This window comes from Lissotriton vulgaris, chromosome 5 (assembly GCF_964263255.1).
Source record: "Lissotriton vulgaris chromosome 5, aLisVul1.2, whole genome shotgun sequence".
Classification (NCBI taxonomy): domain Eukaryota; kingdom Metazoa; phylum Chordata; class Amphibia; order Caudata; family Salamandridae; genus Lissotriton; species Lissotriton vulgaris.
The window spans coordinates 544,637,884-544,926,241 of record NC_141693.1 but is presented as its reverse complement, the minus strand read 5'-3'; the positions used below and the strand labels follow the sequence as shown (position 1 = coordinate 544,926,241).

At 44.8% G+C, this 288,358-nt stretch overlaps 2 protein-coding genes across 2 annotated transcripts; one reads left to right on the top strand and one right to left on the bottom strand.

Moving 5' to 3' along the window:
* Positions 1 to 110,786: 110,786 nt before the first annotated feature.
* Positions 110,787 to 111,428, top strand: LOC147711209 (Golgi integral membrane protein 4-like). Its single transcript, XM_086919433.1, has one exon. The coding sequence runs from the start codon at positions 110,787 to 110,789 to the stop codon at positions 111,426 to 111,428; it is 642 nt and encodes a 213-aa protein (XP_086775559.1).
* A 17,426-nt stretch (positions 111,429 to 128,854) lies between these two features.
* SDHB (succinate dehydrogenase complex iron sulfur subunit B) lies at positions 128,855 to 255,673 on the bottom strand. The gene is made up of 8 exons (XM_086921990.1): positions 255,537 to 255,673; positions 209,754 to 209,899; positions 208,012 to 208,097; positions 207,270 to 207,406; positions 191,277 to 191,393; positions 139,376 to 139,477; positions 138,203 to 138,325; positions 128,855 to 129,113 (listed from the first exon to the last, which is right to left on the bottom strand). The coding sequence occupies exons 1-8, from the start codon at positions 255,603 to 255,605 to the stop codon at positions 129,033 to 129,035; spliced, it is 861 nt and encodes a 286-aa protein (XP_086778116.1). The 5' UTR covers positions 255,606 to 255,673; the 3' UTR covers positions 128,855 to 129,032.
* Positions 255,674 to 288,358: the final 32,685 nt, after the last annotated feature.

Here is a 288,358-nt window from a genome sequence, read left to right as displayed (position 1 = left end):
CACTCTGGGAATCACAGAAATTTAAATTAATGTGTTTAAGCTACGCCTTTAATTACATAAACCTCACCTCTTTTAGAGACCCACCCAATTTTTTTCAGGCCACTTAATGGCCTGGGCTCGTGGAAAGGGAAACAGGGGAAAAGGAGAGTTAGGTGTAATGTGCAGAATCAATGCAAACAAGGTGGTAGAGAGATGAGGTGAAGGGCATTGCATGTAAAAGACAACAATGTAACTGGAACAGAATCTACACAAAAAGGAAATAGGCAGGGGGACTGGTGAACTTTGGAATGCAGAGGTTCCTAATAAAACATAGAATAATGTTGTGGTGTTCCAGGCAAACTTTACCCTTCCCAGTGGTTTTGGGGAATTAACCGTCCCTAAGAATAATTTGAAAAGTGGCAGAAGATAGTATTTGTGGCTCAGATTCCATGAGTATGTGAAGCTACATGTGAGATCTATTCTAACCAGTCTGCACCGCTTTCCTGTGCCTCATTCCCATCTAAGAACTGCACTCCTGTCTTTTCCCTTCTTCCTTCCGTAATCCCCACTTTCCCATGTGCTCCATTTTATCCTTTCAATCAATACACTTTCCTGTCTGTAACATTCTCTGCCAGTAATCACCTCGCCTTATTTTGTGCTGTTCTCTACAGAGGAGGCTCCTCCACTAGGGCGAAGGAGCATCGCCCCACTGCTTTCTCGCAGTGCGAGAAGCAGTAACATAAAATGGTAAAACCTCCATTTTATGTTTTTGCTTCTCGCACTGTGAGAAATCAGAAGGGTTTGGTTGGGGGTGGGTGGGTGGGCAGGGCAGCTCTAGGGCAGGGGAGAAGTGGCTTGCCCAGTCCTGAGGGTACTGACTATTTTATCGTCCACCTGGGGCCACTTAAACCAGTCATGCGCACTCTGCAGTGCACCTTACATGGAATAATCCACTCACCACCTATTTCTGTTAGGTGCTAAACCTCTGGCTTGTGGATTTTATTGGATCTCTGCTTTTTAATCTTTATCATCCCCAGTTAGCCTTACTCATACAGTGCTTTGGTTTCTTGCTGATATCTTGTGCATATTGATACCCAAACATGATTTCCCTCAGTTGCAACCAGGTCTCTCATGAAGAATATGTTTGCCCGTGCATGCTAGCATTTGATTTCTGAATGAAGACATATTCATTAAGACCTCATAGTGACACCAAGTGTTCTAATTTTTAAAGGATCTCATACCATATGGTGTTCTCTTTGGTGGCTGGTGGAAGTAGGTCAATCGCCCACATTGGCAGAGTCAGCAAAAAAAGCTTGGATTCATTTAGAAGCATCCATGTTTCATCCACTTGCCTTTACTACATCCATAAGAACACATAAACCCTTCCTTTTCTGCCCTCTCACCAGGGTAAGGCTGTTGTACAGTCAATTATCTTCTCACAAGATTATGCAAATACCCTCTTTTTTGGGTTTCCTGCCTTTTTGCATTCATTACCATTCAGATCATTCAGAACCATGCTAGGCTTCTTATCTTTGATGGCTGCATGGTTATTCCATTTCTTTACGCCTTTCTGCTGTCTGCTGGGTTTGTGATCCAAAACCCCCTATCTGCAAGATGCTATTCATTTGTCATTGTGAACTGCATTAAAAAGGTTCTCTCTTTCTACTGCTCTACTTATGTTCAGTCCAGAACCCCATACTCTGTGCCATTCAAACTCCTATGGCATCCTAAAACTTAGATGGCCCTGATTGGAGGCAGAGCCTTCTCCTTTCCAGTTGTGCAGGAGTGGAACTATCCCATTCTTGAGCTATGGTGTAGCTCCATTCTTTTGGAAAAATTATTAAAACTGTCCTTTCTCCACAATAATAAAGTCTGCACCTCTCCTTTGGACATCTCACTCCATTCAATAGAACAATAACCAAGTTTAATTTATTTAAACTGCATTTAAACTTCATTCAATCTATTAAATAGAGATTTAATATCTATGTACATTTTATTACGATTATTAATGCTACTTTAACCATTTTACTGATATCCAAACTAGGTAAGCAGCTTCTTGCAAAGCGGCTTCATCAATGCATATAAATAAAGGCCAATTTATATTACCTTCTATGATGTCACTTCCTGTGAGGTTAAATCATATGCAAATTATAGGGGCCTCACATGTTCCTATTCTGTCCAGGGCCCCACATATCCTAGGACCGGCCTTGATCCTACAATCTACTTGCAAGTGAAACTAGGAAGTGCACACCCTTTGTCAATCCATGCCATGCTTTCATATACATAGATTTAATGTAAATTATGCAAATCTACATCCATTACTACAAAACAAGAAAAATATTAAAATGTCTACCCTGAATTAATCGATACAAAAGGGGATGATGGACAGAGCATTTGAGTCAATCAAACACTCACCCCCAGTCAACTGATCTGGGTTTAATCCATCACCGTTCTTCAGCTCACTCAGCCACCCCAGTTCAGACATGGCCATATGCAAATCAGTCTGACCCTGTGCCTCATGGGAACAGTCCAGCCAGAATTGCCAAGCCATGTCTTCCCTAGAACAGAAACAAGCATCCTGGGACCGGTTTCGGATTCATAATCCCATCAGCCAGGCTATCTTGAATCCAGTGGCCAAGTGAGCAAGGGACTCACGTCTGAGCATACCCTGCCAATTTAGGGTGAACAAAGCGATACAAAAGGGGATGATGGACGGAGCGTTTGAGCCAATCAAACACTCACTCCCAGGCAACTGATCTGGGTTTTATCCATCACCATTCTTTAGCTCACTCAGCCACCCCTGTTCAGACACGGCCATATGCAAATCAGTCTGACCCTGTGCCTCATGGGAACAGTCCAGCCCGAACTGCCAAGCCATGTCTTCCCTGAACCGGAAACAAGCTTCCGAGGACCGGTTTCTGGCATTTCGGCCGTCTTCAGCCCAGCTTGCTTGAATCCAGTGGCAAAGTGAGCAAGGGACTCACATCTGAGCATACCCTGCCAACTTATGGCGAACAAAGCAGTACAAAAGGGGGTGGTGATGGACGGAGCATCTGAATGAATCAAACAGTCACACCCAGTCAACAGATCTGGGTTTAATCCATCACCGTTCTTTAGCCCACTCTGCCACCCCAGTTCAGACATGGCCATAAGCAACTCAGTCTGACCCTGTGCCTCATGGGAACAGTCCAGCCCGAACTGCCAAGCCATGCCTTCCCTGGACCGGAAGCAAGCTTCCGAGGACCGGTTTCTGGCATTTCAGCCGTCTTCAGCCCAGCTTGCTTGAATCCAGTGGCAAAGTGAGTAAGGGGCTCACGTCTGAGCATACCCTGCCAACTTATGACAAACAAAGCGGTACAAAAGGAGGTGGTGATGGACGGAGCATCTGAACCAACAAACACTCACACCCAGTCAACAGATCAGGGTTTAATTCATCACTATTCTTCAGCCCACTCAGCCACCATAGTTCAGACATGGCGATATGCAAATCAGTCTGACCCTGTGCCTCATGGGAACAGTCCAGCCCGAACTGCCAGGCCATGTCTTCCCTGGACCGGAAACAAGCCTCCTGGAACTGTTTCGGATTCATAATCCTCATCAGCTAGGCTATCTTGAATCCAGTGGCAAAGTGAGCAAGGGACTCACTTCTGAGCATACCCTGCCAACTTAGGGCAAACAAAGCGATACAAAAGGGGATGATGGATGGAGCGTTTGAGCCAATCAAACACTCACCCCCAGTCAACTGACCTGGGTTTAATCCATCACCGTTCTTCAGCTCAGTCAGCCACCCCAGTTCAGACATGGCCATAAGCAACTCAGTCTGACCCTGTGCCTCATGGGAACAGTCCAGCCCGAACTGCCAAGCCATGCCTTCCCTGGACCGGAAACAAGCTTCCGAGGACCGGTTTCTGGCATTTCAGCCGTCTTCAGGCCGGCTTGCTTGAATCCAGTGGCAAAGTGAGTAAGGGGCTCACGTCTGAGCATACCCTGCCAACTGATGGCGAACAAAGCGGTACAAAAGGGGGTGGTGATGGACGGAGCATCTGAACCAATCAAACACTCACACCCAGTCAACAGTTCTGGGTTTAATCCATCACCGTTCTTTAGCCCTCTCTGCCACCCCAGTTCAGACATGGCCATATGCAAATCAGTCTGACCCTGTGCCTCATGGGAACAGTCCAGCCCGAACTGCCAAGTCATGTCTTCCCTGGACCGGAAACAAGCACCCTGGGACCGGTTTCGGATTCATAATCCTCATCAGCTAGGCTATCTAGAATCCAGTGGCCAAGTGAGCAAGGGACTCACGTCTGAGCATACCCTGCCAACTTAGGGCGAACAAAGCGATACAAAAGGGGATGATGGACGGAGCGTTTGAGCCAATCAAACACTCACCCCCAGTCAACTGATCTGGGTTTAATCCATCACCATTCTTTAGCTCACTCAGCCACCCCTGTTCAGACATGGCCATATGCAAATCAGTCTGACCCTGTGCCTCATGGGAACAGTCCAGCCCGAACTGCCAGGCCATGTCTTCCCTGGACCGGAAACAAGCCTCCTGGAACTGTTTCAGATTCATAATCCTCATCAGCTAGGCTATCTTGAATCCAGTGGCAAAGTGAGCAAGGGACTCACTTCTGAGCATACCCTGCCAACTTAGGGCAAACAAAGCGATACAAAAGGGGATGATGGACGGAGCGTTTGAGCCAATCAAACACTCACCCCCAGTCAACTGACCTGGGTTTAATCCATCACCGTTCTTCAGCTCACTCAGCCACCCCAGTTCAGACATGGCCATAAGCAACTCAGTCTGCCCTGTGCCTCATGGGAACAGTCCAGCCCGAACTGCCAATCCATGCCTTCCCTGGACCGGAAACAAGCTTCCGAGGACCGGTTTCTGGCATTTCAGCCGTCTTCAGGCCGGCTTGCTTGAATCCAGTGGCAAAGTGAGTAAGGGGCTCACGTCTGAGCATACCCTGCCAACTGATGGCGAACAAAGCGGTACAAAAGGGGGTGGTGATGGACGGAGCATCTGAACCAATCAAACACTCACACCCAGTCAACAGTTCTGGGTTTAATCCATCACCGTTCTTTAGCCCTCTCTGCCACCCCAGTTCAGACATGGCCATATGCAAATCAGTCTGACCCTGTGCCTCATGGGAACAGTCCAGCCCGAACTGCCAAGCCATGCCTTCCCTGGACCGGATTCAAGCTTCCTAGGACCGGTTTCTGGCATTACAGCCGTCTTCAGCCAGGCTTGCTTGAATCCAGTGGCAAAGTGAGCAAGGTACTCGCATCTGAGCATACCCTTACTACTTATGGAGAACAAAGTGGTACAAAAGGGGGTGGTGATGGACAGAGCATCTGAACCAATCAAACACTCACACCCAGTCAAAAGATCTGGGTTTAATCCATCACCGTTCTTTAGCCCACTCTGCCACCCAGTTCAGACATGGCTATATGCAATTCAGTCTGACCCTGTGCCTTATGAGAACAGTTCAGCCCAAACTGCCAAGCCATGTCTTCCCTGGACCGGAAACAAACTTCCGAGGACCGGTATCTGGCATTCCAGCCGTCTTCAGCCCGGCTTGCTTGAATCCAGTGGCAAAGTGAGCAAGGGACTCACGTCTGAGCATACCCTGCCACACTTATGGCGGCCAAAAGCGGTACAAAAAGGGGGTGGTGGTGGACGGAGCATCTGAATCAATCAAACACTCACACCTAGTCAAAAGATCTGGGTTTAATCCATCACCGTTCTTTAGCCCATGGGGCACAGGGTCAGACTGATTTGCAAATAGCCCAGTTCTTTTGACTGGGTGTGAGTGTTTGATTGATTCAGATGCTCCGTCCATCACCACCCCCTATTGTACCGCTTTTGGCCGCCATAAGAGAGGCAGGGTATGCTCAGACGTGAGTCCCTTGCTCACTTTGCCACTGGATTCAAGCAAGCCAGGCTGAAGACGGCTGGAATGCCAGAAACCGGTCCTCGGAAGCTTGTTTCCGGTCTAGGGAAGACATGGCTTGGCAGTTCGGGCTGAACTGTTCCCATGAGGCACAGTGTCAGACTGATTTGCATATAGCCATGTCTGAACTGGGTGGCAGAGTGGGCTAAAGAACGGTGAAGGATTAAACCCAGGTCTTTTGACTGGGTGTGAGTGTTTGATTCATTCAGATGCTCCGTCCATCACTACCCCCCTTTTGTACCGCTTTTGGCCGCCATAAGTGTGGCAGGGTATGCTCAGGCGTGAGTCCCTTGCTCACTTTTCCACTGGATTCAAGCAAGCTGGGCTGAAGACGGCTGGAATGCCAGAAACCGGTCCTCGGAAGCTTGTTTCCGGTCCAGGGAAGACATAGCTTGGCAGTTCGGGCTGGACTGTTCACATGCGGCACAGGGTCAGACTGATTTGCATATAGACATGTCTAAACTGGGGTGGCAGAGTGGGCTAAAGAACGGTGATGGATTAAACCCAGATCTTTTGACTGGGTGTGAGTGTTTGATTGATTCAGATGGTCCGTCCATCACCACCCCCTTTTTTTTGTACCGCTTTTGGCCGCCATAAGTGTGGTAGGGTATGCTCAGACGTGAGTCCCTTGCTCACTTTGCCACTGGGTTTAAGCAAGCCGGGATGAAGACGGCTGGAATGCCAGAAACCGGTCCTTGGAAGCTTGTTTTCGGTCCAGGGAAGACATGGCTTGGAAGTTCGGGCTGGACTGTTCCCATGAGGTACAGGGTCAGACTGATTTGCATATAGCCATATCTGAACTGGGGTGGCAGAGTGGGCTATAGAACGGTGATGGATTAAACCCAGATCTGTTTGACTGGGTGTGAGTGTTTGATTGATTCAGATGCTCCGTCCATCACCACCCCCTTTAGTACCATTAGATGAACAGTGTCCCCAAAGTTCGGCTCCATATATTGAAGCTCCCCTTGCTTGGGTCTTGTAAATATCAGCTGGAGGGCCCACCACCTTTTGGGTGCAATTTTTATGTACTTTTGAAATGCCTACTATAAACTTAGTTAATTTAAGGTTGGCTTTCTTTATTTGGGTCCCCCAATCCATCTTGTCATTCAATGTAAGGCCCAGATAATCAAATATGGAGACCCTTTCAAGAGGCCTACCTTCTATTTATGGGTAATGGTAGTTTCTTGTGTTGGCATGGAAGGCCATATATTTTGTTTTCTGGAGGTTTATCTCCAGATCCCTCTTCCAACAAAAGTGGGTAAACTCTTCTAATTCCATACCCATAGGTGATTTGGACAGGAGCAGCCTATCGTCCGCAAACATTAGAGCAGGAATTTTGCGGTTCGCTAACCTTGGTGAGTCTATGTCCTTCACTGCCAAGAGATTTTCAATTAGACCATTTAGAAAGAGGGAGAACAGAGTTGGCGCTAAAACGCATCCCTGTCTCACCCCTTTCTCTACACGGGAAGTGAGCTGTCAATGCGCCTTTCTTACCATGTCTTATCCTCGCATAAGTACCATTGTGTAAGCACTTCAGCTGTTGGTAAAGATATACAGGTACTCCCATATCAAGAAGTAAACCTCATAGCTGATCGTGATTCACCATATCAAATGCGGATTTGAGATCCCCGAAGGTTAGGTAAAGACTGCCACCCTCCAAGATTACAGATTTCCAGTGTATCAATTGCAATCTGAAAATCTGGTCAATGGTCGAAGTTTTTGACCTAAAGCCAGCTTGTAAAGGAGTTAGGATGTTCATCTCATCCATCCATGATTGCAATCGGCCTAGAAGAACCCGGGCAAATATCTTTTGAGTGACATCAATAAGGCTTATTGGCCGATAATTTTCTGGGTTGACCGGGGAACCTTTTTATAAATAGAAATGATTTCTGCGCCAGCGCAAGTTGGTTTGGGTGGCATGCCTTGAAGAATGGCAATAAATAAGATCTGTAGGTAGGGTGCCCATACTGTTTGTTCATTCCTAAAAAGATCGCCAGGGATTCTATCCAACCCAGTGCCAAAAAAAACTCTGACAATGTGCAGAGTGGTGGAGAAGTGTTTAGAGGGATTTGCTCAATAACAGATACCCCTGCAACTTTATCTCAATGGAAAGGCCATTTTAATATAAAAGTTTAAAATGGGATCTCCAAGCTTCTTCCCCCAAATTTGGTTCGATTGCTGAGCTGCCTTCGGATTTACCAGTTTTTACTAGATTCAAAAAGCCTCTCATACCTCTATCGTCTAAAGCTTTCTTAATAGTTTCCAATTTCTCAGTATCCCATTCTGCTTGAGCTTCAGCTAGGGTTTTTTTTATAGTGTACCCTAGTTTCTTTGATGCGCAGGTTGTCCTTATCCTTGATCCCTGATAACAAAGCACATTTTGCTTCCTTACATGCTTTGTTATACCACGGGTGTTTCAGTTTGGGGTCAGACTTATTATTTTTCCCATTGTAAAAGAACTCCACCAAATTTGAAACCAAATCCTGGTGATTCTTTCCTAACGCTAGTAGTAAATCATATCCTCGGCCACTTTCTGAGACATCAAATGCGTTTTCTAAAAACTGTATAATTTGTTGATAGAGGGAGGACATTTTATCTAGTAATTGGGAAATGTTCGCCATTGTACTCTCCTGCCTCCTTCAGTTGCAATCAAATTTGTGGTAGAATGTGAAACCATACCCTGGTCAAACTTGGGCTCGGAGCAAGCTATATTTAGGACCAATGGGTTGAGATCGCTCTCACAATGTGGCTGGACCGAGAAGTCCAAAATGTTATGCCATAACTCAACTTCTACCAGAATATAATCAGTTATGGATTCCTATCCCAGTTTATTAAAAGTAGGATTACCCAGACTGTCAGAAGGAAAATCGGCCATTACACGCTCTTAGCAGATGACTGAATGCAAAGGAATTAATTTTAAGAACAAGGGGGGGTCCACCCCCTTATTGGATAGGTATTTCATTCTTGTATTGCCCAGACCGAATCTTCCTCGTTAGTAATGATTGTAGTTATGCCGTTAAGGGGTTCGAAATGACAATTAAAATCCCCTCCAATAATTGCATATACAGACTGAGGTAAAGTGGGAAGGAAGGAGGCCAAGCAATCTAGGGTCTGCAAGGTTTGTCCCTGCCTTACTGGGCGAGAATAGATATTAATCATAGCCATCTTTAGAGAGTTATCAAAAGAAAGAAGAATACACAAGATATCCGGGGAGGAGGTGCCTACCATCTTGATTGTACAACCTAAGTGTATACCTGCCCAGATGCAAAGACCACCTGAGGGTCTCTCCATGGGCCCCTGAACAGCTGGGATCCAGTATGCAACGTATCCTACTCTATACAATGGTATCGTTGACCATGTTTCCTGGAACAAACATTACTCATGAGTATCTATATAGTCTGTGTGTACTACATACAAACCTAGGGGTCTAAAAAGAGGGTATCTAGAACCTCTGAAGAGTGAGTCTTAATGTTTTCATTAATACATCAAGACAGAGTCAAGACTTACTGCTAGTTTACAAGGGACAGGAAATGTCAAACAAAGGACCACCAGTGATTGCAGAGGAATATCATCTAGGATTCCCATCAAAAATTCTTGTGATGATCAATATTATCACTTGGTCATCCTTAAGGGTCTCGTGTCTCTAGATCATTGAGACCTCAATTGTACCCTTTTTTCCACCCGGGCTTCCAACTCGCAATCACTTTAGGACCAAGTGACTCTGATCTGATGGGATCAAGTGCAGTGCGACAAAAAAGAATGGTGTAGTGAAGTGTGTTAAAAAGGATAGAGAATCCTCAAAGAAACTTTATTAAGAAGGCCCTCCTCCTGTTAAAATCAAGAACAGTGCAATAATATATGTATCTGCGGTTCAACCAAATACCTGCATGGGGGCCAACATGTTTCAGCCTTAGTGAGAAAAGGGACCCTAGGATTTCCTAGGCTATATATCTACATAGTCTCCCCAATCCGGAAGTTCCATTATAGAGGAGAGACCTGCTATGTTCCAGGATAAAATCTTAGTATTTTGTGGTTCTTCCACTATCCTAGTCTTCATATGCGTAGGACTCCCTTCCTGTTGTAACACTTTGTGCAAGATCCCCGCCTGCCCCTGTGCGGTATGGTGGTAATCCCCTGATGTTTTAGCGGGAGTGCCATGGGTTCTAACTACAAATGTAGTCTCATCGTTATTCTTAAGAGGTTGTTCTGAGAGCACCAAGCTTTCACAATTTTGGGGCTTAACTAGCTTGTTATTCGTGCCTTCCTGGTGATTAGTATAAGGATTTTGTTAGAAATGGGGTTGCCAAATCTACAGGGGGTAGCATGAAGCAGAGCAGGCAGGACAAACTCCTGAGGACATGTGTGAAGCTTCCACGCAGTACCCACAGACGACCCACCAGGCACACTACAAAAGAGACACAACACTGCTTCTGGTAGGAAAAAGAATACGTTTTGTATTGTCTCCAACCTGCAAAGGTAAAACACAGTAAAGCCCAGTAATCTCAGGGCAATGGATGTCAGGGGGATTATTTACAAGGAAAATGGGGAAAAGAATGAAAGGTAAGTAAGTCCATTAGTGTCCAGCTGAAATAAAAAGAATGTTAGCAAATGCATAACACGTAGGGTCAATATTGCAGGGCAAACACAGGGATTAATCCTCGGCACCACCTTAGTAGTTGGCTTTTAGCATACAAGGAAACATAAGGTACAAACACCACCTGCAAAAGAAAAGGACATTAAGCGTCCCACGTTGACATCAGGCCTAGGCAGGCATAATCACATCCACCATGGAGGCATGAGTATTAGCATCACCATAGCAGAATCCCCTTAGCAAGGGGCATCAGACAGGAGCCTACAATCCCTCTGGTATAGGCTAACACAGAGGGGGACAGTGTCCTTATCGCTATAACTGGGGCCAATACATTAGCATAACTTGCCATGGGCATGGGGCACCACAGTGTTATTTGGTGCCAATGGGGCCAACTACTGTCTCCAGGGGGCAGGACGGCCTCCGTGGCAGCCAAACAATAGTCCCGAGGGCGGGCACGGACCCTGTGCCCCGACACACCCCCAACCCCCTCACATTTTACTTGAGCCCCCACTCACCAGGCTCCTTGTGGTGTCTCATGCACCTACTTCTGACGCTCTGGAGGAGCTGCTCCTTCTCGTGGGGGTGCAGCAGGCGATTTGAATTGTGAGGCTCTCGTGGGCAGGAAGGGCACCAACGCTGTGCCTCCGTAGTCCCTGCTCGCCTCTTTCCACACAAAGGGTTCTCCTCAGCGTCTGAGGGCCCTGCCCTCTGCAGCACTCGATCGGTCTTCCTCCTGGGCTCCAATGCGGTAGGGGGGTGGCAGGCACCGGCAATGTGCCTCGAGGCCCCCACTTCCATTTCCTCCTTACAGGCGCTGGTGCTGCGGGGCTCTCCCCTCCTCACGGGGGCCCCGCAGGTTCTCCCCAGCATCACCTCCCTGGCTCCACCCGGCAGTACTCTTCCCCCAGCCTCTCTCCAGTGGGCCCGGGACTTCGATCTGGAGGTGACGGGCTCTGGATTCGCCTTCTCAATGCCGCGTCAGCCTCCACCAATGGCTGCACGGTTAGACAGGGGGCGCGGCGTTAGCCGACAATCAGGGCACGTCCTCCAATGGGCCCAGTGGCGCCAACCAATCGGTGCGCGGCAGGCTGGGGAGCGTGACCGGTGACGTCACCGGCGCCCCAGCCCCGTGATGCTGCCCTCTCTGGCTTCCTAGGCCTCGGGCGGCCTACTCCAGATTCCGGCGGCCCTCTCCCCGCACTGGGGGCCGCCGCGACGATATCCACGGCACCGGGGGTCTCCCCAGGTAAACGCCGGGCTGCAGCGATGATAACGGCACTTGGGGAACAGCGCGGGGTAGGCTCCCGCCTTAAATTAAATCGGCACAGAGACGCCAAAATGCGGGATACGCACCCGCTGCAATTCCACTCAGCGAAAGGGCGCAAACATGTGGGGTAGGCACCCACAGCGCTATTCAGCTCCACGGTTCCTTCTTGGGCCACACAGCGCCTCTGCAGACACAGCGCTATGAAGGGGTCACCAGCGCTTTAAAGGGGCAACAGCACTTCAAGGCAGCCCAACGCTGCTTCACCGAGGCCAATCTCTGCAACAGGGCACTTAGCAGGTACAGCGCTCCAAGATCATAACGCTTAGCAGGCGGCACTCATCCTGGGCCAGGCAGCGCTTTGCAGGCACAATTCCTGATATAGCACAGTGCAGGGGGGCGGACAGTCTCAGCAGCAAGCCCCAGGGTAACACTCCTCACCTCCTGGGGGGCTGGTCCAAGGTGCGCCTTCCTTTCTGGGCGCTTCTTTGCACAGCACTTGCGTAGCGCAAAGTCCCGGCAGCTTCAGGGACCTAGGGGGGACCTCCTTTCTCAGGGGCCCGGGGGACAGAGCAGTAGGCACTACTGGGCCAGGTCAGCAGGTAGTGGGGGCATAATCAAAACAGGGGGGTAGACTTTCACCATCCCTACTACAGTGTGGCCCTCCTCCTACACAGCAGCCTGAACTCCTGAAGTCGGGCTTCCACTAGCCCAGGGGACAGTAGGGGGGTCCTAGATGGGTGCAGGGTCCAGCACACAGGCCCAAGTGGCGGTATCCCCTGGCAGCAGGTCCCCTCACGTTCCTGTCCCAGCTCTGTCTCTGCACATGGTGGCACATAACCCTTATTTATACCCTCCTCACCCTACCTCCCAGACAGTGCCAGCAGCATCTGCAAATTCTCTGGGGAACTGGTTTGAACTGGCTCAGGGGGAGGAGTAGAGCACCCTGGATGCCAGAGTTTCCCTCCAAATGCACGGGTGGCTGGGTACCTAACAACTAGACTGCTAACCTCCTGCAGTCAGGTGGCACAACGTACAGCCATGGCATCCATTTTAAAAATAGCAGTTTCCCAGGGTACATTTACACACTGGGGGGAATTGACAAGTGCTCACACCATTGCATGACATTACACATTAACATGGCGTCTCACACCACACATGGCCCATACAGCTTTACTACCATGGGGGAGACATCCTTAAATTGGGGGGCGAAAAGTGAAAAATGTTGGGGAAAATGGCCAAGTCCAACAGATTTAGTCAATCAACCAGGTCTAGGAGGCTAAAACTGTTACTGACAGGGATGTTGAATGGCAAGACAGTTTTAGGACCCCAAAATGGGGTGAGTAGATTCTTAGTCTGTGGTCTCAGTTCCCACTTTTTGTACACAATTTCCATTCTCTCTATCAAAGGGCTGGGAGGATTAAAAATAGCCTAAGTGAATTGTATGAATACTACTTGTCTCCCTGGGCGATCTCCATTTGAGAATATGTTGGACCACCCTACTGTCCCTAAAATTATTCAGAACACAGTCACCTGGGATTTCTTTCTGCCTCTGTCCCAACCAGCTAACCCTAGGTGCAAATAGAATTTTACTATAGATTCGGTGAGGGAGAGGTCTATAATTGTTTAACCAATAGATAATTTAGTTTTTTAAATCAGGGTAGATCTCCCCATGACCTATCTCCAGCTCTGGGACTCAAGCTAGTATAACCACATAGGGAGAAGAGGCTGGGGGCAAATCTATTCAAAAGAAAGTGGAATTTTTTCACCTTAGATTCGATTGGTGTCTAGTCCTATTATCTCCTTTGCGATTGCTAGATAACAGGTGTTAGACCTGGCATCTTTGGTGTGGTTTCCCCTGTCTTTTTGGCCTCTACCTCCTGTATTTTTGATGCTGTGCTGGATTTCATTTTTGCTGGTTTGGATGCTTTGGACACTCTGCCACTGCTGATCAGTGCCAGAGTGTAAGTGCTTCCTGTGTAAATTGTTATGATGATTGTATATACATGATTGGCATATTTGTATCACCAAGAAGTCCCTAGTAAAGTGCACTGAGTGTGCCAGGGCTGGTGATGACAAATGCTACTAGTGGGCCTGCAGCACTAATTGTGCCACCCACATGAGTAACCCCAAAATGGTGTCTCAGGCCAGCCACCGCAGTGCCTGTGTGCAGTCTGGGAACTGCTATGTCCTCCTGGTCAGTGTCCCCACTGACCGGGCCTAACCCTTCCCTTTTTGTGCACATTGGTCATCCCTATGGAAGGCCCAGGGTACCTCCTTGGGCAGGGTGCAGTGTATCTGAAAGGTAGAGCATGTACTTGTGCAGGTGACATGCTCTGGTAGTGAATTACAGCCATTTTTGTTTTTCACTGCTGCAAGGCTATCTTGCTTCATAAGCTATCATGGGGGATGCTGGCTATAGTGGCTACCAGCATATCTTCCCATAGGAACAAGATAGGACATAGGAGTCTAGTATCCCTGAACTCCGAATTTAATAACACATCTGTTAGGAAAGGCTGTTTTTGAATCCTGTGCTTGAGAACAGCACTTTTAGAAAGTTGCTGTTCTCTTGTCTGACCTTCATGTGTGTCTTGGCCTGTTTGTGTATTGACTGTCTGGTTTGAGAGTGACAGGGGCTGGGGATTCCCCAGGAGGCTGGCTGTGTCAGCCCTAGGCTGAATGACTGCATTTGCAACTTGAGTGGTGGGAGGAGATAGCACCTGGGCCTGAATAGGGCTGTGCCTGCCTTCCACAATGATGGCTCCACCTCCTGCCGGGCGGCTGACGACCCTGCCCCTCACTCTGAAAGGAAAGGAGAAGCCAGGAAAACAAAGTGCTCAAGGAACACCCAGAACTGGTTCAGACCGGGCTCAGGGCCCACTTGCACAAAGAGAACAAAGACTTTTAGGGCTATAAGTACAGGACCCCTGAAAACAGGAAATTAGATCATCCTGGAATCAAGAAGGAACCTCTGCCAAGGAGAAAGCTGAAACTAAAGAAGGACGATTGTCCAGCTGTTGCTCTGCTGGATAGCCCTGCTGTTACTTTGCTGCCGAGGAGAGGGGAAGGACTTTTCTTTGTGCTGTGTCCCCTTGCTTGAAGGAATCTCCAAGGGCCTGAGAAGAGCTGGCTCCCTGTTCTGTAGTCCCAGGAACAAAAGGACTTCACCCCCAGCTTCCCCTGAGCTCTACTGAGAGAGCTCTGTCCTTCCTGGAGTGCGTGGCCCATGTGTGGTGCATCTGGAAGTTGTACCTGTGCTGGGAAGCTGGAAACTAAGCTTTAAAGACTTTGCTACAGAAAAGTTATCGCATCGCTCGCTGCGGAGTGCATCCCGACAGTGCGAGGAAATCCCCACCGCTATGAAGGCCGAGATCACCGCAGCGCCTGTTGCCGCTGCCAGAGCCGTCGCTTCCTTTGGTTGCGGGACACACCAGACCGGTGTGGGAAGACTACCATTGCTGTGAGGGTCGTCGCAGAGCCTGTTGTCACTGGGTGAGATCACCACACCGCTTGCTGGCAGACCGCATCACGTCGCTGCGAGTGTCATCACCGAAGCCATCGCATCGAGGAGCTGCGAGAGAGAGATCACCGCTGGTCCTCGCATCGTCGCCCCGGAGATCGTCGCAACACCCAAGATCGTCGTATCGTGCCTTTGCAAGAACAAACTTCCTAAAGGAATCTACGCACCGGAATCCAAACAAGTGGCCTTCCTCCACATACAGATCGGATTTGTCGCAACACACCCGCTGCTGAAGCGGGGTTGTCGCATCGCCTCCCCAAGGTCTCAGGAGCAACGCATCGCTTGTTTTCCACCGCATCAGCTTCTGCTTTTTGAACTTTGTCGCACCTAAAGGTACTGTTGGCAAAACGTGACGCAACTGTGAACTTTTCACGCAACTGTGGATTATTTTTATCGCAACCTTAAGAACTCTTTCGCAACCATATTCTTGAACTGTGTATGTTGGATTTTTGTCGTTTTGGTCTTGTGTAGTTTAGATTAAATACCTTTATTTTTCTAACCTGTTGTGAAGTCAGGTTGTGGTGTTTTCACTGTGTTACTGTGAGTGTTGGTACAAATACTTTACACATTGCCTTCTGATTAGCCTTGACTGCTCGTGCCAAGCTACCTAGAGGGTGAGATGGGGTTATCTCAGAAAGTTTCCTCCTTACCCTGACTAGAAGCAAGGGTCCCTATTTGGACAGTGGTACCTACCTCTGCCAACTAGAGACCCCCAGTTCTTACAAGAGGCATTCCACTAATGGGCCAGGTGTTGTTGTCATGCCCCGAGAGCCGTGAGCATTGTCTACAACGTAGTACACCCTGTGTGAGGCTGTGGCAGGGCCTGAATTTGTTGGATTAGGGGGATAGTACTAATTAAGGCTTTAGTTGGTGCTTGTGGTTTTTGCCATTCAAGGACATGTAGCACAGTAGGGACAGGTGGAGTCACTTCATTTTGTTGGGGGACAGTGGTCTGGACCAAAGGATTAACGGACTCAGTAATTTGCAAAGTTGAATTAATTTTACTCCCCCAAGAATCTAATAGTGAACTCATCTTTTCAATCCGTCATATTGCAACTTCTAACTCAGATTTTATGAGGTGTTCAAAATAAGTTTAAAACTCTTTTACCATGTATGTTGCCCATATCGGTGGCTCCCTCTGTTCTGGGCTGCTTTCACCAGCTACATGTCCCAGTGATCATTAGTTTAACACCACCTCGGGGGTAGGATTCACATGTTTCCCTCCCTTATGATATTTTTGTTTCCGGGGTGCTCCTTTCCTTTTAGCCCTCCCCCCCCATCACAAATGTACTAGAGTTTTCGAGAACTACACTTTCTTGTCTAAGCAGTGAATCTGGAGTGGTCAGAAGATCCGGTGTTTGGGAAGATGGTCATGCTCCTGGCTCCAAAGTTTGTGAGGTTCTTAGGATTGTTGGTATTATAGAGAGGCGTCTCTCAGTACGTGCTATTTCACTGGAGACAGCTCCTATTGCCTGTTGTAGCATTTTATCGATGTCTGTGGGTTTGACAGTGGGGGTTTGCACAGGGGCTTTTTGCCTTGTAGTTGACCTTGTGGCGGGTGGAGTGCTCTTCCCCATACTTATTTAATAACTAGGCCACCCCAATCCTATGCACAATTATCTAGAGCTATTCTGTCAAATAGAGCAGATGTGCTCCCCACTAGACTTCGAGTGCCTCAGTCCTTAGACTTCAATATATAGGAATCACCCAGGTTAAACAGCGCACTGCATTAACTGATATACGAACTTTGGACAATGTCACACACGTATACCCAGATAATAGGGGGGTAGCCCAGCCTCGTTCATTCTCAGACGGGCTCAGACGGGCCCGCCCTTGGTCCGGGCTTTGTCTGAGCTACGTCCCGCACGTGTCCCGCACCGCAGGGGGAGAGGCTGTGCTATTAGCGCATTGGCTCCACCTCCCCCTCACTCACGGCAGCTGTGTCAGGAGCTGTGTCAGGAGAGATGCACTCTGGGGGTTGTGGTCCTCCCCAGAATGTTTCCGGAAAGATAGGCGGTGCTGGAATATCCGCTATGCACCTGGGACGCACATCCCACCCCGGGGTTCAGGCTGAAGAGATAGTGGCATTTACGGCAGCCAGGGAGCTGAAAGCAAGGCAGGTAGGCAGGTTGCAAAAAAATCCACGCCGCAGGGCGAGAGGCTGCGCTATTAGCGCATTGGCTCCCCCTCACTCTCGCCAACTGTGTCAGGAGCTGTGTCAGGAGAGATGCACTCTGGGGGTTGTGGTCCTCCACAGAGTGTTTCCGGCAAGATAGGCGGTACTGGAATGTCCGCTGTGTCCCTGGGACCCACGTCCCAACAGGGGTTCTGGCTAAAGAGATAGCGGCGTTTACGGCGTCCAGCGAGCTGAAACACGGCAGGTAGGCAGGTTGCAAAATACACCAATATGGGTATGTGTACATGATACATAGCTGCTTATTGCCGAGTGTGGTGGGAGAGTTGGGTTAGTTTTGTTAGGTTGTTGCACATGAAAGGGATATTGATAGATCTAATAGATCATGATATGTTATGCTGGACTCCTAGTGTAGACGAGAAGGCAGAGAATTATCCGTACTGGCTTGCTGGTAATAACTCATTTAACGGTTTTAGACTTCAATGCATTGTTCTAGCTGATGGTTGTGTAAAATCAATAAAAACAAATTTAAAAAAAAGGTGGCACCATAAGTGCTGCTGCCCATAGGAGTCTTCTCTGGTCACAATGCCCTGGGTACTTAGGGTACCAGTTACCATTTACCAGGGGCTGACATGTGGCCAGAGATGCCAATTGGGTTAAGGTTTTAACACAGTTGAAGGAACGCAGGCTCTGGGCACCTGATTGGCAGGAGCTCAGGGCACACTCAGTCAAAATACATTAGCAATTCAGAGAAAAGTTGGGGCATACCATGCAAGAAAGATGGCACTTTCTCACACACCCCCTTCCCCAAACGAAAGGTGATGAGACTAACCTTGCCCTAGGGAGTCTTCATTTTCTAAGTGGAAGAACCTTGAAAGTCCATCTGCATTAGCATGGGCAGTCCCAGGTCTGTGTACCACTTCAAAGTCCATTCCTTGTAGGGAGGTGGACCATCTTAGTAGTTTTGTATTTTCCCCTTTTATTTTCATTAGCCATCTGAGAGGTCTGTGGTCAGTTTGAACCAGGAAGTGAGTTCCAAACAAGTAGGGCCTCAACTTTTTCAGGGACAAAACCACAGCAAAGGCCTCCCTCTCGATGGCACTCTAACACTGCTCTCTGGGGAGAAGCCTTCTGCTTATAAAAGCAACAGGTTGGTGTTGGCCTTCATCAGTGGTCTGGGATAGGACCGCTCCTATCTCTAGCTCAGAGGCATCAGTCTGCACTATGAACTGCTTGGCATAATCTGATGCTTTTAGAATTGGTGCTGAGCAATTTGCTTCTTTTACGTGTCAAAAGCCTTTTGGCAACTAACAGTCCAGTTGATATTCTTGGGCATTTTCTTGGAGGTGAGTTCTGTGAGGGGAGTCACAATGGACCCATATCCCTTCACAAACCTTCTGTATCACCCAGGCAAGCCAAGGAATGTCCTTACTTGGGTGTGGGTTGTTGGAGCTGCCCTTGTCCAGGATGGCCTGGATCTTGGGTTGTAAGGGCTGTACCTGGCCTCCACCAACAAGGTGGCCTGATTACACCACAGTGCCCTGCCATATCTGGCATTTTGATGCCTTGATAGTTAGGCCTGCAGATTGCAGGACTTTTAAAATCTTCCCAAGGTGGATCAGGTGATCCTGTCAGGTGGAGCTAAAGACAGCAATATCATGAAGATAAGCTGCACTGAAGGATTTCAACCGAGTCAGGACTTGATTCACCAACCTCTGGAAGGTGGCAGGGGCATTCTTTAACCCAAAAGGCATTACAGTAAACTGATAGTGCCCATCAGGTGTGGAGAATGCTGTTTTCTCTTTTGCTCCTGGGGGCATGACAATTTGCCAGTACCCTGCAGTTAAGTCAAAGGTACTGAGAAATTTGGCTGCCCCCAATTTGTCTATCAATTCATCTTCATTTGCCCTTGGGATAGGGTGAACATCTGGCTTGGTGACAGAGTTGAGCCCTCTATAGTCCACACAAAACCTAATTTCTCTCTTTCCACCCTGTGGATGAGGCTTGGGGACCAGAGCCACTGGGCTAACCCAGGGGCTCTCGGGGGGTTCAATAGCCCCCAACTCCAACATCTTGCTGACTTCACCTTTGATGCTTTCCTTGACTTGGTTTGACTGTCGATAGATCTTGTTTTTGATAGGGTTACTGTCACCAGTGTCCACATCATGGGTACACCAGCTTGTCAGACCCAGGGTCAGGGGATAGAGACTAGCATACTGTTGCAAGACTTGTTTGCAGTCAGTCAGCTATTGGACAGAGAGGGTGTCTGAAAAGACAACTCCATCTACTGACCCATCTTTTGGGCTGTAAGAGAGGCGATCAGAGAGAGATTCACTCTCTGCTTCCAGTTCCTCATCAGTCACCATCAGCATGGTGATGTCAGCCCTGTCATTGTAGAGCTTAACCCCTTCGCTGCTCATGACGTGCTCAGCTCTTCATGAGGCACGGTTGAGCTGTGCTTATGACGAGCTGAGCTTGTCATGAACAATGGGGTTCACCAAAAGTCAGCACAGGAGGGAAAAACCACTAGCAGCCAAGGTGTTAAAGTGGTTCACATGGATAATCCCTTTGGGTGTCCTGCTTGTGCCCAGGTCAACTAAGTAAGTGACCTCACTCTTCTTTTCTAAGATCGGGTAAGGGCCGCTCCATGTATCTTGGTGCCACCGGCTCCAAAACCCACACCTGTTGCCCAGGTTGAAATTCAACCAGTGCAGTTTTTTAGTCATACCAGTGCTTCTAAAGCTCCTGGCTGGCCTCAAGATTCTTGGATGCCTTTTCCATGCTCTCAGCCATTCTGGTATTAGTATTGCTGCCACCATTGATGGGTGCTAAATTAATCTGTTTCCTTTCTTTTTCTAGAACCAGTAGTCTGGACTGTGGTCTAATCTTTTGGCTAGCTTGGCTAAGAAGCTGTCCTCTTCATTGGGTCTATTCACAATGTCTTCTCTGGGACCTGATCCACCTGTGTGGTCTCTAGGACCCCAGAGATTGATTCTTGGAGTTAAGGGTATGGGAGCCCTCTCTTCCCTAGAGATGGGAGGAGGGTCATTATCCCCTCTTCCTCCTCTCTCTCCCCCTCTGATTGTTCATCACCATATTCAGAGGGGTGGCCTTTAGCATACTCAGTCAGGAGCTCCTGGAGCCCTTGTTTGGTTGGAGGCTATCCCATTTGGATATCTTTAAGTTTGCATATGGACCTTAATTCCTTGAAAGACAAGTGTAAGTAAGGTGTGAGGTCAAGTACCCCCACCAGGTCCTGCATGTTGTTATCTTCACTAGTAGCTGGGTTCTTTTGTAAAATTCTAACCTGACAGTTCTAACCCTCAACCCTGACTACAGTGACTTTTATTTTTCTGAAGTTCTAATGGAACTTAAGCAAGGCCCTGACAAGACTTTTAGTATTTTGGAAAAAACTATTTCAGAATTCTAAAGAGAATTTATGAGTTCTGTTGTGTGATTAGATGGTAACCAAGTAGTCCAACAAATGCAAGTTTGTATCCCACCGTTAATCCACCAATGTAAGAAAGCAGCTCTGTATATACTGGACCAAAGTAAGGTACAGTGCACACAGAGTCCACAGTCCCCAGATGTATGGCAGAGGCTAAAGTTAGATATAACCTTACTCTCTACAGTGGTAGCTTGGTCGAGCAGTACAGCAGTATCAGAACACAATGTAAAGCATTTGTTGTACACACTCAGTGAGCAAATGGTCTCAGACACTCAAGAACTGAACTCTAGGCCAATTGTTTTGTATATAAAAATATATAGTTACTTTATTTTAGAACCACAGTAGGTATCATAAATTCTTCATCAGAATGAGATGTTGCAATTGAATACTTTCAAATAGCAGTTGACTTTTAAATGCAGTGGTTACAGTTGTTGCAATATGCAACACAAGTTTAAACACAATTTATCATTGAGCTCAATGGAAGTTTTTAAGTAAATGCTGAGGGATGAAATCGTTTCTCTGCATTTTTATGTTAGTATGATGTAACTATAAATATATATGTATCCGTATATCATAGTTTAGACTAATCAGTTACGGTAATACAGAAACTCCTTTTCTCTCTTACATTGTATTTCTTTATATGCAGACTGAGACCCAGACAGACGCCATTTTGTCGTGCATGTATTAGACTCGAACGGTGGTCACATGCTACCACCCAGCAGCCGAGTAAGCCCCTTTAGTTGAGTTACACAAGACAGCTGAATTCATACTATTCTTTCCTGTTCTGAGACCCAAGGTTGCATCTGGTTTCAGAGGTGATAAGCGCCTTCCAGGAGGCGCTGTACCTGTGCTCCCAGGCACCAAGATGAAAGGGAGTTACCCCTCCTGACCCTCCCCAATAATAGCAGAAGCAGACTTCTAAACGAGCTTTGTGTGCCATATATGGTCTTTCCTTTAAGCTACAGTGCCTAGCAGTATTTTTCCATGTACGGTGATCTCAAGTAACGCCATGAAAGTATATATGCGATGTATTGAGTGTGAATCGTCAGTCTTCTCCACGCACTGGCTGGGTGACGTTGGAGAGGCTCCTCTATAGAGTATTATTTGCTTAATAAACGATTGACTTTTCTTCACTGCCAACTAACTGATTATTTGGTAAGAAAGTGATAGGGGGCTATTGGTAGGTATAGCTCCATATATTATTTTTGTAATACGACAGTTGGCGACTCTGGCAGGACTCCACGTTTGCAGTCGTCCTCCCGTAGATGAGGTGAGAAAGGACAAAGAAAAGGGGAACTCTGGTTGAGGGGGTGGACCGACTAACGATTCTGGATGAACTCTGCTCTAGCGATCGGAGAGCCCCAGCTGCTAGTGACCCCTTCGCCGGAGTCCTACGGGCGTAACCCAGGAGCTGACCGTGTTGGTCTTCAGGAGTGGGCAGTGGAGAACACGCAATCATACCTGAGTGCAATAGGTGAGTGTATTGGTTTGATGTCTTTGGATAACGCTGTTGAGCGGCGTCTTGGAAACAGTTAACTGTATTTGGTTTTGGTGGTCGGTGTACCACGGAGAACTTTGGAGGTCTGATGGGGTGGCATTGAGGCTGCACGGGCAGATGCTCCACGGATTTGTTTGGTGAATAATAGAGGTTTTCGATCGGACACCTTGGTGACACACGTGTGGTGCTCACCCGGCCTGACTGTTCTCGGAAAGGCCCAAGGTTGCACCTGGGTAGCCTTTTGAACACACCTGAAGCGACGCTAAGGCAGCGGGCTCAGTCAGAATAGTCCTGAAGGTGAACCAGGAAGACTAAGGGATGGTCTGTAGGCCGGTCTGTGGTTAATTCCTGTCTGAGGGCCTCTTGGTAGTCTCCGGACTGCCTGCTTCTGGTATCTGTTGGTCTGGTGGTCGGAAATCTGCGAGTTCACCATGAACGGGAGTCGACGGGCTTCGTTATTTGGTTTTTAGGTTCTGGAAAAAAGACATGTCAATGTAAAATACTGTATGTTTTGTTCGTCTTTTTATACGTCAAACTCTGTTTGAGGAGAGATTGAGCATGAGTGAACATGGCCATGTTTGACAGCTTGTGAGCGGGTGTATTGTTGATAAACAAAATACTGTGTTTTAGTAAAATATGTTTTGGATGTTGTTGCCGCCGTAAGAACGGACGATCGGATGAAAGCCAGCCTGCTCCGCCAGAGGGCAGCCCAAATTTTGATATGCATGTAAAACATGGCCTTACGCCTTTTTTGTTTAAAACTTTATGGCACAAATATACAAAGGATAATGTGGAATTGCAATGGCCCTTAACTGGATCATTCGATGAGAAAAAGATACAGTATTTACAGGATCGATTGTTCGCCAAAAGAAGCCGGCAGGCAATGTTCGATTCTTTAAAGCTGTGTCAGAAAGAGCGAAACTCCGTCGCATAAGGGAAGAAAAGTTGCTCAAAGTGAAAAATGGTCAGACCATAACATACAGAAGGCTGTAGCATACGATAGGGAACAAACTGAGAAAAACGTTGAATGTATAGATAGACAGTTTAGGTTACAGGCGGATAAAACTTACACAGCTTGAACTGAGCTGGAAGATGAAATCGAGGACCTATTGGATGTGCGTCCTCCGCCTCTTTATGCCCGGCAACGAGTATACCCCGCGATACCATTTGTAATGACCCCCGCCTCGTCCGCCCCACAAGCTACGGCCTCTACCCCTACGGGGTCAAGTTTCACTCCCGTTTCCCCAGTACCAGCCACGGCGACATTATTGACTAGCGGCCTGTCACCTCCCACTATGTCCTCTGTAATATTAGCTTCACCGGCCTTGGATGGCCTTCTTTGTCGGCCACTTCGACGCCCGCTATGATTGATTCAGCCCACTCCTATGTCTCCAGGACTTTGGGCGCCCGACGGTTGTATACCAGCGCTACAGTGGGCTCCCCGGAGAAAGAGATGGTATACAGATCAAGCATCCCAATGAGTGCGAAATGCCATATATACAATCACAGATATATGGGGGACCATGAAGGATTACGAACCAGTTATGCAGCAATATGCTTTAGAAACCATGGCCAATCGTTTAATTTTCCTTTGGGAACAATGTTTCACAGATGGGGGAGCCCCACAGGTCCTATATGACATTGTGGACCGGGCACATAAATATGAATTAGGATTAGAAGATGTATATACGAATCTGGTGACTATAATGAAGTATCGGGAAAGGCTGTTCACTAAATGCCCGAATTGGGACTCTCAGCATCCCATGCGGGAAGTTCATCCCATTTACCATCGCGAAATCTCTGAGGTCAGGGACAATGGTAATCAAATCATTCGAGCTCGTGTTGAAGCCCGGTTCCAAGAGCAATGGGTTTATACATCTTGGAAAAGAAGAGAGGTTCTTTCCCTGAAGTCCCAGCTACCTGACCCTTGGAAAAATCCCTTTGCCTACTATAAAGAACTTACTGAGGTCGCTTCATCGGCTGTGATGACCTTAGCTGATAAAGAATTATTTTTTGGGTTACTGGTCCCTGTCGATGTATGGCGACAGATGCACGATCACCATCACGTTAATGAGTTAGGAGGAACTTGGGATCAAATTAAAGACTGGGACAAGGATCGGAAACCCAGAGATAAACCAAAACCAGAAATTTGAGCTTTGCCAGGTTGGATCATTACATATATGCATTCTATAATCCCACCCCGGAAGGTGGATTGGATAAATTAACCGCCTGTAAACAGAAGAAGGATGAGAGTGTGTCTGATTTCTTTACTCGATTTGAGGGGGTGTTCATTGATTTTAGTGGGCAAGATTTGTCAGTGGAAGGTGGGGTAAGATTATTTGTTAATCGATTTGTGACTAATCTGTTGCCCAAAATATCGACCCGGCTCCAGGCAGCAGAAAGTACTTGGACCACCTCTACTCCTTCAGTTATTTTGAGTATGGCCCAATATTATGAACAAAGGGAAACAAGAGCAAAAATGAGCCTGACAAGAAGATGAAGGATCTTAAAACTGGAGTGCTATTACAGCAAGTAGCCAGAGGATGGGGTAGAGATGGAGTGGGAAGAGAGTTTGTTCCGAGAGGGGCGGGAGCCGGACGGGGAGGAGGATCATCTGTTACTTTGGGAGCAAACCAATGTTCTTACTGTAAACAGGAAGGGCATTGGTGAGCTCAGTGTACTTTCCACTTAGCGCAAAATGGAGCTGTGAGAGACAGAGGAAGAGGACGAGGAGGAGTTGATCTGAGTGACATGAGAAGAGAAGAGGTGATACGAGGTGAGGCAGGGGAAAATTGTTTTTATAATTCGAAAGGGAGGCAGTACTATAATGAAGATTATGGAACTGACGGGCCAGATAGGTATTGCTATGCATAGGACAGCCACTGACAGAGTAGGGGCCAAGTGGCAGTACCCGTCGATCAGAGAGGGCCTTATGTTAAATGGCAATTGATGGGAACTGTTGAGGATTTTCTAGTAAGACACAGGTGCAATGAGTAGTTCGATTGCTCGTTCACTGGTCCCAGGGGCTGCTCTGTCCGTGCAGAATAATGTTTAAGTTGGGTTTTCTGGAATCCGGGTGGTGAGCCCCATTTCTAAACCTCTCCCGCTTACCATAGGTCCAGTTACTGTGAATTCCCCATTTCTGTTGACGTCACATTGTGGGGAAAATTTATTGGGATTGGGCTTGCTGAAGAAATTGCATGCAAAGATTTATTGTTCTCCTGATGTAGTGTATTTAACTATTCAATCGCCTGGTCAGCACACTCGACAGAGTTTTGCGAAGAATGAACACCTCCCTCCTGAGTTTGCTGTCATTCCATCTACATTGTGGGCGACTGGTGATACGGACGTGGGCCTTTTAAATATTCTGCCAGTCTCTATCACTTTAAAACCAAATGCTCGTCTGCCCCGTATTCTGCAGTATAAGATCTCACCGGCGGGTGAGAAGGCATTATTGACAATCATACAGGATTTAATCGACAAAGGCGTAGTAGAGGAAAAGGTTTCCAATACCTGTAATAGCCCTGTATTAACAATTTTTAAAAAAGCCCCTACAGGGAGTGGCCCTGATTATGCTGATACTTATCGTTTTGTAATTGACCTGCGCAAATTAATAAAGTGATGGTACCTCAATTTCCAGTTGCTACAGATATCACAACAATTCTTACTATGATTCCCCCAAAAGCTAAGTTTTTCTCCGTTATAGACCTGAAGAATGCTTTCCGATATACCCTGATAGCTGTCATGTTTTCGACTTCTCGTTATCTTGGTGCAGCTTTAGATTTTGTCACGCTCCTCAGGGCAAGGCGGAGAGTCCTAGTATTTATAGTTAAGCTTTGAAAGTATTTTTAGAAAAATTGACTTTGCCCCCAGGGAACATCCTCCTTCAATATGTGGACGATTTATTAGTGGCATCAGACACTGAGGAAGGTTGTAAGGAAGCTTTGGTCAAATTATTATTATTTTTTAATGTTTTTTGTCCTCATTTGCCTTGGCTCTCTTTGGGAAGCGCCAGCCTCCATGTGTATCTATTCCAAGCAATTTCTGGGGTTTTTATCTGGATGTTAAGACTGGACCAAGATATGATGGAATAAGCAGTGGAAGGAACATCCACAGAGGGAGGATTGAAGGTTTTACTCCATCAAGGTGTTTTATGACCTGCAGACCATACTGTTTAAGCGAGGAGACCTATGGAACTGGCCCATGGAGCTAAAGAAAGGCATAATCATAGGACCCGGGGAAAAAAAATAAAACCCTGAAATCCTACTGCCAATATATCAGGAGATCCCAGAAGGCACACTTCTTCCTACTACGAGATCTAGCTGAATCCAACCTAGACACTGCGTATAGTGATGTCAGCCAGCCTGAGTTAGATGAGGCAGCGTAGTCCACCCAGAATTTACATATTTCTCTTCTAGCCATAGGAATTGCATAAAAGAGGAGAGATCTAGCTTGGCCTGTGACATTGTCGTCAATACCGAAGATAATTAAAGGAAGATTGAAAGTCAGTGAAGTCTTCAAGATGGAGTCCAAAGTTTTCTTCACCTCAGCCCAATAAGAGCTGATTAGCGGACAATCCTTGAACATATGAGCATCCGATGCTTCGGGAAGGCCACATTTATTACAAACTTTCACAGAGAAAAATTTTGACAGTTTTAGAGGGGAAAAATATGCCATATGTGCAGTAAAATGATGATTACGTTTCAGCCAAGCAGGTTTTACTATTTTATGCAAGAAACTGAATGACTCCACCCAAGCATCCTTACACTGTAAGCTTATCTCATCTACCCATAATTTGTCGGCCAATTTAAAGTCACCATCTACCTCCTCCTCGATTGCCCAGTACCAAAGTGCAACCTCCTTCGTACCCTGGGGCCTGAACACTAGAAGTTCCTCAATGTTACTATCTTTACCCAGGAGATTATCCTTCCTAAGTTGTGCCTGTGCCCAGCTCTTCATCTGTATATATTTGAATCTGGAAAGACCTGGGCCCACTAATCCCCGTAGATCTTCCCAGGGCAGAGTAGATTGCCCGCACATCATATCACCCCAGATATAGATACTCGTGTCCCTCACCGGGACAATCAAGTTATCCCGGAAACAAAGGGGTGTAGCAGGAGAGTCCCATATTGTTGCAAAATTTGAGTAATAGCTGAGCCCCACCTTCTTTCTTATAGATGCCCAGCTTTTAGCTAATGAATAAAGAATTTATAACTTAATTTTTTTTAAATATTCATGATCTCCAAATTTAAACAAAAAACCTTCTTCCTGTAGACCTTCTCCTTTTAACATGGCCCGAAACAATTCACCGCCTGATGAGTTGGTAGGTACCTTTAGGAGCATTCGCGAATGCGAAAGCTGGAAGGCCCAGGCGTAATATTGTAGGTCCGGTAGAGCCAAGCCTCCTTTTTCCCTCCTCCGCCTAAGCTTCTTCCACGCAAGTCTTGTTGTTTTGTATTTCCAGATGAAGGAATTTAATTCCCTTTGACATTTCTCTATTTGCTTGGTGTCAAAAGCCAGAGGGATAGTATTAAAGAGAGATGTGAACTTAGGCATTATGGACATTTTTACTACATTAATCCTCCCCAGAATAGACAAAGGGCGGGGAGCCCAAGACTTCATCTGCTTTTGGCATTCCCTGAACACCCGATCTAAGTTCTGTTCAGGGATCTTGCCTACCTCTTGCGTGATTCTTATCCGCAAATATCTCAAAGAGGAACCTACATTAAGTTGTGTGCTAGGGATATTCCATGTCATAATTTCAGTCTTGTGGGGGTTTATTTCGTATCCTGAGAACTTGCCAAATTCAATCGTCCGATTAGTCACTGTTAGAAAGGCTAAGTCGGAGTCAGCTGTCATGATGAGGATATCATCAGCATATAATGCCACCCACCTTTCCATCCTCTAAATTTAAAGGGAAAGATGTTAAACTCTTCCCTAAGGACCTGAGCAAAAGACACCATTTAAAGGTTAAAAAGAAGAGGGGAAAGCGGGCAACCCTGCCTTGTACCTCTCGTGATGTTAAATATATCAGACAGAGAGCTGATCACCAATAATCTGGCAGTCGGGGCCTTATACAAGAGTTTGATGGCTCGACAGAATCTGTCTCCCAAATTAAATTTTGCCATGACCTCAGACAGATAAGCCCTAATAACCTTTTGTTGCATCGAGGGTAAACACAGCAAATGGGAGTGAGAAGGTGGATGCCATATCTATAGCTCCAACCTGATCGTACGTTAAATCCGATAATTGACGGCCCTTCATAAAGCCTTTTTGATCCGAGTGAATGATGTTACCTACAACACCCCCCAGCCTGTTTGACAAAATAGAAGCAAAGATCTTATAATCGCTATTGAGGAGGGAAATAGGACGATAGGATCCGCAGTCATTTGGATCTTTCTCAGGCTTAAGAATCAATACTACTGTGACCTCACTCCACGAGCTAGGGGGATCCTCTCCTTTGATAAGGATATCATTGAAGATTGTCACCAAAATAGGAACAATGTCTTCCTTAAGTACATGGTAGAGCTCACCTGGCAGCCCACCCGGACCTGCCGCCTTTCCTCGTTTAGACTGGGAGGTGGCTTTGCTTCCTTCTAACTCTGTGATCTCAAGCTCTAAACATAACATCTGGTCATTTGAAATTTTAGGAAGAGAGACCCCTTCTAACCAGACTTTCCTATTTGTGCTATCCTCAATAATATCTTCCTTATAAATTTTTTGAAAAAAATCCCGAAATGCTTCATCAATATTTACATTTGAGAGACAGGTTGGAGATCTCACCTTCTACCACGATTTTTTTAATATGATTTTGAATCTGGTCAGATTATATTTTCCAGGCAAGAAGTTTCCCAGCCGCCTCGCCATATTCAAAATGGGAGATTTTGCTCACTTCCCATCTGCGCGCAATTCTTTGTTGCAGTATAGTTTCAAGCTGGGTCTTAAGAGAATCTAATCTCATTCGATCATCTCTGATTTCTCTTCCCGTGCCTATTTTTTGCTCAATACTGCTCATCTCATCTTCTAGGCCCCTGATGGCATCTCTGTATTTCTTTTTTCTATTAGAGGCTCTGTTAGTGATAGAGCCACGCAAGAAAGATTTCAAAGAATCCCAAACTATAGATGTCTTAGTCGAATACAGATTTGTGCCAAAGTAAAACTTAGTTTCGGCCCAGAGGAAGCTAATTTCATCTTCATCTAGCAAAATAGTGCGATCAAAGGACCAGGAACTGTGAGGGCACTGCTATGTCAGAGTCAGGTTAAAAGAGATTGCAGAGTGGTGAGAGAAGTGAGATGGAAAATAGTAAATATTTTGGACTGAGTCTTTGATGTTATGACTGAACGGAGCATAATCTATTCTTGATTTGTGTTTGTATTTTAAGTTAATAAATGAGACCCCTAGTTGATCCCCCGCTCTATCTCTCCATATGTCAGCTAACCCAAGCTGCACCATCGATGTTAGGAGGAGTTGTCGTGACTTGGAGGGTACATTAGCTCTTGAATTAGGTAATTTATCCAAGAGGGGGTCTAACACAATGTTAAAGTCCCCTACCCAAATTACAGGGTCCAAAACACCTAAAAGGTGAGAACGAATAATTTCTATGCACGACCGATCGTCCTGATTCGGACCGTAGTACCCCACCAGGGAAATAATCGTCCCCCCTAGAGATACTTTCGAAATTTGCCATCTGCCACTACGATCTTCGTTGTACTGCAAGATTTGTGCATTAACTGTTTTAAAAAAAATTAACAATAGCCCCCTGATATTTGCAGATTGGTCTGTACAGATGAAATTATCAATCCACTTCAGATTTTTCAATATGGTGGTAGTCTACGATTTCAAAAGATGTGTCTCCTGAATTGCAATGATCTGGGCCGGGGAGTCTCCCAAATACTGAAGAATTCTGTCCCTTCTGCCCTTCATGCGCAGACCATTAACATTCCAGGATAAACACTGGAAAGAAGTCATGGAGTCACGGTTTCCTCAGCTATCTCTACATACCCCAACAAAAGAAAGCTCAAGAAAAAAACAACCTGAATGCGGCTCAAAAACGTCTGATATCTGATGAGTGCTGACAAATGAGGAATTTTTGCCCTTTTACCCACCTTGACCCACCCCCCTCCCTTGGGAAACCCACACCTACTTACTCTGGCTAGGTGATTGGCAGGAATTTTCGTCCTCCAGCTACCTCCCACTGCTCATCCTCTTCTCTACCCTAGGCCCCACAAATATTTATGAGTGCTAAGGGGAAAAAAACAGTACAAAATTACGATTGAAACACGGGCACAGATGCCTTCCCGTATTGATCAGTATGAAGGCATATTTCTGGGCCCCTTACATTTTTACTTCCTTAAAGTTATTAATGTTTTTATAGTATGTGTTTTTGGTTTCCCTTAATTTATTTTATATTTGTTTATTTATTCCTTTTTTATTATATATATATATATATATATATTACCTACTGGCGGTCGCCAGTAGGTAGTTATAGTTAGGATAATTTTCAATGTTAAATCTCAACATTCTATTTTGAATAACTTTGGCGCCGGTTGTCGAATCTGCCTGAAATTTTCAGGAAAATGGTCTCATGGCGGTCCGGTCCTTCCCTGAAAGTTTGGGGGGGATTCGTCAAGCGGGGGCCGAGATAAAAGGGGGGTCCCAAAACGCGTTTTCCCCATGTTAATTTCCATAGGGCGGTCGATTTCACTTTTAGCCCGAACGGCTGAATGGATTTCCACCAAACTTGGCAAAATTGTAGGGACTGGTAGCCCGATGTGCCTTTGCTATGTCTCAAGATATGTGCTTCAGTGGATTTTGAGAAATTAACGTTCAAAAAAATATATATATCTATAGGCGCTCACGGGTGCGCGCACCCGTGAGCGCTCCCGGCGCGACACGCGACTTGCGCGCAGAAAGCTGGTTGGCTCTCAGTTGTCTGTAAACATTCTAAACAGTCCGGAGCGGCCGCCATCTTGTCTATCGGTAAAATCTAGTCATAAGAGGTGGCAAAAACAAAGGGTGGAATTGACCATAAGGGGGCAGGGTAGACCCCCCCTGACCCCCTAGGTTTGATATGGGGGCCATTAAAGGGCCCCGCGGGGCCTCAAAAAAATTTTTTTTTTTTCGATTTTCGCGGGGGAAGCGCCTGGTGCGCGCACGGGGGAGCGTATCGGGGAGGGTACTATGGAAAAATAATCACTTCAAAAATTGTATGTTTATGAATTGTTTTTTTTTGTATTTGTTTATTTTATGTAAGTACCTACATGTAGGTACTAATGAAGAGACTTAAATTTAATGTTCACCATCTTCTTTGTAGACATCTTGCATGTTGTTATTGTATTTTTTGTGGTATAAGGAATTCATAATATAGTCTGTCTGGAAAGGAGAAACAGATCTTTTAAGCACTCCCTGAGAATTTCTAGGGGATCATGAGTAGTCTGTCCTGTTCACTTATGAAAATGAGGTGTAAAATATTCATATGAGATAATATAGTGGGAGAAAGGTAGTAACTATGAGTAAACTTACTATGTAACAGAAAAATAGTTGAACAGTATACTATAAGTCTCACTTTATATTTTAAACATTTTTGGTAATACTTCATGAATTACATATAAAAAAAAATATTGTCTGAAACAATTGAAATTATTAAAGATAAATTTATTCCTCTGATTCTTTTTCATAATTTAATAAAATTTCTAACATAATATTGTCCGGAATTTCCTCATAATTATATGTACATGATTCAATTTCTTCCAAACTTTCTATAAACTGTTCATCCAAAGAGTCATCCATGAAATCAACTTCTTTTTTTTCATCTTCTGGTTTTTCCACCTTTACTTTGATAGAAGTATCATTTGCCTTATTTTCTCCTTCCATTTTCTTTCTGTAAATTGCATATAAATTAACTATATTAGTAGAGCTAGTATACCAGAGAAGCCTAACTCAATCCATAACTATTACAGAGAAGTCTATGTCTATCTCTAACTATTAAAGAGGGATAGCATATCACTAACAGAATATTTTTTAAGAAATAAACTTAACGTGTACAATATACTTCCATAATTAGAAGTTACCTTAGAGAAATTAGTTGAAGTTGACAGTGAAATTTGTTTTCAAGTGTACTTCAGGAAGCAGTAGTCAAAATGGCTGTGTTTCCCTCTCTTCTTTTATATATATTGTTGTACTTAACCAATCAAACGACAGGAAAAAATTGTAGAAAATGAGAGATACTTTTTAATTGGTTGTAAATTCTAACATTACAAGTGTGTTTTTGTCATGTAATTTACCTCAGGATATTTAGACAGGCCTGTAGCCTAAATGTCTCAATGGAATTTCACCAAATTTGGGCAAATGGTAGGGACTGCTATGTAGTAGGGCGTATTCTATATTTGATGAAAGTGTCTCCATTGGGTTTTCCGTAAATTACTTTCCCACCTTTTTTTATTTTGCGCTTACTAGTGCGCGCTCAAGTACGCGCACGGGCAGCGTATCGGGAGTCATCCATTTTGTGTTTCGGAACAATCGAGACACAAGATGGAGGGTAAACAATGTTCGGAATGGATAGAAGGGGGAACTGTAGAGACTTCTTGACCCTCTAGGTTTTCTGAGGGGGGCTTAGGAGGCTCATAAACGTAAAAAAAAAAAAAAAATTCTTTAATTTTCCACGGGGGAAGCGCCTGGTGCGCGCACCTTTAAGCGTACTCGTACGCGTACTTTGGTGAAAAATAGTGAAAAAAGTTAGAAAAAAATAAACGCTTTGAATGATCAGAGTTAGGGTAGCTCTGAAAAGAGCTTTTGGGTTCTGTGGTTGATTTAGGTACCTACAAGTAGGTTCCAATACACATTCTTAAATTCAGGAGGAATATTCTATTCCCCTCATCTGAGAAGTGCACTCCATCTCCTCTGTAGATGTCTTGCATGTTGTAACGCAAGTTATTATTGTATAATGAACCCATTCCACAGTCTCTCATGTAAGCAGAAACAGATTTATTTACATGTTTCCGTGCTTTCTCAAATTGTGGACCAAATTGGTTGGACCAGTTCCATTTCTGTCTTTGGCATATATTGGAATATACCAAGGCAGTGTGGGGAAAAAGTATCATCAATTGATGAAAGGTGTCCTTTAATAGCATTTCCAGACCTACCCCAGTTAATGTGCCTAGATCGTTTCCACCACAGTGCACAATTATAAGGTCAGGTTCTGGCAGATGCAAAAAGGTTTTCACCAATGGTATCAATTGGTGACATTTTAATCCTCTGTGGCCAATCCACTTGATTTCCACATTTGATAAATCAAGGTTATGAAAATTTCTGCTAGCTGCATACCTTTGAGCCCAGTGGATGTAGCTATGTCCAATAACCCAAACAGAGTACATGATGTGAGAAGGTTCTGGTCCAGTCAGATGAAGTGTGGGAATGAAATGGCAGTTGGAACAGTAGGAGTTCACAAAAAAATAATTGTGGAGTTTCTGTGCTCTTGAATCACTAGCAATGATTGGTGGATTCAGATAGTTGAAAACTGAAAGTTAGGGTGTATGGTTATGTTGTGTGAAAGAAGCAATTTGAATGGTTTAAAAAAAGTCACCAAAAGCAAAAATACCCTGTATAGGCTGCTGTATTGACAGGTCAAACATCCTTGCTGAGTTAATTTGCAACATTGTAAGATAAACTTTTGAACCTTAGAGTTCAGTTAGGAGGGAGTTGCTATGGTAACAGATAGAAAGGTTTGAGAGGGGGATGGGTGTTGGTTTGAAAATAGTGAGGGAAGAGTTTTCATTGGTTGAATTAAGGCATATGTGTACAAAGATAGAGATTTTCTATGCCAGTCTTGGTTTCAGTGTATTGAGAGCACACCTTTTCCTCTGCTAAAGAAAAATTGGTGTGTGTGTCTGACACTGTTTTCAATCTCCAAAAGCATTTCTAAAGGTAAGTAATGATTCATTTAATTTAGATAGAGATTTATTTTCTCTATGGAGAATATTTGGAAGCAGATAGTTATGTTTTAGAAGTGAAATTGTATGTTAGTATATAAGTCCTGCGCAGTGTTTTTTACATGTTATTTAAAAATCGATTTTGGGTGCAAATGAATGGTATTTTTATTTGGCCTTTTTTATGATTGCCATGTGCAGTTGATGCATGACTTTAAACATGGGTAATAAGTGATGCACTGGTGGCGCCAGGCTTTTATAAATGTGACCCTGACTTTGTTGGATGATATTGAGTGGTTGTAGTTAGGTTCTGTGCAGTGTTTCTTACATGTTATTGAAAAATCGATTTTTGGGTGCAATTGATTGGTATATGTATTTGGCCCTTATTTATGAATGCCATGTGCAGCTGATGCATGACTTTAAACATGGGTAATAAGTGACGCACTGGTGGCGCAAGGCTTTCATAAATAAGGCCCTGACTTTGTTTGATGATATTGAGTGGTTGTACTTAGGTTCTGTGCAGTGTTCCTTACATGTTATTCAAAAATCGATTTTTGGGTGCAATTGATTGGTATATGTATTTGGCCCTTATTTATGAATGCCATGTGCAGCTGATGCATGACTTTAAACATGGGTAATAAGTGATGCACTGGTGGCGCAAGGCTTTCATAAATAAGGCCCTGACTTTGTTTGATGATATTGATTGGTTGTACTTAGGTTCTGCGCCGTGTTTCTTACATGTTATTGAAAAATCGATTTTTGGGTGCAATTGATTAGTATATGTATTTTGCCCTAATTTATGATTGCCATGTGCAACTGATGCATGACTTTAAACATGGGTAATAAGTGACGCACTGGTGGCGCAAGGCTTTCATAAATAAGGCCTGACTTTGTTTGATGATATTGAGTGGTTGTACTTAGGTTCTGTGCAGTGTTCCTTACATGTTATTCAAAAATCGATTTTTGGGTGCAATTGATTGGTATATGTATTTGGCCCTTATTTATGATTGCCATGTGCAGCTGATGCATGACTTTAAACATGGGTAATAAGTGACGCACTGGTGGTGCAAGGCTTTCATAAATAAGGCTCTGACTTTGTTTGATGATATTGATTGGTTGTACATAGGTTCTGCACAGTGCTTCTTACATGTTAAACAAAAATCGATTTTTGGGTGCAATTGATTGGTATATGTATTTGGCCCTTATTTATGAATGCCATGTGCAGCTGATGCATGACTTTAAACATGGGTAATAAGTGACGCACTGGTGGCGCAAGGCTTTCATAAATAAGGCCCTGACTTTGTTTGATGATATTGATTGGTTCTACTTAGGTTCTGCGCCGTGTTTCTTACATGTTATTGAAAAATCGATTTTTGGGTGCAATTGATTAGTATATGTATTTTGCCCTAATTTATGATTGCCATGTGCAACTGATGCATGACTTTAAACATGGGTAATAAGTGACGCACTGGTGGCGCAAGGCTTTTATAAATAAGGCCTGACTTTGTTTGATGATATTGAGTGGTTGTACTTAGGTTCTGTGCAGTGTTCCTTACATGTTATTCAAAAATCGATTTTTGGGTGCAATTGATTGGTATATGTATTTGGCCCTTATTTATGATTGCCATGTGCAGCTGATGCATGACTTTAAACATGGGTAATAAGTGACGCACTGGTGGCGCAAGGCTTTCATAAATAAGGCTCTGACTTTGTTTGATGATATTGATTGGTTGTACATAGGTTCTGCACAGTGCTTCTTACATGTTATTGAAAAATCGATTTTTGGGTGCAATTGATTGGTATATGTATTTGGCCCTTATTTATGAATGCCATGTGCAGCTGATGCATGACTTTAAACATGGGTAATAAGTGACGCACTGGTGGCGCAAAGCTTTCATAAATAAGGCCCTGACTTTGTTTGATGATATTGAGTGGTTGTACTTAGGTTCTGTGCAGTGTTCCTTACATGTTATTCAAAAATCGATTTTTGGGTGCAATTGATTGGTATATGTATTTGGCCCTTATTTATGATTGCCATGTGCAGCCGATGCATGACTTTCAACATGGGTAATACGTGACGCACTGGTGGCGCAAGGCTTTCATAAATAAGGCCCTGACTTTGTTTGATGATATTGATTGGTTGTACTTAGGTTCTGCGCCGTGTTTCTTACATGTTATTGTAAAATTGATTTTTGGGTGCAATTGATTAGTATATGTATTTTGCCCTAATTTATGATTGCCATGTGCAACTGATGCATGACTTTAAACATGGGTAATAAGTGACGCACTGGTGGCGCAAGGCTTTCATAAATAAGGCCTGACTTTGTTTGATGATATTGAGTGGTTGTACTTAGGTTCTGTGCAGTGTTCCTTACATGTTATTCAAAAATCGATTTTTGGGTGCAATTGATTGGTATATGTATTTGGCACTTATTTATGATTGCCATGTGCAGCTGATGCATGACTTTAAACATGGGTAATAAGTGACGCACTGGTGGCGCAAGGCTTTCATAAATAAGGCTCTGACTTTGTTTGATGATATTGATTGGTTGTACATAGGTTCTGCACAGTGTTTCTTACATGTTATTCAAAAATCGATTTTTGGGTGCAATTGATTGGTATATGTATTTGGCCCTTATTTATGATTGCCATGTGCAGCCGATGCATGACTTTCAACATGGGTAATACGTGACGCACTGGTGGCGCAAGGCTTTCATAAATAAGGCCCTGACTTTGTTTGATGATATTGAGTGGTTGTACTTAGGTTTTGCGCAGTGTTTCTTACATGCTATTCAAAAATCGATTTTTGGGTGCAATTGATTGGTATATGTATTTGGCCCTTATTTATGATTGCCATGTGCAGCCGATGCATGACTTTAAACATGGGTAATACGTGACGCACTGGTGGCGCAAGGCTTTCATAAATAAGGCCCTGACTTTGTTTGATGATATTGAGTGGTTGTACTTAGGTTCTGTGCAGTGTTCCTTACATGTTATTCAAAAATCGATTTTTGGGTGCAATTGATTGGTATATGTATTTGGCCCTTATTTATGATTGCCATGTGCTGCCGATGCATGACTTTCAATATGGGTAATACGTGACGCACTGGTGGCGCAAGGCTTTCATAAATAAGGCCCTGACTTTGTTTGATGATATTGATTGGTTGTACTTAGGTTCTGCGCCGTGTTTCTTACATGTTATTGTAAAATTGATTTTTGGGTGCAATTGATTAGTATATGTATTTGGCCCTAATTTATGATTGCCATGTGCAACTGATGCATGACTTTAAACATGGGTAATAAGTGACGCACTGGTGGCGCAAGGCTTTCATAAATAAGGCCTGACTTTGTTTGATGATATTGAGTGGTTGTACTTAGGTTCTGTGCAGTGTTCCTTACATGTTATTCAAAAATCGATTTTTGGGTGCAATTGATTGGTATATGTATTTGGCACTTATTTATGATTGCCATGTGCAGCTGATGCATGACTTTAAACATGGGTAATAAGTGACGCACTGGTGGCGCAAGGCTTTCATAAATAAGGCTCTGACTTTGTTTGATGATATTGATTGGTTGTACATAGGTTCTGCACAGTGTTTCTTACATGTTATTCAAAAATCGATTTTTGGGTGCAATTGATTGGTATATGTATTTGGCCCTTATTTATAATTGCCATGTGCAGCTGATGCATGACTTTAAACATGGGTAATAAGTGACGCACTGGTGGCGCAAGGCTTTCATAAATAAGGCCCTGACTTTGTTTGATGATATTGATTGGTTGTACATAGGTTCTGCGCAGTGTTTCTTACATGTTATTCAAAAATTGATTTTTGGGTGCAATTGATTGGTATATGTATTTGGCCCTTATTTATGATTGCCATGTGCAGCCGATGCATGACTTTCAACATGGGTAATATGTGACGCACTGGTGGCGCAAGGCTTTCATAAATAAGGCCCTGACTTTGTTTGATGATATTGAGTGGTTGTACTTAGGTTTTGCGCAGTGTTTCTTACATGCTATTCAAAAATCGATTTTTGGGTGCAATTGATTGGTATATGTATTTGGCCCTTATTTATGATTGCCATGTGCAGCCGATGCATGACTTTAAACATGGGTAATACGTGACGCACTGGTGGCGCAAGGCTTTCATAAATAAGGCCCTGACTTTGTTTGATGATATTGATTGGTTGTACATAGGTTCTGCGCAGTGTTTCTTACATGTTATTCAAAAATTGATTTTTGGGTGCAATTGATTGGTATATGTATTTGGCCCTTATTTATGATTGCCATGTGCAGCCGATGCATGACTTTCAACATGGGTAATAAGTGATGCACTGGTGGCGCAAGGCCTTTATAAATCAGACCCTGACTTTGTTTGATGATATTGAGTGGTTGTACTTAGGTTCTGCGCAGTGTTTCTTACATGTTATTCAAAAATCGATTTTTGGGTGCAATTGATTGGTATATGTATTTGGCCCTTATTTATGATTGCCATGTGCAGCCGATGCATGACTTTCAACATGGGTAATAAGTGACGCACTGGTGGCGCAAGGCTTTCATAAATAAGGCCCTGACTTTGTTTGATGATATTGAGTGGTTGTACTTAGGTTTTGCGCAGTGTTTCTTACATGCTATTCAAAAATCGATTTTTGGGTGCAATTGATTAGTATATGTATTTTGCCCTAATTTATGATTGCCATGTGCAGCTGATGCTTGACTTTAAACATGGGTAATAAGTGACGCACTGGTGGCGCAAGGCCTTTAAAAATAAAGCCATGAGTTGCTATTGTATAAACTTAAATATGTTGCAATTTATTGTTTATATTGTTTGCTTTTTAACATTACTTTGTTGTTTGCTAATAGTGGTCTTTCATGTGTTTTTTTAACAGAACAACAGATTCAAATCAACTTCTGAAAAGGAAGCAAAAATGCCTTCAAGGCAAAGAAATATCAAAAATACCATACGGAAAAGGAGAACATCAACAACAGAGTTTATGGAATCCTCTTCAACAACTACTTCAAAAAACACCAGAAAAGCTTCTGGTAAGCCAATTAAGTCTTTTCTTCGTAACATATGTCGTAGGAAAAAAAATGAAATTGTTAATGTGAATATACAGAAAAAGTCAACAAATCTAAAAAGGAAAGAGAAGCCCACAAAAAATGTTTCCATTGGACCAGGAGAGAAGAGAATGGTTAGCAATAGAAGGGTAAATGTTTTTAGGGACATTCGTAGGCGAATGTTTCGCAATAGGGTAGTTTTAAATTTGCTAAAAAATGAAAAGAAAAGTAAACTAAAAGCTGCTTTTTACAAGAAAAAGAAAAGTGTAGAAAAGATTGTTGATCAGGCTTTTGAAGTTAAGAAAAAATTATTTATTTTAATAATCAATAGAATTAGGATACTTAATAAGGCAATGGATGTTTTCAAATCGAACAGTAGATGGAAAAGAATTATTAATCGGAGTAATTTTTGTGAAGTATTTTCTGGTGAATGGATGCATAGTTCAAGTTCTGAGCCTTTTTTTAATGAGGAGAGTTACTTTCAGGAAAATGATTTGGTGCATGCGGTTGACACCAGTGGTCGTGCCTATGAGGTGAAAGATAGTTGTGTGATGGAAAAAGAGAAACTTGTACCTAGAGATGCAGAAGAGGTGTTAGCTGATGAAGTTTTAGGGAGACGTACTAAGGGTCCAGTGTACACATGGAAATGCAGTAGTATTTGTAGTGTGCGACAGGAATCAATTGATTTGCTTCGAAATTTCTTACGTACATATAGTAAAAAAAGTCTCAAACAAAAAATGAAGATCCTGCAAGAGTTAGATCCTTGCAGAGTGAGAGAAAGCACAGGTTTGCAAGGGCATTCACTAGCATGTCTTTCTAGAAAAGTTTGTCGGAGTGTTTTTCATCATTTTAGGATGTTAGCAGTGCATCATAATAACGTAAGGAAATTAGTGAGGAAGTTGTATTATGCAAAAAGTCCTGCACTTAAGCTTAAACAGTTAAATAGTGCTCTTTTGCATGGATCTGAAGTGGATGTGAAGACTATTTGTGAAGAAATTGAGTTTTGTTATTTTGGGAACAAAGAGGACAGTGTAGAAATAGATATAGTAATGGATGGCAATGCAGAAGATAATGGACAAATTTCAAGTATTGAAAAGTTTGATGAGGAAATTATCAAGTTTAAGGTGAAATCAAGTGAGAGGCCTAATGTAACTTGTGTGTGTTGTCGACGGACTCATTATAAAATTCAGACTAGGTTAGTTGATTTATATGCAAAAAGTGAATTGGAAAATAATAGTGAATGGGAGGATTTTGTAAGTTATTTGTTGGTGGAGAATTCTTTTGATTTGAGTTTGGATCAGCGTATTTGCACTTATTGTTTGAAAAAATTAAATGAAAATAGAATGCCTGCAAGAGCAGTTTATAATAATCTTCAGTTGATAGATATTCCTTCTGAATTGATGGATCTAAATACTTATGAATCTATTTTGATTCAATGTGTCCATCCTTTTCAGGCTATTGTACGCATGGAGCCTAAGACAGGGAAATTGCCTCCATCAGATTTACTGAGAGGATTAAAGGGAAGAGTTGTTTATTTGCCTCTAGATGTAAAGAAAAATATTAATACAATTGGTGTAGAAAGAGTAGAAGAAGATCCTTTAGTTATTCTAGTTAATGGGGTTCCAACAAAGAGTAAGAAAATTTGGCAAGATTTAGTGGATGTGAAAAAAGTCAAGAAGGCAACGTTGTATTTAGTTAAAAACAATGAGTACTACAAACATGTAAGTGTTGGAGTTGAGGAAACAGCTACAGAAGAAGATAGTGATTCTTCAGTTGGTCAAATTGAAAAAGTTGATGTGTCTAGAACTGAAGAAATATATGAACATTATACTGTTCATCCTTTGCATTCCAAAGAAGTAATGGGAAATGCAATTGACTTGTTTCAAATGAAGGCAGCAAAAGGAAGTCCCATTAGTGTATGGGAAGAAAGTTTGGAAGCTCGTTGTTTTCCACAATTATTTCCAACAGGTTGTGGTGGACGATATGATGATCGACCAGTTCAAATTCCTGCAGCTGAATACCGGACTCTAAGATTATATGCAGAAGATCCAAGGTTTCGTCAATGCATTCCATATTTATTTCATCTACTGTTTGAAAGTGATTTGTCTGGGCTTTCTTATGCAGTTAATCATATATTAAAAAGTGGACCTCATTTGCAAAATGTATGTGCAAGGGACTTTATGGAGAAAGTTAATCTGCAAGACAGTATTTTGGAATCTCAGCTAATCAATCTCATGGCATGTCAACGTGGAACCAATGAGTATTGGTTTCGTCGTCATGGAGAATTGAAATGTATGCTAAGAAACTTAGGAACTCCTACATGGTTCCTCACTCTTAGCTGTGCTGAGTATGCATGGGACGATTTACTTCAATTTCTACGAGAGGCAAATGAAAACATACCAAATATAGAATTGAAAACACCAGGAGAACTGTGTTCTTTAGATCCAGTGAATGTTTGCAGATATTTTAATCATAGATTTGAAGCTATGATGTCTTTTATTACCAACAAAAAAAATCCTCCCCTTGGAGAGGTTTTGGATTTCTTTTGGAGGAAGGAATATCAAGCGAGAGGTGCTCCTCATATACATATGTTGTTGTGGATTAAAGATGCACCCAAATTTGGAACAGATTCAGATGAAACAGTGATGAGTTTCATTGAAGAGTATTCAACATGTGCTGTTCCAAAATCTACTGAAGAAAACAATTTAAGGCAACAAGTTTTACGTTTTCAATCTCATCGTTGTGGAAAGTACTGTCGTCGAAAATTTAAAAACAAGGAAAAGTACTACACGAAATGTCGTTTTGCATTTCCTCGACCAGTGATTTCTAAGGGAAGAGTAAATAATTTGATGTCATCTCTACGACATACTGTGACGAGAAAATCTCCCAAAAACACATATAATTTGAAAAGAAATGAAGAATCTAAGTACATCAACGATTACAACCCAGTGATTTTGTCCATGTGGAATGCTAACATGGATATTCAGTTCGTTGCTGACAACTCTATTGCTGTGGCTCGATATGTGACATCTTACATCACCAAAAAAGAAAAGACAGAACTGAAGGAAATGTGGGAGGACATTTCACATGAAAAGAGTCTAAGCAAGAAATTATACAGTTTCAGTCTGAAGATGTTGTCGCATCGAGAAATTGGAGCATATGAATGTTCTGATCGGTTATCATCAGCAAGTCTCTATGCCAAATCAAGAACAATCATTTGGGTGAGTCTTGGTCTTGCTGCCACACGAAACCGAGTTTTGAAATCTGTACAAGAAATTGAATATTTGGCGGAAAAAGAACCAAACAGTACAGATATTTTGAAGACAAATATGTTGGATACATACTATCCAAATAGAAGTACTCACCTTGAGAACACATGTTTGTATGAAGTTCTTCAAAACTACAGTTATAAGAGGAACATCACAGAAGATATCAATAATGGAAAATATGCACTCATTGGCTATGAAGGATGTCTAGTGAAGCAGAAAAAAGGCCATTTGATTAATCATCGAAAATTGAGTTGTGAAGTTCCAGACAAAAGAGAATTTTACTACTTAGCTCTTTTGCAACTCTTTAAGCCATGGCGTACAGAAGAGGAACTACTTGGAGATTTTCTCTGTTATGAAGACTCTTTTAATGCAACTAAGGATACCATAGAATGTCCTATTTTTCTAAATTATCTGCAAATGTTGAATGAAGAAATGGAGCAAGAAACCACAATTGCTGAAGAGATAGCTAGAAACAGTTCTCAAGATAGTCAGAGTTCTACTTCATTGAGCCAGGATCCACTAGGAGGACCAATTATCCAAAATGAAGCTGCCACTGCCATGGATGAGGTGGAAAGAGCTATGGAACAAGCTCAAGAGGATGGAGTTAACTTAGAAGATTTGGTAACGCAACTAAACATTGAGCAGAAAAAGATATATGATGAAGTCACAGAGCAGATTGAACATGGATTCAGACATGAGAAAAAAGAGTGCTCATGTATATTATTTGACCCTGTCCGACTGTATGTAAGTGGAGAAGCGGGGACAGGAAAAAGTTTTCTAATTAAAGCCGTTGCAAGTTATCTGCAGAAAAGGACTGATTCACCACTGTCTTGTGTTGTAACTGCTCCAACTGGTCTGGCAGCACATAACATTAAAGGGATTACTCTACATCGTTTATTGATGCTGCCAGTTGAACATGATAATAAATTGCATTACAACAAGCTATCTGGAGATGCGTGTTCTGAAGTTTCAAGAGTCTTGAAGAAAATGAAACTTCTTATCATAGATGAAGTAAGCATGGTCTCAAATCTAATGCTTGCTTTTGTGCATTTGAGAATGCAAGAAATTCTTAAAACAGACTATGATGTGTTATTTGGAGGAAAACACATTATTGTTTTTGGAGATCTATTGCAGTTGACTCCAGTAAAAGGACAACCAGTGTTTAAAATGCTCACGCATGAAGATACCAGGAAGTCCCTTGGAAGCATTGGAAATGTTAATATATGGCTAAATTTTAAATATGCTGAACTGCTTCAAAATATGCGACAGGCTAAGGATGAAGATTATAAAAATATTCTACAAGATGTAAGAATTGGCAAAATGACTGAGAAAGGGAAAAAAGCTTTGCATAGTCGATTAATTTCAAATTTGTATCCAAATGAAAACATTCTTCCAGAGAATATTTTTAAAAAAATGACTGAGAAGAAATCTGGGATATGTTTTATGCCAACTCTGCAAGAATGTTCCATCTTCAACCAAAAAATGTTAGACTTAGAAAATGAAGAGATTGTGAAACTAGAAGCAATAGATAAAATAGAGCATATGGGTGCAACAATTGTTTTGTCAGAAAATTTGAAAATTAAATTGCATTCATTGGAGAAAAGTATTTCAAAAACAGCTGGTTTTGAAAAGACTCTGAATGTGTGTTTAAATTGTCGTATCATTTTGAGAAGGAATTTAAATGTTGAAAGCGGTCTGGTAAATGGAGCAATGGGTTATGTTGTTGATTTTGTGAATTACAGAAATAGAGATGGAATTGAATTTTTAAAAATAAAATTTGATGGCATTGAACAAGTACAACAAATAAGTCGTTGTTCTGCTAGATTTTTACTTGTAAAAGACTTATATGTTCGCCGAAAACAGTTTCCTGTTTGTTTGGCGTATGCAGTGACAATTCATAAATCTCAAGGTTTAAGTGTAGATAGTGCATTGGTGAACATTGGAAGATCTGTGTTTAAAGAGGGTATGGCATATGTGGCATTATCTCGAGTCAGAACTTTATCAGGATTGTATTTGATTGCATGTGATGAGACAAATATTTCTGCCGATCTAGATTGTGTTAAAGAATACAATAGGTTAAGAAGAGAGTATGCTCCACATTTGCCTCAATATCCTCTGTTTGAAAAACGTGTGGTAGGCCGAAAAAGAAGAAATGAGGATAATTGTAGTGAGGTAGTTGCAAAAAGACAAAAAGTAGAGAAAACTGTAATTGAAAACAGGAAGAAAAAGAATTGTGGAGAAAATGTTGTTGGATTTCAGTTTGAAAACAGTTCTGGTGTCAACTGCTATGCTAATGTAGTGGTTAATGTTATTTTTTTTCTTAAAAGTTTACAAGAACAGATTGTTGAAAATCGGGATCAAAGATTGTGTGGTTTATTGAATTCTGTGTTTCAGAAATGTAGCAGTGTTACAGCACAAATAGAAAGTGTAACAGAAATTCGAAATATTTTAGATTTGTGTTCTGGTCAAGATAAATTTTCACAGAACATTCAGCAGGATTGTCAGGAATTTTTAATGTATATGTTTGGTGTTTTGGAAGATGAAGGTGTAGATGTAGATAATCTTTTCAGTCTTTCTTATCAATGGCAGCATGACTGCCACAATTGTAGTTTATCAAGTACTACTACAATAGACACTGAAAGATTTATATATTTGACTTTACCAGACTGTAAATCAGTGTCTTTTAAAAATCTAGTTAAAGCAGCAGATCATAATATGGTGTGTACCCAATGTAACTGTACAATGCTGTCCACATTATTTATACAAAGGTATGGGCAGTATATCATTTTAGTTTTCCAACGATGTAGACCTGATGGAACTAAATTGACAACTTCTATCAAAAATTTTGTGGCTTCTCAGTTATCAATTTCTGGAAGGACCTTTACAACTGAAGCTATTATTTATCATGATGGACCTTCGACCACCTCAGGACATTATACATGCTACTTAAAATCTGAAAATGGATGGAGTTACTGCAATGATTCTCATTTAACTTATAAACAACGTTTGCCTTATGACTCTACAAATTCTTATCTAGTGTTTTTAAAACCAAAGTTTTAGTAAAGGGAATTGGCCTTTGAAGACGGGAATAGTTAATAAAAGTTAGTTAGTTAGTTAGTTAATCTAATATTTGAAATTATTTATCTCATGTAGATACTTTAAGTGGATCTCAAAGTAAAAAATACCGATATATCAGACACAAATTGGCCGTGAGGATTGTGTATGGTATGATGTTTTTAGATCTTTTTTCATAGGAAGTCGATGAAATGGAACTCATAAGGAACAGCAGACTTTTTTTCTACCAAAAGGACCTTCACTATCTTCTACTTGGCCTCATGGAAAAGTAAGTGAATCAAAGATTAGTGTACATATATGAGATGTATGTTTGAATGGGTTTTTTTAAACACAATCTTTTAGATTGTGTTTTTTTTTTCCCGCTGTTATATGATGAAGACTTTGAACTCACTAATTTAAGTGGAATTCAATATATTCTGAGAACAGCAAAAATAAATAATGTAACATATTGTAGAAGTTATTGTGTAGTTTGCATTATGTAATTTATATTGTGTTCACATTGTTATGCACTCATTTTCTTTTTCACCCTTATTTACCTCTCTTTACTAATTTACACTCTTTTTTCATTGCTGTTTCTTTACTGTACTTCATTCACAACTTCTTAATCTAATAGGAACTATCTGCATTTCCTCAGTTCCTTCCACCACTTTTTATCTTTTTTATATTCTCTTAGTACCACTGCTTTAGTTTCCTAACCCTCTTTCTCTTTCTCCATTTTTTTTTCTTTCACACTCATTGTACTGTAGTTCAGTTAGTTCTTCCTTTTGTCTTTCTTTTACTCTCTCTCTTCTTTCTCTCTATTACTCCCCATGTGTTGCCCTTATTCACTTATATGTACCCTCTTTCACCCCTCTTTACTTATATTCACTGATATTTACTTTCCCTCAATCGCTGCTATTCTTTTCCTCTGATTCCGTCACTACCTGTCATTCTCATACTTAACTGTCCTTCTTTTTACTTTCAATATCCATTTATATTCTCCCTTAACCTCTACTTTAGTGTTCTTCCTATTTCTTCTTTCTTTTGCTCCCTTATTCATTTTTCTTTTCTCAGTTACTTCCTTTTACACTTTTTATCTGTCTTACTATCTATTACACAGTCCCTCCTTCATTTTTTTTTTCTTTTTTTTTGTTAGTGCGCTGACGGTACGCGCACCGGTGCGCGCACCGAAAGCGCACCAAAGTGAAATATAAAAAAAAAATATTTTAAATTAAAAATATTATCTCAATATACATTATAGTGTTCATTTTTACAAAAACATACTTTAGCAATTCACTAAAAAACACATAGGTATGAGTCTGTATAAAAAGTTAGGAATTAGCATTAAAAAAACCTATGAAATTCACTGAAAAAACCATAGGTTACACACCAGTTATAGTTAGGAATTAGCATTAAAAAAACCTATGAAATTCACTGAAAAAACCATAGGTTTCACACCAGTTATAGTTAGGAATTAGCATTTAAAAAACCTTACAAATTCACTGAAAAAACCATAGGTTTCACACCAGTTATAGTTAGCTGGAAATTTTACTGATATAAAACCATTGAAATTCCCACGTTATAGTTAGTCGGACTCACTATAACTTGCGCGTACAATGCACTGCTGATGACGTCACATATTACATCACTCATGACATGGTCAGTGACATCACTCATGACATCACTGATGACACCATCCTTGTGACAGAGTGACAGACCTAATTTCAGTGTAATGTAACGCTTGAAACACATATTCAAAAATAGAAACAAACATTTTCAAAAAAATGGAGATACCCAAACCAGTAACAACAACCAATTCAGTAATTCCACCATCTATATACACATCCACTCATTCATCAACAGTTCTATATAGTCACTCATATATACTCACTCATCATATGTAGTGATACACCTATACATCCTGTTACACATCAGCAGTCATCCAAAAGTTACTCACACACATACTCACACATGCAAATAAACTATTGAATATCCATTTATTTGCATATACATTTATACACACACTACCACCTTACTTCTAAGGAAACTTACCCATACTTACTCTCCTAAACAATCACTTATAGAAACACATACTTATTTAAACAGGAACTTCTACAATCTCTCACTATATATACTATACTCACTTATATACATCAATACTCACATATACTAGATTAAAACATATGTCGTTACTAATGAAGACACTAGTGAGACAGTCATTCACTCACTAACACACACATATACACACTCATCCACCCATACAGTCCTGCACATATGCTGTCTTCAAAACACATACAAACAAAGAGTCAGTCACTCATGCATCTATGTGCTAAGTAATACCCCCACCAAACCATATAGACACTCATACTGATACTAATAAAAATATCTAATAACCCATATACATACGCATGTAGCTACTTACCAACACATGTAGCCACTTATACACAAAGTGAAACACTAATATATATATTTAAATATTTAAACATAACTCACTAATATTTATTTTTCAGAAAGACACATATTCACTGGATGGTGTCATCAGTGATGTCATGAGTGATGTCACTGACCATGTCATGAGTGATGTAATATGTGACGTCATCAGCAGTGCATTGTACGCGCAAGTTATAGTGAGTCCGACTAACTATAACGTGGGAATTTCAATGGTTTTATATCAGTAAAATTTCCAGCTAACTATAACTGGTGTGAAACCTATGGTTTTTTCAGTGAATATATATATATATATATATATATATATATATATATATATATATATATATTACCTACTGGCGGTCGCCAGTAGGTAGTTATAGTTAGGATTTTTTTCAATGTTAAATCTCAAAATTCTATTTGGAATAACTTTTGCGCCGGTTGACGAATCTGCCTGAAAATTTCCTGAAAATGGCCTCGCGGCGTTCCGGTCCTTCCCTGAAAGTTTGGGGGGGATTTGTCAAGCGGGGGCCGAGATAAAAGGGGGGTCCCAAAACGCGTTTTCCCCATGTTAATTTCCATAGGGCGGTCGATTTCACTTTTAGCCCGAACGGCTGAATGGATTTCCACCAAACTTGGCAAAATTGTAGGGACTGGTAGCCCGATGTGCCTTTGCTATGTCTCAAGATATGTGCTCCAGTGGATTTTGAGTAATTTAGGTTCAAAAAAATATATATATCTATAGCAGCGCACCGGTGCGCGCACCGGGGAGCGCTCCAGGCGCGCCACGCGAGGTGCGCATGGAAAGCTGATTGGCTCTCGGGTGTCTGTAAACATTCGAAACAGTCCAGAGCGGTCGCCATCTTGTGTCTCGGTAAAATCGAGACATAAGAGGTGGCTAAAACAAAGTGGGAACTGACCATAAGGCGTCAGGGATAGACCCCTTTGACCCCCTAGGTTTGATGTGGGGGCTATAAAAGGGCCCCGCGGGGCATTTAAAATATTTTTTTTTTTTCGTTTTGCGCGGGGGAAGCGCACGGTGCGCGCACCGGGGAGCGGCCCTGGGAGCGCACTATGATGAAAAAAGGTGACAGAGTGTTTAAAAAATGAAGTTTTGATTTAGAAATTGGAGGTAGTTCTAAAAAGAACTTTTTTTTTTCTTCTTTTTGTTGTTTTATATTTTTTTTGTGTTTTTTGAACTTTTTGTACTTTTTTTGGCTTTTCAAAACAGTTTTATATATTTTTTTGTATTTTTTTGGGGGAGAAACAAAAAAAGGGAATTGAAACTGGCTCAACTGGAGCAAAAAAACAAAAAACCCAAAAAATTACTTCTTTTTGGGGCACTTGTGATTATCACCTGCAAGGACGATGAGTTTCACACTTTGTTCCCCATAGGAGATAAGTTTGCCACAAGCTTTGCAAGTAATTTTAAAATCAGCAAACCTCGGCTGAATGCAAGGCATCACCTCAGATGTTTCTGGTTGCGAGGAAGTGGGTTGGTTTCTTTGGGAGGGGGTCCTTGATGAATGGGGGAGGTTACTGGCCAGTTCCCGGAACTCTGCACGAGAGTAGTTGTTTGGATGCTTTCTTGTCATGTGCCGAATCATGGTATAGTTACCAAAAGAATATTTCTTATTTGGGTTGCCCCGTGAAAGTTCATCATTGCAGATGAGGCAAGTGACTTTTGGCGCATTCACCTTTTTTTTCCCCTCTGGAATTGAAAAAAACTCCCAAATGAAGTGTGGTTTGGGTTTATAAGGTGTGTTTTCTTCAGGCAGCCATCTTCTTCTCCCCTCCTCCTCTTCCTCTTCCTCTTCCTCCTCCTGTTCTTGACCACCAACATAATTTGGAGCTGGTCCTCTTGGTGGTTGTGGTGGTGGTGGTGGGGCAGATGCACCAGCTGATGCTACTAATGAAGCCATTTTATAGTACAAAATATTACTCAAAGAGCAAAAAAGTAGACAGAGCAACAAACAGGTCTTCCTCAGTCAAAGGACAAAGTCAGAATAAGGAAAAAAGGTGGGGTCTTTCATCATTTAGAAAAAAAAACTGTCCTGAACCAATGAGAAGTGTTATTTTCAGGTCACAAGACCAGGGGCTTCATCATTATGAAACCAAAACTGTTATGAACCAATGAAAAGTGTTATTTTCTGCTCACATGACCCGACGCGCTTACGCTACGCGCCCGGGGCGCGCCAGGGGGCGCGCCCCGGGTCGCGCAGCGTAAGCGCGTCGGAAGTTTACGTTGTGCGATCGTATTCGCTCGAGTACTTCCGGGTGCGCTTACGCCGTGCGTATCACGCGGTCGCGGCTACGCGATATGTCCCGATTATGTTTTCGTTTGCGATATTGGCGCTTACGGGACGCTCCCCGGAGCGCGCCCCGGGGCGCTTTGTAAAAATACGCTTTTCGGGGCGCTCCCCGGGGCGCGCTCCGGGAGCGCTCCCCAAAATAATTTTTTAAAAAAAAATTGGGAAAATTGTAGGGACAGGTAGCTCTATTCTGAAGTGGTTTGTAAAAAACATTAACTTTAGAAAAATATGTATTGTGCTACATTGGGCTTAATATATGTTAGAGCCAAAATGTAGCCCAAATGTAGCCCAAAGTAGCCCAATGTAGCCCAAAGATGGCCACCAGAGATCAAAAATTGAAAATGTAGCCCAAAATTCAACTAGATGTAGCCCAACTGTAGCCCAATGAGAAAATGTACCAGAGTGTTAAAAAGAACAACTAGAGTGCTAACAGTCTTATTTATAAAGTGAAACTTATAGTTAGGAATTAGCATTAAAAAAACCTTTGAAATTCACTGAAAAAACCATAGGTTTCACACCAGTTATAGTTAGGAATTAGCATTTAAAAAACCTATTAAATTCACTGAAAAAACCATAGGTTTCACACCAGTTATAGTTAGCTGGAAATTTTACTGATATAAAACCATTGAAATTCCCACGTTATAGTTAGTCGGACTCACTATAACTTGCGCGTGCAATGCACTGCTGATGACATCACATATTACATCACTCATGACATGGTCAGTGACATCACTCATGACATCACTGATGACACCATCCTTGTGACACATATTTACAACACGGGGTGGTGAGGGACAGAGTCTCTGAATTAAACAGAAAGCTCTCACCCAGTCAAGAGATCAGGGCTAGATCCAACACCGTTTTTTAGCTCACTGCACCATCCCAGTTTCAGAACCTGGCTGTATGCAAATTAGTCTGTTCCTGTCCCAGTGCATGATGGGAACAGGGCAAACCAAACTACAAAAGCCAATTCTTACATTGGGAAGGAAACAAGCTCCCGGGGACCGGTTTCTGGCATTACAGCCGTCTTCGGCCCGGTTTGCTTGAATCCTGATGGTGCAATGAGCAAGGGTCTCACATCTGAGAATACCCTTCCACGCTTAGGGTGGACAAAAATATTTACAACACGGGGTGGTGAGGGACAGAGTCTCTGAATTAAACAGAAAGCTCTCACCCAGTCAAGAGATCAGGGCTAGATCCAACACCGTTTTTTAGCTCACTGCACCATCCCAGTTTCAGAACCTGGCTGTATGCAAATTAGTCTGTTCCTGTCCCAGTGCATGATGGGAACAGGGCAAACCAAACTACAAAAGCCAATTCTTACATTGGGAAGGAAACAAGCTCCCGGGGACCGGTTTCTGGCATTACAGCCGTCTTCGGCCCGGTTTGCTTGAATCCTGATGGTGCAATGAGCAAGGGTCTCACATCTGAGAATACCCTTCCACGCTTAGGGTGGACAAAAATATTTACAACACGGGGTGGTGAGGGACAGAGTCTCTGAATTAAACAGAAAGCTCTCACCCAGTCAAGAGATCAGGGCTAGATCCAACACCGTTTTTTAGCTCACTGCACCATCCCAGTTTCAGAACCTGGCTGTATGCAAATTAGTCTGTTCCTGTCCCAGTGCATGATGGGAACAGGGCAAACCAAACTACAAAAGCCAATTCTTACATTGGGAAGGAAACAAGCTCCCGGGGACCGGTTTCTGGCATTACAGCCGTCTTCGGCCCGGTTTGCTTGAATCCTGATGGTGCAATGAGCAAGGGTCTCACATCTGAGAATACCCTTCCACGCTTAGGGTGGACAAAAATATTTACAACACGGGGTGGTGAGGGACAGAGTCTCTGAATTAAACAAAAAACTCTCACCCAGTCAAGAGATCAGGGCTAGATCCAACACCGTTTTTTAGCTCACTGCACCATCCCAGTTTCAGAACCTGGCTGTATGCAAATTAGTCTGTTCCTGTCCCAGTGCATGATGGGAACAGGGCAAACCAAACTACAAAAGCCAATTCTTACATTGGGAAGGAAACAAGCTCCCGGGGACCGGTTTCTGGCATTACAGCTGTCTTCGGCCCGGTTTGCTTGAATCCTGATGGTGCAATGAGCAAGGGTCTCACATCTGAGAATACCCTTCCACGCTTAGGGTGGACAAAAATATTTACAACACGGGGTGGTGAGGGACAGAGTCTCTGAATTAAACAGAAAGCTCTCACCCAGTCAAGAGATCAGGGCTAGATCCAACACCGTTTTTTAGCTCACTGCACCATCCCAGTTTCAGAACCTGGCTGTATGCAAATTAGTCTGTTCCTGTCCCAGTGCATGATGGGAACAGGGCAAACCAAACTACAAAAGCCAATTCTTACATTGGGAAGGAAACAAGCTCCCGGGGACCGGTTTCTGGCATTACAGCCGTCTTCGGCCCGGTTTGCTTGAATCCTGATGGTGCAATGAGCAAGGGTCTCACATCTGAGAATACCCTTCCACGCTTAGGGTGGACAAAAATATTTACAACACGGGGTGGTGAGGGACAGAGTCTCTGAATTAAACAGAAAGCTCTCACCCAGTCAAGAGATCAGGGCTAGATCCAACACCGTTTTTTAGCTCACTGCACCATCCCAGTTTCAGAACCTGGCTGTATGCAAATTAGTCTGTTCCTGTCCCAGTGCATGATGGGAACAGGGCAAACCAAACTACAAAAGCCAATTCTTACATTGGGAAGGAAACAAGCTCCCGGGGACCGGTTTCTGGCATTACAGCCGTCTTCGGCCCGGTTTGCTTGAATCCTGATGGTGCAATGAGCAAGGGTCTCACATCTGAGAATACCCTTCCACGCTTAGGGTGGACAAAAATATTTACAACACGGGGTGGTGAGGGACAGAGTCTCTGAATTAAACAGAAAGCTCTCACCCAGTCAAGAGATCAGGGCTAGATCCAACACCGTTTTTTAGCTCACTGCACCATCCCAGTTTCAGAACCTGGCTGTATGCAAATTAGTCTGTTCCTGTCCCAGTGCATGATGGGAACAGGGCAAACCAAACTACAAAAGCCAATTCTTACATTGGGAAGGAAACAAGCTCCCGGGGACCGGTTTCTGGCATTACAGCCGTCTTCGGCCCGGTTTGCTTGAATCCTGATGGTGCAATGAGCAAGGGTCTCACATCTGAGAATACCCTTCCACGCTTAGGGTGGACAAAAATATTTACAACACGGGGTGGTGAGGGACAGAGTCTCTGAATTAAACAGAAAGCTCTCACCCAGTCAAGAGATCAGGGCTAGATCCAACACCGTTTTTTAGCTCACTGCACCATCCCAGTTTCAGAACCTGGCTGTATGCAAATTAGTCTGTTCCTGTCCCAGTGCATGATGGGAACAGGGCAAACCAAACTACAAAAGCCAATTCTTACATTGGGAAGGAAACAAGCTCCCGGGGACCGGTTTCTGGCATTACAGCCGTCTTCGGCCCGGTTTGCTTGAATCCTGATGGTGCAATGAGCAAGGGTCTCACATCTGAGAATACCCTTCCACGCTTAGGGTGGACAAAAATATTTACAACACGGGGTGGTGAGGGACAGAGTCTCTGAATTGAACAGAAAGCTCTCACCCAGTCAAGAGATCAGGGCTAGATCCAACACCGTTTTATAGCTCACTGCACCATCCCAGTTTCAGAACCTGGCTGTATGCAAATTAGTCTGTTCCTGTCCCAGTGCATGATGGGAACAGGGCAAACCAAACTACAAAAGCCAATTCTTACATTGGGAAGGAAACAAGCTCCCGGGGACCGGTTTCTGGCATTACAGCCGTCTTCGGCCCGGTTTGTGATGTCATCCGTGATGTCACTGACCATGTCATGAATGATGTAATATGTGACATCATCAGCAGTGGATTGCGGGTGCGCGATATATAGTTAGTGCAACTAACTATATATGGAATTTCAATGGTTTTGTGTGAGTAAAATAAGGTTTTGTAAATGCGAATTCCTAACTATATATGGTCTATAACCTATGGTTTTTTCAGTGAATTTTCAAGGTTTTGTAAATGCTAATTCCTAACTATATATGGTCTATAACCTATGGTTTTTTCAGTGAATTTTCAAGGTTTTGTAAATGCTAATTCCTAACTATATATGGTCTATAGCCTATGGTTTTTTCAGTGAATATATATATATACATACATATATAAACATATATCATCTGTATATCTATATAAATACAAACATAAATGCATGCATACATATACTTATATGCATACAGATGCATGTTATTTACATGAAAGTTGAAAAAACACTAATAAAAGCAAAGCTAAAAAGCCACCTCATTACAAACAGAATGGCTTTAACTTAAACGAGGGCGAGATCTATTGCATTTTCAATGCTTGTTTACTTTGGTTCCATCAAGAAGGCATTCAGATGTGTCACACATTTGCCATGAATTCTGAATGTTAGCACTCTAGTTGCACATTAGATCACTGTAGTAAAGCTACTGCTCACCAGGGACGTCTGCTGCTGGTATTCAAAGTGCATGTTTCAGTCTGCATGTCAGAATTTTTTTAATGAAATAGAAGAGGATTTGAGAAGTCACTCAAAATGATCCCTAATTTTTCTTTCTGAAGCACTAATCATACTTTCTATGGCAAAATTAACCCCCTCATGTCGTTCCTTTTTAAATTGAGTGTTTTCAGACTTACCACTTCATTCCAATCAAGATGGCTTCAGGTGTGCCATACCTTTGTAATAAGTAGGACTGTTAGCGCTCTAGTTGTTCTTTAGAACACTCTGGGACATTCTGTCATTGGGCTATACTTGGGCTACATCTGGGTGATATTTGGGCTACATTTGGGCTCTTTTGTCTCTGGTGGCCATTTTGGGAGACTGCATGTCAGAATTTTTTAATGAAATAGAAGAGGATTTGAAAAGTCACTCAAAATGTGCCCTAATTTTTCTTTCTGCAGCACTAATAATACCTTCTATTGCATAATATACCCCCTCATTTTGTTCCTTTTTAAATTAAATGTTTTAAGAGTTACCACTTTATTCCCATCACGATGGCTCCAGGTGTGCTATACCTTTGTAATAAGTAGGACTGTTAGCACTCTAGTTGTTCTTTAGAACACTCTGGGACATTCTGTCATTGGGCTATACTTGGGCTACATCTGGGTGATATTTGGGCTACATTTGGGCTCTTTTGTCTCTGGTGGCCATTTTGGGAGAATGCATGTCAGAATGTTTTAATGAAATAGAAATGGATTTGAGAAGTCACTCAAAATGTGCCCTAATTTTTCATTCTGCAGCACTAATCATATTTTCTATGGCAAAATATACCCCCTCATGTTGTTTCTTTTTAAATTAAATGTTTTAAGAGTTACCACTTTATTCCAATCAAGATGGCTTCAGGTGTGCCATACCTTTGTAATAAGTAGGACTGTTAGCGCTCTAGTTGTTCTTTAGAACACTCTGGGACATTCTGTCATTGGGCTATACTTGGGCTACATCTGGGTGATATTTGGGCTACATTTGGGCTCTTTTGTCTCTGGTGGCCATTTTGGGAGACTGCATGTCAGAATGTTTTAATGAAATAGAAAAGGATTTGAGAAGTCACTCAAAATGTGCCCTAATTTTTCATTCTGCAGCACTAATCATACTTTCTATGGCAAAATATACCCCCTCATGTTGTTTCTTTTTAAATTAAATGTTTTAAGAGTTACCACTTTATTCCAATCAAGATGGCTTCAGGTGTGCCATACCTTTGTAATTAGTAGGACTGTTAGCGCTCTAGTTGTTCTTTAGAACACTCTAGGAGGCTGCAGTAGAACACAAAGGAATCAACTGACAGTCTCTGTCCTTGTTGGATGTACATGTTTTACTGAGAATGTCAGACTTCATTTTCACATGACTGAGAAAGATAATGTGAATTTACAGAAAATATGCTTTCAGTTTAGCTTATAGATCCCCTTCCAAACCACTGTGGGAAAATCATGAGATATTAGTTTTCTTTCAAAGAATATTCATGATATCACAGCAGAAAGTTTTTTCACATGGTAAAATCACCTTAGAACCCACCACAATTCCTAAAACGAGTATGGTACCATCAACAAATGATTTATAATGTAACTAAAGTCCTAAAACCCTCTATTAACTACAATGCTTTTTAATGAGGTGCTATCATGTATATTGGTCCCAAGATGGCTGCCAACACTTCTTGGATGAAGTGCTGACAGCCAATCAGATCAGATGTGTGGTTAGGCTCCGCCCAGATATATATCTTTTTTTGAACCTAAATTACTCAAAATCCACTGGAGCACATATATTGAGACCTAGCAAAGGCACATCAGGCCAACAGTCCCTACAATTTTGCCAAGTTTCGTGCAAATCCATTCAGCCGTTCGAGCTAAAAGTGAGGCCAACCGCCCTATGGAAATTAACATGGGAAAAACGTGTTTTGGGACCCCCCTTTTTTCTCGGCCCCCCCTTGATGAAACCCCCCCAAATTGTCAGGTGCTGCTCAGAAACAAAATGTTCCATTTTCCTGAAAATTTCAGCCAATTCCGTCCACAAACGCCAAAGTTATTAGACATAGAATTTTCAAAAATCCCATAGAGAAAAAATCCTAACTATATATACCTACTGGCGACCGCCAGTAGGTAATATATATATATATATATATATATATATATATATATATATATATATATATATATATATATATATATATATATATATATGTATGTACGCTCCAAGGTTTGCCCAACCAGTTAAGCAGCACCCCAACAGCAACGTGCTTTCAAGCCTTTTATTAGGTATGGATGGTATGCCGATTTTCCAATTCCTTTAACAGCTTTCCGTCATTTGGCCTGACGCCATTCGAAGTCTTTACTTCTTCCTCAGAGGCTGACGGGTAAGTAAGTGTAGGCCGGTCACATGTCCCCTCATTTAAATAACCCAATTGTCACGCCCCTAGATGGGCTGCTCATTTGAGACAGTGCAAGGTATTGTGGGAACTGTAGTACCGGCTTTCTTTCTTCCTGAAGGGATGTACGAATGTCACTGCGGAAATTTTAAAAGCCACACATTGGACTCAGTTGTCGGGATCCATCCTAAATCATTGTTGCTGTTTCCACATTAGTGCTCGGGAGATAACGAGCCCCATGGCCCTCATAGTTCTCAGGGTGGTGCACGCTTGGCGGCAGGACAGCCGCCTGTAAATGTACGCTCCAAGGTTTGCCCAACCAGTTAAGCAGCACCCCATCAGCAACGTGCTTTCAAGCCTTTTATTAGGTATGGATGGCATGCCGATTTTCCGATTCCTTTAACAGCTTTCCGTAATTTGGCCTGAAGCGTTTCGAAGTCTTTACTTCTTCCTCAGAGGCTGACGGGTAAGTAAGTGCAGGCAGGTCACATGTCCCCTCATTTAAATAACCAAATTGTCACGCCCCCAGATGGGCTGCTCATTTGAGACAGTGCAAGGTATTGTGGGAACTGTAGTACCGGCCTTCTTTCTTCCTGAATGGATGCACAAATGTCACTGCCAGATATTTTAAAAGCCACACATTGGCCTCAGTTATCGGCATCCATCCTAAATCCTTGTTGCTGTTTCCACATAAGTGCTCCGTAGATAACGAGCCCCATGGCCCCATAGTTCTCAGGGTGGTGCACACTTGGCAGCAGGACATCCGCCTGTAAATGTACGCTCCAAGGTTTGGACGCGAGCTATCATATAAATTTTGGGCGGGGTCAGGATGCATCGATTTCACCGTCAAACGCCTCAGATGAAGGAGATTCCGAAACGTGTCAGGCGATGTGTGAGCTGTTATGATTTTCGATGTGCTGAAGCTGCTTTTACCAATAAATACCTACCTTGGATTCCTGGCTACGGAGTGCTTCTTCACCCTTTGGGCACCTTGGAGCAGTATATGTTGGCGGCTGCCCTGCCGCCGAAGGAGCACCACCTCACGGAGAAGAAGGGGGCCACAGTGTTTGAGGATCTCCTGCAAGCACACATTGCGGAACGGCTGGACTGGATTCAGAGCAGTGACGGCACGTTGATGCCCATCAGAGGGCTTGCATTGTTTTAAACAGTAACATTTGCATACGACCACAAGTCCCAGAATGCTCAGTGCCATTAGGACAGCCCACCAGACGCGAGCTATCATATAAATTTTGGGCGGGGTCAGGACGCATCGATTTCACAGTCAAATGCCTCAGATGAAGGAGATTCTGAAACGCGTCAGACGACGTGTGAGCTGTCATGATTATCGATGTGCTGAAGCTGCTTTTACCAATAAATACCTACCTTGGATTCCTGGCTACAGAGTGCTTCTTCACCCTTTGGGCACCTTGGAGCAGTATATGTTGGCGGCTGCCCTGCCGCCGAAGGAGTACCACCTCACGGAGAAGAAGGGGGCTGCAGTGTTTGAGGATCTCCTGCAAGCACACATTGCTGAACGGCTGGACTGGATTCAGAGCAGTGACGGCACGTTGAGGCCAATCAGAGGGCTTGCATTGTTTTAAACAGTAACATTTGCATCCGACCACAAGTACCAGAATGCTCAGTGCCATTAGGACAGCCCATCCAGTTGCGAGCTATCATATAAATTTTGGGCGGAGTCAGGACGCATCGAGTTCACCGTCAAACGCCTCAGATGAAGGAAATTCCGAAACGCGTCAGGGGACGTGTGAGCTGTCATGATTATCGATGTGCTGAAGCTGCTTTTACCAATAAATACCTACCTTGGATTCCTGGCTATGGAGTGCTTCTTCACCCTTTGGGCACCTTGGAGCAGTATATGTTGGCGGCTGCCCTGCCGCCGAAGGAGCACCACCTCACGGAGAAGAAGGGGGCCGCAGTGTTTGAGGATCTCCTGCAAGCACACATTGCGCAACGGCTGGACTGGATTCAGAGCAGTGACGGCACGTTGAGGCCCATCAGAGGGCTTGCATTGTTTTAAACAGTAACATTTGCATACGACCACAAGTCCCAGAATGCTCAGTGCCATTAGGACAGCCCATCCAGACGCGAGCTATCATATACATTTTGGGCGGGGTCAGGACGCATCGATTTCACCGTCAAACGCCTCAGATGAAGGAGATTCAGAAACGCGTCAGGCGACGTGTGAGCTGTCATGATTATCGATGTGCTGAAGCTGCTTTTACCAATAAATACCTACCTCGGATTCCTGGCTACGTAGTGCTTCTTCACCCTTTGGACACCTTGGAGCAGTATATATATACATACACATATATATATTTTCTTTTTTTCCCTTTTACCCATTCTTCCCCCCTTTATCGTCCTGCCCAATCTGTTTTCTTTTTTTATTTATTTTTATTTATAAGGTTCCCCTTAAAGTAAATAAAGTAGGCGATCACCGCTCACTGAACTCAACGCGAAAGATCATTATTTCATTACATCATTGCTATTCACGTGAGATATCCCCTAAAGATGTCAACAGATCATCTGCCTCGCTTGGACATTTAATATTGTACATCTTATTATTGTACATCATTTTCAAAAAAGCTGGAAATCTCATCTGGACCGTAGCACCCAAAGACCTGAATTTCTCCATTCTTTGACCTAGCTCCCATTGGCGATCCAGAGTAACCTTGGATAAGTCAGATCGCACCTCAAATTGGAAATCCGGGCCCCTTACAGATTTTATTTTCAGGGCTAGGTTTAATATCTTTTCTTTTAGGGAGTAGGTAAGAACATTAATCTGAATTTTTCTGGGTTTAGTCCTGGCTGCATTCAATCTAAAAGGATCTCAATGCACCCTCTGAATATCCTGTTCCAGGAGATCAACAGGTTCCTCCAAATTCAAAGAGTCCTTCAATAACACTGCAATGAAGGCTTTGATATTGCTCCCTTCTTTGCCCTCCGGAACCTTCAGTAACCTTAGGTTATTCCTTCGTGTATTATTCTCAAGATATTCCTTTCTCTCTTTTATCGCATCTCCCTCCCTTTGAAGAACTTGAATTTTCGTTTCAGCCGTCCCTAAGTTGGCCTTAAGCTTATCTACTGAGCTCTCAAGAGATTCAGTTCTTTGATTGAGCAAGTCCACTTTCTTTTCAAGGACATCACATGCTGCTCTGATTTCTGTTTGATTATCTGCCGAGACCTTGAAGCCCTGTTTTATATCCATTTTCAGGGATGCGTGAAGTGCCCCAATTGAAGATTCAGCTGATGACTCAGCTAACTCTCTTTCCCCTGTCTCAGAGAGAACAGCGGACTGAGAAGACCCAGGTGTAGCAACAGAAATGTGTTAGGAGCTCTTGCTTGATTTAGCCTCGTCAGGATTAGGGATAGTGGGAGTATTACTGTTTAACCCAAGTGATAGGTTTACAGTAGGTAGTTGTTCAGTCAGGGTAGAGTGGCCAGTACTAGGTTCTACAGGAGGAAAGTCATACATGATGGATAGAAACTCAGGAGGGGGGTTGTATATCTCACTTGAAGCCTCATGATGGATATTCAAAACCTGGGGCTGGACCCTAAAAAACGATCGCAGGGACAGAGTAATCCGAACAGAATTACTCTTAAGTGCTACTTCCTTCCCAGCCCCTCTCTCTGCCCTCTTCTTTCCAGGGTTCCCCCTTGGAGTAGTGCCTTGTGCCAAATCAGAGTCCTGATCCGATTCTGACTGAAGGATCCCCCTGCGCCAGGTGTTACAGCTTAAATCAAAAGTGTCTGTGTCTTCAGTGCCATCACTGAGAGAAAGAGGGCGTGTATTGCTTTGATATAAAAGGGAGTTTTTAGTAAACTTAGAGCGCTTCCCCTTCTTCCTTGCCCCTTTCCTGCTTTTATTCAATAACTCTGTGGTTTTTGGGGCATGTGATCCAGCTGCCTCCCTGGAGACAACAGAGTGAGGGTCCCCCTGTTTTAATAAAGAGACGCTCTTACCTCTGACTGATTCAGGCACCCCTATACCACCTTCTGTAGAAGCTGCCGCTGTTGCCTCAGTGGTATCTTCCCCCAAAGCATGTAGCTCTGAAATTGCAGTGCCTGCTGATTTGAAAAAAGTGGCAATTCCAAGTGTACTGGTGCTGACACCGGTAGAGCTCCCCCGAGAAAGACCACGCAGAAGGCTGCGAGCTGCCGCACTTCTGCCGCGTCTGAGCTCCAGGGCGGCACCAACCCAGCGCGGCAAGAGTGGGAGCCGCCGATGCTACTGTCCATGCCTCCGGTGCACATTAAAAGCCGCTGACTCAGCCGAGCAAAGGCAGGGAAGAAAAACTAAAAAACAGCGCCTCAGACAGCCACCAGGGGTCGTCACAGCAAAGCAGCAAAGCAGGAGGCAGCCACCCAGCAAAACCCGCGTCCGAGGGCGGCAGGCAAGACAAGAGCGGGCGCCAAAAGTCTCCACAATTGGTGGTTCCAGCACCAGCGCCCCAGCATCCCGGTCCCAGCAGCAGGTAGGAGGGTTAGAAGTGGGAAAAAAGCAAAGCGATTAGCGCTCACGGACATGTAGTTGCTCGGAGCATGCTGCCTCGGGGAGGAGAGAGATGCAGAGGAGCAGCGGGAGAGGACGAGCGCCTCCGCTTAGCTAGCAGGCGCCATGTTTCCCCGCAGTCCAAGGCATTCGGTTAAATTATTGTCGCATTTAGCAACCAACGGTAACAAAGCTTCTCTTTCTAATTTTCAATATTGTCAACAGGAGGTGACCTCTCTCGGTCATCTACTGTCGAAAGAGGGGAGGAAACTAACTCCTGAATGCATGTCTGCTATTTTTAACATGCCTGTTCCTCGTACTCAACGTGATGTTCGTGCATTTCTTGGCATAACCTCTTACTGTCGCCAGTGGATTCCTATTTTTTCTCTTCTTACAAAACCTCTTTTGTACCTAACCACTAAGGATGTGCATGAACCTCTACCTTGGACTCATGAATGTCAGAAGGCTTTTGATTCTTTGAAAACTGCTCTTTGTTCTGCACCTGTCCTACGAACTCCTGACTACCGAAAGCCTTTTGTGCTTTATGTACACGAGGTGGACGGTTGTCCGCTTTTAGTGTTAACACAAGGATTTGGTGGTAAGCAAAGACCTTGTGCTTATTTTTCGTAAGTTTTGGATTATGTCGCCAGAGCACTTCCCAGCTGTTTGAGGGCTACCGCTGCGGTGCCGGTGGCTATCCGACAGTCGGAAGGACTCGTTTTTAATTCCGACCTCACAGTGATGGTACCGCACGCTGTGGATACACTCTTGAATAAAACCAAGACACAGCACCTTACGAGTGCACTTCTTACTGGATATGAATTGACTTTATTCGCTCCCCATATCACTATTAAAAGGTGTGTCACTCTGAATCCAGCCATGTGACTACCCCTACCTTCAGATGAGCCAAACAATGACATACATGATTGTATATTTCGGACTGAGGAAGAAATGAAGGGACGTATGGATCTCACAGACACGCCCCTATCTGACCCCCAAGAGGAGTTGTAAATGGATGCCTCCTGTTTCAAGCTACTAGATGGAACAACGACAGCTGCTTATGCAATCACCACCCTTCGCACCGTAGTTGAGGCTTCTCGAGTTCCCTATCATTCCGCGCAAGCAGCTGAGTTAATAGCATTGTTGCGAGCCTGTGAGTTAAGTGAGGGATTGAGGGTAAACATTTACACTGATAGCCAGTACGCCTTTGGCGTGGCTTATAGTTTTGGAAAATTGTGGGCAGAAATGGGGTTCCTCACCTCACATGGCCAACGAATACAACATGGCCCTTTGATCTTAAGGTTGTTAAGTGCTTTGACTCTGCCCCAAAAGGTAGCAATTATGAAATGTAGGGCAAACAAGGCAATTGTGGAAACTGTGGGAGAAGGGTATGCTTTTGCTGATCAAATAGCGAAGGAAACTGCCAGATCTAAAGTGTCTCCCATGTATGTAAGTTCGGCCAGATGGGTTGAGGAGTCTGATATGTTTGATAACACCATGGAAAGGGTCCGGGAAGAGAAATACAGAAAGAAGATACCCCTGCTGAACTGTCCCGTTGGGAAAATGAGGTGGGGAGGTTGGATGATAATGTCTGTTGGATGCTTCCCAATGCATTTGTTAATGCTGTAGTAACTATGGCTCATGGAACAGCGCATGTTGGAGCAAAAGGCATTTGTGCTTTGTTAGATCCAGTTTCGAATAATCCTTATATTGCCAAAACTGCAACTCATTTAGTTCAACATTGCATGGTTTGCTTACAACATAATAGAGGAGGGTGGGAATCTGTTCTCAGTGGAAATTTTGCACCCCCGTCCTTACCTTTTGAAGTACTTCAGATGGATTATATTCAGTTCGAAAGAATGAATAATTTGAAATACGTTCTGGTGCTTGTTTGCGTTTTCAGTAAATGGGTAGAAGCCTACCCCACCAAGGAAAACACTGCTCTAGCGACAGCCAAAGCCTTGACTAAGGAGCTTTTCCCTAGATACGGATTACCTAGAGTGATCTGGTCAGATAACGGGGGGCACTTTAATGCAGATCTTATCAAGCATATCTGTAATGGATTACACATAAAATAGAAATGTCATGCTGCTCGGCATCCCCAGTCTGCAGGGTTGGTTGAAAAATATAATGGAAGTTTGAAATTGAAAATGGCCAAAATTCAGGAAAGCATTGGGTTAAAGTGGCTTGATGCTTTGCCCTTAGCTCTAATGTCCTTACGTATCACCCCCCATTCCCGATCAGGACTGTCAGCCTATAAGGTTATTTTTGGACGCCCAGCTAATGTTTGGAGTTTTCCATGACCAAGAAACTTTCGAGAGATTGATTACCCAATGATGACAGATTACTTGTATACTTTGACTAAAGACCTTCGTTCTATCCATCAACAGGTGTCAGACACGCTGCAGCCCCTGACGGAGGGTCCCGGACATCGTTTGTAACCCGGCCAGTGGGTGTTGGTGAGGAATTATCAACAGAAATCTAGCCTGGCGCCTAGGTGGACCAAACCAGTCCAAATCCAACTGGCTACTCGGACACCGGTGAACATGAATGGTTGGAAACATTGGATCCACGTTTGTCATCTGAAGAAGATACCTTTCCCGCTTCCTTTTGATCAACAGAATCCAGAAGGAGTTTTGACCCAGGAGAGTGAGAGAGCTCCTTGTGTTGTTCCTTTTACTGACGCCCAGGGAATCAAAAGGCAAGAGGAAGGAGCATCAGGCATGAATGGGGTCTCATCATCAACAGTAGGATTGGCTCCGGAATCTGCTGCCCCTGTTGTTGCACAAGGAGTTCATGACAAATCAGGCATCACGAATGCCACTTCATCTGTTTTGTTCGCTGACCAGGAATCACCTGGTCATGTTTGCTACAACCTGCAGCCCAGAAAACAACACGTACCCCCGACGAACACGGCAGGAGATAGGGAGAGACTTGAGTACTAGGGCATTGCTAGATTAGTTCGGGGGTGCTGAGCAAGACACTGGACTGAACATGTTGAGAGCTGGAATATCGTGTTGCTCTGTTCGGAAAGAAAGACTAAGAAGCTGAAAAAGGGCCCAGGTTACAACTGTATATAAAATCACTGCAAGGGTCTGTCTTCTTTTGATGAACGATAGGAGCCTGCCTGTGAGACTCCAGACGGACACAGGAAAGAAGTACCCTCTGGCAGGTTGGACTGCGTCCCTTAGTGTAGTTTGGACGTTTAGTTAGAATCTATTCCTTTGGTCGTTTTATTCCTGAAGAGGAACGCCCCCTCGCTCCTCGATATGCCTACTTATGTACCCATGTTTTCTTCTTGGGCAACACGTGTGAACGTTGCTTTCATGATCACTTTTGCAGCACTTTTTATCATAAGAATGAGTGTATTTTTATATTTAGAATTTCATCATCCTATGCATACTGTATTAGGAGCTTCCACTCCACTGACTGAACATTACTTTCTTACTTTGGCTCCTCATAAAGAAAGGCATCGCCAGACTTATGTTAAAAATGTATTTGTAGAAATGTTGCATCAAACGCATAGTGCTACCAATACGACCAATTGTTGGGTTTGTGGACTGCTACTGCCAGTAATGCTTAGACATGATCTCTTTATTTCGTTGCCTTTATATTATTTGGGAAGTTGTGAGGCCTGGTTTAAATTGTTGTCTATGATGTACCTGCGTTACACGGTAGATTCATCTTGATACTCTGAACGTGATTATGAAATGATCCTGGCCTATATAGAGGTGCACCAGGGTTTTGACCCACAGGGAAATAATGGGGAAGGATCACTTGACCCAAATGCCTGCATGAATTTATATACAGACTATGAAAATGCTACATGGTTGAAAAGCAAAATTCTTGATTTTGCAGAATTTCATTTTACTCAGTACTTTCAGCAATATCAGGATAGAAATGTTACTGATGACAAAGCTATCCAGGTGTCTATATTAAATAGTACCTCTGTATCTGTGTACAGGGAACTGGGCAGATTTCAGTGGGAGACAGTCATTGTAATTATACTTTTCGACTACGTACCTTTAGTAGTCCACCGTTGTTAACCCCTCCGAATGTTTATTTCGTGTGTGGCGAGAATGCCTACACATGGCTTCCCCGGGGATGGACAGGTCGTTTCTCCTTGGCACATTTGCCCTTTCTGTATCCACCTGTTTATATAGCACCCTCCAATTATCATAAAGATCATCGGCTAGATGGACAAAGTGTGCCTGTAATACGAGATAAACGAGAATTGGATACATCTGATATAGATCAGACTGATACTCCTGAACAGCACTTTATCGACATTGTCAAGGGAGTATTTCCTATTTGGGGGCCCATCATCACTAGTAAAGAAGTACGGCACCTATCTAGGGTAGTTGAGAGAGTTATAAATACCACAGCTGGTATATAAACTAATCTGACTGTAGAGCCTCAGGCTACGAGACTCGTTTCTCTTCGAAATCCTATGGTGCTAGACATTATCTTAGCAGAACGAGGAGGAGCTGCTGCGTGATTGGCAGCTTCAGTTGCGTGTATATCCCTGACTCCGCCCCCTCTGGCTATTTAAAAGTTGCACCATTTAGCTTCTGAAATACATGCAGACACTGGTACCTGGTCCTTTTCTGGATGGTTTTGGGGTTTGTTGTCTACCTGGGCTTGGAAGATTCTGATGATATTAGCTGGCATAGCAGGTGTCATCTTTGCCTGTTGTCTCTGCATACACTCTGGACCTGCTTGTTGTTCTTATTGTGCATCAAAAATAACTTCCTCTTTGAAAGAGCCCTCCCAACTAAAGTCAAAGCCCAAATGGTCCAACAAGAAATACGAGAGATGATGCAGATTGACTAGGGTATTTTTGAGGACTAATTATCTTGATTAGCTACATCATGCTAAAAGGGTGGTTTTGAGGGATGAAATTGATTCTCTACATTTATCGTGGTCTTTTATGTTAGCATGATGTAACTATAAATATATATGTATACGTATATCATGGTTTAGACTAATCCGTTACGGTAATACAGGAACTCCTTTTCTCTCTTACATTGTATTTCTTTATATGCAGACTAAGAACCAGACAGACGCCATTTTGTCGTACATGTATTAGACTCGGATGGTGGTCACGTGCTACCCTCCAGCAGCCGAGTAAGCCCCGTTAGTTGAGTTACACAAGACAGCTGAATTCATACTATTCTTTCCTGTTCTGAGACCCAAGGTCGCATCTGGTTTCAGAGGTGATGAGCGCATTCCAGGAGGCGCCGTACCCGTGCTCCCAGGCACCAAGATGAAAGGGAGTCACCTCTCCTGACCCTCCCAAATAATAGCAGAAGCAGACTTCTAAACTAGCTTTGTGTGCCATATATGGTCTTTCCTTTAAGCTACTGTGCCTACCAGTATTTTTCCATGTACGGTGATCTCATGTAACGCCATGAAAGTATATATGCCATGTATTGAGTGTGAATCGTCAGTCTTCTCCACGCACTGGCTGGGTGACGTTGGAGAGGCTCCGCTATAGAGAATCATTTGTTTAATAAACGATTGACTTTTCTTCACTGCCAAATGACTGATTATTTGGTAAGAAGGTAATTGGGGGCTATTGGTAGGTATAGCTTCAAAGATTATTTTTGTAACAAGACAATGCAATAAAATCGCTTTACGTGCGTTTTTCTAACTCAGGGCTGGATTCTGGATTCAGCCCTGGTGCATTTCCTGTAAACAGTTGAAAGAAATCATTTTTGTTATACAGGCGATTTTTTATGAATATTTGTAAGTTTGAAAAATGGACACGCAGAAGGTTTTCTGGTAAAAACCAGACAATGGATTCCTATGGTGGAAAATTGAGTTAACAGTAAATCACGGTTTATAATTACTTTTCAGTTCAGTGCTGTGCTGAAAGATACAGTACTGGGGTCTCTCCTGATAACAGATGAGTAATTCGCAATTTGTTGATCGGCTGATTTTTTGTGAATATTTTAAAGTTGCAAAACTCCACAATTAGAAAAAATTCTGAGTGAAACCCAGCCAATGTTACCCTATGGAGAAAATGAAGCTATCAGTCTTTTGCTAAGTACTCAGCTGGCAGAGTTAAGGTTCTGGGGTTAGACTCAGGGGTCTCCCAGGGTCAGGTATGTACAGTTGTTAAGCCCTCAGCGGCACAGTGGCAGCCGGGTGCAGAGTGAGTAGGCCCAATGTTATCCTATGGAAGATGTGGGCCTTCGGTTGGGGGATGCTAGCAGTCAGACCACGCGGCTGTGGGTGCTGAGCTCCTGGTCACTTTAACAGGGCAAGTGGGAAAGTAGAGTAGGGTAGTCACTGCACTCTCATCGGCACTCAGGGGCTGGGTGCAGGGTGCTTTTAGGGCCTTCGGGCACCTAATGTTATTGAATGGGAGACTTGGAAGTTAAACAAAGGCTGCAGGCTCGGGGACGGAGAGTCTTCAGGTGCGACCACCACTTCGAGAGGAATGTTGGGATCTTGGAGGACAGGTAGACACCGAGGAGTTGAGCACAGGGGGCCATTGGGCGCCGGGTGCAGGGATGTCTTTGGACGTTGGGAAATCTTACCCTCAGCTGGTCGAGGTTGGAGGAGTCCCTTGTTGTGAGGCTGCAGGCGTCGTCAGGATCATTGAGGATGGTCTTCGGGCATTGGATTCTGGGTCACAGTCACTGCGGGGATGTCCTTGTGGTCAATGTCCACTCAAGCACGGGCTGGGCTCGGTGAGTTCAGAGTGTGCTAGATTCCCAGTTCCTGGCTGGCACCTGCGGTTGTTGTTGTTTGAGCAGAACCACTGCTCATGGTAGCCCCACTCTTTTAGATGAGAAAGGCATGCAGGTCCTCTGGGGTTTTTGAGTTTGCTGTCCACAGGAAATGCGGGGTTCTAGCAGGTTCAAGGCTCAACAGGCCGGTATGGCAGGGGCCAAGTCAGTTGGTGTTGTCCTCTTGTTAGCAGCTGTACGGCACGTCTTCTTTCTTCTTTTTCTTCTTTCTTGTTTTCAAATCGGGATCTGAGGAAAGAAGGATCAGGGTTTCCCTAAATACTAAATTTAGGGGCGTTACAGGTAGGATCAGGGCAGGGACCAATAGGTCCCTGTCCTGGGGTGAGTACACCCACTATCCTGCCACTCTCCTGTGGGAGGGGGGCAGGAGCCTAGCTCTGATTGGGTAGGGCTCCCTATCCTCAAAATTAGGGTAGCCCGGAGTTGTGCTTCACCTCGTCTCTCCCAGCAGAGGGGTAGAGTTGGCAGAGGCTGGTACACCCCCTTTGCTTCCTTTGTTTTTCACGCCTGTCTTCCTGCCAGAGTGGGGGTCAGAACCGGTTGGGGCCAGTTGCTGAGTATAGCAAGTGGCCTGGAGAAGCTCACAAAGGGGGTATACCTTTGAAGCTACCCCTGCCCATGCTGGGGGAGGAGGCTTGGCACCTCGTCCCAGGATGTGCATTGTTTCAGGCCCCCGAGAGCGGAAGGCTCTCGACCCAGGTGTCCAGAAACATGTTTGGTGGTGCCAGCCTCGGTAGCCACGCAGTCAGGACACTGGAAGTTGGTTAGGTTTCAGGGGCATCTCTAAGATGCCCTCTGTTGTGCATTTGGCATTAAATCCCTCGCTGGCATCAGTGCGGGTTTAATGTGCTGAGTAGTTTGGTACCAAACTTCTCAGTCTTCCGTGTAGCCATCATGGTGCTGTTTAGTTCATAATGGCAACCTCCCAGCACCATATACTCTTATTGGCATCACTGTACTTACAGTGCCCAGGTATGGCCCTAGGGTACTGTTGGGGCACAGGGCTCATGCACCTGTGCCCACACCACTGGCATAGTGCACCCAGGAAGAGGGGTGACTGATGTTTGCCAAGGATGTGTGTTTTGTGGGCATGGCACACAGGGATGTGTGCCATGTCGACTATTTGTTTATTGTTGCACCAAAACGCTCTGACTGCAAAGGCAATGTGTTTGTGTGTCAGGGTACAGGGCCCCTAAGGGTGGAACAATAAGTCCTGCAGCCCTTAGGGGTCTTCTCTAGTCACAATGCCCTGGGTACCCAGGGTACCATTTACCAGGGGCTGACATGTGGCCAGAGATTCCAATTGGGTTTAGGTTTCAACACAGTTTTAGGGAAGGGACACAGGTTCTGGGTACCTGATTGGCAGGAGCCCAGTGCACACTCAGTCAAAGTATATCAGCAATTCAGCAAAAAGTGGGGGATATCATGCAAGAAAGGTGGCACTTTCTCACACCCTCCCCTCCCCAAGAGAAAGATAGTAATCAAGCAAAAGATAAAAACAAAAAGTAATCTAAAGCCCTCCAAAAACCTGTTCAGGAGGGTGAGCCAAGAAAATCTACACAGTCTAAGGGTGTGTACCAGGGTAAAAACAGCGATGCCAAGAAGGCTTGGTGTCAATAGGATTGTAAGGCTCTTGATCACCGAACTGGAGACCTCAGCTCTCCCAACGGAAATAATCCCTCTAGTGCACCTGCAGTAAATTTAGTAGTTAGTCTCCATATGGGATCACAGGTGAGCCCTGACCATGTCAGAGAGCAACTTTAGTCTCAGAGGGTCAGGAGGATGTAGCTGCCCTGGCCGTCTGGCCCAGTAGCCTGTAGGGATACAGACAACAACCATATATCAATGTGTTCAGAGTTGAAGCATGGAGAGACACTGGTGCTAGTGTCATAATGGTGGCTGAGCTGCTGGTGTCCTGAGACCAGAGAATAATACCTGACTGGTGAGACCTATACAGTCCTCAGTGTTGATAATCAGACTAAAGTGCATCCCATGGTGATGGTATCCTTAGAATGGGGAGGGGTTACAGGCCACAAGTGAGTGGTGGATGTGAGAAGTTACCCTTGCATATGCTGTCCACTAGTTATAGTGGGCACCTTGCACCAGTCCAAACAACCCCCTATTGATGATAGGTTAACCCCTTCGATGCTCATGACGAGCTCAGCTCGTCATGAGGCACGGTTGAGCTGTGCTGATGACGAGCTGAGCTCGTCATGTATAATGGGAAAGCTCACAAATAAGCACAGGAGGGGGAAACCCATAGCAGCCAAGGTGTTAAAGACAACCTTTATTGAAATCTATCCTAGTGGTAGCTATGGAGAGCAGCCTTCAAGCTAAGTATTGAAGGAATGTAAAACGGTTTGTTTTACCAGTCTATAATCTCTAGAATGACCAAATGAAAGGAGAACTGCACCAGGTACATTTGTAAAATATATGTATTTATTCTAAACACACCCTGCTAGTCTCTTTATGAGGCTAGAGGTCAAAACCAATAAGTTACCCTTAATAACAAACAGTAAATCAGCACAATATACCTTGAGCCCTAGAGGCGTACCAAACCATATATTAAGAAGTGGTATAAGAACCATGACTTGACTAGACACACAAGGCCTAGAGCCTGTAGAATCGCTTTGCCCTCAAGGAACCACACAAAGTAGTGACACAGGGGACCCACGGAGGACGCTTGCAGTGTGAGAACAAATTTAAAGATTTGAACACTTAGGAGAGGACTTTGAGCAAACCCCTCTAGACTTAAGGGGCTCTAAGGCCAACACCCACAGGAGTACCGGAGTACTCGAGTTACCTCACCCAGGGAAGCCGGGTGCTTAGGTGTCTTTTGGTGTCAGGAATAGTCGTCGTTTTTCAATGGCGATCTGCTTCAAAGTGCTGCTGCGGTTGAAGTGGAAAGTGTCCGGTGTGAACAAGCCTGGATCAAAGATGAGAAGAACCTGAAAGCATAGGGGACAGAGAATGGGTCACTTGCCTGTGAACAGGGGCACGAAAGTCTAATGCCCACAGATGTTGGGTGATTTCAGGTGAAAGAGCTGAAGCTTGACTCTTCAGCCACGAGGACCAGAAGGTGTTGATGACAACCAGGATCTGGAATCGAGCTGCTCCTCAAAGGATGTCGAGTGCAGCGGTGTCGTTGACCAGATTGTACCCAACAAGCCTTGGCAACAGCAACCCACACAGAAAGTAAAGAAATAATTTGGTGTGGACCAGCAAAGTCCGAGGGACTCTCCACGCGGTGGGGAGTCATTGCACCAGGGAAGCCAAATAAAATCAGAGTTGCCTTCACAGGGACCCACCAGTTGACAGACCAGGCATCACAAAGGAGCCTCAAGTGGAAATGCAAGAAGCGGACTCATGGAACTGAGTGATGGCCCACAATCTTCAGTTCAAAGGGTCCTCGGAGCTTGGGCTACAAATAACCAAAGCACAGCTACAAGAGACGTTGAGAATTGAATTCACTTGCAAATGTGCACGGTGTCCAGGGGTTCCCATTCCACGTCACTCACGAAGGCGGCTGGTCTCAGCTTTGCTGGGGACTTGGTAGGCCTCTGAGAAATCTAGAAATCCACCTCTGGTGTTGCAAAGTTGTCGACGTCCAGCGGGAGCTTCGGAGATACAGACCGGCAAGATGCGTCTTTGGGGCCTGCCAAGCAGGGGAGTCACTCCTTGACCCAAAGGGAGATTTTTCCATCTTCTAGTCTTGAGTAGAGCGTTGAAGTTTCAGAGTTTCGTCCAGGTGTAATCTAAAATCCTGTTGCCAGAGGTTCCTTTCTTATACCTAAGAAATGGGTTGGACTAAGTCTGTGGACCTACCTATGGTAGGGTTTGGAAGGAGGGGTGGCTACACCCATTTCCTTTGTCCAGTTTCTTGCCAGAGCAGGGGCTGGTAGCCCCTGCAACCGTTTGAACTGGGCTATGCACAGGCACACCAGAAGTGCCCCAGTGCAGACTTCAAAGCACTCTTAGAGTGTATCCACCCAGCCCCAATCCACTAATGCCTGTCTGGGAGGTGGTTACACCTCCCTGTGACAGGAAACCTATTGTCCAGGCCTCCCCTACCAGAGTTTGGGTCAGCAGCAAGAGGCCAGACTCGTGTCTGTGGCTGCAGCATCCCTTTTGTGAAACTGGTACCAGGTATACCGGTGTGTATATGTCTCTCCCTTTAGAAGGGTGGGATTCTTCCCTGACCGCCAGGACTGGCGGGGGGTTGGATTCCAAAGTGTTTAACGCCAAATACAACATGTTTCCATGCAGCCATTCCAAAGTTATCATTTACCGCAAGGTTATAATGCACTTAAGAGTGCGTGGTCTGGCTGCATCACAGAACAGCCTCAGAGAATAGGCTCTGAACGCTGCAGAAGGGCCCTGCTCATGCATGGACACCCTCTCACACAAAACCAAGCACCCTGCCTTCAGGATTGATAAGGTCTGCCATAGGTGTGACTGATAGGTTTCTATGTACAGTGATTAAAGGTAGATATAGGTGCATGCACCACCTTACCCAGGCTGCAGTAGCAGCCCTTTGGTGTCATGTTTGGAAGGCTTCCCAGGGGTGGCATAATACATGCTGCAGCCCCTGGTAGGCCTCTGGGGTACCTATGCCCTTAGTACCTAGTGTACCATATACTAGGGTCTCACAAGGGTACCCCAGTAACCACACTAGAGTGTACCTATAGTACATGGAATCAATTTAGAGAGGAAGCAGCTAGGCTGGGGTCCTGGATAGCAGAGCCACAGACAGACTAAAGTAGAGAAAACTGTGAAACATTAGCAAAAATTGGGGGTGACCATAGTAAGCAGATCCTACTCTCCTTCAAAGCCCCTCAACGCAGTTACATAAAACTAACCGTGACCAGTTAAGACTTCATGCTCTAAGTGGAAATATCTGGAGAGTCCATCTGCATTGGCAAGGTCTACGTCATTGGATAGTCCATTCCCTCTAGGGAAATGGACCACCTCAAAAGTTTGGGGGTTTCACCCTTCATCTGTTTTAGCCACAAGAGGGGCTTATGGTCAGTCTGAACAGTGAAGTGAGGGCCAAACAAGTATGGCCTCAGCTTCTTCAGAGCCCAAACCACAGCAAAGGCCTTCTTCTCTCAATAGCTGACCAACATTTGTCTCTAGGGGTCAGCCTTCTGCTAATGAAAGCTACTGGCTGGTCCTGATCTTCATCATTCAATTGTGATAACACAGACCCTACCCCCAAATCAGATGCATCTGGTTGGACAATGAATTTTTTGGAGTAGTTAGGACTCAGCATAATGGGAGCAGTGCACATGGCCTGCTTCAGGTCATCAAATGCCTTTTGACAGCTAACTGTCCACTAATCTTTCCTGGGGCATTCTTTTGGAGGTTACGTCATTCAGGAGTGTCACAATGGATCCATATCCCTTGACAAATCTTCGTAGTGCCCAGTCATGCCCAAGGAACTCTGACCTGAGTCTGGGTAGTTGGAGCAACCTAGTCCATAATGGTCTGGATTTTGTTCTGTAATGGTTGAAACTGGCCATTACCCACAAGGTGGCCCATGTACACAACCTGACTCTGCCATATCTGGCACTTAGTAGCCTTGATAGTTAGGCCTGCTTTCTGCAGGGCCTCCAAAACATTTCTCACGTGGACCAGGTGATCCTCCCAGGTGGGGCTAAAGACAGCAATATCACCTAGATATGATGCACTATAGTCTTCCAGGCCTGCTAGGACTTTGTTCACCAACCTTTGAAAAGTGTCAGGTTCGTTCTTTGAACCAAAGCGCATCACCACAAATTGATAGTGCCCACTAGGGGTAGAAAATGGTGTCTTAGGAGTTGCTTCATCAGCTAGTCTGATCTGCCAGTAGCCAGCTGTTTGAGCAAATGTGCTCAGAAACTTGGCTGAGGCCAAAGTATCTATGAGCTCATCTGCTCTGGGTATTGGATGAGCATCAGTCCTAGTGACTGCATTGAGACCCCTGTCATGTACACAAAACCTCATTTCTCTCTTACCACCTGGGGTGTGAGGTTTATGTACCAAGACCACTGGACTAGCCCAAGGGTTATCGGAGGGTTCAATAACTCCCAATTCCAACATTTTCTGGACTTCAGTCCTAATACAGTCCCTGATATGGTCAGGTTGCCTGCAAATCTAATGTTTAACAGGCAGACTGTCCACAGTGTGAGAAGTTGGCCTGCAATATGATGTCCACTATTCTAGTGGGTACCTTGCACCAGTCCAACCAACCCTTATTGACGGTAGGTTTAAAGTCAACCTTTATAGAAAATTATCCTAGTGGTAGGTGTGGAGAGCAGCCTTCAGGCGAGTTAAGCAAGTTGTTTTACCAGTCTATAATCTCTTGAATGATCAAATGAAAGCACATCACACCATGTATATATCAAATATATATGTATTAAATCTAAACACACCCCGTCGGGTCTCTTTATGAGGTCAGAGGTAAAAGTACAATACAAGGAAATTATTTAGCATACATTATGCCCTAGGGGCCTCATAAACTAAAATAGTGGTATAATAATCACGGGAGAGATAGAAAGCAGGCCTTGGACCTGTAGAACCGCTGGGGCAACCAGGAATCACCCAAGGTTAGGATGCAGGAAGCCCACGGGGGGCGAGTGCAGTGTCTAAACACAGCCGCAGATCACCATTGACTTTCTATGGAGAACGAACAAGTTACAATTTTAAAGATTAAGGACACTTAGAGGTGAACTACGATAGAACTCTTTTACACTTAGACACTTCGAGAGTCAAGACCCACGGGATCACCTGAGTGATCGAGTTACCTCACCCACGGAAGCCGGGTGCATTGGTGTCTTTTGGTGTCGGGTTTTGTCATCGATTCCAATGGAGAGCTGCGAAGAAAGGCTACAGCGACCAGAGGAAAAGTGTCCGGGTGGATCCAAGGGTGGATTTGAGATCTGAAGAACCTGAAAGCAGAGGGGACAGAGTCTGGGTCACTAGCCAGTGACCAGGATGGCGATAGGAAGATGCCAACCGATGTAAGGTGCTTTCAGGTGAAAAGAGGTGAAGCTTGACTCTTCAGCCACGAGGTCCAGAAGGCATCAACGATGACCAGGAGCTGGATTTGAGTTGTTCCACAAAGGATCTCGAGTGACACAGTGTCAGAATCCGGATTGGACCCAACAAGCCTTGGCAACAGCAATCCACACAAGATGACAAGATTGGCTTCGGTTCAGACCAGCAAGGTCTGGAGGACTCCTCCTTTGGAGAGGTGTGAGAACACATCAGGAGCTCACTAGGCAATGGACTAGGAACCCCGAAGGCGCCTCGAGCTAAAAATGCACAAAGCGGGCCCACGGAACACTCGTGGAGTGTAGACCTCTGAGCTTCGATGCAAAAGGTGCAAAAGGTGCTCGGGCATGGGCTTCAAATACCCCAATGCACAACTTCGGGATACCTCGGGAAGTAGGTGCAGTTGCAAAAATGCAGGATGTCCAGGAGTTCCAGTCCCACGTCTCTTGTGTCAGCTAAGGGTCTCAGCTTTGCTGGTATCTGGGGGCAGCTTCAGAGATATCTTGAAATCCATGTCCTATGTCTCAGATTCTTCGGGATCCAGCGTGAGCCTCAAAAATGCAGACTAGCAAAGATGCTGTTGGTGCCTGTTTGGACAGGGTGGTCACTCCTCGACCACAAGGGAGATTTCTTCCGTCTTCCAGTCGATATGGAATGTCGAAGGTCCAGGATGTATGAATCAGAGATTCATCCAGAATATTCTAAGGTCCTAGGAACTGGGATCCTATTCTTATTACAAATTTAGGGGTTGGACTAACTCTAGGGTCCCACCTATGGGAGGACCTAGGGTGGGTGTGGTTACACCCCTTCCCCTTTGTCCATTTTTGCGCCAGGGCTGGGGCTGAGTGCGACAGGGCTGGGGCTGAGTGCCCCAGCAACTGATTTGAACTGGGAAATGAATGGACCACCTTGTGTGCCCCATGCAGTATCTGAAAAGCATTCACTGGATGCAACCCAACCTGCCCCAATACACTAAAGCCTTTCTGGGGAGGTGCTGGCACCTACCTGGACAGGAAACCTATTGTCTAGGCCTCCACTGCTGGAGTTTTGTCCAGCAGCAGGAGGGCAGACTCGTGTCTGTGGTAGCAGTATCCTTTTTGTGATGCTGGGGTTCTGTTTAACTTTAACCGTGTATACCAGTGTGGACATGTCTTCTCCCTCTAGAAGGGTGGAATGCTAACCTTGCCACCAGAACTGGCAGGGGGTAGTGTTCCAAAGTGTTTGACACCTTACACAACATGTTTTGATAAAGCCAAACCAAAGTTAGCATTAACCGCGAGGATTATAATGCACCTAAGAGTATACGGTATGGCTACATCATAGGACAGCTATAAGGAGATGGTTCCGAAAGCTGCAGAGGGGCTCAGCTCATGCTAGGGAACCCTCTCACACAAAACCAAGCACTCTGCCTTCGGGATTATCAAGGCCTGCCATAGGAGTGACTTATAGTTTAATATGTGTCTATATATATATAGATACAGGTATACTATATCTAAGTAAGGGGTGATTACACCACCTTACCCAGGTTGCAGGTAAGACCTGTGGTGTCAGTTTGGAAGGCTAACCAGGGGTGGCATAATACATGCGTCAGATCCGGGTAGGCCTCTGGGGTACCTATGCCATGAGTACCTAAGGTACCATATACAGGGACTAACAAAAGTGACCCAGCAGCCAATCTGGTATGTACCTAAAGTACATGGAATACATTTTACTGAGAAAGCAGATATACTGGGGCCCTGAATAGCAGGATCCCAGTCCAACTAAGTCGAAAACCAGCAAAACACCAGGCAAAAAGTGGGGGTAACCATGAAGTAAGATTCCACCTTCCTACACAACCCCCCTTCCCCCAAACAAAAGGAGATAAGGCTAACCTTGTCCAGTTGAGCCTATGTTGACTAAGTGGTGATATAAGGAAGTACCTGCACTAGTATGGTTACCCCCTGTCTTATGGTCCACTAAGCAATCCATCACCCTAAGGGTATCAGAGGATCTCCACCATAGGGAATTACTACCTGTGGGGTGTTTTGGTAAAGTTAAAGGCTGGTGTTGGGATTTAATATTGAAGAGGGACCCTACTAAGGGTGGGCTCAGCTTCCTCAAATCACTGTCCACCATAAAGGCCTTTCTTTCCATGTCTTAGTTGCACTGTGCTCTCAGGGTCAACCTTTGGCTGCCTACAGCTGGAGGTTGGATCCCTTTGGGTGGGACACTGGAGGGACAGGACAGGTTTGGAACCACTGGGTCCCAGGGTTGCCTTTGCCTAACAGAGTCCATCTGGGGGAGGTCCCTACACAAGGGTAAGGGGGATCCCTCAGAGGGTTGAGGAATTTTTACCTGACAAGGGCTAATAGAATGGGTGCCCCTAATCTGCTGATGGGGGGGGTTCTCGGGACAGGGGCCCCTTTGGGGTCCACTGACCTCTCTGACCTCTGCAGCCCTGAGCTGACTAAGGTAGGGTAGAGAGGGGCTGGTTACCTGTTCCAGACTGGGTACCACCTTGGAAGGGTCCACTGACGTCAGGGGCTCTGCTAGGCCTGGCCTGACTACCCCTGAGGCAGTTCCTTCAGAAGGGGTAGAGTAAGTTCCCTGAGGAGGCTGACCCTCACCTAAAGTCTGGTGGGAGCGAGACTTTTCTTCCTCCCCAATGCTTTCTGTCTGAGTGGAGTGATCGATAGTTTCAGGCTTCACAACAATAACATCTGCCTGGGTTTGGGCTGTGACCCTCACAGCCCCACTAACCTTTTCAGGAAGTCCTATCATCTTGGAATGGGCCTCTTTTTCTACCTCAGCCCAGGCTAAGAGTTCTAGATCATTGCCTAGTAAACAATCTGCAGGCAAGTTTGATGACACTGCCATTCTCTTTGAGCCATTGGCTCCTCCCCAGCTGAGATTTATTACAGCTATGGCATGATCCGACTTCACTCCATCAATACCTGGTATGTAAACCCAGGTAAAAGCTGTTCTGGGGACACCATTCTCTTGTGACTTAGTAGAATCTTTCTTCTGGTCACCACCCTGATTTTTAGGCCTAACCCTGGTTCTGACCCATTTGTCTGCCTTCTTTCCCAATCCTGTAGGAGAGGTCAGATCAGTGTCCACGGTGTGCTGGTGTAAACGCTGGTTCTGACAATTAGTAAGGATCTGCTCCCTCATAATCAAATTATACAATCCTGTAAAGTCTTGCACTTTGCTGCCCAGTAACCATCCTTCCAGAGCCCTAGTAGCACAATCAACAAAGTCTACCCAGTCATAATTCTGAGCCTTTAAGGTATCTCTGACCGTTATCCTGTATTGTTCAGTGGTTAGGCCAACCCCCTCAATCAGAGCACTCTTCAGGACTGTATAATCATCAGCATCCTCTTCTCTAACAGTGAGGAGCTTGTCTCTACCTTTGCAAAGGAGGGCCACATGATAGCTGCCAACTGCTCATGGGGGATCTTCTGAACTTTGCAGGCCCTTTCCAGTGCAGTTATCCATTTGTGGCTGTCATCCCCACTCTGGTAGGGAGGGACAATCTGGTTTAAATTCCTATGGTGATGAGATCTCTCTCTACCACTAGGGAAGATGCTGCCACCATGGGAATCTAGTCCCATCTTCTGTCTAATTCTTTGGAGTTCTAGGGATTCCCTATCTAAGGCTACTTGCTGTCTTCTGATTCTAACCTAAGCTTCCTCATACTTCAGCTGCCTTTCTCTCTTCTCCTTAGAGATGTCCCTCCTGTGAGAAGAGACAGAGGTCCCTATAGATACACCAGAATGTTCAGGCTCTAAAGAGGGAGATCTGGGCCTTGTAGGCATACCTCTAACTCTTGCTGGTGGAACAAAGAGAGGGCCCTCATGGCCTTCATACTCATTGCCAAGAGGAGCTGCATTATCCAGGTCAAGATCACTGTCACCTTCCTGGTCAGCATCATAAGTCTGGTCCTGGTCATCCTCACCAGTGGGCCTTTCCTCATCTGCTGCCCCACCCACTCTGTCTACCCTTTCAGGCACTGTGGTACCTCCTTGAGGCGTTGGGTGTTGGCAATTTTGCCTGTCTTCTTTCTCCTAGTAGTACACAATGCTCGCATTTCTAACAATGGGAATGTTTCATACTTGGATGCCAGTACAGTACTGATATCTGGCAGGGACCCACTGGTTCCTGGCCTTGAAGACATCAGTATTGAGGGGTGGTGTGTGCACCTACCTACTCTAGCGTGACCTACTAAACTCTCTTGAGTTGTAGAAAGGGTGTGCTAAACCCTTGACACACAACTCTGAGTTCAGTAGAACTTACTGTATTTTAAACTTGTATTATATGTACCTCAGGTACCTTTTGTGGTTTTCAGTTAGTCAATTCACTCAAAATTATCTGGTAAAACAAAGGCAAGCTTTAATCCCAACCGCTGCTCACCAATGTGAGAAGTTGGCCTGGCATATCCTGTCCACTAGTTATAGTGGGCACCTTGCACCAATCCAAACAACCACTTATTGATGATAGGTTAAAGACAACCTTAATTTAAAGCTATCCTACTGGTAGCTATGTAGAGCAGCCTTCAGGCTAAGTATTGAAGGAATGTAAAGCAGTTTGTTTTACCAGTCTATAATCTCTAGAATGACCAAATCAAAGGAGAACCACACCAGGTGTATATATATAAAATATATGTATTTATTCTAAACACACCTTGCTAGTCTCTTTATGAGGCTAGAGGTCAAAACACATAAGTTACACTTATTAACACAAAGTAAATCAGCACAATATACGTTGAGCCCTAGGGGTGTACCAAACTATATATTAAGAAAGTGGTATAAGAACCACAACTTGAATAGACACAGGGCCTAGAGCCAAAGTAGTGACCCACGGGGAACGCGTGCAGTGTGAGAACACAGCCGCAAATCACCGTTAGCTTCTATGGAGAAAGTCGCCGTTGGAAATTTCAAGATTAGGGACACTTAGGAGAGGACTTTGAGCAAATCCATTCAGACTTAAGGGGTTCTAAAGCCAACACCCACAGGAAAACCGGAGTACTTGAGTTACCTCACCCAGGGAAGCAGGGTGCATAGGTGTCTTTTGGTATCGGGAATAGTCGACGTTTTCAATGGCGATCTGCATCAAAGTGCTGCTGCCGTCGAAGTGGAAAGTGTCCGGTGTGATACAAGCTGGAATCAAAGATTAGAAGAACCTCAAAGCATAGGGGACAGAGAATGGGTCACTTGCCAGTGAACAGGGGCACGATAGTCAAATGCCCACCAATGTTGCGTGATTTGAGGTGAAAGAGCTGAAGCTTGACTCTTTAGCCACGGGGACCAGAAAGTGTCGATGACAACCAGGATCTGGAATCGAGCTGCGCCTTAAAGGATGTCAAGTGCTGCTGTGTCTTTGACAAGATTGGAACGAACAAGCCTTGGCAACAGCAACCCACACAGAAAGTAAAGAAATGCTTTGTTGTGGACCAGCAAAGTCTGAGGGACTCACCACACGGTGGGGAGTCAGTGCACATCTGAAGCAACCAGGGAAGCCCAAGTAAAATCAGAGTTGCCTTCACAGGGACCCACCAGTTGATGGACGGATGGATGCAAAGGAGCCTCAAGCGGAAATGCAAGATGCGGGCTCATGGAACACTCGTAGAGTGTAGGCCCACAATCTTCAATGCAAAAGGGCCTCTAAGTAACCACAAGCACAGCTTCAAGAGATGACGAGAAGTTAATGCACTTGCAAATGTGCACCGTGTCCAATGGTTCCAGTTCCACCTCACTCAAGAGGGCTGCTGGTCTCAGCTATGCTGGGGACTTGGGTAGGTCTCTGAGAGGTCTAGAAATCCACCTCTGGTGTTGCAAAGTTGTCGGCGTCCAATGGGAGCTTCGGAGATGCAGACCGGCAAGATGCATCTTTGGTGCCTGCCAAGCAAGGGAGTCACTCCTTGACCCCAAGAGAGATTCTTCCGTCCTCTAGTCTTGAGTCGAGCGTCGAAGTTCCAGGATTCAGTTTCAGAGTTTCATCCAGGTGTAATCTAAAATCCTGTTGCCAGGGGTTCTTTACTTGTACCTAAGAAAGGGGTTAAACTAACTCTGTGGACCCACCTATGTTAGGGTTTGGAAAGAGGGGTGGCTACACCCATTTCCTTTGTCCAGTTTCTTGCCAGAGCAGGGGCTGGTAGCCTCTGCAAACAGTTTACAGTGGGCTATGCACAGGGACACCAAATGTGCCATCAATGCAGATTTCAAAGCACTGTTAGAGTGCACCCACCCAGCCCCAATCCACTAAGGCCTGTCTGGGAGGTGGTTACACTTCCCTGTGTTGTAAATTGACAGCAATGGGTTAGCATTAGCAGAAGCCATCCTGTATTTAGTAGTTATCTTATCCGATTTGTGAAAGCCATTTTGTATTTCTGGCAGCCATTTTGTTTGCCATGTGCTTGCCAAGGGCTCTGTCCTACCTTTTTGTTAACATCTCTTGAAATCTGCCTAGAGACAAACCATATTCAGCATCTTCCACCTTCGCACGCGCCCAGAAGAGCCTAGCTAGTAAAATGCACCTGCTTCTCTAGTATAACTGTCAGGCTATTTTTGCTGCTGTATGGAGAAGTAACTCTCCTCCCACTTTGTTGAACAAGCAGATCTTGTATGCCCATCTTAGTCATTTTGCATGCTTACATGAGCCAGGACTGCCCCTTGGTGTAATGCTTAGTATGTTACCCTAAGCATATATAAGGCCTCTGTTTTCTGTACTCCTCAGACTGCCTCATTCAGTTGCTAAGGCTTCTGTGTGACATAGTCTCACTCATTTGAGCTTAATAAAGATGTACTTTTATATTTCAGCTTCTGTGCCAATTTCTTCTTTGTTGGTTTAAAAGGACTAAGTATCAGTGAGACCCCTGAGAAGGTATTTTGATTTCATGACCGGTGACAGGAAACCTATTGTCCAGACCTCCCCTGCTGGAGTTTCGATCAGCAGCAGGAGGCCAGACTTGTGTCTTTGGCTGCAGCATCTATTTTGTGCTGCCAGGGCTCTTTTAAACTGGTACGGGGTATACCGGTGTGTACATGTCTCTCCCTCTAGAAGGGTGAAATTCTACCCTCGCCGCCAGGACTGGCAGGGGGGGGGGGGTAGGATTCCAAAGTGTTTGACAACAAACACGACATGTTTCCCTGCAGCCATTCCAAAGTTAGCATTTACCGCAAGGTCATAATGCACTTAAGAGTATATGGTCTGACTGCATCACAGAACAGCCTCAGCGAATAGGCTCTGAATGCTGCAGAGGGGCCCTGCTCATGCAGGGACTCCAACTGAGTAGATGAAGGTTTATTTGTTAAATGGGTCGACGGCATATAATGCTGTAAATCTTTCTGGACTTTTTGTAGTAACCCGGTATAATTTTACGATATTATGTTTCCAGGTTTAAGCTTAGATTTAAGGATTGGACTGGAAGGTATCTCATCTTTCAAAATAGATGTATTACATACATATGTGCCATGGGATAAGCTATTATCAATTTCAAAGTGTATAATTCTTTTTTTCTCTACTTGATGGTTTGCTGAGGTGTAAATATACGACCCTGGTCTCTACTAATGTCCTACAACCGCAGTACATGTCACTGTTTGTATATATGCTTGGTTCGCAGTCCTCAAACGATATTTACTACCCGGGAATCTCAGAATTGAAAAGGGCGGAGACCGGTGGCGTCTTTAGATATATTCATTTGTCCGTAAGCCCTGCTACAAAAAGTCCAGAAAGATTTACAGCATTACATGCAGTCGGCCCATTTAACAAATTAACAAATAAACCTTCATCTAGTCAGTTGGAACATTTTCCAACCATCCTACATGTCAGTAAAGCCCCATATATTTGGTTCTGCAAATAGACGGTTTCCTGATGAAGGCAGCAGTGCCGAAACGCGCGTAGTTCCTATTCTGCCGCTTGCTGTCATCAAATTATTCGTTGACTTTCATAAAATTTCTGTTTATTGATCAATATTTTTCTGATTTGAGTTGAATATACATGTATATAATTGGAGAGTATAAAATATGGATATACATGCACAATTTTATATATGTGTTGAATTTACACAGTTGAAGATGAAAAGAATGAGTCATATCATGAATTAATATAAAAAAGAAATGAAAATAAAATAAATATATATTTTTCTATATCATGCTGTAGATTATTTGTATTTGCACCTAGAATATATATGTACTCCTAACTGAAAATATATGTTTGCTATTGCTGTTTTACCTAATGAGTATTACCAATTCCTGCCATAAGTCTAACTTCAGGCTTCTATGGGAGCCCATTATTATTTATTATGTATATTTATTATTATGTATTTTGCTTTCTGAGGGGAACTTCCCGGGCTTGGTCCCTGAATATGAGGCACTAGCACAATCTTCCCCCTGGGTGTCACCTTGGCTACATGTAAAGTGTTATTACTACAGGGTTGTTTACTACATTTTGCATTTCCACCATTCTCCCTGGTGGTAGTATTAAGGCATGCCGCACCATCCCATTTTCTTTCTAAGCATGACAGTTTCTTCATATTGCCCTCTACCCCAAATTTCAGGCAGTTAAATAACTCTGCTCTTAATGTATCAAAAAGGGTAGCAATATGAGTTAAAATTAATCCTTGGCCATTGAGTTGTTTTCAGTCTGAAGAGGCAGCCGCTCCTCCATAATTGGATGACTTCTAGCCCCCTCTTGTGTAACCAAATCCTTATTATTCAGTCCCGGGTTGGCACCCTTATTCCTGTTTTTCTTTACTCGTGCAATAACGGACTCCTTAGGTGAAGTTGTGTCCGGGCTACCGTTGAGTCAAGTTAGTGGTTCCTGACATGTGTTCAGCAGAATGTTCCTGTCACAAATAGAGCCACTGGCCCCCATTGCAGATTCAACAACTACTTCAGGTCCTACAGTTGCGTTGGACGGAGTTGCACGTGGAAGGGTGTTACTAACTACAGTCTCCCCTCCCATACTCAATTGAGCTTCCACATTATGGATTTCAGTTGTTATGGCACCCACAGCAGTAGTTAAATAGGACATAATGGAGGGGCAGCTTCGAGGAACGTTTGCTTTCATTTTCAACAAGTCATTTGAAAAAGGTAGTTGCGCTTATCTATGCTGGCTTCAACACGAAAGAGGGGTAAGAGTGGTCTGCTTAATTCAGACACTCTGTTCATCACCACCCCCTTTTCTGAATCGTTTTTGGCCACTATAGGTGTGGCAGGGTATACTCAGACATGAGTCCCTTTCTCACTGCACCATCAGGATTCAAGCAAGCCGGGCCGAAGACGGCTGAAATGCCAGAAACCGGTCCCTTGTCTCCTTTCTGGTTAAGAATTGGCTTGGTAGTTTAGTCTGCCCTGTTCCCATGATGCACTGGGCCAGGGACAGACTGATTTGCATATAGCCAGGTTCTGAGCTGGGATGGTGCAGTGAGATAAATAACGGTGATGGATCAAGCCCTGATCTTTGGACTGGGTAAGAGTGGTCTGCTTAATTCAGACACTCTTTTCATCACCACCCCCTTTTCTGAATAGTTTTTGGCCACTATAGGTGTGGCAGGGTATACTCAGACATGAGTCCCTTTCTCACTGCACCATCAGGATTCAAGCAAGCCGGGCCGAAGACGGCTGAAATATTAAACCGGTCCCTTGTCTCCTTTCTGGTTAAGAATTGGCTTGGTAGTTTAGTCTGCCCTGTTCCCATGATGCACTGGGCCAGGGACAGACTGATTTGCATATAGCCAGGTTCTGAGCTGGGATGGTGCAGTGAGATAAATAACGGTGATGGATCAAGCCCTGATCTTTGGACTGGGTAAGAGTGGTCTGCTTAATTCAGACACTCTGTTCATCACCACCCCCTTTTCTGAATCGTTTTTGGCCACTATAGGTGTGGCAGGGTATACTCAGACATGAGTCCCTTTCTCACTGCACCATCAGGATTCAAGCAAGCCGGGCCGAAGACGGCTGAAATGCCAGAAACCGGTCCCCGGTAGCTTGTCTCCTTTCTGGTTAAGAATTGGCTTGGTAGTTTAGTCTGCCCTGTTCCCATGATGCACTGGGCCAGGGACAGACTGATTTGCATATACCCAGGTTCTGAGCTGGGATGGTGCAGTGAGATAAATAACGGTGATGGATCAAGCCCTGATCTTTGGACTGGGTAAGAGTGGTCTGCTTAATTCAGACACTCTGTTCATCACCACCCCCTTTTCTGAATCGTTTTTGGCAACTATAGGTGTGGCAGGGTGTACTCAGACATGAGTCCCTTTCTCACTGCACCATCAGGATTCAAGCAAGCCGGTCCGAAGACGGCTGAAATGCCAGAAACCGGTCCCCGGTAGCTTGTCTCCTTTCTGGTTAAGAATTGGCTTGGTAGTTTAGTCTGCCCTGTTCCCATGATGCACTGGGCCAGGGACAGACTGATTTGCATATAGCCAGGTTCTGAGCTGGGATGGTGCAGTGAGATAAATAACGGTGATGGATCAAGCCCTGATCTTTGGACTGGGTAAGAGTGGTCTGCTTAATTCAGACACTCTGTTCATCACCACCCCCTTTTCTGAATCGTTTTTGGCCACTTTAGGTGTGGCAGGGTATACTCAGACATGAGTCCCTTTCTCACTGCACCATCAGGATTCAAGCAAGCCGGGCCGAAGACGGCTGAAATGCCAGAAACCGGTCCCCGGTAGCTTGCCTCCTTTCTGGTTAAGAATTGGCTTGGTAGTTTAGTCTGCCCTGTTCCCATGATGCACTGGGCCAGGGACAGACTGATTTGCATATAGCCAGGTTCTGAGCTGGGATGGTGCAGTGAGATTAATAACGGTGATGGATCAAGCCCTGATCTTTGGACTGGGTAAGAGTGGTCTGCTTAATTCAGACACTCTGTTCATCACCCCCCCCCCTTTTCTGAATCGTTTTTGGCCACTAAAGGTGTGGCAGGGTATACTCAGACATGAGTCCCTTTCTCACTGCACCATCAGGATTCAAGCAAGCCGGGCCGAAGACGGCTGAAATGCCAGAAACCGGTCCCCGGTAGCTTGTCTCCTTTCTGGTTAAGAATTGGCTTGGTAGTTTAGTCTGCCCTGTTCCCATGATGCTCTGGGCCAGGGTCAGACTGATTTGCATATAGCCAGGTTCTGAGCTGGGATGGTGCAGGGAGATAAATAACGGTGCTTAATTCAGACACTCTGTTCATCACCACCCCCTTTTCTGAATCGGGTTTTCCAGCACGGCCTCTATCCGTTGCAGATGAGCGCAGCCCAGGCACGCCCGTGCACGTCCTGCGCTGCAGGAGCTTGAGGCTGGATTTAAGCCGCCTCCAGGCATTAAAATATGTAAACGTCTCCGGCTGCCTAATGTCCTGGGGCTTGTAGACCCCCCCCCCTCAAACACGGGCAGCAAGTCAGGGCTGAAAGCGGTTGTACAGACTCAATTTTAGGTCTGTAAACATATCTGAGTGGGACAGCAGTTATGGTCTCGTCCAGATAGTAGGGAGGCTCAACGTATTTATTTAAAAGTTCATCAATCAAGGTCCCCACCATCTCCCTACTTCGGAAATTCATGACCACACAATCTCCCTGCCATGATTTCCTAGTGCTACCCACCCAAATAACTCTTCTTAACATTACAATGAGGCCAAAATTAGTGTTTGAAGCAAACCAGTGGACAACCTGTTTTTTTAAAGTCCCCCAAGTCTCATTAAGCTTGCTATAGGATATGCAGGATAGAGAATGATGATAGCAGACAAGGTAGAAAGGCCAAGCAGTAATGTTGGCTGGTCTGACAGCGTCTATGGTGGGGCAAAGAAAGGAAGTTGAAAGGCACAGCAGAGCAATACAGAAATACAGGAATGCAGAGCAAAGGGGTAAACAATATTGTTTGTCTACATAGGTAGACAGCAATGTTCTCCGGTAGATACTGCAGCATTACTTCCCTTGTAGAGTAGTGCAAGCTTTGAAGCTCCTCTATCAACATATTAAGAAACCTGAATTGGAACTTGCCAGTACTACAGTGCCTGTTGATATGGCAAAGTCGTAAATTATAACATTTTTAGAACAGGGGCTTGCTCTAATACAGTGTACTGAATACAGTTGCAGGCGTTTTTTATTTTCACTTTGATTTATTTCAATGCCCTTTGTAGCTCTTTGATCTCAATGTCTAAACATACCATATTGTTTTAACATGTCACAGAGAAATAGACTGAGGATACTGCAAAGCTAGCAAATTATGGGAAAATGTCAGTGGCTTCCAGTTTCACCCAAAAGGGGAAATTTTGGTCTGGTGGGTCTTTATTGATTATAAACGGTTGAAACTGAAAACTGAGCAATACAAGCTACATAAGAAAGACATGCTTACTTGAAAGATGATGTTGATAAATAGGCTTTTTTAAATTGTGTGCATTATTTCTCAATACAGTTCACCTTTCTCATTTATCATTTACTGTTCTGCACACAAAAATATTTTACATTAAAAATTAACACATGACAAATCTTAGAGTGTGCTTGCTTGCCTATTGTGATCAGACTTCAAATAAGGATCTATTTATCATTTGAAATGTGCTTCTTGTAGTGGGGGGGGGGGGGGGGGGGATTTTTTCCATTATGGCACTCAATTCACAAAACAGCCCCTAGCAGCTACTGGAAGCAGTTCGCCTCAAGCATTTCAATGAAAGTACTCCCAAGAAGAGAGATTAATACTGTTATTAGTCAATTACATGACAGCCAGAGAGAATTACTCGTCTGGACTTATCCAAGATGTGAACTACAATGTCCTAAAGCAGTAGCTGATGGGGGCTGTACCAAACCAACCAATGACTGAAGGCTGTTCACCCAAAGCGACTCTATGTGTGTTTGTTCAAAATTAGCAGAGAAGTTCTTTTTTATGCAGGCATAATATCGTACATGTTCATTACTTAGTTTGTGAAAATATTGTAGGGCATATGTCCAACGAAGTGACAGAGTGCCGTGTTAGCTTTCCTGGCTTAACGCTGCACTCCGCCACCTCAAAAATGCAGGCCTGAACCATATTTACAACAATATGGTGCAGCCCTGCATTTCCCCCTGCACTGGTGCTAAACTTAGCAGCCTAACGCCAATGCAGGCACCCTGGCACCATAGTGCAAGTGTTTCTGGGTTGAGGGGAATATTGTTTATGTGCAGGAAAGTCTTCCTTCCTGCAAATAAACAATCTTTAAATGGCGTTTTATAACTATTATATATGTGCTGCTTAATGCAGCACTCATAGAAGTTGCAAAACGTAATTTTCTTTTGATTGTTTATGTGCAGGATGGGTCACCTTCCTGCACATAAACAATTAATCACAATTTGCTGTTTCAATGTGTGCTGCCCAATGCAGCACACATGGAAACAGCAGAAACAAGGAGAAATAAAGCATTTCTAATTTTTTCACCTGTTTAAGACCAGGATTTCCCTGGTCTTAATTTTGGCACTGCCTCCTATTTACACTGCCCTTGTAAATAGGGGGCAACGTCAAATCAATAGGTGTTGCGGTGGAATACTCATTGCAATACCCATTGCCTTCCACTTTCATGTTAAGGACAGTGTGAAAGGATGCCTTATTTACAAGGCAGCATTGTCTTGTAAAGGGAAACAACCTTTACAACGCAACTTTTACAACGCACTACTATTACAACAAAACTTTTACAACGCAACATCCATTACATCGCATGACATTACAACGCAACCATTACAATGCATGCCACTACAACGCATATCATTATTATGCATGTCATTACAACGCAGTCATTACAACGCATACCATTATAACACATACCATTACCATCCAACACTTACCCTACTGTTGCACCCCCTGGAGTTAGAATAGTAATTTTTACCCCTACACTATCCAACACTTACCCTACTGTTTCACCCCCTGGAGTTAGAATAGTAATTTTTCCCCTACACTATCCAATACTTACCTTACATGCAATGTAATGTTATGCGTTGTAATGGTATGTATTGTAAAAGTAGTATGCGTTGTAATGGACTGCGTTGTAAAGGTAGTTTTTAAAAACTTCGTTGTAATTGCATGCGTTGTAATGGAATGCGTTGTAATGGATGTTGTGTTGTAAAAAATGAGTTGTAAAGGTATGCATTGGAAAAGTATGCGTTGTAACGTCATACAACCCTTGTAAATAAGGCAAAGCCCCTATCGCCACCACTATGTCCCTTCCTGCACATAAGCAATTACACCCTAACAAAATGGCTCTAGGGTGCCTGCGCTGGCACTAGGCAGCTTTTTTAGTGTAGTGCCAGCACTACAGACAATGCAGGAGTGCACTGCATTCTTGTGAATACGGCGCATTCCTGCATTTTGAAAGAGTCGGAGTGCAGCGTTATCAATTTTGGCATAACACAGCGTTCCGCCAGTTTCTTGTAAATATCCCCGAGTGTGTGCTACCCAATCTGTGCTAGCAAGGTTTACCGTGTGTATGGAAAACATTTTGAGCAGGTATCTTGCATGTCTTCTGTACGGGACGTTATAAATCTTGTACAGTTTTCAAACAGATGATCACCGAAGTCTATGTTTGGTAAAATGGATAATTTACATGAAAATTATGTACATTGCATGTGGAGAAAAATGCACTCACCACACCAAAATTTGGTTATAGATAATAACAAAATGATTTTATTATTTGCTTTCCCACCTACACATAATTTGAAGGTCAGTTGCCATGGTGATCATAAAGCCCTCCCTGGAAAGAATCAAACTCACAAGTCAATTAGCACCAATAACAGCAGTTTTTAAAAAGTGACTTTTTATTCATAAGCAATGATTTATTTTAAGGCACATCGATAACAAAATAATTAAGATAATGAGTTGGTCGTTAATAGGCTGGTTGGACTACAGCAACGCATTCAATATAAAATCCCTATGAATTTACTGTTGAATAACCTGGGTATGTTCTTGGATTGCACTTATACAATTTGGTGTAAATTAAATTCAAAGGGGATATGTTGTCATCTTCCATTCCAGCTAAGTGTATTTTTTCTTAGTGATATGTACCTGGACTGTGTGAGAGCACCTGATTCCTTGGTAAGGAAGGCACGGAATGCATGTGCGGTGAGTATTATATCCCAGGGAGTGTGGCTGCAAAATACAGATTAGACCTCAATGGGCTCTCTGTCTGAGTTTCATAGAGCCTGCAGGAACAAGGCCTTTTAATTTAATGTAATTTAATTTAATTTAATAACGATTTCTAAAGCGCCTGGTGACCCAAGGGCATCCCCGCGCTATGTGATTTGTAATCCTGTTGAGAGGGGAGAGAGGGAGGGGAGAGCGACAGGGGGATTTTATTTAGGGAAAAGATGAGTCTTTAGTTTCTTGCAGAACACCAGATAGTTGGGTTCAAGTCTGAGGGAGCGGGGAAGTGCATTCCAGCCCTTCGCTGCTTGAACGGAAAATTGTCGTCCTCCTGTACGGGTTCTTTTGAATCTAGGGGTGCTAGCTAGGTTCTCATTCTGGGATCGTAGGGATCTGGTTGCTGTGTAGGGGGCGATCATTTTGCTGAGAATCGCCGGACCAGATCCGTTGAGCAGCTTGTGTGTTGTACACATTGCTTTGAATTGCACCCTTTGGCGCACAGGGAGCCAGTGCAGGGTTTTGAGGGCCGGCTTAGCGGACGTTCTGGAAGGGGTGTTAGTAAGCATGCGTGCCGCCGCATTCTGTGTCCGCTGGAGTTTCGTTAGGGTGGCCTCAGGGGCTCCCAGGTAAACCAGGTTGCTGTAGTCCAGGCGGGACAATACTAGTCCCTGGATAAGTAGCTTCCTGGAGGTAGGTGGCAGTAGGGGCAGGATTTTGCGGGTCGTGCGCATGACCCCGAAACAGGTGCCCGAGGTTTTGGTTGCTTGAGTTTTCATCGTGAGCTGTGGTTCGAGCCACACCCCGAGTGTCTTGATTTCACGTTTCGGGGGCGGAATTTCCCCGAACACAACGGGCCAGAGTGCAGGAGGGATGGTCGTCCATTGTTTTCCTAGTAGCATCACCTCCGTCTTTGTCCCGTTCAGTTTTAATGATGATTTATTCATCCTGTTATGAATTCCTGTGAGGCAGTTGGTCAGATTTTCAGGATGGTCGATCAACTGGGACAGGGAGACGACTAATTGAGTATCGTCAGCATAGCTCACCATTTTTATATTGAATGGTGTTACCACGTCCTCAAGAGGGGCCATATAGACATTAAAAAGCGTCGGACTCAGGGAGGAGCCCTGAGGGACGCCGCTCGTGAGTGGGAGGGTGGATGAGTGATGGTTATCGTCCCACACTTGGAAAGTGCGCCCTGTCAGGAAGGATTCAATCCATGTGATTGCTGTCCCGGTCAGTCCTGCATCCGCCAGTCTATGAAGAAGGACACAATGGTTAACTGTGTCGAAGGCTGCGCTTAGATCCAGGAGGATCACTGCCACTGATCCTCCTGAATCCAGTATGCCCCTTGCTTCCTCAATGACTGCGAGGAGTGCGGTGTCTGTTCCATGGCCCGGGCTAAATCCAGTTTGGGATTGTCGAAGCAAGTTGTTGGTTTCAAGGAATTGTGATAATTGGATGTTTACCAGTTTCTCAGTGACTTTGCTGATACCAGGGAGTAAAGATATCGGTCTGTAGTTTGACAGGTCTGTTGGGTCTAGCTGAGGTTTTTTTAAGAGTGCTTTTACCACGGCACTCTTCCAGCTGTCGGGGACAGTTCCGTGGGCGAACGAGCTGTTGATGAGATCCGTGACAGTGGGTACGATTACTGAAGCAACGGTCTTGAGGAACCTAATTGGTGCTGGGTCCAAGGGTGACCCACTTTTCATTTTCGTGAGGGTTCGTTCGACCTCTAGACAGGTTACTGGTCGGAATGTCGAAAGAGTGGGGCGTAAGTTACTTTCAGCCTGGTCAGGGAATGAGCGGCTTTCTGTGAGGCTGGGGAGACCGGGGGGTGGGAGGGAGACCAGGATGCGGGTGATTTTGTCGTTAAAAAAGTTCGCTAGCTCATTGCTTCTGTCAACTTTGGGGGTGTTGGAGGGGGGAGTGATGGGGACCTTGAGCAGCTCCTTTACAATTGAGAAAGATTCTCGGGCTGAGTTAGAAGCTTCTTGTATCCGCGTATCATAGTATGAGGCTTTGGCTTGTTTGATGGCCTCTTTATAGAGTTTGACCGTGGACTGGTAGGCTTCTTTGTTGGCATGTTGCCAGTTTTTTCTCCAGAGCCGTTCGGCTTTTTTGCAATTTTTGCGGTGTATTCGGAGGTCCGCGGTATACCATGGAGCTGAGCCAGGTTTACCGTTTTTGTCTTCCCTGGTTCTAAGGGGGAGTACTAAGTCTAGGGAGGAGGTGATCCAGTCCCTGAATCTTCTGTCTGCCGTAGCCGGGTCTTCTGCGTGTGCAGGGGTAGTTCTTTCAAGGATCTTAGCCCATTCTTCTGTGGGGAGTCTGGACCAGGTCCTGTCCTTACTGTAGGTGGGGGTTTTTCGGTGTTTCCTGAAAGATCCAGGTAATTGGAAGGGGACTAGGAAGTGGTCTGTCCAAGGAAGGGGAAGGGCCTCCTTCGCTTGCATCGAGGGGGAGCTAGTGAACACCGGGTCCAAAAGATGACCCTTGATGTGGGTGGCTCCGGAGTTTAGTAGGCGGATGTCAAGAGCTGCTAGGTCTTGGATCAGATCAACGGCTACCGAGTCTACCGGGTCTTCCAGATGGATGTTCAGGTCCCCGACTATCATAAAGTTTGATAGGGAATGGGCCTGGGTTGTGACTAAGTCTAAAAGAGAAGAGGCGAAGGGACCTGGGAGGCCAGGTGGGCGGTACACAAGTAGTCCTGTTAGTGAATTGGTTGGGTTTAGTTTTAAGGTGAAATGCAGACTTTCTGAGTCGGTGATTTGCGCATCGTAGGTTTTACAGTGGAGATGTTCTCGATGAATGATGGCGACACCACCGCCTCTGCCTATAGGGCGGGGTAGGGACTGAATACAGTAGCCTCGTGGTGTTGCTAATACCATGTCTGATTGAGAGTGTGGACCGAGCCACGTTTCCGTGAGGAAGAGTATATCTATCTCCAGATCTTCTAGGAGATGGGTAATCTGTGTCGCATGTTTCGGAAGTGAGCGACAGTTCAGTGAGGCAAGTTTGAGAGTGGCGGGTTTTATAGGTTTTGTATGGAGAGTGAGCTGGGCTGGCTTGCATAGAGTGCAGCGAGTGTAAGGTCCATTTAAGTCGTGGACGTAGTCACAGGAGGAGGGGGGTCTAAGGCTTAGTAGTTCTCTACGTGAGTAGCTTACCTTTGGGTAGGATGTTTCAGGCAGGGGTTCTGGCCCTGGGCCCGGCCGTGCGCGGACGGGCGCAGACGGGCTTGCCTTAGGCGCTCCCGCTGCGCTCGTCCGCTGCGCTGGTATGGTCGGCACATTTGAAGGGAGTATTGTGGGCGTGGCCTCGCAGGGGGCGTGGCTCGCCTTGTGACCGCGCTGGCGGTGTGGGCGTTTTCCCCTGTGTCAGCGGTGGTCTCGCTGTATCAGGGGGGTCTGGGAGGCTGCCTTAGCGCGTGAGAGGCTGGCGCTTCAGTGCAGGTGAGCTTCGTTTCTTTTTTTTAAAAGCAAAATAAGTGACAGTTTTAAAACAATTAGCAGTCCTCCGGCTTCCGCCTCAGAGGATACAATCAAGTGGAATCGTTGCGCTGCTATCAGCGTTTAAGTACTGGCCTGGGTGGGCGTGGCCTCGCAGGGGGCGTGGCTCGCCTTGTGACCGCGCTGGCGGTGTGGGCGTTTTCCCCTGTGTCAGCGGTGGTCTCGCTGTATCAGGGGGGTCTGGGAGGCTGCCTTAGCGCGTGAGAGGCTGGCGCTTCAGTGCAGGTGAGCTTCGTTTCTTTTTTTTAAAAGCAAAATAAGTGACAGTTTTAAAACAATTAGCAGTCCTCCGGCTTCCGCCTCAGAGGATACAATCAAGTGGAATCGTTGCGCTGCTATCAGCGTTTAAGTACTGGCCTGGGTGGGCGTGGCCTCGCAGGGGGCGTGGCTCGCCTTGTGACCACGCTGGCGGTGTGGGCGTTTTCTCCTGTGTCAGCGGTGGTCTCGCTGTATCAGGGGGGTCTGGGAGGCTGCCTTAGCGCGTGAGAGGCTGGCGCTTCAGTGCAGGTGAGCTTCGTTTCTTTTTATTAAAAGCAAAATAAGTGACAGTTTTAAAACAATTAGCAGTCCTCCGGCTTCCGCCTCAGAGGATACAATCAAGTGGAATCGTTGCGCTGCTATCAACGTTTAAGTACTGGCCTGGGTGGGCGTGGCCTCGCAGGGGGCGTGGCTCGCCTTGTGACCGCGCTGGCGGTGTGGGCGTTTTCCCCTGTGTCAGCGGTGGTCTCGCTGTATCAGGGGGGTCTGGGAGGCTGCCTTAGCGCGTGAGAGGCTGGCGCTTCAGTGCAGGTGAGCTTCGTTTCTTTTTTTTAAAAGCAAAATAAGTGACAGTTTTAAAACAATTAGCAGTCCTCCGGCTTCCGCCTCAGAGGATACAATCAAGTGGAATCGTTGCGCTGCTATCAGCGTTTAAGTACTGGCCTGGGTGGGCGTGGCCTCGCAGGGGGCGTGGCTCGCCTTGTGACCGCGCTGGCGGTGTGGGCGTTTTCCCCTGTGTCAGCGGTGGTCTCGCTGTATCAGGGGGGTCTGGGAGGCTGCCTTAGCGCGTGAGAGGCTGGCGCTTCAGTGCCGGTGAGCTTCGTTTCTTTTTTTTAAAAGCAAAATAAGTGACAGTTTTAAAACAATTAGCAGTCCTCCGGCTTCCGCCTCAGAGGATACAATCAAGTGGAATCGTTGCGCTGCTATCAGCGTTTAAGTACTGGCCTGGGTGGGCGTGGCATCGCAGGGGGCGTGGCTCGCCTTGTGACCGCGCTGGCGGTGTGGGCGTTTTCCCCTGTGTCAGCAGTGGTCTCGCTGTATCAGGGGGGTCTAGGAGGCTGCCTTAGCGCGTGAGAGGCTGGCGCTTCAGTGCAGGTGAGCTTCGTTTCTTTTTTTTTTAAAAGCAAAATAAGTGACAGTTTTAAAACAATTAGCAGTCCTCCGGCTTCCGCCTCAGAGGATACTTACAGTGCTTACACTTAAAGCGGTGCATCCCTTACTCCTTGGTAGTGATTTATTGAAGAATACAAGTTCTCAAATGGTTGTATTGCAAGGAGTGCCCTTGAATGACAAATATATGTCAATGTATGATCTCCATAGTAAGGTTGGTTTGGTTCCTACTGGGTTTAGAAGTTTTAGTTGAACTCGTAGATCATGGAAAGAGTTACAAATCTTGTGATTTTGTGCATATTCTGGGCAGCTAAGGTTCTTCATATGGTATTATAAGTTCTTAGGTCCCTATTTAGCGTATCGGCAGACATGTTACTCAAGAAAGTGGCAGATGTCTTATCGGCCGCCTTGCTAGTACATTATAGTTAATGACTTTCTAAGCCCAGCAGAATGGACATAACTGTGTTTTGATAGACTACCCTGTTCACCAAAATCTAAATATGGCCATTAGCTTGAACACATGTGCCAAACAAGCATTTGCAATGCAATAGGTCTCGCATTAGGAAAGTATGAGCTATTGGTCTTGTAAATGACAATTTTTTAATTATTGAAAATAACTAAATTAATAGCTTTGTCATTTACAATGCCAATAGTTATAACTTTCGGAAATGTGACACCTATAGCATTTGTAATGCAACATGTTTTGTATTTACATGACTTAGATGTTTTGATATTACAAATAACAATGTTTTTTTTAAATAATTAATACTTAAATAAAAGTGATTGTTATTTATAATGTCAATAGCTTAAACTTTTGTAAATAACTTTTTTGTGAAGAGTATGTTCAGTGTATTTTATTGTGACAAAAATCCAAGAACAGAAGTGAAATATTAACATCTTTTTGTGACATTTGGAATAAAGCTTGAAACATTGAGAGAACATATTTGAACCAGTGATACTGTGGTGGCGCTGAGTGGTGCTGTGGTTCTGCTGAGTGATGCGGTGATTGCGCTGAGTGATGCTGTGGTTGCGCTGAGTGGTGCTGTGGTTGCGCTGAGTGGTGCTGTGGTTGCGCTGAGTGGTGCTGTGGTTGCGCCGAGTGGTGCTGTGGTTGCGCCGAGTGGTGCTGTGGTTGCGCCGAGTGGTGCTGTGGTTGCGCCGAGTGGTGCTGTGGTTGCGCTGAGTGGTGCTGTGGTTGCGCTGAGTGGTGCTGTGGTTGCGCTGAGTGGTGCTGTGGTTGCGCTGAGTGGTGCTGTGGTTGCGCTGAGTGGTGCTGTGGTGGTGCTGAGTGATAATGTGGTGGTGCTGAGTGATAATGTGGTGGTGCTGAGTGATAATGTGGTGGTGCTGAGTGATAATGTGGTGGTGCTGAGTGGTGCTGTGGTGGTGCTGAGTGGTGCTGCTGAATGCTGTTGTGGTGCTGAGTTGTGCTGTGGTGGTGCTGGGTGGTGCTGGGTGGTGCTGTGGTGGTGCTGAGTGATAATGTGGTGGTGCTGAGTGATAATGTGGTGGTGCTGAGTGGTGCTGTGGTGGTGCTGAGTGATAATGTGGTGGTACTGAGTGATTCTGGGGTAGCGCTGAGTGATGGTGTGGTGATGCATAGGGCAGAAAGGCACAAAAAACGAGTCTAACTTTTTGGTTTATTTTTATGTAGTACAATTGCAATAGTGTGGTAGCGCTGGGAGTGAAAATGTCAATTCCAAATCTACGTTGAAAATAGACACCCATAAATAAGATTTGCTGCTGCAGAGAAATGAAGCTCCTTGGTGCTGTGCCAGACCCGGATATTTTGGAACATTTTGGAACTGCCTGAACATCCAATGGCTTTTGCCCACCATGTTGTACATGTGCGCTGTACAGCCGATCACTTGTCCCCAGTTTGACCTTCTTCTTGCCAGACCCTGCTGAAGTCACTCGAGCATGCGCAGACTGCTGTAGGCATCTCCAGGGTGCACCAGCGAAAGTGTTTGAGTGTTTATTGCTAAAGCACTCAGAAAAGCTGTGCTTCACCGGCAATATTAGGGAAGAAGGGCCAAATTAAGAATAAGTACAAACACTTCAATGGTTTTAAATTTGACATATCACTGTCGGACATTCCGATACGTGATTTAGGGTTTAAAGCCACAACAGAAACTCCAAAACATTACTTTAGCACATTGATTTAAAAACAAAAATAGAAAAGGACGATAATGCATGTAGAATTCATTGCCGGTCCCCCTGAGATGGAGGCTTCATGTTTTAAATCTCACTTTGATAACTGCAAACCTTAAGCTGAAGCTAATATAACTTTTAATTCACTAGCTAAGCTCTTTAAGATTCGGTTAAAACGTACATGTACATTGTCAGTGGAGTCAATACATTCCCCCAAGGTGCGGTACCCTGACATTCAGTTATGAGAGTATACATTTTCGTTACGTCAGAATTAGTAAGAGACCACTGGCTTTTTAGTAGTGTTCACGGCCTCCTTGTTATCATGCAGCAAGGCAACTGTGCTGCTAGAGTGCCGTGGTGTGTCATAGCAATCGCCTAAAACCAGGAAAGGTGAAGCAGCGATCAGGAAGTGGGGGGGTTAAGCTGCAAAGAGGGAGGGTGTTGGGAGACCGAGGACAGTACAGGCGCCTTCCGAAAATAACGTCATGTCAATAAAAATGCACAAAAAGACGAGTGAAATAGAAAAAGTGGAAGGAGAGTCAATAGAGCCTATCTGCAAAGCGGTAAAATGCATATAATCGAGCAAATCAAAAAACACACTAGTTAACACTGATGACAGCACGTGGCATGATTCATTTGAGATAAAATGTATATATAAACGATTTTGCAGAAGTTCCTCAGAAAAGGTTCAGCTCCATTTCAGAATATATCCAAGCTTTATTGGCTTTCAAAAATGTGGATAAAATACGCATTCAGATGATATAACACCAATAATTACAGACCGGTTTACAGAAGGGAACCTTCCAAAAAGATAAGGAAGAGTACACCCACTTCAAAGAGGTTTTTGTGTGTCCTTCGTATTCGTTCTAGCGCGAAAGCCTCCATTCTCCCGCTCACGAGAGTGAAGGAGGCAACAGCTGCATTTGTTTTACAATTAAAATAACAAAGAGGATCACACAGCCACCCGGTGGGTGAAGAAATGCTGTGCAGAAGTCATCAAGCCCGCTCCTGTATGCAAAGCAAAAAAAAAATACGCAGGAAGGAACAAGCTCCACACAATTGATAAGATGGCAATAATAAAGAACAAGTTCTATGAAGGACACAGACAAGGATTAGGCTTGTTTATAGCAGTAACCGCTTGGGGGCAGTGTTTCTTCACAAAAGTCCTCAATCAAGGAATGCATGTGCCACGAGTGCTGTGAGGGGGCTGGGCAAGCAGCAGATGGTCCTGTTTATGACTTGCGGAGGCGTGAAGTGGCTGGTGGCAAATGGACTCAAAGCGCTGGTCGCTTTGATGTTCTTGGCTTGTCTTGCTTGGTGGGGGAGCGGATTTCTGTGCATGCGCATGGATTCCATAGTGTTCAAGAGAGTTTGTTTCCCTTGCAATAGGTCGAACAATTAATCCCTGCGGGATTTAATAGTCTCGACCTAAAAATGGGAACTCCGATGCGCTCTCACAAATAAAATGTACTGAGACGCGCAAGCATAAGGAGCACATACACAGATTCTGGCCCCTCAAAAATACATAAGTGCACTTGATGCACACCCAGAACACGCTAATAGAGTCACCAAAAACTGACATATACACAAAGCACACGGACGGGGTATGACGGGCAGATATGTCAAAGTGCGTCCGCAGTGGCAGCTACTGATACACATGTGGAGCAAATGCACGCACTCAGAGTGCTTTGAAGAATGTGCTTTATGTATTTAGATTTTTTTTTTAACTCCCTCATAGCGCTGTACAAAACCTTTAAGTTACCCTAATCACCAAAACACCACAAAACGTCACACAACATCTAGAAAGCGGGGCATCTCTACCAGGCTGTGTGTTGCACGGGGAGAGCAGCCAGCCTGCAGACATCGAATGCGGAAATATCAAGGTACAGCCGGTGGCCGGGATGAGGAGCTATGATGACGCCAGGGGAAGCCTCGAGCAGCCGAGTATAGTTTAGATTAGCCAACCCATATGGGACTGGCTGAGGAGCGCAGTATCTTCCCCATGTCCCACTCCTAAAGCTCTGCAGTGAGGGAGCAGTTGCTCGCTTTCTGCAGCAGCAAAAAAAACAAGACGACCCTGGTGCGTAGAGCATATGGGTACAGCTGTGTAAGCACTGATCTCACTTTTTGGAGTGGTTGAAGTTGCAAGACTACAGACGGTGACTGGGCGAGACTGGAGTAACGTCCATACCCTAGAGAGCATGCATGAGTGCATGAGTGCCGCGCCATGCAAAACAAAAAACAAAGGCACATGCCAGCACATTAAATGTGGGACAGTGTGTGATAACGTTGCTACAGCATATTGTTCCCAATGTATCTGCTGAATCTGCAGGTAATACCGATTTGTGTAGTGCATATCACTTTAATCACTCAACAAGCATGTAGTGCAGCGGCTGGCCGTAAACCAGGGAGGATGTGTTTATATAAAAAAAAAAAAGTACAGCGTCTCGCACTTAGACTGTGTTAGCGATTAAAAGTTAAGGGTTGCAGTTGCTTAAAGATAAAGCAAGTAATGTCAAACTTTACCAAGCATGAAGCGCAGCGGTCGGCCGTAAAGCAGGGAGGGAGTGTCTTTAAAAGAGAAAGTGTGGCGACGTCTATCATTGATCGCTGCACTTCAGTCTGGAAAATAGGACAGGTATGTTGATAAGCCAGATGACTTGTACTGGTTGCAAATAAAACAAAAGAAAACCATGCGGTCACCATGTTTTGTTTATAATGCACAGCGTGCTGTGCTCACCAGGGCGTATTGCATGCAGGAGTGCCACGCCATGCAAAACTAAGGCGCGCAGTCACTTAAAGAAACTAATGCAAAAGTGTGAGCAAGTATGAAGCACGGGGGCCGGCTGTGAAGCAGCATAGTGCGTGCAGGTGTGCAGCACTGTGCAAAGCTAAAGAAAGGTGTGTGGTCGGTTAAAAAGAAACTAACTAATTTAAGGAGAAATGGAAGACACGGCCTGGCGGCCGTGAAGTGTGAAGCAGTGGGCGGGGGAGCGGAGCACTTTGAAGTGAAGCTCTCGGAGGCAGGCGGCTCGGGAGCGAGGGAAAAGCGTGTGCTTGTGTTCACGTGAACTGTTGAAAATCCGCCGATGGTTTGAGAACTTATTTTGCCCACTAAAATTCTCCTCCATCCATTCCTTGCGGATTGGGATAGGCGAGACCTAAACAGGCATTTAACTCTTTTAAAGTAGGAGGTGTTCAGGGTAGCAGAAGCATAAATAAAGTTCGATTCTGTTCAAAACATATTTATCTACATTTTTAGTAACTAAATGCATCATTTGGTACTCAAACAATATTTCATAGAAATAAAATCACATGTTTAGAGTGTCTGCGTGTTAATTTGACCTCATATGTAAGATGTTTTTGTAATGATATAAAAGGAGTAAAATATTTTAGGTGTAAGTGGCAGAGGGTAAGAAAGTACCCTTTTACATATCCTATTTGGGCGAATCTTATTACAATGAAGGTTACAAGTGGCCCGGTGGTGTCCCAATGTGGATAACATTCCATGCCATTTTGAGAAGGCTGTTATTTACTGACCTGGGGTTAGTAGGTCCAGAGATAAAGGGCACTGCGATCCTTGATTCAGAGAAAACAGACCCTCTTGCTGCTCAATTGGGAGATCAATAAATGCTTCCACCCCAACTCTCCCCTTGCTAATCTGTCCTCAGCCCTTCCATCTGCATCATAGCCTTAAAAATACTGCTGCACCGTTTACCACCTGCCCAAAGCAGGTGATCATGAGGGTCAACTTGGGAGGGACTATTATTTCCCTTGGCCGGGAAACAGTATGCAGAATTGGACCTGGCAGTCCTGGTTTACATGTTAGTCCCCATTCTTGGAAACATAAATTGGTAATCCCCAGATTAGGTGCAGGGATATCAGCTAGAAGCCGAAATTCCGGATCCCGGGATCCACACAATTAAATTCAGGAAGCTCACAGTGAGGGCCGGAGTCTTTTCAAACACTGTCACTATAAGCAATCACTTCGAATGTTGTATCATTTTGTTATTGTTAGTTCAGAATAATAAACTTATTAAGCAGGAGGCAACAGTTTGCCATTTTATTAGGAATTTTTGGGCTATGAATAAGGACAAGAAGAATTATTTGCTTTAATATTATTGTATATTGTTACCAAGGGCTTAATTATGCTTTTGTTGTGCGGCTCAGGTGACATGTTTTAATTATAAATACAGTTAATAATTATTTTATTTACTTCAGGTAAGTATCCAACCATTTAGGTCTGCATATCTGAATTATATTAGGAACATGCACATCTGACTTATATCAGAAACATATAATTAAGTGCTTGTACAACTTAAATCAGATTAGATTAAAATTAACTTTTTATATAACACATAGGAATAGCTATCTCGTAGCTTAATAGGAGCATGCAGGAGTTTCTTGTAAACAGCAGAAATATATGTTTTGTAAAACAGTACATGGCCATGCCTTACAAGCTAAAAAAAAATTACGGATTTGGGCCTCAAGCAAGAGAGCTGAGTGAGCTAGAACTTAAAAGCACTGGCCTCACACTGGAGTGCTACCTCTCAGCTTACTCTGCTCCAGATCATGCAATTGAAGTGCAAAGGATCACACCATCAGTCCACAAGGAGTCGGTAACTTCTTACTTTTTGCCCTCCCTACATTTCCTAACAGCTTTCCATCACCCCTGCTTAGTTTCCAATGAATTAATGATGCACCCAGGATCCAAAGTTCAGATTTCACTTGCGTTGCTTAATTAATTGTATTTGTTTTTTATTAGGTCTCAGAGTACTGCGCACATGCGCAGTCGAGCTCACAAGACTGTGGGTTTTTAGGTGAGTTACACTAGCTGGCTTTAAGTACCGCCCCTCTTTTACATTGGCTGGCGTCACCGTTTAGGGTAAACGGTGGCCAGCATTTGGAAAAGAGCGTCCTCTGACGTACCCTTTTCTCTTTTTAGTCCCTCCCATTTGGACAGACTTCCCCGTCTCACTGCTGGCATAAAAGGTTTCTTATCTTCTTTATTGGTCCAAACAGATGGCACCATAAAGAAGATAATAAACCTTTTACGGCATCAGGAAGTGAGGGCAGTCCATTCAAGTGGGATGGCAAAGACAAAACTCTACGTTATGCTGAGCGCTTGTTTAATAGACGCGCGCTCTGTGTGGGCAGCCTGCTGTGAAGTGTGGTGGCGAGATTTGTGGCGAGCGTTTGTTTTTTCACTGTGCCAAATGTACTCACTCGTGTCTTGTGTTCCTGCTCTCGCAGGAGTTAAACGTTTCAATTCACAGCTGCTTTTGAATTGTTTGACAGTGCCTAGTTACGGGGAGCTGTTTATGTGGCGCGGTGGCCACTGCTTCCCAGCTGGACACCTCTGTTTACCCCAGGAGGGCTCTGTCTTGAAACCAGAGGCATGGTGCCACGAAACAGCTGTGCGCTGGTGGTGGGCCATGTTTTACCACAGGAACCGTGCCTCTCTCATGGGCAGCCTTAGGCATGTGCAAGCTGTGCACCTGCACAGGGCCACCAAACCCCAGGGGCCACCACGCCAATATATATCCTTAATATATTAATCCTCCGATGATGGAGGGAGGGTAAATCCAGGGCTCTGCCTTGCTGGTAAAACCTTCAAACGAAGATCTTGACCTGTGTAGAGCGGTCACACTGCACTGCGCGCTAAAGAGACGCATTCTGCTTGATTTACAAGCGTTTTTAAAACTCCTCGTTTTTTCATTTTCTTTATGCTTTTAATTTGTTATTCCCCTGTTTTTAAGGGCTGCTCCCCCACACTTGCACAATAACTGGTATTACACCGCGTTTTGCGGGTCCCGGATCCTTTTGTTTCTGCCCCTCGGCAGCTGTATTGTTTGGCGGCCACCTTAGGTGAAGGAAGCACACCGGTCGGGCAGTGCTCGCTCTAGCGCCCAAGGACGCTCGACCCCTCATAAGGAGATCATGCTGACGCGCAGCGGTCACGCGCAGCAGGAACGCCGGATCACTGCCGGAGTCACGCCAGAGTCCAGCCCGTCTGCGCACGTCCGCGCTGAGGATGGGCTGCAGGACGGGCTGCTCATCGACATCTCGCACTCCAGCTCAGGTTGGTTAACCCACGACCTGTCTCCCATTCGTCTGACGTATTCTGCTCTAGCTTTAACTTCTATGCGATCCCGCATATCCGTCTCCTGTACCTCCTGCACTTTGCCTACTCATTATTTTACCTGTGCAGGTTGTGGCTTTTCTACCGGTAAAATGATGCTCTCTAAGACACAAACTACCAAGGCACATTACCGGGGCAAAAGGAAAGCCACTAAGAAACTTCAGACTTCCCCTCCTCTCCAATTTTGGAGTATTAATTGTAGATCGCTTCCCAAAAATAAATTCAATTTGTTTGATTTTATAAATGAAGAGTCGCCAGACGCATTGTTTCTAACTGAGACCTGGCTCCACGAAAGCTCTGGACCGGACATTGCCATAGCCGTTCCTAACAACTACGTGATGGTACGTCAGGACAGGGCTTCCGGGAAGGGTGGGGGGCTAGCTATTATTTTTAAAACTATCTACCAATGCAAGTTGGAGTCGTTCTCCCTTCCTGGATGTGAGGCCGCTCTATTTAAACTAATGATTGGCCCTCAACTAACGTTTTTCGGTCTTTTGATATATCGCCCTCCGGGCAATGCTGGCCCTTGGATATCGTCATTGGCCGATATTATATCCCCTGTACTACTAAAAACGGCTAATTTCACCATTCTTGGTGACCTTAACATCCATCTTGAAGATGCCGAAGGTACTCTCAGTCAGTCGTTATTGTCTGACCTTGAAGTTTTCAATCTTTTACATCGCAACTCTGGGGCTACTCATTCGGCCGGTCATTTGTTAGATCCAATCATTTCTAATTTACCTTATGACTGTTCCCAAAGGGCCCGCCCACTAGAATGGTCTGACCATTTTGCGGTACACTTTGTTACCTTTCTCCTTACCCAATGCTAAGCCCTGTGTTGGTAAAAGCAAGCCTTCCTATCGGTGGGACAAGCTTAATATGGTGGCTTCAATCAACATCTTACTGAATCCATTCCGATTCTGGAAAAATCTGGACCAGAATCTAATGCTGTAGTCTCCCAGTGGTTAATGGATGCTGTAACTGCATTCCTTCATCCTATATCTAACAACCACAGATCCCTTCATCCTCCCGCACCTTGGTTCTCTGAAGAGTTAAAATTACAACGAGCCAAGTGCAAGGCCTTGGAAAGAAAATGGAGGCTCTCCTATTCAACCCCTAGTAAGGCAGCTTATAAAGAAGCACTAAAGAGCTATCGCGTTAACTGTAAATTTGCCAATGCCAATTTCACGGCATCTACGATAACTAAGGCACAGAACTGTCCGCGGACCCTTTTTGCAGTGGTGAAGAGGCTAACAGGAGCAGATACGGTACCTTCTCCTCCGGCTCTGGATAAACTACAGTGTGATGCTTTTGCAGATTTCTTTATTTCTAAGGTGGAGCATATTCATGAATCCTTGATTACCCCTCCGCCATCTGCTGATCCCTTACCAGCGGCTACCTCTAGCAGTCCTCTTCCCCTCCCTTCAGTGCTCATCAACGACTGGCTTTTGTTTGATGACATCACCTTTTTATCGTGCCTGAACAGTATTAGGTCAGGCTCCCCTCAGGACCCTGTGCCTATGAAAATCCTAAAACTGTTGGACCTCGAGCCACAGAGAGTCCTAATGAGACTTCTGAATACATCTCTTACAGAGTCTATTGTGGCACAGGAGTGGAAGCATGCCATGGTCGTTCCCTTGTTGAAAAGACCGGCGCGGACATCACTAACTTAGCCAATTTTAGGCCCATATCCCTGCTGCCTGCATGTTCTAAAATTTTGGAACGACATGTGAACACCTAGCTTAACTCGTTTGTCGAGAAAGTGGGATATCTTCATCCGTCCCAATCCGGGTTTCGCGCTCATTATTCCACTGAATCCGCACTCCTCGGGGTAACGGAGAGGCTTCGGCACGGTATTGATCGCGGGGAGACCTTTGCACTCATCCTTTTGGATTTGAGTGCAGCATTCGATACCGTGTCTCATTCCATTCTTCTTGACTCTCTCCGCTCCCTTGGTGTTGCTGGATCTGCTCTGGCCTGGATTGCCTCCTTTTCAGGTGGGCGCACCTTTCAGGTGTTTGACAGAAGCTGATTCTGCTGTCTATTCATCGGCATACGGCATCCCCCAGGGGTTGATTCTCAGCCCTTTGCTGTTTAACATCTATATCAGACCCCTTGGCTACCATCGTGGAGGACGCCGGTTTGACAATCTATTTGTATGCCGACGACACGCAGATTGTGTTCTCTCTCTCCAGCAGTGAGGGCCATGAGGTCTCTGCCTTGAAATCTGGCCTGTCACGCGTTGTTGCTTGGATGCACGACCATCTGCTCAAGCTCAACGGTGACAAGACCGAGGTTGTTATCTTGGGCAAGAATAAAGATCTGTGGGGCCCTCGGCATTGGCCCTGTGATATGGGTCCTCTGCCGAATCCAGCCCCCGTAGCCCGCAACCTCGGGTTCCTCATCGACGATAGGCTCTCTATGAGACAGCAGGTAACAAAGGTCGCTGCAATCTGTTTTTCCACCTTAAGATGGTTGCAGAAGATCCTATGGATGCTACCTTGCTCCACTCGGAGAACTGTCGTCCAGGCTCTTGTGATCTCCCGCATTGACTATGGGAATGTGCTTTATCTTGTGGCCGATAAGGCCACAATAAATAAGCTTCAAGTGGTGCAAAACTCGTCAGCTCGTTTACTGTGTAATGTACCCCGGAGATCTTCCGCAGCTCAGGCTCTGCGTGACCTTCATTGGCTCAAGGACCCGAACCGTGTAAAATTTAAAACCTTATGCCTTCTTTTTAAAATCCGGCAGGGTTCTGCTCCTAAATACCTGCAGAACCTGGTTCAAGTCTATAAGCCTGGTCGTACTTTAAGATCTTCCACTAGTGGCAATTTCTTGGTTCCCAGAATTAAACTGGCCAAAATGGGTGGCCGCTCGTTTTCTTATCTTGGTCCAAAGATGTGGAATGCTCTTTCGTCGGCCCTGAAAGCCGAGACTGATCTCCTTCCTTTTCGAAAAAAACTGAAGACCCTTCTGTTTAATTGATCCCTCTTCACTGTTTGTTCTGGTTTGGGCCTTTTGCTGGTTTTCTTTCTTTTATCAATCCCAGGCGCCGGGAAACCCATTGAGGGTAGCTGCGCGCAATCCAAGTTTAAATAAATAAATAAATAAATGGATACATATTTGCGTGATGGTCTCTGGCAGGGATTTGGCGGCTTCCGGCTCTGTTCCACTTCCAAACACCCTGACCCCCCTCTTCACTGGCCTCCGCGCACCGCCACGCCCGGACCCCTCTTCCGGGGCCCCCTACCTACGCTCCCTGATCAGGGCCGTCATGAGCCGCCCCTGCCTCTCTCTACACAGACACAGTCTGTTTCTGCCAGCACCATCGGCCACCGATGAAAGGAATAAAACAGGCAAAGAATTAAAAGTAAATAAAAGCCGTTCCCTACGCCATGACACGTGCAGCCCTCTCTCTCTCTTAACAAGTCGCAGAGCAGCTCTGCAGTCCGAGTCTCAGTCCCTTCCTGCTGTCTGTTTGCAATAATGGAACAGGATTGGAGCAAGCACACACCTCACACAGAAAGAAAGGAATTAAAATATATTTTAGTTGTGGGGTCTTGGCACGGACTGTCCTCCTGGAGCCAGGCCCTGGCTACACTTCTAGTGCTTGTAAATGTACAGAAGGGTGGTTGGGGGTGGGGTGAGATCTTTATCTCAAGAGCTGTAAATTCCCCCACAGGAGGACGGCACCTTTATTGCCCCCTTGAAAGGCTGCCCTTCAGTTCACGTTCAGGCCCTGTACGTGGGATGGGCGGTGGGGAGGTCACTTTCCTCTTAAAAATGCCGTTTCTGAGGGGGAAACCTCACTCTGGGACAGCTCGCTCCAGGAGGCACCTTCCAGCCTGCAGCTTCCACCACTCCACCTTTGATGCCACATTCATCAGGTACGGGTGTTGGAGGGTCAGGGATGTGGAAGGGTCCAGAGACGTGTGTTATGTGCTTTAATTCACCACCCCACAGCACAGGCACCCCCATATACATAAGCCCCAGCCCTGGCCGGGCGCAGTGTGTCTGTGATTGTTAAACCTCGTTGAGACGTGACTGCTAGAGCGCCACTGCCTCCGATGACATCACTCTCTGCATCGTATCTTAGAAGACCACCCTGCGAGGGTGTGGGCACTGTATTATCTTTTTTCACGTGGGGTTGTAAGTAAAATAATTTGGAAATAAAGTCTGCACCAGGGGCACTCTCCGTAGATCTTGGAGGCCAGAATACTTTATTTACAGGTTGTGCCCAGGACCAATCAACAGGTACGGGTGTTTGGGGGAGGGGGTGGAAGGGTCTAGGGACGTGTGTTATATGCTTTAATTCACCATCCTACAGCACGGGCTCCCCTCACATACATAAGCCCCAGCCCTGGCCAGGCGCAGTGTGTCTGTGATTGTTGAACCTCGTTGAGACGTGACTGCTAGAGTGCCACTGCCTCCGATGACATCACTCTTTGCGTCTTATCTTAGAAGACCTCCCTGCGAGGGTGTGGGCGCTGTATTATCTTTTTTCACGTGGGGTTGTAAGTAAAATAATTTGGAAATAAAGTCTGCACCAGGGGCACTGTCCGTAGATCTTGGAGGCCAGAATACTTTATTTACAGGTTGTGCCCAGGACCAATCAACAGGTACGGGTGTTGGGGGGAGGGGGTAGAAGGGTCCAGGGACGTGTGTTATATGCTTTAATTCACCATCCTACAGCACGGGCTCCCCTCACATACATAAGCCCCAGCCCTGGCCGGGCGCAGTGTGGCTGTGATTATTGAACCTCGTTGAGAAGTGACTGCTAGAGCGCCACTGCCTCCGATGACATCACTTTCTGCAACTTATCTTAGAAGACCTCTCTGCGAGGGTGTGGGCGATGTATTATCTTTTTTCACGGGAGGTTGTAAGTAAAAATACTTTGGAAGTACAGTCTGCACCAGGGGGGCTCTCCGTGGATCTTGGAGGCCAGAATACTTGATTTACAGGTTGTGCCCAGGACCATTAAACAGGTAAGGGTTTTGGGGGGGTGGGGGGGGGGGGCAGGGGTGTGGAAGGGTCCAGAGACGTGTGTTATGTGCTTTAATTCACCATCCCACAGCACGGGCATCCCTCACATACATAAGCCCCAGCCCTGACCGGGCGCAGTGTGTCTGTGATTGTTGAACCTCGTTGAGACGTGCCTGCTAGAGCGCCACTGCCTCCGATGACATCACTCTATGCGTCTTCTCTTAGAAGACCTCCCTGCGAGGGTGTGGGCGCTGTGTTATCTTTTTCCACGTGAGGTTGTTATTAAAATAATTTGAAAATACAGTCTGCACCAGGGGGACTCTCCGTGGTTCTTGCAGGCGAGAATCCTTCATTTGCAGGTTGTGTCCAAAGTACACACTACGAGGCCTGCTCTATCTGAGTTTTACTACAAAGGCCGGCGGCGTTTGTTTTTTTTTTTCGGGGTCTGATTGCACATTTTAGGGGCTATCTGGTAAATATGTCATTTTAGGGACGGGTGAGGCCGGTCTAAGCTTATCTTCAGTCAGAACCGTGGGCAGGACAGTCGATCTGGTAAAACTTTATTGATGTGGTTAGAAGGTAGCACGTGTAGGTCACTTTTCTAGCTGTGTGAATCGATGCGCCTGCTGCAGAGACCTAAACCCCCAACTTGCACATATGTTTGGAGCTGGAGAGCTGGTTGGCTAGGTGTGAGGTCCAAACTTTTGATGGAAACTTCAGTGATTTCAGGTGTGTTCGTCTAATTAGTTACATAAAAGCAAAATAAGACTACAACACCCAGAATGCATTTCGCTATCACACAACTTCTAACTGTGTTACCTAGAGCATGGCCCAGGGCTGCATCGGCCTCCTCAATTATAGTCACCCTCCAGGCTCAGCAGGCCAGTGAGACATAAGACTATTTAAAATGCTTTTGTCAACATTCACACAATGGAAGGGGGCCCCCTCTCATGTGCAAACGTGTTACCACTACCTTTCTGTAGTCAGTAGTATATTTATGTTTTACCACTGTATTTCGGGGGCAAATCCTCAATGCGTCCATTCCAAATTAGTATTTGAAGAGACAACACAAACATGCCCCTCCAAATACTAATTTGGAATGTAGATGCAAACCAAAATTTCTGTTCGGTAATGTGTTCCAGATTCGCAATTTATGTTTGCTACATCCAAAAGGGGTTTTTGCAGTCGTAAACAGCACGATTTTGTGAATCAGACCCTGTACACGTTCCCTTTTTTATATTCTCTCTCACCCCCCACTCTCTTTCGGATGTCTCTATTCTCTCTTTGATGCTCACTGTCTCACTCTTCTCGATACTTTGCTGTTGGTGATGAGAGCGTTTGGCTGCAGACTGAGTTTGAAGCGGTGAATTCCCCACGGGTCTCTGGTCCCTCAGGACGGGCAGAGTGCAGCGCTGTGAAAACGTGCCTAATTCCACGGAAAAGTGACGAGCTGTACGTCGAGGCCACGTGCATCCTGCAGAAATATTCGCCTGGGATTCTCTGATAACATCCATCCATGTGTGCCCTTGCTCGAGGAGCATCCTCACAGGCGCCGCGGAAGGGGCTCTGAGGGGGCAGCGTGCACAGGGAAGGCTCGCAGCACGCGCAGTGGTGTACACACGGGCTGGATGTACCACACGGGATGGATGTACACACGGGATGCCAAAGCTGCACTGCCCTGGGTGCGGACATACCTAAAGTGGACATCAGGGTTGATGCCCGTCTGGGATGCACAGCGCTCTGACGTAACAGTGTGGCATTGTGAATTCACCATAACCTCATCGTCGTGACGCTGAGAAGGGCTACATAGGCAGGCGCGTGGCTGGCAAGACTGTTAGTCCGACATTACTGACAAGGTGCTAACGGGAGTCGGAGGGCCCGGCCCTCGCTGACAGGAACCAAACTCTCAGCAATGGGACTCGGGTCCTGTGGATTTCGCAGGCGGAAGAGGATTATTTGGATAGGCCTCTGCTTGCTGACATTGATGTCACTGGGGACCACGCTCTACCTGTACAAGCACTTACAGGAGAAAGTGCAGAGCTCCGTGAACCTGCTCCAGGAGTTCAAGCCGCAGCAGGAGACGCTCTCTGCGCAGCTGGAAGGGATGTATGAGCAGCGGTCCAGGCTGGAGCTGTCCCCCCAGAAGGAGCGTGCGGAGCACAAGACTAAGGACGATTTTGTAGAATTTAAATCAGAAGCTCAGGAAGCCCTGAGCAAAAAGAAGGAAGACGCCATGAACCACTTCGTCGCCCTCCCCTCTCACCACAAGGTCCTGAAGAAACAGCATGAAGGAGTGAAGAAGCAGCTCCTGGACTTGCAGGAGCAGTATAACTCTCTGAAGCTGGAAAACCGGCGAGCGTTGGAGAGCCCCAACAAGAAATATACAAAGCTGCAGCGAGAGAATGAGAAACACGTGGGGATGCTGCTGGTTGCGATATCGAAACTAATGGAAGAAAATATGGTTCTTCGCAAAGCACAAGAAGAGGTCCGCTCTCAGCTGCTTAGTGCGCAGGAGCAGCTGAATCAGATGCGCCGGATAAATGACGCTCTTTAGAGGATTCCAAGCTTCAATTTGGTCACAGCCCTGAGGCACCAGCAGTTCCAGTTACAGGCCCCAGATTATGAGCGTTCCCGAGCCTCTGAAGCTGAATTGCAGAGTATTCATGAACAGACTGGCCTACAAGCGAACATTCTGGCGACACCGACAGACTCTGGGAAGAAAACCCCAGAAGGTGCTACCTTGACAGGAGAATCTCTCCGCAAATTGTTGGTACCCCAGACAGGGTCTCTTGATGTTCTGCCACAGCCAGCATTGCCACCAGTAGCTGCCCCAGCTACTGGTGAAATGGGGATAAATACCTGGGACCAGCCGTGCTCATGCAGGCATACAGATGGATGGTGGACTCCAGGAATGACATCACAGAGGAGCGCCTGGCCAAACTGCAGCATCCATTCTCCCTTTACTGATGCCACACAATCATGAATTGCAGAAAGACATGCCCTAAGGGCTTGAATCCTGGCAGGCAATTGCTGAAATCAAGAAAATGATGGCAAAGTACAAAGAGAAGGCTGCAGTCAGCGCGTGATGTGACTGAAGATTTGCAGATGTGTTTCTGGGAGTGCATTCATGGTGCGGGTGGAGGGGGAAGATTCTGGCTAGTGGGGAATTGTAAGAAGATTGTGATGGGCCACTCAGCACCTTTATTTGTAATCTTGCTTGTATTCTAATTAATTTAAAATAAATAAACCTGTGATAATTCAGTGGCACACGAATAGCCAGCTAACAATCTTTGATAGCCTTATACTCTAGTGTGTGTGAAAGAGAGAGGGACAATGCAAGCTCTCAATCAAAGGGGCCAAATTAGGAACTTAACGAATATTGGATTCCACTCCATTCTTGTAAGCCAGGTACTGAAAGCAATATTACTCTCTCCCTTGCTGAAGACAATAGTGGAAAATCTCTTGTTCCCGGCAATCAGGAGAGACTAATGGAAGCCAGGCTACTCTTCGCCATTCAAAGAGAATCCACAGAATCTCAGCCAGCAGAGAGTAGGGGAAACTACTTTCTCTCTTGTCACTGAAGCATAATGGAAGCAATGCCATCCACTTCCACCGAAAGAGTATTTGGTGCTATTTTATTCTCCCCTTCATGGCAGAGAATAATGGACGTTATTGCAAATTTTTCCACCCAGAAGGGAGCCGTGGAAGTCACCCGACTCTTCCCTCTCCGAAGAGAGGAGTAGAATCTTCCTCCACACTCCAACCAAGACAGAGTAATGAAAGCCAACCACCTCTCCACCCAAAAGAGAACTGTAGCAGCCATGTCACCTACTCCACCCAGCCATTATGCGCTCTCCCTTTCTCACCATGGCAGTGCCAGGGGGCTTCAAATCTCATTTAAACCATGATGGGCACCTGTAATACACTTTAAATTCAAGGGAAATAGAGGTATGATCAGACTCATCCCTTCAGAAGCTCTGGCCTGTTAGCACATCTATCTATTTCCTCATTGCCTTAACCTGATATGGGCTACATAAGGACAACCTCATTACATTTGCTGACTAATGATGCACCATTGGTTGTTAACCACTTGCAGGGAGGGTTTCTAAAACGAGGTTCAAGGTCAATTTTCACAGGTACCTCATTGTTTCAGGTTCTAGGCCATAGAGGGTCCTGCATATTTTTTGGCCACTGAATTTTTAAAATCAGTTTAGCCCTTTTTAGGTCGAGGACTCCATCGCACTGCTGTAAGCAGTGTGGGTGGAGCCCGAAGATTTATTATTTCTTAGAGGGGGCTTGAAACCCGCCCCTCTTCTCCATTGGCTGGCCTAGTAAATGCTGGCCAGCCATTGGAGGAGAGGGCCGTCACTTAGTCCAAGCCCTGTCTTTTTCAGATTCGGGGGCGTTTTTTTAAAGGTTCTTGTTTTCTTTCTCCTCTTCCCATTGGCTGGAATTTAACATTCCAACCAATGGGAAGAGGAGAGAACGAAAGCACGCCCCTCAATCCCAAAAATGATGCTGGTTTCTCCGAGGCATTCCTGCCTCGCCTCGGAGAAACATGGTGGCGCTTGTTAAGCCTTCCGTGGCTTCTTTATTTAATTATTTAGCCGCGCATTGACTCTACTGCCTATTTCACTCCCCTGCCCACCTCCATGATCTGGCTGCCGAAGGCGCCCCCGTTTTGGCTCTTGCCTACTCTGCTTGGCTCTTAGCTCCCTCGTCGAGATCTGTGCAGTGAGTAATTGTCCTTAATTTCCCAGCACTGGCTCTTAATAAACGTTACCCGAATCCTCGATGGCTGCCAAGTGAATGTCTACTTGAGAAGAGCGTGATTCGCTGTCATCGTTGCAATAAAAATTCTAAACGGCGAGGGCACTGCTGACAGCAAATAATGCGGCCATGTTCCAATTGAAACAGAAAGACTCTTATTATTGATATTACTTGTGCTTCTGTTTGTGAGATTTTTTTACTGCTGCCACACAATCATGAATTGCACAAAGACTTGCCTTAAGGGCTTGAATCCTGGCAGGCAATTGCTGAAATCAAGAAAATGATGGCAACGTACAAAGAGAAGGTTGCAGTCAGCGTGTGATGTGACTGAAGATTTGCAGATGTGTTTCTGGGAGTGCATTCATGGTGCGGTTGGAGGGGGAAGATTCTGGCTAGTGGGGAATTGTAAGAAGATTGTGATGGGCCACTCAGCACCTTTATTTGCAATCTTGCTTGTATAATAATTAATTTAAGATAAATAAACCAGTGATAATTCAGTGGCACGCGAAGAGCCAGCTCGCAATCTTTGACAGCCTTATACTCCAGTGTGTGTGAAAGAGAGAGGGACTATGCAAGCTCTCAATCAAAGGGGCCAAATTAGGAATTTAACAAATATTGGATTCCACTCCATTCTTGTAAGCCAGGTACTGAAAGCAATATTACTTTCTCCCTTGCTGAAGACAATAGTGGAAAACCTCTTGTTCCCGGTAATCAGGAGAGACTAATGGAAGCCAGGCTACTTTTCTCCATTCAAAGAGAATCCACTTAATCTCAGCCAGCAGAGAGTAGGGGAAACTACTTTCTCTCTGTCACTGAAGCATAATGGAAGCAATGCCATCCACTTCCACCCAAAAGAGTATTTGGTGCCCTTTTATTCTCCCCTTCATGGCAGAGAATAATGGACGTTATTGCAAATTTTTCCACCCAGAAGGGAGCCGTGGAAGTCACCCGACTCTTCTCTCTCCGAAGAGAGGAGTAGAATCTTCCTCCACACTCCAGCCAAGACAGAGTAATGAAAGCCAACCACCTCTCCACCCAAAAGAGAACTGCAGCAGCCATGTCACCTACTCCACCCAGCCATTATACACTCTCCCTTTCTCACCATGGCAGTGCCAAGGGGCTTCAAATATCATTTAAACCCTGAGAGGCACCTGTAATACCATTTAAATTGAAGAGAAATAGAGGTATGATCAGACTCATCCCTTCAGAAGCTCTGGCCTGTTTGCACATCTCGCTATTTCCTCATTGCCTTAACCTGATATGGGCTACATAAGGTGTGTTACCGTTACAACGGAACTTTTACAACGTAATGCTGTTACAACGCAGCTATTACATCGCAAATACCATTACAATGCATGCCATTACAACGCATGGCATTACATAGCAGATGGTATTACAACGCATACCATTACATCGTAAGTATTGGTAAGTATTTAATTTTTTTTTTTAATTTTATTTAATATGTTATTATTGATTTAATTATTATTAATTATAAAAAAATATTTATTTCGTTTTTAAATATTATAAATTAAATATATTAATTTAAGTATTTTTTAAAATAAGTATGAGTATAGGAGTATATGTTTTGGGGTACTGATGTATATGTTTTGGGGTGTTTGGGTATTTTTAGGTTTTAGGGCAGTGTTTGGGTTTTGGGGTACAGGGGTGTTTTTAGGTTTTAGGGCAGGGTTTGGGTTTTGGGGTACAGGGGTGTTTTTAGGTTTTAGGGTAGGGTTTGGGTTTTGGGGTACAGGGGTGTTTTTAGGTTTTAGGGTAGGGTTTGGGTTTTGGGGTACAGGGGTGTTTTTAGGTTTTAGGGTAGGGTTTGGGTTTTGGGGTACAGGGGTGTTTTTAGGTTTTAGGGTAGGGTTTGGGTTTTGGGGTACAGGGGTGTTTTTAGGTTTTAGGGCAGGGTTTGGGTTTTGGGGTACAGGGGTGTTTTTAGGTTTTAGGGCAGGGTTTGGGTTTTGGGGTACAGGGGTGTTTTTAGGTTTTAGGGCAGGGTTTGGGTTTTGGGGTACAGGGGTGTTTTTAGGTTTTAGGGTAGGGTTTGGGTTTTGGGGTACAGGGGTGTTTTTAGGTTTTAGGGTAGGGTTTGGGTTTTGGGGTACAGGGGTGTTTTTAGGTTTTAGGGTAGGGTTTGGGTTTTGGGGTACAGGGGTGTTTTTAGGTTTTAGGGTAGGGTTTGGGTTTTGGGGTACAGGGGTGTTTTTAGGTTTTCGGGTAGGGTTTGGGTTTTGGGGTACAGGGGTGTTTTTAGGTTTTAGGGTAGGGTTTGGGTTTTGGGGTACAGGGGTGTTTTTAGGTTTTAGGGCAGGGTTTGGGTTTTGGGGTACAGGGGTGTTTTTAGGTTTTAGGGCAGGGTTTGGGTTTTGGGGTACAGGGGTGTTTTTAGGTTTTAGGGCAGGGTTTGGGTTTTGGGGTACAGGGGTATTACGACTTTATATAAATTAAATTAATTAAATTAATTTTATTTAATTTAAATACATTATTAACAATATTTACAATTATTAATTTAATTGTATTAATAAACGATTACAATTAAATTATATTATTTAAAAATGTTTAATTAATTAAAGTCTTTTAATTTTATTAATTATAATTATATTATGTATTATTTATAACTTAATTAAATTATAGTTATATTTATTGTAATTAATTACATTATATTATTTTCTATTTATAAATTTTTTATATATCATTAATTATATTATTTTAAATTACTATAATTAAATTAATTATTGTTTTAATAATGTTATATTATTTTTATTATTTTAAATTAATTTAATTAACTTTATTACATTTTTTTAAAAAAAGATATACTTACCAATACTTACGATGTAATGGTATGCGTTGTAATACCATCTGCTATGTAATGCCATGCGTTGTAATGGCATGCATTGTAATGGTATTTGCGATGTAAAAATCGCGTTGTAACGGAACGCGTTGTAAAACATCGCGTTGTACTGACACCAATCCGCTACATAAGGACAACCTCATTACATTTGCTGACTAATGATGCACCATTGGTTGTTAACCACTTGCAGGGAGGGTTTCTAAAACGAGGTTCAAGGTCAATTTTCACAGGTACCTCACTGTTTCAGGTTCTAGGCCATAGAGGGTCCTGCAGATTTTTTGCCCACTGAATTTTTAAAATGAGTTTAGCCCTTTTTAGGTCGAGGACTCCATCGCACTGCTGTAAGCAGTGTGGGTGGAGCCCGAAGATTTATTGTTTCCTAGAGGGGGCTTGGAACCCGCCCCTCTTCTCCATTGGCTGGCCTAGTAAATGCTGGCCAGCCATTGGAGGAGGGGGCGTCACTCGGTCCAAGCCCCGTCTTTTTCAGATTCGGGGGCGTTTTTTAAAGGTTCTTTCTTGTTTTCTTTCTCCTCTTCCCATTGGCTGGAATTTAACATTCCAGACAATGGGAAGAGGAGAGAACGAACACGCCCCTCAATCCCAAAAATGATGCTGGTTTCTCCGAGGCATTCCTGCCTCGCCTCGGAGAAACATGGTGGCGCTTGTTAAGCCTTCCGTGGCTTCTTTATTTAATTATTTAGCCGCGCATTGGCTCTAATGCCTATTACACTCCCCTGCCCACCTCCATGACCTGGCTGCCGAAGGCGCCCCCGTTTTGGCTCTTGCCTACTCTGCTTGGCTCTTAGCTCCCTCGCCGAGATCTGTTCAGTGAGTAATTGTCCTTAATTTCCCAGCACTGGCTCTTAATAAACGTTTCCCCAATCCTCGATGGCTGCCAAGTGAATGTCTACTTGAGAAGAGCGTGATTCGCTGGCATCGTTGCAATAAAAATTCTAAACGGCGAGGGCACGGCTGACAGCAAATAATGCGGCCATGTTCCATTTGAAACAGAAAGACTCTTATTATTGATATTACTTGCGCTTCTGTTTGTGAGATTTTTTATTACATACTATTCCATTAGATTTTGTAAATATACATTATGTTTGTGTGTTCTGTGTTGCTGTTGTTATTTTGATCACTGTTGTCACCGTTGTGGTTACATTAGTTCTTTTGTTTTTCTGTTATTTTTAGAGATGTTATTTTCGTTGCTACTATTATCACTGTTCACTGTAGTGGTGCAGGCGGTACCGTTGTCCTTAGTTTCCAAACTAATCAAGCAGGTTTTAGAGAGGGTGCACGGACATTTTCCCTTCCAGGCCTCGCCCCCACCCGCACCTGGCCGTGGGGGTCAGGGTGGATACGTGCGGGTCACTCTGCTACCAGGAATCCGGGGGAGGGGAGGGACGAGGAGTAATTAAGTGTTTCAGTGCACAGGTTCAATCACGGCGTGGCCCTGCCCCTTCTTTGCACCCCCTCCCCTCCTTGGAGACGGCTCGCTGCATGCCCGGCCAGCGCTGTCTGGGTGTCCGTCCGGCTCTGCCTCTCTCGTTGGTGGCTGTGCAGAGGGTCATTAAGGCTGTGCAAACAGCACTGTGCATGTAGCAGAAGTGATTAATTATTGCACTCACATTAGGTGGACTCTCAACACGTCCTTTGCACTGCACTATTCACTGAGCTCCCCCACCTCGAGGCGCTGGAAGAAGCAGCCAAACTCACACGATCTGCTCTGCAGAATGCTAAACAAAAGCACAATGACGCTGCCCACTCCAGACATGGCATTCAGTATATCCAAAAAGGTTTGAAAGATATTTATCACACACGGACATTGTGTGCGGTGTCTAGAGCTGGTCATTGTGGCGCACAGAAATGTATGTGGATTACTAGCTAATACTACACAACCCGCGCTATATAATACAAAAGCGCCATCGATGACACATCCAGTGCCATCTAATACTACACAGCCAGCGCTACTACTAGACAACCAGCGCTATTTAATACTACACAACTAGTGCTATCTAATACTACACAACCATCTCTACGACTACACAACCAATGCTAATACTGCACAAGGCCTCTATCTAATACTGCACAACTAGGGCCATCTAATTATACACAAACAGCGCTATCTAATATGGCAATGAGACCAGTAGTGTTGAGGGAGAAAAGAGTATCCGAGAACCCTGCACAATAATTGTGCACTTTCTCTCTTAGCAGAAAAGTGTAATCCTGGCCAAATCACATAATCTGCCCATCCCCTGTTTGATAAAATCGACAATGCCTAAACAAAACATAAGAACTAGACGCTATATCACTTCTGCAATGCATCACAATGTGACTTTACAGACGAGTGCGCGGGACAGTGCCTAAACAAAACATAAGAACTAGACGCTATATCACTTCTGCAATGCATCACAATGTGGCTTTACAGACGAGTATGCGGGACACGGGTGTGTGGCAGAAGCAGCAGAAAGCACACATCAAACAGTATGTGTCTTGCTTTATCCACATTTTAAATTGTTAAATAGCGCCCACTTGAACTGAATTGCCTCATGGCACTGTGGATAGCGAATGTGTTTGTGAAAGGCACTTAAGCACTGTCCGGAGAGGGCAGGGGGCAGTCAAGTTACTGTTTCATTATGCCATACTCGGCCTCGGTTCGATGCAGACTCCGTTTAACATTGGACATCACAAATGGCCCCTGGTTAGGTGTGAGCAGCGACAACAAGCGCTGCGCTGACACTTCTTTACATCTCTTCAAGGACCGCATCTTTTGAGTCCCTACTCACAACTGAGCTGGAGGATTGTTCGATATCTGCAACAAGTTGACCAGGCAGCCTAAGTTCCTATGCCAGGGCTGAGTATCTCACCAATGTCTGTGTTTTAACTTTGCATTCTGGGGCTTGTAGTTCGGAATGGTGTTAGGCACAGAAAAGAGTACAAATAATAAAAAGACTGGAGTGGACAAACCGCTCCTACCCACGTGCCAGCTTTAATCTTGTGCCTGTTCTTATTGTACAATAAATTCCAGCTAACCCCTCCCCCCTTGCACTGTGGCCCGTGGTCACATCCTGGTCAGGTGCGGGCCACTAAAGACAGTTAATTGCCTCCCTATGCACACGCTGCCAGGCTCGGTTGGGGAGAGTTAATTGCCCTTTTTAAGCAGATCTAACTCTCAGCTTTTGCAGCCTGTATCTCGGCCCAATTTGTCATTCGGAAGATCAAAAATGCGAGGTTGGGGCGGAAAATGTCACTTCTGAGGCCCGGACACATCCCCGGCCCCTTAAATTGGAATTTGCCGGAGTGAGCTGTCCTATCTGGGTGATTTACGCCTCTGTAATCCTCGGGCGCAGGTCTCCTTAATACATTTCACTTTGGAAGCCAGGCAATATGCCTCGGTAATTAGTGCATTTAAAGCAGGTTCCTCCTTTAAAGTACCCGTCCTGCCTGAACGACCCACAAAAACCGGGCTGTGTTCATGAGATCAAAAGGAGACCTTAAAGGCAGCTTTTTTTGTTGATTCACTTTTTGAAATGCTGTTCATTAATTTATTTATTTATTGCTAATACGGAACGGCAGTTCCTGCTCCGCTATCTTTGAAGGATTACTTTATAAACAATTTCAAATCCCATGGTAGGAGACCCTGGATGCAAAATGTGTGTGTGTGTGTGTGTGGGGGGGGGGGGGCTCTGTGTGTGTGTGGGGGGGGGGCTCTGTGTGTGTGTGGGGGGCTCTGTGTGTGTGTGTATGTGTGGGGCTCTGTGTGTGTGTGTGGGGCTCTGTGTGTGTGTGTGGGGCTCTGTGTGTGTGTGTGGGGGGGGCTCTGTGTGTGTGGGGGGCTCTGTGTGTGTGGGGGGGGGTTCTGTGTGTGTGTGTGGGGAGGGGGTTCTGTGTGTGTGTGGGGGGGGGTTCTGTGTGTTTGTGTGGGGGGGGCTCTGTGTGTGGTGGGGCTGTGTGTGTGTGGGGGGCTCTGTGTGTGTGGGGGGCTCTGTGTGTGTGGGGGGCTCTGTGTGTGTGGGGGGCTCTGTGTGTGTGGGGGGCTCTGTGTGTGTGGGGCTCTGTGTGTGTGGGGCTCTGTGTTTGGGGGGCTCTATGTGTGTGTGGGGCTGTGTGTGTGGGGGGGCTCTCTGTGTGTGTGTGTGGGGGGGGCTCTCTGTGTGTGTGTGTGGTGGGCTCTCTGTGTGTGTGTGTGGCTGTGTGTGGATAGCTTTTTTGTAGGTGGCTCTATGTGTAGATAGCTTTTTTGTAGGCGGCTCTAAGTGTGGGTGGCTCCGTCTGTGTGAGGGTGGCTCTGTGTAGGTGGCTCTATGTGAATGACTGTGTGGGTGGCTCTGTATATGTGTGTGGGTGGTTTTGTATGTGTGGCTCTGTGTGGGTGTAAATGCAAAAGGTCATGCATTTGCGAGCGATTAAGCTATTGGCATTGTAAATGACAATGCCATTTATTTAACGATTAAGCTATTGGCAATGTAAATAACAATGCCATTTATTTATTATTAAAAAAAAAATGTCATGAGCAATGCCAATAGCTCTACCTTTAATAATGCAGAGACCATTGCATTGTAAAGGCTTGTTTGAAAAGGTCCCTCTGCTACTCTTTGTTGTACATGTCATTTTTTGTCATAAAGTCTCTCAGCACAGTGGCACCCTACACCTCCCCTATAGTTTTTAAATACTAATTCTTTGTTACTGACCGTCATGATGGCTATTCCTTTCGATGTTCAGAGATGGCCTCTGGACTGATGATCATCTCTAAATCTGAGGGACGAGGTCCATCAGCATGATGGAGGTAATGCTCTCCGCCACTCTGTCAAATAGAGTACCGTCTTTCAAATGCTAAATCAGCCATCAGTAAAGAATAATTATACGTGAACTTAGTTTGTGGAATCCCACACATCCATTTATCCTCATACAGTGTAATAAAACATCGGAAATAAAAAATAAATAAATGAATAAATAAAAAAAAACTGTGCTGTTAAAGGTGGATTTCTGTAAAATTAGTCCAATGGGCTATTATAGCTGCATACATACTGCAAAAAACAACTATGTTGCAATTAACTAAAAATTACATTATACCGACAAGAAAGAGAAAACTTGGTAAATATTGTTTGAGTGGGAAGGCAAGGGGGAAGCCCTATACTGATGGTCAATATTTCTTTTATTACCAACTCATCAGTAGATGGAGCCAGATAGCAATGGAAAATGGAGGTGTTTATTGTCTGCTGCCAGCGAAGAGCCAAGCACCCAGGTAATAACACGTGAAGTCCAACTTCTCACTTTGGCACCTAGGCTGGTACAAGATGAACACAAGGCAAGCAGCAGCAGCCACCGCAGTGGGGGCCTATTTAAGCTCTTTCCTGGAACTGTAAGATAGACCTGGAATTTCCCCTGGCTATAGGGGACCTTCCTCACTAACTGAAAGTGCTGGATGTGGAGAAACAAGAAAAGACTCCCTTGCCTCTGCCCATCCCACGATCTACTTGCAAGTGAAATTAGGAGGTGCACACCCTATGTCACTCCATGCCATGCTTTGAAATACATAGATTTAATGTAGATTATGCAAATCTACATCCGTTACTACAAAACAAGAAAAATATTAATATGTATGCCCTGATTAAATCTCAACCAGTAATACAATACCTGCCTATTTCTGGATTGATCTTTTGTGCTGGAGGGAGCCTAGCTACACTGAATAAGTACCAGGTAGCACATTGGTAAAAAACAAAAGAAAGATGGACACACGTCTAGTCAGGTTTTTTTTTTGTTACATGAACAATTTTTGAAATTTCTTTTCAAATTAACCAAACGACCTCTACTCCCATTAATTATCAAAAAAATGAGGACAATCAATTTTTTTTAGATTTTCTCAAGATTTATTAGTTGGAAACTTAGTAACTTCTGAGGTGCCATACGATTCTTGAAATTCTTAATAAACTACTGCATTAAGGTCCCAAGAACCGTCAGCTCAATCAATTGTGACATGGAATGTAATCTTGTTACCACACAATTTCGACATAAATTCACATTGGCAAAAATGGCTGATAAAATTGGTTCTTGCTGATTTTGGGTGCAATAAGCCCCAAAATCTGAATGTATGATTTCATGATTAATGATTTCAATGGCAGTAATCATGGTTGAGGGACGATTATCTCACCTGAAGTATTTCAATTCCAGAGGTAGAGAAAATGTGCATGTCTGTGGTAAAACTGATGTGACAGATGAGTAAAAAAAAAATTGTCTAATGATAAAAATGCCATTGGATATTTTATCAGTATGACTATGTAAAGAACAAGCATTTGCAATACAATTGGTCTCGACTTTGCGACCGTATATATATTTAGCTATGCAGCACATTAGCCTGGGTGCTGAAACATCTACTGTACTTTAACATGGAGGGAAAATAAGCACCAAACTGCGTGACACACCAGGTATAGGAGCACATGAAGAGAAATATTACCTTTAAGCAGGAAATGATATAATCCAAAGCAGTGTTTTTAATATAAAATCAGGGTCTTCGGTGGTCATATCACTAAAAATACAAGATTTGAAAAAAATATTACTTTCTACGGGTGCTCATGGAAGACGATTTCTATGGACTGGAATCTAGAGACTGCTAAAATTATCCTGGTATTTTACTGAACTCTGCTGGTCATTTTCTATCAAGAAAGTTAAATAGAGGCAATTGACAAAAAAAAAATAAAGTCCCTAAGCAGAAAGCAATTCTGGTATTTTACTGAACTCTGCTGGTCATTTTCTACTAATACAGTTAAATAGAGGCAGTTGAACAGAAAAAATAGTCCCTAAGCAGAAGCAGACAAGTCCTAGGGCTGATCTCCAGAGCCCACAAAGTACATACACATATATGTATATACTAAAGTATATAAAAGAGGTCACGAATGCTCGACCTAAAAATGGAAAGAACTATGGATGGATAACTAATAATATGCATATTTTGCACCTCAGGTTTCTGCATGACATGAAGTAGAGATTGAGAGTGAAGCCTCACTTGCTTATGCAGTCACTCACAATCCTGGGGTGAAAAAATTCCTTTAATCGCAACCAACCATGTGCAATGTTTTGTTATGTGTAGCCTGCGTGCCCTCTTCTCTGCTCAGATATGCCGTCATCATCTGGGAGCCATGAATAAGCAGATGTCTTGTCACCCCACCCACACTTCTCTGTATGGGCCTTTCTTCTCCTAAAAATAAGGAAAAACACTGGGCAAATAAATAAAAACACTTTTTGTATCGTTCCGTTGCGCAGAAACATACAGGATTTTTATGAGGCAGCACTAAGCCACTTTTTTTGACTTAATGCTGCATGATAAATACCGTTCCCTTTAACGCAGTTTTCTGTGTTAAAGGGGCATGCATTGGGTGGTGCTGTGGGCGTTCCCAGCAACATCCATGACTTTTTGACACTGCCCAAGGGAGGTTTAAGGGAGGCACGAGGAGAAAGAACTTTATCTCATTGTTTTCCCTTTTCAGGTCGAGGACCGTAGGCTGCGCTTGCGCAGTTCGGTCTGAAGATTTAATGTTTTTTAGTTAGGGGGCTTAAACCCGCCCTCTTCTCCATTGGCTGGCCTCGTAAATGCTGGCCAGCCATTAGAGGAGAGGGGCGTCACTCAGTTCAAGCCCCGTCTTTTCCAGATTCGGGGGCGTGTTTTTTCTCTTCGTTCTTGTTTTCGTTCTCTCATCTTCCCATTGGCTGGGATTTTACCTTCCAGCCAATGGGAAGATGAGAGAATGAAAACCACGCCCCGAATCTGAAAATGACGCTAGTTTCTCCAAGGCATTTTTGCTTCGCCTCGGAGAAACGCGGCGGCGCTTATTAAGCCTTCCTTGACTTCTTCATTTAATTATTTGCCAGCGCATTGGCTCTACTGGTTGTGCTTCAGCCCCTTCCCATGCCCGCCACCGTTTCACTTCAGCCCCTTCCCATTCCCGCCCCCGTTTCAGCTGAGCCAGTCATCAGAGGCTTGCTGTATCAACCCGAGAGGCGCTTGTTCTCCAACTGAAACCCGGAGGCTGCATGACATCATTGAATAGACAAACGAGAATGAGGTCAGGTGCCTGCGTTGTCCTAGTCGCGACCGCCGACCCCCAGCCCCGTGTGAGCGGAGCGCCGCCTGCTGTCAGGCCCACTGCGCCCGGGAGCTATATCTCTCGAGATATCAGTATTAAGAACATTGTTGTTTTCAGAATCTGTCTAATCCATTTCGTAAACAAGGTATCTCAACATGAATTTAGCCTTTCCCTCTAATCGATACAAGAGTCTTTGGTGATTTCTTCCATCACCTTATATACTGATGTGGGGATACTGAGAGAAAAACATTCTGACTGACACGGACCTGACCCCGGGTGCTCCTGTCCCCGTATGCCCTTGAGTGCCCCTGACCCCTTGTTCACACCCCCCCCCCTTTAAAACCCCTGTTCATGCCCCTGGGTACGCAGCCGGTGTCTGTTGAAGGGGTGAATTTAGCGGTGGTCTCTGTGCCCATTCGCCTCTGGGCCTCTCCGGTAGGGAGAAGAGGTGACGGTGCCACCAGTCAGTGAATGCCACTCGTTGGGGCCCCCATCCTTGGCTCCATAGCCCCCTGTCGCTGCTCCCCCGGCCACTCCTCGGCTCCATGGCCCCTCTCGCTGCTCCCGTGGCTAGAACACAGTATAGAATACAATGTCTACACACTGGTGAAGCGCTGACCGTGTGTAAACATCATTGCATTGCCGTTTGTGTAGCGCTTCCCTGCCCCCTGCTTGGCCCAAAGCGCTGTCTTGGTTGTGAAATTATTAGCTGTCTGCATGAATTATGTGTCTAGCGCTTCAGTGCCCTGACAAAGTCATACAGCGCTGTGATTGGCATCGGGCGCATGGTGAGTCCTGTGTGCATGCAGGCGTGTTCATGTGTGTGCATGCAGGTGTGAAGGTATGTGAGAGACTCTGTACAGGTGTGTGCGCATATTTGTAAGTGTGTGTGTGACTGCAGCTGTGAGTGTGTAGTTACAGGTGTGTGCTCAATTGTGTGTGTGTGCATGTGTGAATGAATGTGAAAAGCTGTGTGTGTTTACAGGTGTGTGTGTATTTACTAGCGTCCATCTTCCTGGGCCTCTCAGGTAGGGAGAAGAGGTGACGGTGCCACCCGTCAGTGAAAGCCACTCATTGGGGCCCCCTCCTCGGCTCCATGGCCCCCTGTCGCTGCTCCCGCGGCCCCTCCTCGGCTCCGTGGCCCCTCTAGCTGCTCCTGTGGCTAGAACACAGTATAGAATACAATGTCTACATACTGGTGACCGTGTGTAAACATCATTGCATTGCCGTTTGTGTAGCGCTTCCCTGCCCTCTGCTTGGCCTAAAGCGCTGTCTTGGTTGTGAAATTATTAGCTGTCTGCATGAATTATGTGTCTAGCGCTTCAGTGCCCTGACAAAGTCATACAGCGCTGCAATTGGCATCAGGCGCATGGTGAGTCCTGTGTGCATGCAGGCGTGTTGTGTGTGTGTGTGCATGTGTGAATGAATGTGAAAAGCTGTGTGTGTGTGTTTACAGGTGTGTGTATTTACTAGCGTCCGTCTTCGTGAATGTATGTGAGATGCTGGGCACGAACAGGTGTGTGTTTGTATGTACTGGTGTGTGCGCAGGTGTGAGTGTATTTGAGAGGCTGTCTGTATTTGGTGTGTTTTTGTATGTACTGGTGTGCGTCTGAGTGCATGTGTGAATGAATGTGAAAGGCTGAGCGTGTGTTAACAGGTGTGTACTAGCGTCTGTCTGTGAATGTATGTTTGATATGGGGCGCAAACAGGTGTGTATGTACTGGTGTGTTCGCAGGTGTGAGTGTATTTGAGAGGCTGTGTGTGTACAGGTGTGTATTTGGTGTGTGTTTGTATGCACTGGTGTGCATCTGTGTGCAGGTGTGAATGAATGTGAAAGGCTGTGGGTGTATTTACAGTTGTGTGTGTGTGTACTAGCTTCTGTCTATGAATGTATTAGATGCTGGGAGCGAGCAGGTGTGTGTATGTAGTGGTGTGTCTGTAGGTGTGAGTGTATTTGAGAGGCTGTGAGCGCGCAGGTGTGTATTTGGTGTGTAGTATGTACTGGTGTGTGCGCGCAGGTGTGAGTGTATTTGAGAGGCTGTGTGCGCGCAGGTGTGTGTTTGTATGTACTGGTGTGTGCGCAGGTGTGAGTGTATTTGAGAGGCTGTGTGCGCGCAGGTGTGTATTTGGTGTTTGTATGTACTGCTGTGTGCTCAGGCCTAATGGATAAGGAACTGGCCTCCTAAGCCAGGGATTGTGGGTTCAAGTCCAACTGCGCAGCCGAGATTTAATGTTTCTTAGTAGGGGGCTTGAACCCGCCCCTCTTCTCCTTTGGCTGGCTTCCTAAACGGAGGACAGCCATTGGAGGTAAGGGGCGTCACTCGATTCAAGCCCCATCTTTTCCAGATTGGGGGGCGTGTTTTTTCTCTTTTGTTTTCGTTCTCTCCTCTTCCCATTGGCTGGAATTTTACCTTCCAGCCAATGGGAAGAGGAGAGAACAAAAACAACGCCCCCGAATCTGAAAGTGACGCTGGTTTCTCCGAGGCATTCTTGCTTCGCCTCGGAGAAACGTGGTGGTGCTTATTAAGCCTTCGTGGCTTCTTTATTTAATTATTTTGCAGCGCATTGGCTCTACTGGTGGTGCTTCAGCCCCTTCCCATGCCCGCCCCCGTTTCACTTCAGCCCCTTCCCGTGTCCACCCCTGTTTCAGCCGACCCCGTCATCAGAGGCGAGAAAGATGGTGGTGCTTCAGCCCCTTCCCCTGCCCGCCCCTGTTTCAGCCGACCTCGTCATCAGAGGCTTGCTGTATCAACCCGAGAGGCTCTTGTTCTCCAACTGAAACCCGGAGGCTGCATGACATCATTGAATAGGCAAACAAGAATGGGGTCAGGCGCCTGCGTTGTCCTAGTCGCGACCGCTCTGTGTGTGTGTGGGGCTCTGTGTGTGTGTGTGTGTGGGGCTCTGTGTGTGTAGGGGGGTGTGAGGGGTTCTGTGTGTGTAGGGGGCTGTGTGTGTGTGTGTGTGTGTGTGTGTGTGAGGCTCTGTGTATGTGGCTCTGTGTGTGTGGGTGTGTTGCTCTGTGTGTGTGTGGTTCTGTGTGGATAGCTTTTTTTGTAGGTGGCTCTATGTGTAGATAGCTTTTCTTGTAGGTGGCTCTATGTGTGGGTAGCTCTGTGTGAGGGTGGCTCTGTGTAGGTAGCTCTATGTGAATGACTGTGTGGGTGGCTCTGTGTGTGTGGGTGGGTGGTTTTGTGTGTGGCTCTGTGTGGGTGTAAATGCAATAGGTCATACATTTGCAAGCGATTAAGCTATTGGCATTGTAAATGACAATGCCATTTATTTAACGATTAAGCTATTGGCAATGTAAATGACAATGCCATTTATTTATTATTTTTAAAAAATAAACAATGTGCAGAGACCATTGCATTGTAATTGCTTGTTTGAAAAGGTCCCTCTGCTACTCTTTGTTGTACATGTCATTTTTTGTCAAAGTCTCTCTGCACAGTGGCACCCTACACCTCAGCTATAGTTTTTAAATACTAATTCTTTGTTACTGTGAGTGTGTGTGTGGGGAGGGCTCAGTGTGTTTGTATGTGGCTGTGTGTGTGTGGGGCTCTGTGTGTGTGTGTGTGGCTCGCTGTGTGTGTGTCTGGCTCACGGTGTGTGTGTGGCTCACGGTGTGTGTGTGTGGGGGGCTCTGTGTGTGTGTGTGTGTGTGCGTGTGTGTGGGTGTGCGTGTGTGTGTGTGTGTGTGTGTGTGGGGCTCGCTGTGTGTGTGTGTGTGTGTGGGGCTCGCGGTGTGTGTGTGTGTGTGTGTCCCGGTCCCCCCCCCCCCCCAAGCACGGTGCCCAATTAGTTCATTCGTATGCTGCTTCCAGTGGTTCAAAGTAAAAATAACTACACATATATCTCTTCAATTTTTGTTGACTGCCAACTTGAGCAAGTCTTGAAGCATGCAGACAACAAACCCTCCCAGGGGAAAAAGCAATGAGATTGACCAAATGAAGATCAGAGCATGGCTAGCTGAAGCAGCCACATGATTGTGTTAATAGATTTCTATAATTTTGAGACTTCATGGATATATCAAAGAAAGATTCTGCAGCATTTTCAAAGTCACTGACAGTTCCCTTAAAATACCCGGAAGAGAAAATTGAATACATGCAACAGGGTGCAAAATTCAAAAAGCTATAGTGGGGTAGGTGAGTGCCTGGAGGTTGATAAGTAAGGAGGTGTCTTACATTAGCTGGAGCTGTAATTAAAAGCCATTTGCTTATTAGCACCAAGGAATAAAATCCAACACAAAAGAGAGAAAGGACTGAAGTACTAAATAGCCAGAATGTTCACTGGTTTATTAATCTTTACATTAATTATAATACAAGCAAGATTACAAATAAAGGTGCTGGGTGGCCCATCACAATGTTCTTACAGTTTCCCACTGGCCAGAATCTTCCCTCTCCACCCCGCCCCATGAATGCACTCCCAGAAACACATCTGCACATCTTCAGTCTCATCACGCGCTGACTGCAGCCTTCTCTTTGTACGTTGCCATCATTTTCTTGATTTCAGCAATCGCCTTGCCAGGATTCAAGCCCTTTGAAGCAAAGCATATAAGATAACGGGAGTGAGTACAAAACACAAGAGGCACCCATACAACACTAAAGTAACACTGGTGGTGTTTCCATTCCCCTGTCCTCAAGGTACCGTAATTATACACTGAGTAGGGTAACAATAAGAGTACAGAAAACCTTTGCTACAAACAAACAAAATCTAAATTATTCCCAGGACAAGGCTAGATACCCAACTTGAGAAAAAACCCAAAGCGTATGAATGTGTTTGAAAAACAAGTTTAGTAATACACCAATTAATCTAGGTAGAGGTTATGGAACACCAAAAACTTCATTGGCAGGGCAATAAAGTATTATTGGGGCGGGTAGCTGAAGTGCAAGAGCTTTGTTCCTGCTCCCTATCGGAGTTGGGTGCTTCAGATCACAAATAAAGTGCATAGGTACGGTTGCTTGTCGTAGCATTTGTACTGCAGCAAGGAGGGGTGAATTTGTGGAGCTCTCTGTGGGTTGCAGTAGTGACAGAGCAAAGGGTAGGAGGGAACAGCGAGTTGGTGGTTTATTACAGACTAAGTACTATCTAAGATTTGTCAAATCAAGTTCCTCTAGGGATTTGCGGAGTACATTAACCGGCTGCGATTTCTTTGGATTACTCTACTAGTGGTTCTTGTATCCCCAAAGAAATTCAGGACTGAGAATAAATAACAGAACTTTGTATGTGCTATACTACCACGTAGGATGCAATGTTTGGAACTCATCAATGATTGTAAAACACTGCTAATGGACTTACAGGGTGGCCACAGAGTATGGACTCCCATAAGACAAACCACTGATATCAGGTTGGTTACAATGCATCACATTTCCTAAGGAAATATGCATAATAACATATGCTACACAAGAGTCTTAAATTACCAGAATCCCAAGTAATTATAAAAAAGTGCTACAAAAAGCACGAGCATTAGAAATGAGAGCCTCAACATGCATACAAATGAAACATTCAACATACTCAAAACAGAAATGTGTTAAAAAAATAAAAGGCAAGAATTCTAGAATTAATATTAAACATATACACTTAGGGCTTCTTTACACATGTAGGACATTTTAACCATGCTTGTCGGTTTGCAGTGTAGGTATGTGGTGGCTATGGGGGCTAACCTGAAGGTTTCAATAAGTGAGTGGACAAGCAGCTCTGCTGAGAAACAGTGTGGTGTGCGCAAGTGCCCCTCTGAAGGGTTCCACCCATTACCACATAAGTTACCAGATTGCATTATAGTGTCCCCACCCATCCTTTAGAATCAAGAATTGTCTATGTTTAAAACTGAAGGACTCCGATTCTACATCCCCACCCTGCTATTACACTTACATAGAAGCAATATCACTTTATTAAGTAGTACTCATTTTATCGACCACAGAAGTATGAAATGGAAAGTATCCCACAAAAATATCACTGCAGTAGGAACATTAAGCCACTGAGAAATCTTAAGAGCTGTTTTTGCTTACAAAGTTAATCACTGGGAATTTCGGTCTGTGGGTAAAGCCTCTTACTGAAGAAATGGGAGTGCAACTACAGGCTCACAGGGTTTAAAAGGTGAATATGCCTGCTGCAGAGAACAGACCTAACCTGAAAGTCAGAGGATTGAATCCTGCGAACAGAACATTGAGAACTGCACCTGCTGCAAATATTTGCATGTAACTGGACAGACGTACGTTTGAATCCTTGCACGGCTAACTCAAGCTCTCATTCAATTGAGTTTGATACAAGAAGCAAAGTAGAGTTTGTTATTCAATAACACTTCTAAGTAAAATCTAAGAAGCAACCAGTTGAACAAGTTTATTAACTTCGGTAACCCCTTACGTGGTATCAACTCTATCTAGTCGCAGATTCCTTAACTTAGAATATTCCGCAGGCATCAGAGTGGATCTGGAAACTTTTTCAAGCAGTACCCTTGTGGGCTAGTAGGTGGCGTCGTTCGGCTCGTTGCCAGCCGCGCCGGAGTGACAGGAGCTGTGCCTATATAGATAACATTTCTGTGCAGACCTCCATTACTTTGAGGACATTTTCTCGCCAGAAGTGAGGAGCCACGCAGGATGGTGATGTACCAATGAGCAGACACCAAGGACCTCAAAAGGGTTACCCCATACGGATCAATCCGTTAGCACAGCGGAGAGGATTAGTAAGGAATCTGCAGCTGATAAAGTCTCTACCAGATATTGCATTACCGAAGGGAAGTAACTTGTTTATCTGATAGACTTCTGGCAGCAGATTCCTTACCTTAAAATATATACCCAAGCAATACCTCCCCAAAGGCGAAACTGCAAACAGATTTAGGACAACAAGTCCTGGAGTACCGAACAGGCAAAGAGTCCGTCACAACGGACATGACTGTCCAGGCAGTGTTGTTAATTAAACGCAGGCAGAGATGCCCATGTGGTAACCTGACAGAGGTCCAGGAAGGGAACTCACAAGCGAACAGTGGTGGCAGTCTTGACTCTGGTGGAAAGAGCCTGCAAGGTCTCAAGGGGTTGCTTCTTCGCCAGTGCATAGCAGATTGCAATACAGAGCACAATCCATCATGAGAGGGTCAGTTTTTGCACAGACTTCCTTTCCTTGGCAATGAAAAGTTGATTGTCCACCTGGAACTCTCTGGAACGATCAATGTAGAATGGCCCTGCTCTTTTTGGATCTAGAGGGTAGAGTTTCCCCTCCTCTTTAAAAGGGTGAGGCAGAGCAAATAAGGTAGGCAATGTGATGGCCTGGCCTACATGAAAGGGTGTCCAAACTTTCAGCTGGAAAGAGGCATGTGTTCTCAAAGTAGTTTGTCTAGGAAAAAAGTTGTGCAAGGGGGTGCACAGGAAGTGCTACAAGCTCACTAACCCTCCTGGCTGATTTAATGGTCACTAAAAAGAGGTCAACAGGCATAGAGGGCAATTGTTGAAGGGCTCAAATGGCAAGCACATCAGGAACGTCCCGTTGGGGCAAGGCAAAGGGTTTTGGAGAGAACAGATGTTGTAGCCCTTTCAGAAACCAAGTCACAGTTGTTATGTTATGCTAAAAAGGTTTTATAAAGCGCTCATACACCAGTTGGTTTCATGGCGCTGATACAAGGAAATGCCGACCCGGAGCAGTTTATTCGTAGGCCTGGATGTACAGCCATGTTTTAAGGGATTTTTCTGAATTTCAGCAGATCAGTGCTTGAACGGATTTCCAGGGGGATGGAATTCCAAATTCTACAACCAGCAACAGATTAGAACACATACACACATCTGACAAACCTTAGAGGCACTAAAACAATATAACTCCATGACAAATCAGAACACACTAAACCAACAACCACCCAAATCGACACAGCTAGTCTAAATAAAAGCAATACTGAGGACACTAAAAAGTCAACATACTCTATTACCACTAACAAGTATTTCAAACCAGGTCTCTACACATACAAATCAATACAGAAGGCATGGAACATAATTGGTAAAGACCTCAGGTTACACATGCACCAAACAGTAACCCCTGCAACATTTGCCAAACATGTACACAAAAACAGCATATTAGTCACACCCACACTATGATGATCCAGTACAGTCAGAAGACTGCTTGATGGAACTCTAAAAACGAGGGCATGTAAGCACCCAAACTCAGGGCTGATGGCAATACAATTATATGTAAATCTTGGTAGCATAACAGTCACCATTAACACAAGCCTCTGACATATCACATTTTCCCATACTACTCCCACCCAAGTAGCAGTTCTAAACCAAGGGCCACTTGTGCATCACTTCTCAAAGTACAAGCAACCAAGCTGATCCATGTGACCATGGTCAGGCCAGTCAAAGCCTAGAGCCTCACTCAAGCCTTCCACTAGAATCCAGGACGTAAATACGTAAGAGGCCAAATTACTCTCCAAGCTGCAAAAGCATACTTGTGTTGTACAAACTGAAATAAACTGTCTCTTAGCAGGACTGATTAAAATAGGATTTGAGACAACTGGATTACCATCTTTGGCAACCTACTTTCAAGTTATCCACATGAAGTTAAGAGAGCGCGCCTGTATTTCATACTGGCAAACTACAGAATTTTCGAAGACAAAACCTAAACATAGAAAGTTACGAATTTAGATTTATAAAAAGTTATTTTCCCAGAGTTGACACAAGGGTGAGAGGTAGGAAGGAACAAGATGAGCTGGAGTGGAATGTGAGAGAACATCAGTCATTCAGGCTTTCAAAAGACTACAGGTAAATGTTCAAGGCTGTCCTGAATCATGAGAGAGAGTGGCAACAGCCCATAGTTGGCTCTTCAATTTGTAATTGCACCAGCCAACCTGAGGCCGATGGGTTGAAATCTGGATCAAATACAAGTTGCTTTGTCTGCTAGGTTTAGATTGATGGATTAAAGATTGCAAGAAAAGTGTATATAGCAAGTGTCCGAGGCTTGTGTGGGAGCAGGGTAGTGGATCCTTTTAAATAGAAGGATCAGGCTTGCATAGCTCGTGGCGTTTTATGGCTAGAAGGTGGTTGCTCTGAGATGTAATTTAACCGCATTGCTGCTGCAGTGATTTTTGCACTACGCGGCTTTTTTCGAAAAGCCGCATTAGATGACGAGCTCAGCTCGTCATCCGCACACGCCCCCCGTGGCTGATGACGAGCTGAGCTCGTCATCAGCATCGAAGGGGTTAAGTAACGCTTGGATAACCTTATCAGTCTCTATCCGTAATGGGGCAAACAGACTAAAATGGGTTTACAGTAGTCTATTCTACTGAAGACAAAGGTTCTGATGAGGGCTCAGACTGTGTGGAAAGGAAAACGAGAGTAGAATTGGCAACTTTTCAGAACTTTAATTCTTGCTGCTCAAGTATCTTCTCAGCCTATTGTTTATAAAAAACCTAAAGGGAGATGATGTTATAAATCTGAGAGGTACATAAAGGAATAGGAATGAGACTTGAGGAACATCTGCTGAAAGGGGAGTATACAGAGTGAACCAATGCACCACAGGATGAGATGAGAACTAGTCCAGAGAAGACAATGACCCTGAAGGCAAGTGTTGCAATTGGGGAGCAGGACCCTGGAGAACAATGAAAGAGGATAAGTCACTTTTCCACAGATGCAATGAAGTCAGAGACATGAGTGAAAGTGTTATCCTTTGGGAGGTGGATCCATAGCTCACGTAACGAGTGGAGAAGTGTGGCTCACTGGTTAGAGCGGCAGACTCTGAAGCAGAGATCCGTCCCGGGACCAGGGTTCAAGTCCCGACGCGGCAGTGTCTTGGGCTCCATGTCCGCGGACTCGATAATTCTCGCCTCGGCGCCTACTTTAATCATGGGTCCCACGCTGTAACTCTGGGCAATAGCTTGCTTAATCTCCACAACGGCCCCTACAACACTGGGATGCCTGGCTTCACCTTGGGGTGCCCAGGAGGGGCATCTCACAGGGAGAGCCAGGAAGGATTCCACAGCGTTACACAGCGCCGGGACGCTACACTACATTTACATTCATGGAAAAATTGCTTGCGTTGACCCTCCAACAGAAAGCAGTCAAGAAAATGCTAATAAACAACTGGTGTGTCAACAAATCGGACTCTACGCAGTATCAAAAGTTCAATGAAACATACAGGCACCTGACTTCAGACAGTGAAGGCTCACACCTGAAACACTGTGGAACAGGTAAGGTGCAACATACTGGCAGCCCTGCAAGGAACTTCCGGATTCCAGTAGATGCAAGAATGGAGCTCAAAGTTCTCTAAGCTGCACAGAAGGAAGACTCAAAATTGGAACAACACAACACTACACACAAACAAGTTGTGTGTGACGCACCTCTCATACGGCAGTGTGCCCGCCTGTCCAAATTATAACATGAACAGTGAGCTTCTAGCTCTCTTGGTGTGCACCTCCACTACCCCTGTTGTCCCCAAGGGGCGATCCCTTTGATCAAGAACAAAAATTCCACCCACTGTGGATTGCACCACCGCACATCAATAATTAAAGGGTTAATGTATTTAAAAGAAAATGTCCATCCAATATCAGGTGTCTTTAATCTTCTTTATTCAATTTCATCATGCAGCCAACAAGTTTCATTTAAAAAGAACTTCGTCAGGGCGTATTTCTGTGTCCGATAATCAGAGAACTCTATCTTGTCCGTCGTGACTTGATACCTTGCATGTTGTCGGCTAATGTGCCAGGATAACGGCGTGCTCCAGCAGCAATAGAGTATCTACTAGAGTGTAAAAAATTGATACTTGTATAGCGCACTACTCACCCGCAAGGGTCTCAAGGCGCTTGTACGAATACCGCTGTGGAACCCATCCTGGCTTTCCCTGTGAGGCGTCCACTCCTGGGCACCCCCAAGGTGGAGGCCAGGCATCCTTAGCGTTGTGGGGGCCGTTGTGGAGATTAAGCAAGCTATTGCCCAGAGATGCAGAGTGGGACTCCATGATTGGAATAGGCACGGAGCCGAGAATTATCAGGTCTGTGGAATTTTTGAGCCCAAGACCCTCTGAGGAGGAGAATTGAACCCTGGTCCCGGGCTAGACCTCTGCATCAGGGTCTGCCGCTCTAACCATTGAGCCACACTTCTCCACTGCTGCTGCTACTTCTCGATTGCTGCTGGAGCACGCCATTAACACTTTAATTATTGATGTGCGGCACTGTTCCCTCTAGGCCGCGCGCGCGCCCCTTCCCTGACGTCAGCCCGCACCACCTAGCGTGGAGCGCGCACACAGGGCCCGTCGCAAGAGATTCGCGCCGCCCGCCGGTTTTAAAAAGCGAGCGGGCGCGAACATGACATGCGGCACATTTCCAGTGGTGGCGGCGGTGCGGGCGAGAGGAGTTACAGGTAAGGGGCGGGAGGCGGGGAGCGGGAGGCGGGAGGCGGGATTATGGCAGTGTGGGAGCTGGAGAATTGGCGCACAGTGAGTGTACTATACTAGGCCTAGAGGGAACAGTGCTTACCACTGGTTGGCATCTTTGGCAATCTCACTTCTATTTTCTTCATTGGTTAACGGCAGCTGGGCAGGTTTCATTTTGTCTGTGGGCTAACTCCGGACGGCTTTGTTAGGGCTACTCTACTCCACCTCAACTTTTAGCCATTTTGAACAGCAGTACTCGTGTACAACAAGGCTAAACACATTGGCAAGTCTATAGTTCATGCATAGGCGCAACATATTGGATTTGACAGTGCTTGTTTGTCTTAATCCTATCCTGTTTCCATGTACTGTAGAGTTATGAATGGGATTTCCAAGAGTTTATGACTATGATCTACTAGTTGGTACGGAGCCATCGGCGCTTGGCATAAAAGCGGGCAGGCGAGGAATCGTAAACCGCAACAAAGAACTACCTCTTTAAAGTCACTTCAGAATCAAATCCACGGCGTTAGGGTTGTCTTTTGGGATGCAGGCTTTTCTATCCTTTTTTGCTATTTAAAGGTCCTTCTGTTCTAGGCAGGCTTCCATCACAATTCTACATGTTTAATGGGCACAAAAAACGAGTGATGCACAGGTCAGAAAGGCACAAAAAACGAGTGAGACACAGGACAGAAGGGCACAAAAAACGAGTGAGATACAGGGCATAAAGGCACAAAAAAACGAGTGGGGCAGAAGGGCACCAAAAACGAGTTGGACACAGGACAGAAAGGCACAACAAGCATTGGAAATGCAATAGGTCTCGCATTAGAAAAGTTGGAGCTATTGGTCGTGTAAATGACAAATATTTTATTTATGTGTTGGTTTTTAAAATAGCTAAATGGATAGCTTTGTCATTTACAATGCCAATAGTTATAACTTTCGCGAATGTGACACCTATAGCATTTGGAATGCAACATGTTTTGTATTTACGTGGCTTAGATGGCAGCTCTGGTCGTTAGGCCACATCTCTAGAGAGCACAAGAGTGCAGCGGGGCAGAGAAGCACAGAGAGTGCAGCAAGGAAGGGAAGCACGGAGAGGGAGCCCAAGAGTGAAGCAAGGGTGAGATGCACGGACAGGGAGCCTGAGAGTGCAGCAGGGGACAGAAGCATGGAGAGGGAGACAGAGTGTATCAGGGGCGAGAAGAACGGACAGGGAGCCCAAGAGAGAGAAGCAGGAGAGGGAGTCTGAGATTATAGAAAGGGAGAGAGTTGAGCATAGAAAGGGAGAAGATGAGTTTGGGAGAGAGGCATGAGAGGTGGAAGGCAGAGCAATGGAGATAGACCTGGAAAGGAGTAACCATGGGGCAGATGAAGATGAGAGCAACAGGGAAAAACTAGTGGTGTTGACTAATGCCGAAATGGTATAAATGATGCTGTGTTAGTGCTCATTGACAATCGTGTGTACCTTGAGAGGAGGGGAGAGGGGAGGGGAAAGAAGGGAGAGTGAGGAAAGAGGGGAGAAAGGGAGGAGAGTGTGGTGAGAGAGGAGAGAGGGTAGAGGAGAGAGAAGGAAGAGTGTGGTGGGAGATGGTGGAGGGGAGAGGGGGGAGAGAGAGAGGAGACAGGAGAGAGTAGAGTTGTGAGAGGGGAGAGTGGTGAGAGGGAGGGTAGAGGGGGAGGGGAAAGTGATGGGAGAGTGTGGGGAGAAAGAGAAGGGAGGGGAAAGTGATGGTGAGAGGGGAGAGTGGTGAGAGTGCATACTGGTGAGGTGGGATGAGAGGAGATAGTGGTTATAGGGGAGAGGGGAGAGTAACAAGACGGAGGGCATGCTGCCAGTTAAGAATATTTATTGAAATCTAATGATGGTACCACCATTGAAGTCTTGTGCTTTTCTAAACTTGAAGTGTACTTGCCAGTGTAACCAGTTCATGTCATGGCGTGCTTATCCAATATTGCAAACTGCCCTTAAGACCCTTATTGTGGCACTGTATGTGTGAAAATGCACTATCTTTTCACTTTTTAAAGAAAAATGTTGGAGTGCCATTTGGCGTCGCAGACACGCGCGGTTTGGTTCCTGGCGCACATAGCCATGGTTGCAGCGCACAGAGACCCTCCACTGCCGCACACAGAGGGGAAAAAATTAGAGGGAACATTGATGTGCGGTGGTGCAATCCACAGTGGGTGGAACAGAAGGAAGACTATAAACGAAGGCTAGGATGCTTGCAGAAAATACTTGCAGATCCTAGCCAGGAACCAGTGCTAAGCAGCCACTCTGAACACTCGTACCTTAGGACAAGACTTTGTGCAATTCATGATTGTGTGGCAGCGGTAAAGGGAGAATGGATCCTGCAGTTGGGCCAGGCGCTCCTCTGTGAAGTCATCCCTGGAGTCCACCATCCATCTGTATGCCTGTGAAAAGAAGGAGGGATAGCAATATAGTTTTATTTCTAGCTGGTTCTTGGGATCTCGCAGCAGAAACTCTATCTACATCCATAGTCTGTTCGATAACATCTAAACCTAAAAAGCTCTGTTACTTGTATGACTCAAACAGCAGGGGTTTCAAAACTCAAATGTAATGGGAATGATGTTGTGGGCATACGTTATTTCGTACTGATTGTGGAAAAAAAGATAATTCCAGTGAGTGATGCAAGTTATTCAGTGTGAGCGCTGGTCTTTGTCACATTTCCTTCTCACCACATAATTAAATCTCTGGCCAGATAGTTTTCTCCATGAATGTAAACGAAATCCGAACATTATACGGCACTCATGGCCACAGTTAAAAAAAGATAGAGTACAGGTTCAAAACCCCTCACTTCTATAGCATGACGTGCTTCTTAAACAAAAATGCACTAAAACAACACCTTGAACACGTTATTGAAAATGTATTTCCTGAACCTTTTAGTACAGACAACCTACCACACAGTACAGTATTTCATATTTTGCTGATTGAAAAAGAAATCTGCATTTTTTTAATTCTACTTCATCCAACATAAACATGTATGATTCAATGGAATTCTGGGAGTGGCTCAAATAATCAGAATGTCCGCATCACCAACTGTTGGCATGCTTGATAAGAGCAAAGTGTGCCAGAACAAAAAGCAGGCACCTAGCATGAATGTCAGCCTGTTTTGGACGAGATTAGGGGACGTTTGATAACACCCTTAATGCCAACCTTCTGTCCAGCAACAGTAACTGTTAACTGAACTGCTTTTCTGCTGATTACTATTTCAGATCAAGTAGCATTCAAACCCTCATTTCAGACTTACACACAGTTTTGTCGATTCACAATCCTTTATATTAGTTAGGGATTCCAGTTTTCAATTGTGCAACACTCTAGGACATAAAATAGGTCCTCGCCACCCAGCAGGATTCTTGGCCGATTTAACAGAGGTCCCAAACCCTTAAACTAGACTTCACAAGGGAGCATGAAGATGCAACAGATTCGAACACTCCTCTCACCTGCATGAGCACGGCTGGTCCCAGGTATTTATCCCCATTCCACCAGTAGCTGGGGCAGCTGGTGCTGCAGCAGGCACACAGGATACACTCATACAGTCCATCCTAGACAGAGAAGAAACAGAGGAAGCCATCAATTTACCTTTTTGACGCATGTAAAATGTGGGCTAAATTTACAAAACAACACACGATATCTGTAAACACATTACTGAGAGGACTGATTTTATTTACACACACAAATATGAAAGACAGCGGCAATGTCACGAAGTTGCAATCTGCGAAGCGGATGCAACGACCTGGAATTAATTCATCACTGTATTTTTATCATTCGGCGCCTTCAATATACTTTTTTCACTTAGAAGGAGACGGCTGGAGCGACTGGTTCTTTCTCCTTGTGCACCCTGCTTGTCAGAGAGGGGTCGATATGTGCCAGGATGTTTAAGTGGAAAGCGTGGCCCCATGGGTTCCACCAACAGTTACAACACACTCCCCTACGCCTAGTGCTTTGTTATTATGGCACACGGCTAAGCAGCAATACAAAACACACACTACACATGGCTATTTTTACAAGCACATTTTTCATTTTCTTAACGGAAAATGTTCTGTCCATTGTTCAAATTATCTAAATTACCGCTAAAATAGTAGCTGTGGGCTTTCAGTTTTATATTAACAATCTTTAATGCCCATATTATTATTGAACACTCAATACAGGTCTTACCATCTACATTGGTACTTGCTACTGCATCATTACACACCATATCATGTCGTTCACATATACATGATAGATATTTTACAGTGATATGTAAATATATCAACAAAACCCACTGCTGCATGGTGTGTGCCACACGAGGTCTATGTTGGCCTATTTGCCTCACTGTACGGTTACCTCCACCTTCCCATGCCTATACGCTGAACAACAAATGCGTAACAAGTAATAAAACTGTGCAGATGGAAAGTTCTTATGGGTATGTATTTTATGTATCTTGATTGTACTGTAACTTGTGCTCAAAATAGACATATGTTTTTTATATAATTTTTATCAATGTACATTTGAAATGTATTAAAAATCTTGTTTTGCAGCGTGAATCTTTCTGGATTCACTATGCTGTGCATATTCCGCGGTCTTGTGGTTGGGTCCGGATTCGTAGTCTTTTCTTTGTTTTTTTTTTTTCCGTTGCCCAGGTGGGCGTCGGCGTCACCCCTCCTTGGGTGTATTTCCGGTGACGTCGGCATGCTTCCTGTGGAAGCTCCCACCCTTGGGCGCCATCTTCAGATTCTTTTTTCCGCGGTCGGGTTTGGATCGTTCCCGTTGGGCTCCAGACATTTTTGGAGAAAGTACTAGGAAAAGATTGAAATTGGAGAAGATATCGAAAGAAGAAGACTACGAAAGACTTCGCCGAACACTGACCAGCAAAAGGAAGGAGAAATCATCGAGGACTTCGACGATCGTCGACAACCGCGCGGCCAGGGAGGCCTAAACACTCGATGATGAACACGCCGCTCAAGTTCTGCCCTAACTGCCACCACAAGTTCGCGCAGAAAGACCAACACCCGGTTTGCAACCTTTGCTTACCGGTAGACCACAGAAGCGAGGACTGCAACGCCTGCTCCGCCTTCGCCCCGAAGACCCTTCGTGTGAGGAAGAGCCAGAGGGTAGCGCACGCCACCCTCCAAGGAAAAGCCCCGACGCCATCGCTGTACGAACTGGGGATGTCCTCGGAAGAAGAGGACAACGCTGCCACCGAAGACGACAGCTACACGGTCGTAGAGACCGATTACACGAAGACATCTGATAAGGTAGGAGACTCGTCGTTCCACAAGAGCACGAGAGACTCTGAGTCTCGAAAAAACGAGGGCAAGACCCCGAAAGCGCCGACGCAGAGACACCTGGCGTCCGCGGCTACCCACAGGCCCAGCGGATCCTCTGAGAAGGAGTCCCTGGCGCCGAGAGCTGTTGAGCAGCAGAAGTCGTCGAAGATCGTCCCCGAAAAGGACCGATCGACGTCGAGGGAGAAAGACCCTAAAGCCTCGACGCCGTACAGGGACCCGAAACCCAGTTCGACGTCCAAGTCCTCGACGCCGAAACTCTCACAGCCGAGCCAGGCGCCGAAGAGGTGGCCGAACAATCCGGGGCGGACAACGCGGCCGAGATGGAAAAGAAAAAACGGCGACTAGAAGCCGAAATGGAAAACATCTTGCAGCGGAAAAAAGATTGACGCCAAGATGAGAGCCTTCACGATTCCCCACAAGACCAAGCCACCCATGCTAGAACTGGTCGAGGAGGAAGACGAACACGTCGAGGAACATGAGCCTGGCGCCGAAATGGTCGACGACCAGGAAGAGGACGAGAATCCCTACGAGGCTTACAGCTATGAGGAGGAAGAGGACAGCATGTTGGACGCCGAGTCGGCCACCTCTGACCCGCAGGAGGAGGATTACCTGGATGCCGACACCGAGAGCCCAGAAGAGGCGGTCGACACATACCCCTCGAGGCCATCGCCGCTGGACGACATCGGGGCTTACAACTCGGTGATAAGGTCTGCGGCAGCAGCTTTCAAGCTCAAGCTCGACAAGGAGAAGCAGAAAGCAGACTTTCTCCTCGAGACATTACTCCCCACGCAAACAAGGAGCCAGTATCTACCTATGCTCGACAGAGTCTTGGCGCAGGGGATGGAGGCATTCAGGGAGCCCGCAACATGCAAGGCAGTCACTCCCAGAACGGAAAAGAAGTACAAACATTCATCAAAGGACCCAGCCTATATTGGAGGCGTGGTCTCAGCTGACTCCATCATCACGGCCACAGCAAGGAAGAGGGCTAACGTGGCCACTACTTCTGGACCACCTCCTGATAAGGAGAGCAAAAGGATGGACTTAGTGGGCAGAAGGATTGAACGGAATGCCGTGACCCAATGGCGCATGGCCAATTCCAATGCCCTCATAAACAGGCACATGTACCAGATCATGGAGGAGCTAGGAAAACTGGTGAAAGACCTACCCCAGGAAGCCAGGCAGAAGGCCGAGAAACTGGTGGAAGACGGGAAGAATGCGGCAAATTGTTGCCTCAAGACGGCCCTGGATGGAGCAGACACCTCCAGCAGGCTCATGATGATGGGTGTCACGGAAAGAAGACACGCATGGCTCAGAATCTCGGGCTTCAAGCCTGAGGTGCAACACAGCATCTTGAACACTCTGTTCAACGGCGAGACGCTGTTCGGGACAACAGTTGACGACAAACTCAGTCAACTAAAGAAAGACAATGAAACTGCACGATCCATGGGAGCTTTGCAGTTCAGAGGCAACAAGAGGGGCACCCAGTCACGGAGGCCCGGCGGAAGAGGTGGAAACCAGCCAGGTACTTCACACCAGGCTTTCCAACAGACGCACCAGGCGGACTCGCAGGCGCAACCGAGTCAACAGGAGCAGTCCGGGCAGTACCAGTCAAGGGGCCAGTCCTTTCGAGGGAGAGGAAATGGACGAGGGCAGCATAAAAGAGGGGGCCAGCAGCCCGCCTCTAAATGACTTCAGAGACATCCGTGTGCCCGCCAACAGAAAGGATCCCAGGGGGCAGCACGCACAAAGGGGTCAGGACACAATGGACAACTACCACCACATAACACCAGTGGGTGGAAGATTAAGATTCTACCTCCAGGAATGGAGAGAGATCACATCAGACAAATGGCTACTAAACATCATCCAATTCGGGTACTGCTTAGAATTGGAAGGGAGGCCAACAAGCAGGAGACCAAAGCGAAAGCCACTAGCAAACGAACAGCTACAGCAGCTTCAGGAAGAAGCAAGAGAGCTCCTACAGAAGGAGGCCATAGAACGGGTTCCCTTCAAAGAAAGAAACAAGGGAATATACTCAACGCATTTCCTCGTGCCAAAGGTCGACGAGGCAATGAGACCCATTCTGGACCTCAGGTTCCTGAACACATTCATAAGAACACAGAAATTCAAAATGACCTCCCTGCAGGAGGTGCTACCGCAATTGCAGATTGGGGACTTCATGGTCACGATAGACCTCAAGGACACCTATCTGCACATACCAATGAACGTAAAGCACAAACATATGCTCAGGTTCACGGTCGGAGAAAGCCACTATCAGTTCACAACACTAGCCTTCGGTCTAAAATCAGCACCGAGGGTCTTCACAAAGTGCCTCGCGGCAGTCGCAGCGCACCTACGAAGGCAGGGAATACACGTATATCCTTACCTGGACGACTGGTTAGTGAAAGCAAACTCGTACCAGAATTGCAAGAAAGACGCACATACAGTGACGAGCACGCTGATAAACCTGGGGTTCTCCATCCATTGGAAAAAATCGTCAATGGAGCCGGAACAAGTAAAGATCTTCCTGGGGGCACAGATCAACACCTTACAGGGCAGGGTGTTCCCCAGCGACAAGAGAGCAGGGGCCCTGGTGAGGGAAATTCGCCTCTACCGGAAGGGACAAGCTCGGACAGTGAGGACTGCGAGCAAGATCTTGGGGATGATGGCATCATGCATCCACCAGGTACCAAATGTACGACTTCACATGAGACCCATCCAAGAATGGCTCCAGGAACAATGGTCACAAGCTTCAGGAAGTTGGGAGGATCTAGTGGTTGTGACACACGCAGTGCAGAAGGAAATGGCATGGTGGACCATGGAGAACATAGCAAAGGGAAAGCCTCTTACACCCCCAATACCAACAGTGACCATCACCACAGACGCATCCCTGAAGGGATGGGGCGCTCACATGGAAGAGCTCAAAGTGAGGGGTCTGTGGACACCAACAGATGCGACAAAGCACATCAATTATCTAGAATTGAAAACAATCTTCCTTGCACTGAAAGCCTTCCAAACAAGACTGTACAAGCACAGGGTGTTGCTGCAGACAGACAACACCACAGCAATGTTCTACATCAACAAGCAGGGTGGAACACAGTCAACAATGCTTTCGACACTGGCGCAGGAGATATGGAGATGGGCCATCCCCCTCAGGATAGACCTACTGGCCATACAGTCAGACTGGCTCAGCAGACAGACATCGGCATCCCACGAGTGGGAGCTCAATGCTCAGGAGACGAAGTGGTTGTTCAACAAGTGGGGACCGCCATCAGTGGACCTGTTTGCAACACGCCAGAATGCCAAATGCCAAAGCTTCGCATCCAGACAACCCGAAGAGGGGTCCCTTGGGAATGCCTTATGGATAGATTGGTGCGGGACATTTGCTTACGCTTTTCCCCCGATACCACTGATACACAGAGTACTGAGCAAGTGCAGAGCGAGCAACATGACCCTGATACTGGTCGCACCACAGTGGGCCAGACAGACATGGTACTCGCAGATCATGGAGATGGCACAGAGTGCACCCCACAGATTCGGCAGAAGAAAAGACCTCCTCTCCATGCACAACGGAGAGGTACTGCACCCAGAGCCAGAGAGCCTGAGCCTAGTGGCATGGCTCCTGAGGACATAGAATTCTCACACTTGAGGCTGCCAGAGAGCACCCTCAGGGTCCTTCGGGAGGCACGAAGGCCCAGCACACGGAAGTGCTACGTGGCAAAGTGGAAGAGATTCACAATATGGTGCAGGAAGGAAAGACTTCACAATAAAATGAAGAGGGACTCCACAGTGCTAAAATACCTCACGCACTTACTGGAGAAAAAACTCAGCTTGTCCTCCTTAAGAGTCCACTTGGCAGCAGTAGTCGCCTATACAAGGGGTGAGATGGGCAGGAGTTTCTTCACGTCACAGGTTGTGAAGAGATTCCTGGAAGGAGCGAAGAGGATCGCACCACCCAAGCGGGTGCCGCCACCGGCATGGAACTTGAACATAGTCCTGACGGAACTCATGAAGGAGCCCTTTGAACCACTCCACAAGGCCTCACTAGAAATGCTGACCATGAAGACAGCTTTCTTGGTTGCAATAACATCCTTACGCCGAGTGAGCGAGCTTCAAGCGCTAACGCTGCAGGAACCATACATACAAATACACAACGACAGGATTGTGATGAGGACTGACCCACACTTCTTGCCAAAGGTGGTGTCCAAATTCCACATGAACCAGTCCATACAGATACCGAGTTTTTTCCAAAAACCAACAAATAGCGCAGAGCGAGCCCTACACACCTTAGACGCCAGAAGGGCGGTCATGCACTATATCGAGAGGACAAAGGGACACAGGAAGACAAAGCAGTTCTTCGTGTCATTCGCCAACAGTTTCATGGGAAAGGCTGTAACCAAGAACACTATTGCGCGATGAATCGCGCAAACAATCCAACTCTGCCACAAACGGGCAGGGCAAGAACTAGCAGAGGGGCCACGTGCCCACTCCACTAGGAAAAAAGGTGCTACAATAGCCTTCCTGGCTAATACACCCATACAAGACATATGCCTGGCGGCAACATGGGCTTCGGTGCACACATTCACGAAGCACTACTGCGTGGATGTTCAGATGAACAGAGAAGCACAAGTCGGACAAAGGGTGCTCCAGCACATATTCAAAAACCAAAGCTCATCTTCCACCCAGCCGCCACAGAAATGTAAAACGGCTACAAAATCTATGCACAGCATAGTGAATCCAGAAAGATTCACGCTGCAAAACGAATAGTTTCTTACCTGTCGGTGTAGTTTTGCAGCTTGATGATCTTTCTGGATTCACTAGCGAACCCACCCACCTCCGCCAGAAAGATGAGGCTGGAGGAGAAAGAGGTGGTCAAAAAACAAACAAAAAAACCCAAAAAACAGAAATGACTTTATATACAAAGCGGTTAAAAGAAGTTTCACCTACATAGAACATTGCCATCACTTCGGAGACGAAAGAAACACGGAAAAAAGAATCCGAAGATGGCGCCCAAGGGTGGGAGCTTCCGCAGGAAGCATGCCGACGTCACCGGAAATACACCCAAGGAGGGGTGACGCCGACGCCCACCTGGGCGACGAAAAAAAACAAAAACAAAGAAAAGACTACGAATCCGGACCCAACCACAAGACTGCGGAATATGCACAGCAGAGTGAATCCAGAAAGATCATCAAGCTGCAAAACTACACCGACAGGTAAGAAACTATTTGTTTGCTTTTATACCATACATCCACTTTAGTTCAGTGTGTTTACTGGGCTGCTGGTTTTCATTGAATCGTTCAACTTTGGTTTGCCTGGGTTGTTATTTGTCAATATATAATTTTTGCCCTGACCCAGGCAGCAGATCCTAATTCAAGGGGTCCTTGTTGTTTATAATAAGTTCTTATGGGTATCCATACAAATACTATCTTGGAACTGCTGGAGCGAGAGTTCAATGCAGCAAATGCATCCTCTTAATTATGCAGCTACAATGGCACTTGTCCTTGGCCATTTCTAGTCTCTAACATTCTCCGTTACAACATTCAACAACTGTGCATGAATATAACTCTAATCAATGGTATGTCATAGGGGTTGTCAAAGTTTATACAGGTATTTGTAAATACTAGTAATAGCTCATCCCACTGTGGTGCTGCTAGCTAGTGTTTTCTTTGCTCCCTCTTCTCTATATAAAATGCCTGGCTCTCTGCCTCCACGTACTGCACAATCAAGTTTCACCATTTTGCAGGTTGTCATGATTAAGGAGCATGGGCGGTGGCTATACAACCACAACAATAACAAAAATATCACAGAACAAAATTACAATAATACAATTTAAGCCAATATATGATACTAGAATGAGAAATGGTAGATAGAGTAAGTCAGAACAAAGCTTACATTCGAGAACAAACAACACATGCATAGGAGCACACACAGTAATATTTTTTGTTACTGGGAAACTGTAAAACCCTATACCTCTATTCACAGAATAGCAGATGTGTAAAACACAAGCAAGAAGGGACACCCCTGTGAAGAATAAACACTTCTACAGGACTGAAACCAAGAACAAACCAGCATTGGCAAAGCCAATAGGTCACGCCTATGCAAGAGCTATTGGCTTTGCCAGTATGTTACACCAGGCTGGCAGTGGTGTACCGTGGCTAAAGGTTAGAGGTGTAAAGGAGATTGGCGTGGAGTAGGGTGCTATGGAGTGGCAAAGAGACCTGGAGTGGCATAGAGTTGTGGAGTGTTGTGAAGGGAGTAGAGTTGAGTGGTGTAGACTGTCAGAGCGGAGGAGAGTGTTGTAGAATGGAGTGGCACAGAGTGTTGCGAGTAGAATGGAGTGGCTTAGAGGGTGTTGCGTAGAGTGTTGTAGTGTAGAGTGAAGTAGACTGCTGTAGAGTGGAGAGTCTGAGTGTCAGAGTGGAGAGGCGCAGAGTAGTGTGTAGTAGAATAGAGTGGAGTAGAGAAGAGTGGCAGAGAGGGAGTTGCATAGTCCAGAGTAGTGTCAGAGTGGAGTAGAGTGTTGTGGAGTGGCATAGAGTGGAGTGGCCTAAAGTACAGTAGTGCTGAGTAGATTTGAATAGAGAGCACTATTGAGAGTGCATAGGTTTGGAGTAAAGTTGAGTGAGGCAGCCTAGGTTGCAGTGGCGAAGAATGGAGTGGCATAGAGCGCAGTGGTGCAGAGTAAATTGTTTCAGAGTAGAGTGAAGTGGTGCAGCGCAAACTGGAGTGGTGAATAGATAAAATGTAAAGGTGTAGAGTAGAATGGTGCAGAGTGCAGTGGCATAGTCCCGTAGAGTAGTGTAGTGGAACAGATTAGAGTGCCGTAGAAATGAGTGGTGCAGAGTGCAGTGGCATACAGTACAGTGGTGCACAGTAGCAGAGAGGGCAGTCTTGCAGAGCAGTGTCTTAGAGTGCAGTGGAATAGAGCACATTTGCAGTAGTGTAGAGCAGAGTGTTGCAGAGTAGAGTAATGCAGAGAGCAGTGGCGTACCGTACAGTGGTGCTGGTACAATAAAGGAGCGTACAGTGCAGTGTTGCAGAGTGAGTAGAGGGTAGAGTGCGTTGGCGTAGCTTGCATTGGCATAGATTGTAGTGTTTACAGAGCAGAGTGCTGTAGAAAGAAGTGCCAATATAGTACAGTGGTGCAGAGAAGAATAGTGGGCATAGAGTGCAGGGACTTAGAGCGCAATGGTGTGGAGTGGCTTACAGTGCAGTGGCGTAATGTGTTGCAGAATACATATAGTAGCACAAGGTGCAGAATAGTTGGCGTAGAGTACATTGGGGAGAGTGCAGTGGCTTAGAGTAGAGTGGTGTAAAGCAAAGTTGCGTATAGTGGTGTAGAGCAGCACAGAGTAGAGTTGCGTGCAGTGGTGTAGAGTAGATTGTTTTAGAGTAGAGTGAATTTGCATAGAGCATGGTGCTGCAGTGGAGTGGTATAGAGTAGTGGCGTAGAGTGCACTGGCATACAGTGGAGTGGTGTAGAGTGGCCTAGAATAGAGTGGTGTAGAGTGTAGTGGCGTAGAGTGCAGTACTGCATAGCAAAATAGTGTGCATTGGCCTATAGTAGAGTGGAGCAGAGTACAGAGGGGTAGAGTGAGGAGGTGTAGAGTGCAGTGGTGCACAGTAGAATGGCATAGAGTAGGGAGAGGTAGAGTATAGATAACAGTGGTGCAGAGTGCAGAGTAGAATACAGTAGCGTAGAGTTCAGTGGCTTAGAGTGGAGTGTTGCAGAGTGGTGTACAGTGCAGTGGTGTAGAGAGCATTGATTTTGAGTAAAGTAGTGTGGAATGCATTTGCAGAGGGTGCAATGGCATAGAGTGGAATAGTGCAGAGTGGAATAGAATTGCGTACAGTGCAGGGGCATAGAGTAGACTGGTTCAGAGTAGAGTGCAGTACCATAGGGTGTAGTGGTGCAAAGTAGAAAAGAGTGGCATAAGTGGAGCGGTATATAGTGGAGTGGCACAGAGTGGAGGGCAGTTAGGTGGGGTAGAGAGGAGTGATGCAGAGTAGAGTGGCGTAGACTGCAGTGGCATTGAGTAGAGTGGCATAGAGTGCAGTGGCAGTGTGTGCAGCGTTGCAGAGTATACTGTCAGAGTGCAGCAGTGTATAGTAGAGTGCAATGGCATAGACTGCAGTGGAAGAGAATGGTGCAGAGCAGAGTGGCATAGAGAGCAGTGGCGCAGCGTACAGTTGTGCAGAGTAGATTGGCGAAGAAGGGTGTAGAGTACATTGTTTTTGAGTAAAGTGGCATTGATAGCATTGGCATAGAGTGGTGTAGAGGGGTAGAGTTGCGCGGGGTGGTGCAGCGCAGACTGCAGTAGCATACAGTGGAGTAGCACAGACTTGATTGTTTCAGAGTAGAGTGAAGTAGAGTGGAATGACCTCAATCCCTCGCCGCAATTCCGCGCATCCATAGATCCACCATGGGGGGGGGGCGGGGGGGGGGGGGAAGATCCTTCTCCTACTTAGCGGCCAAAACCTGGAATTCTCTCCCCACCCACCTCTGCCTTACACAGAACCACCTCTCCTTCAGAAAGCAACTAAAAACTTGGATATTCGATAAGTAAAGCACCCCCCCCCCCCCCCTCCCTCAAGCTCCTTGAGACCCTCTGGGTGAGTAGTGCCCTATACAAATTTCTGAACTTGAACTTGAATGGTGTAAGGTGGAGTGGTGCAAGGTAGAGTGCAGTGGCTTGCAAAGGTGCAGAGTAGCGTGGGGTAAAGCAGAGTATGCATGGAGTGGTAGTGCCCTGCCATTCCAGACAACACATCTTCAATTGAAATGGCAAATACATTTGCACAGACATACAGTTTTACTGATAAAAGTGTACAGCGCACCAACTATGTGTGGCAATGCCATTAAGTAGTGAATTGATTTGTTACGATGATATTAAAATATAAGTCACCACCACACTTCATTATTATTCCTCTTAGCCAGCATGATTGTCACATAAATCCTGTCACTTTGAAGTCACAGAAAGAAAAGTAAGCACCAAGCTCCCTCGTAAGACGGAGCCTGCCATTTGACCTCTGCCTTTGAATGCAAAGCAAATGTAACAAGATTTAAAGACCTGTTTGCAAAAAGGGAGCATTCGGAAAGATACTGTAAATGAGGTTTTTACAAAGGAAGACACGAACTCAAGCTGGATATCCTAAAACAAATAAAGCCAGCAAACAGAAAGCATACAAATGTGAGTTACAAACCGAAAAGCCAATGGCAAGCAGCAGGCGGAATGCATTCCCATAAAAGCTTTACGAATGTCGCAAAGATGTCCTTAGCAAACCAGATAGGCTTCGACCTAAAAATCACTTGCTCTAAATGAATGGAAGATGGTCTCGACTAAAATGTATTTTGCAACACAGAGAAGAAAGGAATATATTTACAGTGCCATGGCTCCACCTAGGGGTTATGAAAAGGCAAGGTGCTAAACAGATTTGTCACTTACAAAAAAGAGCTACTCGAACAAAAAAAAGCCAAACAAATATAGCAAACGGAAGACATTAATACAAGACGCTAGTCAAGTGTGAGTGAGGCATGTCAATATATATATTTTTTTAATATATATTTGTCGCAAATGTTAAAGCACGTTCATTGTAAAAACGCAGGATTTTTCTTTTTCAGAAGCCTTAACGAACAACACAAAGTCCGTCATTTCTGTGCGGAAATGTAGCAACTTCACGTAGACTATTTCCAGAACATCAATTGATCTCATAATATGCGATTATCGTACGAGTTGTCGGCCTTTCCTTATAGGTCAATCTTGCTCGTCCTCGATTTCTTCCTTTGCACTCTCCACGCCTTCAATCATGGGGTGACGTCCTAACATTCGATATGTAAACATACAAAAAAAATAAATAAATAAAGGGAGCCAACAAATAGTGTCTGGGGGAAAAAAAGCACCCAGTACAGTGAGAGGTCTTAATTCATTGAATGTATATAGGGAACGCTTTCCTGGTGTGGTCTCCGTCGTGGACTCTTGGAAACCTGCATGTCCTAGCGCCCTGAGGCGGAGGAGAGGTGAGATAGACACTCGCACTATTTAGCGACGCTTCGGACCCCGCGGCGGTTGGTAAACCCACCAGACATCATTCTTGCTCCAAACCAGGGTCAGGAGGCAAGTGTTTTCTCTGAAGAGGGTCCCCCAGCTAAACATAAATTTCGACCCTTTGTGTTCACATCTAAAGCTACTAACCCCCGTGCATCTGTACCGGACTCTGCTGTTGACCAACCATTTTGGTCACTTGAGCGTGAGGACTTGTTCTGTGAAAAACCGTTAAGCAAACTTACTGCCACTGAAATTGTTTTTGTCCCCGTTGGAAGAACGGCACGAGGACATTGAACGGGGACTCTTGTGCACAAGCAATTTGCCGACAACACGTCCGTTCAAAATGATGTAGCATTATCAGTTAAACTCACCCTCCCATGGGCAGATGTAAAGCCTGAAATAATCCTGTTCAACGTTTACATCCACCCGAAACGAACAACAACTGACACAGCAAAACTAATAGAACTAATATCCTCCCACTCAGACTGCTCAGAAGTCTCAAATTATATTCCATCAGGGGACATGAATTTATTTCTAATGGGAACACCAGAGTCAAAGGAAGTCGGTCTCCAATCACTACAACTTACCTCTGCAAAGCCCCTTTTTCCACGGGAGGCCAAACAAGGTAAATCGCCACTTTCTGGAAGATCTGGAGCATCTAAACCTGAGGGCCCTTAATGGAAGATCCGACAACGATACTCCTCCAGCGGCAAGCTATCATACTGAGCTAACAAGCTCGCTTATAGACTACACGTTTGTTAGCCTTCCACTGTGGCAATATGTAACCGGCTTCAAAATGGGCGAAATAGGCGACAGTGATCACCGCCCACAGGAGGCTTCCCTAGCGGGTACAGCTACGAACAGTATCCTCCCCGTTTTACAAATAGGCTCAAGTTACACAACCAATTACAAGAGGATTACGTTCGACAGAATCTATAAATACCTTGACAGACACAGCAATCAGTCTTATATCGGGTCAAACACCAGGCGAGAACCAGATAAATTCCTGGGAACGCTTTACAAGCAACATCAGCGCTCTAAAGGCAACAGCGACTAAACCAAGGATCTCTCATGGGCAGTCACAACCGATTAATCTATCTACAACTCAAAGAACACAATTAAAAGGACTCAAAAAATCAATAAACGGCTTGCTCAGATCTCTACGCCATGACCCACGTAATATTACACTCATTTCTAACGTGCGGGAACAAAGAACCAAATTAAAGAAGCTGAAATGGAATATTAATAACAACAATGAACAGGATCTCTGGGCCAAACTCTTGCATAACATTAAGCACAAGACCAGTAATAGATTCTGGAAAACAATAAATAAGATAACACACCGAACCAAGTGGGCCTCACCTCCTACATACTGGAAGAAACTTGGGCAACCTATCTAAAGTCCCACTTTAACAGACAAAGTTCCACTGCTTCAACACCGCGAAAGACCAAAATAGCTGAACATAAAGCCGATACCATCAACTGCAGCATAAAAAGCAGCAGCTTCCCTCCCGCAAACACTGAAGCTGGTTCATGTTTAAAGGCAATCTGCACATTCCAACCTGCTGGAGACAGGTTATATAGCATCAAATGTGCACTTGCCACTGAAAAGCTCTTAATCAAAAAACAGATTAAGAAGGGAAAAAAGGAGGGTGCACCAGGGCCGAACGGTATTCCACCAGCAGTGTTCAAGGAAAAACCGGAGGACTGGACAAAAATACTGCATTCATTATTTCTTGAAATACGACATCTGGGCATAATTCCAGACTCTTGGAATGGGTCAATAATTGTGCCAATCCACAAAACGGGCATCAAGAACTTACCAGCCAACTATCGACTAGTAGCCCTGATCGACAATGAAGCCAAATATTTTGCGGGTACATTGCTAGAGGAACTGTCAACTTGGGCAGAAATCAAAAAAATAATCCCGCTCAACCAGACAGGATTCCGAAAATGCACCGGCACAATAACTATCATCATGGCAATGTCACTGATAATGGACACGGCAAAAACCGAGCATATGCAGCTCCATGCCTGTTTTATTGACTATAGTGCTGCGTTTGACAATGTGGATAGGCCGAAATGATGGTCCAAGCTAGCCAGATGGGGCATTCCCAACAATCTTCCATCACTGATCATGCTTCTACATTCCAATACCTGGGTTCAAGTAAAATTGGGCTCAGGAACGCATCTCTCATGGAAAATTCAAACATCGAAAGGGTTGAAACAGGGTTCCGTGTTGGTCCCCATGTTATTCAATCTATTCATGGCAGACTTAACCCTGGCAAACAACTGCAACTCGCATGCACCTAGATTAGGGGCTCCCCAATATCTAATCTACTCTACGCGGTCAACGTTGTCCTACTCAGCTATACAGCAGTGGGCCTGCAACATCTCCTGAGTTGTCTAGAGGTCTATGCAGAAGAAAATTGACTCTTAATAAACTTAAACAAAACAAGGACCACAACAATTACCAAGAATCGAAAAAAGTCCCATCAGTGGCTCCTGGGTAATAAACACGTTGAGTCAGCAGAGGCTTCCAAGTATCTGGGTATATACATAGACAACAGGAGATCAAAAGGAAAGGGATGATTCTCGCACTCTCTCTGAAAGGTGTCTCAGCCAAATTACAGGGCCCCACTCTGAATCCACTCTTGATGGTAGCCCGGGCCAAAATTTTACCTTCTATTTCTTACGGCACTGAGGCACGATGCGGGAGAGCTAGTAATCTGCTGGATAAGACACTTGTTAAAGCATATAGAACAATGTTCAGCCTCCCGACCTACACCTCACCGGCACAAATTAGTCTGGAGTTTGGTCTCATAAAGCAAACTTGGGCCAGCTACGGAGCTTTCATCAACTGCTGGCACAAGATTAGGTCAGCAAACCCCAACACATTAAACCATCTCGTCTGGCAAGAGATACAACAGAGGCAGAACTCATCCGCAGGCCAATATCTTGAGGAGGCTTTGACGATCACAGGCCTCTCTCCCTTATGGGACACACATTGTCTCCATTCGACGTTTAAAAAAACGGTGCAGAAGACGCTCAAGACATTCTCCTTGCTAGAGGATAAGGAAGCCTTTTCGCTTAGAGCGCATGCCTGGATGACCTTGGCCACATACAAGTCCCTAGCCCCACAACATTACTTTAAATTGTGTTATTCAAAAATACTGAAACAAAAATTTTTAAAGTTCAGATTAGAAGTGTTACCAACTACGCAGCAGCTCCCCCCCTGAAAAAGGGAGCAGGCTTTTACTCTTTGCAGTCTGTCCAAGAAGGATCGGGCTGACATCACACACACCATCTGCTCCTGCACGGAGCTGTGTCAAGAAAGGAGACCGCTGCTAAAAATTCCCCTCAATCAAAGAGGGATCAGGACAAGGAGACAAGCTGTCCTGGCATGTTTTGAGCCCTCATCGCCACAACTGAACACAGCCTAGTTAAATTTCTCGAAGCAGCTCGCTCAAAAATGCCAAACTGATCGTTACTTTGTAGACAATTCTTTTATGGGGGATATTTCCCTAAGTGACCGGAAAAATTCAACAGCGGACTGTTTCTTTCAACAGGCAGTAAAGACAAAATTAGCCGGGACATTAAAAACTGTAATGACACAGAAACGGCTTTTTGCAGCTCAAGTTGCGTCGTTCATGTGGGAGCACGCATTTTTTTTAAAGCATGGAACATTTTTAATAGGGTTGTATATTTGTATGCATTGCAATGGTTTTAAGTAACTATGCAAATAAAGTTTTACTTACTTACTTATTTACGTCCGTTCACCGGAACAAACCGAGGCAATTTAGCTCTGGCACACACTGGCTTGGTGGGCCACCTGTCTGATTACAATGGCACCTTTAGCGGCAATGGCTTATTCTGAAGAAGCAAGGGCTACTGACTGCTCCCCTTCGGCCTACCTGATTGTCCGACTGGTCGGCCAGGGGGCAGCCCACAGTGGGAGGTCGCAGGAGTATGGAGATGCTACTTTCAAAGACAACCCGGCTCGAAGCAGCTTGGTCGGGTCTGGTGGCTCAGTGGACAAACGCGTCCATTGCAGGAGCCTGTGTTCAACCTCATGGTCACAGGTTAAAATCCCGGCGGGTCCACTCAGCCTTTCATCCATCTGAGGTCGATAAAATGAGTACCATTGAGTTGGGTAACAATAAACCTCTGTTAATTAGCGCCAAGACACCTAAGGGTAATCATGCGCTTTACAAATACACCGGTTATGTTATGTTATGGTCGACATGCCCCTCGGGTGGGCAATGTGCGTCAAGGGAATTGGACTGTGACCTTGCAGCCTCTATCCAGCGAGGTTATTGACCTTCCTCGGTCTGCCTAAACATATGCAGTACTGTCTCATGTGCTCCACTTCCTCAGCATGCATTAGTCCTTCATCTGAACTTCCTCTTTATAAACGCTTTTGACGTTTAATGCGGTACAAAAGGGGGTGGTGATGGACGTTTAATGGTTCGTAGGACAAGATTGGTGGGCCTGCTGTAGAAAAACCTAGAAAGCGACCGCGATAAACTTCAGGCATCCAAGGATAGCCCAGATTCTGGTTTCAAAACACAGCCAAGCCATTAAACCTAAGTGCGGCATTAAGCTATTTCCCTTTGGGTTATTCCTATTGCCATCTCCAGGACAAGCTTTTGAATAATTCTCGTATCAAGGACCCTACCCTAACCCAGTTCCAAATATCCACTGCCCATCGATTTCCACCCCTTGCTTGGCTAAACAAGAAAGATTTACTGTCTCTTGATGGCAGAGAGTTTATCCTAGGATCTACCCCCCCCCCCCTTTTATCTCTCCCGGTCTGGCATAACCAAAGGGATCCAACCAAATACCCCTTCGTTAACGAAGTGGAATCAGTCCTTTCTTTACAGAATATAACAACCAGGTTACAGATATTGCCTGGCCTTTTAACGGTCAGGCTGACTATGCCACTTGTGCCAGCATTCGCACATTGGCTGCAAGCGCAGACACACCCCACAAGGGATCTGCACCTAGAGAAGGAGTGGCAAATATTTTTAGCCCCTCTATGTGCGATTTGGCCCCAGAGATAGCTAGTGTTGAATCTGAGAGCGCTTTCCCGCTGCGGCCCAGACTAGTTCTATCCCTCCTTTCGCATTTGTACAAAACATTTCAAGGCCTGTAGGAGCTTCTCATAATTTTATTCCACCCACTGATTTTGTCCCCCCTTCTGCTTCACTACCCCTGGAATCTTATGTTTATCAGCAATTGTCAACATCAATGTTAAGATAGAATATAGCAGGGAGGAAGACAAAAACAAGAGGACACTGAGTGGGAAAAGTTTATTGACTATCACAGGGGTTGTCTCTTTCAAGACACATGGGCAGTGGAAAAAGTTTATAGGAATGCGTTATGTTAAAAATATTTGTAGAGCACACTTACACCAGGCGGTTTCATGGCGCTTGGGAGCGGGAGGCAGCAGTAGTATAATGACAGAAGCTCACTCATATGCCTGAGAAACAGAAGGGTCTTAAGGAGTCTTCTGAATTGGTGCGTAAGAAGTTACTTATCTGAGTTCCGTGGGGAGGGAGTTCCAGTATTGAGGGGCCAGGAGAGAGAATCTAAGACTGCTGTTTTTTCAGTTTAAAAGTGGGGATGGTGAGAAGGTTCAGGTGGGAGGATCAAAGTTCACGAGAGGGGACATAGCAATGGATCATGGAAGAGATGAATGCAGGGCCGTAACCGGCTAGGGCTGTGAAGATTGTACAGCCCAATTTTAATGCACAGCGTTTAGCCACTGGGAGCCAGTGGAGGCTCTTCATCAAGGGACGGACGTGTTGGTGTCTGGGTTGATGGAAGATGAGCCTAGCTGCTTGGTTTTGAACCAGTTGCAGGTGGTGGGACTGATAGACCAGGATGCAAACATAAAGTGAGTTGGCATGGTCAATGTGAGAAATGACCAAGGCCAGAAGAACTAGGGTCAGGGCCTCGGTGGTTAAGAATCTGAAGAGCTTTCAGATTCTTCGTAAGTGGAAGAAGCAGGTTGATACCACTGCACCAATCTGAGATTTCATAGACCGATCGTTGCTTATTATGACCCCTAGGCTTTTTACGGATTCTGCTGGACGAGGAGGGTTGCCTAGGAGAGGGGGGCCAGAAGTTAGAGTTCCAGGCGTTGGAGGTAACTCCGGTCAGGATCAGCTCAGTCTTTTCGGGGGGGGGGGAGTATTAGTTGATTGGCATGCATCCATTCGCTGATGAGGCTCATGGTGGATTTCAAGTTGGAAACTGAGAGGTTAGAAGAATCAATGTCGAACACTAACTGGAGGTAGTCGGCATAGTTAAAAGCTGCAACTTTACTATTACGTAAGGACGAATCAGGGGTAGCATGTATAGATTAAATAGAAGGGGTGAGAGAGAGGACCCCTGGGGGACCGCGCAGGTCAGTCTGAGAAGTTGGCGAGAAGGACTGCCTGGAATCGGTCGTGTAGGAAGGAGGAGATCCACCTCAGAGCCAGTCCCTGGATGTTAGCATTGCTGACACGATCGATCAGGAGGTCATGATCGACCGTGTCAAAAGCGGCTGACAAATCCAGGAGTACCAGGCCCTGAGTGATGCTATGATCAGCCCCCTTCCTAAGCTCGTCCATGACTGCGAGGATGACTGACACAGTCGAGTGTGCAGGTCTGAATCCTGCTTGCTGGGGGTCAAGGAACTGAGAGCGTTCAATAAATAAGCTGAGGCAGTTTGCTACATGGGCCTCTAGAATCTTACTAACGTAAGGGAGTAACGAAATAGGGCGAAAGTTGCTCAGGATCAAGGGGTCGGCGTGTTTTTTTTTTTTAGGATTGGGACAATTTCGGCATGTATACAGGTGTTAGGGACAGAGCCTTGTCTAAGAGAGTTGTTGAGGAGCGCCGGGGGAGGAGGGGGTGGGGGGGTCTGGGCAGGTAGAGAGAAAGCTTCTTGTAAGATGTGAGGGGGGCAGCAATCGGTAGGGGAGCCTGATCCAACTTTTTTTAGTAGGACGAGAAACTCTTCCCTGGAGATCAGTGGTATTTGATCCAACACATGGGAATTTATGCATGTGGTGGGGGAAGCTGTTGAGTGGGAGTGGGGATGCTGCTTTTGATGGTGGCAATTTTCCTCATGAAATACAAGTTCAGGGAATCACATAGTGATTGTGAGGGGACGGGTTTTGCTATCACTCTGTCGGGTTGTGATAGCTCATTGACTATAGAAAAGATGTCCTTGGTCTTAGTGGCTGGATTCGCAATTTTCAAGGAGAAGTAAGTTGCCTTAGTCTGGAGGATGGAGTTTTTATATTCTTTTAGCAGGGTAATGCAGGTGGCTTTTTTATCTGGGGCATATTCTCGTCTCCAGCTGTGCTCGGCTTGCCAGAGTGCTAGTTTCTTTGTTTTCAGCTCGTCGGAGAATCAGCGTAGAGCATCATGGGGGCGTTTGAGTTTGGTTCTCTTAAAAGGAGCGACGATTTCGCTGGCTGATTCAAGCCATTGCTTGATGCCTGATTGCAGAGTGAGTCCTAGGTAATGAGGCTTTTAGTAGGGTACAGAAATCGGCGGTATTGGCCCGATTCCGGTTTCTAGCCAGGTGGTTGCCAGTCAATGGAGGTTTAGTGAGGGGGGGTACAGGTCATAGAAAATGTGATAATGTAATGGTGTGACCATGGACATGGGGAGATTAGAGGTTGTGTGATTTCCAAGTCGGAGGTCCAGACTTGGTCCAGGAGATGTCCCTTAATATGGCTGGCTGCATGCACATGCTGAGTGCAGTATAAACCGGATAGGAATGGCTACAAAAGTTTTATTCATTCCTTCATTTAGCTCCTTTGCTGGGAGACCCGCAGGGGTTTCTCAATATGGGTGAACAGAACACTTTAGTGTTACCACTTAGTGTTCACTTCTTCCACCAATCTGCAGGGGCTAGTTATAAAGCAACCCACTAGGACTTCCATCCTTCTACTCAACATCTATAATAGAACCACTGGTAGGCACGAAGAACTGAGAATTATTGCCTTATCAGACGCGATATTATCCCTGTATGTAGCCTCCCACAATATCATAATTGCAGAGGACTTAAATTTAACTTTCAAGCCTAATCATATAGCACAAGACCTTTGCACAGAGAAAGGTGCAGTATAGAATAATCCAGAGTGAACGTTTCCCTCTAGGAGCAATTTGTCTAGCGGCATCCTGCAAATGGCGAACCTCACATTTACTCATGGATTAAATGCTTGCAATGTTCGTTCTGCTCCGAACCAAGACCTATCCAACATTTCACAGGCAAATACACCATCTCTATAATCTACATTATATTAGATCTCCGCCTCTGGGTAGCCATGGTGGATATGGTGGTCAGGCATAGAGTGTACAGCAACCAAAACCCTTGGATATTAACAGGACGCAATTGTTTGTCTTTTATAACGACAGAAGGCCAAATATCTAGTGGGAATCTTTACTAATGGCCAATAATCGAAGGAACGTCAAGTGGAATGCCCTTTGTTCCACGAAGGACTGCTAGCATTTATGATAAGGTGGCCATCTACAAGGGAAAGATGATTGAGAACTGGGATTAATTAGAATCCATCCTGAAGGAACACAGACACTTTATTTTTTAAACTCAAAGATTAGTGCATGAAGGATTTCAAACAAGTCATCAAGATCCCAGAAGTGGTTCTCTGCTACTTGTACAGAGGCTAGGAGTAATTTGGTAACTATCCTAAAGTCAGGCAACATGGCTGCATCAGAGAGTCTAAAGCAGCGTATCAAGTGTGCATCAAACTGGCCAAAGCCATGTGGAAACAATACATTTGGGGAAATCTCTTAGAGGCCACAATTAATGAGGACTAAAAAACCACTGGCAGGAGAAAATGATCAGGTTAACCAACCCAAATCGTTTAATCAGCCCAGGGAATGGGAAGAACATTTTAAATTGTTGAATAACCCAGTTCAGCTGTCCAACTGCCAGCCACCCTTTTTTGAGGGACAAACAGCAGTACCCCGCTTTGTGAGCCAGCCACTCCGCTTTTCCCTTGGGGAAATTTTGCACCCCACCCCCACCCCACTATGATATAAGCCACAGATTTGAACTATTGACCAGACCTTTAGAATCTTTATGAGTGAATGGAAGATGGCACATGCTGAAGGTGGCTCACTCATAGTTGCTTTCATTGATTATCAAGCAGCTTTTGACTTGGTCCTAAGGACAACATTGTGGGAAGTCCAGTCGAAATGAACCTAATGGACATTAACTTTGCTAGGCTTGGTGGGAACCACATTGGAATTGACGGACAAGGTTGATGTAGGAAAAAGGTGTTTGCCAAGGCTGTTTTTTGCCCCTACTCTTTTTCTTTAATTTATAAACAAAAGCATAGATTACGTACCTAATCGTAATAATGACTTACCATCTCTGGCTAACAAAAAGTTGCCAGCTTTGTTTTTTTTGAGAAAACACCTTGCTGTATTCTAAAACACACATGGGCCCTCAGAGGTTTAGGGACAGGTTATTTTTTTGTGACACACATGGGTTAAAGACAAAAACTAACCTATTGGTTTACTCTAAAAAGAAGAGACAGGGCGGTACTATTGGACTAGGCAGTGCTCCTCTTGCAAGAGTCTTAGAATTAAACTATTTGGGGATCAGATTGTCAAATAAAGAATCATGGGAACCTCAAATTCAAAAGAGCTGTGCACTAATCAACCACAGAGCATTTGCCATCTTGAGGTTTGCCAAACAAACCCCATCTTATCCGATCTCCCCCGATCTCCCCTGTAATACAGATTTATAACGCCCAAGTCAAGAGCACTGCTTTTTAAGGCAGAGTTGTGGGGTCAAAGCAACTGTTCACTTCTTGGTGTGGGCGAAAATAACTTCATAAGGGCTATTGCAGGTCTAGGGCACAGGATACCACTACTGCCGCTCAGTTTGGACCTTACCCTCAAACCCATTACAGAAGAGGCGGAATTGTCACGTTTAATGTACTGGCTTCATATACAGTCACTAGAGGCCTTAAAGCCATATAGAGAAGCCCTAAGCAGAAGATTAGTATAAAATCCCTTGGCTGGCGTACATTAAAACAGACCTTTAACAGCCTAGGGCTGAGTAGCCTGTGGAGTGCAGCCATCAACAGCAATGTTAACGGTGTCGTCAAGTGGGCATACTGGGCACATTTTATTAAATTTAGTGAGTCTTCTGAATCTCCACGTAGCAGGACCAAAACCTTTCTTATACACAAAAATGTATTTGAGTATGTCCTGGATTACATTAATAAGTCTTGGGCACATTCCCTTTACCTAAAGTTTCATTATGGTGTCCTCCCACGGGCTACTTTCACCTCACGGCTACGTCGTCCATCAAGTCAAACCTCTGACCTGTCTGTTGCTTCAAGGAAGATTTGGAGGAGCACTTATTTTTCTGTAGGGCATAATCCATATTGAGGCTTAGGTGGATTGCACCAAATGTGTCAGGTTTTGGCTGCAACTGACTGCATTAATTCACTGAGAATATGCAAAAGTGACACATGGGCGGTTGTGGTCTTTGCAGTGGCTACATTTTAAAGTCTGCATGGTTGATGCGCCAAAAGACTTTAGACTCTATTAGATCTTAGTGTCTGCAATAGTAAAAATTCTCTTGTTAATTCCCTTTGCCTGTACGCCCAAAATTGGAGTTATTTGAAGGATACTGTTGAATTGAATATTGTCACTATTCTATTTTTATTATTTTGAACTCAAAATTATATGCCGATGACTGCATTTTATGGGAAATTATTTAATTTTGTATTTTTTCAATGAATCTTTAAACCGGAACTCATAATTTGGAATTTATATAGTTCTTTAAATCAAAGATGTTAATGACTTACAAAATAGGGTCTTGAACAAAAACTGTGACTATAACAAAAAGAAGATATGCATTTTGCAACAATCAGTAGTAATGAGGGCGCCTTCGAAAGAAGAAAATAAAGGGAGAGTTTATGGGTGGTGAGAGAGCAGGCAGAAGAAAGTCATTCTTGAGTTTTGCAGCCAACTGGAATGCTATTTTGAATCCAAGTAAAGAATGACCAGGGATTAATAGAGACCAGGGTACTGGGTACACTGAGAATGGCAACATGGGCAGCGCAAGAGGGTGCAGCTTCTTTTCTTACAGCTTGAGTAGATTTTCTACCAGTGGCAGTTTCCTTAACGCTAACAGAAGGTTTCTCCCTACGAGCGGTCGCGACCATCCAAAATCTCGCAAGGAGGTGGATTTTCATCACTCACATTCGCCAACCTGACATTGGCGAGCGAGGAAAATACTCCGCTATGCGGAGTGAAGTTTTACGAAACTCTGCGTGTTCCGCGGAACACTCCGGAAATGGAGCGGAGTTCACCACCCAGGCCTAGAAAATTTCTTAGCGACTCAGACTGCCTAGGGAGTACAGAGTCACGACGAGTGAAGTAGTCATAAGGGTCACCTTCTAGCAGGAGGTGGTGTGGCAGATGTGTAGGGGATGAGAGGAGAAGGGATATTACTAAGAGGGGCGGAGATGTAGACCCAGTAATCAAGTCCATGTCTCATGGAGATCAATAAGAGAAGTCTTGGCGTGTAGCAGACAAGGTCTCTGGGGTAACCTTCCCATACAAATATGAGCACTCCATGCAATTAAGGTTATCCGGAGTTGTCATTTATTCAAGTATAATCCTTAAGGATGCAGCAGCCATTGCTCAGGAAACCTCCCCTTGTATGCCGCATCTAGGTTCCATTATCACATACATATACCTGGAACCTCACTAATTCTAAACTCTATACTTGAGCTTGAATTGTACCTTAAAGTAAAATTAATTATTACTACACATCCCCTTCCCTTGAAACATAGAAGCAAAAGTAACTTACCAATCCTGCACATCCCCTTCCTTTGAAACAAACTTACATCCCTTTAACTTGCAACACAAAATGCAGGAATAAAATGTTTCTGCACTATGCTGTGCAAGCTGTATAATAAAAATTTAAAAAAAGACACTTAAAATGCACACGTTACACCTCTTAACATACAAAATCTTCTAACATTATAGGTTCTCATAACTCTACCAGACCTAGTGGTTATATTACTTGGTCAACCAAGTTGACCATCTGATTGAGTAGTCTGACCATTTCCTTCAACTCCCTGCATGCTTCCACCATCCACATTACTTTCCATACCGACTCTCTTCACCCACACCATTGTTGTGCACCTTAGGTCATCCTCTGGGGCCTTTCCCAACCACCAATACTTCTTTACACCTTGCTCAATCTCTCCTTCACCCTCAAGACATTTATCCACACACATGGGCTTGGCGATGGTTAAATCGACTCATGTGCCAAATACTGCCATCTTCAAGCATTACAGTGTTCTTCATGACCTTGACAATCTTTTTTGGATCACTAAACTTGCTTTGCACTTTGCCCTTTGCCCACCTTCCTACCAGACTTCACTCTTACTCACTGTCCTTCTTCCAGAAATACCTCCTTTACTTTAAGATTCAAAATGTATTATTCCTTACACGGGATGCAACGACGTATCGTCTAAAACAATCAACATCCCAATCCATTTTCTTACTCTTCATCATCCACCCAGGATTAAGTTTGGAACATGGCACTCTGCCTCATCAGACTAAATGGACTTTGTCCAACAGTTCCATGTGGTGTCACTCTGTATGCCCCTACCATTCTCCTGAGCTCAGACTCCCAAACTTTTTTTCTTTTGCTCGCCAATTGTAGATTGCTTTCACCACTTTATTCACCCTCTCCACTACAGAAAGTCCTCTGGGATTTTAGAGTGCAGTGAATTGTTGTTCAATCCCTGCAAACTTTACAAAGATTTAATCTCCGCTGACCTAAACTGTACACCATTATCTGTTAATACAGATTCATGAAAGCCTTTTCTAAGAAACACTTCCTCCAAGAACTTAATGACTGTGTTAGTGTCCACTTTATCCACCACTGTCAATTCCATCCATCTTTGTGGTGTTCCTTTACATATGTTTTGTTTAAAGTTTGTTTTGCACGCACTTTCGCGTGCCTTCCTCCTATCTGTAACCTTCGTCTCATTCCTATCCTAAGCTGCCTGAATATGAGCAGGATAGCGATAATGCTGCCGTCCGTTTGACACACGGGTAAAGAGCTTTACAGGCTTTCGTATCAAAGGGTGTTTTAAACAGTTTCCAAACAGGACGTGATCCACTCTGTTATTTATATGAGTTTGCAGCATAAAAGCCAAAATTTAACTTATGGCACTCTGGGATTAAAGTCAACATTTACTTAGAGGCTCAATGCCGGTTTTGTTTTTCCAGCACAACTAACTGGTAACATTAATGATCACTGATCCCATAGCCATAACCCCATGAGGAAGGCCATAACACATACAGATACAATTCCAATGACGCTGAATCTATCATTAGTAAAGTGATACTATGTGTTATTACTTTGTCGTTAGCTTAATATGTCTAGACTTTGAATTCTTAAAGCTCTTAACTTTTTAAAGTACCAAGTTATTTTGTTATTATGATTAACTTAGACGGCGATTAACCTAAAAGGTGTATGAACAAACAGTGCGTGATTACTATTGAATGTAATAAGCTTGAGAAACAACAACCTCGTGTGGTATTATTTTATAAATTAGCAACACATGTTATAAGGTCAGGAGACCTTACATTAGTTTCATGTGTTTCAACAGATCTGGTTATTCCAGACATCGTTGTACTTCAAATCATCAACGCACATGAATTCATTGTGACTTTTATCACCGCATATTGAAAAATACTGACAACGTGAATCTTGCTACTACCAAGTTCTTCTGCGTATTATTAATTTCTAAACATAACGGAATGAGTACAGGGAAGTAGCTAGAAAGGACTACAATATCAAGAGCTTATAATTTAAACACTTTAGAAAATATTTTTTCTATATATATAGTGCGACTTGAATGTTGTTTTTAAGCTTGATTGTAAAAATGGCCAATTCCGTTAATTGAAACGGATCCCCATAAAAGTATGGGTCGGATTTCGAAGTACTACATAAATACACATGTAACTGTTGAAAGTCTGACTTAGAACAAGACTCATTAACATCATTACTGTGTTCATTTATAGACACACAGTTTCATCATTGTTGCTTTTAAAATTGAAACGAACTCTCGTTAATATCATCGACAGATACAGACTATGATAAAGGTATGATCTAGAGTGCATAAATTATTCTCTCTATTGTTTATTGCTAAAAACGACAACGTAACAATGCGCTTTTATGCAGACGATAGCCTTGAAGCAGGATACAATGAAGTAGACTATATACAAGATACAATGTAACAGACTATGTGCCTTTTTTGTTCTGTTCCCTCCCTTAGCTAAAATGATTAGGATAATATTAGGTGACACTCGGAGTAGCTTTAAGCTGATCTAAAATGCATAGGATGGGTTATGTTCAACCATGATTGTGATTAAAAATAACACCGTCAGTTAAATAATGAATTATAATGAATGATACCGTTTTTTGTATATTGAAGGTTTTTGTGTATATATTGTAACTAGTGTTTTGTAATTGCTTTTAGCCCTGAAGAAGTCCCATGAGGGATGAAACGCTTTGGCAAGCAATTGTGTGGTGCTTTTAAAAGAATAAAGTGCTTTTCAAAAAAAGGAATATTTTGACTACAATCAAGTATTGCGATCATCTGTTATGTTCATCTCGTAAGCGATTGATGAATATATTGTGTTATTGTTTAAATATGATATAGTAGGACATCTATACTTGAAAGTAATTGTTGCTCTCGGGTACAGGGTAATTTGTGTCATTCCTATCCTTCATCTGCATATTCTGGAGTGTGCACACAGAGCAGCTGGAGTGGTTGAGTGAGAGGAAGGATAATCTTCATGTAAAGCTGCGGTGCTCATTTTTCCTTAATAAAGGACTTTACTTTCAACTATATTGAGGATCTTTCATTAAAGTCTTGTAAATAAATCCACTAAAACAATAATAAACCTGCATCTACCATCTCTACACATAACAGGACCCATAATATCTAACGCTATGTCCTCCCATGGTAGCTTAGGACAACCTACCGATGACAATGGGGGGTTAAGTGTCTTTAATAATTTGTCTGCATTCTCACAATCTATACAGGTCCTTACAAACCTTTGCTATTTCTAGGTCCACTTTCAGCCACCAATCCATCATTTTAATGTTCCGTTTAGTTCTCGTGATGCCTGAATGCCCCTCATGACCAATGGCAAACAATTTATTTCCAACACTATTAGGAGGGACAATTTTTTCTCCTCTGTAAATAAAATACTCATCAATACTTAACTCATACCGTACTTCCCAAAAAGCTTTCAATTCTCCTTCGGATTCATTCCTACACGTTGTACCCTATTCTAGTTATATGCAGCTAATTACTCCTCTTTTTGCACACAACAGGTTACTTCTACATCGAAAATACCAGCAACAGAACATTCATTCGATAGATCTTGATCAATCTCTTTAAGAGGTAATGAAATTATGCTGAGAAAATCGGAGGTAACATTCTTAACCCATGGCACATACTGCACTTCTTACACAAAATACTGTAGCCTAATTGATTAAAGAGCAATCCTTTCTGATGCTCTAGACAAACCTTCAGATGTCAACAGCTTGGTCAATGGTTTGTGGTCTGAATGTAAAGTGAATATCCTGCCCCAAATGAACTTTCTAAAATGTTCCATTGCCCAAATGCATGCCAGTGTCTCCCTCTCGATCACAGAGTATTTTTTTTCAGTCTGTGACAGAGAGCGAGACGCAAATGCAATCATGACTTCTTTACCCGGTTCTGATTTTTGAGAAAGAACTCCCTTAGACCCGAACCGCTGGCATCCGTAATGACAAAAGTATCTGCTGAATATCAAAGCCCTGTAAAGTGGGAGCATTCACAACAGTACGTTTGATTTCTTCAAATGACTTTCAGCAAGCTTCATTCCACTCAAATTAGACTTTGTGCTTTATCAACAATTTAATGTGGTGCGTTCTGAGAGAAAAATTCTCCACAAGCTTCACACTGAGTTCGGCCAGGCCAAGAAAAGACTGCCTCTACCAATTTAGTTTTCGGTTTTATGCCCATACTACTAATCTGATGTCCCAAATAATTGACTTTGTTTTCAGCAAATATGCATTTGCAATTTTCAGCAGATATGCCTTTATCCCGAAGAATTCCAGGTACTTTCCTCAACACCTCATCATGATGGTTTTTGTTTTTCCCCCATCATCAAGAGGTCATCCTAAAAGAAAACTACCTCAGATAACTGTCCAAATAATTGAGCCATTAATCTTTGAAATACTGCAGCGGCTGATGCCAACCCAAACGGCATGTGTTTGAATTGGAAACAGCCAAAGGGCGCACAGAATGCGTTAAGTGTCTGCTTTCAGGTTCTAGTACCTCCTGATGATGGATCTAAAGTGGAAAACCACTTAGCCTGCCTGGTCAACGTCAGCATTTCATCAATTCTAGACAACGGTTAATAATATTGCCGTTCAACCACCTCAAGTCCACACATAAACGGACCTTGCTGTTAGGTTTCCGTGTGACCACCAATGGAGAAACCCATTCAGATGCCTGCACCAGCTCAATGTTCATGCAATTTTTCAAACTCTTTGTTTACCTCATCCCTCACTATGAATGTGATGATACATGCTTTATTCACCTTGGTGTGGCTCCCTTCATAAGTCGTATCTTATGTGTGAAACCCTTGAGTTTTCCCATTCCACCATCAAACACAGTGGGAAATTCTTGTTACCCATGCTTTAGTGTCTTCCTTCTCTCACATCACTAACACTTGTTCCTTAATATTGGGATCTAAAATCATGTTTAAGCTCTTTTGATCCCTCCAACCTAGTACAGAAGGGCCCTCTAACGACAGAGGGCCTGCACTTAAATCTAAATACCAATTGTCTGAATCCCAAAACATTTATTCTTTCCCCTGTGTAACTCTCAGGCACAATATACGGTGGTTCTAATTGCCCTCCAATATTTTCAACTACATGTTTCTTACATACTACTTCAGCAATAATAGTATATGGCGAGCCAGTATTGGCTGCTACTTGAAATGTGAAATGTCATATACTTGTAAAGCGCACAGCTGCCCCAGCCAAGGGGCGTCCCGGCGCTGTATACCTCTGGGGAACCCATCCTGGCTTTCCCTGTGAGATGGTCCCTCCTGGGCATCTCCAAGGTGAAGACAAGCATCTCCGGCGCTGATGGGGCCGTTAGTAGAGATTAAGCAAGCTATTGCTGAGTGGGACCCATGGTTGGAGTAGGCACAGACGCGAGAATTATCGAGTCCGCTGACCATGGCCCAAGATCCTGCTGCGTCGGGAATCGAACCCTGGTCCCGGGTCGACCTCTGCTTCCGGGTCTGCCGCCTCTAACCAGTGAGCCACACCACTCCACTTGTGAAGTAACTCCCCCAAACGTAACCTAACAGAGGTTTAATTGACCCTTCTCCTGAAATGTTTGCATAACTTTACTGCGAATATCACCCTTCCATTCTACATCCTCAACAGGAACTTCTGATTAATCTCCATCATCACTCTCTCTTTCGCTCATACACCCCAACTCCATTTGTAATAATGCTTTTTTTGTTTCCTTCTGCACACCCTAGCAAACTGTCCTATAACGCCACACTAAGCATTTTGCTTTCTTAGCAGGAACACCTGCTAGATCTAACTGAATGTGATGTGCTGCCCCATCTATAACAAGCAATGTGTTCGGTTTAGATCCTACAGGTAAGGGTGTGTTCTTTGGCTCGAGTGTGTTGTCATACCGTTCTACTCTAGTCAGAATGTGTAGACTTAGAGCAGAATGGCGAGGGTGGAATGTGGGGATTTCAGAGGAGACACAACGGTGGAGCTTGACGTTGTTTCCGTCCCTCCGTTCGTGTTGCCAATGCGAAAGTCATGAGATGATTTAAACTACCAAAGAAGAAACCTGAACGTGTCAGTGGTTCTTTCCTTAAGACAATGTCAGTATGTTTTACATGTTCCACATTGTCTCTTTTTTCCAATCCTTCCTCTGTTCTTTGTGCACCTCACTGTACTGCTTATACTTTTGCTTGGAATCCGGGATCTTTTCTACTGACTCAGTAACTGCCTTGTCATGCGATAATGTGGCGTTGGTGCAGCGATTCGATAATTCATCCTTTTTTTTTTTTACCATTGCAATGCTATCTTTGAGATTGTTTTCTCTTTCTACCCATAACTTGTCTTGAATAGCTTTATTCTTTGTATAAATGACAATTTGATCACGCATCAGTTCATTACACAAATTGCTCAATTTGTACCTAATTGCCAGATGTTTGAGCACTGCAACATCACCCTTGATACTGGCATGTTTTCCTGATTTGCCGCCCCCCCCAACAAATGCATGTCTCTTAACAGCTGTGCACACAGTAGGGGTGAAATGCTCATCCAAATCCAAGATCGCACTCTTGAACTCATCCATTTCACCCCCAGCTCTTACAGATTTCTGTAATTGATTGTAAATACTTAATTCTTCCAGACCTAGGTAGTACATCCCAAATTTTTTCTTACTTTCAGCTGTAAAAGATCCACAAACCTCCTCCAAATTAGCCATACAGTTCAGAAAGTACTCTTTACATTCATTCCACTGAATTGCTGGTTCGCCTGGATCAGCTAACAATTGCTTGGGTGTTGTCGAATGTAATGGAACACTAGTACTTACTTAAGCTGTGGTCACTTCACTGGAAGACAGGACTACAGTGATACCAGCATTAAATACAATTAAAATATACAAATTTAAATTTACCTGTGAACAGGTGTGCAATTAGGCTGCATACATCCTTATGCATACTTCAAAAATCCTTCATATCTATTGAAAAATGTGAAAAGCAGCGTACACAGTGTGCCTTTCTTGATTGATTTTAAATTTGTAAAGCGCAGCAATTACCAAAAGGCGTCAAGGCGCTATAGATCACTGTCCAGAAACACCAGCTCCTAGTCCAAAAGAAGATACATCTATATGGAGAAGAACCATGTCTTAAGAGACTTCATGAAGGGCAGTAGATGGGGAATGGCTCTTATGTTTAGTGGGAGGGTGTCCCAGAGTTTGCTAGTGGACGTAGAAAAAGCTCTGTCGCCCATTTTGTTTTAGTTCTTGGTACTGTGAGTTGTAGTTGAAGTGAAGAATGAAGGGGTCTAGCTTGAAGATACCGGCCAAACAGTTTGCAATCTTGCAGGGTATGGGATGTGAAGGGACTTATGGATTTAAATCTAATGAGTTTATTCATTGTGAGACAATGTAGGGACTCCAGTCCCTTTGCAGCAGACATTGGTGTACTCTGTGTACTGACATCTTATTTCCTGAACTACCCTGTTACCAAAATGGTTGCACGTACAGCACTTGCAGGAGCACAGAACATACAAATAGGGCACAAAATCACACTGTTGCCGTACTTTACGTTGCAGGCTCTCAAGCCTGGTTTCCAGGGGCAGAGTCAGCACAAGCAGGAATTGCGATTAACACGAGGGTAAGAATGGCGCTTGCTAGTCTCTCCCAACACAGTAAGTGACAGCGTCTTCGTTCAAACCCTGTAAACTGTTCACGCTACGTATTTGCTTTCATTACTCCAGCAAACGCCTTGTGTGTGGTGACTCTTGGGCCCGTCTGATGTGGAGTGATTTCCTGAAATAGAAGGTATTTCTATATGCAAATGTTCGGCATTACGTCGTTTGATAGCGTTCTAATAAGAATCCCGGGTTTTGTTGCAACGCGTAACATCACATGTGCCTAGTATTGACTCGCGCTTCATGTTATATGCGCACCAACGCACACGTTGTTACATCAACTAAACGCCCTCACCTTAAGACAGCCGTGTCCCGCTCTTTAAGTATTTACACCGTGCTGCTAGTTCTCTGGGTTTTGTTGCAGCGCGTAACATCACATGCGCCTAGTATTTACCCGCACTTAATGTTATATGCACATCAACTAAACGCCCTCATCTTAAGACAGCGCTGTCCCGCTCTTTGAGTATTTACACTGTGCTGCTTGTTCTCTGCACGCGAACCCACGCGCTGATTTTTAAGGTAATACTCCCACCTATAGACAGCGCCCCCATACTCTGAGTATTAATACCTCAATGTGAACGCTGCAGCTATGGCATACTACCATAGTATTCCTTTTCAACCTTGCATCTACATGCAACATATGCTAAAATTTCGAAACTACATATGATATTTAGTCAGACTCCATCTTCTGTCCCAGTGGAATGATCCGCTCTTTTGCTCTCTATTTTCCCTGCTCTTGTGAATTGTAGTACCTACAGTGCGGTGCTGACAATAGTAAAAATTGAGATTGGCTAATTGCTGTCTCTTATGTGTTTTGGTCAATATAATAAGACCTTATTTATGCTATATGCCATGATATATTGTTTAATTTTGTTTCCTTCATATAGGAATCTGAGTGGGAAATTCTCATACTTCCATTTGAACACTACACTAATAGTGTGAGTATTCATTTTTGTTTGTTTGTTTTGTCCTGACGAAAGCTCTACAGACCCGTTGGGCCTAATAGAGCTGAAACATGTCGGCCTATTGATAGTTATATGGTAATCATGTAACTCGATTACCCAATATACCACTATTTTTCCTTTTAATTTGCAGTGTGCATCTTCTTTATAATAAATATGGTTTTTGTTTTGGTGCAACACTGTTTTTAAATTTTTAGCAATTTTTTTTTGCTTGGCGGCACTGCACTCCAACTCTCATTATCTCTGGACACTTCTAATCTTTCCAGAGGTTGCCTCGGGTGAGGCTGGCATATAGCACGTCGTTTGTCAACCCGATGAATATGCCATGACGCAAGAGAAGGGGCGGATAAAAGATAAACCACACGCTTTACATCTCATCGTCTATGAGGGTTGTCAACACATAACCAATGGTTATGGTAGATACAAGTGTCCATTCCCATCTGTGATTATCGAGGTACCTATTCACGGGAACTGAATGGACGCAAATTCCTCTTCCCTTTCCTGATCAGAAGCTTTAAGCAGCGCACAGCTGCGGGAATACAACACTTGTGCTAACAAGTCCTGTCAGCACTTAAGTGTATTTCTTTTTTGAATCAAGGAGCGTTGTATGATGGAGAACAATAACGGACTCAGTTTCACTGGTGATGATATAGATGAAATCCTAGCACCACAGCCACTTCTACAGAATGCTGACTTTACACAAGCAATTACCCAGACTGATGAATGGGAGACTTTAACCAATAAAAAGAGGGAACAGATCCTAACTGCTATTCACGGAATCATCATGACCGATTATCTGAGAACCAAGTCAGCACCTAGAGGCCTATGGATCTCCAATGCCCCCAGAATCTTTCTTCACGACTTAGCCTTCCGCCGTGATTGGTCCTCCATATCTTGGAAGTGTACTTTGGACTACTTAGTCCTAATAATCAAGACAGCCAAAAGATTATCAGAGGCACTATTAGCAGAAATTATAACTTGTGAAACTCAATTAAAAAACAGTATCAACCCACAAATTTACAAGAAACGACTGGATGAGATCACAAAGGAAATGGATGAGACTCAGGAGTTCCTGATGCAAAGCAAGCTACAAAAATTGGCTAAGGATCTAAAAAAAAAAAAAAAAAATTTTGTCAAGAACGGATGCATCCCTATTCAAAAGAAGATTACACAGTGATTGATATCACTTCGGATACAGATTTAACCGGGTGGTCCTCGGATGGTTCAGATACTAATTCAGACCAATCAACACCAAGAAGAAGACATAATAATTCTAGATTCAGAGGACCTAGACGTGGCTACAGAGGTAATAGGTGGCAAAGATCTCCTTTCTATCCCAGTAATTCGATACCTTACTTTCAGCCTTTTTTGCCTCCCTTTGGTGGCTGGATGAACCCTTACAACTCAGGGAATTAACAACAGCAACACATGAGCAATCATATGCTATCAAACGCAAACCACTCCCACCAACCACAGCAGCCTTTTTTAGGAAGAGGCCAAAATCAACCACGAGGCAAAAAGAAAAATCTAACTTGGCAGGATAGCCAGCCCAATGTTCAAACACGGAGCATGTCATCGGCACAAACGGATGGGAACAAGAAGAGTCACTAATTGTGAACCTAACTGATGTTGCCCTGACAAAAGAACAGACAAACATCCTAAATAAAGGCCTGGGGTTTGTCCCTACACCACCAGTAGATCCATTCAAATTAAAGTGCGAACTGTCTGAATTTTGCAGAACACTAAAACTTAAAGCCTTTTTTGATGGGTCCCCTATTCAAAGAAAAGATGGTGACACAACACTCAGAAGAAAATCAACATTCTTACCACCCACCAATGCGGTACCCATTGAGATACTAACCTTCGAAAAGGCTATCCTCAAAGGAATTTACAACTTGGATAAGAAGGCAACTTTTCAAAACCAAAACAACAAAGAGAGACGTGCTCTAGAGGAACTGAGAGATAATGACAATATAGTCATCAAGCCCGCAGACAAGGGCGGTGGCGTTGTTATCCTCACCAAAGAAGGATATGATCAACAATGCCTCACATTATTATCAGATGTAAATTTCTACAAGAAACTTGACTCTGACCCTACGGAAAGACTGACTAACACCATTGCTATAATGACTCATGAGGCAGAAGTAAATGGATGGATTTCCAAAAAACAAGCAGACTTTTTGACACCTAGAACACCTAAAGTCCCCTTTTTCTATTCACTACCAAAAACCCATAAAAACAAGTCCCCTCCACCTGGACGCCCGATTGTTTCGGGTATAGGTTCACTTCTAGAACCTCTCTCTAAATTTGCTGATGAGTACCTCAAACCGCTAGTACAAACAACTCCGACCTACCTAAAGGACACCCGTGACCTTCTAATCCAGATAGCCGATAAAGCATTCGACCCCAACAACATGATCTTAGTAGGATTAGATGTAGAATCGCTTTATACGAGTCTGCCACAAGATGACACTATGCAAATGCTGGAAGACTTACTATTTCTTGCAGAATGGCCTCATCAAACCCCCCGCCATTTTATCCTTGAGTGCTGTCGACTAGCATTGAAAGAAAATTATTTTGAATACAATGGCCAACTCTTTTTACAGTGCCATGGTACTTCCATGGGCAGCGCATTTGCTCCCTCTGTAGCTGGTCTGTATGCGAGTCAGTTTGAACAGAAGTTTGTCCTTAACAATGACAATCCCTACGTTTCCAGTATATTATACTGGAAACTTCACATCGACGACATCCTGTTAATCTGGGATACTAAGAACTGCCTATCCACATTCATGGACTGGCTGAATGGCAGAGACCGATGGCTCAGGTTTACCTCCAACTCCAACAAGGAAAGCATAGACTTTTTAGACCTGACCATCTTCTCCGAGAATGGTAAATTAGAGACCAAGACCTATACAAAGCCTACTGCTAAGAATAGCTTATTATCATACTTCAGTTTCCACCCTCAACCGCTCCGAGACAATCTCCCTTACAGCCAATTTCTCCGACACAAACGAAATTGCAGCAAAGAAAGTGATTACAAACAGGCTACACTTTTGAGCAAAAAATTACGAGCACGAAATTACACTCCACAGACAATCGCAAAGTGCAAAAAAAGAGCAAAGAACCAACCCAGGGAATGTCTACTACAGAGTCACCAAAAGGAACCAGTTAAAGATCTTGTCACATGTGTGACTACTTTCTGCCCAGCCACGTATCAGGTACAGAAACTCATAAGAAAACATTGGCAAATAATTACCTCAGGGGCCTATGACTGGCCTAAACCCAGATTCGCTAACCGGAGGACTAAAAACCTTAGAGATGTGTTAGTTCACACTCGCCCGAGAAAAAGACCAACAACGACCACCACAAGAAACATCAATATGACCCCAGTAACTGGTCATTTCCCGTGTGGCACTTGTGGACTGTGTAAATTTACAAACCCTACAAAAACCCTACAACTCACTGGCAGTTTGAAATGGACACAAAGACAACATACTAACTGCAACTCCACCCATGTGGTGTACCTTATAACCTGTCCTTGTCAACAATATGTAGGGATGACCTGCCGCAAAGTTAAGATCCGTTTAGGAGAACACAGGAGCAATATAAGACTTAAGAAAAGTACCACCAAACTCTGCACAGATTTTGTGGAAGCTGGCCATTCATGTGACGACCTCAGATGGACAATCTTGGAAATGCTCCAAGACAAGAACAATGATGCTGAGCGTATACTGTTTGAAAGGGAACAACGATGGGTCAATCGACTGAGAACCCATATACTGGGGATGAACGATAACATTCCTTGGCACCAGTTCTATTAATTTCCGTTGCTCTCAGTTCTAGTACTACCCCAAATCCATTACTCGGACTTAGTACTTAAGTTACGCTCTAATCTGCCTTGAGATTAATGATGTTCTTTCACAATACCATTTGTCTACAATCACTCGTAATATTGCCCCCTATGTACAATGCCATTGTTTTAAACATACTGACACCTTTTGTACAGCGTCAGGCTCTCTGAGAAGACACTTCTCTCTTACTTTGCATATATCAAGATATGCTCAACTCTTGGTTTGTTAAATAGTATAGCAATCCCAGGCACTGGTTCCCGTCACAGTATTTGCCTAGACTCTTCAAATAGTTGCACTATCCCTTTAACAGTCATTGAACACATTAGTCTCTCGTTGCTTTCAATTCCCTTAAATAAAAACAAGGAAATGCCCTCCCACTTTCCAGGGGCAGAGTCAGCACAAGCAGGAATTGCGATTAACACGAGGGTAAGAATGGCGCTTGGTAGTCTCTCCCAACACAGTAAGTGACAGCGTCTTCGTTCAAACCATGTAAACTGTTCACGCTACGTATTTGCTTTCATTACTCCAGCAAACGCCTTGTGTGTGGCGACTCTTGGGCCCGTCTGATGTGGAGTGATTTTCTGAAATAGAAGGTATTTCTATATGTAAATGTTCGGCATTACGTCGTTTGATAGCGTTCTAATAAGAATTCCGGGTTTTGTTGCAACGCGTTACATCACATGCGCCTAGTATTGACTCGCGCTCAATGTTATATGCGCACCAATGCACACGCTGTTACATCAACTAAACGCCCTCACCTTAAGACAGCCGTGTCCCGCTCTTTGAGTATTTACACCGTGCTGCTAGTTCTCGGAGTTTTGTTGCAGCGCGTAACACCACATGCGCCTAGTATTTACCCGCACTTAATGTTATATGCCCCTCAACTCAACGCCCTCATCTTAAGACAGCGCTATCCCGCTCTTTGAGTATTTACACTGTGCTGCTTGTTCTCTGCACGCGAACCCACGCGCTGATTTTTAAGGTAATACTCCCGCCTATAGACAGCGCCCCCATACTCTAGGAGTATTAATACCTCAATGTGAACGCTGCAGCTATGGCATACTACCATAGTATTCCTTTTCAACCTTGCATCTACATGCAACATATGCTAAAATTTCGAAACTACATATGATATTTAGTCAGACTCCATCTTCTGTCCCAGTGGAATGATCCGCTCTTTTGCTCTCTATTTTCCCTGCTCTTGTGAATTGTAGTACCTACAGTGCGGTGCTGACAATAGTAAAAATTGAGATTGGCTCTTATGTGTTTTGGTCAATATAATAAGACCTTCTTATTCATGCTATATGCCATGATATATTGTTTAATTTTGTTTCCTTCATATAGGAATCTGAGTGTGAAATTCTCATACTTTCATTTGAACACTACACTAATAGTGTGAGTATTCATTTTTGTTTGTTTGTTTTGTCCTGACGAAAGCTCTACAGACCCGTTGGGCCTAATAGAGCTGAAACATGTCGACCTATTGATAGTTATATGGTAATCATGTAACTCGATTACCCAATATACCACGATTTTCCCTTTTAATTTGCAGTGTGCATCTTCTTTATAATAAATATGGTTTTTGTTTTGGTGCAACACTGTTTTTAAATTTTTGGCAAATTTTTTTTGCTTGGTGGCACTGCACTCCAACTCTTATTATCTCTGGACACGTCAACTCTTTCCAGAGGTTGCCTCGGGTGAGGCTGGCATATAGCACGTCGTTTGTCAACCCGATGAATATGCCATGACGCAAGAGAAGGGGCGGATAAAAGATAAACCGCACGCTTAACATCTCAGCGTCTAGGAGGGTTGTCAACACATAACCAATGGTTATGGTAGATACAAGTGTCCATTCCCATCTGTGATTATCGAGGTAGTAATAATTAAAGCCAACTTACATGCCTCAATGAAATTCTGCTTCAGTGATTCAGTATACTGTAGAAATAGCTAGTAGGCGTTGCTTTAAAGCCCGTAGAGTTTTTATACATTATATTACAGCTTTCACCTCCATGAGAGTTGGCTAGTGTACCGATCATGTTGAAATCAGCTGTACTCCTGCTCATCGTCAAAATTGTGTGGTAACCTTCCCACACAAATACAAGCACTTCACGCAATTAAGGTTATGAAGAGTTGAAGTTTATTCCAGTATAATCCTCACAAGGATGCAGCAGCCATCGCCCAGGAAATCTCTTCTTGTATGCTACATCAAGGTTCTATTACCTCAACATATACCTGGAACCTCACTAATTCTAAACTCTATACTCAAGCCTGGAGTCTATCAAAGTAAACTTACCATTACTACAGTCTCCCTTAGAGAATTAAATGTGCCTTCATCATTACTGGTGCTCGAGTCCCCAATTCCTCTAGAAGGTCTTCCCCATCTCCTCTCTGTAGGCTATTCTCTTGAGTGGTGCCTGAGAAATACAGCTCTTAAAACACAAAACAATTAAAACTATCTTTTGAAGGCGAGTACACCCGGAACACCCCCAGACTTAATGTGACTCATTTTTAAGAAGCAAGGAATGGGGACATCCGTCACTTCAACCAGGTTTCATCTGCTGGAAGGCTTGCTCTTTTGAGCCTCTGGATAGGCTTGGAGGAAGGGAAAAGTAGAGAACAAAGATGTACATTGGGCTTAGTCTCCAGAGAAAGCATCATTTTCTCCTTTTCTCTGCAAATGTACCAGTCTTCTAGTACTGCCCTTCTTGGTTCTGGTCTGGATACCGACAATAAATACAGCGGGCATGTGGATACTAACGGAAACAGGTTTTCCAATCCAACAAGATTACAAATGTTAAAGAATGGGTTTCGTGGCAGTTTCGGCCATGGTGTAGATTGCGTCTTTTAGGTGCAGATGACCAAAGTAACAAAGAGTAGCCTAAGTGGGAAAGCTTAATCTGCACACAGATTGATTGCGCAACAATTTTGAATAAGTATTTAAATCGAAAGAAAGAGTGGTACAACGAAGACTACCTCTCTTAAAATGCTGTGAAAGGCTTAAAAGTTTCTTGGGGTGGGGGAGTTTAATGCCCTTTACCCAATAGCGAAAGCAAACTGGCCCATTTTAAGTGAACAGGCTATTCAAGTAAATTATTTTAGATGCAGCTGCATTTACAATGTTCAGAGGATTTCCAGACAGATCAGAATTTTTCAGAAGGATACAAAGCTTTAAAAAGGTCCAATTTTAGAGACTTTCTTTTATCCAATTTGCATTTTCATCATATTCTTGGTGCTAGTGTGCATTCAGCTGCTATTCCCACATTTTCTACACCACATGCACTGAAAGCTGCTGCTGTTTTGAGGTTTTAAAGTCTCCTTCCTAGTGCCAGATGGCACAGCAAAAATGTGTTTGTTTCGATTACGGCCAGCGGACATAATTATGCATGTGCTTGGCTTCACTACAAAGGTGAATGCCAAGAATAATATTGAGAAAAGACTGAATCCTTACCAGCAGTTAAAGGTACATCTTGAGGAGAGAATTCCACTTCAGAGTGAAGCGATACAGAGCCCACAAGGAGATAAAGTCACACATCAAGCAGCTGGAACACTATGCTCTCAGAGTGGTCTTGAATTTTTATCTGTGATGCAATACTAATTAATAACAGTAAAACAGAGATGGGAAACCAACAGCTTGTCAATGGGGCCTACTTCAGCTGTAATAGGCAATTTTGCATAAAATAACTGTTTGGTGGTAGAACACCTGCTAGGAGAAAGAAATGCTGGGGCATAACCTCAAAACTTCCATACTTATTTCATGAATGGGAGTCAGGTTTAGAGGTAGTGAACATTCACGGTCTCAAAAATGTTTAGAGGACTATCAATTATAACGTTATTCCTCCAAAGAGAAGAGAACTATATGCTGGTGAATTTGCTTTTCATGACACTGAACAAAAGATAATTCTCCTCCTCATCTTGTCACGGCAAGCTCGCTTCTCCTCTATCGGAATAAAACTTATTGGATGATGTCACAGGTGCACTTTCTTCAAAGTTCCTCTTATTCATGGCACTCTCTAAGGCCATAAAAGAAGCCTCCAGTGCGAAACTTTGCTGCCGGGTGGGATGCTTTGCTGTGTCTACTTCAATCTAATTTATATATTTGTTTTAAAGTTTTTTACAAGTAGACACACATAACACATACGAGTATTAGTACTAGTATATTCAATTTGCCTGCCATAGACAAAGGCAGTTACAAAGTCTAACAGCTGTGGCATACTTGTAAAACCTATTACCTAGGCTTTCCCAGGTGTTCTATGCCTTTCTCTGTAACAAGCAAAGTTAAAACAAGACTTCAAGGCCATCCCAGTGACTGTGTGACATAACAGAATTGTATGGCAATTGCGATACAGTTCCTACTCACAACTAAACCAGCATAACCTCGTTGGAGGCAGCACAGTCTTTCAATATTCTGTTTCTGCCTAAATGTAATGTAAATTGATATTAAAAAGGTAGAGGCGTATGCAAACACCTGCACACAACGAGGACACATTTGTACACATTAATTTAATGAGTGGTGCAGATATGTTAAAAGCATGTGACTTGTGGAGATGAATACCCGAAGCACTCACTCTAGAGCATAATACATTGTCAATAAAATTACTCTGGGAATCCACACTACGGAATAGATGAAGATGTGAGCCACACAGTCCGATTAAAAGGTTTACAGGCAGATTCTAACCAGAATTCCAACTTATCAATCTACTCCATCTGTCAACATCTTTTTGAAAATACAATACAATTAAAAATATCTGTAGGCTGAAGGCTGAGCGGGTACACATAGATGTTCCCTGCCCAGGTAGTGAGGAACACCCAAAATGGGGCTTCCCCTGCCTTGCAGTTCAGCTCTTCCCAAAGGATAATCCTGGGGTGTTGCAGATTCTCTTGTGTGTCCTCCAGGTCCTGAGCATGTCCTCACTGTCACAGCAACGTGGAAGTACATGCACCTTCCTACACAGCTATGGCATTTTGGATAGGTGCCTAGCCTGCCATCACGGGTTGGTGAGCATATACCTGCATCCCCGGGGTTCTTACCTCCGGGACAGGCCTGCCGGTGCACCATGTGTATGCGCGCTTGCATTCATGGTGCTAGTGGCAAGGCACCTGTCGCTATCCGGGACTGCACAATCGCACACGTAAGGGAGTCCACCCATGTCCGGCTGGTCCGGGCAGGGTGGTGTATGCTCACTTGCACCAAAGATGCTAGGGCCTGGGTAAGCCATGGGCCCAGCCTGTCCTTGCTGCGTGAAAGTGCGTGCGTCCCTCCCATCAGTGCTGTGAAGTGGCACTGATTCAATATTCTGAAACATGGGTAGATCTGTCATTGCAGACAGGTGTGTGTGCACTGGCATCTATTGAGAGCATACTCCTGAGCAGCTTGCCATTGTAGGTCACTGTAAGTGCAGACCAGCACCTATGGTGCCTGAGATTACGTGAGCGGTTTGACAACACAGGCTTATGCGTGTGCACAGACACGTATTAGTCAAACCTGTGTCCAGTCTGCTGTGCAGACCGGGCGGGCATACTTGCACCCCTGGTGCTGGGAACAATGTGTTCCACCTGTCATGGCAAGTGCGCACTAGCGCATTTGAGCCCAGGCAGCAGGGAATGCCTGTGTATGGTTTCACTACCTATGAGGCCTGCTCTTCCCATAGGTTAATATGGGGAAGTGGTTTACATTACTTCAGACTGCAATAGTGGTTTGCAGTGGAGCAGACTCATGTTTCAGATCAGTGGACTCACAGTGCCAAACCCTTTCCATTGGTAAAGGGGGCTTTGGCATAACTTGCTGAGAAATGCAACTTATAGAATATGGACATTTTTATGTCCCAAGAATTTTGAGGACCGTGGTGCGCGGGTCCAGTGGACACCAGGGGAAGTGGAGGGGGGAGGAAGCACATCTGTGCATTCCCCAAGCAACAGACCTCTGCCATTTAAGGGCCGAATGGAATAGATTGAAGATAGAGGTTTTGATACTTAGATCGTGGCCCCCATAAAGATTAAGATCTGCATCCTTGGCAGACAGGCCTACAGTTTACATGAGACACGTGTGGTTCAAAAGTAAACCCCCAAGACCACACCGAACTTCAAAGGCACACAAACGTAGAAATTCAGGTGCCATTCTTCAGCAATGGGTGAAATACACTTGTGGGGACGTGGACCGGAGAACCCGGACTGCGTGGTGCACATTGCCAGTGGACTTTGTTGTGCACATGGAGGATAACGGGCTAAATAGTGGCTGGCCTAGGTAGAGGACCTGCCTAAGTGTGGTGCCCCGAAGAGTGCTATCCAAGGGCACGACCGCGGATATCCTGTTCTTCCGGAGACCTCAGGGACATCAAAGATCTCTCGCAAGGGACCTTCATCATCTACCTGTGAATTCTGGAGAGCAGGGCAAGTGCCCACTTCGGCTACTGAATCCCAACTCCTAGCGCAGTGTGAGCTTGGAACCAAGACATGTGTCTGGAGACCAGATTGCCTAGTGTAGAGACCTAGAAATCTTACCTGTATCTAAGGCGTAGGGTTCCTGTACTGCGGGGACCCTGACACTTATAAGCATCTAGTTGGGGTTGAATGGATTCAACCGGTTGCAGGACCCCAAGTAGGCCATTTAGTCAATCGTGCAGCATTCCTCTTGTGCAACACACACACTGCATGCACATTGCCTGCGTTGTCCAAGTAACAGGGTGCGACCCTCGGAGAGGGGGGTATACTCATATTAGTGCCTCATTCTGCTTCATGTTCCTGTGCTGAACTTGTGCCTGTGTGAAACTGATCGGACTGAGCAGGTGCACCCTGTATCACCGTGCACAGTACATTGGGCTTTACTTCCAGGGAGGTACGGGATTGCATCGCTCCGCTGTTGAGACCGGAATTGCCTGGTGCAACCCATCTCAATATGCACCAGTCATTGTGCCTTATTTCCAGGGAGGAGCAGAATTTGCAACTCGCGTTTGAAATCTGAAGTGCCTGGTGCAACACATACCAACGCACATCAGGTGCTGTGCCCGAATTGCCTGGGCAGGACCCGGACATTGGCGTACAGATCGGGGCACCTTATACTATCGAGAGGCTCCCCTGTGTTACTACCCATTTATCGATTGTTCCCTTTGTGACTCATTGCGGCGAACAGACTGTCCTCTCCACACTTGCCCCTCCCGAAGACATCTTGGCGCCAGGTAATAGTGAGAGCTGGAGATTGACTGGGTTGAAGGAAAGTTTACGCAACAGTTTGGAAGCGGGTAAAGAGACTGTGCAACTCCTTTGAGTTTCGAGATCTGTGGATGAACTTCCAGATTGGCTGCTAAATACTCCCTGGTTTACTTCTACCTCCTAAAACTGCTACATATTTCCACTGGCTTCCCGAGGACCCAAACTAAGGGTGACTTTGGCCGCATACGCCCAGTGACCAGTATGCGGAGTAGGTTATCTTCCATCTGGGGGTATAGGACCATAGGGGTGAACTAGAGGGTGGGAGGGAGGGAGGCTTGGGCCACCAGTGGCACCATATTAGGGTACGGAGTGCATATGTGTATAAGGGCGTTCCGTACGGATTGGTGGAAAACTTGTTGCACTGCATAGCCTTGTGAAGTGTGTCTGAATGGGAGTGATCGTGTGTGGACAGCCTGTGTTCTATTTTTTGTGTATGTACATAATTTTGATATTGTGCACTGCATTAGGGTGCTCTCGCTTAATTGATTTTGGGGGGGGGGGGGGGGGGTGTAGATTAGGAATTGTCCAGTGTGCATACGAATGATATAATAACAATACAACTGGATCTAGTACTGCTAGCAATATTTCTGAATGCAAATGCTACTTACCAGTATGCATCTGTTCTTGGCATGTAGGGCTGCTGACATTCATATCTGTGCATAGTCCGCCACCTAGTGTTGGGTCCGGATGATTGCACATTGTTGTCCTGGAAGAGTCTTCGAAGTATCACGAGATAGGTGGCTCCTCCCCTGGACTACAGTGCGCATGGGCATCGCCTCCATCCCCAGATTGTTTTCAGCCATAGGCAGAGATGGAGTGAAGAAGTGAGTGATGACCATGCTATGAGCATATGTGTGTATATGAATACATACTGCAGCTGCTACAGGCGCCGGGGAGGAGGGTGGGCGATATGAATGTCAGCAGCCCTACATGCCAAGAACAGATGCATACTGGTAAGTAGCATTTGCAGTTCGAGGCATGTGGGCTGCTGAATTCATATCTGTGCATAGAATACATAGCAGTCCCTCCATTAGCGGCGGCCGCCCGTGCCAGCTGCAGCAGTCTGAAAAAGAGTTTTTAGAACAGCCTGACCAACAGCTGCCTGTTGTTTTGAGTGCACATCTACGCAGTAGTGCTTGGTGAAAGTATGAGTGGTAGACCATGTGGCTGCTCTACAGATGTCTTCTAAGGGAATGTTACCTAAGAACGCCATAGAGGCCCCCAGCTTCCTAGTGGAGTGGGCCCTCGGTGGGATAGTGAGAGTGCGCTTAGCTTTTGCGTAGCATATCTGAATGCACTTTACTATCCATCTAGCTATTCCTGCTTTGGAGATTGCATTTCCCTTGTGTTGTGTGGCAAAAGCAACAAAGAGTTGTTTGGTTTTGCGGAAATCTTTTGTCCTGTCCACATAATACATCAAGGCTCTTTTTACATCAAGTGTGTGGAGCATCCGCTCCGCCAGCGTCTCTGGGTTTTGGAAGAACACCGGCAATTCAATTGTTTGATTTATGTGAAACTGCGAGACCACTTTGGGTAAGAACTTAGGGTTAGTGCGGAGCACCACCCTGTTGGCATGTACCTGGAAGAAAGGTTCTTGGATGGTGAGCGCCTGCAGTTCGCTCACCCTCCGTAGCGATGTGATTGCTACCAAGAACGCCACCTTCCAGGTCAAAAACTGCAGCTCGCAAGAGTGTAGTGGCTCAAAGGGAGGACCCATCAGCCTTGTAAGAACCACATTGAGGTTCCATTCTGGAGCTGGTGGAGTCCTTGGTGGAATGACTCTTTTGAGCCCTTCCAGAAAAGCCTTGATAGCAGGGACCTTAAAGAGTGACAGGTGTTGTCTATTTTGGAGGTATGCTGCCATAGCCGACAGGTGAATGCGGATGGAAGAGTACGCTAGATTACATCGATACAGGTGAAAAAGGTAGCATATGATGTTGTGAATGGAAGCGTCTAGCGGGTCAATGCTGTGCTCCACGCAGTAGACGACAAACCTCTTCCATTTAGCCGCATAGCAAGCTCTCGTGGTGGGCTTTCTCGCCTCCCGAATGATGTCCATGCAGTCGGGAGGAAGATTGAGATAGCCGAACTCTAGGACCTCAGGAGCCAGATCGCCAGGTTGAGCTGTTGCGGATCTGGGTGCTGTATGTCGCCATGGCTCTGCGTCAAAAGGCTGGGAGTGAGATGAAGCCGTTGATGCGGTACCACGGAGAGTTCCAGAAACGTGGTGTACCATGGTTGGCGAGCCCACGTAGGAGCAACCAGGATGAGCGTCATCGAGTGTTGCCTGAGCTTGCGTGCCACCAGCGGTATCAGAGGCGCTGGGGGAAAAGCGTACGCAAATCTGCCTGACCAGTTCATCCACATCGCATTGCCCTGTGATTGGGGGTGTGGGAACCTGGCGGCGAAGCTTTGGCATTTTGCGTTCTCCTTTGTGGCGAACAGGTCTATCTCTGGATGACCCCACCTTTGGAAGTACGGTTGGAGTACTGATGGATGTAACTCCCACTCGTGCATCTGATGGCTGTGCCTGCTGAGCAGATCCGCCATCTGGTTGTCCTTGCCTGGGAGATGTTCTGCCATGAGGAAGATGTTCCTCTGAATGGCCCACTTCCACATGCTCTGAGCCAGATGAGACAGCTGTGGAGAGTGTGTCCCCCCTTGCTTCTGGATGTAGTACATGGCCGTCATGTTGTCCGTCCGGATCAACACGACCTTGTTGCACAGATGTACTTTGAACGCCTTTAAGGCCATGAAGATTGCCATCAGTTCTAACACATTGATGTGCATCTTCCTCTGCTGAAGTGTCCACAGTCCCTGCACCGTGTAATGGAGTACATGCGCTCCCCATCCCTGGAGAGAGGCGTCCGTCGTCAGGATGATCTGTGGGACAGGCTCTTGGAATGGTCGGCCCTTGCAAAGGTTTTGTGGGTTCCACCAATGCAGAGAGTTGTACGCCCGACCGCTCACCAACACTAGGTCTGTCAGTTGCCCATGAGCCTGAGTCCACTGACGTGCCAGGCACTCCTGAAGCGGACGCATATGTAGTCTCGCGTGCGGGACAATGGAGATGCAGGAGGCCATCGTGCCTATCAACTGCATGAACACCCTCGCCGGAAGCGAGGTCTGGGGTCTGAATCGTTGGATCAGCGCCTGGATACCGGCGATTCTCACTGAACTCGGCTGCGCAGTGGCCGCCAGAGTATTGATCGTTGCGCCCAGATACTGTCGCACGTGGGCGGGCTGGAGATGGGACTTTGGGTAGTTCAGAGAGAATCCCAGATCGTGCAGGAGGTGAATGGTGCGTGACACGTGGTCTACGCACTGTTGTTCCGTCTTTGCCTGAATAAGCCAGTCGTCTAGATATGGGAAGACATGGACGTGCTGGCGACGGAGATGCGCTGCTACAGTCGCTAGGCATTTGGTGAAAACTCTTGGTGCCGTGGTGACCCCGAACGGCAGGACTCTGAACTGGTAATGCTGGTCTAAGATCTTGAATCTGAGATACTTCCTGTGGGAAGGATGCAGGGGAATATGGAAATATGCATCCTTCAGATCCAGCGTTGCTAGGAAGTCCCCCTGTTGAAGCAGGGGGAGCACCTGCTGCAATGTGAGCATATGGAAGTGCTCTGAGTTGATGTACCTGTTCAGGGGCCTGAGGTCCAGGATCGGCCTGAGTGATCCGTCCTTTTTGGGGATTAGAAAATACAGGGAGTAGACCCCTGTTCCCCGTTCTTGCAGTGGAACGAGCTCTATCGCCCCTTTTTGCAGCATGATTAGTACTTCTTGCTGCAACAAGGTCAAGTGCTCGTCGGACATAGCACGGCCTCTTGGTGGTATGTCCGGTGGAGTGGACGTAAGTTCTAGACAGTACCCGTACTGGATAAGAGACCTCACCCACCTGTCCGTGGTGATGGATCTCCACTCCGACAGGAACTGCTGTAGTCTCCCCCCGACAGGTGTTGTGTGATCGGGGGGAAGTGACAAGACGTCACTGCTTGTTGGAGGCGGTGGACCTGGAGGCGTTGTTTCCACGTCCTCTGCCCTTGATGTTATTGCCTCTGTAGCCACCCCTGCCCTTGTTGTTGTTATACGAGGACTGGGTGTTCCCCTTGTAGTACTGCGTGGTCTGGGGTGCCTGGCCTCTTGAGGCGCCTCTTGAATTGGAGCGGCGAAAAGAACCACCCCGAAACTGCTGACTTTGTAAAGCCCCCATAGATTTGGCTGTTTCGGTATCTTTCTTCATTTTTTCTAGTGAGGCATCCACCTCAGGGCCGAACAGATGGTCCGGATTCACAGCCTGACCCAGTAATGTGGTTTGTATGTCGGGCTTGAACCCAGAAATTCGAAGCCAGGCATGGCGTCTGAGTAGTACGCTTGTATTGATAGCCCTGGAGGCAGTGTCTGCTACATCTAGGGCACATTTAATGGATGCATTAGTAATGAGTTTACCCTCCTGAATGAGCATCTCCCCCGCCTCCTTGTATTGGTCAGGCAAATGTTGTAGGATGGCCTCTAACGTGTCATAATGGGCCCTATCATAACGGGCAAGCAGGGCTTGAGTGTTAGAGATCCTCCAGATGTTTGCTGCCTGTGCAGCAATGCGTTTGCCTGATGCCTCAAAGATCTTCGACTCTTTGTCTGGGGGAGGAGCATCACCAGTAGACTGCGAATTCGCCCTCTTCCGAGCGTTGGACACCACCAGGGAGTCCAATGGCAAATGTCCCTTAATATACGTGGGATCCGTGGGCGCCGCCTTATACTTCCTGTCGATGCGAGGATGGACCACCCGCGCTCGGGTGGGCTCCCTGAATACCTCCTGTGCATGCTTCAGCACCCCATTGAGCATAGGTAGCGTCTTGACCTGCTTCTCGGCTACCGAGAAGGTGTCGACCAAGAAGTCCGCATCCACCGGGTCTGAGTGCAGTTCGACATCATGGTTCGCTGCGGCTCTCTCTATTAATGCATTAAACGCCGCCGAGTCCTCCGTCGGGGACGTCTTCGCGGCGAAAAGATGAGTGTCCTGACCTGACTGCAGGTCGTCGGCGTCGCCTCCTGCCGTCCAGGGCACCTGCACCTCGTCCGGATCCGAGTACGCAGGATAGTTGTACTCGTCATTCTCCTCGTCCACATCAGGCACTGGGGAATGGGCCGGCGAGCGTTCTATGTTTTGTGGAGACAGAGGTTCGATCAGAGCCGAAGAGTCCGCAGAGTACTTCTTGCTCTTAAGTGGAATCCTAAAAGGTTCCAATGGCGGCTCCGACGTAATCTTCCGTTTGAGGAGCGACAATTTTCCAGTGTTGGCGTCGATCGTCACCTCTCGACGTTCCTCCACCGCGAGGGGCTGGAGCCGAAGCTTCGATACCAGCAAGGCTTGCTTCGGCGTCAATACGTCCTGAGAATGCCCGCTCTGCTTAGGCGCGAAGGCCTTCGGCGCCGACTTGGGAGGAAGGGTAAAACGGATGGCCGTTTGTTCCTTAGCAGGCTTTGGCGTGGGCCTAGGCACGACAGTGTCCTGGCTGGGAACCACAGTAGACTGTCGGATCCGCTTCAAGGACTCTCCCACCTTCTTAGTAAGGGATGCCGAGGGCTGAACAGTTTCGAGCGACTCTTCGCCTCCAAGAGCCCGGTCGTCGTCAGGCCTCTTCTTCGGTGCCGACGCCCCCTGGCCTGTCGCACCGTCAGCTTGACGCTTCTTCGAAGTCGTCTTCGGGTCCGCAACCCCTCTCGGCGCCGACGCAGCCGCGTCGGAAGTCTTCACCTTCGGCGCCGACCCAGACGACTTCGGCTCGGCCATTTTGGCGCGGCTCTTGTGGTCGGCCATCTTGGCGTGGCTCTTCGAGTCGGCCATTTTGGGTTTTGTGGAAGTTGACGCCTCCAGAACCTTCTTCACCAACGCCAGTTTCGGTTTCGTTTTCGCATCCGAGGGTGCGGAACCGGTTGCCTTCACTTTCGTTTTCTTGCCAGAAATGTCCGTGACCGGGCCCGGAGGCGGGGACGTAGGACTTATAGTAAGATCTCGGGTAAGGCCCGAAGGCGATCCCTCGACCTGGGCCGTATAACGGGGGGAAACCCCGGAGTCCGTCTGGGGATGCTCTTCCTCTGAGCTATCTCCCATCGCTGCACAAATCAGTTCGTCGTCCCCTACCTCACCGGAGACTTCGTCGCAGGCCTCCTCGTCCGCGTCGTAGGCCTCTTCCTCGGACGCGGGGGCAGAGTCCGACTCTTGCACGTCGGCCTCCTCCTCGATGGATTCCTGAAAGAGGTCATCAGGTGGGGGTGCCGAAGCCGACAACTGTGCCTGGAGACGATTAGCCCGGCGAATCCTCAAAGTTTTCTTACTCCTAAACTTTGAACACGCCATGCAGGTGTCTTCACGGTGATCCGGTGACAAGCATGTGTTGCACACAGGGTGCACGTCGAGGTGCGAATATTTCGAGTGACATAGCGGACACTTCTTGAATGGAGTCCGCTCCATCGCAAATGCGGTAGTGTAGGCCCGTCCGCGTCGAAGCACGTGGAAGGGCAGTAGGAGATAGGAGCTGAGAGTCAGTAAGAGAACCCGAACGCAACTATACCGACGCCCAGCCTAAAGACCTTTTGGTCTCAAGTGAAATCGAACAACTATCGGTTCCGAAGGAGGGAACCGAAAACACATCCGAACCCTATGGCGGAAAAAAACAATCTGGGGATGGAGGCGATGCCCATGCGCACTGTAGTCCAGGGGAGGAGCCACCTATCTCGTGATACTTCGAAGACTCTTCCAGGACAACAATGTGCAATCATCCGGACCCAACACTAGGTGGCGGACTATGCACAGATATGAATTCAGCAGCCCACATGCCTCGAACAGGATTTTATGCCCAAAAGTTTATGATGGGCATGTTATAATGATTGAATACGTGTTTTTTTACATACATCCTGTATAAAGTCTCTTCTCTGACTCAGTGTATTTATTGTGTGTGGCTGCTGTACCTTTGCTTTACACATTGCCACTGATATAAGCTTGACTGCTCAGTGCCAGGCTATCCAAGGGAGAGCATGGATTATACAGCGAGTGTAATCAACTGCCCTTGATGGGAGTGGTAGGTTCTGCCTGGCTGGAGGTATCCCTTCAGCCAACCAGACTCTACTGGTTCCAACAGTGTTAAAGGTTTCAGAATTTAAAATCAGTCTGGTCATATTTTGAACATTAGAATGGCAAGGTCACGGATCTGAAAAAGGCCTAAGTGCATGACAAGGAGACCGTCATGAGTGACAAGTTGGTCACACAAATAACAGTGCCAGGAAGGCACTGAGATCACAGAAAAGGTGGCAGTTCAAGAATATCGAAATTCCATATCTAGGTGGAATTTATCTCTGCTGCTGAAGAGGGTTATGGATCGAAAACGGGGAGGCTGCTAAGAACTACAAAAGAATTGAACTCGAAAATATTATCTTTAAGTGGATAAATAATCTTAAACACAATTTTAAGTCAGCACAATCCAAAAGACCAGCTTCAGCATGCTGAAGGAAGTAGGGCTGCTTAGAATGCCTTTCAGTATTCTATACCAGCTAGTTCGCTTCACACTTCTTTGCTTGCTTTAACACAGCTGGACTTGTGAGGTCAGCAAGTTATATTGTTAGCACCAAGAGATTTCAAGTATTGCCTTTTGGCACAAACACATGCCGTTACTTGGATATATATTCGCATTTATGGGTTCTGGGAGACCTGCAGTACAAGCGTCAAGGTTTTATGTTGTTCTGAATGATAGGTTATTGTAATTATTTAAACTGAATAATCATAGTTGACTCCAACGAACTGGAGAAGTTCCTTAGAAGCTACACTAAGTATGCTGAATTTGCTGATAAAGAAAGCACCTGGAGGAGTTTGTCAGAGGGCAAACAAACAAACACTTTAGTATTTCAGATTCTTTCTTTTCTCCTGTTTAGAACTTTAGTGTAAGTTGGTCCTCAATAACATTACTTTTTCTTATCCAGTGCGTCTAACTTGTGTCTGGCTCCTTCTCATGCCAAGAGGGTAAACCTGTAAAGAAACCACACAGGTTGTACAGAAGAGGCAAGACTGTTCTCTTCTGAGCTGACAAACAGAAGTAATTACGCTCTGAGTTATTTTGATCAGTAATTAAAAAAAAAAAATCAATTGCTACTCTGGAGGTCTTTCTGTGTGATAGTTAACTCCTCCTACTGTGCATTCATCCCACAGCTTTCACCAATGTTGGTATTTGAGTCTCTTGAGCTGAAATGATGTGGCAGCCTCCTCTCACTTGAGGTGCAGCACATAGCTTCCTTGTAGATCCTGAAACACTACAATATGCTGCCAGGGAAACTCAAGTTCCAGTGGGTTGTCTGCAGGCATAGTAAGTCTGCTGAAAGCTTGTCATTCAGAGATTGGCAAGAAGAAAACTTTTACAGAAGAACTACATAGTTAACAAATTCCATTCTTAAAGCTCCCAGACTTACCAGCTTGTCCCGGTCCTCGATGGACTGCAGATACTGCTCCTTGCCTTGGTTGGACTCGTCCTTCTTCTTCAGGTAAGGCTCAATTGACTTGTACTGGGCGTAGAAATTACTCAAATCCTAACAGAAAGCAGAAAAGGCAGTCAGCTGAACAAATAAGGTACAAACATGCTCGCCAGTGTGGTTTTATATTATACAGTTATGATAGTTATTGCTGTTAGCTTTGCATGCGGCCTATCTCTGTAATAATTCACCAACTTTTTCTCTAAGAGATGTTATCATATGGATTTTAATTGTGAAGTTCAATTATTTCTCCATGATTTTATGGATTGGGATATGGTTGAGATTCATCTTCTTGAACAGGTCAGAAAATACAGCACACCTGCACATTTTTGTTTTTCACGCTGGTTGAACACATCATCTTCACTGGAAAGGACATTCGTCGAACCAAAGAAAGTGCTCCAGCGTTCCTTTTCCTAATCCAGCAGAATACAAGACTCTAACACAGCACTGCCACCCAAAGTGCTCCATCCACCAGCAATAGAGGGGGCTGGCTGTTGTCCCCTCACCAACCTATGGGGAGATTGAGGTCTTTAACCCCTTCGATGCTGATGATGAGCTCAGCTCGTCATCAGCCACGGGGGGCGTGTGCGGATGACGAGCTGAGCTCGTCATCTAACGCCGCTTTTAGAAAAAAGCTGCGTAGCGCGAAAATAACCGCCGCAGCGATGCGGTTAAATACTTGCCACCAAGGCCACTATTAAGAGTGGTCTAGGAAATGTGTCAGTTTTCTCAGCAACCAAAATCTCTGGTTGAAAGTTATGAAGTCTGTGGTGTTCAAGGCCGCACTGGCCGTTAGGGCATCAGGCATTTCCCCTGGAGACTGGAAGGATCGGGGTTGGTGTTGTTACTTAGGGACGTTTCTGTAGTAGTGCAGCAGTTCTGAACGCATCCGCTGCAGAGTTCCTTGTTGTAATACAATTAACACAATGACGACCATTGACTGCATTTTGCGTGCATGACTTAATTTTGTGCTTTCTTGCAGTTTCTTTCAGATGGTGGGAATGTTTTCATACGTCACTGCACAGAGCAAAACCGTTTCTGAAACATGTAATGAGGGATGTGTATTGGATACCATTCACAAGCTTGAGAGGAATGTTCTGTTCTGCCTCCGAGGACACATACTGGAGCCTGGCCAGCTCCTGTGAGTGACCTCGACGCAGACTGGTATGGCCTGCCAGCCTTGACTGCATAACAAAAGGAAGGAGGGGAGAATTCTAGAAATCTCTCCTTGAGTTGAGTAAAGGTATTAAAGACGGGGACTTTTGGCTCTCAGACAGGAGCAGATCCTGTCGAACAGATGTTTGCCCCAGGGACTTTCTGTGATCCCGATCGAGTCTTCTGCCTGACTGCGAGGGATCCCGAGTTATGTGGCCAGAAAGCTGAAGTACACTCCATTGGTGATGTCTACCAAGTTTTGACTTCTCAAGATAGAAACAGATATATATTTGCTATGCTTGGTATTTTCATTTGACATATGGAAAAGTGCAGTCCTCTTAAAAGTGCTTCATTAATAAAAGGCGTTTGCTTCACTTTGAAAGTGCACTGATAAATTCATATGCCTCATTTTGAGAGTGTTGCGTTTCTTTTTCTAAGTGGGTTTCAAGTCTGAAGCAGTACATTTGTATATCCAGTAGTTTTCAGACAACAATAAAAGTGTAAGGATAATTTTGATGATTAATGTTCCTGCTGAATAGAGATCAGAGTGTTGTCTAGTGGCAGTTTTGACTTGTCTAAGGTACTACTCAGAGGGTTAATATGCTTGCTGCAAAGTACATGAATCGTTCAGATCACAGAACGGTATTGTATATGCATAGCTTAGTGAGTCACTGGTTTTGCCAAAAACCATTTGGTTACTATGCCGTTTATAAGTTGCAATCAAAATCTAACAGTGATCCATGAAGTATCATCAAAGAGCCGCATGCAAACTACATGGAACAGATTAGAAAGTTGCGTTTTTGGTTTTTTAGACCTTCATTAACCTAATGTTGTTAAAAAGGGTTTGTTTGGGTAGAAATACATTCTTATTAGTAAAGGCAAACCCTAACCACTGTGTTGCGTTATGAATCCTGGGTTTGGGCTTCCCCAGATCAAGCACTCTTAAGAAATGCCCATCAGTATGGGTGACATGAATAAACACCTTGTAGCCCAATTTGTCTTATGCAACATTTTACATACACCAATTTACACACATGATTCTTTGTCTCTGGATTTGTGTGTGATGTATTGTGCAAAGACATCCTACACTCGTATGAAAGGTGCTATCAAACTAATTAAATACATGTGAGAGAGGGGCTATGGAGAGACGAGGGGCACTGCTGGAGGGCGATAGTGAGGGAATCATTGAAGAGCCCCAACAAAGATTACTGAATCCTGGTGCACTTTAAGGTCATCACTTACTACGCTTTAAAAATTAATACAATGTACTATATAATCAGAAACGTGTTGTAGAATGTGCTACGTGTGTGTGTGTGTGTGTGTGTGTGTGTGTGTGATATATATATATATATAGTGGGGGAGGGGGACAACACCCCAAACCTCCACTTTTAGGAGTCCAGCTCGTTTGCTGCACTCACTATGCACCGTTCGGGGGCTGGTCTGAAAATTTGCCAGGGCTGCTTTGGGTTTCCAGTCCGGCCCTGGTGGTGCTCAGTGGGAACTCATAATTCCAATGGGTCCGCTATCTGCAGAATTAAGAGGCTACTTGTAATAAGGGTCTTGGTGTATGCAGTAGATGAGGTAACAGATTAATAAAGGAAAAGTGTGGATAGGGTCCAATCAGTTAAGGTACTGCTGAGTTGCAAGTTCTCGTCTCCTGCGTGAGACATAAGAGAATGGAATGCAAGTGTGATGGAATGAGGAGTTTATAAGATATTTGCAGGACGGTTAGCAGTTGGCCGGTGTGCTGGGGAAGACAGATTACAGGTGTGAATGTACACTTCCCCAACGGGTCGACTAAACAGCAGAATATGGAGAATATAAGCTAAAAAAAGGATAAAAGAAGTGCCTTGGGATCCATGCATTCGTGGCCTCCAGAGAAGGGGGTGGCAGAGAGTATCCTGCTTCCCTCTTTAAGTAGCAATGAAGCAAAAGCCTGGGAGGGTATTTTAGAACACCCCAAGCGGGTGTCCCGTAATGTAAAACTCAAGTTCCTACAGTACATGGTGCTCCACAGAGCGTATTTAACCCCGAAACGGATACACTGCATGTTCCCAGAGTCCCAGAACCATTGTCCGAGATGCAGGGAGGGGGAGGCTGGTTTTATACATATGCTATGGGCTTGTCCACGCCTCAAAGATTACTGGGGACTCATTCGCAACATGTTGGGAGAAATCACACACCTGCCAATGACAGACAGCGTACTGGAGGGCTTATTGGGTCAAGGCAAGCGCACCAAAGCCCAGAGGGTGCAGCTGAGATTTGTGAATTTAGCTCTTATATTAGCGATCAGGACAATTACTATGAGATGGAAATCCCCCACTGCAAATATGGACAGAAGAGGTAATCAGATGGGGTAGCGCGGAAAGCGCTGCACTTAGACGGGAGGAGGCAAGGGGATAGCGAAAGCGTCCATTTTTCCATGAATTGGGACGTAATGCTAAAGTACTTCACGCAATCAGGTGTCCCACTTCCGTTACTTGATCCACTACCCTAATCCGCCATGATATTCATCACACCATCAGAGACGATCAGCATAGATTATGTGGAAAGGCCCTGATGTACCAAGGATATAGGTTGGCACTCATGTTACTATATGACTAGGAGACTAATTAGACGACAACACACTGTCAGACCAGGAAGGGGAAGGGGGGGGGGGGGGGAGTAGTTAACTTTGTTTTGGAGTTTAAAAATACAAACTCATGTCACAACACGTTAGTGGCATCAGTATCTAACATGGATGAATATAAATGCTGTGTATTCTCATATTGTATGTTTTTATGTCATGGAACTGTTGGGTACAAGATTCTAAGTATATATATATATATATATATATATATATATATATATTTCATTACACTGTTTAATGGATCATGTTGCACCATGATGAACAAGCATTTACAATGCAATGGTTTTGCCTTTGTGAAAGTTAGAGCTATTGGCATTGCTCTTGACATTTTTATTTATGTTTTTTTAACATAAATAAATGGCATTGTCATTTACAATAGCAGGGCAGGGCACAGGGAAGGGGGGGGCGAGGAGAGACGAAGGAGAGCTGCGGGCTCAGGGAAGGGGGGGCGAGGAGAGACGAAGGAGAGCTGCGGGCTCTTGTTGTAATGCTTGAATGGATGAGTTGGTGGATGCATGGATGGGTGCATGCATGGATAGGTGCATGGATGGATGGATGGATGGGTGTATGGATGGATAGATGCATATATACAGCCAATCCCTCAACAATTTATGCAATCCACCAACCCATCCAACCAACAACCCATCCATGCATCCACCCATACATCCATGCATACATCCATCCATCCATCATGCATCCATCCATCCAGCATGCATCCATCCATCCACTGCGTCCCACTCCAACCCCTCTAAATGACTTTTTTTATAGAGATGACTGTATTCACTAGTATATGCAGTAGACCTTTCTACTCTAACATTCTTATGTGACTCTTGCAGTACATCTATTCATATCCCTTCCATATGTATATAGAAATATAACGAGAATCAACAGTCTCTTCTTTGTGTGACTACATCTAGTACATTTCAATTGTTTTCCTGTTTGTATCTTTTACTTAACGCATGTAAATCAAAGTCCTTAGGTTTGGCAACTGGTTCTTATGTAAAGCGCTCTGACACCTTCGGGTAAAGTTCGCGCTACATAAAATCACATTAAATAAAACTTTACCCCACAAATCCAACCATCCATTTGTGCCTAGGCTTACAGTTTACGGCCTCGAAGCACACAGAGAAGGGACAGTTTACTAAGTCGAGGCTGTGTAGGTTGCATGGCAGGGGACAGTTTTAGGTGCCAAGGGAGGGTAGGGAGCAGAGTCAGTACTTCACGGAGGTAGGGGCAGTTTTTTATGGTTCAGGGCAGGGGGCTGCGGTACTTTTTGGAGCATGGCCTTATTTTAAAGGGCTCAGTTCAGGTGGAGGAACGGCACAAAACACCAGGCAGACAGAGGGCAGAAGGACACAAAAACGAGGGGAAACAATTATAACGGAGGGCAGATTGGCACAAATAACCAGGCAGACAGAGGGAAGAAGGACACAAAAACGAGGGGGGGGGGGGTGATTCTAAGGGTGGGCAGAACGGCACAAAACACTATGTAGACAGAGGGCAGAAGGACACAAACACGAGGGGGGGGGATGATTGTAACTGAGGGCAGAACGGCACAAAACACCACGCAGACAGAGGGAAGGAGGACACAAAAACGAGGGGGGGGGGGGATGATTGTAACGGAGGGCAGAACGGCACAAAACACCAGGCAGACAGAGGGAAGAAGGACACAACAAGTAGTGACAAAGCCAGTAGGTCTAGGCTGATTGTACTAATGCATGCAACGTCAGCACACTAGAACACGACTCAGGAGCTCCACCGCAAAACAAGGATACACACCACTCGCTGTGGTAGGCAGTCAGGCGGCGGGGCTGCGATGGGCCACGGCCAGAAGCACTCCACTTCACCGTGTGGGCATCTACACTAATAAACACAACAAGAATTTGTGTATTGCTCTCAGTGTGTGTTTGTTGCCAGAACTGTATAACTTTCTTGTGCATGCATAAGGCCGAACGTGGACGGTTTGGGGAACGATTTTAAGGTGTAAGGAGAAATGACAGTGTGTGTCAGGGTGCACCTTACACTGCAGATTGAATACCTGTGGTTACTTCTGAGAGCTACAAAGTGGGAGCACTGTAGAGGGCACAACGGTTGTGCCACTCTGCCTTTTCCCAAGTATATCTTGGATTCAGGACTTCTGTGTTGCACAGCTGAGCGCAAAGCTTGCCCCACCAGACCCAATTCAATGATATATAACAAGTCCGTGGCAACCTTGGTGGCTTTACATCAGGAGCGAAAGATCCACTTATGCCCACCCAGTGGACATACTTAAGGGCCACGCCATATACTGCCAAAGCAATGGACTGTGAGTGGAACAGGTGGGCCTGACTCTCTGCCTTTGGAATGTGCTCACTGCCTTGGTATGGATCATCCCACCCACACTCACTCCCCTGGCATGGGTCTGCTTGCCTTCTTAGCGTTAACTTTGCTTTTACAATTTATCTCTGCTCATGGTCTAGGCCTAGGTTTGAGTTCTACGGTCTGCATGCATGTCTTTGCAACTATATGACCCGCGTTGGGAGTGTTGCAGGCAAGTTCTAATACAATCATGGCTCTGCTACTGCCAGTCAGTCCCATCACAGAAGTTTTACTTTTTTATGGGGGACCAATTTCCCCGATATTAAACCACATCCTCTTTGGGGGGAAAAAAAATTAAACTCATATTGTGTTACAATATATTCCATAATAGCAGGCTGCAGAGTTCCTTCCAACCAAGCCGCAGGATAAGATGTAGCTGCAAGCAATAAAAGGTGCAAATAATCGCAATGGTGTCAAATAAGGTCAGAAAGAAACTACCCGCTGAGATCCACTATACCCATCTAATAAAATACAGAAAAGAAACTGTGTGCTCAGCCACTTTCAGCTCCCAACTCCAATGCGCTGTTCCACCATCCCCGGGAATGGCTACTTGAAGAATGGTATGAGTCGCAGTACCTTGTCACTTCTACACACACAAATGGCACAGGGTTATGGCGCTTACACGCGGAGATGTGTGTCAACATACTGACGAGGGCAGTTGAAGTATGCAACACACGTCTGACACTCGGGTTATGCCACCCATACAAAAGATACAGCTGGGTGGTACCCCCTCACTTTTCAGCCCACGTACCCCACATAAACCCACAGACATACTTAAGACTCCAACAAGGCCTTTCCTAGGGAGCGTCTGAACCCCGGGACTTTCCCAAACCATGCTGCCTCGCAGCTTCCCCTCGGCTACTACCAGATGTACCCTCTCGAGAAGACACTCGTATCTGGGTCACACATACTTCCAACAGCCCCAGTCTCACCTCGGATACTCACAAGGCCGTAAGGCTGCCTCTTCCATGTAGCTGCCCTCGATAAGACTTACCTGTCCATACACCTTAGATACTCAAAACTAACATCCCCGACATTGGCGACAGCAACCCTCGCCCCATAAGACACAACACTCATGGCAACGGCCCCCGTTATACTCACAGTTGCCCGCTACCCTATCAGGTGCTTACTGCAGTTCCTGCTGTACTCCCAGCTACCCCGCCATTGGATACTGCAGTCCCGGGTCTTTCTCGAAATGGTGGAAGACAGTGCACCTTCACAATGACAGCTGTCCCGGCAACCCACAAGATACTCACAGCTGCACGGTCCATCCAGGCAGTCCGTCGGGTACTTGGGCTAACCTCTGATGACTGTAGTCCACCAGATCCCCGAAGCAGCGGCAAGATGCCGGGCAGGCGCGACCGCGTGCCCCGCACAGCAGTATCGCGAACACCCAGAGCTGCTGGCAGGGCCACGGGATTCCCAGCAGCCGCCGCTGCCCCACAGGACAGAAACACATCTCTGTCGGCGGGTGAGATCACCGGGGCTACGGTGCTCCAGAGCCTCCTGCACGTACGGGTCCTCCCACAGGACACGGCAGAGTGAGCTCTGCTCCGAGTGGAGTCGAACCTCGCAGACCCTCAGGGTGGTCCCGAAATGAGCTGCATTATACCACATAATTTACAGCAAGCCCCCGTTCGTTACTGTTGACTTATACGCGAGTGTCTTGAGTGAGTGAGGGCTGGGGGAAGGCCTCTCTCTCACGTACCATGTGCACAGCAAGCAACGAGGGCTACGGCTGTTTCGAGTCCTTGCCTATCACGCAGACTTAATAGTTGTCTACACAGAATCACAGCGGGACCTGACCACGTGCAGCGGAAGCATTTACGGGCCGGAAAGGGACTGGAAAAGCAATCACTCTGCCCCAGCGCAGAGTCGCGGGTCGAGTTATTAGACATGCGACATGCTGTCATTATTTGGTCATTTAGAGGCCCAGCCAGGGCTCGTCAGCACACGATCCAGACCAGAGTGTGGGCTCGGATCTGAAGGGCAGAGCAGCACGCTGTCACCAACAGCAAAACAAGCATTTACGGACGGACAGCGGGAGGGGGGGGGGGCACACAGACAGCGGGAGGGGGGTTGGGGGGGGGGGGGGGGGGAGGAACGCACTCACCTGGACTTTTTCCGGCGGCCGTGGTCGGCATGAAATGAGGAAAAACACCAACAAAAAAAAAAAGAAACTCCGCCCACCGCCCAATGACGATGCAAAAAGGGTGGAGAGGGAAAAAAATGCAGGAACGCCCACGAATCTGGTCCGGCCATGACGGACAGATCCATCTTCCAATGGCTAGCCTCCATTTATGGAGCTAGCCAATGGAAGAAGGGGCAGATTCAAGTCCCCCATACTGAAAACTAAAGATTTCTCCTGGGGGCGGAGCTAATGCTCCATGCCCCAGGCAAAACCTAAAAATGGAAAATGCCGAAACCATTTGCCGTAATGTAATGCACCCTAAATAAATGGCACAATAAAGTTTGTTAAAAAGAAAAAAAAAGCAATGAAGCAGTAATGAAAGGTCTGAAAAGCTCTAGGGCTCAAGGCCCCGACAGCCTTTCGTCAGACATAAGTAAACTCAACTCAAGCCTGTGGCCTAAGTCTTGGCACCGTTGTTTGGATCAATAATTAGTGGTCAGGATATGCCAGAATCCTGGAAAGGAAGCATTAGGGTTCCATTGTATGAGAAGGGTGCACTGGCTCTGCCCTCGAACTATCATATGATTAACCTGCTGGACATTTCAAATAAATTTATGTGAGACATCTGCTGGGTTTTTGTCTACAGCGTTTGACACTATAAATAGAGCTTTACTCTGGGAAAAGACGTCTAGATGGAATTGTCCACTGGGTTTATTAATGCTGAAAATTCAATTACATGAGGGCTTGTAGACTAGAGTGGAACTTGGGTGTAATGGCGCCTTGTCAAAAATATTGGTACCCCCCAAACAGACAGGGGTGTATCCTGGCACTTTTCTGGTTTTCAATGTATATTGCGGATGCTATGGTATGATAAAACCAGGTTCGGTCCTTTACGCCAATATTAGGAGCTGAGGCTATATCTGCATTGTTTTACGCTGATAATACAGCGTTATTGGATCTTACGGCAACTGGCTGATTTTTCCACAATATTGCAAGGTGAACGATCTGACAATAAATACAGCTTAAACAAAGGTATTTTTGAAAGGAAGGATGCAGTTCTCTAGGCTTAAGTTGGCGAGCGAGAATTGACATGCCCTAGTGCAATTTTCGGGCACTAGGACGGCACCCGGCAAGATTCTCAACACAGGCGGTTACGGCAGGTTGCAACTGTTTGCGGTGAGCAAGCTGACGCTCCAGTAGAAAATCTACTTGAGTGGCAGCAAAGAAGCAGCGTCCTCTGGCGTATCTAGTGTGGCCATCTGTGACAATTTTGCAGTGCAGAACAAGTTTCCGGTGCTAAAAATCAGCATGAGCAGCGTAACGTGACGAATTTCTCGCACTAACAGAACTCCGCGTAATTTCGCTGAGGTTTATATAACTCTGCGCAATTCCGTTGAATGAAACTCCATGAGTTCCATGTTAACCCAATTTAAAATAGAATAGAAAAAAGAAAGTTAAAAAAACAAGCATTTACAATGCAATGGTCTCGTCTTTGTTAAAGTTAAAGCTATTGGCATTGCAAATGTAATTTTTTTCATTTATTGTTTTTTTTTTTAAAAAGGATAAATATATGGTATTGTCATTTACAATGGCAATAGGTAAGCATTAGAGAATAGTAGAGTAATAGCTTAATCGCTCGCATATGCGAGACCTATTGCATTTGCACCCACACAGAGCCCCACACATACAGAGCCCCACACACACAGAGCCCCACACACACACACAGAGCCCCCCCCACACACACACACACAGCCCCCCACACACACACACACACAGCCCCTCACACACACACAGAGCCCCACACACACACACAGAGCCCCATAGACAGAGCCCCCCACACACACAGAGCCCCCCACACACACATACACACACAGAGCCCCACACACAGAGCCACACACACACAGAGCCCCCCCCCCCCACACACACACACACTAGCTCTAAAGTAATTGAAGTGTTGATCTTCTATACCTAGTTTTTTTTGTTCTCGCATTGACGTACATGCACTTTGTATTGTCAGAACTGTCTCCAGCTAAGACCACTCAACTGTTTTACATGATTATATTCTTTCACATGCTGAACTACTCTAATAGATTATACGCCATACCCGTGTTTACCCAACCATGTTTATTTTATGTATCCACCCTTGCTCCATTTTTTGCAAACGATTTTAAGAGTAAATGAATTGTATGTAATTTTAGTTGTACTTTTAAGCTCAAATTGACCAAAATAAAGATATTACTGACTGACTGATCAAAAGCGACTCGGCTGTTCCTACAAGAGAAACGAGAGGAAAGGTGCGATCACAAGGGGGGGTAGGGGTAGTGCTCAGTGGAGGGCTACCCTGGGTATCCAATTTGTTGGATTTAATGGCCTCAAACACCCTTGCGAGTGTCATGCTTCATCATAGGCCTTTGCTCCTCGCTGGGCGGGCGGTGCAATGCCCAACGGGCTCACCTCAAAGAGGGGCTCTTTAGCGGAGATCTTTTTCCAACTGCCTATGGGTGAAGTGAGAGTGAGGGGCCAGAGGAAGGGATAGTGTAGATGAGTGGATTAAAATATGGCACAAGGTACCGGAGATCAATTTATTCTGGTGGTCTCTTGCCACAAGTAAAAACAGTGGGTAGCCTGTGATCGCAGGAAATTAGGATTCCACGTCACGATCCAGGACTACATTACATATCGATATGGTAGCCCTCCACTGAGCACTACCCCTACCCCCCTTGTGACCGCACCTTTCCTCTCGTTTCTCTTGTAGGAACAGCCGAGCCGCTTTTGATCAGTCTCTGTTCCTTGGGGCTCTGACTTTGACTGGACCTTCCATTCTCTATTTTCCGTGAATGGTAATTTGAGCCCTTGGATCTCCACCTGATCCACCTCCTCCCCTTCTATTGGTATATATTACTGACTGACTGCCAAGAATCAACAAAGGGATTAGATACCAAATGTTTACCGTTTTTAAGAGTTGCACAAAACATGTATTACACAGAGAATTGAATTAATCAATATATCAACCCCTAAAATGAGAACATTTTCGGTTACACATGCCATGATTGAAACTGGGCTCGCCAGGTCACAATCCCCCCCCCCCGTGAAGGGCTGCCTCGCATAAAAGGGGACATTGAGGTGGGGAGAGAGAATTGAGAGGGGGGCTGGTGAAAACAATCAGGCTAAATAAACTGGGGGTGCGGACTAACATTAAGAGTGCAGAAGAAGGCCAACGGGGCTGGTGCAGTGAGACAAGGCTGGGGGGGGCAGACATGGAATTGTGGAATTTAACAGAGTTTGTAAAAGAAAAAAAAAATCTAAGAAAACATATGGATGAGGTAATTGTTAAAACGTAAGGTTAAAATTGACTTGACAGAAAGATTGCAGATTAAAGAATTTGAGCTAATGAGATAGATTTAAGCAAAGCAAACTCTTGCATGGATTTGACCCGAACAGGACATGTATTGTTACTATGGAAGAGAGCAGCACAGGAATTGGAGCAGTACTTACACAAAAGGATAAGTGTGGTATGGAAACAAAAGTAGCCTCTGCATATATAGTGCTTTACCCTGCAAGTTGAGGGAAGTGGTGTATGTTAAAAGTGCCAATGCAAAAAAGCGAGCTTGTATTTTTGGATGAGTTGTTCCAGAGGGATGGGTTGCCGCAGAAGGTGATTAAGGACAATGGTTTACAGTTCAAGGCATAAGAGCTGAATCATTTTTCCAGCGTTATGGGGTGAGGCATAAATGCGCATCAGTGTTTCATCCAGAATGTTATAGTGAAATTGAGAGATTGAACTGAGTGATCAAGGGTATTTTGCAAATTGCTAGCAACAAAAAGAAAAGTTGGATGAAAATTATTTGAATGTATTGATTCACTCCAGGAGTGACTGGGCAGTCCTTTAACTATTGTGTAGGGGAGAACTCCTTTTACTAAAGATACCCAGGGGTGGATGGACAATTCCAAGCAACCTCAGTGGTCACCTGAGGAGGTAAGAAGGAATATCAGATGTGCAAGATAAATCTAAAATATACAGCAACAGAAAGACGGGTGCTAAGGAGGTGAAAGTGTGAGTGGGAGAGATGGTACATGTAAAAAAAACAATCCCAGGGAGGGGGAGTAAGGAGGAAAGCAAATTTTCTAAACTGTTAAAAGTGGAAGAAGTGTTTAACGCAGCGAGGTTAAGTGATGGACGTTTATGGAACATGAGCAGAATAGCAAGAAATAGCAAGGTTGGAATGGAATGTGAGGATAATATAAGAGGGCAGTATGAATGGTTGAGAGATGAGGAGACTACATATGGTGGAACAATAGAAGAAGAAAATCGGCAGGATGTGGAGGATATCTTTGGCAGAGAGAGGCAAGAGGATGAAGTAAGGGTGGTACCAAAGGCCAACCTGACATACACTAGGTCTGGTCGTAATGTTAAGAAACCAGTGCACTTGAATGATTATATTATGTGAATATTAACTATTTTATGCCATGATGTATTCTGTATAATCTAGGGTATATGTGGTTTGTGTATAGAGTTTCGATCGTAGGTATTTGAGTTTTTTGTTTTATTTATTCAAGTTAATAATTACTCTTATTAAAGGAAGGGGGATGTGTGTTGTGTTCTAAGTTCTTCTCTCCTGTGCGACACATAAAAGAAATGTGGAGTATGTAAGATACTTGCAGGATGGGCAGCGGCTAACCTTTGAGCTGGGGAAGACACATTGCTGGTGTGGCTGTACACTCCCAAAGGGAACAAATTAACAGTGTAACACAGACTTGAAGAAGAGTCTTTTCTTAAATACCCCAGGTTTGTAACAGTATCCATTACTCTTTAAATCGTGGACACTGTTCTAAACTGGATTTATTTGAAAGCGCCTTTCTTCAAAACATGACACCTGCTCAGTGCAGAGTTCAGTTAAAAGACAGTCTTAACTGTCAAGTGTTTCCTGTAAACTGCTTGTGAGACAGTATAGCTCTCAAGTTTGGTTGAAAGTACTTGAAAGCCTATGACAGATCCATGTCAGAAGAAACATACTCTTGGAAGGATAAGCGCAACCAGATGGAGAAGGGTTCTGGTGGAGGTATAGCGTGGAGTCATTTTCAAGTCAAGCATCTTTTGTCCCAGTATGCTTCATGAACAGTGCATACGACTAAACATAATCCAAGCTTTGAATGATGGCAACAGATTCAAAGGTGGATTTTATGTGGCCCTGCTTAGGAACTTTTTGACACAGTCTGAAGGGTTGATAGCCTGGGGATGAGTTTCTTGGGAGACCAGATTAGGTGTTGTTTTAAGAGGCAAGACAATTTGGTGGTTGCTTTGCAGAAGCCGGAGGATTATTCGCAGTATCAGAAGCTGAAAATTCACAAGCTTAGTCACTGAGTTGATTTGGCGAGCACAACTGAGATTGCTATTGAAGTGTACTCTACTTCGGGGAGGTCCAAGAAAGGGCATTGGGGGCTGGGGCTGGGGGGAAAGGTCAGTCAAACAGGACTGAATCAGGCTCAGAACCATCAATTACTAGAAACTACGTTTTGCTCCTTTCATTCAAAGGAAATGCTATCATCCAGTGGAAAACATATTCCAGAATAAGGTAACCTTGGTTGCATTCCAAGTACAGGTATTCAAGAAGAGGATCTGTAGGTCATCAGCGTACACTTGGAAGATCACCTAAAGGTGTTTGTAGATGTTAAACTGTACACAAGATGCAGCACTTGGGGATGCCTTGGAAGACCTGATCATTACTTTTTGGCTGTGGCTGGTTAGTAAAGATAGGATCCAATGCACAGCTGCTTTTGGAATGCCCAGCTCAGGGTTCACCGAGCCTTGGCAATAGTATTCTACAGTTAACCGTATCACTGTCAGCAGAAAGGTCAAGTTTACATGCTGATCTTTTGTCATCATCCACTGAGAGACGTAACACTCCCCTATGGAAGGCTAAGGCCGTTTTGAAACACCAAACCGGATGGAATCTAGTCAGATGGTTATGGGGATGGTGCTTTAGTTAAACAAACTCCCACTTGCAAAGATTTTCTTGTGATTAGGGAGGTGGAAGATATCTTGGCAATTCCACAGTATCTTCAGATCAGAAGACAATTTTCAGAAAGTGGTGAGAAGGGCATGTTCGGAGGGCTAGCAACATCTCTTGGGAAGAGAGGTTTGAAGGATGCAGCTGAGGCGAGTATCGGGAGGTGGGTGCATTTTATCCTGTTGCCATGCTTAGATCCTCAGAAGTTTCAAAGGCTTTGAAAAAGGTCAAAAGAGATTGTAATGGAAGGATCACAATGGGAGGGAAGAGAGATACTTATTTGGTAATGATGAAGAATGGAGTTGTGGATTTTAGCAATTTTAGACTTAAAAAACGTAATGGGTCCTACAGTGTTATAACTGAGCTCTGAAGGGGTTGCTTTCTTTTCAGTACATCTGCATGGATAATTCATGACACATACTGATTATTTACTTTGTCAACCGGATTACTGCTTAATACGTTTGACAAAATAACTTATGTTGACATTCATGATGGCTCTGTGTTAGCTGCTCCTATTTTGCCTGGAAGCAAATGTCATTCTCTTCAGTCCTCGACAGTTGCCTTTGCTGTTCCAAGTATGTTGGTACCATGTAAATAAAGGACACAGTATAAAGCTAACAAGAGTTAGCAACAGTCTTCCCATTCCCACCAGACACGCGGAAAGGGAAAGAGGAAAGCGGAAAGGGAAAGAGGAAAGCGGATAGGGAAAGAGAAAGAGAACTGGGAGTTGCTGAGAATGTAGCACCAACACCCCTTCTGCTGGAGGAAAGGACAAGCTAAATGCTCCAATAAAATACCAGAACCACACCTTTTCAATACACACTTCCCTGTTCCTAAACAGAGGGCTTCTGATATTGCACCTCATTATCGTGGTGTTTATTCTGAAGATATGGCAAGTCCTGGACAAAAGACAATGAGTATGCTGGGAGTATTTGGGAAGACTAGTGGGTAATAAAAGGTCCTCTAATCTGGGTAGCACAGTATGCTCTGAAACCTCTCCCCAAGGGTCGTGTGAGACATCCTATTCTTTTTACTGCATGGCTCATAACTTTCCTGCAATTCCACCTTTATACTTTTGAACTGACCCAGTAAAGAAATATGCTATGCAAAAATATGTATGGACGGAATGCTTAATAAATAATACATTCACCCCCAGTCAAGAGATCTAGGTTAAATCCATTGTTCTTTTACTAACCATGCCACCCCAGTTTAGACCCAGCCGTATGCAAATCAGTCTTGACCCTATGCCTCATGGGAACAGTCCAGACGTAGGTCCCAAGCTCCGCATGCCACTAGAGTCAAGCTTTCCTGGCTGATGAGGGCTGAAAGCCCGAAAACGGTCCTAGGATGCTTGTTTCCAGTCCAGGGAGGACCTCGCCTGGCAGTTCAGGCTGCACTGTTCCCATTGGGCGCAGGATCAAGACTGATTTGCATATGGCTGGGTCCAAACTGGAATGGCGAGCAAAATAACAATGGATTTAGGCCCAGATCTCTGTTCTGAAATTAATGTATGACAGTGTTCGGCATTCTGTCCATCAATTGTTCTTATTGCACCAGTAAAGAAATAGACCACACCTCCCAATGTACCAGATTTGATACTCGAACAGAGAGAAAACAAAGAAAGGAGTTTGCTGGGCAGCAGCTTTACTTACAGGCACAAGGTCTTTAACGACATACATGTGTGGCAGTGGGTAGATCTTGGCCACCTTCGAGAGGTTAGTGTCAATTTTCACTGTGCAGGCCAGCGTATTGCCCCCACTAATGTTCATAGCACAAGAGCCACAGATTCCTAGAAGAGAGAAAGTAAACAAGAAAATAACACTGAATCTAAACAACATACAACAGGAAAGTCTATTACACAGAGCTGGTTGCCAGTCCTTACAGTGGTTGAGGCCCGTTCCGCCAGGGAAAGCTCAAGGCTAGCAACCCCTATACACCTATATGCTTCCTTGAAAACGCACCCCAGCCTCCATTTAAAGCTTTTGGAAAGCCAAGAGCCCACACACTAGCCACCACACACATAGCTCTAGTCTCGACCAAAACACAGAATTCCAAGGCAGACAAAGATTCAGGCATATGCCCACAACCCCTACCCCCCTCCTTTCCTCCATGCCAGCCACTCCCACACACAAAGGGCAAGATAAAACCACCCCATTGTAGAGTCAGTGGGTAACGTCAGTCACGACTACATTTTGACTAAAAACAAAACCCTTGTGGTTATAAGAGGCAAAACAAACAAAAAAAAGACCCTTATAACTCTATAGAGGCTCGTCTATAACCACACCAAGGAAGCAGCTTTGTACATGGCCGGTATTCCTGGACCCACTTAAGAGGTACAGTTCATGTAAGATCCTTCACAGAGTTTGACAGATAATAGAACATGAAGTATGTTACCTTCTCTGCAGGATCTGCGGAAAGTAAGGGTAGGATCCATCTCATTTTTTATTTTGATCAGAGCATCAAGCACCATCGGGCCACATCTACAAAGAGAAACAGACCATCATGAATACATTGTTCACCGAAGAAAGATTTGCTGCCAGGACCTGCATGTATCAAACAGACCACAGATTTGAATTCCAACAGTCCTCGAAGTCTTTCCTTCTATGGACAACATAAGTACCCCAGAATTAGTCAATATTAGCACCTGCTATTGGTTGTGCTACAATGCAGCAAATTCTAAGCTTGAACGCACTGTACAAAAACAAGTTACTATCAGATACCTCAGATGATTTCAAATATTCTGCTACAGAGAAGTAGCAGTGAAGAATTCCTAAAATGTCACCTGTGATGTAGAGGAGCAATTGTGTTTATTTAGCTCTCATTTACAGTACACCAGTGCTTCAACACTTAGGATTCGCAGGTCCAGGACACTGCGGAATACTGGGATAGCAGAGGATCTGTCGGTCATGCTGGAGGTGTAGTTGCAGCTGCATTGAATTAGATATGCTTGAGGAGTAGTGGTGCTTTTTGCGGTGCACTGCCAACTCTTGGTGTGAAACCTGGTACTGGAAAAGTATGGATTGTTGCAGGCCAGCAAAGAGGTGCTCTGCCAGAATTGTGTGGGTCCGATTATTGAAATAGCTAGCAACAAAAGCTCTCCCCCACCTCCTGGTGGAATCTACAATTAAATCTACAGCATGGTGCATCATGCACAAAGCCTACTCCAAAACTTTGCACACCAGTAAGTACCAGTCAGGAACATAGGTTTGTCTTCCTCAGAGCTAATCAAGGAGCGCGAATTCAAACACCAGCAGATCCACATGAGTTCAGGGCCTGCAATTGAACATTTCAGTTAGCCTTCAACACTAAGCTAATAGCAAGATCACACTCTGCTGTGCTCCATAAAACTAGAATGACCTACATTGAGAAGTGATTTAAGGTGTACAAAATAAGGTCCTTCCAGTAAATCCAGCTGGACTGTCCCACCACCCCCTTCGCCCCCACGACCCGCAGTTGCATTCCCCTGTTTGCAGCTCCAAAGTAACACATCTAACCATTTACAAGATTCTACATAAATCAATAATGAGAGCGGAAAGTCAGGATGTAAGTGCTTGAGCAGAGCTGTGTGTAGCATATTGTGCTGGGAAAGTAGGTGATGTTGCGTGTCAGGTTAGAGGTCCATTGGCAGAACTGTGTGAGGGCTCCAGCCCTGGAAAAGTGGTGGAATGCTGCAGTTCAGGGGATCCAGTAATGCAGCATTTGTTCCAAGATTCGGTTTTCATTATGTACCCCCTGCTATTACTACACTGGGGGTACTTTGTATAATTTGCGTTTTACAGGAAAACCTCTCAGTAGAGGAAATAAAGGAGTATTGCAGGTCAAAATAAACTTGCAGGTAATAAGAAAGCAGCTACAGATAAACCCTTCTTTTATTTATAATATAAAAACAATAGCACTAGCTATTTAACCGCAGTTTTAACCAAATTAACCATATAGAAAAATACTCGGACCAGTTGCCAAACAGGAGTATTATATTTCAAAGCACAAAAAGCAAAAAACAAATGCCCATGATTTAGAAGTGGATCTACAGCTCGTAATGTAGCACCAAAGGTTAATGAACAAATGGAGCGGACAGGTTTCTGACAAGAGGACTCTGTTCCACTCTACTTCAATCCCACCTTCTGCCTTTCACTCACGTGTTGAGGTCAACCTCAAAGGTTTGCATACGAGGTTTATCGCCTTGCTTGTCCGGGTCCCATCTGTAGATTGCAAACTTCTTAATGCGCTGACTTTTCAGAGTGTCTGGGGCAGGGGCGGCAGCAGTTTGTGCTCCACGGCAAGCCTATGAGAATACAAAACAATGCTAAGAGGACTTTTCTTCAGGGTCTGCGACAGTCAACAGTTATTGACAAGTACCTTTACTGTGCAGTAATCTACCACGTGTGCCCCAGTCAGGATAGGGTGGGATACGTCTCAAGCCATGCATAATATTTTTATCCTATAACCTGCCCATACTAAAGGCTGCTTTAGCATTATTTCGGGAACTTACCTCTTCCCGAAATAATGCTAGGTTCTCGATCCGCCTCTACCCTACCTGTGGGCTGAGGTGGATAATTACTCTGTCTTCACAGCGCGGAGACAAACTGTTTTTAGTGTAACCATGGCGCTTTATAAATTTTATTATTATTATTACTAAGCGCTACACAAAATGCAAATAGATACATTATCCGCCCACTGATGAACACCAATGCCCCCTATCCAAGGGACATAGCACATATTGTAAAACAAGGAAATCAGACCAGGCCTACAGCAAGATAGGATGACGAGCAAGGAGCATTCTAAAGTCCAACCTCCAAAATACATCTCATGACCCAATGATTTCCTGGTATAACACAGAGGAAAGTTAAACATTGTCATTAATAAACACTAACTGTTCTACTCCCTCACCTACTTATAAAATAAAGATATAGAAAACAATTTTGCAAGCACAGGTAGGCAAGTAAGTAGTCCGACCCCTACCTCTCCAGCAATGCCAACCTTATCTCATTCATTATTAATATTTTAGTAATACAAACATCAATGTAAAGTATACATTTCAAAACATTAGCCACAGTATCAAAAGAGGAAAGTACATCGCTTCTACAGTCCATGTACTTAAATCCACAAGCAACAAGCATTTACAATGCAATGGTCTCGGCATTGTTAAAGTTAGAGCTATTGGCATTGCTCATGACATTTTTATTTAAGTTTTTGTTTTTAAAACATAAATAAATGGCATTGTCATTTACAATGCCAATAGCTTAATCGCTCACAAGCCACACACACAAAGCCACCCACACACACACATACAGAGCCACCCACACATAGTCATTCACATAGAGCCACCTACACACACACAGAGCCACCCTCACACAGACAGAGTTACCCACACACAGACAGAGTCACCCACACATGGAGCCACCTACAAATAAAGTTACCCACACAGAGCCACACACACAGAGCCCAACACACACACACACACAGAGCCCAACACACACACACACACACAGAGCCCAACACACACACACACAGAGCCCAACACACACACACAGAGCCCAACACCCAGACACAGAGCTCAACACCCAGACACAGAGCTCAACACCCAGACACAGAGCCCAACACACACACACACACAGAGCCCAACACACACACACACACACAGAGCCCAACACACACACACACAGAGCCCAACACACACACACAGAGCCCAACACCCAGACACAGAGCTCAACACCCAGACACAGAGCTCAACACCCAGACACAGAGCCCAACACACACACACACACAGGGAACAGAGGGCAGAAAACCACACACCCAGGGAACAGAGGGCAGAAAAACAATCACAACGAGGGAACAGAGGTTATACAATTACTACACACTAGGGGATGCAGTGTGATTTACAACTGTAAATAACATTTAAGAAAACAGATCTTATTCAGCATATTTATTATTAACAGGGGTATGTGTGTCCACAGAAGGGAAGTGGGGTTGTTTAGCAACAGCTCCCAGTGAAAGATTGGGGGTCGATTTAATTTGAGCTTTGTTACCATTTGATGTGGCTGCTTTTTGGTTTGGGCATAAGACTGTCTCATTTGTGCATTCCTGTGTTTGTCATACTGTATAGTACTTTTCTTAAAATTGAACTAGTTTCGGTTTCAAATAACACTTTTAGACTGCGTATTAGTATGCTTCTATGTGTGAAGCTCTGGGGGGTGGGGTGTCACAAGTGCTCCTGCCTAACGACTCGTGTTGGGGTTGCCATGCCCATCCACAGTATGGCCACTGACCTGCCGATTTGTACTGCTTGTCAGCTTCTTTGCCTCAGTCCTGAGATAGCGGACATTGTTAGAAGCAGTGACTGGAGATGAAAAGACTCAAAAATTAGAAGTGGATTCACACATGCAGGGAGTAGTAAAGCAGCATCTGCCAGGAAAGGTTCATGATCACAAATAAACAAGGAAGTAATGACCAATATAATAGCAAAAGCTAGAGCTCAACAGGGGAGGAGTGTGGAAATTCAACTCTGCTTTTCTGCGGAAGTTTCTGTCAGGGGGAAAATAGCCTTACTGAAATACAAAAACTTGCGTCCCCTGGCAATCAGAATACCAGAGCATAATAGCCCACTTCCGGCTAACAAAGATAATGAGGGCACAATGCTTGATAAAACACAGGAAGAGATACAGGGACTCAGTCGCTGCACCAGAGCCAGCACTGGAGAAGGATAGAGAAGTGTAACAGATGCAGAATTTGATACTGAATCACAGTCCAAAGAAGCAGTCTGCAGCAACTCCATTTCATGTACGATTTTACACACATTGTACCAGATCCAATGCCAGCTTTAATATTAAAACAAATGGCCGCACCATTCACTTAGTAAGTATCACAGGTCTGTTTGTAAGACACAGAGAGTTTCTATTAAAAAAAATACTGGTGATATATATAAAACCTCTGGCCAAGCTGCAATGCTCGCCTCCGAGTTAGGCACCGGAAGGCCTCTGTGCACACCGCGGCTGCTGCAGTTGTGCTTGGCCTGTGCCTCGGCGAGGGCAGTGCTGCATCAGGAGAAAGGGGGAATCACTTGAAGGTCCGGTAGAGCAGCTGTTTATTAGTGCTTTGCCTTGGTTTACATTAGGGGTTCCCGGTAATGTCCAGCGTGGGTATTGCCTTTCTAAAAACCAAACTGGAGGAGGGGCAATATCCCGCTCTTCACAGAGATTAAAACCCATGAAGTGTGACGTCTAAATAAGGAGTAACCTTTGAACCAGTGAAAGAGTAAAAAAAAACGTTCACACAACAGACAAGGTTACGAAACTACAATAAGGGAGTAATAAAAAGACAAATAGATTCACGTTTAATCACTGCACGGACAAGGCAAAAGTAAATATTAAACACTACTACGTTTCAATGACACACAAGCCCAAACAATTACATGTCCACAAGCTAGCAAAGGCAGTGGGAAACAGAGTCAGTTTCACGGTATTCTTGAAAAAAAAAACGGGAACTCTCTGGGTTGCGGGCAATACCAACGCAGGGAAAGGCAAAATAATGAATGGTCAAAAATGGGCTTACCGTGAAAGTCGTGAACGCCGAACATTGGGAGGACTTCTTCCTCACTGCAGTCTTGGAGAGAAATGATACCCAAGATGCCATTTAAAACCATGAGAAACGCGCGGAAGCATTGTCTTCCGCCCGCCGTCGCTTCCCTCTCCACGGGCAGCGAGCTCGCCCTGTGCCGCTGCCAGCACTCTAGAATGCGCCCCTCAGAACGCCTGTAACGAGCAGCGTGCTCCTGCCCACGCCGCAGCATGCCACCAGCGCTTCTCAGGCCGAGTGGGCGCTAGGTGTCTGCCGAAGCACGCCAATCCCACAATGGTTCCGACAACAAAAGTCCAGGGTCGGATCAGGAAGGCATACCAATGCCGAGGGAGGGCGGGTCTGGCTGAGACTGCAGAGGAAGCGGCTGAGGAGAGGGCGGCGGGGAAGACAGAAGACGCAGAGCTCCATAACTCTTCAGTACACAAATGTACAAAAACCAAGCCACGTGTCCCCGCAGAATTCAAATTTTCAACCGTGCGCAAGAGCAGAAAAACGCAGCATGATTACAGCCAGCCCAGATGTTTGGTAGCTTTCACTAAAATAATTGTTCAGTGCGGGCAACACGTCAGCTCTGATACAAGCACTCGCGGTGCACTGTAAGCCCCTCCTTTTTGGATTGAGGCGCATGTTTTTCGAGGAGAGAAAGAAACGAAAAAAACCACACCCCTGAATCCGAAAAGGACGGGGCTTACAGTGAAAACACAACGTCAGAGAAACCTCTTCTCTAATGGCTGGCCGCCGTTTAGGAGGCCAGCCAATGGAGAAGAGGGGCGGGTTCAAGCCCCACTACTAGAGACGTAAGATCTTGCGAGCGAGACTGCGCAAGCGCAGCCTATGCTAGCCGAGACCTAAAAGGCAATATTGAAGACTGCATGGAGGGGAAGAACAGACATTTCACATATGTTGGCAAGTCACCGGGCTTGCCTGAACAGCAAGCTTTAACTGTTTTCAGTGGCGCAACGTAAGTGCACAAGCAAATAGGGCCTAGGCCCAGAAAGCCCTCCTGTTTTTCAGGATATTTTTCATAGGCATGTTGAAGTCCTGCCCTTTCTCTGTATGTTATATATATATGCCCCAGTCTTCAGCCTACAAGAATTAGTCTGTCTTCAGACCACCTGCACGGGTTATGGTTCTGCTGTAGGGATGAAGTCATTCTGATTTAGGAACTGTCAAAGACTTTAAGCTCACACTGTTACAGAGGTACCCAAGTTGATCAAGTTTAGTGGGTATTGGTATCACCAGTAATCACAGTGAATGTCGATATCTGCGTGTGCATCACCACAGCAAAATCTTGACCGCTACTGGTAGATCCTAAGAGGCATAGGCCCCAAAAGTTCAAGACTTCATTGGGTCATGCCCATGGCAGCGTCTGTTCCCATTTAAATATTAACAGACCAGTTGGGACCTTATTGATCTATGTACTCCAGTTAACTCCACAGTATCCCCAAAATGGGAAGTCTGAGAACAGACAACTTGTCAAAGGGACATCATGCAGTAAGATCACCTAAAGAGTGTATTTAATGGAATAGTTTTTGTTTTGGGTGTTGGTCTTTGGAATCTATATTTTTGGAGTGGCCCCATTTATTGTGGGAATTCAATATTTTTAGTAGTGACATCTTTTAATTAAAATGTTGCCACTACAGTGACGCCCAAATGGCAGACATGGGCCCAGAGCCCCTTATTTGCCTTTTAGATTCTTTCGTGAGAGTTTAGTCTGTTAGCAATCAGCGATTCAAGTGTCTCCAGAGATTCCATAGCAGACCCGAAACAAGTCCCATAGGACAATGCGGCCATATGACCAAATGTTTTTACAAATGTAGAACCACCCACTAACTATATATCTATATAGTAATCTACAGAGAGATATATAGATTTTCAATTATATTCCAGCTCCAACAGGTGCTAGCATCTTCTTGTTCAGGTTGTTCTAGTTCTTACTTTTAAATGGGTCTGTCAACTGCAAAATAAAGTCCCTTACTTTTCATAAAGTAAAGCAATGGCTGGACGTTGAGGGGTTTGAGTGTTATTTACTGTGTCATATTGAATCTGAGCTTCAACTCTGTCCACCTCCTGGAGTAAAAACCTAGACTGCTGCGTCTCACTACCATGTGAAAGTCAAGTGCACAAAGGGTGTAACCTGGCTGTAGGATCAGATTGTGCACATGTTATGGAGTATTGAGACCTCTGAGGTAATCTATATCTATATATATCTGGTAAAGGCATGCCACCAAAACACAGCTTACACTTCATAAATTACAGCAATCATTAGATCAAAACACATTTCATTCCCCAACTACAGAATCAGGTATACAGGAAAGCATCAGTCAACTTGTTGGCAAAACAATGCCACACAAGTAGCACATCAACACAAGCAGCAGAGCAATGAACGCCTAACAATCATTCAGCCAGGCACAACTCAAAATCATGCAACTCACATTTAATTAGAAGTGGTCATGTCTTCAAAACAAATCAGGACACCTCACTGAACAGATTCATCAAACAATGTTTGTCTCACAAGACATTAAGAAGTCTGCAGCAAGGCACACCAAGGCTACAGAGAGCACATCCCTATACAAAAGGTCAAGGTGCATCATACGAATGCTGAAAACGATTAATCATAATTAATGTGTTTAATCAGAGGTTACCATGAAGCTCTGTAATGGATATGGCTCTTTTGCACATCAGTGTTCTACAAATATTTAAGGGATTAGAAAAATACAGCTGGAATGATGGAGTCGGGGCTCAAATATACAGAAGACACTTTTTATGAATCATATAATATGCATGTAGTGTTCTGCACTAATTTTAACTACCTCAAACTTTATAGCATCAACAGGTGATGTGGATTTTTACTCAAAATCGAAATGCAGCAGGAGGCCAAACAACTTCCACCTCCATGCCTAACACGTATTTCTCTAGGATCTATCGTTCTTTTTTTGCTTGTAGATTTTTGTATTGCCTAGTTTCAGGTAACATGAATACCCTGTGTCTGAGCTCTTTCCACAGTTAATGGGTTCCAAGGAATTTGTGTGTAGAAGCGGCCTTGATTTCCACCTAATATACGATTCAGCCTATGTGGCCCTAGAATGGACACATTTCTTCTTGGCATCCACATTTTTCAATTCAATACACTTATATTTATTTCGAAAAACCTTTGAGAAAAATAAATCATGGCAAGTTACGGGTCGTCATTTCAGCAGTTAATACAATAGTAGGTGGACTTACAAATACGATTCACGTTGCAAGATGAAAGATGAAAGATGACGGATGGTACACATTGTGTAGCCCATCTATGAGGAGTTGTGATTAAGGCACTGTAGAAGATGCGCAAGCAATCTGTACAGGGGTAGAGGTGACGCCCGTGGCGTCATCCCGGGCATTCTTAGTGTCAGTGATGTGGGGAGTCCGTTATTGGGTTGTCAGGAGTGGTCAATTGATGGAGGTAGGAGATAAAAGGAACCCACATTTCTGGGGGCATGCGGGCCGCCGGCATCAGACCCCAATATTCACCCAGAAGTGTCTGGTAGTGGGCTGCATCGTCCAACCAGCGCTTAACCGTAGGTGGCGGTTTACGCCCCCAGTGGATGGCCACCCTACGCTTAGCAAGCACTAGAAGCATCGCAATTAGTTTGCGGTTGGCATCTGACCTGTTTGACGTAGCCTAGGAGGCATATCCGGGGGTCAGGGTTAATGCGTTCAAGTGTGATGTCGCTGACAGTAGTCCACGCCTCGTGCCAGAACGATGAAACTCTGGGGCAGAACCAGGCAGGTGGGCAAAATCCGTGCCAGGAGCCGCGCAGGGCACGCATCTATTGTTGTCAATTAGGCCCATCTTGTGTAATGATGCAGGGGTGCGGTAGAGTGTCTGCAGATATTTAAAATGAATGAGCCTCAGGCGATAGTTGGAGGCGGGGCACTTGATCTGGTTGCAGCAGTAAAGCCAGTGCTCAAGGGGGGTATCTTTCTATGTCTGCACTACACGCATTATGGGCACGTTCAGTGTTAGTCGGGGAGGTTTGCCAGTGTAAGAGCGTGTAGTCTAGTGACCAGCTTCCACGGAGAGCTGGAGGAATGGACAAACTCGAGGGTGGCGTTGGACTGGGGAGTGTGTGGGAACGCAGGGTTATCTTCTCTGCATGTCGCTCTAATCTGATAATAAAACAACTTGTCTAGTGGAGCAGTATTTTCATGAAGGATAAAGAACTTGTTGTGGGGGTAAATGTCTGCTATGGTGTTGATACCTAGGTGAGCTGCACAGGGGGCCATGCCTGCTGTCTGCAATGTGGAGAATGAAGGGTTGCTAGCAAGTTTCATGGATGGTGCATATAGCGTGCCAGCGCTGGTGTATTTACGCAGCCCATCCCAGGCCAAGTGCAGGCATTCAACCGTTTTGATCTCGCCACAAGGGGGTTTGGGTGGGAGATATAGTGTGGTCAGTAGTGGCAGCAAGGTCCGTCTCAACCGCCACGTGGGGCTGGAAAGGCGTGGGATGGTACCAAAAGTGGAGAAAGCCGGCTTGAGCACAGAGCACGTAGAGTTTAAAATCTGGGGCTCCCATATCGCCTGGACCAGGGCTAGTGTTAGAATAACATAAGCAATTCTGGGTTGGCGACCGGTCAAGTTCAGAGTGATAATGTTGGAGCGAAGTTTGTGGAAAAATTGCAACATGAGAGGGATGGGGGTATGTAAAAAGAGGTATAAGAATTTTGGGAGCACCACCATTTTAGCAATGGCAATGCGCCCAACTAATGACCAGGGGAGTTTTTGCCACACGTGGATCTTGGTTTCCAGGCAGTCCATTGTCTGTCCAAAATTGGACTTCCAAAGTTCATCCACGTCCCTACTCAGCCAGATGAAGATATCTAGGGGGCCTGATGCCCAAACAAAAGGGAAATCAGGGCTGAAGGGCTTTGTAGAATACTTGAGAGGAAAAAGGACAGACTTCCTTCAATTGACCAGGACTCCGGAAAGGCAACCAAAACGCACCACCTCCCTAGTCATGGGTGCAATAGTCTCCTGGGGTTCTCGGACGTACATTGTGACATCAGCGTACATTGTAGTTACAAGAGTGCGAGCCAAGAAGTTGATGTCCGGGTGGGTGTGGTGTTGGCGCAGTCGCTCCGCCAGGGGTTCCATGGCGAAAAGCATAGGGGAGGGGGGAACAACCCTGCCTGGTACCTCTCGAGATGGCGATTGGGTCAGTGACCTGCCCATTTATCCTAATGCAAGCCGTGGGAAGCGTGTACAGTAATTGTATCTTACGTACAACATTTAGGCTGAAACACAGGGAGAAGGTAAAAGAGGAAGGCCTTAGTAACGTCCAATAGGGCAGCTACGGACGGTAGTGTGGGATTGATCTGGTGGAGGACTGAGAAGATAGTACGTAGGTTATTGGAGGTGAAGCCGGATTGGTCAGGGCGAGCTATTAATGACATGTGAGGGAGGAGGCGGTTGGCCAGCAATTTGGCGTACATTTTATTGTCAGTGTTGATTAGGGACAATGGACGATACGAATCGCAGCACTCGGGAGGCTTATCCGGTTTCAAGAGAAGGGTGAACAAAGCCTCATGGAGAGACAGAGGGAAACTGCCCTGTGCGAGAGAGTCGTCGTACTTTGCGGGTTAATGCGGGACTACAAGGGGCGCGTATTGTTTATAAAATGCATGGGTGATCCGGTCTGACCCAAGAGCCTTGTCGGTCTCAGGATGCTTATTTCCAGTGCAGGGAAGAGATGGCTTGGCAGCGCGGGCTGGACTGTTCCCATGAGGCACAGGGTCAGACTGATTTGCATATGGCCATGTCTGAACTGGGGTGGTGGAGTGAGCTAAAGAATGATGATGGATTAAACCCAGATCAGTTGCCTGGGGGGTGAGTGTTTCATTTGCTCAAACGCTCCGTCCATCATTCCCTTTGGTATCGTGCTGTCAAAGGTAAGCTTGCTCTGCTTAGCGCCTGCCTTGCCCATATTGATCTTCCCATAGGGGGATCCGGGAGAGTGGGTGAAAATGGCACCCAATACCTCTGGGCCGGTGTCGCTATTTGATCGCTCAAGCAAGGCGGAGCACAAGCGCCGATAAGCCATCAAATGAACGCTGGTGCTGGGGACTGCCCACCCTCTCCACAGTGTCTTGTGGGTGTCGCTGGCTGCAGTGTCTACTCTCTGTTCATGGTGCGCAACGTTAATTGTAGTTCAACTCATAGCACAGTGCGCGCAGTGCTGCAAATGCCCAGAAAACAGTGGTAGGCTTGTTCCCAATGCGGCCTATGTCAGTTTCTCACTCTGGCAGGCCCCACCTGTATCAGCCCAAGGTCGTCCAAAGCAGCAAGTACTGCACCAGTGCGTGGGCCGCAACCAGTGGTTCAGTTGTGCTACAAGCTCACGTATATCCAGCCAGGCCGCCACACGAGGAAGCCCGTCGAAGGCAGGTCTTCACCGCAGGCCCACGCCTATTCACACGCAGTTCATGTCAGGCTGGCCCCACCGGGGCTGAAGACCCATCTGATATTGGGAGAGGGCCTGCGCAGCACCAAGCAAGTGGCTGTATGGCACCTTCCTCCCACTTTGCGTCTTCTCGCTGCACCTACAATGTCACAGAGTCTTGCGCACTGGGCGCGCCAGCCTTTCAAGCGCTCTCCTCGGTGTAGCTCTCGCAGCGGGTGCACTTGGGATGGGGAAGCCAGTGGGTCACAGTGCTCCCGTCGCAGGGCCCGCACAGACACACCAGCAACCGAGAGGAGAGATTCTCTCCCCCCCCATCCCCCACCGGGCCGTGTCCACCAGCTCACACGGTACAGCACCTGTGCCACTACTCCGCCCTCAGTCCCCCGCCGCCACAAGTCACACCACTTACTTGGGCCGCTCTGTGGCGGTCCCGCACCTCGCATGTGCCCCAGCCTCCGATTGCTTCCTAACAACCCGGCGTCGATTAATTCAGCTGGATCGCTTCCCAGCAGCATGATCGTCAGCTCCGCAGCGCCTTCCACTTGCACTGCAAGGGCAGCCCATCCCACTCCTCTCAGCTAATTCCCGGTGGCCGCCATGTTGGGTCGATGTCTCCGCAGCTCTCAGAGAAAATCCTACTGTAGCGCGATGTTCGGGGAAATGCTGCCGTCGCCGCCATCCCCTCACAGGCAAGGGGGGGGGGATCCAGAGAGCCCCCAGTCCGCAGGATGCTTACAGTTTATTAGCTTGGCCAGCGGAGCCCACTCAAGGTGCCGCCATCTTGCAGCCGGCTAAGCCACGCCATCCCCAATTCAATAAACTTTATGTGGCTCAATAGAGCTACAAGAGTACACAGTGCAAATATAAACAATATATGTTAAAACAAATAGTGAGCATATAAAAACATTGGCGATTATCGCTAGGCACCCTAAGGCACAAGGGCAACTTCCTGCTCAGGGCAAATAAAAACATAATTCAGCAAAAACCTCTACAATGTCCTAATAGAAAATGAGATAAAAAGAGTTGTCATGCCGTCTAAGGTATTACAAGCTACCAAAAGTTATTTAAAAGCCCTAAAACATTTGAACATATGATAAAATAAATGCGCTAAAAGCATACTGTAGGAAAGAGGATTTCTGTTGCAGTAACTCACCACTTTCTGCCAGATTTCTGATCACTTTGGCAAGGGCACATTCAGCCAATCAGGTTCCCACGGCCTGTGTTCTTTCTAAAAACGGTTCCTTTGTTTCCACAATTGGCACACCTTCGGCTCATATGCAAGTTCCTTGAAAAAAGTTCCAGTGGTACCAAGGGCCTTGTGACAAGAGAGGGTATCTAAGAGCTGCAGCATGTATTGTGCCACACTCCGGGACCCCTCACCAAACACATACACACTACCATTGCAGACTGTGTGTTTTGGTGCAGACAGAACTTAAGAGTTGACAAGGCACAACTCCCTGTGTAAACCCATTCTAAAGGGAGAACGCACAGCCATTTTTTCAATTTTAAACTTTATTCCAACAAACGCTCGAAGTCTAAAAATGTTGGTGTGCAAACCTCAGTGCGTACTCTGCCTGTGTATGCGAAAACAATTCAAATTCAACTGTGACCCACTTAGTTCAACAATCCGAGGTACACAGCCTATAAAGGAAGGGCCCGTAGGCCGGTTTTATACCAGATGTGATCCAAATAAACCTTGTTTAAACAATTCTTTTAACAATCTTGTCCCATTTTTTACCAGTTCAAACAAGTTGAACAGGACGCCATTCACATTTCAACGATTTTATTAGCAATGTGCAGTTTCCAACTGTGACAATTCATAAAAGATAATTCCTTGATATTTCAATTTTGGCGAAGGGGTACATATTTCATTCTTTTTTATAAAAACTCAATGCATTTCGAGAATTACTGTCTTCTTCAGGGGTACCTATAACAAATATTTAATGAAAAACCATTATAGTTGTCACTCTAACTGAGTTTCCCCCTCTTATTACTAGCTCTCCGTTCATAAAATATTACCAAAACACCCAAACAAAATATTAATCATTTGAGTGAATCACTACAGTTAAATAAGCACCCACTTCTGCCGACCAAAATGTGAATAAAACCCGAAACAACCACGTTGCTTGAAAAACCTTGTGTTTGAAATAAACTCAGTAGTGCATAGTTCTCCAGCAGTCCTGTTTACCCAGGTCCCTTCCAGTCATACATTTGATATGGCATCCCTGAGCAAATCCGAATCAGGCCACCGCATGCATATGCTATGTAGGTTGTGCTGCTCACACCATCTACACGCTACTTTCATGCACTCATAATGTGCAAGAAACATTTCTTAAAGTATTTCTATACGCACTTGCCTACATTTTTGGTAGGAGTGCATTTGGTTCCTTTTAGTGGGGTTAACTAGCGCTCTAATATTCCACGTGAGGATTACGCAGGTATCTCATGAGACCAAAGGCCATACCTGATAATACAGTCTCACATGTCTAGAATCAAAGGATCCCAGTAGAACATCAGCCTCCATGGCAAGACCAGGATTGTCCGCCATGAGTCCAGAAACCGCCATGGCAAGCCCACAGCCCCCCACACACATCAGGCATATTCCCTGCGTTGGCAAGTACAGAGGAAGTAGAAGCCATTACATTTACCAAAAGTAGCTCCCCATCCAGTGGCCAGGTTTAGAACTAAGCTGTCTTCAGTTTGCTACTGAAATCGCATGACCAACCGAGCTGTGATCTAAGCCAAAGTCAGCATGTTCAATCATCAACAAATGTATTGAATTGGCTAGCTGATAGCCAGGCAGGACAGGTCTAGTGCCTTCTGACTAGGATTCATTAATGGGCCATATAGGCTCTAAGCACAACGTACCTCAGGAACTGGTTACAGTAAGTCATTCGCCACTCTAGGCGGCATCTCCGAAAGGTCGGCATCGATATCTCTTGTATTACCATCTGATACAGAAGCTTTCCCACTGCCCTCATCATCGTCTAATTCAGGTCTTGATGACCCAGATTATTTTCTTAAGGCAGCTGCAGTTGCAACAGCCTTTTTGTGTTCAGTGGCTGTCTAAATGGGGGTAGGGCCAGTCCTGGCTCTACATGTTGGTCTTCTCCATTTCCATGCCAGCCTGGTTCTGGGCCTTCGGACTGCTGTACTGGGTCTCTTGCTTCTACCGAGGCCCATACTAACTTCAGTTCTGTGAAGAAAAGTGACTGCTTGGCAGGGGAACAACAGCATGTGCTGTATCCCCACTTTCCAGTTTGCCTTTCACTGTACTGAAAGGAACTTTGTTGCTGAACTGCAGTAATGTAGTCTGGAAAAAAACAAAACACTATGATGCTTCCGATTGAGCTGGCACATTGACACATTAGTATGGGTCCCTCATTGGTATGGATCCCATGGAGTTGACCTTCGTAGGAGTACATCACTGTCCCGATAGTGTATTCGTTTTTCAATCAGTGTTTTTCGGCGGTTAACCTAGTTTAGGCCTGGTCTGGTATCTATGCCTTTTCTCCACTGAAAGTCAGGGTTCAGAGTTTCTCTGATCTAATGTTTCAGGAAAAGCCTTTGTATCCCTACCTATGGTCTCCTCCGGAAATCCCACGAGCTTTAGCTTGCTCCAGCCTTCCACATCCTCTGCCCTGTATTCTGGAAAGGAGACCTTTCTAACACCAGGTTCTCCTAGAGTTCAGAGACTTCTGAAGTGTGTCCAGCCCTGCAGTTCTCATTGCTGGTCACTCGTTCCGCTATATTCCTTTGACCTGCCCTTATCATGGTACGGTCTTGGGCTTCCAAGTCTATTTTGGACTAGAGTACCATTCTGGATTCGACTATGGCCTTCAAAATGGAATCCAGTGAGACATGGTTTTCAACTTCTGATGTACCTACTACTTCCATGTTTCAGCCACCTTGTAGAGGTCTCATCTGAGAATAATGTCAAGGGTGGGTGTGTGCCACCGCTACCCACTTTTGGTTTACCCATCTTCCTGCAATTTAGTGACTGGGCAAAATGTTCCACAAGATCAATCCCCAGGCAATGTTCCCGAAAGGTAGGACAGTTTCAAGACTCTTTTTTTTTTAAGATTACTGCTTTATGCAAAGGTGCATAGACAGCTTTATATGAACTCGCCTCACCAACTCGAGACTTACCACACTTTTACCAGCGGCACAGTGCTATCATAGAAGTATCGCACTTGGTATCACTGTAAGTCTTCTGAAGCCAAACACAGTTTTGTATCTTTAATTACCCCCCTGCCCGTGTCCTGTTTCCAAGTTTAATACAGGCGGCACACAAAGACAGCTAAGTGTGCACTAATATCAAAGCAAGGTATCCAAGGCGCCAAGAGTCCACAGTAGTGCTGCCAAGGGAGTTTTATACCTGGGGTCTCAAATTGAGCTCCTGATTATCGGCACTTGCCCCTATCAAGACCCAAGGACTCCACATAGGACCAACATAGCGGGCTACCTTATTCTGCCTATCTACTTTAGTTTTGTTTGTTGGCCTCAACTTGGTCAAATGCACCCTGCTGCGCCATCTATCCATTTTCTACGACAGGCATAGTGAGGCACTCACACAGTGCCCCAGGTAAATGGTGCCAAGTCAACAAGAGCTGGGTCACTGCAGTTCCTTCGTTCTCCAGGTGGCATGGGAATACGATATGATGTTGCAACTGCAGTTTGAAGAGAGTATTCTTTACTAAAATGTTATGAATGTTACATGAATAACGAATGCTCATCTGTAAACTATGCTGGAGAGCTGAACTGCGGAGGAAATTTCCTTTGCTGGATGAGGGTATAACTATTTGTGTTTAGAAGTTTGTGTCAGGCATTTTGCTGAAGCTCCAGGAGCCCTCATGGCTTTCAAATGACTAAAACTGCTTTCAAAGAACGATCCTAAAAATTAAATGTATTTATGTTTCAGGAGTTCACAAGTCTACACTTCTCCTGCCACACTATGTTCGTAAAAGGTATTTGAGCCTCACCCAATACCTCATATATAGGTCCTTCTACATCCAATATCTTTCTAACCATATACTTCAAAAGCGGACCGAAGAAGTAAATGCATATTGGAAAGCTTTCTGTTCTAGTCAGTAGCATGAAGCACTATACAATTTATTACATCAAGAGCTTCCATAATGCCACTGCCAAATATACAGTTTCCAACACCAGGCCTTGAAAAATCTTAAAAATGTTACTAGGGCTGCAAGTCCCGTGACTTAAATAATCTACTCGACATATTTGTAAAGCTCTTAACCCATGAACTTGTTTCAAATTATGGGATCTTGAGCAAATTATTTAATTAAATGAGCTGTCATTTTCTTCAATATCACCTATGAGAGCACCTTCAAATGTGCGAGTTCAGTGGGTCTGCTGTACAAAAAAGCTTGCTTGATTTAATAGATTCAACTTTCCATATATAATACAAATCTAGCCACACATAGGATACACATGACCCCTGACTTGCCTCTTAGTTCAATAACAGCATTTTTATCAGGGTGGGGACAGGAATGTTTCTCAAATGATGTTTAAAAACTATCACTTTTAATAAATACATAACTAAAACATGAAGTTGTAGCACAGTGTCATTTGTAATCGGCAGATCTTACATTGAAATGGCCACAAACTTTCCCACTGACATGCAGCTTTTCTGATAAAACTATATAGTGTACAAACAATGTTTGGAAATCTATTTTCTGCAAATTTGTCAATTGCACATCACCAAGTAAAGTGTTATGATTTGTTTTGCACCTATTAAACAATTTGTTTGCATCACTCTTCTAAATTACAAAAAAGGGCTTTTGTAATTCCGGATATATTATGAAATATTTGTAATATTAATTTACAAGCTATGGCTTCTTTATTGCTCTTCACTTTCTGAATGATCAGAAAACCTGAGTTTACTTGCCAGATGGGACTAGTATGTGCTCAAAATAGCTTGACCTGATAAAATTCTACTCGCAATTGCGAGTGGCGAGTAAATTTTGAGAGGCCTGAACACTATTGTGTAGTACAAAATACATATATTTTGTCACACTTACTCAGTGGTTACTCATTACTAAGTTTTACAACCAACCACACACTCAAATAATGGGATAATATGTATGCAGAACGTAAAACCCACGGTCAGAGGATCTCAAGGCTCACCTCTGGCAAAGTTTTGCTCACTCTGCAGCCAACACTATCAGGCTTACCTCTACACGTAGATGTGTTGTCTAAGCAACTAGTTCAGCCTATTAGAGCCAAGACTTATCGGCTCTGCCAACCTCCGGAAGTCTTACAATTACAGACAAGTGACATCCACGACACTTCTCCGAATAGCTATGCACATTATAAACCTCCATCATTCATTCAATGCATGTTTATTTTTGCAATTAGGTTGTGATCATGCTCTAACAAATTATTATTTGACCTGCAGTGTATCAACACAAATTATACAAGGTTTCATTTACAGCAAACCAAATACAAAACAAATGCCCCTATATTTATTAATGAAGCGTGTGTGTGGGGGGGGGGGGTTTCCGGGAAAGAGTCCCAACTAGTAGGACTTAAACACATCTCTTAATCTTGGGATTTCTAGTCAAACGTGAGGTTTTTAGTCTGTCCCCATCCCCTTCACTTTCATAGAAGCACACAAGTGTCACAGGTGATCCCATATGTGGCTGTATATAGTAGAACCCAGAAGAAGCTGGTAGTAAACTGCATTCTTAGATAGATAGAAACAAGCATTTACAATGCAATGGTTTCGCCTTTTGAAAAGTTTGAGCTATTGGCATTGTAAATGACAACATTTGTATTTATGTGTTGGTTTTGAAAACAGATAAATAAATGGCATTGTCATTTACAATGCCAATAGTTTAATCTCTGGCAAATGCCACACAAAAACACACAGACCCACACACACACACACACAGACCCACACACACCAACAGAGCCACACAAACAGAGCCACACAAACACAGCCACACAAACACAGCCACACAGACCCACACACACACACACACCCACCCAGAGCCACACACACCCACCCAGAGCCACACACACCCACCCAGAGCCACACACACCCACCCAGAGCCACAAACACACTCAGGAGAGCAAGCACTGCGAGGGGGCACTCACATATTACACTTTGAGTACCTATTCCAACCGCCCACACTCACATATTAGACTGTTACTATCCATTCCACCCCCCACACACACATAGTACACTTGTGTTACTACCTATTCTACCCCGCCCACACTCACATATTACACTTTGTGTTACTACCCATTCCACTCCACCCACACACATAGTACACTTGTGTTACTGCCTATTCCACCCCGCCCACACTCGCATATTAGACTTGTGTGAGTACCCCTCCCACCCCATCCACTCACACACATTTACACTTTGTGTAACTACCTATTCCACCCCGCACACACACACATAGTACATCTGTGTGACTACCACACAAACACATAGTACACTTATGTGACTACCCATTCCACCCCGCCCACATACATATTATAATTTGTGTGATTACCCATTCCACCCTCGCGCACACACACACAAATATTACACTTTGTATGTATTTTTTCCAATCCACTTTGAGCGCACTGAAATATATTATTACATATATACCCTTCGACCCTCATTGCGTAAATGAAAAAAAAGCAGCAATATGTACACGCCAACCCACACAAACACAGAGAAACACACCAAACACAAAACACAAAAAATAAATACCGGCATGGACACCTTACCACACAGATGCATATACACCCAAGCATACAGAAATACAAACGGAAAGAGATACACGCAGGTGAAGAGAAAACGCACAAAACGAGACACACAAATATAACACTGACTTCAAACGTAGGCAGCCCGCGATTAAAAAATAAAAGCAGAGAAGTACACACACGGGTCCATTTAACTCGCATGTCCAACTCTTTGCGTAGCCAACTTCATGTGCCAGAGCCTTCACCGGCGAGGGGAAGTGGGTTCCACCCCTACAGGACACTGGCTCTTCTCAAATGAGCCTAACTTTTATGGCCGATTAACAAAGGAAAACTGCATCTTGTATTGTTCTGTTGAGTCTTTTAAACATCCACATTTATACAGAAATAAAAGTGACTCAACCTTTTGGCATTAACTTGAAACTCCCCCTGGCCTGGGAGGGATGCAGCGCTCACAGCCACTAACTTCGTGGCCGTGAAATGTCTGGGTAAACACTGAAAACACTTTCTCGGGGCAGCGTCTCCCGCCACCAGTCCAAATCGAAACTAAAAGTGCAGAACAGGCTAATTTCAGTGTTTGAACTTGTAAATCTTCGGAGGAACGCGCTTGATGGGCTGGTTAGGCCCCGTTACCAGCTCACATGAAGATCACATCACACGCCGCTCGGTGAACACAACGAAGTAAGGAACGCGGCCATATTACAGCTGGCGCCATTTTCAGGCAGTATCTAATAACGGGTCGATATTGTTTCTGAAGCAGCAAAGGAGAGCGATTATTGATGAACTGACGGAGCGGGGCCCTCTGCTTTACACTACTAGCGGGAGGGGGACGGGCACACGGACAGCCGGAGGGGGGACAGGCACACAGACAGCCGGAGGGGGGACAGGCACACAGACAGCCGGAGGGGGGACAGGCACACAGACAGCCGGAGGGGGGACAGGCACACAGACAGCCGGAGGGGGGCACGGGCACACAGACAGCGGGAGGGGGGCACGGGCACACAGACAGCGGGAGGGGGGCACGGGCACACAGACAGCGGGAGGGGGGGGACGGGCACACAGACAGCGGGAGGGGGGGACGGGCACACAGACAGCGGGAGGGGGGGGACGGGCACACAGACAGCGGGAGGGGGGGACGGGCACACCTACAGCGGGAGGGGGGGACAGGCACACAGACAGCGGGAGGGGGGACGGGCACACAGACAGCGGGAGGGGGGACGGGCACACAGACAGCGGGAGGGGGGACGGGCACACAGACAGCGGGAGGGGGGACGGGCACACAGACAGCGGGAGGGGGGACGGGCACACAGACAGCGGGAGGGGGGACGGGCACACAGACAGCGGGAGGGGGGACGGGCACACAGACAGCGGGAGGGGGGACGGGCACACAGACAGCGGGAGGGGGGACGGGCACACAGACAGCGGGAGGGGGGACGGGCACACAGACAGCGGGAGGGGGGACGGGCACACAGACAGCGGGAGGGGGGACGGGCACACGGACAGCGGGAGGGGTGACGGGCACACGGACAGCGGGGACGGGCACACAGACAGCGGGAGGGGGGGACGGGCACACGGACAGCGGGAGGGGGGGACGGGCACACGGACAGCGGGAGGGGGGGACGGGCACACGGACAGCGGGGACGGGCACACGGACAGCGGGAGGGGGGGGACGGGCACATGGACAGCGGGAGGGGGGGGACGGGCACACGGACAGCGGGAGGGGGGGACGGGCACACGGACAGCGGGAGGGGGGGACGGGCACACGGACAGCGGGAGGGGGGGACGGGCACACGGACAGCGGGAGGGGGGGACGGGCACACGGACAGCGGGAGGGGGGGACGGGCACACGGACAGGGAGGGGGGCGGGAACGGGAGTAAAATATGCCGCTTTCCTGCTAGCAACTCTTGGAAAGTGAACTCGCGCAGCCCACCCCTGCAAGGCACACGTTGGTAATGAAACCGTCATGCTGATACGAGAAAAAAAAAAAAAGCACCGCCCACTGCCTGTATGACGTGGGCAAAAGCCTAAAATTCTCGGGAACGCCCGCGAATCTGCTCCGGCATTGACGGGCAGATGTCTGTTCCAATGGCTAGCCTCCATTTATGGAGCTAGCCAATGGAACAGAGGGGCGGGACAACACACACATACTGTAGGCATAAGATTTCGCCTGCGAGAAAAGCTGCGCAGTTTTCGACAGGCGAAACCTTAAATGGCCCGAAGGGAAATGGGGTTTGTGTCTTTTGGTGAGGGCTTAAAATAGCACTTCTGTTCAGTCCCTCCATTATACAACAAAGAGGAAACCGGAAAGACCAGAAATACATTATCCAGGGCCTCTGGAATGTAGGCGTAACAGACACTTGCAGTACAATATGAGTTTAAGAGTCTTAACTAGCAGTAAGGGAAAAGATTTAGTTTTTCGTTTTAGTATGCATCGCTCTAAGCCGCCCAGGGGAACCTCAAAGTACAGGTATCGACTGTGAGATGATAGAGCCACATGGCTATATATCTGCAAAGCTTCCTGAGACCCCAAGGTTGCCTGGATACTTCACTAGGGTAACAGTAGAATCCGGTGTGAAAGCCTTGATGGACATGACACTAGACAACTGCAAAACAAATTGGTACTCTCCGTAAACCTTTTGTATCATTGTGTATATGTGGGGGGGTGGGGGGGGGGGGGAAGAATTAGATCAGGTGGTCAAAGATAAACAAACTTTTCAGAACCACTCTGAATACACTTTCTTGGCTGTAATTTTCTTTCAGGGTACTGAGTCACATTCAGGGGCTGATTACGGGGTGCAGTATACAGTCGGTCAGAGCCATTCCAACCGCATCGTAATCAGCTGGTCGGATTCCTTTCTGACCGACCCATTAGGATGTTGTCCATTGGAAAGGTATCCTTACGGTCATTACAATTGGCTTCCGACGGACTCGGAGAGCACGGGACTCACGTCTGAGCATACCCGTCCCACTCCGGGTGACAAATGCAACAAGCATTGGAAATGCAATAGGTCTCGCATTAGGAAAGTTTGAGCGATTGGTATTGTAAATGACACTTTTTATTTATGTGTTGGTTTTGAAAATAGCAAAATTAATAGCTTTGTCAGTTACAATGTCAATAGTTTTAACTTTCGCAAATGTCACACCTATAGCATTTGTAATGCAATGTGTGTTGTATTTACGTGACTTAGATGTATTGATATTACAAATAACAATGGCTTTTAATTTTGTAAATAATTAATACTTAAATAAAATTTATTGTAATTTATAATGGCAATAGCTTAAACGTTTGTAAATAACTTTTGTGAAGATTATGTTCAGTGTATTTTATTGTGACGAAAATCCAAGAACATTGCATTTGCACCTACACACACACACACACACACACACACACACACACACATATATAGATGTGGTGGTGGTGGATCTGGGGGATATGGTGGTGGTGGATGTGGTGGTGGTGGTGGATGTGGTGGTGGATGTGGTGGATGTGGTGAAAGTGGTGGTGGATGTGGTGGTGGATGTGGTGGTGGTGGAAGTGATGGTGGGTGTGGTGGATGCGGTGGTGGATGAGGTGGTGGATGTGGTGGAAGTGATGGTGGGTGTGGTGGATGCGGTGGTGGATGAGGTGGTGGATGTGGTGGTGGTGCATGTGGTGGTGGTGGAAGTGGTGGATGTGGTGGATGTGGTGGTGGATGCGGTGGTGGTGCATGTGGTTGTGGCGGTGGATGTCATGGTGGATGTGGAGGTGGTGGTGGATGTGGTGGTGGATGCGGTGGATGTGGTGGTGGATGCGGTGGATGTGGTGGTGGTGGATGTGGATGTGGTGGTGGTGGATGCGGTGGATGTGGATGTGGTGGTGGTGGATGTGGATGTGGATGTGGATGTGGTGGTGGAAGTGGTGGTAGATGTGTTGGATGTGGTGGTGGATGTGGTGGTGGATGTGGTGGTGGATGTGGTGGATGTGGTGGATGTGGTGGTGCATGTGGTGGTGCATGTGGTGGTGCATGTGGTGGTGCATGTGGTGGTGCATGTGGTGGTGCATGTGGTGGTGCATGTGGTGGTGGTGGATGTGGTGGTGGATGTGGTGGTGGATGTGGTGGTGGATGTCATGGTGGATGTGGCGGTGGATGTCATGGTGGATGTGGCGGTGGATGTCATGGTGGATGTGGCGGTGGATGTCATGGTGGATGTGGCGGTGGATGTCATGGTGGATGTGGCGGTGGATGTGGTGGATGTGGTGGTGAATGTGGTGGTGCATGTGGTGGTGGTGGATGTGGTGGTGAATGTGGCGGTGGATGTCATGGTGGATGTGGAGGTGATGGTGGATATGGAGGTGATGGTGGATGTGGATGGTGGATGTGGTGGATGTGGTGGTGCATGTGGTGGTGCATGTGGTGGTGGTGGATGTGGTGGTGAATGTGGCGGTGAATGTGGCGGTGAATGTGGCGGTGGATGTCAGGGTGGATGTGGAGGTGATGGTGGATGTGGAGGTGATGGTGGATGTGATGGTGGATGCGGTGGTGGATGTGGTGGTGGATGTGGTGGTGGATGTGATGGTGGATGTGGTGATGGTGGATGTGATGGTGGATGTGGTGATGGTGGATGTGATGGTGGATGTGGTGATGGTGGATGCGGTGGTGGTGGTGGATGCGGTGGTGGTGGTGGATGCGGTGGTGGTGGAAGTGGTGGTGAATGTGTTGGATGTGGTGGTGGATGTGGTGGATGCGGTGGTGGATGTGGTGGTGGATGTGGTGGTGGTGGGTGTGGTGGATGTGGCGGTGGATGTCATGGTGGATGTGGCGGTGGATGTCATGGTGGATGTGGCGGTGGATGTCATGGTGGATGTGGCGGTGGATGTCATGGTGGATGTGGCGGTGGATGTGGTGGATGTGGTGGTGAATGTGGTGGTGAATGTGGTGGTGAATGTGGTGGTGAATGTGGTGGTGAATGTGGCGGTGGATGTCATGGTGGATGTCATGGTGGATGTGGAGGTGATGGTGGATATGGAGGTGATGGTGGATGTGGATGGTGGATGTGGTGGTGGATGTGGATGGTGGATGTGGTGGATGTGATGGTGGATGCGGTGGATGTGATGGTGGTGGATGTGTTGGATGTGGTGGTGGATGTGGTGGATGCGGTGGTGGATGTGGTGGTGGTGGGTGTGGTGGATGTGTTGGATGTGGTGGTGGATGTGGTGGATGCGGTGGTGGATGTGGTGGTGGTGGGTGTGGTGGATGTGGTGGTGGATGTGATGGTGGATGTGGCGGTGGATGTCATGGTGGATGTGGTGGTGGATGCGGTGGTGGATGCGGTGGTGGATGCGGTGGATGTGGATGTGGTGGATGTAGTGGTGGTGGGTGTGGTCGTGGCATCCTGAAATGTATTGTGTGATGGAATTCCTCTTCCTTGTCAGAAGTATCAACATAAGCCTGTATGAGAAGGCTCCTTCTGGTTGCAATATTACAAGCTGCCTCAGTTTTATTAGCCACGTATGGGGAATATTGGAGAGTGCCACTAATATTATGTAGGTAGCAAAATGTGACCTTTAGAAGTCCAAATGTATTTTCATTTATTACCCGGGTCATCTGCGAGTAACATTGTATCTTCGTGGTCTGTGAGTTACATCATTTAGGTATGGTGTCATGATCTAAGTCCTGAGAGCCTATGCACTGTAACCAACACCAATGTAATGTTACAAGGTAAATCAGTACAAATATATATATTTAAAATAAAATCTACATTAATATAAATACATTTTAGGAGGTACTCACCAACGTCTCATCTTGATAGGTCGGTTGTACAAGTGTAGGAATAATGTGCAGACCCAGGAAATTTAGCTGCGAAGTATGTTATTAAACAGACTACATTGAATACTATTTATATGTTTAAAAGTGCTGGCCTTGATGAGGGGGATCATACAACTTCTAAAAACTGCCAATTAGATATTCATTTAAGTGCAGTAAATCATTAACAAGAAATATTACACCAGGTCTACTTTGATCACCGAGCCCCGAGAGTACTGGACATTCCAGCGGAATGGGGGGGGGGGGGGGGGGGGGATACAAATAAAGCGTTCCGTAAATTTATAGTTTACTAAACCATAGCCATCATATTTGATTGCAAGTTCAGATACCATAGGGGGCCAGTTGAAAAGTCCCACTACCAGGATTACCTATCCAGTCACGTGCAAACAGGAAGTAAGGTAACCAATCACCAGGTAAGCAGTTTTATTTTTAGACGCACATGCTTTCAACCGCCATCTGAGCGTAATTATACGGTTTGTGCAAAGCGCTCCCGCGGCTACGAATACGAACTAAAATAAAGGAACTCCGAAGTACATTTTCATTGTTTCAACAAAGTTAAAAAGCTGCTTTTTTTCTGCCTCCCATTTCCTGCTGGAGTCACAATCGCGAGGCACAGGAGTGTAGGCTGATGGAAAAAAAAAATCATCTCTGGAAGGAAGTGAAATGCTGAAGTCATGCTCCGGTTTCACAAATTCCAATCTAAGCATGAGTAAAAGTAATTAAAAAAAAAAAGAAAGAAACACGGAATGGCGCAGTGGTAACAGCTCAGCGACATTAGCCAGTTTAATTTTTATTCGCCGTTTAGAGGCATTTATCTGTATAGTATTCCTACTGGTGGAGTGTAATTTTCCTCAAAGTTTACTCTGACAATGAAAGGCTGTTTGCGCAGCAATTCTGGCCAGCTGAGTGCGTGAAAGGCACATTACAAATAGAGATCCCAGCTCGAAAGTGTGTTTATCTAGAACAGAGGTCTTCAAACTTTTGGATGCCGAGACCCCCCTGTCAAAAAATTTCAGACATGAGGACCCCCTCCTTACAAAAATTTCTAGAACTTAGTATTCCTCATAATTGGTGCTCCTGTTTTCCGTTTTTACAGATTTTTACAGATAGAAAACATTGTATATCCTGTCTGTATCTTCATTTAAAAGTGGAAAAATGCAGATAATTGGTTCTTTAGGGTATAAAAGATCAGAAAGCACAGCCAAGGCATGTCAGCAGGTGCCTGGCTGAACCTATAAAATGCTCTCCAGCCTGTGTTCACTATTCCAACCTTGTGTTATTGTTGTGTGACTTTCTTTAGCAGAGGAATTCCAAAGACAGCAGTGGGGAAAGGGTGGGCATGAATTTTTGGAGTTAAGAATGTGTGTGTGTGTGTGTGTGCGTGCGTGCCTGTATGCTTGTGTGTGGGTCTGAGGATTAAAAAGCCAGGGAATGGCGGAGGAGGTGGGGCGGGGACAGCCTATTTACAAGTTCCACCAAGTTCTGGTTGCCGCTGAAACCAGGAAACAGCCACAGGATTGTATTTCAAAGGCAGCCACGAAGAAGAAGCATGAAAAGGACACCAGATTGCAGCTTCAGGCAGTTCCAGGCAAAAGTGTGATGGGAATGCGCGACCCCTTTTCTAGGACTCCACGGCCCCCCTGGGGGTCGCGCCCCACAGATTGAAGACGCCTGCTCTAGAGGTACTCAGAAAGAAATAATTCAGGGATGCCTGTGTGAAATCATCTAGGCACTCTCTCCACTTTTTCATTATTTGAGAGTCAGCACATGGACTCATTTTGTGAAAGAGAAGATAATGGCTTTCTTTGTTACACTTGGAGGGTGGCCTTTGAAATACATTTTGTGCAGGACCAAATACAGGAGAGGAGAATAGGTTTTTAAAGCTTCCAGTGTGTGCAGAAAAATGGCAATTCCTTATTTGACTTTTCTGCCCGTTTCCTCCTCTTTGTCCCAACCTTCCCTCCAAATGTACCCCATTATTCTCGATCTTGGCCTTCTCCCACATTCTCTCCCTACATTGCGTCCTTCCCTGCCATTCTGCAAACATGCCTGCCACCTATCCTCCACCTCAGGCACTCTGCACCTTCTCCCACTGCTTACTTTTCTCTTCTGCTAACCCTCTCTATCCATGTCCTTATCACGCCTCCTGTATTCTCTCTCCATCCCTGGTTTTGTCTTTCTTTGTCCTGATTGATCTCCCTGTTTCCTCTCACCTTCAGTCTCGCTCTCTGTTTCTCTCCGTTTTTCTCCCCCCCCACTATTTCATTCATATAAATACTTGGGCGTAAAATATCTTTGCAGTTAATACCAACAAAAAATGAAATACAAGGAGTAATGAAGAAAGATATTAGATGGAAACAAGAACGGGGAGAGAAAGTAAGAATGGACTTGATTTAGGGGAGAGAGAAACTATTTAATAGCAAAGGACACGAAATGTGACCTAAAAACACTGGCAGCGTTCGTTGCTTGCTTGTGAGACACCAGATCTCACTAAAACATATGCTCTCATTAGTTATGTATTTTTCAAGGTTTTACTGTAACTACTGGCAGTGTACGTGCCAAATAATTCCTGTTTGTTAGTGCCTTCAAATCAAATAAATGTGAAAGAGAAACATTGTTCTCCAAAAAAAATCCTATTATCAACACGATCATGAAGTTCCAGGTGCCACGGAAACCAGGAAACAGCCACAGGAACGTATTTCAAAGGCAGCCACGAAGAAGCCACGAAGAAGCACGAAAAGGACCCCAGCTGCTGGAAAAACACAGCAGCAGCAAGGACAACGAGGAAGATCAGGAAATGCAGCAGGAGTGCAAGGCAGCAACAAGGCAGCAGCAGAGCATATTCATGGCCCCAGTTCCCGGCATTTCCTGATGTTAAATCTGCAACTTCTCTGATTGGAGGACAATCACCGATGACGCTGTATGCTTTCACGATGTCCTCCAATCAGAGAGCGGCTGAAGAAGCCACTATTCGGGATTGCAGCTTTAGGCAAAGGCAAAAGTGTGATGGGAATGCGCGACCCCCTTTCTAGGACTCCACGGCCCCCCTGGGGGTCGCGCCCCACAGATTGAAGACCTCTGATCTAGAAGGATGGGTCTGCACATGCAACGGGCCTGTGATTCAGTACAAAGCTATGCAGCACGGCATTGCAAGCTGTTACTGGAGATCGTAAAGCCTTTTGTATGCATTATTTAAGCAACCGCCTTCTTTACTCTTAAAAATCTCTGTGTAGCTTGTCCTAAAATATTAATATAGGACGAATCACGTTTACCACCGAAAACTTTGGCATACTGGGTGTACAATGTTCTGTATACCAGTCCCTCACAGCTGGTAGCCTAAAGCAGCAAATGTTTCTCTCCCTCCTCCAGGAAGTCCGTAAAACGCAGGCAGGGGAGGGGGCCGAGTGACAGAGGGAAGGCAGAGAAGGGGGGAGGGGGGGAGAAATGCGACACGGCGGGCAGGGGAGGGGGCGGAGCGGGGAGAGGGTGTGAAAGCAGCAGGGGCCTTTGAAGTGAAGCTAAGCTTCACTTCAAAAGGTGTGGGAGGAGTGCGGCTGAGGGAACAGATGGCGATTTGGTGATGTGCACGCGCATTTTAGGTCAATGCGCTTGCGCATTGACCTAAAAGCCACAGGCACAGCACCAAATCGCCCAGTTAGGTAAAGTCTGTTTAAGACGCTATAGCCTCGCCTCTTCAATGCGCTTGCGCATTGAGAGGCGAGACCTAAAAACAATTGTTGATGGACAGAATGCAGAACAGGGTCATACATTCACCCCAGTACAGAGATCTGGGCCTAAATCAATTGTTTTTTTGCTCACCACCCAGTTCAGACATGGCCATATGCAAATCAGCCTTGACCCTGTGCCTCATGGGAACAGTCCAGCCCGAACTGCCAAGACAAAGAAAGACATGGCTTGGCAGTTGGGGCTGAACTGTTCCCATGAGGCACAGGGTCAAGGCTGATTTGCATATGGCCATGTCTGAACTGGAGTGCAAAAAAAAAACAAACAAAAAAAAAACGATGGATTTAGGCCCAGATCTCTGTACTGGGGTGAATGTATGGCATTGTTCTGCATTTTGTCCATCAACTGTTGGTTTTGCATTTGTCACTCCGAGTGGGATGGGTATGCTCAGACGCGAGTCCCATGCTCTCCACACCACTGGAGTTAAGCTATCCTGACTGATGACGGCTGATAGTCAGAAACCGGTCCTAGGATGCTTGATTCCGGTCCAGGAAAGACATGGCTTGGCAGAGAATGACTTTCTCTTCCAGGTCATCCATGTACATACAAAATTGCAAACTCTGGTGCAAAAACTAAGTCCCTTTTAGCTGTAAACAGAAATCATTATCAAATTTAAAGAAATTGCGTGTGAATGCCGGTTCCAGATACAATAAAAATGAATGATAGTGGAACCTGTTGTGGTGCGGGTATATGGTTGACGATGTGGTGTATGGCACTGAGGCACAATACAGGCCTCGAGCAATCTACTCGCCCACTTGCTATAAGTGAACTGTCTGACATCCTGTACAAAGAGTGTGAAATGAAAGCCTTTAGAGTGTCTGTTTTTTTCTAACACATTTAAATAGCTAATACTTGTACTGTACATCTCAATAAATATTTTCTTTAGTAGACATCAAAGCCCATTTTTTGTAATTCTGTTTGATGAAAAAAAATCGGAACGCTATACTTGATGTGGAAATGATAATTAGGTTTGCTGAAACCCAATTTTCACTGATTATGGATACACTATAAATTTTTATAAGTTAAACTGCATGTTAGTGGGAAGGTTTTTTGTCATTTAATGGGAAATTTACTATCTGTAAATAACAGTGCTCTACAACGTCATGTTTTAGTAAACTTGGGCCGTATGCACTAAACAGTTTTTGATGTCGTAAATGGCCCAATTAGCGGAATCTGGTGGTTTAAGACCGCAAAACTAGTTTTAAAACATACAAAAGTCAAATTGTGATTTTGTAACCTATTATGGAATCTCAATTTGGGTTTGCAAATCAGTATTTGGAAGAGGCGTGTTTAGGGCATCCCTTCCTAATATCTATTTGCAGTAGAATGTTTTGCGATAAAAATATGGTCGCAAAAATTAATCTTTTACCAACACCTCAAGGGTGGTGGTAACCATTCGCGAATTGGGGAGGGGGGGGGCATCATTGGACTCCTTCGTCTTGGTGAATGTTGTTACAAATATTTTCCAAGACCAGATAGTAGTGCCACGGACTACTGCCTACTCTTAAAAAAATTAAACAAAAGTTTTTTAAGTCGAGGACCAAAGGCTGCGCTTGCGCAGTCTCCGGGAGGAGATTTAATGTTTTGGAGTATGGGGGCTTGAACCCGCCTCTCTCCTCCATTGGCTGGCTTCCTAAACGGAGGCCCGCCATTGGCGGAAAGGGTCGTCACTCCTTTAAAGCCCCATCTCTTTCGGATTCGGGGGCGTGCTTTTTGCGTTCTTTCGACTGTGATGTCATCCGTCACTCAGAACACCAAAACACGCCCCCGATTCCGAAAATTTCGGCAGCTTGCATCCGTCATTTTTTTTGGGGGGGGTTGTTGGTAGGAACAGCCGCGCTGGCCCAGATTAATATCCAGCCGAAAATCTGCTCCTCCTCGCCGTTAAACTGCGCCCTTGTTTTTAGTGCAAGTGATCGTCCTTTGTCTCTCTTTGCTGTTTTTCCACTACCCTTTCTCTGTGACGTAACACTCGCCTTCCCAGAGTTCGCAGCGGCTTCTTCTTTGTGCCTTGCACGTTTATTCCTCCATTTTCCTTCTGATCTCTAAACGGAACAGGCAGGAAATGGCGTCCGACGGCAAAGGGGCCAAGGATGGCATGAAGAGGTGAGGCGACAAATGCGGCCAGAGGCTAGGTGGCAGAGGGTAGCAGGGTAAATTTAAAGGTGGGGGCGTGCGGTGCAGCTGGCCTTGTGGTGACGAGGCTTCAACATTTGATGGAGACAGCCGCCTCACAAATATTTATAAGGGAGCGTAGCCTGAGGGACAGTCTGGATCATAGACCGGGTCAGAGGGTGGACCAGGACTGCGGGATAAATAGTGCCAACGAAGACGGCAGGTCAGGTACAGCTGCAACCAAAATGGTAATCGGGGGGCCCTCTACCCGATAAAGGTGTTTCCCGGTTCGAGGGCCGGGACGGGTAGAATAAACAGCGGCATGTTCTGTGTGGCTGAACACCCGGTGTCCCGGAAGGAAATTTTTGAGAGATCATTTATAACCGAATTTGTGTCTGGGCGTCAGCCAGAAGTCCAGACACGGAGAGTCTGCTGCGACACTCTGGGCCGACAGAAGTGGGATCCAGCGGAGGGGATTGCATTGAAACGGTCTTGGTCAAAGCCTTTGGGAAGGGACTTGGCATGAGGCAGTAGGAAAAATCTTTTTTCTGGGGTCAGTGTACATGGGTTTTGAATGCGCGGGGATTCAGTGATGTGACCAAGTTGATCGGGGTGGTCCTTTTGAGGTCAGAGTGCAGAAACTTGTACATCTTCAGGTTGATTAGAGCGGGTAATATTGATGTGCATCTGCTACCACAACTGATACACAGCGTTCACAAACTATCCCAACCACCAATGGCCCTTGAAGGATGTGCCCCCACACCCTGCATCCAGGAGTAGGGGGTTCGGGAATGGCTTACTCTATGTTTAAAGCCATTAAATTGCCCCGGTTTAATGTTTGTAAGGGAGGGTGGGGGGGGGGTATTCCTATATATATTTTTATTCTCCCACTTGTTAAATGTTGGCATTTATGTACACGGGCGGCTTGCAAAACGTTTGTGACTATCTTTGTCCAGCATTTGGTGACAATCATGTTTGCTGTTGTAATTTCGGATTCCGCTTCCATCCAGTTGGAAAGTGACATGCTACAGGTCTGTAACTAGCCGATTTTTATTTTTAAGCTGTTTGTTAGTTATTTTGTATGCGTTTATGTGAAACAAAGGCATAGTGTAGGCGCCAATTCGGAGATTACATACATTGTAATGTACGGTAATTTTGATCGCCATAACATTAATTTGATTGGCTGCTCAATATTATTGGTCGTATTGGCATTTTTATCTTATGTTGACCACTTATTATTTGTATTTTTTGACACAGAATAAAAACAGACCCCCCTTTTAATTGCGGGCGCTCACTACTGTCGTTGGAACTGCAAGCACACTCGAAATAACAAGCTGCCTGCCGAAAGGGGCTCTTTTTATAGATATCATTATTTCGCCTGAGGCTTTCTTCAGCACACGACAGCGAAGAAATCCTTAAGGAGGGTTTCTGTGAGAAAATGTCATCCTTCGCACACAGCCCCACCCACGCAGAAAGTACCATCTTAAATTGCTCAAATTTGAGGGGAACAGTACTGCAAAATGGGCCCCCTCAAAATCAAATGCCCCATAGAACTATCAACAGTGACTGCCTTTTCTCTCTATTGCTTCTTTCTTTCTTTCATTCCTCTTCACCCCTCCTACCCTTTGCGTGCATTGTTACGCCACCCCGCTCACCAATCTGTCTTTCTTATTCTCTCTCTCACCTCTGTATGTCTCCGTTTTTATCACTCAGTTCCCTCTGGCTCTCTCACATCCTCTCTCTCACTCACACTCTTTTCTCTCGCTGTCGATTCCCTGGTCACCTCTATCGGTGCCTGCACCCATTCTCTGTCTAGTGCTCTCTCTTGCACACACTTGCAGACTCCGTGTCTTTCCAGGTATGAACAGATTTCTGTTTCTAATTGCCTCTCCCACTCTGACTTTGTCGAAATTCCACTGTCTCTGCAATTCGGTAGCCCCCTCAAGAATCCTCGGGCTGATCCCATTTCTCAGCACAGCAAGAAAACGCCACCTCTTTCCCCACTCTGAACCCTCTGTGTGTCTGTGTGTGGGGGGGGGCTCTGTGTGTGGGTGTGGGGGGGCTCAGTGTGTGGGTGTGGGGGGGCTCAGTGTGTGTGTGGAGGGGGGCTCTGTGTGTGTGTGTGGGGGGGCTCTGTGTGGATAGCTTTTTTGTAGGTGGCTCTATGTGTGGGTGGCTCTGTCTGTGTGAGGGTGGCTCTATGTGAATGACTGTGTTGGTGGCTCTGTATGTGTGTGTGGGTGGCTCTGTATGTGTGTGTGGGTGGCTCTGTATGTGTGGCTCTGTGTGGGTGTAAATGCAATAGGTCATGCATTTGCGAGCGATTAAGCTATTGGCATTGTAAATGACAATGCCATTTATTTATGATAAAAAATTGTTTTACAAGTCATGAGCAATGCCAATAGCTCTACCTTTAATAATGCCGAGACCATTGCATTGTAAATGCTTGTTTTTCTTTTTAAGCACATCCTGTTTCCCTTTCAGAAAAACAGGCTGCATTATAACAAAACAAAACCAACAAAAAAAGATTGCTTTATTAAAAAGCAATCGCAGACATGGAGGTCTGCTGATCCCAGCAGACCACAGTGATGGCTGCAATTTCTAATTGGTCGCAAATAGAGACCTACCTCATTAATATTCATGAGGTAGGTCTATTGCGACCTCATCAGGCATCAATGTTTCCAACTTCTAGGTTTTTGTACATAAGGACATGCACTTTCCAAATTGCAATCTCAAAGCAGCATAATTAGGAAATCACAATCCCTAAATTCCCTACATACGACCCCATACTTGTTAATGAGTTTTTAAACATGAGGTGAGAAACACTTGGATCCCTGCCCTGGTGGCAGTGTTATTAGCTATGAGGCAAGTCAGGGATCATGTGTGCTTGATCCCCAATATATTATATATATATATATATATATATATATATATATATATATATATATATATATATATAAAAGGTTTTGTCATTTTAGTCAAATGGAAGAGTTTTTGTGTACAACAGAAATGCTGAACTCGCATATTTGAAGGTGCTCTCAAATGCCATAATGAAGAAAAAAGAGCTCTGTACAATAAGATATTTGCCTAGGATCACACAACTTAAGACCATTTTACGGACCAGGTACATTAATCAGGTTGAGTAGATTATTCAAAGTTAGTAGACATGCAAGTGTAGTAAAATTTTTATGGTTTTTTTAGGCCTCAAATTATTGAGGTAGGTTTGTATAGAGGGATTCTATGTCCAGAGTAACCAATCAGGATCCTGGTTTGGGGAGATGAAAGTCTTCAATGAGATTTATAAAATCCGTGCTATCCTACATCCTGTGAGGGGCACAAAAGAAGTCAATGTACTGAACCAATTGGCTCCAGGAAAAAAGAAATGGGTCTGAGGGGGGACTATCAAGATTTTATTAACTTTAGGAAGAGTATAAATAACTGGAGTGCATTGGGTTGTGCACATGGAGGTATGAGAATTCATTTTTACGGAGAAACCCCAACTCTTTACCTCCATTTAAAAGTCTGAGCATTTCACTTTGTATATCACTTGTAACTTTAGTACGTTTCACATAATGCTCAAGATTATTCAGTGGCGCAGAGCCTCCAGTTTGTATGCGCCTATGTCCTGTAGAACAATTGATCAGTCTTTGTCTGCAGGTTTGACAATAATAGTACTATTTTAAGAGTACGGAGAGCTTCATGTTCTTGTAATGAGATGTTATATGGGGAAAAGCCCTTTTTTGCTAGTAATACCTTGGGGTCTCCGTGTAATAGTTTTTACAAAGTGAGAATCTCCTTAGACAGGCTGGCTGTGGGTGGACGAAATTTTGAGACAGGTCTTAAACCAGTTATATCTAAACTAGTTTAGGAATGGTCATCTCCCAAAAAAGCGTGCAGAAAGTTTTTTCAAAAAATCTTAACAGTTCACTATGGCATTCAAAACAATTGGTGTGCTCTGTAGGGACACATGACAGACCTTTATTCAGTAAGGTTATTTCTGTACTTGACAGTGTGTAAGATGGAAAGTTAAAGATAGGTATTGTTTACATAGGGTCTACTCTGAGGGGGCCCCACTGTTTGTATTTCTGACGAGTGCCAATGTAATATATGCCTTTCTGTGTTCTCGTAACCTACTGCACATTGGCCAAACCACACAAACAAAAAAAAAGGATTTGTCGCATCAGGGTGCAAGGTTCTCACTGCCTCTATAGAGTCCATTTCTGTTCTTAAGAGAGTTTGGACATCGGAGAATGGCTTGCGGTGGCAAGTGATGAGAACCCTTTTCACCTTTAGGAGAGGACCCTAAAGGACCACATGCTGCCAGTCAGCACTACCAGCGCATTTCCATTTTCAGGATGATTTAAGCCCCATGAAGGAATAGAGTACTCTACCTCTACCTCGCACCAAACCACCTCTACTGCAGGCTGATTGGAGCCCATCATGGCAGCAAATATATTTCCAGTTGAGGTCAGTGTCTCTCATAATACTGCACACTCTCCTTCACCAGTATTACCATTTACAAGGGTTTTAGCAGCTCCTCTCATCATTCTTGTTGTGTAAGCTATTCAAGGTCACCCTGTTCCTCAGGCTTGTCATTAGGGACCCCCTCCTTTAACAACTGTATTACCTTCATAACAGAAGTACGGTCTTGTGAGTACTGCCTAAGCCTTGTACTGGCTCTCTTGTTTTTCTTACCCTCACCCTTTCTCTATTATTGTTTCAGCTCTATTTCAACCTCGTTGCAACCCTGAGACCTGATGATGATACCCCCACCATTTTTATTGGGATCGAAATACCATTGGCTTTAAAAACACGGACCCTGTAGGATTGTGGAGAAGTGTGGCTCACTGGTTAGAGCAGGCAGACCCTGAAGCAGAGGTCAGACCCGGGACCAGGGTTCAATTCCCGACGCGGCAGGGTCTTGAGCTCAAATGTCCATGGACTCGATAATTCTCGCTTCGGTGCCTGACCTAATCATGGGTTCACACTCTGCAACTCTGGGCATTAAGCTTGCTTAATCTCCACAACGCCCCCCCCCCCCCCCCCCCCCCACGGCGGGGATGCCTGGCTTTCACCTTGGGGATGCCCTGTAGGGGCTATCTCACAGGGAAAAACCAGGACGGGTTCCCAAGGCAAGAGCGGAGATACCCCATCGGGGGTCGATTCTGGCGCTATATAAGAAATATAATAATAATAATAATTGTTGAGAATTAGTTAAACGGGCCGTACTGTTCTTGAGTTTGTTAATACACTTGTTGATCACAAACTATTTATCAGTACAGTGTATCACCACAAAAAAGTGCACCGAGTAAGTTTGTTTTGCACCAATATTCAATGAGTCACTAGATGTCTTGAAATTGCTTTTCATAAACTCCTTCGATTAAATTATATTCGCCATTTTGTTCTTTGCATCAAAAATATTGTTACTAGGGACGACCATTACTTACTCTAAATCTCTAAATCAACAGTGCACTTTGCCATCCCTTCATTCTTACCCTGGATAGGCCTCTTCCTCTCTCCAAAGTGATCCCTTATACTTTATTCAAAGAACAATATTGAAAGCATTTCCATAGGAAATCTGTACACAACACAACACTTCACAAGCATATAATAGACAATTTGATGGACAGTAAACTGAGCATTCAACTGATGGCGAGTCATGGGGCAAATTTTGTGTACCTTACATTACATACATTAAAATGATACTATGGGAATCATTTTCATTGTTTTGCAGTATTTCTATAGCAATTACTAAACCTCTTCTCCCAGCTTCAAAGCACTCTACAAGTGAGCAACCAGGTAGTGAAAAGAAATCATCCAGTGCAAGGATGAGGACTGGTTGTGGTTTCAACAGAAGTAAAGAGTTCATGTCATGGGTGATGCCCAACGAGTGTGCTAAAACTTGTGACAACAGTGTGTGTCAGTGCTCATCACATGAAGAGAATGTGTGTGAGATATGTTGGCTTGCAGCGTATAAAAAGCTGTGTAATTTAAGGTAATCTGTCTCAATTCAAAAGAGGCCAAGTCTCTGTTGATTATCTAAATACCTGTGGCTGTGACAATGCTAATTCTTTATGGGCGTGATTTCCAGGAAGATCTGCAAGGAAATACAAGAGAAGGTGCCCCTGGAGGGCGTTGCTAAATATCCAACATCTGGAAATACTGTTGACCCACAAGTAAGGCAATTTAAGAGTCCTCCCAAGAGAGAAAGGAGCCCAACCCGTGGAGGCACAGTCAGACCTTAGTAAATCACTATGCAGAGTCTACCCAGGAATAATTGGAGTCTGAAATCAAGAGGCACAGTTAGACCACCCTAAACCTCTTTACAGAGTCAACCCAGGAACAATAGGAAACCCATACCATAGCCACAATGTTAAAGCATGGAAAACCCATTACAACTTCCACCCAGGAGCAATAGAAAGCTCCAACTACGAAGGTACTCTTAAACCGTAAATAAATCACTTTATGGAGGGCACCCTAGACAAAGCGGATGTACTAACCAAAAAGGCACTATAAAACATGTAACTGCCTCATAATAGGAGTGCAAGCTCTGGAGGGACAGTTAGAATACGATTAAACCACTTTACGGAGTGTGCCCAGGGGCAATACGAGCCCATCTTCTGGAGGCACAAACTACAGTAAAACGCTATGTAGTTCACTGAGAAATAGGAGCCCCAACTCATAAGGAAGAGTTGGGCCACCAGAAAAAAATAAAAACTTGATCTAGACTCAGGAGCAAATTCAAGAGCATTAATCTACAGCCATCCACCTTCCTTTCCCCTGGCCCTTTGCTTCCTGTTCACCAGCACCAAGTCCGGAAAACAGCTCCAACACTAACTCAAGTCCTAAAGGAATATTATAAATACCTGCACTGGTCTAGGCAGGTGACACAGACGCTTAATAAGGCAACTGGTGCAATGATGGTGAGCTGATACAGCATAAATTTGGGAAAAACATTTCAATTAAGAACAAATCCCTTAAAAATAGGATTTTAAGGATGTGCCCATTTTAATGGCCATAAATATAGTAAAAATAGAATAAAGCTGGGGCAAGCGGTACACAATCAGCATTAACAAGACAAGCCTAACTGCTGCATGGCATAAGTATGTAGATGAAAAGCACAGATGAAGAAGGCAATATAGTGGACCTGCCAACTTTACAGCCGAGCCAACATGAGACAGGACAGGAGAGAGATAAGAACAGCTATTGAAGCAGGGTACAGGATTCATCTGCGAAACGAAAGCCAGAGGACATAACTGGATCTGAAGCAGACCCGATTAGTGTCATACAAGATATAGGCAGTAAGAATTGATGCTTTGGCTGTGCGCTAGTAAAACGGGGGACCAGAAGTCAAGATAAATGTTACACCTGACAGCAGTAGTCCCGTAGAGTGATGTTCCCCAAACATTTTGAATGCTAGTCTCATATTTTTGCTGACGCATCAGGGCTCGAAAAATCCACTTGCAAGCCAGATTTAATTAGGGTGAGCAATTTTTAGGTCCTACTCGCCCTTTCTGGTGAGTAGGAAGCCAAAATGACTTTTGAGCTCTGTCTCTGAATGCCTTTAAAACTGTTTAACTTGTCGCATTTGCTCACAGAGGTCAAGTGCATTACAGTAGGTCAAGTGCATTACAGTTAGGTCGAGTAGATTTTTTAAGTTACTAGACCTGCAGGTCTAGTAACAATTTTTTTTTTTCGAGCCCTGTGCATTTTTGTTGGACTTGGGTCTCTCATCACTTTGCCACTGCTAACCAGTACTAAAGTGCCTGTGCTCTATCCACTAAACATGGTTTGATTGACTTGGCACATTTAGTTTATCTGCAAGTCCCTTGAGCAGTGCACCACATATGCCCAGGGCCTGTAAATTAAATGCTACTAGTGGGCAATAAATATGAAAAAATTCTTGATCTTGCACAAATATATATACTTGAGGAATGTTGTTGCCTCCAATAATGGACTATTGATATATACACGCACACACACATACACACATATATATACACACACACACACACCTCAACGGCTATATAAATCTTATGTAATATATGATTCTCTAGATAGAATTGTTCTTGTGGTCTTTCGTCACTTTTACAATAAATGGCTTGTTTGGTAGCTGTTATTTATCAGACATTAACATTGAAATAGTGTCATTGAAAATGTTATCCTAACAACTGTGAAGTAAAACTAGTGTAATGCACTACTTTTACAGTTTTATCTTATTCACAGGTGTAGGGGCTAAGATTATGTATTATCTGTCTCGCAAACTGTTACCCTCGACAACAATGATTCATTTACATGATGCAGACTAACATCTTTGTCTCCAGAACAAACATATATTGGAGACCGACAGAGATTAGGAGATACGAAATCTTCCACAGTCTCTTTATTCTGTCCAATAACAATGTACATTTCATTGATCGTTATGTCTCTTGTTTTAATATACTCTCCATGTGTAATGCATCCATGAATATTATTAAAATTTGCTCTTTGATCCGTCTTCCTTTTAGGTAATTAATGTCCATATTATTTACATGTTTAGGAAATGTATTTTTCTTCCTTGCGTTGACAGGATATTTGTTGTACCTCTAATGTAAGTACCATCTACTTTATGGAAGTCAATCATTATCTTTCATATGACGCTCTTGATAAATGGTAAGTAATTCATTGCATGCAGGTTTCAATCATAAAAATAAAAAAAACCTCTCTTCAGAAGATTTGTGCTCCTCTCAATTTAGTGAGTCACCTATATAACTTCTCACACTGGAACTGAGTGGTGTACTTTATTCTTTAAAGATACAAGACATACTATCATTTTTTATTTCTTATCTTCAATTCTGGATATAAAGTTTATACTTTTAAACTGGCACAAAGATAAAAATGTGTTTTACCTCCAAGGGTGATCTTTTAACTGAGTATCATAATTAGATAGCAACGAGTTATATGTATTCTTGTTATTGTCTTTAGCGGGGTCAAGAAATTCTACATGAACCACCATTGTCCTGAAGATGGTCTTACCGATTTGATATGACAGAGACCAAAACATTGACTCCTAAACCATTCCTCGGTCTTTAAACTTTTGTTAATTGATTTGACTGGAGTCTTGAATTATATGACATACTCATTTTGAAGATAGTTTTTATACATTGAGAACCAGAATATTTGTGTATGTTTAATATACATGCTCCCTGTTGACAAAGTTTGTTATCGCTGTATTCCCTTTTTCTTTGGATATAAAATGATTTATCTTTTGATACACCCGGTTGTTGAGATTGATTTTATTTGATTTATTTTTGAATTACTTTAAGCTATTGCAACAAGTGTCATTAGCCTCTTAAGTGCTTCGAACGTTCGGCGGCCGACGGCACCACTACCTCAGGAGTGCTGCAGTCGGCCGTTGAACATTCGAACCTCAGAGCTGCAATGGAACGTCCAGCACTGGAGCTGGACGTTCCATAGCCTTTAGGAGGTTAAATGTCACTAGATTTAAGATAACGTTATTGTTTTGACTACATTCATTTTTTTAATTAATTCCTTTGTAGGCATCTTTACCTCTTAACTAGTTGGACTGTAGCACTGCTGATGCTACTGGTGAGACTGCAGCACTGCTTGTACAGCCCACTCAAGTAGCTCTTACACAGGTCTCAAGCCTGCCACTGAAGAGCCTGTGTGTGGAGTTTACACTGCCATGTCGACTTGGCATTTATGACCCTTTGCCCAGCCTTTTATTATATATACGTCACCCCTAAGGTAGGTCCTAGGTAGCCCACTGGGTAGTGTGCAGTGTAATCAAAAGGTAGGACTTGTACTTTTAAGTTTTACATGTTTCATTATTGAGAGGCCTTCCCCTCTTATAGGTTAACCTTGAGAATTCCTTATTACATTTAATAAGCTGTAATTCCTAATTGAGGGAAGGTTGAGTTGTTATGTTTATTACCAACGGAAAGGTAATGATAAGACAGCTTTAATTGTAATGTTGGATAGGTCATTATTATTCTTCAGAACATGCCAGTTTTAAAAGTTACAAAAAAACACAGTTGATGGACAGAATGCAGAACAATGTCTTACATTCACCCCAGTACAAAGATCTGGGCCTAAATCCATCGTTTTTTTGCACTCCACACCACCCTAGGTCAGACAATGGCTATATGCAAATCAGCCTTGACCCTGTGCCTCATGGGAACAGTCCAGCCCGAACTACCAAGCGATGTCTTTCCTAGACCGGAATCAAGCATCGGTCCAGGGAAGACATGGCTTGGCAGTTCGGGCTGGACTGTTCCCATGAGGCACAGGGTCAGACTGATTTGCATATAGCCATGTCTGAACTGGGGTGGCAGAGTGGGCTAAAGAACGGTGATGGTTTAAACCCAGATCTTTTGACTGGGTGTGAGTGTTTGATTGATTCAGATGCTCCGTCCATCACCACCCCCTTTTGAACAGTTTTAAAAATTTGACATTTTCCTGCTCTTATACATTTGGGGCCTTATTAGGATGCCCGGCGGACTTTGCCCACCCGTCATCTCATCGTAAATCGGGACCGCCCGCCATAAGGGCGGGGGTCCCGGGGGTGCTATTAGGATGTGCCCGCTACAGTGGCGGGCACATCCTGTATTTTCAGCTCTCTGCACCGCCCACCACAATGCTGAAAATGCACTTTCACATTGTCATTTACAAAGCGGCAGGAACCGCGCGGTGCCAGCCGCTTTGTAAATGACAATGAAGGGGGGTATCACAGGTACCCCCCATGTGCACCCCCCACCTGTACTTCACTCTGGGGGCCCGCATGCCTTTCCGTGGCGGCATCGCCATCGCGGAAAGGCACTGAAAACCAGACATCATAATATGGCTGGCGGTGTCTATTAGATACCGCCACCATATTATTCCTTTTCCACCCCAGCTGCAAGGCGACCGGGGCGGAAAAGCAGCGGACGGTCTTTCTGTCCGCCGTGGTCCCCCCCGCCATCCTTATATGGAGAGGGCGAAATCTGGTTATGATATCGGACGGATTGCCTCCGCCAGGCTGGCGGTGGCTACCGCCAGCCTGGCGGAGGCAATCGCCCAATATCATAATGGACCCCTCGGTGTCTGTTGCCTGTCTCTGATTACTGGCTGGACGACAGTTCACTTTGTGTATTCCCATCTAGACAGCCACACACAAAGAAAGGCTTGGTGTGACTTCATGCATCTTCCTGGGAGGAAGAGAGGGAGGAGCTGGGCACAGCCTCACACACCTGAGTAGACTGGGCGCTGTCCACACACAAAGGGCTACATCCCCCACTGTAGTATTCTGGAGCCAGGTCAGGAAGAAAGGACCTTGGTGCATTTCTACAACCCTTCTTTGAAGTTACTCCCACTTCAAGGCACAACTGAACCTCCAAACCTATCAACTCAGTACACTTCTGGACCTGAAACTAACTTGCTCAGACGAACTGATGCGCTAAGGACTGCCCCTCAACTGGACTGCTGCTATGGAATACTGCTGTCTTACTGTGCTGCCCTATTGCTCTTTCTGACTAGACCATCATCACTTGACCCTAAGTGACTCCAAGTGCTAACCGACTACCCTCCTGTTCCTGTACCTGGTTAACTGGATGTGGATCCAGGTGCTTGCTCCAACTAAACCAATGCATCCTCTGCTGCAGGAGCTGAATCGACACATTACCGCTGTGAGAACAGAACCAGCGCATCGCACTTGGATCTGGCACATTGAATTTGGGACCAGCGTATCACCGCTACTGCAGGACATTCGATGCATCCCTTTGACTGCGTTGAGAAACCCAGCACATCGACTTCGGAACCAACGCATCTCGGAACTGGTGGTTTGTCTTCAGAACCAGAGCATCACCATTGTTGCGTGGAGAAAATCAATGCATCTCTTCGACTTTGGGATTGACACTGACTAATTGTTCGGCTGCTCCCCATATCTTGTTGCCTTGAAACAGGATAAAGATACTTTTGCTCAGTTGGACATGCGTGGGTCCTGTATCTGGCTACGCTCCATCATGGTCAGCATGAACTCATGACTTTGTCCAAGTCCAGCATGAACAATTAACTCTTTAGATGCTTGCTACTTCTAAGTGCTATTTTTGCATTTAATCTTAAAAATTCATATTCTGACTTCTACTTATTGGATTTTTGTTATTTTAGTCTGGTTTTATTTATAAAATCATAATATTTTTTCTAATCTGGTGTGGAGTCTTTTTGTGGTGTTTTCATTGTGTAACTGTTTGATGTGTTGCACAAATACTTTTCACATGGACTCAAGTGAAGCCTGCCTGCTCTGTGCCAAGCTACCAAGGGTGAGCACAGATTAATTTATGGTGTGTATCTGACTTACTACGACTAGGATTGTGGTTTGTGCTTGGACAGGGTGCATACCTCTGCCAACCAGAAATCTAATTTCTAACAATAAACAAAAGGTGAAGGGATGGCAGAATAGAGAAAGGGGCATTTGGTGAGACTCATGGGTAGATTCAGGGGCATTATGGAGAGATGGATTGATTTAGCAGAGGCCAATGGCATAGAGGCAGGGATGACATAGGAAACCATGGTGAGATTTTAAGAGTAGTGGCACGGACATTAACAGAAATACCCAAGGATGTGGGGAAAAATAAATAAAAATGCAAGTAAATCAGAGAGTACAGGAATTAGAAGAACTGCTGGAAAACTGCATTTCTACGGGGAAAGCAGGTGACAGGTTAAGAGCACAAAAGGAGAAACTGGAGCCCATGTTTGTGGCAGAGAAGCAGCTGGATGAGCATGCAAGAATGAGACAGGGGTGACAGAGGAAATAGGGTGAAAATGTACAGATTGGGAAAATGGGGATAGAACGGGATTGCAGTAGTTGCGGGAACTGGACACCTGTGGTACTAATGGAGGGGTCAGCAATTCAATAGTGCTGCTGGAACAAAAGGAGAGGGTGCAAGGAGGTTTCTGGGGGTAGGTAGATGGTCAAGAGTGTAGAATGAGTTTGAGGCACTACCAATGAAGCGGACAGAGGAAGGAAAGAAACACTAGAGGTAAGAAGGGAAGAAGGCACCAGTGACAGGAAGATATTATTCAGATGGGAAGGATCAGAGAAAAATCATGAGGCTGGCATTAATAAGTAGTTCTAACAGCTTTAGAAGATAAGGGTCACCAGGGTTTGCCAGACTAGTCTGTTTTTCACCAGTTGTCCAGCAGGCTACACAATTTGTAACCCATGTCCTAGTTTTTAGAGAGGGGTGACTGAAACAGAGTTAAGGAACATTTTTACGTGTTCCAGGCAGAATTAGTTAGCATCTCTTATCAAAAAGAAGCTCATTTAATGCCCAGGAGGCAGGGTTTAAAAGTAACATTTAATTTCTTCCTTGTACACTGTGTTTCTATGTTGATGCGCACAGCCATTTGTCATTCCGTGCTCCCTGGCCGATATAAAATGTTAGTACTTCTTCTGTTTCCTAAAATGTCATGCTTTTTAGTTTTCACAATTCGATCACCCTATTATAAGATCCATCTGTGACGAGCAGCTAAAGTCAAGGTTTTTGTTTAACATTCTAGGGCTTACAGTCCTGTTTTAAAACTATAAGTTTTAACAATGAAAAGAAAAATTCTGGACTAGAACGGTTAGTCATGCATTGACCTGGAAAACTGGGAGGGCTGTATAAGTGTACAGTGTGGCTCAAAAGGTGGAGCTATTTACATGACAGAATCCAGACACTTGAGTGTGGTGGGTGTTGATGGGTTGAGAGCAGAGAGTCAGGTGGAGACTGGGGGAGTATGTCCATGACAGGCTAGATCAGAAATTAAATATGGCTTGGCAGGGAGGCTGATCAGGTAGGAGACACTGAATTTTAACAGGTTCTTCTGGGCTGGCAGGGACGGACAGGCCTCCATCTGATGCCATTACATTGGGTCAAGATATTAGAGAATGGCCTGCTTCCACCAACGTACAGTGCATAAAGACAGTCCAGCCAACCAGTAGTTAAAGGAAGAACAGCACTGGACATAATATCACATTCACACATAGGAACACATTAGCACTCAAGGACGGCACTCAAACACAGCATTTGATACATATGTTTAAAAAAATGATTTTCTTCCAAATGTTGGTTTAACTGGTGTCCCAGATGCTCAGCAGTCCAACGGTCAGGGTAACCACCTTCTGCATTGACCTGGTTACAGAAAGACACTGTACCCTCACATCGTCATCACTCAAATTCTTGTAGCAGCAAGGAAAGTCAAGTGCCAAGTCCTCCATCACACACCTACACAGTGACTGACTGTGCAGGCTTTGTTGGACCTTGCAATGTCACTCATAAAATAACTCAAGGCACTTTCCTCCATCCCCCCCCCCCCCGCCCGCTCTGGCAGTCGAGAATTAATGAAAATGAGCCTCTGCTGATATTTAGCAGTGGCCCTGCGTCCCACTAGTAAAGGTAGACGAGCATTGGTGGCTTGAGACCGGCTCGAGGCAGATGTCCAGCTCTGGCTCGGTCCCAAGTTGCCTTGGAATCTCTTGTCAAAAGAAAGTAGAGAAGCTGTAGATTCTGCTCTTCTCTACACTATCAATCAACAAAAGGGGGGCTTTAGGGCTTTTTCTAGAGGTCCATCATACATGCCCTATCAAGCACTAACAACAGAAGTGGGTGTGAGGGGCCTAGGTAGTGTAGATGTGATAGAAAAGTGATTAAAACAGGTCAGATGGTCCCAAAAGACTTTTATCCAAGTTGGCTATCCACCTGATTAAAAACAACAAAAGAAGTGGCAGCTATATGACGTGATGGCTCAGTTTAGCTATGCTCAACTCTACAGGTTTTAATCACTTTTCTATCACATCTTCACTACCTAGGCCCCTCACACCCACTGCACCAAAGGGCAAGGAACAAAAGACTTCAGCTGAAAAGCCCCTTTATGGGTGCCCATCGGGTATTGCAGCCCCGACCCGACGAGGAGCAGGTCCATATGATGAAGCATGCCACCCAGCTGACTGGGTGTGTGAGGACCCTTGTTCCAACAGGAGGAATTCCCTTCCTCCCTTTCCGATTTACCCTGACAGAACACATTACCGGGGCTTTCTAACTCTCCTCTCACTTGTCTGATCATTTGAGGAACTGCATACCATTTGTTTTTAGTGCTTCTCTACACTAACACATAATTCTCCAGCGTGCACCACATGTGAATTTGCTCAGTATTAGAGGGTATTTGCATTCCTACAATAATATCGCAAAAATCCTGACACTAGTACCTCTTCTGCTGCACCAAGGGTCTTAGAGAATGAAGAGATAGTGCACAGTGGGAGGAGAGGCAGAAAGAATGCGTTTGGTGGAAGAGGGTTTGACAATCGGGTTGGTAAGCCTGAGAGACAGAAAGAAAGGACTTGGTGGAAGAGGGGCTGGTAAGCCTGCGAGCAAAAAAAGACAGAAGTACAAATAGAAAGGGGGTTTGGTAATAGGGCACACCACGAAAGCTAGGGGTGGTGGAAGAAAAAAAGATAAAAGAGAGATGGAGAAGGTGGGGCGAACAGAGATAGAGTCAGAAAGAATCATAGGCGAGTGTGAGAAAAAGTGACAAGAAAGATAACGAGATGGAAAGAGAGAGAAATATGGAGCAGATAGCAAGATGGAGGAAGAATGAGAGAAAGCAAGAGACTATGGGGCAGATTTATGTTAACTGGCGCATCCCCAGGGATGCGCCAGTTAATGTGCGCCACAGTGCGCCACAGCTACGCCACCCATGGTGCGCCGCATTTATAATGCGGCGCACCATGGTGCAAAAACGGCACAGATGCGTGACGTATCTGTGCCGGAAATGTGGCGCATTGCAGGAGTTGCGTCGCGACGCAGCTCCAGCAAGGCTCGGGGGTGCCCCTTCTACACAATGCTGCGTCAAGACCTACGCCTGCTTCAAGCAGGCGCAGGGTTTTGACGCAGCATTGGCCTGAAAGTGACTGAGTGAAATCTCATAGATTTCACTCAGCCACTTTCAGGAAGCGTTCCTGCGCAGGAACGCCTCCTTATGGCGCAGGGCTTTACAACGTGACGCATCTCCTAGATGCGTCACGTTGCGCCGCTGTTGCGTCAAATAAAGTGACGCAATTGCGGCGCAAAGAGGCGCAAGGCCATCATAAATCTGCCCCTATGTATATTGGCAGTATATGCTACTGTTTTCCTCTTATTGCCAAACCAAACTCCTAGCTCTTCTCTTCAATTATCTGGCTTGCACACCTCTAGTCTGTATACTGGTGCATGGCTGTCTGAGTACCGCAAATTATCACTACACTCCGACAGCCTCATCGGTAGCAGTTTCGCAGCCTACCAAATCCACTAAAGCATGCCAAGCTACCCATAAGAGTACCTTTACTTTTCTTGTTCAAGAAGAAGTTCAGATAATCAAGGGCATAAAATCCAGATGTGCCAGCGAGCGAGGCCATTTGAAGTTACATAAGTATTGACAGTCGCACCTATAACTGTTAACAACGAAAAGAGAAAAGTGACACCCGGTAATTAGATCGATGGTTGCAAAACCACCTCTCCCTGCTCCTCCTCACCTGAAGTCCGCTAGATACCGTCCGCAACAACAATTCCGATCGTTTCAAGGAGACTCCGAGAGCTGCCATCTTCTGTCTTGTGAGTGACCCTGCTAGAGCTCCGCCTATATTCCCGACATGCACCCTGCGCTATACTGTTAAGGGATAGAAAGCGAGTGAGGCGGCCATATTGGGATAGTCAGAACACAGCGCTCTATCAAAGAACTAGAATGCGATTTTCGTATTTTGTAAAGCGAAAAGTTGTAGAGACGATGCAGCTGACAGGTGAATGGACAGGCTCCTAGCATTTACCGCCTGCCTAGGAAACATGGCATGTTCTCAGTGATCGCGGCAATGTGTTTATTTATGGAACGCGTCCAGTAAGCGTTTTGTTATGCAAATGGTGTTTTGAGTTGAGGCTTTGCCCCTGAAATACACAAAGCACCGAGACGTCACGATATGGCTGAGTGATAGGTTGGGATTAGAATGTAGATTTTCCTGGTAATTAATGACGGAAAGTCTTAATTGTATTAAAGACAGGGATGCGAGTATTATGCTTTCTAACATTGAATTAATTTTAATAGCAGCCAAGATAAGCACTGAAAACTACAGTTACCAGAGGGCCAAGCAAACCACTGACCAATGGGAACAGACAGAATCAACCACAGTAACCAATGGGAGAGCAGTCCCAAGTATAACGCTAGTACTGACTGCGAACAGCTCTCTTTTCGTCCGCGAGCAGACTATATAACATCCATAAACAGAGGGAACATAGAATACACAATACAAAAGGCTAGAGTCCAAGTAAAGACATTTTGACCACAAACCAGCAGAGACATCCTCCCAGGTCAAACAGGTTACTTTAGAAGCCATCCCAGAGTCATTGGATGATCATTCAATTACTGTAGAAGTCATTTTTGCGTCTTCAGACATCATCAAGCTCTTGAAGTCATCAGCAAAGTTTAGAAACTTGAGCCTGATGATTTCAGGATGGCTTGAAAATGACCACTTGATTAATTCACAAAATAAGAATCTTCCTGATGACTGAGGATGATTTGAAAATGAGTTGAAGATTACTTTTTAGGTTGACAGTGTTCCTGATGACTTCAAGATAATTTAAAATTACCATCTGATTACTTCAGAGGGATTAACGAAATTAAATTTTCTGTCCACTATTTTGGTTGCATTTTCATCAGGAATGCTGAGCCTTTTGGCTGATTAATGAATACTGAAAACTATTTAGCTACTACATGGGTCGCCTGTAACATCCAATTGGGCAAACAAAGTGCTTCAGAAAAATTGTGTTAAAGGTAATTTGGGTGGATATTTTTACTGTTTTTATTAGATCTAAATACACCAGGGCGGAAACTAAAAGGCATGAGTGCAGGTGCACTTAACAGCAATAAAGTTAGTAAATCTGAATTATTTTTGTGTGTGTATTTCTTTAAATTCTTATTTTCCTTACATTATAAAGTAGTTTTCACTTGCTATAGACTAATTAAAGCAGAAAATGCTTTGCAGCATCATCCACCAGCTGCTGCATTCTTGGACCTGACATCTTTTGGTGTGTTTCCCCTGTCTTTTTACTTTCTGATCCCCTTTTTTTACACTTTTTCACTGATATTCAGTGCTCAAGTGAAAGTGCTCCTGCTGTAAAATTGTGTTATGATTGATTTCCCATGATTAACATATTTGATTTATTTAGTAGTAAGTCCCTAGTACAGTGCACTGTGTGTGCCAAGGGCCTGTAAATCAAATGCTACTAGTGGCCTGCAGCACTGGTTGTGCCACCCACACAAGTAGCCTTTCAAAGTTGTCTCAGACCTGCCACATCAGTGTCTGTGCGCAATGTTTACTGCCATGTAGACCTGGCAAGTGAACCCACATGCCAGGTCCTAACCTTCCCTCTTACTACATGTAAGACAACCTTAAGTTAGGCCTAAGGTACCCCCATGGGCAGGGTGCAGTGTATGTGAAAGGCAGGACATGTACTGGTGTGTTTTATATGGCCTGATAGAGAAATACTTCCAATTTCGTGTTCACTATTACAAGGACTTGTTCTCCTGTAGGCTAACATTGGAGCTGCCTTTTACAAGTTTAACTTTCCATTGGGAACAGTTAGAGATGTGGAGTTTAGGCTCTCTGAACTCAGAATTTTAGTGAAGGTTCTTTTATAATTGTATGTTTGAAAAATCCACATTTAGAAAGTGGGTGCTCTCTTGTTTAACCATACTGTGTGCCTCTTCCTGTTTGTGTATTCAACATCTGGTTTTGGAGTGACAGGGGCTGGGGATGTGCATTTACTCTAGACAGATACGGGGGGTGAGGTGTGTCCTGTCTTTACTGTGTGGCTCATAGAAAGGCTGAATAGACCTTTCTGCATTTAGAGTAGTGGCAGGAGTTTTCACTAGCACTTGAATAGGCTGTGTCTGCTCAGCACAATGCTGTCTCCACCCCCTGTAGCGAAGCTGTACCAGGGAGGATAAAACTGGTTTTTACTGAGCCAAGAGACTTTCTGCCCAAAAGTGTAAGAGAAACGTGGTATAAATGTTGGGGCCCTGACCCCAGAACTTTAGAACACTTTTAGATTAAGGACCCTGCCAAGTAGAAGAGCTTGAAGGGCTGCAAGGAGGAGTAATGCCCCTTTGCTGTTTGTTGCTTTGCTGGATTGGCCTGCAGTTGCTTCTTCTGCCTGGGCAGTGAAAGGACTGGCCTGAACTTTCTTTGAATCCTGCTGTTAAAAGTTTCTCCAAGGGTTTGAAGTAGAGCTTGCCTCGTGTTGGAAGTCTCAGACACACCAAAGACTTCACCATCCTTTGGGTACCTGCATCTGGCCCTACGTGTTTCCGCTGCCAGAGGAAAAGAGCAACTTAATGCCGTCAATGATGCTGCTGCCGGCTCGTGACCTATTGGCACCACAGAGACCACATCCCGCTTTGCACCGCACCCCTGGTCTCACCGATGCTGCCACCACCAAGTCGCTGTTTGCACTGTGACCTGAGGGAACAGCACTTCGCACCACCTCGCTTCGCATCGCCACCCTGGTATCCCCTCCGATGACGCTCCCCTCTGACATCGATGTCACTGCTTGAACCGTGGCCTGGGGGCACCACTCATAAGTTACTCGACACACTGCCCCGTCCCACTCCGCAGCCTTGGCCCACTGATGCTGGCACCATCGACTCCCGATCGCCTACCGACGACAGTGCTTTCGCAACGATGACTCTGCTACTTGCACCATAACCTGCCAGCAGCACAACAAGCACCGCCTTGCGTAGCAGCTTTGGTCTCATTGATGCCGCTGGATGCCATCACCTGGACGTTGCCTGCTCTGCAACCTGAGGGGACCGCACAACTCTACTTCGCACCTCAGCCCAATGCCTGCTGTCGCCAGAGATCCTAACTTCAACCTTACGGAGTTCGATCTGCAACGTGTGTGATTTCAAGGGCCTAACGACTCCTGCACCTACCTTTGGAGCTCATCACAAGTGCCCCAACTCCCTACATTACCAAGGTTTTTTTGTGGGTCTTCCCGACATCATAGCTGGCCCACGACCTTGCAGTCGGCCTGAACTGTTGGCAGTGGTGGCTGGTGACATTTGAAAGTGTTGGGGCGTAAACTTTCAGTCGCAGAGCACAGCGGCGAGCGTGCGCTGCATGCAAACCCGAACAGTTTAAGAGGGTTCGGGGGGATTCTCCCCCTTAGAACATTTTGAAAAAAGAGTGGGTAAATGGTGCATTTTCAAGCACATTTGAGAAGCAAGAAGGTTAATAAAGCAATTGTGAAAGTGCAGTTATTACATTAATAAAGGGATGTCATATAACAACATGTAGATAGAAATGTTTCTGAAGCTTGGCCCTGCCAGTGCCACGCACCTCTGAGCAATATGCACGCTGTGTGCCAGCAGGGCTTAGCATCAGAAACATTTCTATAGTTCTGTTTTTCTATTACAGAAAATCACTAGAAATGGGCTCCTGACCAGCAGCAGTTATCTGGCATGCATTTCAAAACACTGTGATTTGATTTTGATTTGATTTTGGGTTTTGTAGAGCGCACAGCTACCCTTAGGCATCCCGGCGCTAGTGAACACAGTCCTGTAGGGTGGGAAGTCAAGTGGGGGAGTGCTCAGGGGAAGAGTAGGGTCTTCAGTCTTTTCCTAAATCTGAGGTGGTTTTGTTCCTGCCTCAGGGAGAGTGGGAGGACATTCCATAGTCTGGGGGCATTGTACGAAAACAGGCGACCGCCTGTTCTGGCCTTCCTAATTCTGGGGACTTTTGCCAGGGAGAGGGAGTTAGATCTAAGTTGTCTGCTTGATTGTTGATGGGACACAAGAGGCCTGAGGATGGGAGGGCCTTCATTGTGCAGTATTCTATGGGCAATGCACAGGGTCTTGAAGTTGACCCGTTCCTTGACTGGCAGCCAGTGCAGACTTCTAAGGGCTGGCTTGGCCGAGTTCCTTGCTGCGGTTCCTGTGAGTATTCTTGCCGCCGCATTTTGAGCACATTGGAGTCTGTGGACTACAGAGACTGGGGCCCCCAGATATAGGACATTCCCATAGTCCAATCTGGAGTTCACCAGCCCCTGCATCAAGAGCTTCCTGGATTGAGGGGGGAGTAGATGGAGGATCTTTCGTGCCATCTTCATAAGGCCGAAGCACGTTCCCACAGTTTTCCTCGCTTGTGTTTTGAAACTGAGCTCCTGGTCCAGCCATATCCCTAGGCTTTTTACTTCGGATTTTGGGGATGGTGGAGATCCCATGCATGGTGGCCAGGGAAGAGGTGTGGGGATTTTATTTGGGTTTCCTAGGAGGAGTATTTCTGATTTTTCCCAGTTCAGTTTCAACCGGGACTCGCACATCCATTGGTGCACTTTTTCCAGACAGCTAAATAAATTGGCGAGGGCGTTGTCTGATTGATTGAGGGAAACGACGAGCTGGGTGTCATCGGCGTACATTATTGATTTGATCCCAAAAGGTTTGACAACATCCTCGAGGGGTGCCATGTACACGTTAAAAAGTGTGGGGCTCAGGGAGGACCCCTGGGGCACCCCACACTTGACTGTGTGGTCTAATGATGTTGAACATTCATGTCCTCTCTTGAAGCTGGCCTTTACTAGGTTTAATCAATAGCTGTCCCAAATGCAGAGTGATCTAAATCTATGGAAAACTGCACTTCGAAAAATAGATCAGTGGACTATTGGTAATAAATCAGTGACGTTATCAAGTATCTGGTTCCAGAGCTCTCAGGGCTCTGTACAAATGGATGGTGCAGGTGCAGGTTCTTTATCATTATACACCACCATTCTAACCATCACTGGCACTCCAGAAAGCATCCACTGCACCACATTCATGACTCACGGAGCTCCTTGGTATTCCAGTATTAGGATCCAACACATAGCTCTGCGAAAGCACCTCGTTCCTAACAAACAATTAGGTGAAAATGCCTCTGCTTTTCCAATACTAAGTTGCCACACAGATCTCTGCTAGCCACGTGACTATGGCTATGACTTGAAGCAACCTTGGTACTCGAGTGCTGAGCTTCAAAGAGGCCCTTTATAATGCTCCAATTGCTATTATGTCATCTAGCAATCGGTTTTTACAATTTGTTTGTTTTTAGAGCCTATGTATTATTATCAAGAGAACTGATAAGTTTTTTCTGATGACAACAGCAACTGGCCATCTAACAGAACTACTTAATGTTTTTATGTGAGCGATGCGTACAAGTGAAATAAGCTCACATGCTTTTACCAGCAAAATGGCTCTGTGGGTTAATTTATTGTAGCTGCTAGAATCTTCTGTCACCTGCAAGTCACACGTTTGAATAGCAGCTAGATTGCCAGAGCCTATAATACATCTAAGACCAGTGATTCGAGTGCTATCAAATTGGGTAATGCCTAGTAAATACAGTACTTAGCAATCGGAAATCTACAATATGGAGCACTATATATTAACAAATTACAATAACAAAGTGCTTTCTTAATTTGCTTTCAATAGGGAGAAACATAAATATCTGCATAGTTATGCAAACCTTGCTTGCCATATTTTAATATTACTTATTAATTATAAGGGGTTTCCAATGTATTCATCTCCTGTCTGAAACTACACTTTCAAAGGAATTAAAAACTATGGTCAGGATGAGAAGTAAAGTGATTGGTACGGAACCAATGTCAGCGGGCTCGATAATTCTCGCCTCAGTGCCTCTCTAACCATGGGTCCCACGCTGCAACTCTGGGCAATAGCTTGCTTAATCTCCACAAAGGCCCCCTCGCTGCTGGGGATGCCTGGCTTCACCTTGGGGATGCCCAATAGGGACCATCTCACAGGGAAAGCCAGGACGGGTTCCCCAGCGGCACTCAGCGCCAAGAAACCCCGGGATGAACGTGCGCTCTACAAATTCATACTAACACAACATAAGAACATAACAAGTATAAAAAGTAACTAATATATGGATGCTTAAATACATAATTGATTGGAAACTGAAGTACTGTGAAAGAGCCACCTGCACTAGGAAACAAGATGCTTCCTATCGCCACAGTGCTTTTGAAATACTATGGAAGCAATTCAGTTCAGAAGCACCTATCCTGAAAGTCGGATGCAAGGCAACCCTGCTCCGAGGAAGATAGTGTTAAATCATTTGCTAGAAGAATGGGAATCGGCGAATAATTTAAGAACATCATTTGAAACAGCTGAAACCACGTTCAAGTAAATGCAGAATGAAAGAATGGCATGAACAAATTGTAAAGAATGCGTCAATAAGAAAGACAACTTTTACACCTCACGATATATGCAATCATATTGGATCGTTCTTGAAAATCCCTAATTTAGGGAGAGGTTGAGACTGAGCTAGTAATAACGACATTCTCTGCTTTTTCCATTGGTCACTGTTTTTCAGTTTCTAACTTCCTCTTTCTTTCCCCCTTTTGAGTTCTCTCTCTCTCTTTTTTTCTCTGAGTGACAGTCTGATATGGAAAAATATGTGCAGGTGGGCTCAATCTACAACTACTGGCTCAAAAGCCCCAGCATAGAAAACAAAAAAAGGGATTTGTAATTCGCAAAGAATGTGAGTTTGAGAATCAAAGCGTCTGTGACCCCAATAGCTCTAAGTACATTTGCCCATGACCCTGAGTGATTCCTCAATTCCACAGTGAGCAGCTCTAGCATACATAATTTCATTTATGGAAATGTGTACTTATTTGGTTAGAAAATTGAGCTTTGTGCAGTTTTTGGTCAAAGTACTCAGAAACCTTGTAAAAGTATGCTACATTTACATGGGATAGTTGATACTTTTATACTTTTCTGCCTTAATATGAATTGCAGAAACGTAGGTCATCTGTTCGTATTTGTAAGTTGCCATGCGAATGACATGCCGCAGTCCAAAGAATTTGCCACACAACTATTCTGAGAGTAAAAATGAGCGAACGTAAAAATTACGAGACAACACAGATCTGGAGGGAAAATATTATTTTCAAATGCACAGAACCCTCTCTGCTTTTGCTGTGTTCTTCACCCTTCCTCGGACGTTGCTTGCTGAGCCGGTCGAACCTGGGAATGTCCAGGTGACAAGGGGCTTCTTCACGCCACAGTCATTTGAAGGAACATTCACCTACTACTGCAATCTGATTGGCGGCGAACATCAGTGTCTGTGTAGCGAAAAAAGTGAAGGAATCCTCATCGTGCTTCCTTCAGTTAGACTCCAGAGTGCGGTATGGAGTTCCCTACAAATGACGGCCCTTAGACTTAGAGTAGGCTCAGACTGAGTGTGTGGCAGCAATTTCTAGCCCTTAATTTAATGAATACAATAAAAAAATAAACTTACCGGGCATCTCCATTCTCCTCCGATCCCTTGCGTCTCCTCTGCTCTGCAACGTGGTGGAACTAACTTCTCCCCGCTCTTTTCTTTTGCAAATTCTAAATGGCCAAATCAGGAGACTGGATGCGATGGGAGGCGGCTGACCCTTGTTTACTTCTTCGTACCCTGGCATTTGATAGGGCATGGCACCACCCACGCGCGCGGCACCCAATAATAGATTGCTGCGAGGTAGACCATTGGGACCAACCAATCCTGGCGCCTAAGGGGGCACAGATACCATTCGCCCCTTTCAACCCTGAGGGCTGCGGCCCTGGGGGTGCTGTATGAAACAGCAACCCCTTGGGTCCCTCGCTAAGGGGGAAGAGTAAGCGCATGCGCGGGCTGAATAAAACCCAAAAATACACATGCGCAGTTTGTGCACTTTTGCTGCAGCTGAGTGATTGAACTGTCACTCAAGCTGAGCAGCTCAGCCCAGCCCCACCCCCTGGTGCTCCTGCCCCCTCCTGCATCATGTTTCACACCAGCCCCCCACCCTCACCAATGTGGCAAGTATAAGGCGCAAAATAAGACCAATGGCGTTGGAGCGCTGTACATATGCACCGGATTACATTACAGAAGGTCAGATTCATTTGATTTATTGCTCATATGGTGTTGCCTGCCCCTCCCACCACCCTTGTGTCGCCGTTTGCACCCTCTGTTGCTGCCAGTCCTTCCAACAGAAAAATCATGTTTGTAGTGATATGCAGTTCTTCATTGAAAAACATAATTCGCCTTGCCATCCTCCTCAGAAATGTTTCTTATCAAACTGAACTCCAAGCCAGGCTCAGGATAATGCCAATAGTTGTCTTGAAGACAACACTGTTGGTTTTGCCAATGCTTGTTGTTTTCTGGCAGCCCGATTTAGCATAATTGTTGTGGCTCGACACCATTTTTGAGAACATTTTAATAAAGTAAAGAGTTAAAAGTTGAGACTAAATACAAGTTTTCAACCAAAACAAAAAATGTATTTCATTTTCGAAAGAAAGTGAAACGCACTTGTCCAACGGAATGGCATTACCTGGAGGTACCATGATAAAGTAAAGCCGGAGCTAAACTTTACCCGGTGGTTTACTTTTGTCCTTTTTCTATTTCACATTGCTTAAACGGAAGTTGCCCTCGAGTACCGGAAGCGGGCCCATACAGCCAGAGTGGCGAGGAGAGACAAAGAGGAGGAAGTGCTGTGCCAAGTGACCGACTGCTGATCACATGCGATCTTATGTTTCCAGGAGAGTGGAAGGGAGACGCATTGCAGGAACCTCGTCGGTATGGATTGTTTCTTTTGAAGAGGGAGAAGTAGCTTCCCATCTTCAAACTGCTGGGCTGTCTCATTGCTGCGTTTAAAGGCGGGAAACTCCCTGTTGTGGGGGGTGAAGGATAACACCAGAAGAGGTTTCAGATCAGAAGTAATTTATTTAGATAACGGCCCACAGGGAGCCAGGAGTCAGCAGCGCGCTATTAGGCAAAGCGATAACGAATGATAAGCAGTGACAGCTGTGACGTCACATAAATCATCTCCGAGCATTCGGAGATGACGTATGTCGTGCGCTACAATGAACAGAGAAAACACATTCCATAAATAGCAGGAGAGCAATTCACAACATTTCCCTTTTTTCCCAACAAAATGCAAAAATAGAAATCAAATAAAGTAACCACTATTCTACAACATAATCGTCAAAACGTTTGGGCATTCTAACTATTCTTTCAGATCTGGATTTGGTACACACGGAATCATGCATGTCGGCATTAACAACCTCCCCCCTTGTGGGTGCATTATGCCCACTGGACAAAACAGTATCAGAATTTCTTAGGTCAGTCTCATTCAACCTGTCTTCCTCTCGGGAGGAATTTAGCCATCCTCCATTACTTCTAGTGTCAAACAGATTGTCCTCATTGCCTGAAGGACTTTGCTTCTCTGAGACATCTTCCCATTCCAGTATGCTTTCATCAAGGCCAATCTCTTCCCCTTCCTTGTCTTTCATTATAATTTTCTCTTGTCCTTTCTTCAATTTGATGACATCATCTTTGCTTCTCCAACCTTTTCCCTCAATGCACACTGACCCTCTAGATGCTTCACAAACCCTTACCGGGTCACTGTACACAGATTCACCCTTGGTCACTTTGCAAGGTTTCTTCACTAGGAACCAATCTCCTACTTCTATTTCCTTGTCTTTAGCTCTGTTTGTCATATCTGCGTACTTCTTGATTTTTTCCTGCTTACACACAATTTTCCCTTTTACCTTGAGTTCATTTTCGTTTATTTCATGAGTTGTACTATTCCCCTTGTACCAATCACCAAATTTAGGGGTAAGCATATCATTGCATTTCCTCCCCCGCATCAAATAGAAAGGTGTGTTCTTAGTTGTCTCATTTGGTGCATAGTTGTACGTGTTTATTTTTTCACAAATGTACTCTTTTATATTCAGGTTAGAAGCTATAGCTAATTGTATCCCTTCTTTAATGAACTTGTTCATCCTTTCCACCTGACCATTGCTTTTCGGGCTATACAAAGGTGTCTTCTCTTGTTTGATTCCTGCAGTGTTCAAAAACTCTGACATTTGAGAAGATACTAGCTGGGTACCATTGTCTGATACAATAATCTTAGGTTTGCCTTCCAAAGCAAACACTTTCTTCAGAAACTTAGGGCCAGATGTAGGTAAAATAGATTTACCGATTTTTAATTACAGAATTTTACCGATTCGGTAATTAAAAATCGGTAAATCTAAGGGGTGGATATGTAGGTATTCCAGATGTGCTGGAATACCGATTCGGAAGAATTCTGTATTTACCGATTCGGTAAATACCGAATCGGTAATGCCCATTCATTCCTATGGGCTTTGAAGCCCATAGGAATGAATGGGCATTACCGATTCGGTATTTACCGAATCGGTAAATACCGATTTTCACAAGGGTGCAGGGGGTGTCACTTTGACACCCTCTGGCACCCCCAAAACAGGCTCGGGTGCCATGTGGCAGGCATACATGCCCTAAGGGCAGGTCTGCCTGTCACATGACATAGGTGTGCATGCACACATGTGCATGCACACCAGAATCGGTATTTTACCATCAAATAGAATTTGATGGTAAAATACTGATTCGGTAAGGCTTCTGGGACTCTGAAGAGTCCCACCTACATCTGGGTGCCTGAGAATCGGTAAAATTAATGAATTTTCATTTTACCGAATCGGTAAAATTACAGAATCGGTAATTTTACCGATTCGGTAAAATAATACCCCCTACATACCTGTCACCCATTTACCGATCGGTAACGGCCAAAATTGTCCGTTACCGCTCGGTAAATGGCCTCAAACGGCCACCTACATCTGGCCCTTAATCACCACACTTGTAGTCACATTGTTCACAAACTTAAAGTGCACTCATTTGGAGTAGTAGTCATTCAGGACAATTATGTTTTTACACTTGTCTTGTAATAGACCGAAAGGCCCGCAAAGTCTATTGCCACCTTTGACCATGGTCCGTTGGGTATTTCTACCATTTGCAATTCTCCTTTTCTGACTTTCCAGTCTTTATCTGCCTTGAGGCACTTCTCGCAATTGTCAATGTGATCCTTTACATCGTTATCTAGTCCTGGCCACCAGTAATGCATTCTAACAATGTTCTTTGTTCTGTGCTGCCAGGATGCCCCTTGTGAGCAAGTATAAACAATAACAATTCCCAACAGGTTTCAATTTAAGGCAATTAAATAATGTATGCATTCTGCATTACATAAGCAAGAAACAAGGAGGCATGTGTGATTTAAAAGCTTGTTATTCACAAATTCTGAGGAGGGTTTTTTTCACATGGAAATACAGTTAAACAGCACAGTACAGAGGCAATCATGTGACAACCCGAGGGCACTTGGTGAGTGAAGGATATAAACAATAAGTGAAAAAGTGAAGACGCAAGTGCTGAACGTGAACAGCGTGAACGGAGCAAAGTGACAAGAAAGCAATACAGTAATGGCTCCGCAAGGTTAAGTTGAAATCACTTAAATCATAGAATAAACATTTTCATAGGAGCACAAAACGTAAAAATGCGCCCAAGAATAGCGCTGTGGTGTCGACGGCGTTTCGATCCCCGTGAGTCGGGATCGTCATCAGGACAGGGTTGTCGAAGTCAGGCAGTGTCGGTCACAAGGATGTGGTGACGTGGGTCACTGGACGCCGGGGCTGGGTATCCTGGATGGCGTCTTGGTCTGTCGCGTGCAGTCGTCTAAGGGTGAAGTCGGGCAGTGCCTGAACAAAGCTAGGCGGCCAGGGGAGTTGAGGGCTCTGTGTTCTTGAGCCTCGCACTGATCGCAAATTACTTCCACGAACACAGAGCCCTCAACGCCCCTGGCCGCCTAGCTTTGTTCAGGCGCTGCCCGACTTCACCCTTAGACGACTGCACGCGACAGACCAAGACGCCATCCAGGATACCCAGCCCCGGCGTCCAGTGACCCACGTCACCACATCCTTGTGACCGACACTGCCTGACTTCGACAACCCTGTCCTGATGACGATACCGACTCACGGGGATCGAAACGCCGTCGACACCACAGCGCTATTCTTGGGCGCATTTTTACGTTTTGTGCTCCTATGAAAATGTTTATTCTATGATTTAAGTGATTTCAACTTAACCTTGCGGAGACATTACTGTATTGCTTTCTTGTCACTTTGCGCCGTTCACGCTGTTCACGTTCAGCACTTGCGTCTTCACTTTTTCACTTATTGTTTATATCCTTCACTCACCAAGTGCCCTCGGGTTGTCACATGATTGCCTCTGTACAGTGCTGTTTAACTGTATTTCCATGTGAAAAAAACCCTCCTCAGAATTTGTAAATAACAAGCTTTTAAATCACACATGCCTCCTTGTTTCTTGCTTATGTAATGCAGACTGCATACATTATTTAATTGCCTTAAATTGAAACCTGTTGGGAATTGTTATTGTTTATACTCCACACCCATCCCGACGTGGTCTATGGGTTTACTCCTGTCTTTTTTACACACACCTTGTGAGCAAGTGTCACGATTTTTCGTCTCAAACCCGCAGGTGGTATGAATAGATCTCTTCTCTTCAGAAACCCGCATTCAATGGTCAATTCTTCTTCGATTTGCTGATAACTTTTTAATTTGTTAGGAAGATTCCCGATGGGCGGCCATTTTGTTCTGACATGTTCCATTACTTTCTTCAATACAAGGTCATTTCCCAGATTTTGCATCCATTCGTCCTCCGTGACTGAACCATCACACATGATTGTCGCATCCACCCAGGCTACTACACACTCAGTATCATCCAGTGTGTCCTCTGATTGGTCGCACACAGGCAACCGTGACAGACAGTCAGCCCTGCAGTACTTTCCGCCTTTTATGTGTCTTATGCTGAAATTGTATTCCTGAAGCTTAGATAACATTCTTATCAGTCTGGAACTTGCTTTGCCATTTCCACTCCCCTCGTCGTCCATCATGTAGACCAAGGGTTTGTGGTCTGTTATTATTGTAAACCTCTTGCCCCACAGATAATCCTTAAGTTTATGCACTGCCCAGACACATGCAAGGGTTTCGCGCTCTATCGTGCTGTTGTTTTGTTCCGTTTCATTCAGTCTTCTGGATATGAACGCAATTGTATTCTCATTCTTTCCTTCTTGCTGGCAAAATATTGCGCCTATCCCTCTTACGCTTGCATCCACGGTGATCACATTTTCCAATTGTGGATCATAAGGCTTTAGTGCAGGTGCTACTGCAATGTTCTTTTTTACATTGTTGAAAGTCTGACTTTGTTCATGAGACCACCTGTAACTCACATTTTTTCTCAACAGTTTCCTCGATGGCTCTACCATGTCAGCATATCCTTTTATACATTTTGAATAGTATTCGCTGAGCCCCAGGAACGATTTTAGTGTCTCTTTGTCGTTGGGTTCTGGGGCATCTCTTATTGCTCTGACTAAATCATCCTTTGGTGTGATAGCTTTAGAAGTCAATACATGTCCCAAGTATTCTATCTTGTTAACCATGAATTTGCATTTTTCTTTGGAGACCATCATCCCTCTATTTTTTTACTATATTTAACACTTTTTCTAGGATTTCAAGATGCTCCTTTTCTGTTCTTGAGTGTATCAGGATATCGTCCTGGAATGCCTCTACCCCCATCACCTCACTGAATAACATGTCCATCAGCTTTTGGAAGACTCCTGATGATGAAGCCAACTCAAAGGGCAACCGTACATATCTGTATGCCCCAAACGGCGTTATAAGGTGGTCAGTTTTTTGCTGTTCTCTGTCAGAACCACCTGATGATAAGCCGCTTTTAGATCTATTAATGTGAAATATTTTGATCCTGAGACTGATTGTAGTATCTACTGGATATTTGGAAGGGGGTGGCAATTCACTAGGATATTTTTATTTAAAGACCTGAGGTCAACGCACAGTCTTAAGTCTCCAGTTTTCTTCTTCTTTGAGACTACAATAGCAGATACCCATTCAGATTCATCAGTTTCCTCTATGACACCTTCCTTTATTAGTTTTTCCAATACCTGTTTTAGTTCAGTCTTTATTGTCAAAGGCACCGTTCTTACTTTATGCTTCGTGGGCACTGCGCTCTCTTTTAATTTTATATCATGGGTAAACCCTTTCACACACCCTATCTCATTTTTGTAAATGTCTTTGTACTTTTCAAACACATTACCTAGCTCCTTTTTATCCTCATCTATAGCTATGTTGTAATAAAATCTTCTCTTAGCATTATAGGCTCTTTGGCACCTAGTTGCAAGACTACTCCTAGCTTCGCTAAGTCTCTCCATCCGATCAGAATCCTTCCTTTCACTGCCACGTAAATTTTTGTATTGATTATTCTCCCCTAAAGGTGACAGTATCCCAAAAATAACCTACCATGTCTATGTCTTGTTCCCCAAAAGCTTTTGGGTTGATGTCTGTTTCTTGTAATGTTACATCTTTCCATTTTTCCTCAAATAAAATGTCAGATATCGTGGTAATTGGTGACCCTGAATCAGCGGTAAATTGCAATTCAACATCACCAATTTTAACCTCGCCAATAGGTCCTTTAATTTTACCATCTATCACTTCCACATACAGCACAATGTTGGCACACATTTCTTTGAATTCACCAATAGCATTTACTTTTACATTCCCATAAGACATTTTGGTTTTACATAAAGTAGTGTAGTGTCCTGTTTTTTTACACTTAGAGCATTTTTTAGTAAGGGCTGGGCACAACTTACTGTCAGCTAGGTGTTCATGCGAACCACATCTAAAACAATTCAAATTTTTGCCTCCCACCTTCTTATTGCTCCAATTTTTCTCATTTCCTTTGTATTCACCTTTCCTTTTGTCCTGCAAATAAAATACATTAGCATTACTACTTGTACTAGAGAGCTCTTTTGTGGATATCAATGACCTTTCTATTCCTTTGGCGATAACCACAACCTCCTGCAATGACGGTTTCTTACATGCCAGCAGTCTCTGTTGCACCCTTTTTGAGTAACAATAAAACACCACTTGGTCCCTAATGTATGTTTCAGTCATATCCTCAAATTCACAAACTCTAGCTAGTACTCTCAAACATGCAATATACTCCTCAATTGTTGCTCCTTCTTCTTGCTTGCGTAAAGCAAATTCATGCCTTTCCACCATTATTTATTTTTTAAAGAATTTTTATTACAGCATCAATACATGTACGACCTAGCCCCCAATGAGGGCAGCATCATATCTTCGTGGAACAAAAGTTCAATATGGCAAACTTAGTCTTACAGGGCCCTTCAGCTCACACCCCGGAGGTCGAGCGGCAGTAGTATATAGTAGAAGCAGTATTCGCTAAGATTCGTAAAGGCACTCACAAAGAGCTGTGTTTCCGGTAGTGCATATGGCTGCATTTCTAAACACCTGGTTCCCCCTGTACCTGTTCCAGGGAGCATTGAACAATAACAAACACCTTTCCACCATTATTTATTTTTTAAAGAATTTTTATTACAGCATCAATACATGTACGACCTAGCCCCCAATGAGGGCAGCATCATATCTTCGTGGAACAAAAGTTCAATATGGCAAACTTAGTCTTACAGGGCCCTTCAGCTCACACCCCGGAGGTCGAGCGGCAGTAGTATATAGTAGAAGCAGTATTCGCTAAGATTCGTAAAGGCACTCACAAAGAGCTGTGTTTCCGGTAGTGCATATGGCTGCATTTCTAAACACCTGGTTCCCCCTGTACCTGTTCCAGGGAGCATTGAACAATAACAAACACCTTTCCACCCTCCTCACATTCCCCCCCCTAAACACCCCCATCTCTTGCCCCCCCTATTCTCCAACCTACCCCCCCACCACCCACCCCTCCCCCCTGGTGTGTCAGAGGTCCACAAGAGGAAGTTCGATGCCTCCGAGGGCACAGCAGGTCCGGGACCGACAATCAGGATTAGGCAGTAGTAAAATGTAGTCAACACGTGGGGCGCGGGGCGAACCCAGGAAAGATTTGGGCCGAGCACTTACCCAAGCCATGGTGTCTAAGGGCCAGGGCTAACTGCGGGGGAGCCCTCGCTGTCAGAGATCGGCATTGTGAGTTCCAGTACCAACCGCCCCCAGGCCCGGGCCCGCTCCAGAGCAGTATCAGTGCCTGCCCTAAGTGCCAGTTGCAAACGTATCTCCCCCTCACAGCTGGCTCAATGCCTTCCCACCATTATATTAGGTTCCTCGTCAAATTGTTTTTCACGTCTTTTTATCGCTTCATTGTACTTATCTAGAGGTATGAAAACACCGGGTGGGCTTTCGTACTCAGGCAGACTGTTGAATACATCTTGACCAGCTTTTCCTAATAAGCCAAATAAAATTGATGTTTTCCTTTCTGCATCATATTTTTTCCCATCAATAGATATAATGTAATTTTCAAAAGCCCTTAGCCATTTTCTCCATCTCATTACTGGCTTCCCTGGCTCATCCAGAAACAAAGGTGGTACGCAAATATTATTACTCTGTGCCATTTTACTGTTCAATTAAATACTTTTTTCTCACTGTTACTACACAAACTTATGTTGCTGTGTGTCACTTTATTCCCTTTTCATACATAGGTTTTACGTTAGTTCCACTTTTATGATAGTTTCCACCACCTTTACATATGCAGTACTTTTTATGATGTCATTAATGAAAATGCTTCCCTTTGTTACTCTATTTTTCCTCTGTATTTTCACATTTCCATTATTAAACGCTTCGTTATTCTTTTCCTCTTTTTTTTGTTCCTTTGGTTTCACAAAATTGGAATCTGTCACTTATTTGACATTGCCCATCATGCGCTGAGATCGTACGTGAAAGTTTATTTTTTTTTCATTCAAAATGGCCGCTTGTTCATCTAAATGATGACGTTTCACATCCGGCAGCCAATCACACGCTAGATTTCGACAGCGCTCTTCCCGGCATGCTCACGTGTACCATCTGACAGGAAACTTCAACGCGCATACGCGGAGCCTCCTCAGCCTGATGCAAAGCTTCACTTCGCGCGCTGCCGGTAAATTTCGACTTACTTTTTCCGCCGATTCTTCCTGTTTGCTCTTCGGAAATCGGGATGTTAAGTTGTACAAGTATTACTCACTCATACTTCATGTTCCCTCTTTTCCGTACCCGTGGGCCCTCTGCCTTTGACCCTCATCGCCAATTGTTGTGGGGGGTGAAGGATAACACCACAAGAGGTTTCAGATCAGAAGTAATTTATTTAGATAACAGGGCCCACAGGGAGCCAGGAGGCAGCAGTGCGCTATTAGGCAAAGCGATAACGAATGATAAGCAGTGACAGCTGTGACGTCACATAAATCATCTCCGAGCATTCGGAGATGACGTATGTCGTGCGCTACAATGAACAGAGAAAACACATTCCATAAATAGCAGGAGAGCAATTCACAACATTTCCCTTTCTTCCCAACAAAATCAAAAATAGAAATAAAATAAAGTAACCACTATTCTACAACATAATCGTCAAAACGTTTGGGCATTCTAACTATTCTTTCAGATCTGGATTTGGTACACACGGAATCATGCATGTCGGCATTAACAACCTCCCCCCTTGTGGGTGCATTATGCCCACTGGACAAAACAGTATCAGAATTTCTTAGGTCAGTCTCATTCAACCTGTCTTCCTCTCGGGAGGAATTTAGCCATCCTCCATTACTTCTAGTGTCAAACAGATTGTCCTCATTGCCTGAAGGACTTTGCTTCTCTGAGACATCTTCCCATTCCAGTATGCTTTCATCAAGGCCAATCTCTTCCCCTTCCTTGCCTTTCATTATAATTTTCTCTTGTCCTTTCTTCAATTTGATGACATCATCTTTGCTTCTCCAACCTTTTCCCTCAATGCACACTGACCCTCTAGATGCTTCACAAACCCTTACCGGGTCACTGTACACAGATTCACCCTTGGTCACTTTGCAAGGTTTCTTCACTAGGAACCAATCTCCTACTTCTATTTCCCTGTCTTTAGCTCTGTTTGTCATATCTGCGTACTTCTTGATTTTTTCCTGCTTACACACAATTTTCCCTTTTACCTTGAGTTCATTTTCGTTTATTTCATGAGTTGTACTATTCCCCTTGTACCAATCACCAAATTTAGGGGTAAGCATATCATTGCATTTCCTCCCCCTCATCAAATAGAAAGGTGTGTTCTTAGTTGTCTCATTTGGTGTATTGTTGTACGTGTTTATTTTTTCACAAATGTACTCTTTTATATTCAGGTTAGAAGCTATAGCTAATTGTATCCCTTCTTTAATGAACTTGTTCATCCTTTCCACCTGACCATTGCTTTTCGGGCTATACAAAGGTGTCTTCTCTTGTTTGATTCCTGCAGTGTTCAAAAACTCTGACATTTGAGAAGATACTAGCTGGGTACCATTGTACGATACAATAATCTTAGGTTTGCCTTCCAAAGCAAACACTTTCTTCAGAAACTTAGGGCCAGATGTAGGTAAAATAGATTTACCGATTTTTAATTACCGAATTTTACCGATTCGGTAATTAAAAATCGGTAAATCTAAGGGGTGGATATGTAGGTATTCCAGATGTGCTGGAATACGCATTCGGAAGAATTCGGTATTTACCGATTCGGTAAATACCGAATCGGTAATGCCCATTCATTTCTATGGGCTTTGAAGCCCATAGGAATGAATGGGCATTACCGATTCGGTATTTACCGAATCGGTAAATACCGATTTTCACAAGGGTGCAGGGGGTGTCACTTTGACACCCTCTGGCACCCCCAAAACAGGCTTGGGTGCCATGTGACAGGCATACATGCCCTAAGGGCATGTCTGCCTGTCACATGGCATAGGTGTGCATGCACACATGTGCATGCACACCAGAATCGGTATTTTACCATGAAATTGAATTTGATGGTAAAATACCGATTCGGTGAGGGCTCTGGGACTCTGAAGAGTCCCACCTACATCTGGGTGCCTGAGAATCGGTAAAATTACTGAATTTTCATTTTACCGAATCGGTAAAATTACAGAATCGGTAATTTTACCGATTCGGTAAAATAATACCCCCTACATACCTGTCACCCATTTACCGATCGGTAACGGACAAAATTGCCCGTTACCGCTCGGTAAATGGCCTCAAACGGCCAACTACATCTGGCCCTTAATCACCGCACTTGTAGTCACATTGTTCACAAACTTAAAGTGCACTCATTTGGAGTAGTAGTCAGTCAGGACAATTATGTTTTTACACTTGTCTTGTAATAGACCGAAAGGCCCCGCAAAGTCTATTGCCACCTTTGACCATGGTCCGTTGGGTATTTCTACCATTTGCAATTCTCCTTTTCTGACTTTCCAGTCTTTGTCTGCCTTGAGGCACTTCTCGCAATTGTCAATGTGATCCTTTACATCATTATCTAGTCCTGGCCACCAGTAATGCATTCTAACAATGTTCTTTGTGGCTGTGCTGCCAGGATGCCCCTTGCGAGCAAGTGTCACGATTTTTCGTCTCAAACCCGCAGGTGGTATGAATAGATCTCTTCTCTTCAGAAACCCGCATTCAATGGTCAATTCTTCTTCAATTTGCTGATAACTTTTTAATTTGTTAGGAAGATTCCCGATGGGCGGCCATTTTGTTCTGACATGTTCCATTACTTTCTTCAATACAAGGTCATTTCCCAGATTTTGCATCCATTCGTCCTCCGTGACTGAACCATCACACATGACTGTCGCATCCACCCAGGCTACTACACACTCAGTATCATCCAGTGTGTCCTCTGATTGGTCGCACACAGGCAACCGTGACAGACAGTCAGCCCTGCAGTTCTTTCCGCCTTTTATGTGTCTTATGCTGAAATTGTATTCCTGAAGCTTAGATAACAATCTTATCAGTCTGGAACTTGCTTTGCCATTTCCACGCCCCTCGTCGTCCATCATGTAGACCAGGGGTTTGTGGTCTGTTATTATTGTAAACCTCTTGCCCCACAGATAATCCTTAAGTTTATGCACTGCCCAGACACATGCAAGGGTTTTGCGCTCTATCGTGTTGTTGTTTTGTTCCGTTTCGTTCAGTCTTCTGGATATGAACGCAATTGTATTCTCATTCTTTCCTTCTTGCTGGCAAAATATTGCGCCTATCCCTCTTACGCTTGCATCCACAGTGATCACATTTTCCAGTTGTGGATCATAAAGTTTTAGTGCAGGTGCTACTGCAATGTTCTTTTTTACATTGTTGAAAGCCTGACTTTGTTCATGAGACCACCTGTAACTCACATTTTTTCTCAACAGTTTCCTCAATGGCTCTACCATGTCAGCATATCCTTTTATACATTTTGAATAGTATTCGTTGAGCCCCAGGAACGATTTTAGTGTCTCTTTGTCGTTGGGTTCTGGGGCATCTCTTATTGCTCTGACTAAATCATCCTTTGGTGTGATAGCTTCAGAAGTCAGTACATGTCCCAAGTATTCTATCTTGTTGACCATGAATTTGCATTTTTCTTTGGAGACCATCATCCCTCTATTTTTTAGTATATTTAACACTTTTTCTAGGATTTCAAGATGCTCCTTTTCTGTTCTTGAGTGTATCAGGATATCGTCCTGGAATGCCTCTACCCCCATCACCTCAATGAATAACATGTCCATCAGCTTTTGGAAGACTCCTGATGATGAAGCCAACTCAAAGGGCAACCGTACATATCTGTATGCCCCAAACGGCGTTATAAGGTGGTCAGTTTTTTGCTGTTCTCTGTCAGAACCACCTGATGATAAGCCGCCTTTAGATCTATTAATGTGAAATATTTTGATCCTGAGACTGATTGTAGTATCTACTGGATATTTGGAAGGGGGTGGCAATTCACTAGGATATTTTTATTTAAAGACCTGAGGTCAACGCACAGACTTAAGTCTCCAGTTTTCTTCTTCTTTGAGACTACAATAGCAGATACCCATTCAGATTCATCAGTTTCCTCTATGACACCTTCCTTTATTAGTTTTTCCAATACCTGTTTTAGTTCAGTCTTTATTGTCAAATGCACCGTTCTTACTTTATGCTTCGTGGGCACTGCGCTCTCTTTTAATTTTATATCATGGGTAAACCCTTTCACACACCCTATCTCATTTTTGAAAATGTCTTTGCACTTTTCAAACACATTACCTAGCTCCTTTTTATCCTCATCTATAGCTATGTTGTAATAAAATCTTCTCTTAGCATTATAGGCTCTTTGGCACCTGGTTGCAAGACTACTCCTAGCTTCGCTAAGTCTCTCCATCCGATCAGAATCCTTCCTCTCACTGCCACGTAAATTTTGGTATTGATTATTCTCCCATAAAGGTGACAGTATCCCAAAAATAACCTACCATGTCTATGTTTTGTTCCCCAAAAGCTTTTGGGTTGATGTCTGTTTCTTGTAATGTTACATCTTTCCATTTTTCCTCAAATAAAATGTCAGATATCGTGGTAATTGGTGACCCTGAATCAGCGGTAAATTGCAATTCAACATCACCAATTTTAACCTCGCCAATAGGTTCTTTAATTTTACCATCTATCACTTCCACATACAGCACAATGTTGGCACACATTTCTTTGAATTCACCAATAGCATTTACTTTTACATTCCCATAAGACATTTTGGTTTTACATAAAGTAGTGTAGTGTCCTGTTTTTTTACACTTAGAGCACTTTTTTAGTACGGGCTGGGCACAACTTACTGTCAGCTAGGTGTTCATGCGAACCACATCTAAAACAATTCAAATTTTTGCCTCCCACCTTCTTATTGCTCCAATTTTTCTCATTTCCTTTGTATTCACCTTTCCTTTTGTCCTGCAAATAAAATACATTAGCATTACTACTTGTACTAGAGAGCTCTTTTGTGGATATCAATGACCTTTCTATTCCTTTGGCGATAACCACAACCTCCTGCAATGACGGTTTCTTACATGCCAGCAGTCTCTGTTGCACCCTTTTTGAGTAACAATAAAACACCACTTGGTCCCTAATGTATGTTTCAGTCATATCCTCAAATTCACACTCTCTAGCTAGTACTCTCAAACATGCGATATACTCCTCAATTGTTGCTCCTTCTTCTTGCTTGCGTAAAGCAAATTTATGCCTTCCCACCATTTTTTTTTTAAAGAATTTTTATTGCAGCATGAATACATGTACGACCTAGCCCCCAATGAGGGCAGCATCATATCTTCGTGGTACAAAAGTTCAATATGGCAAACTTAGTCTTACACGGCCATTCAGCTCACACCCCGGAGGTAGAGCGGCAGTAGTATATAGTAGAGCAGTATTCGCTAAGATTTGTAAAGGCACTCACAAAGAGCTGTGTCTCCGGTAGTGCATATGGCTGCGTTTCTAAACACCCGGTTCCCCCTGTACCTGTTCCAGGAAGCATTGAACAATAACAAACACCTTTCCACCCTCCTCACATTCCCCCCCTAAACACCCCCATCTCTTGCCCCCCTATTCTCCAACCTACCCCCCCACCACCCACCCCTCCCCCCTGGTGTGTCAGAGGTCCACAAGAGGAAGTTCGATGCCTCCGAGGGCACAGCAGGTCCGGGACCGACAATCAGGATTAGGCAGTAGTAAAATGTAGTCAACACGTGGGGCGCGGGGCGAACCCAGGAAAGATTTGGGCCGAGCACTTACCCAAGCCATGGTGTCTAAGGGCCAGGGCTAACTGCCGGGGAGCCCTCGCTGTCAGAGGTCGGCATCGTGAGTTCCAGTACCAACCGCCCCCAGGCCCGGGCCCGCTCCAGAGCAGTATCAGTGCCTGCCCTAAGTGCCAGTTGCAAACGTATCTCCCCCTCACAGCTGGCCCAATGCCTTCCCACCATTATATTAGGTTCCTCGTCAAATTGTTTTTCAAGTCTTTTTATCGCTTCATTGTACTTATCTAGAGGTATGAAAACACCGGATGGGCTTTCGTACTCAGGCAGACTGTTGAATACATCTTGACCAGCTTTTCCTAATAAGCCAAATAAAATTGATGTTTTCCTTTCTGCATCATATTTTTTCCCATCAATAGATATAATGTAATTTTCAAAAGCCCTTAGCCATTTTCTCCATCTCATTACTGGCTTCCCTGGCTCATCCAGAAACAAAGGTGGTACGCAAATGTTATTACTCTGTGCCCTTTTACTGTTCAATTAAATACTTTTTTCTCACTGTTACTACACAAACTTATGTTGCTGTGTGTCACTTTATTCCCTTTTCATACATAGGTTTTACGTTAGTTCCACTTTTATGATAGTTTCCACCACCTTTACCTATGCAGTACTTTTTATGATGTCATTAATGAAAATGCTTCCCTTTGTTACTCTATTTTTCCTCTGTATTTTCACATTTCCATTATTAAACGCTTCGTTATGGTTCCGGTGAAAGAGGAAATACAAAAGGCTCCTCTCCCTCAGCATCACATCGCTCCAGTGAAAGGGAGAGTGGGCAATTATACATAAGACGTCACTGTAGTACTGGTGAAATGTACTACTAACCTGGCTTTACTTTGCACGCTCTCGGTGTCACTGCACGGGAGTTAGGGAGAATCCAAGATGTCAGGTAAGGAAATGTCTGGGCTGTGAATGGAGGGCACACAAGAGAGTCCTCTTCTGCCATTGAAAACCTACAGCGCCCGAAGTTGCTGACTCGGTCGGAGTGTTAGTGCAAGGCCAGACCTGCTGTTGCACTGAAACAATGGAAGCAGTGCAGCGCTTGATTTATTCCTGAGTTAAAACAAGTTTACTTCGGAGACATTCACCTTTCCTTGTCTTCTTTTATGGACGAGTTCGCATTTGTGGCCAAGGAGAAAGTGATCACACTTTAAATACATGGGAAGCTCTTACAAGAAATGCCGCCTCGCAAGATTATGTGAGCTTGATGTAGATGAAAACATTATGTAAACTAATGCCTTTTCCGTGTTTAAACTGATCCAGCGCTGCAACTAAAATACTTTATAAATGATGTCACAATCCACTATCACACTTACCAATCAATACCAGGCCCATAAGAAACATTAGAGCAGCTGAATCATGAGGTGAATGGATCAATATGTTGTTTGTTTTTAAGCTATAAACTATCTACAATAAACAAGACCAGCTTGTCATTTTAAAAGTTTATTTAAAAATTCATAATTGAATAATCTTTATTAACTCTCTTTATTAAATCAAACATTTAGTTTTATTAATTCAAATAAAAGCATTAATCATTGGCACAAAGTTAACTGACCATTCAGCACTGTTCAAAATAATGAATTAAGAAAATCATTAATCTTATTCTCTAAGTTAGCTTTCTGACCTGAAAGGGAAACAAATAATAAACAGTAGAATGCTTACAATCCAAAGGAAATCGGACAGCACTTCGCCCTCAGGAACAGACAGCCCCAAACCCTTCAAGAGAGCCAATTTTATATCATTTTTGCTCTCAAATTTAACTAAATGTTATATTTTAGAAAAGTTCAGCACTGTGATTGGTTGATGGCTGTCAGGCCACCACAACTACCACGTCCAGGGAATAAGCACGTCACCATGCCATTGTCCATTGACATAGAGTGACATCAGCTTCCGAGCTTTGCAACATTAAAAGTTGCCAATCTGACTTCCACCAAAGCTCGGCAGAAATATGCCTGTCACTTCCTCGGCCTTGTAAAAGAACATCCAGAGCAGTCCATGAAAACAAGCTCCATTGTTAGAACCATAGTTTTTTTTCTAAAGTCAGAGCCACAAAGAAGAAGGTTAAACAAGCTCCGCATGGAAGATTTCCAAAACGTGTACACTTGGCTCCAACTTCCGCTCAGTTCAGGCCGACCAACTTCTCTTCAGAAACAGAGACTAGGCCTCAACTCACTCTTGAGCTAATATTTAAACAAACACAAAAAGAGTGATTAATTCAGGTAAAGCAAACCCTTCTGTACCACCCAATCCCTTGCTAATTATTAATTAACCCACTAATAGAAAAACATTTAGCAAAAGCAAACAATTAAAGCAGCACATAAAATATCTACCATTCTTCATGTAATCCAGCTTTATGTTTCTGAAAGAGTAAAAAGATGATTAAATGATACACAGACAGACAAACACAACATAGGACAAACATGTAAGCACATATAAAAAAGCACATGCCATGAATGATCAGCCACATATTAATAGTGACAAAGACAATAGGACAGACATAATAAACAAGACAATTTTAATCATGTGTTACAAAACAGACTTGCAAATGCAACAAGAGCACATGTAATTAGTTTCCCGCTTGTAATGTGTGGTGCAAACTTAATCTAGGTTGTGTTAATTAAACAAATCATGCAACAGCTCATTAATTGATTAGTTCATGTTATGGGAAATTAAATCCATGAGTCAGAATAAAATATTTTCTGAAGCCCGCTTCATCATCTCCCTCATCTGGTGATTTTAAAATCACCAAACAACACCCAAACATTTTTAGAAATTTTTACCCATTTTGGAGACAACACACATTGAATTCTCTCGATATTAGTTTCCCTAAACCCCTGTTTCAGCTGTCTGATTATCTCTATCAAACTGAACCCTTCGCATTTCTTCTAACTCATATTCCTTTTCTTGTTCCTTTCTGAGTTTATAAATCCTTCTCTTTTCTTTCTGATGCTTCCTCCTCTTGTGGATCAAACAACTAATTTTTAGCAGCATTATCACTATAATAATGACAATTACTGGATAGAGCACTTTGCCTAAGATTGATCTGCCAAGTTCAGAAAACCAGTCTTTAATAGCCTCCATTCTCTTCCCAATTTTATCTGTAAACTTCTCTTCCTCCATAGGTTCTATTTCTTCATGGCAACGTGTTATATTATTAACAAGTAACTCTATATCCCGACTTTTGTCAGGTATATAAGTACAGCAATGTTGGACATGCAAGACCCCACAGACTCCACCCTCTTTTGCAAGCAGAATGTCTAATGCAAGACAATTCTGCATAACCATACTTCTGGTAGCAACAAGTTCTGTGCTAACCAATTGAAAACCACTTGCAGTATCAGTTGACAACCTATCTACAATTGTGGAAACTTTTCTGATTTTAACTGAATTCATAGTAATCCCCACCATACGAATAACAGCACCAAAGATGTCTCCCAGGATTTCTACAAAGCTTTCTCTTTTGTACCTATTCAGATTCAAGTGTTCACCAAATTCAAAGGTACCCTTTTCATTTCTGAAATATTTTTGGAAAGACCAGGCCAAGATAACATGTCCCGTAGCAGTGGTCCAGAAGGCTAAAATATGCTTTATTACCACAAATAAAATAAATTCCAGGGAAAATTGGATCCTTCCCACCTTTAAATCCCCATCCCCCTACAATACGATAAGTATCTTCACATTGACTAGCACCCACAAAAAGATTATCATAAAGAGTATTATCTCTTCTGATGCAAAATTTACCACTAACTGGTTCATCTATATGTATTGCTGCATTAGTATTAACACCATTTAATTTTGCATCCTCTAACTGCCAATATTTAGATATAGCATGTTTTAGCATTTCATTTCTTTTGTAAACAGCCCTTCTCTCCTCAACCATGTTAAGGAAAGTCTTTTCTTCAGCTCTCATTTTGCATGTTAAATTATTTCTATAAGCGTATTCATAATTAAGTTCATTAGTAACTAAAAAGAATTCCCTCATCTGCTTCGCAGGCCTAACTTTGTTTAAGCTATTTACAACTTTGAGATTTGCAAAAACCTCATCAAAGTCTGAATAATAATATTCCAGACGACCAGTTTGATAAAACAGGCTAGCAATCACACTACAGGTAATGCCATAAGTAAGAGGTAACATATTATAAGTCACCCCCTCTGAAACAGAAGCAGGTAATTTTACACACACATAACAATCTTTAACATTCATTACTTTGACATATTCAGACAAAAGCCTTGAAAATGAATTACTTGAAAAATCTCCAATAGATCTATCTTGATGAGACTCTGGATCATGATTAATAACTCTACTGGACTTGCCAGCATGTTTCTCATGTTTAGACTCTACTTTACTAGTTATATTAGTCTTGGATTTTTGCTTATTAACATCAAAAGGATAGACCACAGCTAAAATTAACCAAAGTAAAATTAATAATATCACACAAATTGAAGTCATTTTACAGCATCTCTTAAAAATGGAACACCTAGAAGTATCTGATCTAGGCATTTCTAAAAACAAAAATTTTAAATTCAAATGAATGTAAGTAACTAACTAACAAAATTAAATCCCCCCTTTTAAATTTTTTTTTTTTTTAGAATATAACCCTAAACAGTTTTTCTTCGACCTTGTGTCACATTAATATTTGTTCTTCAACTAAACAAAATTTCTTCGACCTAAAGTCACCTAACAAGTTTTCTTCAGCCTTATGCCAGGAAACAAAAAGTTACCTAACACATTTTCTTCAGCCTTATGCCAGGAAATAAATCCTCAACTAATTTCTAACAATTTTAATCCTTGTCACTTTCTAAAAATTCTTGACCGCTGCTTTCCACCTCAACAATTGGTGGAATAATTAAATAGGTCCACTCTGGGGACTTATATTTCTGATTTGGCCTAATTACTCTTTTTGTCTTACGAGAGATAACCTCTATTTTCTTGTTTTCGTTCTCGTTTTTCTTTTCAAGTTCACTTCCTTGACTAGAAATCTTATTTATTTGTTCTTTTGATTTCTTCACTAGTTTGAATTTCAAATTGTCTTCAGGCCAAATGTCTCCTTTTCTCAAGACTTTTTTCTTTGGCACACATTCGTTACATTCAGATTTCCAAGCTCTTTTTCTGTATTTTCTTATTTCAGATTCTTCATCACTTTCATCAGTGTCTGTATCAGAGACTTCAAATCTGTACCTAGGAACTTCTTTACTCGGCAGCTTCACTCCATTTGAAACAATACCTTTACTGGTACTTGGTAATTCTTCATCTTCTTCAGGAATCACCTTCAGCTTCCCAGCTTCAAGCTTTTTGTTCACAGAGTTACTCTTTTGCCTTTCAATACTATGGCTCAGATTTTCGTCTCGCTCAGAATTTTCTGCTTCTTCTGAATCTCTCTTTTCTTTCAGAGACTCTTCTTCAAGCACATCATCATCATCAACACCTCGATTTCCAGTTTTCAGATCTTCTTTATTCAAGTTCTGACTCTCATCTAGATTCTCTTGATGTTGATTTTCTTGTTGATCATCAGAATCAGAATCAGGATCTTCTGGGTCTCTTTCTGAATCTGAATCAGCTGTTGTATCACTTTCTTCATCAGAATTTTCAGGAGGTGGCACACGAATTGTGTGGCTTGGATGAATCCACCTTTTCAGTCCTCTGCATTTAATTGCATTTGTTGTAATTAAAACCACCTGTCGCGTTTTCTGCCACCTTGGGGCTAAACAGTTCCTTCTTCGATGAACCTTCGTCCTCACCTAGTCACCAGGTAGTAAATCATGAGCTTGTACCTTTTCTTTTGAAATAATATCAGTTCCCACCTGATGAAACACAGAATGTACTACATCAGATAGGTTTTGGCAATATTCAATGATTGCACTATCATTAATACTCATTAATTTGCCAACTGGAACAAATGCTTGCCTCATCACTCTACCCATCACGATGTCATGAGGGCTAAGACCTGTCTTTTTATCTGGGATGCTTCTCATTGACATTAGAACAAGTGGAAGTGCATCTGTCCACTTTACTCCTGTAGCATCACACATTTTTGAAATCCTATTCTTAATTGTTCCGTTAATCTGTTCAATAACACCTGATGCCTGTGGTCTGTAAGCAAAATGCAATTTCTGTTCGATATTTAAGGCTTCACAAACCATTTTCATCAAACTGTTTTCAAAATGAGTTCCACGATCACTTTCAATAGTAACTGGAAATCCATACCTAGGTATGATCTCCCTAAGAAGTAATTTTGCCACAGTAACTGCGTTAGAATGACGAGTTGGGAAAGCTTCCACCCATCTTGAAAACAGACAAACAAATACCAGAACATAATTTAGACCATTATGCTTTGGCATGTCAATGAAATCCATTTGTAACCTGGTAAAAGGACCACCCTCCCGTCCTATGATTCCCATGCTTACAACAACTTTTCTGTTGGGATTCATCTGTTTGCAGGTCAAGCATCTCTGACAAAGTGACTCTGCAATTGTTCTAAACTTTGTATTGAACCATGTTTCTCTAAATAATCTAACCATGGAATCTTTACCTATATGTCCTGGACCATGACACAGCCGTGCCATATCAGCAATCATGCTGTCTGGCATTACAGGCCTTCCATCTTTGTGTACCCAAATTCCATCTTCCTCTCTTGGTCTGCAATCACTTGTTAACCATGTGTTTTTCTCTTCCTCAATTGCCTCATCTTGTAAGTCTTTTACTTCCTGCCATGTTTCAACTACAGAAATTAGCATGAGAGAATTCATTGTGTGACTTTCGTCTTCATCCTGATTGATTGCGTAATTGTTTTTTGCACAATATTTTGCCATCTCATCCGTGAAAGCATTTCCTTTAGTGATGTAATCATCACCCTTTTTATGAGCTGAACATTTTACTACAGCAATTTGTTCTGGTAACTGAATGCCATCAATCAATCTCTTAATCAATTTCGCATTTCTAATCGGTGTTCCTGCAGAAGTTAAATAACCTCTATTGGACCACAGTTGTCCATAATCATGAACAACACCATAACCATATTGACTATCAGTCACTATGGTTACTCTTTTGCCAACTGCATTTTCACAGGCTCGAATTAAACCAATTAATTCTGCAATTTGAGCGGAACTAATTCCATCCAAAGGTGAACCTTCAACAACGTCTGAGACTGTGCACACTGAGTATGCTGCTCTCAGAATCCCTTCATCATTTCTCAAACAAGATCCATCTATAAAATATATTATGTCTGATTCAGGTAATGGAACATCTTTTATGTCATGTCTTGGTTTTGTGCAGTAATCTACAACATCCAGGCATTCATGATCAATATCATCGTCATTACTTACCTCAGTAATAACTCCATCAGGTAATAATGTGGAAGGGTTCAAGTTCACGCACCTTACAATTGACACATTGTCTGAATCCAAAATTGTTTTTTCATATTTTGTCAGTCTGCTACTTGTTAAATGTTGAGTTCTACTTCTGGTAAGGAGAATCTCAACTGAATGAGGTACATATACCTTTACAGGAAATCCCATAATGATACCCTCACTTTGCTCAAGACTTACACTTGTTGCGGCCACTGCTTTTAAGCAACCTGGCAAAGCTTTTGCAACAGGATCCAGAACAGCTGAGAAATATGCAATTGGTTTTCTCAACTTTCCATGCCTCTGAATTAGCACTGACAATGCACAACCTTCTCTTTCACTGCAGTAGAGTTCAAATTCCTTCTCATAGTCTGGCATTCCCAGAGCAGGAGCTTCACATAAGCTCTTTTTTAACTGCTCAAAAGCTTCCAGCTCAATTTTTGACAGTTTAATTGGATCTTTTATATCTGCCTTTGTTAATCTCTGAAGTGGTTTTGCAATTACTGAAAACCCACTAATCCATTGTCGACAGTAACCAACCATTCCTAGAAACATTCTCACCTGTCTTTGTGTTGTCGGTGGTTGTATTGCTCGAATCATTTTGATTCTCTCAACTGTCACTTTTCTGGTTCCCTTTGCAATTCTGTGACCAAGATATTTCACTTCTTGTTTACAAAACTGCAATTTTGCTGGTGATACTTTATGCCCCTCATCTGCCAAACGATTTAACAGGGTAATGGTATCAGTAACACAATTTTCTCGTGTTTTGGCTGCCACAAGCAAATCGTCAATGTACTGTACCAATGTGGAATTACCAGGCAATACTAGATCTTCCAGGGATTTCTTTAACAATTGATTAAAGATAGATGGACTCTCAGTATACCCTTGAGGGATATGACACCATACTAGGATCCTATTTTGGAACCTAAAAGCAAAAGATTGCTGGCTCTCTGGATGTAATGGAACTGTAAAGAAGGCATTACACAGGTCAATGACCGTGTACCATTCTGCATCATGTGGAATCTGGTAAAGAATTACTGCAGGGTTTGGAACAATGGGACAACATGGAACAACTATCTGATTAATTTTTCTTAAATCTTGAACAATTCTGTGTGTTCTATTCGGCTTTTTAATGCCCATAATTGGTGAATTACATGGGCTGCTTTCAATTTCTTTTAACACACCTTGACTTATGAATTTTTCAATTACAGGAATGACACCCTCAATTGTTTCTGCTTTCATGTTGTATTGAGGAACATTTGGAAAATCAATTCCCTGCTTAACAGTGATTTTTACTGGATCAATATTTTTCATAAGACCCATATCATTTCCTGTTAGGTCCCAAATTGCTGGATTAACTGGCTTTTTGAGCTCTTCTGGCAAATCATTTTTATCAAATACAGGAAATATTGGTGTTTTCTCCTCTTCAACCATTAGCATAGGTCATTTATAAAGCCCATCTTCTTCTGCTGTTTGCATTTCAATGCCTTCTGGTGAGCAATATATTCTGCAATTCATTTTGCATAATATATCACGACCTAACAGATTCACAGGACTACTGTCACAAACTAGAAATCTGTGTTTATCTTTGTAGTTGCCTATCTCCACCTTTACTGGATCTGTCAAACTTGTTTTAATTTGCTGATTAGCTACACCTACAACTTGAATGGTCTCACCCGAGAGAGGAAGGTTTTTTATTTCTGCTGATCTAACAGTAGAACGGGTAGCACCTGTGTCCACAAGGAAAGTGATATCTTTATCATTCACTTTACCATTAACAAATGGACCAGACTGATCTACCTCAAGAGTGGGTCCAAGCACACACTCTTCCTCCTCTGTCAGGCACCGTCATGAGTAATCCTCTGATGAATCACTCACCTCTTTGTCTTTTAACCAAAATTGAGAAGCACTTGTCATGTTAACTTTTGACACATTTTTAACCGAATTATTTCCACAGAAACCTGTTTCAGGAGAAAATCTCTGTGTGTTAGCACTACCAGGGAATGGTGCTTGAGGTAACTGACTCTGCTGAATTTGATTCTGCTGTACCTGATTCTGTTGCTGAAACTGGCTTTGCTGAGTCTGGCTCCGCTGATTCGCTATTTGTCGCTGTCGCTGCTGACTTAACTCATTCAGCTGCTGTTGTAGCTGTTGCTGTTGCTGCGGATTTAACTCACACTGCACCTGTGGATTCAATGAATTATTTTTTTAATTTCTGGACGGGTTTTTACACTCTCGTTTCCAGTGTCCAATTTCGCCACAATTAAAACATGGGAGCTTTTGTTTCAGCTCTTCAACATTTACATTAAATTTTGGCTTATTATTATTAAAATTACCCTTGAATTTTCCCTGTTGCATAGAGCCTAACTGTTGTTGTTGTTGCTGCTCAGCTACCTTCACTTGTGCCCACATTGCCTTCTCCTTGAGATTCTTTTGCCTTGCATCTGTCTCATCACTGCAATATTTTGCTTTCCTCAGGATGTCATCAACTGATAGTGCTTGCCAACAAACAATTCCATTTCTAATCATGTCACCAATT

What these genes read in the sequence shown, in the direction of transcription:
- SDHB (XM_086921990.1), bottom strand. Translation starts at nt 255,605, where the DNA reads ATGGCAGCTCTCGGAGTCTCCTTGAAACGATCGGAATTGTTGTTGCGG. An exon ending in TTTGAGGTTGACCTCAACAC is followed by an intron (nt 208,098 to 209,753) that starts GTGAGTGAAAGG and finishes TTCTCTTTGTAG; the next exon opens with ATGTGGCCCGATGGTGCTTG. An exon ending in CCGCAGATCCTGCAGAGAAG is followed by an intron (nt 207,407 to 208,011) that starts GTAACATACTTC and finishes TCTCTCTTCTAG; the next exon opens with GAATCTGTGGCTCTTGTGCT.
- LOC147711209 (XM_086919433.1), top strand. Translation starts at nt 110,787, where the DNA reads ATGGGACTCGGGTCCTGTGGATTTCGCAGGCGGAAGAGGATTATTTGG.